This window comes from Camellia sinensis, chromosome 15 (genome assembly GCF_055761805.1).
Source record: "Camellia sinensis isolate YWXY chromosome 15, ASM5576180v1, whole genome shotgun sequence".
Classification (NCBI taxonomy): domain Eukaryota; kingdom Viridiplantae; phylum Streptophyta; class Magnoliopsida; order Ericales; family Theaceae; genus Camellia; species Camellia sinensis.
In genome coordinates this window covers 140,705,512-140,993,869 of record NC_138975.1, presented here as the reverse complement: position 1 = coordinate 140,993,869, position 288,358 = coordinate 140,705,512, and the positions used below count along the sequence as shown (strand labels likewise).

Here is a 288,358-nt window from a genome sequence, read left to right as displayed (position 1 = left end):
CAAAATAAATTTAAAAAAACTATTGACTGATTTATTAATTTAATAACAAAAATATTTCATAATCTGTCCCTCCTAATCTCTCTCACAAATTTTCAAAAAAAAATATTAAAACTTGCATTCCTTTTCTCTTCCCCAAAATATCAGATAATATTTTTTATTAAAGTTGTAGATATCTACCTATATTTTATATATTATATTATAACATAACAACAACAAAAAAAAAACTAAAAAGCTAAAAAAACAATCTTTAAAGTTTATTAATAAACTTTAAATCAATAAAACTCACATGTCTATCACATATCTAACTCACATCATAACTTACCTAAATAATAATAATTAAAAACAAATGGAAACCACAGATAAATTAAATTTTTTAAAAAAAGATACCCACAACTCCATCTTAAATAAATTGAAAAAAAAATATTTGAATAGAAACCACACAAAAATAAAAAGATATATCTATCTATCTATCTATCTATACTATATATTAAGCAAAATGAGGTTTTTAACCCCAAGCCTTGTGAGAACTCCAATCACCCAATCTAAATTTCCTGATTTTTTTATTTAAAAAAAAAATCTTAGCATTTATTAACATCTTCCAAGTCCCATGTCTTACCCTCATAATAACATTTTAATGCATTAAGAACAAGTATAAAAAAAAAAAAAAAAAAAAAAATTGAAATCCAACACATAAATTCCTTGAAAAGTCCCAACACATATGATTATTATCCCTCATAATAATACTTTAATGCATTACGAACAAGCATAAAAAAAATTTCTTGAAAGGTCTGTGGAAGTTTCAATATCCCAATATGAATTTTCTAAATTTTTTATTAAAAAAAAAAAAAAAAACTCAGCATTTATTGATTTGGTCAAAATTCCCTGATCAACATTTATTAACTTTTTTCAATCCACATGTTTTTCCACATGCCTGCATTTATTGATTTGGTCAAAATCCCCTGATTAGCATTTAAAACCCCTTTATAGAAATAATTATAGATACAATCTGTGTATAGTTACTGCAGTATCCTTTTCAACTTCTCTCATACACTATGGTTAGTGATAAGATTGTTAAATTATTTTTATAAAAAATCTTAAAAAACATAATTTATATATTAAAAAAAATCTAAAATAAATATAATTATCTATAATTGTCCCGTGCATAGCACGGGTGATAGGCTAGTACTATATATTAAGCAAAATGGAGTTTTTAACCCCAAGCCTTGTGGGAGTTCCAATCTCCCAATCTAAATTTTCTGATTTTTTGATTTAAAAAAACAAAAAAATCTTAACATTTATTAACTTCTCCCAACCCCCAAGTCTTACCCTCATAATAACACTTTAATGCATTAAGAACACGCATAAAAAAATTCTTTGAAATCCAACACATATGAATTCCTTGAAAAGTCCCAACACATATGATTATTATCCCTCATAATAACACTTTAATGCATTAAGAATAAGTATAAAAAAAATTTCTTGAAAAATCCAACACATAAGATTATTATCAAAATATTAAACTTTAATATAATATAATAAAAAAAAAGACATTTAATTCCTTGAAAAGTCTAACAAATATTAATATTATCAAAATAATAAACTTTAATATAATATAAAAAATGAAAAAGAAGAAAACATTTAAAAATAGCAATTCACATATATATAGATAATTGTAAACACAATTCGTGCATAGCACGGGTGATATACTAGTATCTATACTATATATTAAGCAAAATGGGGTTTTTAACCCTAAGCCTTGTGGGAGCTCCAATCTCCCAATCTAAATTTTCTGATTTTTTGATTTTTAAAAAAAAAACCTTAACATTTATTAATTTCTCCCAACCCTCAAGTCTTACCCTCATAATAACACTTTAATGCATTAAGAACAAGCATAAAAAAAAAAAATTCTTTAAAATTCAACACATATAAATTCCTTGAAAAGTCCCAACACATATGATTATTATCCCTCATAATAACACTTTAATGCATTAAGAACAAACATAAAAAAAATTTCTTGAAAAGTCCAACACATATGATTATTATCAAAATATTAAATTTAATATAATATAATAAAAAAAAAGACATTTAATTCCTTGAAAAGTCTAACACATATGATTATTATCAAAATATTAAATTTTAATATAATATAAAAAGGGGGAAAAAAAGACATCTAAAAAAAAAAGACATTTAAAAATCGCAATTCACATATATTGATAATTGTAAACACAATTATCTAAAGAAAATGAGGTTTTTAACCTACAAGCCTTGTGGGAGCTCTAATATCTTAATCCTAATTTTCTAATTTTTTGATTTAAAAAAAAACCTCAACATTTGTTAATTTCTTCCAATCCCCATGCCTTTTGGGAGATTTGGTCAAAACTCCCTCATAATTAAACTTTAATGCATTAAAGACCAGCATAAACAAAATTCTTTGAAAATTTCAACACATCTATCTATCTATATTATATTATCTATATCTATATCTATATCTATATCTATATATATACTATATATTAAGCAAAAGGGGCCTGTAGGAGTTTCAATATCCCAATCTGAATTTCTAAATTTTTTATTAAAAAAAAAACTCAGCATTTATTAATTTGGTCAAAATTTTCTGATCAGCATTTATTAACTTTTTTCAATCCACATGTCTTTCCACATGCCTGCATTTATTGATTTGGTCAAAATCCCCTTATCAACGTTTAATCCCCTCATACAAATAATTATAGATACTATCTGTGTATAGTTATTGCAATACCCTTTTCAACTTCTCTCATATACTATGGTTAGTGATAAGATTGTTAAATTATTTTTATAAAAAATCTTTAAAAACATAATTTATATATTAAAAAAAATCTAAAACAACTATAAATATCTATAATTATCCCGTGCATAGCACGGGTGATAGGCTAGTCTATACTATATATTAAGCAAAAATGGGTTTTTAACCCCCAAGACCTATAAGAGTTTCAATATCCCAATCTGAATTTTCTAAATTTCTTATTTTTTATTTAAAAAAATCTCAACATTTATTGATTTGGTCAAAATCCCCTGATCAGCATTTATTAAAATTTTTCAATCCACATGTCTTTCCACATGCCTGCATTTATTGATTTGGTAAAAATTCCCTAATCAGCATTTAAAATCTCATCATACAAATAATTATAGATACAATCTATGTATAGTTACTGCAGTACCCTTTTTAACTTCTCTCACCCAAGCCTTGTGGGAGTTCCAATCTCCCAATCTAAATTTCCTGATTTTTTGATTTAAAAAAAATAAATTAGCATTTATTAACATCTCCCAACTCTCAAGTCTTACTATCATAATAATATTTTAATGCATTAAGAATAAGCATAAAAAAAAATTTGAAATCCAACACATGAATTCCTTGAAAAGTCCAAACACATATGATTATTATTATCCCTCATAATTACACTTTAATGCATTAAGAACAAACATAAAAGAAAATTCTTGAAAAGTCGACCATATGTGATTATTATCAAAATATTAAACTTTAATATAATATAATAAAAAAAGACATTTAATTCCTTAAAAAGTCCAACACATATGATTATTATCAAAATATTAAAGTTTAATATAATATAAAAAATGAGAAAAAGAAAACATTTAAAAAAAATATTTAAAAATCAAAATTCACATATATAGATAATTGTAAACACAATAAAATAGGAGGGTATTCATGTCTACATGTTTTTTTTTATAAGATCTCCTCTATTATAATAAAATATCACTTTATTTCTCCCATTTTATAATCTATATATATATTTAAATACATTATATTATATATTATCTATACTATATATTAAGCAAAAATGGGGTTTTTAACCCCAAAGTCTGTGAGAGGTTCAATATTCCAATCTGAATTTTCTAAATTTTTTATTTTTTATTTAAAAAATCTTAGCATTTATTGATTTGGTCAAAATCCCCTGATCAGCATTTATTAAATTTTTTCAATCCACATGTCTTTCCACATGCCTGCATTTATTGATTTGGTCAAAATCCCTTAATCAGCATTTAACCCATGTATAGTTACTACAGTACCCTTTTCAACTTCTCTCATACACTATGGTTATTGATAAGATTGTTAAATTATTTTTATAAAAAAACTTAAAAAACATAATTTATATATTAGAAAAAATCTAAAACGAATATAAAATATATATAATTATCCCGTGCATAGCACGGGTGATAGGCTAGTATGATTATTATGAAAGGGGGTTTTTAACCCCAAGCCTTGTGGGAGCTCCAATCTCCCAATTTAAATTTTCTGATTTTTTGATTTAAAAAAAAAATCTTAGCATTTATTAACACTCTTAGCTCTCAAGTCTTACTCTCATAATAACACTTTAATGCATTAAGAACAAGCATAAAAAAAAATCTTTGAAATCCAACGCATATGAATTCCTTGAAAAGTCCCAATACATATGATTATTATCCCTCATAATAACACTTTAATGCATTAAGAACAAGTATAAAGAAAATTTCTTAAAAAGTCCAACAGATATGATTATTATCAACATATTAAACTTTAATATAATATAAAAAAGGAAAAAAAAACATTTTAAAAAAAAATTTAAAAATCACAATTTACATATATAGATTATTGTAAACACAATCCGTGCATAACACGGGTGATATGCTATCTATACTATATATTAAGCAAAATGGGGTTTTTAACCCCAAGGCCTGTGGGAGTTTCAATCTCCTAATCTTAATTTTCTAATTTTTTGATTTAAAAAAAAAAAAAAACCTCAGCATTTATTGACTTCTCCTAACCCAACCTCAGCATTTATTGACTTCTCCCAACCCACTATCTCTTTTGACTTCTCTCATAATTATTGCAACATCCTTTTCAATTTCTCCCATATACTATGATTACACACAAAAAATTAAAAAAATATATAAGAATTTAGCTATAGATCTCAAAAAGATATAACATCTAAATTTGAATTATGATTTAATAATATAATTATGTATTTTTTTTATGTATATCTATCAAAATTTTAAATCACTTAATGAGACAAATTAATCAATTTTCTAAAATTATTAATTTTTAATTTACAAAATAGATTAAAAAAAACTATTGACTGATTTATTTATTTAATAACAAAAACATTTCATAATATCTCCCTCCTAATCTCTCTCACAAACTTTCAAAAAAAAAATATTAAAACCTGCATTCATTTTCTCTTCCTCAAACAATCAGATAATATTTTTTATTAAAGTTGTAGATATCTCCCTATATTTTATATATTATATTATAACATAACAAAAAAAACTATAAAACTAAAAAAAAAATCTTTAAAGTTTATCTAAATAAACTTTAAATCAATAAAACTCACATGTCTATCACATATCTAACTCACATCATAACTTACCTAAATAATAATAATTAAAAATAAATAAAAATCATAGATAAATTAAATTTTAAAAAAAAGATACCCACAACTCCATCTTAAATAAATTGAAAAAAAAGAAATATCCGAATAGAAACCACACAAAAATAAAAATAAAAATAAAAAGATATATCTATCTATCTATTTATCTATATATTAAGAAAAATGGGATTTCTAACCCCCCAAGTCTTGTGGGAGTTCCAATATCTCAATCTAAATTTCCTGATTTTTTATTTAAAAAAAAAAACTTTAGCATTTATTAACTTCTCCCAAACCCCAAGTATAAAAAAAATTCTTTGAAAAGTCCAACATATATGAATTCCTTGAAAAGTCCCAACACATACGATTATTATCCCTCATAATAATACTTTAATACATTAAGAACAATCAGAAAAAAAAAAATTCATTGAAAAGTCCAACACATATGAATTTTTTGAAAGTCCAACACATATGATTATTATCAAAATATTACACGTTAATATAATATAAAAAAAAGAAGACATTTTAAAAAAAAAGATATTTAAAAATCACAATTCACATATATAGAAATAATTATGAAGTGCATATGAATTCCTTGAAAAATCCAACACATGATTATTATCTCTCATAATAACATTTTAATGCATTAAGAACAAGCATGAAAAAAATTCATTGAAAATTTCAACATATATGATTAGAATCAAAATATTAAATTTTAATATAGTTTAAAAAAAAAAAAAAAAAAAAGGCGACGTGGTGAAACACAACCCGTGCATAGCACGGGTGATATGCTAGTATTACATAAGGAAAAAGAAATTTCTAACTCACAAGTCTTGTCGGAGCTCCAATATCTCAATCCTAATTTCCTAATTTTTTGATTTAAAATAAAATAAAAATCTAGCACTTATTGACTTCTCTTAAGCCTTTTGACTTCTCCCATACACGTCATTTTCAACTTCTTTCATACTTATTTAATTATTTTGAAAATAATAATTATCCCCCATTTTCAACTTCTCCCATACCTATTTAATTATTTTATAAATAATAATTATCCCTTAATTTATGGATTTCAAATGGAAAGATAACAAAAATATTGCATAATCTCTCCATTTTAATTTCTCCCGTTGATTTCCAAAAGAAAATATTAAAATTTGCCTTCTTTTTCACTCCCTCAAAAAATAGATAATATTTTTCATGAGAATTGTGAATATCTATTTATATCTTATATATTATATTATAACATAACAAAAAAAAAACTAAAAATCAGATATACAAACCAATAAAACTAATAAATATAATTTTTATTAATTTTTATTTATTCAGTTAAAATCCTTTTTTTGCCTCTCAAAATCCAATTTTAAATTTTAAAAATCACTAAAGTTTATCTAAACAAATCTAATTTAAAAATATCTAACACCATCATATTTTAAATCAATAAAGCTCACATGTCTATTACATATCTAACTCACATCATAAAGAAGATAAGAATTAAATTAAATTAAAACCATAGATAAATTAAATTAAAAAAAATAGAAACCCACAACTCCATCTTAAATAAATTATAAATAAATAAATATAAACCACACAAAAATAAAGAAGATAAAAATTTAGATATATATCTCAAAAAGATATAACTATATCTAAATTTGAATTTTAATTATCTATTTTTGGGTGTATATCTATTAAAATTTTGAATCACTTAAGGAGACAAATTAATAAATTTTCAACTCATATTTAAAGAATAATCTGATTAGTCATCCTAACTCCTAGACTTTGTGGGCACTGGCGGAGGAGCTGACGAATTAGGTTGAGCGAGGTCTAAGTTATTGGGGGTAATATCCTACCGCTCCATAAATTTATTTGTTTTTAATTTTATTTTTTCTCTGTGTGATTCTCTTTCTCTGTTGTTGGTTTGATTTTGGTTTTGGTTTCGATTTTAGTGAGATTTATGTGTTTTTTTACAGGTTTACATGGTAGAGAAGAATTATTTGTGATAATGGTTGCAATCGAAGTATCTATGCCCATTATGTGCCAAGGATTTTAATTAAATTTTATTTTTTTCAATGAAAACCATAAAACTGAAGTAAAAAAATGAGTATCGATTTTTTTTTTTATATTTTTTATTGTCATTTTATTTTATAAAAAATGTAAAAATTTATTAAGAATTCAAGATTGTACTATAACATTAGATTTTTGTATGACTAGGCAAATTTAAAACTTCTAAATGTCATTGTGTTTTTTTATTTTTATCAGCTTTTTATCCTATTATACTATTACTGCTATTTGTTAGTTTGTTAATCATAATTTAATTAATTGAAAATGAACTCTTAGTATAACTTTTAATATATATTAATTAATTTTTTACCGCTATATTTGTATATAATAGCATAATATATGGAGATAATTTCCAAATATAATTTCTATTTTTTTTATGTGATTAAAATAGTCCATCTTAAAATAGTATATAGAGGAGTTAGATGGCTTCTTTTATCCTAAAAAAACCCAATCTATTTTTTTTTATACTTTTAAATTTTTTAAATTGAAATACCAGTTGTTTATGTCCACACAAAAAAAATGATAAACACATATCCAAAAGCTACACATTTTTTTCTTTTTCTTTTCTTTTTTCTTTTTTTTAATAGATAGGATATTTACAAATGAAAAATGTTTGACTCCTCAATTTTTTTTCATAATCCGACTTATAATGATGTGGTTATAAGTGTCAATTTTTATACAAACATGAGAACAGAATTAATTAAATTATATATTTCAACCAATCACATATTCAAACTTTTACTTTTTTAAGATGTTATTTTACTATAATTTTAATTAAGAGAATTTTCAACCTTTAATATTTTTTTATCAAATTATAATTTGACAAAATTTAAAAAAAGATGAAGCGTTGGAAATTATTAATTTTTTTTTATTTAAAAAAAGGATAAGAATGAAAGTTCTTTTAAAAATTGATAAAAATTTAATGTAAAAGTTAAAGTAATTCATATCAAATCAATTTTTTTATTCAAATTTAAAATCAAATTAGATAAATAAAATTAAAAGAAAATGATGAAAGGTTGGAAATATTCTAAAATTTTCGTATTAAAAAACCAAAAGAAATGTAAATTAAATTATTGGATTAATAACAGAAATATCATATCAATTATTGTTAAATATCATTTCATTTTACATTTAATAATAAAATTATATATCATATCTTAATTATAACTTTTAAATTCGTATATTTTCATAACAAGAAGATATATATCATAATTCATGTAACCTCATTTAATTAGATTTAACTTCTTTTTATTTATTTATTACAAACTATCAAAATCGCACTAAATATATATATATATATATATATTTATTTATTTATTTAATTTTTTAAACTAATAATTTAAAAAGTTATAAATATAAAAATTAGTAAATTTTATGTATACCACAAGACAAAATATTAAATTATTTCGACATATTTATATATATTTTTAAATTTATAAATGGTTGGTTTGGGAAGTGGATTGGCTTTTTGACTTTTTTTGTTGTTTTTGCCTGGGCTAAAAAGCTTGGATTGGGAAGGATTTTTTGACTTTTTGGTTTTTTAATTTTTTTGTGAGAGAAGAGTGTAATGATTCTGGGTTGGATGTGATGTTTTGTTTGTTGTGGCTAAAATAGCCTATTTTATTTTTTGTGACTATTTTAACCACAAACCATCTTTCCAAATGGACGCAAAGTTTTGTACATAGCACGAGTTACTACTAGTTTAAACATTATGAGAAAACTTATATTTATCATCAATATATAATGTATAAGTGTTTATACCTAATTTTTTATATAATTCACATTAAGCTGAGACATTTAATTTATAAATATATATATATATATATATACACGTATATCAAACAATTTATAAAATTATTAATCAAAATTTATAGGTGCTTCGCCAAAAATAATCCGGATCCCAGGCCAGTGGGATGTAATTGACCAAATTTTTATTTTTTTATTTTTATTTTTATTTTTCTTCTCTGGGCTGGGCTGGGCTGGGCGGGGCGGGGCGGGGCGGGGGTCTCAATCAGTCTCGGTGCTTCACGTCATTTATTTTCTTTCTCTTTCATTCGTACCACCCCGTCACATGACACACGAAATTTCATTTTTCATTCGTGCCACCCCATCACACCATCACATGACACACGAAATTTCATTTTTCATTCGTGCCACCCCATCACACCATCACATGACACACGAAATTTCATTTTTCATTCGTACTACCCCATCACATCACGCACGAAATGCTCGAAAGGCAAATACTTAGGATTATTTAGGATATTCTAAATAAAAATATTTTTTTATTTTTTAATAAAATATGAATTGAGTTTGAAGTGATGTGGTCGAGAGCTAATATAATTTAGACTTTGTTTGGGAAGTTGATTGACTTTTAAACTTTTTAGCTCTTTTGGCTATTTTAGCCTGAGTTAAAAAGCTTGGTTTGGGAAAAGTTTTTTGGCCTTTTACTTTTTTGACTTTTTTTGTGAGAGAAGAGTGTAATGATTATGGGTTGGATGTGATATTTTGTTTGTTATGGCTAAAATAGCCTATTTTATTTTTTATGACTAAAATAACTCTAAATCTATCCAAACCCACTTGTCAAACCATGCCTTAAATAAGATAATAACTTTTTAATTTTTTTAAGAAATACGACCCAACCTTATTTGAGAAAGTGTCAAAACAATATCACATGTTTCTGTTTTTAACTAATCACTATTTGTTGTGTTTCTATTGTTTTGTCGTTAGTGTTACGTGCACTAATTAGTATATTAACTAGTATATCAATATTAGTTATGATATTATTATTAACTCTATTCATTAATTATATTACAAATATCAAAAATCTCTTAAATTATGTCACATCATCAATTAATATATTAGTTAGTACATTAATTAGTACATATAATATTATTCTTATTTTTTACCATCAATAAAAATTAATAAATGCTATATTTATTATCAATTGCATTCAATTTATAACACCATGAAAAAACCAGGGGCCAGTGTCACTATTGTGCATGAAGTAAAGTAGTGACTATTGTGCAGTCTGTGAAATTAATTTCGGATCCTATTTTGATGATTTGAACCATTGAAAATTTAGAAAATATTGAGAAAAATATACTTGAAAAAAATCAAGTTAATTAGATATTAATAACCTATTCATCAAACAACATCTTTATATAAAAAAATGAATATATATATATATCAAACTAAATACAAATGTTGGTTGATGAACAAGTTATTAATATCCGATCAACTTAATTTTTTACAAATATATTATTCTCAATATTTTCTAAATTTTTAATAATTTAGATCATCAAAATAGAATCCGAATAATTTCACGGACCGTACAATGTCACTGCTTGATCCATGAAACCATATGATTAGAGCACCAAAGAATAACTTCTCCAAAATTCTTATAGTACAGCTGCCGACAATAAATTAATGGGACGTGTCTCCAGCCTCTTTCAAATTGGAGGCTTTTTGCATAGTAAGACTATTTTGTATCTTAATTTCTAAATTAGACCTAATTTAGATGGAATTTTTAAATTAGGTTAAAGTATTATTACAAATCACACTTTCATTGTTTGGAGTCTAAAATGTGATGAATTGAGAAAGCGCTATTGCAAACCACGCTTTTAATTAAGAAAGCGTGATTGCAAATCACGCTTTTAATATAAAAAAATTTTTCTGAAGAAAGCGTGATTCCAAACCACGCTTTCATTGTGCATATAATTTTTTATTTTTTTTGAAGAAAATGTGATTCACAATCATGCTTTCACTGTGCATTGTTTTTTGTTCAGAAAACGCTATTTGAAATCACGCTTTGACTATTGATAAATAAAAACGTGGATTGAAACCACCATTCACTGTTCATTTATTTATTTATTTATTTTTGTAATATTTTGTTTTTTTTTCCGGTTTTCATTATTTTGGTGATAATGTAATTCATAAAAAATTTTTGGCTTTACCAAAGCCATTCTCATGTTAATTTTTTTTTTCTTTTGTCTTTATTTTGGTTTAGAAGGTGTAATTCAGAAATTTTACATAATATGGGAAAAACCTCTTCTTTTCATATATTAATTTGCGTTACATCATATGAGAAAAGCCTCTTCTTTATATATTAATTTTACATAATATTTTTAACTAATTACCAAACATTTAGGAATTAAGCCAATTTATATATCATTTAAATTTTTATGGGAAAAGTCTCTTTTCATATATTAATTTTACATAATATTTTTCATATATATAATTTTAAAATCATGTTCATTTAGATATTATTAAGCCAATCATGTTCATTTACAAAATTCATGCTTTCACTGTTCACTACAGTAAGCATGGATTGAAACCATGCTTTCACTGTTCATTTAAATTATATTTAATTTTTTTTTGTAATTTTTTTTTTTCTGTTGTCATTGTTTTGGTGATAATGTCATTCATAAATTTTTTTTTGGCTTTACTGAAGCCATTCTCATGTTAATTTTTTTTTTCTTTTGTCTTTATTTTGGTTTAGAAAGTGTAATTCGGAATTTTTTTTTGTCTTTACTAAAGCCATTTTCATGTAATTTTTTTTTTTGTTTATTGTTTTGTGTTTGTTTTGGGTTAGAAGGTGATAATGTAATTAATAATTTTTTTTTTACTTTACTAAAGCCGTTTTCATGTAAATTTTTTTTTTCTTTTTGTCTTTGTTTTGGGTTAGAAGGTGTTATTCAGAAAATTATTTTAGCTTTACTAAAGCCATTTTCATTTAAATATATATATTTATTCTTTTGTCTTTATTTTGGGTTAGAAGGTGAGAATGTAATTCAAAAAAACAGTTTAGTAAAACCGTTTTGTACCTGTTTTCATTAAAAAAATAAAATTTTTTCTTTCGTCTTTGTTTTGGGTTAGAAGGTGATATGCATGCTCTACAGTCCGAAGCACACCCACACACTGTGCAGTTCGACGAGCAACGACGAAGGGTGAGACGCGAAGAGCACCGCGGAGTAGGCCAAGAAGACGAAGGCCACCGCGAGAGCTCCTAAAATAAATTTTGTCAACATTTTTGTTATAAAACTTAATACATAATATACAAAGTCACTAACTTACTAAATACTCATACAGGCATGAAAACAACATAACTGAAGTTGCAAATGTAATAGTTTTCAGTTACATAGGTAGTACAGACATAAGTCTCCCACAAAAATACATTCTGGACACAATGAACTGAACACACATTACATACATCTTGGACACCCTGAACTGAACACACAATACATAAACATAACAGTTAGATAGACAAATATTAAGCAGACAATCTGACAAACTCATTACGGAAACACTTAGTCTAACACAGACATTACATATTAATGCATGACCTAATATTGCCGAAGTGTAGACATTAACACCTAATTCGCGCTTAAATCGGCAGGTGGCTCAGAGTCTGAATAATCCGAAAGCTCAGCGTCAGAGACAAGTTCAGGATCCTCCATGATACCCTTGATAACCACAACATTTGGTTCTGTTTTGTTCTTCTGGGCATCCTTCTTAACTATGTATAGATGCATATCGCCTACGGCGTATTTGAGAAATCTTACGTTGTAGTCTTTCACATAGTCGATCAACATTATCAGGATCTTCCTTTTGGATCTCAACAGAACGTGCTTTTGGCACCTTAAGTTGATTTTCCTGACTTAAGGTTTCCAGTTGTACCCGCTCTATAAATATTGCGGGCCACTTAAGACGAGTAGCGTAAGATAAACCATATTCTGTTTGATTGTCAGATGGCTCCATACATGAACCTCCTTGAACTGGATAATACTTGGGCATAAAAAAATGTCGCTTCCCAAACCTATCACGATAACCACAAGCATAATCTAAAACAGGTATTCCCACTCCCTCCCATGAATCGTCTTCAGCATCGCCACAGCCCCTTCCCCCTCCTCGTCGTGAACTTTCACCCCTTTGCAAGTTCCTATCACCTCTGCGATTCCTACTCCCTCCCATGAATCGTGTAACCAAGCTAATTTTTTAAAACAAATGAATGATAATTTCGTAGGGCAAAATGAGTTGTAAGGTTGTGTTTTCACCTTTAGTCGTTTATATAGTTGGTTATGAACGGCCTTAGAAAGATGCCTCTACATGACAATCCCACATATATGAACAAGGTATGAGTTGTCAGTAGACTGAAAAAATAGAGAAAAGCAAATACTGTGTATCAAGTCACGTGACTTGACAATTCATTTGCATATACCGACAAAATAAGGGCATGCTCAATGTAAGGTAAATTAGTGAATTCACTGTTGCCATGTGACTTTCTGAATTGAGAATCCCACATATATCAATAAGAGATGAGTTGTCACTGTAATAAAAAAATCGAGCAAAAAATCGAGAAAACCAAAGCCTGTGCACCAAGTCACATGACTTCATAATCCATCTGCATATACAGACAAAACAAGGGCATGCTGACTGTAAAGTAAATCAGTGAATTCACTGTTGCCATGTGACTTTCTGAATTGAGAATCCCACATATATCAATAAGAGATGAGTTGTCACTGTAATAAAAAAATCGAGCAAAAAATCGAGAAAACTAAAGCCTGTGCACCAAGTCACATGACTTGACAATCCATCTGCATATACAGACAAAATAAGGGCATGCTCACTATAAGGTAAATCAGTGAATTCACTGTTGCCATGTGACTTTCTGAATTGAGAATCCCACATATATTAATAAGAGATGAGTTGTCACTGTACTCAAAAAATCGAGCAAAAAATCAAGAAACCCAAAGCCTGTGCACCAGGTCACATGACTGCACAATCCATCTGCATATACTGACAAGTCTCTCCACGATTTGATTACTCAATGTGTAAAAAAATGAAGCTTATGTAGGCAATGTTGTGTTTCACTTAGCTATGCATCATTCGTTGTTACGACCTACTATTTGTATTTCATTGAAAAGTATGACTATTTGAATTTTTGTTGTCATTTGGAATTATTTTAAAATCAACTTTTGAATATTCAATTTGTAATATTTTGGGAAACATTTACAATCTCAACTTTTGAAATCAACTTTAAAATAATGGTGAATCTTGTGAGTGAAACGTGGGTTAGGTAGGAGTACTTGGCCACCAATGTTTGTGAATATCATGGTGCATTCAAATCTGTCCAGAAAACCGGTGCATTCAAATCTGTCCAGAAAACTGGTGTTACACAGTAATTTCGGAAGTGTTGTTCTCTTTGGGTATAAATCCGAAAAATAACAAATCAGCATCATTAGAACTGGTTACAATTCTAGTTTCTATACTAAGAGAATCGTCAATTTCTTTAAAAAGGTGCAGAAAAAAATCTGTTTTGGTATAATTAATTGTAAATAGTGATTCATCCCAACCAAATCAAGTAAAACCAATTGGGTTTTAAACTTAGTCCGCCAACTGGACCAACCACTTGACTTTGAGCTTCTTTGTCCAGCCCCCGAAATTTAGTTTTCTGTCAACCCCTCATTCTTTACCAGAGTCATCATTTGTACAGGACTCACAAGAGTTGGAAGGTGACTCTTTCTTCTTTCCTGATGGAGATTGAAATTCTTTACGTAAAGGATCCCTATTTGACGAGGCCCAATTAAGGGAAGCTTTTCACCGAGCTACCTATTCTGTTTTATGTGTTATTGAAGGCGGTAGTTCATTTGTCTGAACTTTATTAGTCTCCCAACTGGACCAACCACTTGGCTTTGAGCTTGTTTGTCTAGCCCCTGAAGTTTAGTTTTCTGTCAACCCCCCATTCCTTACTAGAGTCATCATTTTTACTGGACTTTCAGGAATTAGAAGGTGACTCTTTCTTCTTTCCTGATGGAGATTGAAATTCTTTACGTAGAGGATCCCTATTTGACGAGGCCCAGTTAAGGGAAGCTTTTCACCGACCTACCTGTTATGTTTTATGTGTTATTGAAGGCGGTAGTTCGTTTCATTGAGTTTAGTTTTCTGTCAACCCCTCATTCGTTACCAGAGTCATCATTTTTACTGGACTTCCAGGAATTGAAAGGTGACTCTTTCTTCTTTCTTGATAGGGATTGAAATTCTTTGTAAATTGATCCTTATTTCATGAGCCCCAGTTAAAGGAAGCTTTTCACCGAGCTACCTGTTCTGTTTTATGTGTTTTAAGTATTCACATAATTCAACATACGTTAATTAATCCAGAACATTCATTAACTCATTGCAATTCAATAAAGAAAGTCATGAACTAATAAATGTGTAGTTATTTCATAAACTTCAGGTTCATAAAACAAATACTTGAAATACATCCGTACGTTAGATGAACAACAACATTGTCTTACACTCCAGAAACGAAGATATGACACAACATACATACAAACATATATGAAAGATAGCGGTATTTGATTTCTCATTCCTCATCTGACATGTAGTAGTCAGAGAGATATTTTTCATTGTTTAAGACATTATTTCGCTCAGTCACTGTCAAATCTTTGTTGCTTGCTTTTGCTATTCGGTGGCTAGCTGAAGCATGAAATGTCGACATTTCCGCATCAACATTCTGTTGTTCTCCTTCTTAATTCTACTAACTGCTTTTTCATAGTCACTCACATTTCATCTAGCCATGGTCAATGAACGACGATGAGGCATCGGCGCCCCAAAGTTACGTAGATCATTAAACAATCCTTCTTGCTCCATTACCCTGAACGCCCATTCTGCTCGGATACCAGCATAATAATCCTTCGGACTCGAGTACTTTTCACTCTTGTAGTCATAGGTAAATGGAGGTAGCAGCCACACTTTCGGATTTCTTTGCCGGCGTGAACTTCCTGCACCTCTTGAAGACATTGTGTATAAAATAAAAAAATTAATAATAATAGTAATTGTAGATATATTACTATTGTTATGACTTCAACAAACATTATACTAGGGGTATCGCTATTTATAGACATCATAGTGGGGGTTAACTAGAGATGATCTGGTGACGATAATGCATGCTAGGGCACTATGGAAGAAGTGATACCTGTGATATTATTTTATGTTATTCATTTCATGCAATTCTGAGTACTCGTGACTTTGTGTACCTGTGATGTAGTCACAGACGTGGTTGTCAGATAAAATCATAATTGTAGGCCAGAGGATCACAATGCAATCCCTTCATATTCGAGCAGTGAGTTGTCAAATAAAACAAAATGCAGTGAGTTGTCACATCGCCACATGAAACTATTTTTTCATGCTTACTTTTGTAATACAGTAAGTAGTCACTTGGAATTGACGATTTCAGTACACATAGGTGTTTTAAAAAAATTATAAATGAAATCATAAAATGAAAGAACGGCTTTAATTTTCTTTGTTTTAAAGTAATATTGTTCATAAACAACTATGAAACAGAGTGCAAGTAAATACACAACCGTCTAACTCACTTCGACCTACAAAACTATCGTTGTTTTTTTCACCAAAATAATAAAATGGTCACCTGATATGTAAACACGATTGGAACTTTGCAGCCTATATTTTATTTTATTTGCACTTAATGAACTTCACAGTCATCCTATTTTCATTGTTATGCATTTTCTGCTTCTTTTCATAGTTGTATTAATGTGACTTTGATGAATTCTGAAATGTGAGGAAAAAACAAAGCATGTAAGTTGCGCTGCACAAAGTCACATGCATCACGTAATGTGAGGAAAAAAGTCACAACGTATACAAGCATGGCAAAGTCAGAAAGTCACATGTATTACTGCATCACTGCATAAAGTAACATGCATCACTGCATCACTGCACAAAGTCACATGCATCACTGTATCATTGCACAAAGTCACATGCATCACTGCATCGCTGCACAAAGTCACATAGCATCTGAGGAAAAAACAAAACATCCAAATTATTACGTCTGTTCAAGTCGCTGGCGAGCATCACTGAGAAATGTTGGACGTATCACTGCGCCGAGCTACAATTTATTATCATACCATATCTACTGTGCCCATGTGAATTATGCAATTCATACAAATTTTGAGGGGGTGTCAGAACAAAATAACAATAAATTAATAAATATTTCAATACACCTAAAAAGTAAAAAAAATTTTGAAAAAATATTTCAACAAATTAATAAATACATAAAAGTAAAAAACATTGTAGAAAAAGTGGTTTGAACAATGGGTAGAAAAATATATTGTAGAAAAATATTGTAAAAAGACAAAAAATACACTTATTTAGATCATCCCAAAAACCTCTTAATTTTCAACTTGCCTTTGAAAGAAGGTAAAGTTACATTTTTATAGTAGCCAGGCTGACACCATTTGCGGCACAACAGCCGATGCTACAGGCCTTTGATTCGTTCATGACTTGACAAAAGTGGAGTCCTGGCAGCCGAATGCACTGTATAAGGCCAATGGCATGCATGTGATCGAACAAGAAATGCTCATAAATTGGTTGAGACAAAATATTATAATCAATTAAAATATTTTAGTACTTGAAATTGTAAGTATATTTCAATGCAATATTGTAGTCAAAATTGAGGCTGTGTTTAGTTATATTTGTCAAATACATTTTTACCCAATTTTACGGGCGTGGTGTTTGTTTTGGATTTTTAAATTATAATTTCACATTTATTTTTTAAAAAAAATTTCAGGTAGAGAAATTTGACTAATTCAGACGTTTAGTTGGTTGATCAGCTTGCTTGTTTTCATTTTTCAGAAAATATTTTTCAGAAAATTCTACTTTCTTAATTTTCGTATTTTTTTTTTATTTTTACTGAATTTTTTTAATATTTTAAGTAATTTTTTTACTTTTTAGACACACCTAACATAAATACACTTAAAAAGTAAAAAAATTGTAAAAAAAATCTTTTAAAAATTCACTAAATACCAAAAATATTAAAAAAAATATTAGCATTCAGTACATTTTTTGTATTTTTATGTATTTATTAATTTTTTGAAATATTTTTTCACAAATTTTTTACTTTTTGTTTTGAAATAACAATAAATTATGCAATTCATAAAAGTCGAAGTGACAACTCCTATCAAGTTGATGCATAGTTGTTCAGATCATCAAAGTTGATGTGACAACTCTGATACATAGTTGTCATAGTTGTTTACAATAATTTCATACATACAGTTACCATGTGTATATATGGTATAAATATCGCATTATATCACAACAAAAGTTTTACAGCTATTTCGAGCGATATCATCATGAGATATACGGTGGTTGATCTATATTCAGCAATGGGTCGCTATTGGGTTGCAGATGGAGATGAATTTCAATACCCATTAAATCCAAATTTGCGTTACTCGCGTGCCACCGTCAATACCATGAGAGCTGGGTGAGAATTTCGCATAACTCGAGCAAACGTTCTCGTTGAGTTATGTCGTGAAGTTAATATTAAATTTCCTCGCCGGTTAGCTATGCGTATGCCAACTGACACTCCACAGTTGTTGCAAAGGGCATTGCATCGTATCCGCGACGAAGTTAATCGCATGACCCAACGTTTGCAAAGGTCCTCACTAATGACGACCGCAAATGAGCATGCCGAAGATGGGTTAATGGATGATGCACACCAGTACTTTGCCTGGAGCATGGATGTTATGTATGAATCTGATATTGAGATGTCAAATGATGATAATAATGAATGAAATTGTTTGAATGAATGACCAAACCATTTATGTTGTAATAGATTTTTAATGCTCATCTACGACTTATCAATGAAGGGAGATATTTTAATTGTTTTTAGGCCTGAACAAACATATTTTTTATTTTATGTTTTTATGGGTTGTTTAAATATTTTGTTCAAACCAAATGCGTTTGTAATTTATGTTTTTCTAAAAATAAACAAAAATCAGTTTTTAATTTTTTTGTAAACATAAACCAAAAACGTAAACGTTACCAAATGCTACCTTATTTATTTTTATGTTAGGGTTTAGGATTTATAATTTAATTCTTAAAATTTATTTGAACTTCAATTTTATAAATTGATGTCTCAATTTGTTCGATAATTTTTTTGGTTTATAAATGGTTGTCTCAATTTGTAAATTTGAGGAAAAAACGTAAATTACTATAAATAATGCAGAGACTACGGAGAATGAGAGAGAGGTAGAGATGTGAAAGTGATTTGTGTGATTCATCAAAATAAGTAAGAATAAAAAATTGTGAAATTATAATTTCGAATAAATAAGTATGACACATTTACATCAGTTGTACAAGTTTGATTTACAAAAACTATAACAATTACTACAAAAAAAAAAAACTAAAAAACTATACAGTCCATATCACAACTGTTAATGCCCTAACCTGCCCCTAGTCCCACAACCCCGACCGTGGACCTCCCTCCTCGGTCTCCTGCGGTGGACTCTCTGAATATCTGGCACTCCCTCTCCTGCATGTGGCCCTCCACTAACTGCCTATGGAGCCTGTGAGTGTGACCCCTCCTCTTCTGCATCTGCTGCCCCTGATCCTATCTCTGTCTGAAGATCGGATACTGCTGTGAGCTGTGAAACTCCCTCATCTAGTGCAACTGTATCACGATTTGCAGCTGGACCTCGACCTCTGCCTCTGCCCGCATCCCGACCTCGGCCGCAACGTCCCCCACGACCATAACCTCGGCCTCTCTCTCGCGCTCTAGGAGGGGGGCTCAATATGGGCCTCATCGTCAACGTGGGAGATGTCAGTGAGAACTGTATCATGTGTACTCATGGGCGCGGTCGAAGTAGTCCCCAGAAAAGCAGGTGGTAACTGGGTGGGTAGGGTAACAACATCATGTATGTACCGGGGCGGTATCCAATCAGGGTCAGCATGTTGGGTAGGATGTACGTGTGGGGAATCTGGAGAAATGTATGGGGTATCATACGGTGGGGTGACTGAAGTCCAAGGAGCTGCTGTGGCTAGCGCTGAAGTGGGAGGCACTGACGTGGACGGGACTGATGTGTCTGGAGCAGCTGCTGCACTGTGTACACCATAGTCCCCAAAATGTAGACGATTTAGCCGATGGGCATGCTGGATCCCCTCGTACAATAACTCTCGAATCTCTGCAAGGGCCTGCAGACCAAGCTGTCCATCACGTCTGAAAAGGACATCCTCAGCCAAGTGATATGACCTCCTAACTCAAACCACCTGAACAAAAAATCAAATATATTAGGCTATAGTTGACTGAAAGTAAATCAATTATGATATTAACAATTATTTGACACATACTATGATACTAACCAATGCCTTGAGAGAAGGCCCAACTCCCTGATATCCGGACTCAGACAGGTGGCTCGGATTACCGACTAGTAGGTGTGTATGTCGCCGATACCACAACATGTAAGGGTCGGGAGAGGGGAGGACGCCATCGCTCCAGTCAACCTATACAATACTGTCGCGACGGGCATCCCACAGCTGTATGTATAGCATATGATACACACTCCAGTCAGTGCCGACTCGGCCATGTCTATCAATCGCATGCAACCGCTACTCGGTGTCGCACCGATCTAGTACGAATTGGACCCGACCAAATTGTCGGAGGACACGATCAGGGAGATGCCACTCAACCACGTCAAAACAAATGAGTGGCACTCTCGCCATCTATATCTCCTCACCTAGTCGGCAATAGTCTGGGAGCGTACCGAGGACCCCAGCATAAGGCTGCTAGATAAACTACAATAACGACAAGCCTATTAAAAATCGCTCATGAACACATGCACTCCATATGATAATTAAAATTTAGGTATTTAAATTTCATACCTCGCCCTCTATCATCCAGTCAAGCTGGTCTCTATACACGACGACTACATGGGTCGATACGACCTCGTGGCCCATGTCAACCCTCCACCGACTACCTCAAGGTCTGGCCGGCAACTGCATGTCTCCCTGGCCAATGAGAACCTCACCAGGAGCAACCAGTTGCCGCCTAGATGGGGCAATGCGAATCAATCTCTCCCACGTCCAAATCTGTAATAGTTTGAACTCAATTACAATACTGATATATGCCATACAATATGAATTGACATGTAATAAAATTCTTACTAACCTGTAGCAAGACAAGGGGTCCTCCGATCTCCTTTGCACCCACCTGAGCTGCTCGACATAGCATCCTATACAAGCATGCCAAAGCCACGGCGCCCCAGCTGTACTGGCCGATTACGTCAATGTCTCTCAACAGTGGCAAGTACATCAGCTTGAGCAGGTTCTGTGACTTATCAGGGAGAAGTACCCCCCCAATAAGCCATAGAATATATGCTCGGGCATGCTGCTGTACTAACTCATCTGGAGCATGATCTGGAAGATGGCCCTGAAACTGCTCGGACAGCCACCTTACCCTCACTCTACCTGCTTGTAAGTCTGCAGGTGTAGGTGCTACTCCCAATAGCTCAGCACATAGGGCTATCCACTGGCCCCTCGTCAATGGTGGGTCAGGTCCAGTAACTACTCGCCCATCAATCCGTAGACCGTATAGGACAGATACGTCCTGCAATGTAACGGTGGCCTCACCGGTCGAGAAATGAAATGCGTGAGTCTCTGTGCGCCACCTCTCGACGAGGGCAGTAATGAGTGGGTGGTCCAGTCTGATATGGCCTATACTATAGACACCATAGAATCCTGCGCGTAGTAGATACTGCAAGACTTTATGGTCCAATGGACGCTCCCACAGACCAGAATCTCCCCGCCGGCATGTCACCACGGTGTGTGCCTGGTCCTGCATAATAGAATGAGTAGTTTAAATTATAACATTATCACGTAATATAAAGCAAAATGCAAGGTATTTTCATTGTAAGCGTAAAGTCCAACAAACATTATTGCATACCGGGTCCTCCCATAAACTGTCAGCCCGATGTGGATGACTAAAAAGTGGGACCTCATCAGGTAGATATGCCATGAAGCCTATACAGTTGAAAAACAAATACATTTTAAAAAACTGTATTGGTGAGCATGTAATTGAACTATAACAATTAAACTCAAATTATTCCGTACATGACGACTTGAAAAACAAATGTGGTCGATTATTTTAAAAGTATCAATTTGTGTGCCATTAATATGGAAGCAATTCACTAAAATCTAAATTTATCAATTTATGTGCCATTAAATATGATAAGCAATTCAACAGAACCTATCGTTATCTATGCTATAACTAATATAAAAATCTTTTACAAAATCATTTTAGGGTCTCAGTTACATAAGCTTAATAATGACTAGTAACATGTGGATAGTTTTCGTACATAAATATTTGCGAAAAAATGGAATGAGAATTTTTTTTTTCCAATAAAAGGTTGCTAATTACATTTATGGCATATTTGACAAAACTTCATTATTGATTTTGTAATGGTAAAAGTTCCAATAAAGTATAAAATTTGTAAATTACGTAGATTTGATTCATAAATTGTAAATGTAAAAAATGCTTGCAGCAGTCGAAATATTAAAATCTTAAAATGGTAGAAGAACTACGTGATTTTCACTAAAATTTTGTAATAGGCATTTTCAATCAAGTCGAGAATAAAAAACATAGGCCTATGTGGTATAGTTAAATGTTTTTGCATTGTCATTTAGTTTAATTTATTTGTTTAGTATGTTAGTTGTAAATTTTGTCAAGGAAATCAAACAATTACAATATGTAAAGAATTAGAAAGTAGAAATGATCTATTACAAATAAAAAATTATCTATTTAAATGTACGACCCCGTTTACAAATAATGAATTACAAAATAAAGAATAAAATGATCTATTACAAATAAAGAATTAAAAAATGATCTATTACAATATGTAAGTATTACATAGTCTTCATCGACCAAGTCGCGCCGGACATGTTCGCCTGTCATGACCTGTTTGCTGGCACTCACTGCAACGAGCGGTCAAACGCCTATCTGATATATCCATCCCATTCGGAATACGAGACATAGATGCATGACCCCGTTTTACTTCTCGCAGACGAAGTACATTAGGCATTAAGGTCCATTGTGGATCATCTCAATAATCTTGATGCGGTATTGGATTGAATTTAGTTTCCCAAACCCTCATGTATACAGGAAGCCTATATACTAGATCAACGTACTCGAATGGATTGTCACCGCATTCAGACATTACAACGGGCATACGGGAACATGGATAGTGTCGTATCTCATATTTCCCACAACTGCACGTGGGTTGATTCATCCGCACAATTTGTGTATTGCGACCTCGCCCATGGCGAAAAGATGTTTGCACCTCAAATACGCGGCGTGGCCTATCAGAAAATTGTAATAAAAACTAATCAAGTTCATATTTTTAGGTGTACTTAACTTCACAACATAATAACAACAATTTAGTTTATATTACAAACTAACCTGTCATACGATATCAACTTGAAAGTATTTGCCCTTGTGATGCCATCCTCAATAGTTTTTTGCATCTCTCTAAGGTATTGGAACTCATTTCGTACATCTATTTCAGCTTGGGCTCCCATCTCGTCAAAATATTTTACGAGCCGCCGAAATGTAAATTCAACCATAGCTGAGATAGGTAAGTTCCTTGCACCTTTCAAGACGCTATTGAAGCACTCTGCATCATTGCTGGTCAATACCCCCCACCGATATCCACCGTCATACGAAAGGGCCCACTCCACAGGATTCATCTTGTGAACCCAATTGATGGCTTCTTGGTCAATAGCCTGTATTTATTTTAAGTAACCATTACACTTTCGTCGTTGATAAGCACTCCCTACTTTCCATAGAAGTTGTTTGAGCTCCTTATTTTTGAACTTAGTGTTAAAGTTACTACAAACATGTCGAAGGCGGTGCCGATGATATCTAACAAATTGGAGCGAGGGATTCAACCAATGCCACCTCACAGCAGCTAAAATACTCTCAGCTCGATCAGATATCAAAGTCACTCCCTGTCGGTCCATGACAGTATGTTCCTTGATATTTGAAATGAAGAACGACCAAGACTCCAAACTCTCCCTGTCGACAACAGCGAATGTAAGCGGTAATACTTTGCCATTGGCAGTGACAATCGTTGCTACAAGTAGCACACCAGTGTATTTCCCGTATAAGAATGTACCATCTATGGTTATAACAGGCCTACAATGTCTGAATCCATCGATGACGGGTTTGAAAGACCAGAAAACAAAGTGGAAGACGGGCATAATGGTTGTACTCCCGGTATATCTATGCTTCCATTGCACGATGGTGCCAGGATTAGATGTTTGTAATGCATGCATGAATTTAGGCAACATCATATATGATTCATCCCAATCCCCGAATACCATTCTAATTGCCTTTGCCCTTGCATGCCACGCCTTCTTGTATGATATACTATATTTCATGGTCTTTTTGATATCTTCGATGACATTCTTAATGGGCATATCAGGTTCATTCTGCATACGACAATACCTATGAGTCAGATTATTTTGGTGTGAACACTTTAAACAAACAAATATGTATATAAATGTAAACATTTATTTTGTATACTCACCGCAACTTGTCCCAAAAAATGAGAAGCAATGTAACTGGAGCTAATAGTAGTGTGGTCCTTGTTCATTTGTGGGTATAAACAATGGTGAGGACCCCTATATTGCTTTATTTCAAAAAGACCATGTATTCTACTAAGAGATGCACACAACCACCATCTGCAATCGTGCTTGCAAGCATACACCCAAACGTCTCGCTTGGAGGTTACGACTTTATACTCTTGATTATTTGTTGCATGGTACAATTTCACAGCATGTACGAGTTGCTTCTTATCAACTAAAACCATCCCTTTGTCCAACTCTGGATTTTCAGCATTCCAGATTCGGTTACCAGGAACGACATCGCGGTTACTAATGTCAAAATCACCACCCATGTGAATGTTTTCATAGAAAGGGATTTCAGGTCTAGGTGAAATGGGGGCATTCTGAATATCAACGGGAGCGTCGGCATCATCTTCATCATCATCATCATTATCATCATCTGATCCGCCCAATACATTTTCTTCATCACACATTTCATTCTCATCATTGTCTAGGGCGACATCAGGACCGTACATGTCACTGTCAGCAAACTGCACAGAATTAACCGTTTCAGCCATATTATCAACAACTTTAACTAGAGTGGTATGATGGTTGTAGGTGGGCACATCTTCGATGTTATTGTGAAATTCAGTCTCATATCCACCACGTGAACTTGATTCTCCACCATGGCCATGAAATGTCTGTTGTGTGTAGCCCGCTGCATAACATTCATTTGATTCATACATAGGAGATTGAAACGCTGTCGTGTCAATCCCATGTGTCAGCAATGTAGTGAACGGATGAGAATCCATCTGTGTCATATTCGGAAGATTGTGTACAACCTCTTTCTCAATGTACACTTCCAAACAATTTGGTGGTTGGAAACTTCCACCGATACTTAATACGGTGTTCAACACCTCATCGTCATTGATCGGTAATATTTTGTATTTACTGGTTGCTTGCCACTGGCGATAAGGATATCTACATTTGAAGATCAATCAGATTGTTTCCCCGTAACTTGCCACCTTGGACATAAACATCTCCTCCAAATTGCTAAGTGTGGTGCCAAGTTGCACCCCATATATCCCTTTCGGCTCAGCATCATATGACACACCTTCATCGGGATCCCGAATTATGTTTCCCCCCAGTAGAAGATAATTGGAACAGTTGCCATATACTTGCTTCAATGAAATAATAAACATTAAAATATCAACAATATACATATATCGAATTATACTTCTAAAATAATTATATGAACTTTAAATCATTTAATTCGAATTACTTGTCTATGAAACTCCTGTGTTCTGCTTTTTCCATTATTTATTATGATTAACATCATGCTGTTGCACACGGTAAATGTAAATTTTTCTTTTTTCATGTTTCTTCTTCTTTGTTTTGATAACATTTCAGTGTTGATTTGATTTTTGTAAATTAACTTGCTTTTATTTTGATGTTCGTTATTTGAATTTGTTTAGGCGGACAGCTGGTGAAAGGAAGTTGTGGGAGTGAAGAGACAATTTAAATTTTCCTATAAGTCACATTTATATCATAAGTGACATTTTCCTATAAAAATCAACCCTCCCATTTTTTGTCAATTTATATTTTCCAGGGTTGAAGGAACTGTAGAGGTGAAACATTACTTCAATTTATATTTTGTCCGCTGTATATTTGTATCTCAATTTGTTTATTAGTGTTTATTTTCTCATTTTTTCTCACTTATTTTTATTTGTATAAAACAACAGCTGAGATTTCATCTCTACGTGGAGTTTTTATTTACTTCCCATGTGGAGACTCTTATCTTTTCTGCATGAAGGTTCTTTGTTGTCATTGCTCTCTTGTCTTAATTAAAAAAAAACATCAAACCAACTATACTTCTTGTCTTAATTCTTTGTTGTCATTGGTTTTTTTTTTTTTCTTCTCATTCTTTTTAAGGTTGGATATGCTTTGTTCATATGATCCTTTTTGGAATTCATACACATGTATACATATCCTATACAAAAATGTGTACTGAATTAGTGGCGAAAAATAAATTTTGAATCACATAGCAGCAATAACTTTAGATTTTGAATAAGTCTAAGAATACAAAAATGGTTATAGAACTGTACACAAAATGTATATAGATGGATAAAATTTTTAAAAATAGTAACAAATTCTATAAAATTTTATGCGTATATATGTATTTTTATTCAATTTTATGATCAATTTTGTTTGTTTATAACAAAACTACAAGATTTTTAGCCAGTGACCCATTTTGATTTACAAGATCTATAAAGGGACAATTTCAAAGATTACAGTCATGGCAGAGTTTAGCGGAAAATCAAATATATGCATGGGTATTATTAAGTATTTAAAGAGGTGTGTTTGGTTTGTGTTTCTAGAGTGTTTTTGAGATAAAAAGTATGCGGTCTTATTTGGTTTGCCTTCTTTCAGAAATGGTTGTGGAAATTTGTTTTGGAAAGAGAGTTTTACAAAAAGTGATTGATTTGATATGTATGACAGAGAAAGTTATTTTGGAAAGTAGGTAACCAAACAAAATTTTAAGATTTTATTTGAAAAAATTTGTTTGGTTTGATTACTTTTGTAAATTTGTTTGTAGAGAAATTTTCCCAACATTTTATGTGAAAAACAAACCAAACAAGCCCATTATTTCCATGATTTGAATCTATAACATTCGAATTATAATAGATTTATTTTATTTTATATTATTATCAGCATAATAAAACAACCTTACCATTGCGGCAAGGGCCTCCCTCCCTCAATATGATCAATTTTTAAAAGGCATTCACTGAAAATAAATAAATAAATAAATAATAATAATGACTCTACACAACCGTTAATTTAGACAATGATTTAATCGTACGCATGTAAGCAGGACCAATTTTAAAAACACTTATTTTGTTTTCTTTTCATAGATCTTGATCTATTTTTTAGTATTTTGATAAGGTAGACAGATATATCACACATTTAAAAAATACTTCATTCTATCAAGTATTTTTCTTATTCAGTGAAACTGGACAAAATTGGACAAATCATACAAACATCTTAAATCATAGTGTAAGTTTTGTAGATAATTAAATATTTGTTCCATTGAGTTGAAGCAACTCGATTGATTTGGACAATATAAAATAGAGGTTTCAAACATTGTTATTAATTTTTTAAAACTGGTGATCCAATTCTTCAGATTTATGGATAATTACAGATAAGTTAATTTGATTTGCTCAAACTTGTGTCATTAGGGACCTTAATGACAAAGTTATTTCCTATGTAAACTAGTAACCCTCGTCCACTTTTTAGAGGTCATAGAGGTTTTGTTATGAAATTAAAACAAAAAACTCATTTTGGCTCGTTCTGAAAAGTAAGAAAAAAATTTAATTTATTTACTCTTTTTTTTTCCTTAAACATACAAAAACAAAAAAAATAATTAGAGAGATAATTTACAATGGCCAAAAATTAGAGAGAAAATTTAAGTTGGTGGTTAAATATATGTAGTAAATTTTGGATAGTTATCCATGTGAATCTATCGGGCCATCCGTACCAATTATTTGGTATTATGAAACACAGGCTTACACATCAAAGTGCCAATTTTTTTTTTTTTGTCCTTCTTAACTACGAAATTGCTATGAACTATTAATTAGAATATTTTAAGACTCTTTTCATGCATATATTATAACTAGTGTAATAATGACTTCTAATTATATAAATCAAAATAAAAATTATTAAAACATAATGTTCAAATTTTCCTTTTCAATGGTGGTGGACAGTCACAAAGCGGAAGTGGCGATAAGTCACTTCGTTCAATACCCATTTCAAAAACTTTTTCAAATTTTCTTAAGTTTTGTGAGAAAATTTTAATTTCTACTATAATGCTATTATATGTATTACAAATTCAGCTCATTAAATTTTTTAAAATTTCTATGACAAGATTATAAAATTAAATGTTAGTATTTTATGATGAAATGTCTTCAAATTATTCTAATATCAAAGTTAATATTTTTTTATAAAAATTATTAATTTTATTGAATGTATATTAAAAAAAATACATGATATAGTGGTCTGGTTTGATTTTTTAAATTATTTTTTGATTTTTTTGAAAAAATATAAATAAATTTGACAAAAATAAATTGTTTGGTTTGATTTTCAAAATGGTTGTGGAAGAATGTGAAACCTCCCAAAATTAAATTTTTTTGGTTGGTTAGCTTGGAGGGGCAAAATGCAATCCAGTCTTACAGACAATTTACAAGTGCTTATATGCAGACACCTGCAATAAGCTATGTCCTAAAGTATGGATTTAGATAGTTAACAACTAAGTGGAAACTTTTAGCGAAACCCAAATGAAAATAAATCCTAAGAATTTTTAATTATATTCTGGGTGCCTGACCCCAAATACAGTGAAATAAACCAAACGAAACTAAACCAAAATATTTTTATTTGAATAAAATAGAGTCAAAATTAAATATTTTGAGAGAACATGATCTTTTCATTTATTATTTTGAAGTCAATAAAAATATTTTTTTTGAATAAAATAGAGTCAAAATTAAATATTTGAGAGAACATGATCTTTTATTTGAGAGAACATGATCTTTTCATTTATTATTTTGAAGTCAATAAAAATATTTTTTTTGAATAAAATAGAGTCAAAATTAAATATTTTTTTTTAATAATTTCATTTGGTAGAAATTAGTTTCATGAAATTTAACTTATGAAAAAACGTTAATCTTTCCGTACACATAGTATTTTTAACTGAAATTCATATTATATTTGTCATTTTTTTGAAAGATGAAATTGACTTTAACCCCCGTTGTTTTACTCCATGTGTGATTTACCTCTGATATTTGAAAATAAGAACATAACCCCCTTATGACCTAGCACATGTTTCACACTTGATGTTAACTTGGATTGAACGTCTGACGGTATACTTCATTTAGTCCACTAACCACAAGAACATTATAGTTATTTCCAAATTATATGGGTAGTTTGCACATGCACATTGAAGTGAAATTTGCCCTTTATTAAATATGTACAATGTCTTGAATTGAATAAATACGCCTAGAGGGTATAGTGAAATAAATCAGGTGACATATACCATTTCTCATATAGTATAATAGGCGACAGATTCAAATACCATTTCTCAAGTATACAACCCCACCTTGATATTACCAAGTGAAATACTGAATAAAGGTGTATATGTACGTAGTACTATTATAAAGAGAAGTCTTCTCTGGGTGCTTACGTCTCATATTTTGGGTTTTTCAAAAATACCCCTATATCAGTTATATGGGCAGTTATGCACTGAATTCATTTTTTTTTCAAATCTCTGAACTTTTGATTTTTTCAGATTCATTTCAATTTTCAGATTTTGAATTCAATCATACAATTTACAGTCTTATTTTCTGAAACAAAAATGATCATATATATGTAAGCATGCGGACCTCGAATTGAAATTGTCAGTCTACGTTAATTCTCAATTTTCATAATATGAATTTCAATTTTCAATTCTCAATTATATGAATTTCATAATATGATATTAACAATTATCAATTATATGAATTTTAATTTTTTTAATTTTATTCTTAATTAAAAAAATTACTTTTAAAACTCTAATTTCAAACCCTAATTTCCTTTTAATTCCTCTTAACAAGCAAAAAATAAAATTTCCAATTCAACAAATATAGGTTGATTTATTCACAATTCAAAATTCCAAACCCTAATTTCAAAAAATATAGACATTTTGATTCACAAGCATAATTTCAAAATTCCAATTTCTGATTTCAAATTTTAAAATATAGACATTTCATAATTCCAATTCAATAAATATAGGTTAGTTTATTCACAAGCATAATTTCTGATTTCTGATTCAGAAGCAAAATTCCAAACCCTAATTCCAAACCATGATTGTTGATTTCAAAAAATTCTAAACCCTAATTTCTGAAACCACAAGCATAATTTCTGATTTTACAATTCAAAACCCTAACATTATATGATTTCATAATTTCATAACCACACTAATAAAACCCTAACACATTACAACCCTAACACATTTAATAATTGACATTTAAAACCCTAACATTCACATTTTCACAAATACGCATTCACATTTTCAACCACACATTCACATTTTTACAAACACAATAAATAAATACATAAAATTCAAATGATACAGACAGAGCTAGATGCCATATCACGGAGAAAGAGAGAGCAGAGACAGAGAGTGAGAGCAGAGAGAGAGTTTGAGAGCAGAGGGAGAGCGAGAGCGACAGTGAGAGTTGAGCAGAGCGAGATCAAGATCGAGAGCGAGAGAGTCTGAGAGCAGAGGGAGATCGAGAGTGAGAGCTAGAGAGTCTGAGAGCAAAGGGAGAGCGAGAGCGACAGTGAGAGTTGAGCAGAGCGAGATCGAGAGCGAGAGAGTCTGAGAGCAGAGGGAGATCGAGAGTGAGAGCTAGAGAGTCTGAGAGCAAAGGGAGATCGAACAAGAATCGAAAAAACCAAAGTGTAAAAAACGTGATTGCAAATGAGGGGGCTTGGGTGTTTTATATAAGTTTTAAAAGCGTGGTTTTAATCCACGCTTTCATTTATCAACAGTGAAAGCGTGATTCCAAATAGCGTTTTCTGAACAAAAACAATGCACAGTGAAAGTGTGATTGTGAATCACGTTTTCTTCAAAAAAAAAAAATTATATGCACAGTGAAAGCGTGGTTTTCTTCAGAAAATTTTTTTATGTTAAAAGTGTGATTTGCAACCACGCTTTCTTAATTAAAAGCGTGGTTTACAATAGCGCTTTCACTATTCATCACATTTTGGGCTCCAAATAGTGAAAGTGCGATTTGTAATAGCGCTTTAGCTTTGTTTGGGAATTTCGTCCAAACTAGGTCTAGTTTGAGAATTAAGATACAAAATAGGCTTAATATGGGAAAAGCCTCTTCAAATTGGCTTCTTGCAATACTCCATCCGTTTCAAAATAGTGATTTTTTTTTAAAAAAAATAAGTTTTTAATAATATAATTATTACAATTTAAAAATATTAATTTTTTAAAATTATCCTCTAATAGTATAGATATATTTTTTATTTTTATTTTTGAAGAATATGCTCGATCCATGAAACCATATTATTAAAGCACCAAATAATAACTTCTCTAATTTCTGTACAGCTGCCGACAATAAATTAGAAAAATGTTTGGGGGCCCTAATTCTGTGGCTCAAATGTGGCTCAAATGGCCAAAACGACGTCGTTTTGGCCATTTTGATGTTGTTTTGTACTCAAAACAACGTCGTTTTGGCCATTTGAGCCACATTTGAGCCACAGAATTTGGGCCCTCTACCATTGCTCAATAAATTAATGGGACATGTCTCCAGGCTCTTTCAAATTGGCTTCTTTGAAATACTCTCTCTCCTAAAATAATGATTTTTTAAAAAAAAATTAATTTTTTAATAGTACAATTATTACAATTTAAAAATTAATTTTTAAAATTATCTTTTGATAGTACATTTTTTTTTAAGAATATCAATGTCATAATTGTACTTTTTATGTTGTTAATGAATTTAAAAGGAGGGCAAAATAGGAAATTTATATTATTTTTGTACTTGATTTTTGAAAATGGACTAATATTTTGGAACGATGAAAAATGGAATAAGAAATTAATATTTTAGGACAGAGGGAGTAATAATGTTGTGAATAATGTTAGAGTAATGCTAGAGATCCCAAATATTCTACCAAAAGTTTTACTAAATGTCTCACATGGGTGTGGGACCCACACAATGTGGGTCCCATGTGGGTCCCACACCCATGTGAGACATTTGGTAAAACTTTTGGTAGAATATTTGGGGCCTCTAGCATTTTTGATAATGTTATATGCACAAATTAGTATACTAACTAGGGTACCAATTGATAATGTGGCATAATTAAGAGGTTTTTGGTATTTGTGATGTGATTAATGAGTGAGGTCAATAATAATGTCATAACTAGTGTTGGTACACTAGTTAGTACATTAATTGGTACATGTAGCACCATCGTAATGTTGCCAGTGATAACTCATAGTATGTACGGGACTTTATAAATTAAAAAAAAAATCATTATAAATATGTTAAAGTAATTAAATATTTTATCTTGTGGTATACATGAAATTTATAAATTAATTTTTATATTTATAACTTTTAAAATTATTAGTTTAAAAAATGTAAATATATATATATATATATAAATCTATTTAGTGTAATTTTGATAATTTGTAATTAAAAAAGGGCAGACTACATATACCTCCTCGAGGTTTGGCTAAATTACAAATACCCCCCTGAGGTTTGAGAAATTACAAATTTCCTCCTGAATGCTATATTTGCATAACAAATTAGGGGGTAATTTGTTATGAAATTTAAACCTCCGGGGGCAAATTGTTATGAAAATACAAACCTTAGGGGGCGGGATGTAATTTCCGAAGCCTCAGGGGGTATCTGTAATTTAGCCAAACCTCAATAATTTAAGTAACATTTCTTTTGATTTTAATTTCGTAACTAAAAATACAATATAAATATAATACGCACACGAATTTTTAGTCTTTAAGAATAAAAAGGTTTTTGAATATTTTTAAAATTTCATCATTTTCTTTAAATTTTTTATGTAATTTGATTTTAAATTTGAATAAAAAATTGATTTGATTTGAATTACTTTAACATTTTCATTAAATTTTTATCGATTTTTAAAAGAACTTTCATTCTTATCCCTTTTTTTTTTCATCAATTTTGATGAAAAAAACAATAATTTCCAACGTCTCATCTTTTTAAATTTTTATCAAATTATAATTCGATAAAAAAATATTAATGGTTGAAGATTCTATTAATTGGAATTATATGAAATAACATCTTGAAATAGTGAAAGTTTGAGTATGTAATTGGTTAAAATGTATAATTTGATTAATTCTCTTATCATATTTGTATAAAAATTGACACTTATGACCACATCATTATAAGTCAGATTACGAAAATTTTTTGAGATGTCAAATATTTTTCATTTGTGAATATCCTATCTATTAAAAAAATAAAAAATAAAAGAAAAAGGAAAAAAGTATGCAACTTTTGGATATGTGTTTATCAATTTTGTTTTGTGGACATAAACAACTGATGTTTCAATTTAAAAAATTAAAAAGCATATAAAAAAAATAGATTGAATTTTTTGGGGATAAAAGAAGCCATCTAACTCCTCCATATATTATTATAAGATGGACTATTTTAATCACATAAAAAAATAGAAATTATATTTGGAGATTATCCCTATGTATTATGCTATTATATACAAATATAGCGGTAATAAATTAATTAATATATATGAAAAGTTATACTGAACTTTCATTTTCAATTAATTAAATTACGATTAACAAACTAACAAATAGCAGTAATGGTATGATAAGATATAGAGAGGATAAAAATAAAAAAACACAATGATATTTTAAAATTTTAAATTTACCTAGTTATACAAAAATAATGTCATAGTACAATCTTGAATTCTCAATAAATTTTCATATTTTCTATAAAATAAAATGACAATAAAAAAGAAAATCTATACTCATTTTTTTACTTCAATTTTAAAGTTTTCATTGAAAAAAACAAAATCTGATCAAAATTCTTGACACATAATGGGTATAGATACTTCGATTGCAACCATCATCACCAATAAATTTTCTTCACCAGGTTGACCTGTAGACAAACACATAAATCTCACTAAAATCAAAATCAAAACTAAACCAACAACAAAGAAAGAGAATTACACAGGGAAAAAATTAAAATTGAAAAACAAATAAATTTATGGAGTGGTAGGATATAACCCCCAATAACTTAAACCTCGCCTCGCCTAATCCGTCAGCTCCTCTGCCAGTGCCTACGAAGTCTAGGAGTTGGGATGACGAATCAGGTTATTCTTTAAATGAGACTTGAAAATTGATTAATTTGTCCCATTAAGTGATTTAAAATTTTGATAGATATACAAAAAAAAAAAAGATAATTATATGATTAAAACATAATTTAGATTTAAATATTGTTATATCTTTTTGAAATCTATATCTAAATTCTTATCTTTTTATTTTTGTATGGTTTCTATTTAGTTTTTTTTTTCCAATTTATTTAAGATGGAGTTGTGGGTTTCTATTTTTTTTTTTAATAATTTAATTTATACATGGTTTCTATTTGTTTTTAATTATTATTATTTAGGTAAGTTATGATATGAGCTAGATATGTGATAGACATGTGAGTTTTATTGATTTAAAGTATGATGGTGTGAGATATATTAGATTTGTTTAGATAGACTTTAAAGATTTTTAAAATTTAAAATTGGCTATTGAGAGGCAAAATAAAAATTTTAACTGAATAAACAAAAATCAGATTTATTAATTTTATCTGTTTGTATATATGATTTTTCATTTTTTTTGGTTATATTATAATATAATATATAAGATATAGATAGATATCTACAATTCTCATAAAAAAATATTACTTGATTTTTTTGAGGGAGAGAAAAGGAAGACAAGTTTTAATATTTTCTTTTGAAAATTGATGAGAGAAATTAGAATGGAGAGGTTATGAAATATTTTTGTTATATTTCCCTTTGAAATCCATAAATGAAGAGATAATAATTATTTTCAAAATAATTAAATAGGCATGAGAGAAGTTGAAAAGGGGAAATAATTATTATTTCCAAAATAATTAAATAGGTACGGTAGAAGTTGAAAGGGTGTGTATAGAAAGTCAAAAAGACTCGGGAGAAGTCAATAAATGTTGAGTTTTTATTTTATTTTTTAAATCAAAAAATTAAGAAATTAAGATTGAGACATTGAAACTCTCACAAAGCTTGTGAGTTAAAAACCCTATTTTTCTTATATAATACTAGCATATCACCCGTGATATGCACGGATTGTGTTTACAATTATCTATATATGTGAATTGTGATTTTTAAATATTTTTTTTATAAAATGTCTTCTTTTTTTCCTTTTTTATATTATATTAAAGTTTAATATTTTGATAATAATCATATGTGTTGGACTTTTCAATGAATTAAATGTCTTTTTATTATTATTATATTATATTAAAGTTTAATATTTTGATAATAATCATATGTGTTAAGACTTTTGAAGAAATTTTTTTTATGCTTGTTCTTAATGCATTAAAGTGTTATTATGAGGGATAATAATCATATGTGTTGGGACTTTTCAAGGAATTCATATGTATTAGATTTCAAAGAATTTTTTTTTATGTTTGTTCTTAATATATTAAAATGTTATTATGAAAGTAAGACTTGGGAGTTGGGGGAAGTTACTAAATGTTAAGATTTTTTTTTTTAAAATCAAAAAATCAAGAAATTTAGATTGGGAGATTGGAGCTCCCACAAGGCTTGGGGTTAAAAACCCCCTTTTGGTTAATATATAGTATAGATAGTACTAGCCTGTCACCCGTGCTATGTACGGGATAATTATAGATATTTATATTTATTTTAGATTTTTTTAATATATAAATTATGTTTTTTAAGATTTTTTATAAAAATAATTTAACAATCTTATCACTAACCATAGTGTATGAGAGAAGTTGAAAAGGATACTGCAGTAACTATACACAGATTGTATCTATAATTATTTGTATGAGGGGATTTTAAATGTTGATCAGGGCATTTTAACCAAATCAATAAATGCAGACATGTGGAAAGACATGTAGATTGAAAAAAGTTAATAAATGTTGATCAGGGGATTTTGACCAAATCAATAAATGCCGAGTTTTTTTTTTTAATAAAAAAATTTAGAAAATTCATATTGAGATATTGAAGCTCTCACAGGCCTTGGAGTTAAAAACTCCATTTTGTTTAATATATAGTATAGATAAATAATATATAGATAGATATGTACCGATTAATATATTAATTAATACATTAATAGATGTTGTGATATAATTTTAAAAGTTTTGATTATTTATAATTTATATAATAAGTGAGGTCAATAATAACAGTATAATATTAATTAATATATTAATATGTATATTAATTGATATATATATATGTGAACTCTGTCTAATTTTATTTCATACTTCATTCATTTCAAGAAATTGATTATCTTTTGGCTTCTTTTCAACAAAATGACCCACACTCATAATTTCATTTGCTCATAATTGTGGGGATGTATTTTCGGAGTACCAACACGTGGTAAGGTGACGCCGACGTGTCAGCCGAGGTGCAACGTGTCCTGGTCGTGACGCAGAGGTTATCTCGGCAAGGCCGAGGTTATCTCCGAAGATATCAGAATCCGAGATAAGTGGATAACGGACAAGAGTCCTAGAATGAAAAGGGAACTCAACCTGGATAAGGGACAAGAGTCCTAGAATGAGAGAAGGCTTCAGTTTGTATTAAGATAAGACTCTTAGAGAGTTTATCCTAATCTTACTGAGAGTCCAAGATTAGCAGTAATCTTGAGTCCATAGAAGTCAGGCTTCTATTGGGACTAGGTTTATGTTGGCTATAAAAGAGAGGCACCCCCATGGGTCTAAGGTATGCTTTTTGATACTCAAGCTTGTGAGTTTAGTACTTGATTTATCTTTGAGAGATATACTGACTTGATCGTCCGAGTGCCCCCGGGTGGACGAACCACCGCGGGATTCTTATATTTCTGTTGCAGGTCAGTCAGGTGCCATCTATTCTGCCAATGCTCTCCAGCTGGTTACTAAGCGGGCAGTATGGTTGGAAAATCACCCACACAATTTGGCGCCATCTGTGGGAAAGAAAGAAGAATAAATGGCCAATGACGGACAGAAGGATCAGACTGGAGACAACGCTCCTGCTGGGAACGGGAGATCTATCAACCTCGACGTTGAATGGGACAATCGCAACACAGAAACTCGTGACCAGAGTCTCGGAGTGAAAGACGCCGGCCAGGAAGGTGACGCACCAAAGACAACAGATCGAAGCGGATACTACAACGAGGATGACCTCCAGGTATGGAAGGATAGATACTTGCGGAGGAACGAAGACCCTTCCAAAAGGGATGCAAAGACAGGGGGCATGAGCGCTCCTAAGGAGATAACATTCAAGTATAGAAGAACTCATCCTGAGTAAGCAGATCCCGAATCTGAGAAGACATGATCTCAGCCTAGACAAGTAGGCCCGAGAAGACGAGAGCTCGACCTAAGTGAGCAGATCCCGGATTCTAGATCCCAGGTCCTAGAAGATATGATCTCGGCCTAGATGAGTAGGTCCGAGAAGAGAAGAGCTCAACCTGAGTGAGCAGATCCAAGATTCTAGCAGACAAGATCTCGGCACTTAAGTCCGAAAAGAGAAGAGCTTAGTAAGCAAATCTCAGATCCCAGAAGATAAAAAAGAAAACACTCAAGGTTGGACTGTAGTTAGCCTGGTTAAAGACCTTTTATAAGGTTCGCAAAGGAGTATGTGGAAGCCATGCAGGGGGCAGAGAGAAGAAGAATATGCTTAACGCTTGTTGAAATTTGTAGCAATTTACAAGTTGAAGTTAAGCCGAGACTATTGTTTATCTTCACTTGTTGAAATTTGTAGCAATTTACAAGTTGAAGTTAAACCGAAATAATGCTTAACGCTTGTTGAAATTTGTAGCAATTTACAAGTTGAAGTTAAACTGAAATAATGCTTAACGCTTGTTGAAATTTGTAGCAATTTACAAGTTGAAGTTAAGCCGAGATTATTGTTTATCTTCACTTGTTGAAATTCTATGTGAATTTACAAGTTGAAGTTAAACCGAAGTAATGCTTAACGCTTGTTGAAATTTGTAGCAATTTACAAGTTGAAGTTAAGCCGAGATTATTGCTTATCTTCACTTGTTGAAATTTGTAGCAATTTACAAGTTGAAGTTAAACCGAAGTAATGCTTAACGCTTGTTGAAATTTGTAGCAATTTACAAGTTGAAGTCAAGCCGAGATTATTATTTATCTTCACTTGTTGAAATTCTGAGTGAATTTACAAGTTGAAGTTAAGCCGAGACTATTGTTTATCTTCACTTGTTGAAATTATGTATGAATTTACAAGTTGAAGTTAAACCGATGTGATATTTAACACTTGTTGAAATTCTGTGTGAATTTACAAGTTGAAGTTAAGCCGAGATTATTGTTTATCTTCACTTGTTGAAATTCTGTGTGAATTTACAAGTTGAAGTTAAACCGAAGTAATGCTTAACGCTTGTTGAAATTTGTAGCAATTTACAAGTTGAAGTTAAGCCGAGATTATTCTTAATCTTCACTTGTTGAAATTTGTAGCAATTTACAAGTTGAAGTTAAACCGAAGTAATGCTTAACGCTTGTTGAAATTTGTAGCAATTTACAAGTTGAAGTTAAGGTGAGATTATTGTTTATCTTCACTTGTTGAAAGTTGTAGCAATTTACAAGTTGAAGTTAAACCGATGTAATATTTAACACTTGTTGAAATTCTGTGTGAATTTACAAGTTGAAGTTAAACCGAGATGATATTTAACACTTGTTGAAATTCTATGTGAATTTACAAGTTGAAGTTAAACCGATGTGATATTTAAACACTTGTTGAAATTCTAAGTGAATTTACAAGTTAAAGTTAAACCGAGATGATGTTTAACACTTGTTGAAATTCTGTGTGAATTTACAAGTTAAAGTTGAACCGATGTGATATTTAACACTTGTTGAAATTTTGTGTGAATTTACAAGTTGAAGTTATATTTAACACTTGTTGAAATTCTGTGTGAATTTACAAGTTGAAGTTAAACCGAGATGATGTTTAACACTTGTTGAAATTCTGTGTGAATTTACAAGTTGAAGTTAAACCAAGGTCATATTTAACACTTGTTGAAATTCTGTGTAAATTTACAAATTGAAGTTAAATCGATGTGATATTTAACACTTGTTGAAATTCTGTGTGAATTTACAAGTTGAAGTTAAACCGAGATGATGTTTAACACTTGTTGAAATTCTGTGTGAATTTACAAGTTGAAGTTAAACCAAGGTCATATTTAACACTTGTTGAAATTCTGTGTGAATTTACAAGTTGAAGTTAAACCGATGTGATATTTAACACTTGTTGAAATTCTGTGTGAATTTACAAGTTGAAGTTAAACCGAGGTCGTATCGGAAGAAGATTGGTTTAAACCCTTGGTGAAATTCTGTGTGAGTTTACAAGTTATAGTTAAACCGAGGTTATGATAAAGGAAGATGGTTTAACACTTGTTGAAATTTTGAGAAAAATTTACAAGCTGAAGTTAAGCCGAGGTTATGATAAAGGATGATGGTTAAACACTTGTTGAAATTTTTGAGAAAAATTTACAAGTTAAAGTCAAGTTCAAGCAATATCTGTGTACTTGCCGAGACTACCAGGTCGTCAAAACTTGAAATATGGAAAACTGAAGTCTTGATAGAAAACATTGAGAAAGTGTCAAGTCCTAAGCAACACTTGTGAAAATATTTGTTACAATATTTTCAAGTGTTAGGACAAGGCCGAGATGAGCAAGATTAGAAGTTGTGGCAGAGGTATTTTATTCGAAGAGATTGCACAGTCAAGGTGTACTTTGAAAACATGCAAATTATTCTAAGTATAGAATCATACAAGAGCAGAAAAAAGAAGACATACATTCAAAGAAGAAATCAGATAAATGCATTTAAAGAAGAAAAAAGGCACTTCGGCCTGAATATTGAAAAATAAATTATTCAGACTACAAAAATGGCACGTCGGCCGGATTAAAAGCATACAAAGACGGACAAAGTACAAGGTACAAGGTACAATGAGTAAAAGAAGGAAACAAAACTACTCGGCATCAATGGCAGGATATAGAAGACAGTTGGGAAGACTTCTCAGCAGCCTTCTCGACCTCGAGCTCAGCATCGATTTCCCGAAGAGTTTGATCAAGGCTCTTCTCGGCAATTGGCACCTCGGAGTTCGAAGGCAAGGATTGAAAGCAAGAATTTGGAAAAAGACACAAAAAACAGAAACAAAAATGTAATTCGTAATCAAGAATGGTGATAAAGCTATCAGGAAATCAAGACAAAAAGATTGCACAAGTGTGTCAAGCCAAGAACAGTGGCTGTAGACACCCCATTTTTGACCGTCCTTAAGACTTGGACGTCACCGTTTGAACACCCGGTGATCATCCATGATTGTGTTCGTTTGGAGTTCCCGGAGGTCTCGGCTACGCGCCTTGCCTCAGGATCTCCGAACTCGACTATTTAGTGTCTGGTTTTGCACCAAACACTTGTGTTTTGCCTTTGAGAGGCAGGGTAGGGCTTGTAGACCATCCCCACCCATCACCGGCCGTGGCTTGAGGCCATCGACTGTGTTTTGTGGCCACAGGCCAATTATTTGGCCGGCCGGCACTATAGATGGCCGATCGGCTATCTTTTTGGTCAATTGCATCTTTGGCCGGCCGACTACTGTGCATCTGCTTTTGCAGATATTTTGACACCGCTGTCTTGCATTTGGCTCCCCTCCATACATGTATGGAGGAATCTCTCTCTTTAGAAGCATGTCTTGTAAGCTTTACAAGACAAAAAGCTCTATAAAGAGAGGTCTTCTCTCTTGTGGAGAGGGTTAGACATTTTAGAAAGCCATTTTAGGGTTTGAGTTCTAGGGTTAGGGTTTGTCTATATCCTAGCTCTACATCTCTCTTCCTCTTGTGTTTAGTGTGTGTGTTTAGGCTTACTATTGCACACAAACACATAGTGTTACACCTTTTCTTGGTCCTTGAAGGACCAGAGGTCTGTTCTTGGAGTTTTGGGGCTGGTTTAAGCTCAAGGAAGCAGCTGGTCCACCATTTGTGAAGAAGGTCTTCAAGGGTAAGAAGTTTGTCCCTTTATTCCTCATTTTTGCATTGTATTTTTTCCTATCTTAGAATTGTTTTTGAGCTTAGTGTATAAAATAAAAAAGTTCTGTTTTTGGGCCCTCTAAATAGTTTGTTTAGAGTGTTTTGTGGTTTAGAGGTGTTTGACCCCTCTTAAGCCTTGAGGGGCTCCATTTTGTGCTATTTTGAGTGAGCTCCGGGACTTTGGTGTTTGGGCCTCCTCACCACTGAAATCTTGAGGGATTTCAGTGGTAAGGATGGTGTCTTGAATTCCCAAAAAGGGGAGGGCCACCCCCTCTCCTTGTTGTCCTTGAAAAGGGCTATTTTTGCCTCTTTAATGAGCACCTAGCTAAGCCGCATGTTGACCATGCCTTGGCTGTTATTTATGCTTATTTTGCCATGAGATAGCATTGTTGTATGTTGGTTTTGGTACACCATGCATGCTTAGCATACCTACCTTGTAATGTCATGTTTAGGCCTTAACATGCCTTAGGTTGTAAACCATAGTTCTAGTGTGTTTTAGGCCTAGCTTCGTGAAGCTTTTGTGCTTATTTTGCCATGTTTGAGGTCTGTCCTTAATTGTTTGGGTCGACCAAGGCATGCTTAGTATAGCCCCTTTGCATTTTTGGCCTGTTGGCCTTAAGTGTGTGAGTGTATAGCATGCATTACTTACTTTATTTCAGTGGTTTGGCACCATTTGTAGCATCATTTCAGTCCCTTTAACATGCTTGTATGCTTGCCTTGGATGCCTCTTTGATGCCTTATGAGCTTGTGTTGTATGCTCCTTGAAAGTGCATTTGTGCATGCTTTTGAATTCAAGCCATTTAGATGCTGTCTAAATGGTCTTTTTGGCTTTGTTTTATGTACTAAAACTCTGTTTTTGGTCATTAAATTCATGCCATGTTTGATCTTGCTAAGTGTGGTCAAATACCCCTTTTAGCTTGCTTTGAATCTTGGACCATTGTTACATGCTTAGCCCATCTTGTTTGCTTGGTTTGGCACCATGTTCTTGCATGATTTTCAAGGCTTAATTTGCATGCTATATGTCCATGATTGCATCCTCTTAAGTGTGCTTGAGAATTGCTCTTTAATGTTTGAAGTATTGGAGATCATTTGCATGCGTGTTTGCATGCTATTAGTCCTTCATTTCGGGCACTTTGGCCACTGTTTTGGGCTTAGTGAGGGCTGCCTAAACCATGCTTAGGTCCACCCTTTACACTTGCATGATTACCTTGCATGTTTGTTTGCATGCTTGCATGTACATCTTGCATTCCCATGTTGCATCATTAGCTTGCATGCCTAGGTTGCATTGCATCTAGCATGCATGTCTTGTTCCTTGATCTAGTGATAGGAATTGGGCTTTGGTTTGTTGGTTTGCATTGCATTTGACATCAAAACGTGCACACTTGGTCCCTTGGGCCCTCACGCATGGAAATGCGCGATTGATGGTCTGAGAACCAAGGAGCATGTCCCTTTGACTCACTCACATGATAAGAGACATGATTGGTGCATATATGGCTTGAATTGCATTGTCATGCAAAGTTCTGTCCTCTGCTGTTGTCAAACAGGTTCTGCAGGATCTTCTTGCCGATCGACTGAATAGAGTGCCGATCGGCAATAAATCGGTGGCCGATGGATTCATTGTGTGCCGATGGACACCAAATCACAGTCGGTGATAATTCCCTCCAGCCGGTGGCACTCCTTAACATCCAGTAAGCACATCCTGAGACTTTGGCAGTCTTCAGAGGAGTATAGCAGGGAAAACAGAGGCAGCTTGCGCATGGCAGTGTACTTCCGAGCAGGACCGAGCATGCATTGCATTGGGTTCTCTTCCCGAGGCGGTTTATCTGTTTTCCCTAGATTAGTTAATTTGCTTAGCTAATTAGATGGCCTGTAATATTTAACTAGCTTATAGGTTAATCATCTGTAATATTTATTTGGTCCCTCCGGGCAAGGGCGAATCTGTAATAAGTGTGGATGCGTGTGTGTGCATGTCTTCCAATTCCCACTTCTTTCTTCCCTTTTATTTACCTGCTTATGAAGGTAGATTAGGGCATGTTTAAATCAGCATACCTCATGCTATGCATGCGTGCATTCATACATTTGTCTCGCATGCACCGGGCTCGGCGCATCATGCTAACTGTATTGGTATTTCAAATCTAACTTGAATACATGCTACTTGTGCATTTTCACATGTCATTCATAGAATAGCCGAGCCTACTCTAGTGACATTCCGTATGCGTTGCATTAGACATTTAAACATGGACTTGGATCATGCATTGATTGCTAACGAGTTCTTTGTTTTGGCACGGAGTACGATGTAAGTATTTATGCTTTAGCATCCTTGCATGCGTGTGAGTGTTGCCATGATAGCATGATTACTATGAGGCTAGCTGCTTATGTGATATAACTGCTTGAATGCCTGTGGGTGAAGGTTGGATTGTCTGAGTTGGAATAGCTCATTGAAATCCGTGTTTTAGCCTACTTGCGAGTAGCAAATTCCAAAACATTTTCCCAAAACAAACGGATATGCAATGCTTATTCCCAAATTAGGCAATCTAGTCTATACTTTTGTGCTGTGCGCATAACATAGTAATTCTAGGTTAATAATCGGGATAAGAACACATAACGTTTTCAAAATCAGATATCATGGTTAGTAGAGGCCGATCTTCGGATCGGGCGAGAGGGGGTGCTCATAGCTGACCTTCCCCAATCGTACCCAAGTTCCCGAGCCGAGGCAACTTTGGTGATGACGGACACATGGCCTTTGGCACCGAGTCAGGGTTTCCTAAATTTCCCAAAATAAAATATTTAGGTGGCGACTCTGTATCTGGCAAAGCAGTCCATGTTTGGCACTTCTTTCAAAAATCTGTTTTCTCAAAACGATTTGTCGGATTTGGACTCTTTGGTTCAGATTAAGAACCGTGACGCAAATCGAGTCCGAACTGTAGCGCGGGGTCCCTCGCGGGCGCGTGTCTACAGTGGCAGAAATCAACAGATGTGTGAACAGTGTGTATTCAAGAAAATGATTTGGAAACAACAGGTAAAACAGCAATAGTGATTAACAATGCAGCAGAGCTTCTTGGAAAGCAACAAGAAATAAAGCCAGGAGGAACAGTGGCTTACCAGAAAGAGGGAAGTCGGAATGAGAATTGCCGAAGTCTGACGACAGATGCGAAAATGACAGAATGACGTAAGCTTCATCGGAGGGGAGGAACGAAAACAGTTGTAGAGCTTGAAAGCTTGGAACAATGACGGATTTAAGCAAAAGAGCTAGAAAGAGAAAAAGAGGATTGAATGAAAAAAGAGAAAAATAGTCAAGAAGACGACAAAGTTCAAGAATAAAGCCAAGTGCACAGGCACTAAGTAAATATGTGAAGAACAAGAAAGTAATAACCCAGACACGATACTAGCAACAGAAAGCGGATATGACAAGAACAGTGCCAGGCGTTCAAACAAATTCAAAACTTGAAAACAGACAAAAATAGAAGACAATAGAGGGCAAGTAAACGGATTCAGAAGGGTTATGAAAGATTGAGCTTAATAAAAGAATTTATGAACCTACCAAGAGAAATGGACGCCAATATGAAGATCACCGAAGTCAAATAGATAACTGGACGTCGGGAACCCACCGAAGAATGTAAGTGGAGTAGTTGCAAAGCTCTTAGAGTTTACAAATTAATGGAACAAGAACCTCGGTTAGGAGGTGTGATCTCGAACAGCTTGGAAAGCATGAAGCTTGATACTTGAGAAAAGTGGACAGTAAAGTCCAGGGAACTTTGAGGTCGGCAAGTTTGATCTTGGACAGAGGGGCACAGATGAACAAACAGTGTAGGCTCCATCACCTCAGAATGCCGAGGTAATGGAACCTAGGGGGTAGTTGTGGGGATGTATTTTCCGAGTACCAACACGTGGCAAGGTGACGCCGACGTGTCAGCCGAGGTGCAACGTGTCCTGGTCATGACGTCGAGGTTATCTCGGCAAGGCCGAGGTTATCTCCGAAGATATCGGAATCCGAGATAAGTGGATAACGGACAAGAGTCCTAGAATGAAAAGGGAACTCAACCTGGATGAGGGACAAGAGTCCTAGAATGAAAGAAGACTTCAGTTTGTATTAAGATAAGACTCTTAGAGAGTTTATCCTAATCTTACTAGGAGTCCAAGATTAGCAGTAATCCTGAGTCCATAGAAGTCAGGCTTCTATTGGGACTAGGTTTATGTTGGCTATAAAAGAGAGGCACCCCCATGGGTCTAAGGTATGCTTTTTGATACTTAAACTTGTGAGTTTAGTACTTGATTTATCTTTGAGAGATATACTGACTTGATCGTCGGAGTGCCCCCGGGTGGACGAACCACCGCGGGAATATTATATTTCTGTTGCAGGTCAGTCAAGTGCCATCTATTCTGCCAGTGCTCTCCAGCTGGTTACTAAGCAGGCAGTGTGGTCGGAAAATCACCCACACAATAACCTATTCATTTTTCAAAGCTTCATGGGAATTCAACGGAAACTGTCCATTTTTGGTTCACATGGACATTAATTATATCTGAAGTACTCGCGGGAAGGAAGAAAGAGAATTGGCGGAGCAAAAGAAGGCTAGGGCCACGCCCCCCTGAATTTAATTTAATTTAATTTTTTTTTTTGTAGTTATATACAAAATGTATTTATTTTTTTTTCAACATTTGCTTTGATTAAGTATTTATTATATTGTTCATAATAAACAGTTATTTAATACCTTGGGAGTATTATGTGGTATTGTTTATGTAGTAGTCTAAACTAGTAGTGTAGTGAGAAATTATATTGATTGAATATAATTAACTCATTATTTTCAGATAGTTGACAAACTACTTAGTGTGATTTGTGATTTCTCATGCTTTGAGTATCACATAAGTAATGCCATATGGTACTCTAAGACTATAATTTCCATTCAAAACACATCATTTATAAGTAATATCATCTATTTAATATTTTCTGTCAAATAAAAATTAAATAGATTTTATAATAATTTGTATTATAAATGATGTGTTTTTATTTTTTAAAATTAAGAATTTTGATCCATAATTTTTTGTGTTAAAATTACAAATTTACATCACCATCCCACATCGAGCTATTATATATTATTATAATATTTTGATTTGTTCCTATTAATACTAATTTTTAATTTCTTGTGCTTAAATATAACTTATAAAATAATTATTATTTTAATATTAATCATGATTTTTTTTTTAAATAAAAAATTATAATTAATAAGTATTGCCTCTAACTAAATTTCTTGATTCCGCCGCCCATGAATATAAAGATATAAATGATGAAAGAGACAGCTGCATACATCCCCCAATTTTTTATCTTTAATTTCACCTCTAATGAGTCGATGAAAAAGTGAAAAAACAGAATTTGTACATGAGTTGCAACAATAGTGTGTGTTTCACGCACTACCTAAAAAGAAAAAATTACTTGTTCCCTCTTTTTCTCATTCCATTGTATTGTGTTTAATTCACGACTTGAGAAGAAATTTAAAAACGAAAAGAAAAAAAATAAGTAAAATATGAATAAAATATATTTATATTTTATTTAATTTTACACATATTTTTTTTTCTTTTCAAATCTCATAACCAAACACAATATTAAACTTTCTCTTTCTCACTCTGACATCCTCCATTTCATCCCTCTCCAACGTCTTCTCTCTCTCCCTATCCAACTTCTCTCTCCGACAACTTCCTTTCTTCTCTCTCCGACTTTCTCTCTCTCTAAAAACTATCAAACTCATCACTATTGCCTGCGACTTCTCTAGCACAGTTCCACCTTGTCCCTCCCTTTACTAAGGATGACCATGGGGCAGGTTTGTCATCCACCGTCCCCGCTTTCAAACCCTACCCCCTCCCTCGCCCCAATCCAGCTACGGGTATAATTTTTTAACCCCATTTCCGCCCCCACAGATACCCGACCATATTTCAAATAACCAAAAAAATTGATAATCATTTAAATTTTTAGCACACTAAATAATTTCAATTATTTCCACATATATATAAATAGTGAGACTTTTAAAATTATTATTTATTTATTTTAAAACTGAATCACATACTTTTAGTATTTTTTTCTTATATCTAATTATATTATATATTATTAATTATATCCGGTTGGGTTTGGATTGGGGAAAGCGATACCCACCCCGTTGCGGGTGATGAAAATATAATTAACCCTCGCTCCACATAAGTGTCGAGTTAGATAAAAATCATATCATTTGAGCGGGTATGGACAACCCCGCGAATCGAATTAAAATGGCCATTCATACCCTCCACCCACCGGTGTTGCCATCACCATTGCAAACCCACCCCCTTATTCCTCTTCTTCCTCCTTTCTCTCTATTTTTAGAAAAAAAAGGAAAGGAAAAAAAAAGTAAAGCAAAAAGGAGCAGAGGACCACCTTCTGCCACCCTCCATCAGCAACAACACACTTCCGTAAATATATATATATATATATATATGAAAATTTCAGATCTGGAGAAGAAATGAGAGAAGGTGGTGTTGGGTCAGCCAAAGCTGGTGGGGGTTGAGGAGAGGAGGTTGGAGGGTGCTGACGGTCGTGGTGGTGGAATGGTCACGTTGGTAAGGGTCATTGGAGGGTGGTACCGGCTATGGAGGTCACTGTTAAAAAGAGAAGACAGAGAATAATAGAAGAGAGAAAAAGGATTGTGAGAGAGAAGAGTGTGGAGTTTATTTTCGATTTTGATACAGATCTCCACAAAATACAATCCGCACGATGCCCACACACCTGTGAGAGAAAGGAAAGAAAAAAATAAATAAATACAAACATATGATCTACATCAATTAAGAGTCATAGAAGTCACCAATTTTTAGGGACCTCACGCATTAATCATATATTTTCACGTGGGTTTGTCCACGTCACTAGGGATTTAATGGGGGTCTTGAATTAAAGCCACGAGAATATGGTGATAGAAAAATGTTTGGAAGCTCTAAAGGAGCTCTAAGGGGTGAACTCTACCAATTGATGTGATGTTTTTTTTTTTAAAAAAAAAATTACCGCATCATTAGTGCTCAATTAGAACTCCAAAATTAGAGGGATGAATCATTGTTGTACAGTGATACAACGTACAACAATGTGACTTGACAAGAGAGAGAAAGGATGCGTGGGTGCGTGAGTTTCACAATAAATAAATAAATAAATAATCAAAAAAGTTAAAATATTATATTATACATGAATAAAGGTTGAGACCTCCTTTGGGGGTCACCCCTTTGACCTCCTTTAGTTTTGATTGGTCAACTTATTTTTTTTATTTTTTTTTTCTTCTCACCCAATCCCCAACCTCCATGTTTGTGAGGGGGTTGTGGGGGTGGATATTTTAAGGGGGTCTAAATCGATGTCCTGTTATACATATTAGTTAATTATTTTTTATTCATAATTATTATTTAATTAAAAAAAATCATTCTAAATATAAACGTTTTTAACTTTATAAAACAGTAAAGTAGATAAAAAATTATCAAAAAATTCAAGTTGCCAAGTGGATTCTCAATTCTCCATACTCTAACAGGACAATTTACCCTTATTGCATCACAAATGTTTAGGAAGGCTGGTTTGCAGTTTACAAAAAAAAAAAAAAATTATAAATTACCACATCAATTTTTTTAAAATTCTTACATATTTATTTTGTAAAAAATTTAAAAATTAATTAAAATAATCAATTCTTAGATGGGGAGAGGCTACTCCAATTTCAATCATGTAAAACATGAGGGTAGTTCAAAAATTCATGTTACCAAACAAAGAAAAATCCTTAAAATATATAATTTATCACCTTTAAAAATTGACTGTTCATGCTCTCAAAAGAAGAAAAATACTAAAAATACTTAATTTATCACCTTTAAAAATAAGCTATAATAATTTGTCTGATAAGTGTCAATCCCTTTGAGCATGTTTGGAACGATGGAATGGGCTGGAATGGAATGTCCATTTTAGTTTTGCATTCTCTTTCCCTTGTTTAGTACGTCTTATTTAAGTGGAAATAGTCATTCCAGTGGAATGGCTATTACAACAAAATGTAAGAATACCTATTCCTTATTCCAACCTAAGGATGGCCATTCTGTTTCATCATGAAATTACCATAAAATTTTATTATTATTTTTTTGTTGGCATTTAAAAAAAATATTATTTAACTACTACCACCATTCCGTTCTCCTACCACCGTATTGCCACTGCCAATTGCAGCCCTATTGCCACCACAACCACCATTATCAGCACCATCACGGTCGCCGCCACAACCACCACACCACCATACTACTGATGTCGCCATTACTACTGTCACTACCACTGTTAGCCGCCATCGCCGCCACCGCAATCACAACATCATCTTACCACCACCACTAAGGCCATAATAATCTACTACCACCATCTTACCATCATTACTATCACCGCCATCGATGCCACTACCGTCGCCGCTGTCACCACCACCACCACTACTATGGCTCACACTAGGGGCGGGCGCGGGTCGGTTGCGGCCACGGAACCTCCAATCCGCTATCCGTCCGCTAGATTGGCGGATTGGAGAAAATTAATCCGCATCCGTCCGCCAATCCGGCGGATGTGGATTGAGCGGATTGGCGGTTTGGCGGATGGATGCGAATCGGTTTGGCGGTTTAAAATTTTATAAATTTTCAACATAATTCAACTTGTGCACTTTCTCAAAAAAAAAGAAAAAAAGAAAGTATTACAGTCAATGACTTAAAAAAGTATTACAATCATTGTATGCCTTATCTAAAGAAAGAAAGTTTAAAACTTTAGAATATCACGATCACTGCATGCCTCATCCACATATTATAATCACAGTATGATTCATCTACATAAAGTATTACAATCTGTGGTTCTTAAAATATAATAACAATTCAAACCACTAAAACCATGAACAGAACAGTAGTAGAGATTGTATGTCTCTGTATTGTTACATCTACATATGTTTTTGAAAACAAAAACCAACCAGCATATATCATATTTTCTATTTATTATTTTTAGATTTAGATTTAAAAACCAAAAATTATAGATAAATAATATGTTTATTTTTTTCAATTCAAAAAATATATTCAAGTTGAAAACCTTTTTTCAACAGAATATTTAAACTCTTTTTCAATTGAAAACACAAACATAATATTTAAACAAATTGAAAACACAAAATCTTATAAATTACTAGAGGTGCTCGTGGTTTGGCGATTTGGCGGTTCGGTTGCGGCCAAATAAATCTCAAATCCGCCATCCGTCCGCCAAATTGGCGGATTGGAGAAAATCAATCCGCAATCGTCCTCTCGTCATCACGCATCCGTCCAAAATGCGGCGGATCGGTTCGGTTCGGTCGGTTTCGGCAGATCGGTATATCCGCTGCTCACCCCTAGCTCACACCATCACTTTCACAACTATTAATATTATAATGATCTATATAAAATTTTAATTTATTTGTTACTAACTTGTTAAAAAAAAAATATAATAATCAAAATTTATTCCATTTTATAAGTTTAATAGGTATAACCAAATATGAGAATAAGAATTATTATTCTATTCCAATATTATTTCATATTGATAACCAAACAATAGAATATGAATAGATATTATGTTCAATTTTATTCAACCTGATATTCTATTCATCTCTTACTAGCACATCACTCGTGCTATGTATGGGTTGTGTTTCACAACTTTGTCTTCCTTTTTTTTTTAAATGACTTTTTTTCTCTTCTTTTTATATTATATTAAAGTTTAATATTTTGATAATAATTATGTGTTGGACTTTTCAAAGAATTCATATGTGTTGGACTTTTTAACGAATTTTTTTTATGCTTGTTTTTAATACATTAAAGTGTTATTATGAGGGATAATAATCATATGTGTTGGACTTTTCAAGGAATTTATATATATTTCACAATTATCTATACTATACATTAAGCAAAAGGGAGTTTTTAACCCCAAACCTTGTGGGAGCTCCAATCTCCTAATCTAAATTTTTTGATTTTTTGATTTAAAAAAAAAAAACTTAGCATTTATTAACTTCTCCTAACCCCAAAGTCTTACCCTCATAATAACACTTTAATGCATTAAGAACAGGTATAAAAAAAATTCTTTGAAATCCAACACATATGAATTTCTGAAAAAGTTCCAACACATGTGATTATTATCCCTTATAATAATACTTTAATGTATTAACAACAAGCATAAAAAAAATTTCTTAAAAAGTCCAATACATATGATTATTATCAAAATATTAAACTTTAATATAATATAATAATAATAATAATAATAAAAAGACATTTAATTCCTTGAAAAGTCTAATTCATATGATTATTATCAAAATATTAAACTTTAATATAATATAAAAAAAGAAAAAAAGAAGGCATTTAAAAAAAAAAAGACATTTAAAAATTGCAATTCACGTATATAGATAACTAGCCCATCACCCGTGCTATGCATGGAATAATTATAGATATTTATATTTGTTTTAGATTTTTTTAGGGTAAATTATACTGACATCCCCTGAGGTTTATGTTTATTACAGTTTCCCCCCTCACATTGGGAAAAACATTTTCTTTTAAAATTACATATATTTTATGCTAACAATTTAAAAATATGTTTGACATAACTATAAATAGTTTTTTTTTTTTAAATTCAATCCCGTGCATAGCACGGGTGATATGCTAGTTTCTATATATGTGAATTGTGATTTTTAATTTTTTTTTTTTTCAATGTCTTCTTTTTTTTTATATTATATTAAAGTTTAATATTTTGATAATAATTATATGTGTTGAACTTTTCAAGAAATTCATATAGGTAGAACTTTTTAAGAATTTTTTTTTATGTTTGTTCTTAATACATTAAAGTATTATTATGATGGATAATAATCATATGTGTTGGGACTTTTTAAAGAATTCATATGTGTTGGACTTTTTAAAGAATTTTTTTTATGCTTGTTCTTCATGCATTAAAGTGTTATTATGAGGATAAAATTTGGAGGTTGGGATAACTTAATAAATGTTAAAAAAAAGTTTTAAATCAAAAAATTTAAATTGGGATATTAAACTCTCCCACCAACCTTGGGGTTAGAAACCTTTTTTCCTTAATATATATATATACATACTAGCATATCACTCGTGCTATGCACGGATTGTGCTTATAATTATCTATATATGTGAATTGTGATTTTTAATTTTTTTTTAAATGTTTTTTTTCCTTTTTTATATTATATTAAAGTTTAATATTTTGATAATAATCATATGTGTTGGACTTTTCAAAGAATTAAATTTCTTTTTTTTATTATATTATATTAAAGTTTAATATTTTGATAATAATCATATGTGTTGGACTTTTCAATAAATTTTTTTTATGTTTGTTCTTAATGCATTAAAGTATTATTATGAGGGATAATAATCATATGTGTTGAGACTTTTCAAGGAATTTATATGTGTTGGATTTCAAAGAATTTTTTTTTATACTTGTTCTTAATGCATTAAAGTGTTATTATGAGGGTAAGACTTGAGAGTTGGGAGAAGTTAATAAATGCTAAGATTTCTTTTTTTTAAATCAAAAAATCAATAAATTTAGATTGGGAGATTGAAACTCCCACAAGACTTAGGATTAAAAACCCCCCTTTTACTTAATATATAGTACTAGCCTATCACCCGTGCTATGCACGGAATAATTATGGATATTTATATTTGTTTTAGATTTTTTTAATATATAAATTATATTTTTTAAGATTTTTTTATAAAAACAATTTAGCAATCTTATCACTAACCATAGTGTATGGAAAAAGTTGAAAATGATACTGCAGTAACTATACACTAGCCTATCACCCGTGCTATGCACGGGATAATTATAGATATTTATATTTGTTTTAATTTTATTTAATATATAAATTATATTTTTTAAGATTTTTTATAAAAATAATTTAACAATCTTATCACTAACCATAGTGTACAGGAGAAATTAAAAAATGTTACTGCAGTAACTATGCACGGCTGTATCTATAATTATTTGTATGAGGGGATTTTATATGCTAATTAGATATTTTGACTAAATCAATAAATGCAGGCATGTGGATTGAAAAAAGTTAACAAATGTTGATTAGGGGATTTTGACCAAATCAATAAATGCTAAGGTTTTTTTTTTTAAATCAAAAATTTAGAAAATTAAGATTGAGATATTGGAGCTCCCACAAGGCTTGGGGTTTAAAAACCCCATTTTCCTTAATATATTTACAATTATCTATATATGTGAATTGCGATTTTTAAATGTCTTTTTTTTTTTAAATGTCTTCTTTTTTTCCTTTTTATATTATATTAAAGTTTAATATTTTGATAATAATCATATGTGTTGGACTTTTCAAGGAATTAAATGCTTTTTTTTTTCTTTTTTTATATTATATTAAAGTTTATTATTTTGATAATAATCTTATGTGTTGGACTTTTTAAGAAATTTTTTTTATACTTATTCTTAATGCATTAAAGTGTTATTATGAGGGGTAATAATCATATGTGTTGGGACTTTTCAAGGAATTCATATGTGTTGGATTTCAAAGAATTTTTTTTATGTTTGTTCTTAATGCATTGAAGTGTGATTATGAGGGTAAGACTTGGAGGTTGGGAGAAGTTAATAAATGCTAAGATTTTTTTTAAAAAAATCAAAAAATCAAAAAATTTAGATTGGGATATTGGAGCTCCCATAAGGCTTGGGGTTAAAAATCTCATTTTACTTAATATATAGTACTAGCCTATCACCCGTGCTATGCACGAGATAATTATAGATATTTATATTTGTGTTAGATTTTTTTAATATATAAATTATGTTTTTAAAGATTTTTTATAAAAATAATTTAACAATTTTTATCACTAACCATAGCGTATGGGAGAAGTTGAAAAGGGTACTGCAGTAACTATACACAGGTTGTATCTATAATTATTTGTATGAGGAGATTTTAAATGCTGATCAGGAGATTTTGACCAAATCAATAAATGCAGGCATGTGGAAAGACATGTGGAGTGAAAAAAGTTAATAAATGTTGATCAAGGAATTTTGACCAAATCAATAACTGTTGAGTTTTTTTTTTTTAAAAAATAAAAAAATAAAGAAAATTCAGATTGGGATATTGGAGCTCCCACAAGCCTTGGGGGTTAAAACCCCCTTTTGCTTAATATATAGTATAGATATAGATAATTAAAAATATCAATCACAAATTAAGTCAATTGATAATTAAAAAACACAATAATTTATTTTTCAAAAAATATAGTGAGTTAAAAAGATCAATTACAATTTTTTTTGGTCAAAATACAATCTAATCATTATCAATAATTAGTACATTATGTGACCCTAATGAGTACAATCCATTTTTTTTTCAAAAAACACAGCGAGTTAAAAATCAAATCACAAATTAAGTAAATTAAAAGTTAAAAAAAACAATAATTTTTTTTTCAAAAAACACAATGAGTTAACAAAATCAATTACAATTTTTTTTTTTTCAAAATACAATCTAATCATTATCAATAATTGGTACTTTAAAAATCAAATCAGAAAAAAATCAAATCAAATCACAAATGTTTTTATGCTATCTAACTACAATCATATTTTTTTCAAAAAATAATTGTAAAGAAAAAACAATTAAAACAGTAAATAAAAGATTAAATCACATTAAAAAAAAAGAACCATTGAACAAACTACAATCACATCACATTTTTTTCATAATAAAAAAAATAAAAATAATAAAAAAAAAAGAACCATTGAGTAACTACAATCACATTAAAAAAAAATACTGAACTAACTACAATCACATTTTTTTCTTTGTGAGTGTTTATGTTTATTTAACTTCAATTATATTAAAAATAAAAATAAAATAGTAAATAAAAAGACTAATTCTAATCACATTTTTCTCTTTGTGAGGGTTTATATTTATCTAACTTCAATCATATTAAAAAATAAAAAATAAAAATAAAATAGTAAATAAAAAGATTAAATAACATTAAAAAAAACCATTAAACTAACTACAACAATCATATTAAAAAAAAGAGCCATTGAACAAACTACAATCACACCACATTTTTCACATAATAAAATAAATAAATGAAAAAAAAAGAACTATTTTAGCCACAACAAAAAAAGATATCACATTCAACCCATAATCATTACATTCTTCTCTCACAAAAAAAGTCAAAAAAGCCAAAAAGTCAAAAAACCCTTCCCAAACCAAGCTTTTTAGCCCAGGCTAAAATAGCCAAAAAATTCAAAAAGTTAAAAAGCCAACCCACTTCCCAAATCAACCCTAAACTAACTACAATCACATTAAAAAAAAGAAAGAATCATTCAACTAATTATAATTACATTTTTCTCTTTGTGGGGGTTTATATTTATCTAACTTCAATCACATTAAAAATTCAAACATAAAATTAAAATAGTAAATAAAAAGATTAAATAACATTAAAAAAAATCATAGAACTAACTACAACAATCATATTAAAAAAAAGAGTCATTGAACAAACGAGAATCACATCACATTTTTCCCATAATAAAATAAATAAATGAAAAAAAGAACTATTAAACTAACTACAATCACATTAGACAAATCACAAATATTTTTATGCACTATCTAACTATAATATTAAAACAGTAAACAAAAGGAAAAGTCAAGAAGTAAAAAATAAAAAGAAGACTTACTATTTGTATACGTGGTCACTAAAGTTGAAAGTGTAGAAGTAAGAAGTCAAGAAGGAGAAAACAAAAAGGAGGCTCACTGTTTGCAATAGGTATGTAAAAAATTTAAAAAAGTGTGTTGTGGAGAAGTTAAAAAGACTTGGAAGAATTTAATAAGTGCTAAGTTTTTTTTTTCCAAAAAAATCAAAAAAATTAAGAAATTAAGGTTTAGATATTGGAACTCCCACAAAACTTGTGGGTTAGAGATAGATATAAATAAATAGATAGATATAGATATAGATGTTTATATTGTTGTAAATTTTTTTTAATATACAAATTATTTATTTTGGAAAAGGTACTGCAGTAATTATGAGAGAAGTCAAAAAGTCTTGTGAGTTGAAAGAAGTTAATAAATGTTGAGCTTAATTTTTTTTTAAAAAAATAAAAAATTAGAAAATTAGGATTGATATATTGAATCTCCCACAGACCTCGGGGGTTAAAAACCCCTTTTTGCTTAATATATAGTATAGATATATAATATAGACTAGCCTATTACCCGTGCTATGCACAGGATAATTATAGATATTTATATTTATTTTAATATATAAATTATGTTTTTTAAGATTTTTTATAAAAATAATTTAACAATCTTATCACTAACCATAGTATACAGGAGAAATTAAAAAGGCTACTGCAGTAACTATGCACGAGCTGTATTTATAATTATTTGCATGAGGAGATTTTAAATTTTAATCAGGGATTTTGACCAAAACAATAAATGCAGGTATGTGGATTGAAAAAAGTTAATAAATGCTGATCAGGAAATTTTGACCAAATCAATAAATGCTGAGATTTTTTTTTTAAATCAAAAATTTAGAAAATTAAGATTGAGAAATTGGAGCTCCCAAAAGGCTTGGGGTTTAGAAACCCTATTTTTCTTAATATATTTATAATTATCTATATATGTGAATTGTGATTTTTAAATGTCTTTTTTTTTAAATGTCTTCTTTTTTTTCTTTTTTATATTATATTAAAATTTAATATTTTGATAATAATCATATGTGTTGGACTTTTCAAGGAATTAAATGTCTTCTTTTTTTTATTATATTATATTAAAGTTTAATATTTTGATAATAATCATATGTGTTGAACTTTTAAAGAATTTTTTTTTATGCTTGTTCTTAATGCATTTAAGTGTTATTATGAGGGATAATAATTATATGTGTTGGGACTTTTCAAGGAATTTATATTTGTTGGATTTCAAAGATTTTTTTTTTATGATTGTTCTTAATGCATTAAAGTGTTATTATGAGGGTGAGACTTGGGATTGAGAGAAGTAAATAAATGCTAAGGTTTTTTTTTTTTTTAAATCAAAAAATCAAGAAATTTAGATTGGGAGATTGGAACTCCCACAAAGGTTAGGGTTAAAAACTCCTTTTGCTTAATATATAGTATATATTATCTATATATGTGAATTGCGATTTTTAAATGTCTTTTTCTTTTTTTTTTAAATGTCTTCTTTTTTTCTTTTTTTATATTATATTAAAGTTTAATATTTTGATAATAATTATTTGTGTTGGACTTTTTAAGAATTTTTTTTATATTTGTTCTTAATGCATTAAAGTGTTATTATGATTGATAATAATCATATGTGTTGGGACTTTTTAAGGAATTCATATGTGTTGGATTTCAAAGAATTTTTTTTATGTTTGTTCTTAATGCATTAAAGTGTTATTATGAGTGTAAGACTTGGGGGTTGGGAGAAGTTAATAAATGCTAAGGTTTTTTTTTTTAAATCAGAAAATCAAGAAATTTAGATCGGGAGATTGGAGCTCCCACAAGGCTTGGGGTTAAAAACCCCCTTTTGCTTAATATATAGTATAGACTAGCGTATCACCCGTGCTATGCACGGGTTGTATTTACAATTATCTGTATATGTAAATTGTGATTTTTAAATGTCTTTTTTTTAATGTCTTTTTTTTCTTTTTTATATTATATTAAAGTTTAATATTTTGATAATAATCATATGTATTGGATTTTTTAAGAAATTAATCGTCTTCTTTTTTTATATTATATTAAAATTTAATAATTTGATAATAATCATATGTGTTGGACTTTTCAAGGAATTGAATGTCTTCTTTTTTAATATTATATTAAAGTTTAATATTTTGATAATAATCATATGTGTTGGACTTTTCAAGGAATTTTTTTTATGCTTGTCCTTAATGCATTAAAGTGTTATTATGAGGGATAATAATTATATGTTTGGACTTTTCAAGGAATTCATATGTGTTGGACTTTTCAAGGAATTTTTTTATTCATTAATCGTTTTTTAATGCTATCCAACTACAATGACATTTTTCTCATAATAAAAAAAATAATTAAAAAAATAACCATTAAAATAGTAAATAAAAAAGATTATTTAGAATCATTGAACAAACTATAATCACATTTTTCTTTTTGTGAGTGTTTATGTTTATCCAACTTTAACCATATTAAAAAATAAAATTATAAACAAAAGGAGATAACTCTAATCATACAAATCACAAATTTTTTAATGCTATCTAATCATCATCAATAATTAAAAAAATCAATCACAAATTAAGTCAATTGATAATTAAAAAACACAATAATTTATTTTTCAAAAAATATAGTGACTTAAAAAGATCAATTACAATTTTTTTTGGGGTCAAAATACAATCTAATCGTCATCAATAATTGGTACATTATGTGACCCTAATGGGTACAATCCATTTTATTTTTCAAAAAATACAGTGAGTTAAAAATCAAATCACAAATTAAGTGAATTGATAGTTAAAAAAACACAATAATTTTTTTTTCAAAAAACACAATGAGTTAAAAAAATCAATTACAATTTGTTTTCTTCAAAATACAATCTAATCATTATCAATAATTGCTACTTTAAAAATCAAATCACAAAAAAAATCAAATCAAATCACAAATATTTTTATGCTATCTAACTGCAATCATATTTTTTTTTATAAATAATTGTAAAGAAAAACCATTAAAACAGTAAATAAAAGATTAAATCACATTAAAAAAAAGAACCATTGAACAAACTACAATCATATCACATTTTTCCCATAATAAAAAAATAAATAAATGAAAAAAAGAACCATTAACTAACTACAATCATATTAAAAAAAAAGAACCATTGAACTAACTACACTCACATTTTTTTCTTTGTGAGTGTTTTTGTTTATCTAACTTCAATCATATTAAAAATAAAATTAAAATAGTAAATAAAAAGATTAAATAACATTAAAAAAAACCATTGAACTAACTACAACAATCATATTAAAAAAAAAAGTGTCATTGAATAAACTACAATCACATCACATTTTCCCCATAATAAAATAAAAAAAAAATTATTAAACTAACTACAATCACATTAAAAAATATATATATTTAACTAATTATAATCACATTTTTCTCTTTGTGAGGGTTTATATTTATCTAACTTCAATCATATTAAAAAATCAAAAATAAAATTAAAATATTAAACAAAAAGATTAAATAACATTTAAAAAAAAAACATTGAATTAACTACAACAATCATATTAAAAAAAAGAGCCATTGAACAAATTACAATCACATCACATTTTTCACATAATAAAATAAATAAATGAAAAAAAAGAACTATTAAACTAACTAGAATCACATTAAAAAAAGAATCATTCAACTAATTATAATCACATTTTTCTGTTTATATTTATCTAACTTCAATCATATTAAAAAATCAAATTATAATTTTTTATTTGCTAAACAAATCACAAATATTTTTATACACTATCTAACTACAATATTAAAACAGTAAACAAAAGGAAAAGTTAAGAAGGAGAAAAAAAAAAAAGAGGACTTATTGATTGCATACGTGATCACTGAAGTAGAAAGTGCAGAAGTGAGAAGTCAAGAAGGAGATAATCATCATCAATAATTGGTACATTATGTGACCCTAATGAGTATAATCCATTTTGTTTTTCAAAAAACACAGTGAGTTAAAAATCAAATCACAAATTAAGTGAATTGATAGTTAAAAAAATACAATAATTTTTTTTCAAAAAACACAGTGAGTTAAAAAAATCAATTACAATTTTTTTTTTTAAAAATACAATCTAATCATTATCAATAATTAGTACTTTAAAAATCAAATCAAAAAAAAAATCAAATCAAATCACAAATATTTTTATGCTAGCTAACTACAATCATATTTTTTTCATAAATAATTGTAAAGAAAAACCATTAAAACAGTAAATAAAAAATTAAATCACATTAAAAAAAAGAACCATGGAACAAACTACAATCACGTCACATTTTTCCTATAATAAAATAAATAAATAAATGAAAAAAAGAACCATCGAACTAACTAAAATCACATTTTTTTTTCTTTGTGAATGTTGATATTTATCTAACTTCAATCATATTAAAAATAAAATTAAAATAGTAAATAAAAAGATTAAATAACATTAAAAAAAATCATTGAACTAACTACAACAATCATATTAAAAAAAAGAGCCATTGAATAAACTACAATCACATCACATTTTTCCCATAATAAAATAAATAAATGAAAAAAAAGAACTATTAAACTAACTACAATCACATTAAAAAAAAAAAGAATCATTCAACTAATTATAATCACATTTTTCTCTTTGTGAGGGTTTATATTTATCTAACTTCAGTCATATTAAAAAAATCAAAAATAAAATTAAAATAGTAAATAAAAAGATTAAATAACATTAAAAAAAAATCATTGAACTAACTACAACAATCATATTTTAAAAAAGAGTCATTGAACAAACTACAATCACATCACATTTTTCATATAATAAAATAAATAAATGAAAAAAAAAGAACTATTAAACTAACTACAATCACATTAAAAAAAAGAATCATTCAACTAATTATAATCACATTTTTCTCTTTGTGAGGGTTTATATTTATCTAACTTCAATCATATTAAAAAATCAAATTATAATTTTTTATTCGCTAGACAAATCATAAAAAATTTTATGCGTTATCTAACTACAATATTAAAACAGTAAACAAAAGGAAAAATCAAAAAGGAGAAAACAAAAAGAAGACTTACTGTTTGCATACGTGGTCACTGAAGTTGAAAGTATAGAAGTGAGAAGTCAAGAATGAGAAAACAAAAAGGAGACTCATTGTTTGTAATAGGTATGTGAAAAGTTAAAAAGAGTGTGTGTATTGGAGAAGTTAAAAAGACTTGGAAGAGTTTAATAAGTGCTAAGTTTTTTTTTTTCAAAAAAAAATCAAAGAAATTAAGAAATTAAGGTTCAGATATTGGAACTCCCACAAAACTTGTGGGTTAGAAATAGATATAAATAAATAGATAGATATAGATATAGATATTTATATTTATTTTAAATTTTTTTAATATACAAATTATTTGTTTTGGAAAAAGTACTACAGTAATTATGAGAGAAATTAAAAAGTCTAAATAGATAGATACAGATATAGATATTTATATTTGTTTTAAATTTTTTTTAATATGCAAATTATTTGTTTTGAAAAAAATACTGCAGTAATTATGAGAGAAGTCAAAAAGCTCTGTGGGTTGAGAGAAATTAATAAATGCTGAGGTTAAATTTTTTTTTAAAAAAAAAAATTAAAAAATTAGGATTAACATATTAAAACTCCCACAGGCCTTGGGGGTTAAAAATCCTCTTTTACTTAATATATAGTGATGTTACAGTTTGTTCCAGTGAATGGATCAGATAGGTCCAAGCTTCTCAGGCCCACGTCCAAATGATCAAGCCCACCGGATAACCTACAAACAAGTCCAACGGGGAACGGGGTAGTCCCCCAGTGAACCCTCCGATGAGCAAGTTAGAAGAGGAGGTAGGGTGTAGAGAGAGAGATTAGAGATAGAAAGCTTAACCTTCTTCTTGTTTTCGACGTCTGCTTATATCCTTTGGTAATCATTTCACTGTCCCTTCCGACCTGCCCTCCTCGCCGAAAGTCTATGCTGTAGTTTACCTTGTTCAGGGTAAGGTGGTGCTGTTCCGACGGAGAGGTGTTGTCGTAATAAATGTTGTGATGGGCTGCATTAATGGTGATGTGTAGTGGCAATAAATTTGCAGATCTTTGTCTGCTGATGTGGCTTGTCCTTTGCCTGCCATAAGTTTGAATGTCATTGGCTCTTTGTGCCATGTTGGATTCCAACTGTTTTGGACTCCACCAGCTGGGTTATGTACTGGGCTCCAAGTGATGGGTTTAGGTTGTTTATAGTGGGCTATGGCCTTTATGGGGCCTTTATCGGCTTAGCCACGTCAGTAGTCCCCCATTCCCGAGTGCAACTTTAGTCCAACGAAGGGAATACTAATGAAGGGAATGAGGATGTTAGGGAGTGAGGTGGACCGACCGCGAATGGTGGCCGAGTGGGAGGAACGACCCTGAGGAGGGCCGAGTGGAAGGGACGACCACGAGGAGGGCCGACCGCGAGGGTTGGTTGAGTGGGAAGGCCGATCGCGACAGGTAAGGTGGCGGGGCGCGGGGCTCAAGAGGCGGCGTGTCACGTGGTGACTTGAAGTGGAAAAGACAGGGTAAGGAGAGGAGACAGTGGATTGTGGTCGTACACGTGGCAGCATCTCGTGGGGGGAGATTAGGCGTTAGAGCAGAAATGAGACGGTAGGTCATTATGGGTGTTGAAAAGACGGTTTTGGCGGATGATTTGAAAATTTTTCAAACTGGCAAAAATTAATTGGGATCCTTGGAATATGGGCAAACCGTGGGCTTTTGGCATCATTCGATTCACCTACTTGTTTACAAAAAATCAAAACATTCCAAGTGTTAATTCCTTTTCAATTTCCTTGCACCTGTATCCGAAGCGATTCGCAAACACACCATAGAAATGGCCCAAGAAGAAACTGCGAATGCCAGGGTGGATCCACTTGGTGATGATGATGCAGTGGAGTTAGCGTAGCAGTACAGGACGGAGAGGGTGGGGGAGTTGGTGGTACGATCCCATGGTTCCACCATGATAGCAACTCCAAGGCCAATCAGCCAGGCAGAACCAGATCACTGGCATACAAAGACAGACAGATCCATTCTTACACCGGCGGAGTTGGAGGGAATAAGGGGGAAGTACCAGATTCCTTTGGAAATAGGGTTGAGGCTGCCGACATCTACTGAGAGGGCGTCAGATATACGGCCGGGGAAATTTAGCTTGTACGAGGAGGCATTGCGGGGAGGTGTGAGGCTACCACTGCCTCAAGTTGTGGTTGATGTGTTGAATAAACTAGATGCGGCGCCAGGTCAGTTGATGCCAAACGCCTGGAAAATATTGATGGCGTGCGCGAGTTCCTGGCCACAAGCAACGGGAGGGTTGGCCTTGACGGTAGATGAGTTCTTCTCGTGCTACAAGGCCTCCAGACAGCAGGACACTTAGGTTACACTACAAGCGGTGGCTGGATGAGGTCTGGTGGCGGGTCTACCATCTTCAGTAAAATGCTGGAGGCCAATGTAGTTCTTTGTGGCGACAAACGGCGGGGCGGGAGTTCGTACAACTTGGAAGGTGCCTACTAAATCGGTCGAGCCCAAGCTGGACAAGGCGACTGAGGACCGAGTGAAGAGGGTGAGGGATTGGAGGGAGGAGAAAGGAGTAAGGTGGGACGAGCTTATCCTACCGTCGGTTCTGTTTGCCTTAAACTTGGGACCGCAGCCGTTGGGAGGGGGTCCAGAAAGAGAGAAGTTGGAGGTGTAGAGGAAAGCGGAGGAGGAGGAGGAAAGGAGGTTGTTCGCGCGGGCGGACAAGTATAAGGAGTCCCAACTAGGGCCTGCTCCGAAGCCGGTCGCGAGAGAACGGATCCGACCGCGTCCCAAGCCATTGGAGGAGAAAGACTTAGGCAGTTTTGTGCCCCGACCGCCCCCAATGGATCCTGTGAAGGAACAGGCGAACAAGAAGGGGGATGTTCTGAAGAAGAAGAAGAAGAGGGTGAGGAGGAGTCAAGAAGAGCCTGCCTTGAAGAGGATGAGGGAAGTGATGGGCGAAGAGACCAGCATGGCCAAGGAGGTAGAGAAGGGAGCAGTGGAGGAGACCTCAGGAAGGGTTGCTGCCCAAGAACTGGTGGAGGTCGTCCCCGTAATGGAGGTTGTGGAGATCGCCCCATCAGTGGTAGAGATCGCCTCAGGGGTCGCGAGGGTCACCCCCGAAGTGCAGGCAGAAGGTGGGGCAACTGGCCTTGAGCCAAAGTTAGGAGAACAGCCCCAGGGGGGTCCTGCATCCCAAGGAAGGGGGTCGCTCTGACGACTGCGATCTACCACGCTCGCGCAGTGGTTGGGCGGCTAGAGGGAGAAGAAGGCCTAGCCAGGGTAGGTGCAGATCGCCTGGTGGCGATCGTGGAAGAGGCGGCCGTGCGCTCAGCAGCCAGATTCAATGAGGCTGAGCTGATGAGGGGGTTATACTCTGCTCAAATGGAGGTAACCACCTTAGCAGGGGCTCTGCTGAGAAAGTCGGGGCTGCAAAACTCAAGGCAGATGAGGCCAAGACTCAGCTTGCAAAGTTGAAGAAGGAGAGTGCAAGTTGGGAGAGTGCCCACGCTGATCTGCAAGTGGTCAAGGTGGAGTTGGAGAACACACGCCGCTAGGTTGTGTCGCTAGAGTTCTAACTGGCTGGCGAGCAGAAGAGGTTGGATGAGGCCCAAAAAGCCTGCGCGGTCGCGGTCGAACGGCATGAAGAGGCGATGAGTAGTAATGAAGAGCTGGTCAGGCAGAAGGATGAGGCAGACGTGAAGATTGACGGTCTGCAGAAGGAGCTGGAAGGCGAGCGTGCTAAGGCAGTGGAGGAGAAGGAGAGCCTTCAGAAGGAGTTGGAAACAGAGAGAGCCAAGGCGGCTGCTGAAAAGGAGAGCCTTCAGAAGGAGTTGGAGGCAGAGAAAGCCAAGGCAACTGCTGAAAAGGAGAGCCTTCAGAAGGAGTTGGATGCAGAGAAAACCAAGGCAACTGCTGAAAGGGCGACCATGGATAAGGAGTTAGCCAAAGCAACTACTGAAAGGGCGACCCTGGATAAGGAGTTGGCCAAGGAAACTGCTGAAAGGGTTGGCGGAGGAGAGGGCTAAGGCAGCCTCTGAAAGGGCGGCTTACCCCGATCTGTATGTTGTAGCAGTGGACCAGTTCAAGGGGTTTGCTGAATTTCAGATGGCAGTGGATACCGCAGTCGCTAGTAGCTTGGCGAGGAAGGAGTCTGGGGGGAGCGGGTCCGTCGAGGATGACCGCTGGAGGAAGGACTGATGCAGAAGTGATTGAGAGCTTTCAGCGGTCAGACTTTTATAAGTACGAAATGGCTGAGTTCTGGGACAGTGGTTGGAAAATGTTCAAGCGTAAAGCTAAGGAGCTGTTCCCAGACTTGGACTTGAGTAGTGTGAAAATCGATAACGACGACGATGTGGCCCAGACCCCCCTTGATGAGGGTATTGAAGAAGAAGACCTTGTGTCCAGTGAAGAGGAGTAGTTTGAAGAAGAAGAAGAAAGCCTTGCACAGACCTTGTGCGTTTGTGTTTGTTTTGTTTTGAATGACTGTAATGAACTCATGTACAAATTTCTGAATAAATAAAATTGCAATTATGTTTTCATTTGATTGTCTGTGCTTGTGCAACTGAAATGAATGAGGCGCGGGCGAGACGTGTGTATAACTCATTGTGAAATGCAAAGTGGAGTTAAACTTGTAATAAGAACTAAATTTAAGAACTCGTCAGTGTAGAGTGAAATTGAAGTTGTAATAAAAACTCAATGCAGGGTAAAGTTAGGAACTCCTCAATGCAGAGTGAAATTTAAAATGTAATAAAATTATAAGTTTGTGTTGGCCACACTGCTCAAGCAGATTAGTGGTTTATAGAGTGAGGCTTGGCTTGTAAGAGTTTTAGTGGGAAGAAAATAACCTGACTTGTAAAGAAAACGTGTAAGAACCCCTTTGGAATTTGACTAAGCAAAGAGTGGTGTAAAGACTTGGACCTAGAATTGTGACTAAGTGTGTCTACTAATTCCACAAGCATGAAGTTTGCATGGATGGTCTTGACCGAGCCCTGCACGCGTGCTCAGTTGGGACTAAGCTATGATTCACTGACGTCGTAAGTAACTCAGTCTGAACTTGAAATTGTGGCGCTCGGTTTGGCTGAGACTTGTTATGCTTAGGCTGGCTGAGGCTTGGTCTGGCCGAGTGCTTCATGCTCAATCTGGATGAGGCTTTTAGTGCTCAGTCTGGCTGAGGCTTTTAGTGCTCAGTCTGGCTGAGGCTTTTAGTGCTCAGTCTGAAGTTTGCATGGATGGTCTTGACCGAGCCCTGCACGTGTGCTCAGTTGGGGCTAGGCTATGATTCACTACGTCGTAAGTAACTCAGTCTAAACCTGAAATTGTGTGGCTGAGACTTGTTATGCTTAGGCTGGCTGAGGCTTGGTCTGGCCGAGTGCTTCATGCTTAGTCTGGATGAGGCTTTTAGTGCTCAGTCTGGCTGAGGCTTTTAGTGCTCAGTCTGGCTGAGGCTTTCAATGGTCGGGCTGACCGAGGCTTTTGTTGCTCAGTGTGGCTGAGGCTGTTAGTGCTCAGTCTGGCTGAGGCTTTTAGTGCTCAGTCTGGCTGAGGCTTTTAATGGTCGGGCTGACCGAGGCTTCTGTTGCTCAGTTTGGCTTAGGCTGTTAATAAGTGCTGCAAATGAGAATGTTATTGAGACAACACACAGATAGCTAAGATATGGAATTGTTGTCTTGGACAGTGTAGTCCAGTCGATCAAAGTTTACATTATGCATTAAAAAGAAAATACAACAACTGAGCAATACAACAGTAGGAACTTATTGAAAGTAGCGCTTCAAGTGTTCAGCGTTCCAGGGGTGGGGGAGGTCTCGACCTTCCATGTCCTGAAGTCGGTAGGTGCCCAGACGCGGTCGGGCTTTCACAACGTAAGGTCCCTTTCATTTGGCGGCCAGTTTACCCTTAGTCGGATTTTTGGTGGCAAGAGTTGCTTCTCTCAAGACTAGGTCCCCCTGCAGCGAACTCCCTTGGTCGGACTTTGCGGTTGTAGTGTGTTCTCATTTTCTGTTGGTATGAGGTCAGTCTGACAGCGGTGGTCTCTCTGAGTTCTTCAATTAGATCCAGGTCTGCCCGACGGAGCTCTTTGGTGAGTGCTGGAGCCGGATGTAAAACCCTGAGAGTAGGCAGACCGACTTCCACTGGAATAACCGCCTCAGCGGCGTATGTTAAGCGGAAAGGGGTTTCCCCGGTGGGAGTCTGAGCTGTAGTTCGGTAAGCCCAGAGTACATTCAGTTGTTCCTCAGCCTAAAGTCCCTTAGCAGCTTCTAGCTTAGTTTTGATGATCTTCAGGAGAGAACGGTTGGTGACCTCAACTTGGCCATTGGCCTGGGGATGACAGGGGAAAGAGAAACATGGTTGAATCTGGAGGTCGGCACAGAACTTCCTGTACTTGGCGTTGTCAAATTGTTTGCCGTTGTCGGAGACGATGGCCTGAGGGATGCCAAACCTGCAAACGATCGACTGCCAGATGAACTTGGTTGTGTTCCTCTCGGTAATGGTGGCAAGGGGTTCTGCCTCTACCCACTTGGTGAAGTAATCAATGGCGACAATCGCGAACTTGGTCTGGCCTCGACCGGTGGGAAGTGGACCAACCAAGTCGATCCCCCATTTGGCGAACGGATAAGGGCTGCAAAGTGTGGTCAACTCTGTAGGAGGAGCATGAGGGATGTTGGCAAAACGTTGACACTTGTCACATTTGAGCACGAAATCTGTCGCATCTTGATTGAGAGTTGGCCAGAAATAACCTGTACGGAGTATTTTGTGGGCTAGAGACCTGCCGCCTGAATGATTACCACAAATTCTCTTTATGGATTTCCTGCATTACATAGGTTGCTTGAGCCGATTTGAGGCATCGCAGGTATGGTCGTGAAAAACTACGTTTGTACAAGACGCCACTGACCAGGATGTAATTGGACGATCGGGCCCTGACTTTGGCGGCCTGCTGTTGGTCATCTAGGAGTTCCCCCGTTGTCAAAAATAGGAAGATGTCGGAGGCTCAAGGGATGGGTTCGTTTTGGAGAAACTGCACTTCTTGTAGGTCAGGTGATATGGCCGAGTGGGCTAGGTATTCGAGGCGGACACCGTGGCTGAGGTCGGACTGGTCTGCAGAGGCCAACTGGGCCATCTCATCTGCCTTGGAGTTTTCCGCCCGAGGTATGTGCTTGATGTGGAAGATATTGAAGAGGAGAACAAGGGGGAGTGCCATATCCCTGTAAGCCCGCATTGTGTCATCCTTGGCATCGAATTCCCCCGTAATCTGGCCGACAATGAACTGGGAGTCGCTGAACACCCGGATGTGGCTGACTCCAATGTCCTTGGCGAGGCGGAGTCCTGTTATCAATACCTCATATTCAGCCTCATTGTTACTGGCTTTAAACAAGAAATGGAGAGCACATTTGAAATAGCCACCCTCAGGGGTGGTGAGGATGAGGCCAGCCCCACTACCTTCCTTGGGGGATGATCTGTCGACGTTGAGAGTCCTAGAATACGGGTCTTCCGGCTCGGTAGGGGTTGGTGGGGGGTGGAGGGGCAGTGGTTGGGGTAGGATTAGTGAATTCCAAGATGAAATCCACGATAGCCTGTCCCTTAATTACTGTTCGAGGCCGATAGGAGATGTCAAACTGGCTGAGTTCCACTGACCGTTGCATGAGTCTGCCAGAAAGTTCTGGTTGTTGCATGACCTTCTTCAAGGGTTGGTCGGTGAGGACCACTATGGAATGGGCCTGGAAGTAAGGACGGAGCCGTCTGGAGGCGGTGACCAAGGCCAAGGACAATTTTTCTAACAGCGGGTAATTCTGCTCTACTCCCCTGAGAGCTCGACTGATGTAGTAGACCAGCCGTTGGACAGAGTCGTCTTCCTTGATAAGAGCTACATTGACTGCGGTGCTTGAGACGGCTAAATAGAGGAAGAGGGGCTCGCTCGTAATTGCCTGTGAAAGGAGGGGGGATTGGCCATGCACTGCTTCAACTGCTGAAAAGCATCTTCAGATTCAGTTGTCCATTCAAAAGTTTGCCGAAGAACTTTGAAGAATGGTAGGCACTTATCTGTTGCGCGGGAGATGAAGCGGTTGAGGGCCGCAACTCGGCCAGTGAGCTTTGAACCTCCTTAACCGTTCTGCATGACTGCATCTCAATCAAGGCCTTGATCTTTTCAGGGTTAGCTTCAATGCCCCGCTGACTGACCATAGAACCCAGAAACTTCCCAAATCCTACGCCGAAGGCGCACTTCTCTGGGTTGAGCTTCATTTGGTACTCGCGTAGGGTGGCGAAGGTCTCTCGCAGGTCGGTCAGATGATCAATAGAGAGTTTGCTCTTGACTAACATGTCGTCGACATATACTTCCATATTCCGACCTATCTGATGATGAAAAACGGCATTGACTAACCGTTGGTAGGTGGCCCCAGCATTCTTCAGTCCGAACGGCATCGCGCGGTAGTGGTAGGTACCTCGGTCGGTAATGAAGGATATATGTTCCCGATCGGACGGGTGCATCAGGATTTGGTTGTACCCAGAGAAAGCATCTATGAAGCTGAGCATTTGATGACCGGCTGTGGCGTCGACCAGCAGATCTATGCGAGGAAGAGGATAGCTGTCTTTGGGGCAGGCTCGGTTTAGGTTAGAGTAATCGACACAGAGTCGCCATTTGCCATTGTTCTTGCGGACTAGGACTACGTTTGACAACCATTTAGGGTAATCCACATTTTTGATGAATTGGGCCTCAAGGAGCTTGTCAACCTCTGCAGCTATAAGAGTATTGCGCTCTGGATGAAAGATGCGCTGCTTCTGGCAGTAAGGTCGGAAATGGGGTTTGATGTTGAGGCGGTGAGTTATGAAAGAGGGGTCAATGCTCGGCATGTTTGAATGGGTCCAGGCTAATACATCATGGTGCTCGATCAGAAGGGCAGTAAGGTCGACCTTAGCTTGGGGGGATAATTGGCTGCCGATCTTGGCAGTTTTCATTGGGTTGGTGGGATCGATGGGAATCTCAACGAGCTCCTCTACCGGTTCTCCTCTGACCAGCTCGTCCTTATCTCGGACGTCAAGTCCTTCAATGATTATGGCCTCCTTCAGCTTGACTTCCTTGAGTGAGGCGACATAACATTCCCTGGCTACGGTCTGCTCTCCCCTTACTGTCCCGATGCCCAAGTCGGTAGGGAACTTTATGGCGAGGTAGTAGGTCGAAGTGATAACTTGGTAAGCGTTGAGGGCGGTGCGACCAAGGATGATGTTGTAGGCAGAGGGACAGTCGACCACAAGGAAGGTGAGCAACTTGGTAGTCTGCCGTGGGTATTCGCCGATGGTGAGGGGGAGATCGATGGAGCCGATGGAGGTCACCCGGTCGCCAGTGAAACTGACCAAAGGGGTTTGGAGGGGAGACAGACTTTCCTCCCCAATCTTGAGCTGGTAGAAGCAGTTGAGGAATATGATGTCTGAAGAACTGCCGTTGTCGATGAAAACCTGTCTGACCTTATAGTTGGAGAGGAGGGCAGAAATGACGAGAGGTTCATCATGAGGATAACGGATGCCTGTACAGTCGGCGTCCGTGAAGGTGATGGGCTCTGTCAACTGCTTGGGCTGTTTGGAGGGTCGGTCTACCGTGGCAACTGCTTTGTCTAAGCCTTGCCTTATCTTTCTGAGTTCTGTCCTCTGAGCCGAGCGGGATGGTCCCCCACAAGCAAGGCCACCTGAAATGACTCGGATTTCATCGACTGGCAGAGGGGGATTACCTGGCGGCCGAGGCTGTTGTAGGGGGCGATCATAGCTTTGGTTAGGTTGGGCTGGCTGCCGGGGTGGGGTGCGCCGGCGGTTGTTTCTGAGGGGCTCGGTTCTTTGCCTCTGCTGTGGGCGGGTGTCCGTGAATCGGCTGAGACGCCCTTGACGTATTAGGGTCTCGACCTGATCCTTGAGGTTGATGCAGTCATCAGTGTTATTGTCATGGTCCTGGTGGAAATGACAATATTTGGACTGGTCTTTTCGGTTGGAAGGGGTCCGTGAAGGCAGGGGCCATTTAAGAGGGTAGTCCCGTTGGATCTGGTTGAGGATTTGTTCCATGGGAGAATTAAGGGGGGTGTACCGCTCAAACCGACCGGGCGGTCGGGCTGGTGCCGACCGGTCAGCGCGGGGGGTTCGGTCTGTATAGTGGGGTGTTTGGCTATTATACTGGGTGTTTCTGGATTCTGAGTCTTTTTTCTTTTCTCTAGGGGTCGGGTTTTTAGCTATTGGATCTTGCCGGGCGGCTAGTGAATCTTTAGCATTCATGTATTTCTGGGCTTTGGAGAGTAGGGCTGCCATGGAAGTCGGGGGGTTTTTGGAGAGGGAGAAGAGGAAATCGGACGATCGTAGCCCAGCCATGAAAGCCGTGAGGATGACCTTGTCATCGTTTTCCGCTACTTGCAGGGCTTCGGTGTTGAAGCGGGTAACGAAACTGCGCAGCGACTCCCTCTCGGTCTGGCGGATGTTGAGGAGTTGGGTTGCCGGGCGGCGTTGGTGCTGGGCTCCAATGAAATGGCTAAGGAATGAGTCGCTGAGGTGCTGGAAAATGGAGACAGAGTCTGCTGGTAACTGGCTGAACAACAGTCGAGCTGACCCCTTCAGTGTCACGGGGAAAGCCGGACACATGATCTCGTCAGGGAAGGCATGGAGGACCATGAGGGTACGGTAGGTTTCCAGATGGTCGACTGGGTCCATCGTACCGTCAAAAGAGTCAATGGTGGGCATCTTGAACTTGGCGGGGAGAGGTTTGTCCCGGATGGAGGCAACAAATGGTGAGTTTGCCGTGGTAGAGGGTTTATGCTGAATGTTCTGCATGACCTCTTGGAGTTGGAGCTTTATTGCTCGGAGTTCAGCGTCCTAGAGGGGAATGTTGTCACCACGGTCGGTCAATGGGGGCTGGACGCTGCTGGCCTCTCCTTCAAGGGCTGGTGCCACGACCGACGGGTGTGGGGGTGGAGGTGGTAGATTTATATGTGGGGGAGGAGGTTGCAAACCTTTCAAGTTGGGTGGATAGGGTTGCAGAACAGTGTGGCTCGGGGCTCTTTCTTGGTTGGGTGGAATATCTGGAGGTGGTGGAGGAGGCATCGGAAGGTTTCTTTGGAGTAAAGCATTTATCAGGGCCTGATTTTGCTCGATCATGCGGTTAATGCTGTTAGTAAGCTCGATAAAGTACTGCGGTGGGTTGTTTGGATTGGGGGGGTCGGCCTGATGGTCGGCAGCGTTATTGTAAGAAGCCATGGATCTAGTCGTGACCATACACTTTGATGGATAGGAGGAAAAGGTTGCTGAGATAGAGTCTCCAGCGACAATGAGCACAACTGGTGCGTGGAGCAAAGTCTTTCCCACATACGGCGCCAACTAATGTTACAGTTTGTTCCAGTGAATGGATCGGATAGGTCCAAGCTCTTCAGGCCCACGTCCAAATGATCAAGCCCACCGGATAACCTACAAACAAGTCCAACGGGGAACGGGGTAGTCTCCCAGTGAATCCTCCGACGAGCAAGTTATAAGGGGAGGTAGAGTGTAGAGAGAGAGATTAGAGATAGAAAGCTTAACCTTCTTCTTGTCTTCGACGTTTGCTTATATCCTTTGGTAATCATTTTGCTGTCCCTTCCGATCTGCCCTCCTCGCCGAAAGTCTATGTTGTACCTTACCTTGTTCAGGGTAAAGTGGTGCTGTTCCGATGGAGAGGTGTTGTCGTAATAAATGTTGTGATGGGCTGCATTAATGGTGATGTGCAGTGGCAATAACTTTGCAGATCTTTGTCTGCTGATGTGGCTTGTCCTTTCCCTACCATATGTCTGAATGTCATTGACTCTTTGTGCCATGTTAGATTCCAACTGTTCTGAACTCTACCAGCTAGATTATGTACTGGACTTCAAGTGGTAGAGTTTAGGTTATTTATAGTAGACTATGATCTTTATGAGACCTTTATGGCTTAGCCCCGTCATATAGTATAGGTAGAAGTATAGATAGATATAGATTCCATTCCTATCTCATTTCATTTAATAGTACCAAACGTCCATTCCTATCTCATTTCATTTAGTAGTACCAAACGGACCTACCAAACGGACCTACCAAACGTACGTAGAGTCATTTAGGGGGATTAGCATTGTTGGTGAAAGAAACGTGGAAAACTAGCTTATGCTAGTTGACGAATTGCTTCCAAACACTCTCGCTCTTCATCTACTCTCGAATCAATCTCTCACTCCAGCACTATATGTATCGATTCTGAGATAAAGAAGCAGAGTAGAGTTGTAAAAAAGTCCTGTGACCTCGCTCCAATGGCGTCTCAGAGTGTAATTGGGTTCGTTGGCTTGGACCAACTGAGCTTGCAATTGGCCTCCTCACTCCTTCGCTCTGGCTATGCCGTACAAGCCTTTGAGGTCTGTCTTCATTTCCCATCTCTCTGTTTGTTCATTGAATTTGTTCACGATTGAATTCAGGGCATTTCGCGATTGAATTTTTTATTCCAAAAGCAATGAATTTTTCTGTGTGTTTGAATGACTTTGAATTTTTGATTCCAAAAGCAATGACTTTGACTTTGATTCCAAAAGCACTCTGATTGTAATTAATAAACTTTGATTGGTATGAAGGGAGGAGATAAGGGGTTAAATGACTTTGATTGGTAAAAGGAATGTAAGGGTTCAAAATGACTTCGAATAGTATAAAGGAAGATAAGTAATTAGACTATTTTAATATATATCTTAAGACTCCAATGAAACAACAAACTTGAAAGGCAGAGAAATGAGAAAATTGCTTTGGTACCAATGAGCACCTAGTTTCGAGCTTCATCAAGCTTCTAGTTCTTTTGAGAGTTTTTATAGGTGTAGTGAGTCTTTTGAGAGTTTTAAGGGGTTGGTTGTGTGTAAAGGCCATTTTTAGTTAAAGCATCGAACTAGGCTCTTTCAACTGGGCTGCTCCCTTTATCTCCTGCACTCCTTCCCTGTTTTCAGAAAGAAAAAAAAAAAAAAAAAAAAGTCTTGGAAAGAGCTTCCTTCTTGTTTTCATTGGGTTGATGTGACTTTTATACACTAATGGCATGTTTGATTAGGTGGATTAGAGTATGAGATTGGGATTATTAATCCGTGGGCCCAATTATCCTATGTTTGTTTTAACATTTTAGTTTACGATTATTAATCCAATGGATAATTAATCCAACAAAATTGTAGGATTATTAGTAATGGGGTAGGGGCAGGATTATTAATCCATTGGATATTAATCCAATTGGATAATGAATACCACTCTAATTTAATAAGATTATTAATAATTCACTATTAGTCTTGTGAATCAAACATGACCTAAGTGTGCTTGTTTAGCTTAGGGTCATTTTAAAATTGAGTACTTTTGAACTTTTCCATGATTATTAAAAATATGACGGTTGAAATCAATAATGAGGAATGAATTAGATGGAAGGAACTTATAATTCATTGTATGATAACCAAAGATGCAAGGCAATAATAAATGAGGAGATGAATGGTTACATTTGCAAGAAATTTGAAAATGGATGCGAGTTATAATAAATTGTTTTCTCTTTTATAAAGCTGTATATTTGTGACTACCAAAATACTTAGTAGTAATTTTGAAACAGAAAGATTCCCTCATATTAGAATTGTGTATGTTATATTATTAATTTACATTTTATTTTTATACAAATCACGCAACCATTTCTTTGGCATAGATGTTTAAAGTCATTTGTTCATTCACATTTTTATGCTGCATATTTATTTGGTCGTTTAGAAAGACTTGGAGATCTTATTTTTTGTTTGTCATAATTTCAATGTTGGATTGCATTGTGCTTATCTGCAGACATGCAGTCCTCTGCTGGATGAGTTTACCAATCAAGGCGGGATTAGATGCGCCTGTCCCGTAGAAGCTGGGAAAGGTGAAACATTATGTTGATTTTAATTTGTTGCTATTTCATAATTCTAATTTTATTTTTCTTATTTTGAGCTGGATAGATTCAATTTCTTTGGTGGTATCAATTACCCCAACTTGCACACAAACCTCCCAAAAGACAAAAGGGCTTTCTAACACACCAAAAACTTAGAAGGCACCAAAAACTCAGTACATTTAGCTACCTAAAGGAACACTAAAAACAATAATCTATATATATACTTTTGGATCATAGTTGACTGAATACATTCTTCTTTTATTTTCTCTATAAATTGTGACCTTATTTTTTTGAAGAGCTAGAAATTGACTTTCTGATGCTTCCTTCTCTCATTTCTTTGCATGCAGATGTTGTAGCTTTGGTTGTATTGATATCTCATGCAGATCAAATAAATGACCTACTTTTTGGTCATGAGAGTGCTTTAAAAGGTTTTGTGGAGATCCTTAATGTTTTCTGAATTAATAATTAGTCTGCTTGGTTGATGTTCAGAATATACTCTTTTCTGGTTATGCAGGGTTACGCAAAGATGCTGTCATCATTCTCCATTCAACCATACTACCTGCTCATATACAGAAGCTCGAGAAGCGACTCACAGGCAATTTATTTTCTCTAGATAAAAAAAATATTTATATAGAATTTTCTTTTATACTCTTGGTTAACTTTTCTGTTCAGTCTGGTTTGTTGGTGGATGTTGTCATAGTTTTGTGCTAGTTAGTTTTAGATTTATCGGCAGCTCAACAGTGTGTTATGATACTCTTTCTTTTCTTTCATTTCTGTTTCATCATTTTTACTCAAGATTTATCATAGACAGCCATAGTTGTTCTTATGCTTATTTTTCCATTAATGAGATTATAGAGCTTTAGCAACTTTTTAACTCTGCCTAGTGGATCATGCCCTCCATTATTGATATGAAGGTTAATAAGGGCAGGGGAGATGAATTGAAATGGAAGGACAAGGGAGAAAGTTCATAGTTAAGTCATTTTATTTTTTCATTTGTGGTTGGGGGTCGGGATATTTACTTGGAAGACTATTTGGAAGTTGGGAGTTCCCACCAAAGTCGTCTTTTTTGCTTGGATGGCGGCTTTTGATGCCATTCTTAATATAAACAATTTGCGCCAGAGGGGCTGCTTTTTAGTTTAGTTGGTGTTGCATGTGCAAGCAAGCTGAGGAGTTTGTTGATCATCTTTTGATATATTACGCTGCGAGAGATTTATAGTTTCTTATTTTCTATTTTTCAGGTGATTTGTGTTATGCTTGCTTTTGTGTTACAGCTTCTATGGTTGTTGAACTCAGGTGTCATATGAAGATGATTGAGAAGGCATATGGATGGTGGTTTCTATGTGCTTAATTTGGTGTGTTTGGAGAAAGAAATCAATGTGCCTTGGAGGGTATAGAGATGGCTACTCATAGGCTAATGCTAACCTTACTTAGATGAAGGAGAAGGCTTGTGACTTTTCCTTTTTTTTGGTGGATTTTTATAGGGGAATTAAGTTTTAGGGAGAGAATATAGTTTATCTTTTGGGGAAGGTTTAATGTCTTTCTTTTTTTGTTTTGTTTTTTGTTCTTCTGTCTGCAAATCTCTAATGTACAGGGGTGATGACCCTTTGTGTTCTATCAATCTATACTCTATTTACTTATCAAAAAAAGCAAAAAAGAAAAAAAGAAGAAGAGAGTAGAACATTCAATAATAATGTGTTCTTTACTGTTATACCAATTTTATGCCTTAGAAGTCTAGTGGTTACTGGTTACATCTAACTTGATGGAAAAGCAAAAGAAAGAATTTGGTGTTTGCTTGGCTTGTGCTAAACTTACATCTGCATTGAACATTTTCGAACTCCTCTAATCATTAATCTGTTTCTACTCTAGCAGAGGATTTGGAGAGAGTTTTTGTAGTTGATATATATGTCTCTAAGGGAATGTCAGAGGTTTTGAATGGCAAAATAATGGTAAGATTATATTTCTCCTATCCTATTTCTTCCTCACATAAGTAGAGGATCATTTTGCTTTTGTTTTGCTATTTTATAACTGGCGGAAGCTGATATTTCTATAATACACAGATTATTTCATCAGGACAGTCAGATGCCATTACAAGGGCACGCCCTATTCTCTCTGGTACAATCTACTCGTGTCACTACTCTGCAACACTTGCATGAGGATTCAGTTTTTTGATCACTACTTTTAAATTTTCTATTTCATCTCTAAGACAAACTATTGTGTTTTTCAAACAGCTATGAGTGAGAGACTTTATGTTTTTGAGGGGGCACTTGGTGCCGGAAGGTGGGCTTTCTTCACAATCTTACCAATTTCTTTGTCATGTTTAGATTTTAGAACAATTTGAATTGTGTTGTTGAGACAAATTTTCATATAAAATTGGTGACAATTAAATTTAGGGTAAAAGATGAAGACAAGAAGAATGAGAGAGAGCGAGAGAGAGAGAGAGAAGAGAGAGAGAAATATAGGAAAAGGCTAATGAGAGACACCAAAAGTAGGCACATGTTCTCTTCTTATACACACATGTTTGCATTTTGTCTATCATCGACTGAACCAACCCAATTTGCATCAGTAAATGCTTTCAATCTTAAGTGATCATGGTTAGAGCGCAGGATCCATTTCACAAGAGCTGACTTGAGATACCTCTAAATGAACAATCAAGCACAAAAATTTTGGCATGATCAAGCAACTCAGATTATTATGTTCTTCCTCTTCCATGATTATGTCTTATGTTATTTTATTTTGCAGTATGTAACTCTAAATTAAGTTAATAAAGTTTGATTATGTAGCATGTACTTGTTATTTTGAAATGATAGTTGAAATGGGAGAATAAATGGAGGGAGAAAAGTCATCATTGGAGCAACATTACTAATATATAGCATTTTGTCTCTTTCTATTGCTAAATTATAACAATATTCAGCATGTAGCTATTGAACCATTGGAGACTAGAAAATTCACAAGACAGCACCAGGAAACCATAGGAGATTTTTTTTACTTGACAAGAATACAAGAACTGATAGGCTGCTTCTTAGTAGTGATATGGCTCTGATGACATGTAAATACTGGAAACAAAAAGTGGAATTAAAATTTGGTTAAAAAAAACTAATGGCTTTGCACAGAAAACAACACCTGACCTAATATTACACTAGTGATTGTGTAAACCAAGTCAAATCTAATTTACTATAAACTTACAACTAAATGATTCTTGAATATTCCAATACAAATTTAAGTAATTTCATATCTCTGAACAATGCTTTTCAAATGATAATTTAATTGTGTCTTGGTTGTGCCACTTTTTTTTTTTTTTTTTTTTTTTGATCAGCAAAGAAAAATTTCATATAACAGCATGAAATTAAAAGTACAGGAAGATGAGATGCATCGAGAGAGATTCAGAAGTATAAAAATACCCCTACTACTGCTACTCGCATCCATACAACCAACCCCTAAATTTGTTTGTGCCACTTGATAGTAAATTTGTTTGTACTAGGTGTTTAACCCAATTTAACAGGGATTGGCACAGGGGAATGGCCCTTTTTCTTTGTTTATTTATGTTAGGGGTTCTAATATCATATTAGATGATGTTATTATTAATGTCTACTTTTCTTTTTTAAATTGCAGCAAAATTAAAATGGTAATAGAGCTGCTTGAGGGCATTCATTTTGTTTCTTCTGTGGAGGCCATTTCTCTTGGTGCCCAAGCTGGTATTCATCCATGGATGATTTATGACATTATTTCTAATGCTGCTGGAAATTCATGGTAAATTATTGTTCACAATTCTTTACTGAGGATTATGTTGTGTGTTTAAAATTTAAATATTTCTAGTCCTGAAGCATTCCTTATAAGCATTCTGATCCGAAATTGTCAATTCTAGATCAGGCACAACCTTGATAGATGAGACTGCTAATAATCTGATTTGCACCATGGGCACCAGTTGAGACCATAGCACTGATTGGCACTTTCTGTTTCTGACAATGAACTGATTTTGTAGAACCCATGCCTTTAAAGAAATTAGCTGCAAAATTTATTGAACACTGAAAGCCCTTGTTGTTATGTGCTTACATGTATACACATACATGGGAACATCTGTTTACTTTCAAAGATCTGTGCATTTTTATACTAACTCAATAGGTATTCAAGGCTTTGGTGGTTGGTGTTGGTATATGTAAGTGCCGTAGTTGGTTTTTTTTTTCATGACATTCCTGGAATTTGCTAGCGTTTTCTTGAGCAGATACTGTGTTACCTTGCTACTAGACATCCTTCCGTTGGATTCAATTTTACAGGGTTTTCAAGAATCATGTTCCCCAGTTGCTAAGGGATAATCAAACCAAACATCTCCTGAATACTTTTGTTCAAAATTTGGTAAGTCTTCTCATGTTGTAAGTTTCTTAGTGTTGTTCAAGTGTATTATGAGTAATTTCTTTTCTTCTTGACTTTGAAGTTAAGTTCAATGGGGGTTTTGGATGAATTAAATGCTAACTGCAGTTTTATAATTCCATTCAAATTATGCTTCCTTTCTTGTGGCGGATTTAGCATTTAGGACATTTACTTAAGGACCATCTGCTAAATGCATACTAAAATTTTAGACATGAACACCACTTGGTAATCATTTCTTCATCAATGAATTTGGACACATTGAGACTTTCAATAATGATTTTTGAGATATTGATACTGTAAGGTAGACCTCAATTCAGAATCACATTCTTAAATGGGTCTCTTATCCACTTATTTTTTTAAGAACTCATTATTGATAAAATAAAGTAATGTACGGAAAAAGTTCACATTAAGAGAACTTATGTTTTTATGATGTAGAAAATAGTAAAGACTTATTTGGCTAGGCATTGAAGTGTAGAAGTGCTAATGTGAGAAAAAAATAAGTTGGTTATCTTAAATACTAAAATCCTATTCAGCTTAATCACTTTATTGGAAAGAACTTAAGTGGACAGCTTTGTCATTCTAATCTAAACAAATTCTTCTTCAAATCCTTGAACTCTTATTCAATAGAGATCTCTTTGTGAACTGCAAAGCTAAAACCAAACCAAACCAAACTAAGCCTTGTGTCCCCAATCAAGTGGGGTCAGTCACATGAATCATTTTCCTCTATTTCGCTCTATCAAGGGCTGGATGAGTCAATTATGCCTGATGGGTTTTTGTCCAACTTGAAGGGTATTGTTTTGGATATGGCCAAATCATGTACATTTCCTCTTCCACTTCTGGCAGTTGCTTGTCAACAACTAATAGCAGGTATGTATGTGCATGATTTACAGTTTCTCACAACCATAATCTGTAGGTGGCAGCTATTAACGTTTTGGAGCAACCTGATACTCACTTTGTTACTTTCCATTTGTCCTTTCACAGGCTCTTCTCACGGTCATGGAAATGATGGTGATGACACATTGATCAAGGTTGTTCTCATGAACTAATTTCTTTTATATAAAAGTTATATTATGTGGCTTTTTTGCTTGCTTTGAGGTTATGTAACTATTGACGTGCCATTTGCTAAGTAGACACACCTGTTCTTGTACAGGCTTGGGAGAAAGTATATGGGGTGAACATTACCAATGCTGTCAATGCAGAAACTTATAGCCCTGAGGAACTGGCAAATCAAATAACTACTGAATCAAAATCTGTAAACCGAATTGGTTTTATTGGTCTTGGAGCAATGGGGTTTGGCATGGCAACTCACCTGCTGAGATCAAATTTCTGCGTTATTGCTTATGATGTAATGTTTTGCCTCCATTTAGTATTGTATTTGGTATTAGCTTCCAATTTATTACCTGAAAATGGAAATTGAAATACTCCATTGGTTGCAGTTTTGGTCCATGTTTTATGTTAAAATCCACCTACTCTCCACCTACTTCACCCACTTAAACCTACTCCACTAAACCTAACCCACTACACCACTACCACCTCACCTACTCCACTAAACCTAACCCACTACACCACTACCACTTCCACTTCACCTACTCCTTACCTACTACACACTCACCCTCTTCTATATATAGGATTCATGAATCATTGTAATTGATATCAATATATCAATCAATAATAATACATACAATTTATTCTCTCTCTTTCTCTATACATTATTTATTACATGGTATCAGAGCTGGTTTAAAACCTAGTATTTTCGCTTCCCCGGCGGGCGGCAACCTCACCTTAGCCGCCCGCCGGACCTCAACCTATTCCGCTGATAAAATCAACAAAGATTTGTGCGACTGTAGTCATGTGTGAGGCTGATGGAGAAGAATTCTTCACCTCATATGACGAGACAGTCTGGAACTGGAAACACTGCAACATTCTGCTCTGGAATTCTGCAGCAGCTAGATTATAGCTTGGTTGAGTGCCAAGCTTTGGTTCTTCCACCCACTCTTGAACTTGCCCAGCAAAGTGTGAAGGTTCATGCTTGTGTTGGAGGGACTAGTATGCGCGAAGATCAGCGCATTCTCTCCAGTGGGGTTCATGTTGTTGTTGGTACTCCTGGTCGTGTGTTTGACATGTTGCGGAGACAATCACTTCGCCCTGTTTACATCAAAATGTTTGTCTTGGATGAAGCTGATGAAATGCTGTCACGAGGTTTTTAAAAATCAGATCTATGATATTTTCCAGTTGCTGCCACCCAAAATCCAGGTTGGGGTGTTCTCAGTTGCTGCCACCCAAAATCCAGGTTGGGGTGTTCTCTGCCACAATGCCACCAGAGGCTCTTGAAATCACCAGGAAATTCATGAATAAGCCTGGAAAGAGAAAAAGCTCATGCTAGGATTTGCGAAGTGATTCGCTGCAGGAATTTTGGCTTTGGATGAAACCCTTACCATACTCCACTCATTCTCTCCAACTGTTCTAACTTTTTATTTTTATTATTATTATTATTATATCAAATAATCAATGCACTCATGTTCCCCACTAACAGTGTCCACTTTTGACCCAAACCATTTTCAATCCATCATTTCTCCTTCACCTTTTGCACCCCACTCACCGACTCTCTCTCCACTTTATCACATGGGTTTGTCCCTCTCTCTCCTCCATTTGATTTCAAAAATCACTTATTTTTATTTATTTTTTCCAAGTCATTTTTCCTCTTTTTTAAATACCCCACTTTATTTTGAAACAATCGCACTGATGTTTTTCATATAATCCATCTATAAATATTTTTTATCTATTTTCTTTCTCCCTTGTTTTCTTTCATTTTATTTTTATTTTTTCAACAAAACACTCCCAAAAAAAAAAAAAAAAAAAAAAAAAAAAAAAAACAACATTTTACAAACTTGTCATTTCTTCATGCCGGGGATCAACCCCGATCAGCATTTTACACCATAAAAAAAAATAAAAATAAATAAAAAAAATAAAAAAAAATAAAAACACAAAACAAAACAAAACACAACCAACACAAATCGGAACAGTGGGATTTTTCTTCTCGCCTATTCTGCCGGTCTTTTCTTCTTGCCACCGTCTTGGGCGGCCCTTGCCGGTGTTGCCTCCGTGTTTCCCACTCCACTGGGCATGATCACTACTCCCTGCTCCTCCACTGCAGCATATGGCGGCCCTCCAAATCGGAACATAAACTGGCCTTCCGCTTCAGCTCCTTGTTTTCCGCCTTTAGCACACTTATCTCTGCTCGCGCATCCTTATACATGCGTTGGAGCAAAGCCAGTTGGGCGTTTAACTGCTGCACCTCATTTGTCCTACTCTGCAGCCGGTTCGACAAATTTGTAACCGCAGTCATGGTTTCCACACATGACTTCAAGGTATACTGATTGGCCTCCACATCCGACTGCACCGCCATTTTTTGCTCCACCGACCGCATCGGAAAGTTCAACGGAGCAAAACCAGAGGTGTTTGGTTGAGGTTCACTGGCCACCGCACCAGTTATTTCTCTTGTGGACTCGTTCAGTTCTGGAAAGAGCGTGAGCAGACCACGGGAAGAGGAGGCCATGTTCTGGGTAGCTGGACGGGAAGAAGAGGCCATGTTGCTGAGTGTTTCAGAGACGGGTTGGTTACAGAGTATTACAGAGTTTCTTTCTCAGCAAAGGAAGAGTTGTTTTTAGAGGATTTTCAGAAGTTTTTTTGTCTGCCTCAGCCTCAGCATCAACCTTGGTTAAATAGCGAGGCAGCCACGCGTATCGCGTGCCTCTTGCCACCAGACGACAAAACGGGCGCGCAAGCCAAGGCGCCCACGTGCCTCGCCATCATGTCCGGCACACCTTTTGATGAATTGGGCACGCCTTTTGATGGCACGCCTTTTGACAAAATTGGGCACACCTTTTGAGGGTGCAACTTCTACAACGGTCCGACATGACCCTATAAACTGTCCCGACATTAATTTCGGTTAGCTCCTTTATGGGTCCGACAAGACTCTGTAAACTGTCCCGACATAGATTCCGGTTAGTTTCTACAGGGGTCCGACAAGACTCTATAAACTGTCCCGACATTTGATACCGGTTAGCTTTTTCAAGGGTCCGACAAGACTCTGTAAACTGTCCCGACATTGATTCCGGTTAGTTTCTACAAGGGTCCGACAAGACTCTGTAAACTGTCCCGACATTGATTCCGGTTAGCTCCTTCATGGGTCCGACAAGACTTTGTAAACTGTCCCGACATTGATTCCGGTTAGCTCCTTCATGGGTCCGACAAGACTTTGTAAACTGTCCCGACATTGATTCCGGTTAGTTTCTACAAGGGTCCAGCAAGACTCCGTAAACTGTCACAACAACTGTCACAACATTGTCTTCTACAACGGTCCGACATGACCCCATAAACTGTCTTCTACATCGGCCTGACACCACCATCCAGTGTCCTCTACACCGTTATGACACCACCATACAGTGTCCTCTACATGGTTATGACACCCCCATACAGTGTCCTCTACAACGTTATGACACCACCATCCAGTGTCTTCACCAATGGTCTGACACGACCATATAGTGTCTCTTATCCTCTTTTATTTTTATGTATTTTCTTGTTTTGTTACTCTCTCCAAACTCAAGTTGGTTAGTTCCTATCCCCCTTGAGTTTGCGGGGGGCTGTTAAAATCCACCTACTCTCCACCTACTTCACCCACTTAAACCTACTCCACTAAACCTAACCCACTACACCACTACCACCTCACCTACTCCACTAAACCTAACCCACTACACCACTACCACTTCCACTTCACCTACTCCTTACCTACTACACACTCACCCTCTTCTATATATAGGATTCATGAATCATTGTAATTGATATCAATATATCAATCAATAATAATACATACAATTTATTCTCTCTCTTTCTCTATACATTATTTATTACATTTTATTCATAATATCTCCAGTTACATATTTTCTTGAATTATGTGCAATAATTGTACTTATTAGGAATTTCAATGACATCCTCAGAGGGACTGTTGAGATCAGTAGAAAATAAAGCCATTAATGGGCCTGCTTTCTTGCCTTTAGAGAATTGGAAATAATAAATAATGAAATATAGATATTTTTGTGTTTGCCTCTGAGAAACCTTTACTTGGTATTATCTGTTGAAAAGGATGTCACTCATAATGATCTCTCCAAGAAAATGAAATTTTTACCTAAATTGTGACTGCAAAAGCCACATATTGTTTCCACAATACATTCTTTTATGAAAGGTCTGACTACTTTGACCGAGTCTGCATTATATGAAAAAGGAACACATGGTTATTTTTATCTAGATTACCGAGTCTTGTAGTATGAATAGTAAGGGATTGTTTGGGGTGTTCTAAATAAGTGCATTTTTTGACTTTTTGGATAAAAAAATAGAGGAATAAAAGATGATTATTTGGGATAACGTTTTGACCTTTTACGAAAAAATATGTATTAAAATATTGTATAAAATAGCAAAATTATGTTATTACCCCTTTGTCCTATGTGCACTGACAGTGCTGATTGAAGGACAGTACGGATTGCTTTCAAAATGGTGATAACTTTAGAACATATATGTATATAGGATGAGGCTTCACGGGTACTGTTAGGCCCGTGGAGGCTCACTACGGGTCCCGTTTTGATAATCGGAACCGTTAAATGTGTAGAACTCATCTAGTACTATATGCTTGTAAAAAATCACATTGATCGAATATCAATAGCTATCTGATCGGATTAGTTTTTTGTCAACTGTTAATTTGTTCACTGTCCATTTTTTTGATACAAAACTGATTTGATCATATAGTTATCGATATCCGATTAACGTAATTTTTTATAGGTATATAGTACTCGACGAGTTTTACACATTGAATGATTCAGATTATCATAACAGGACCCGTGATGGGCCCCCATGGGCCCAATAACATTGTCCTGTGTATAATGACATGAGAAGTGCATCCGCTTGATTGTTTGTACCATCACTGCAGTTTGCAGACAACACCATCACTTCATTACAAAAGTTGAACTTGACTTGTAATTTTTTTTTTGTATAAATTTATTATTTTTATATATATATATATTTTTTTGTGAATAATGATAACTTTTTGTCTTTTTTAATAACTTTTGGCTTTTTGTCTTTATTAAACTATGCCAAACCAGCCCTAAGTATGGTCATTCCTTCATTTGAATTTTGGTTATTTGCTGAGTTTTGTGCTCTAAGTCTATACATAAATTTACTGGTTTTTTACTTGTTTGTTATACTATTCAAGTATTCATTCATGAGTTTCTTTGTATCCATGCACTTGTCCCACTCTGAAGGCTTGAAGCACAATACTTTGTATGGGATATTCCTCCACGCTGAATAGAAGTAAAAGATATCTTCAAAATTAATGGTAGTTGCTTTGTCTTTGGCTTGTAGGTGTATAAACCGACATTATCTCAGTTTGCAAATGAGGGTGGCTTGATTGGGAGCTCTCCAGCTGAAGTATCCAAAGGTAATTTTTTTAAAAGCTCTACAACATAAGAAAACAGATTTAAGTTCTGAGGTCTAATTTTGTAGAAAAATCTTACGTAAATGTCTCAGGAGCTAAAACTGTCTTCCTATTATTTAACTCTCATGCCTCAAAACTGTTTCCAGTGTTGAGTTCGTCTTGCTTGACCACGTTGCTAGTAACAAATTTTGCCATCTTGTTCTCACAATTGATTTTCAGTGTAATATAGTTGAAATCTCAGTTCATTCATTGAAAACATAAGCCCCAATTATTCACATGAATGTGTCACATTGTGATGCAGAAGCAGTAAGTAGAAGAGGACAAATCCCAAGCAAATAATGTCAAGTTTGTCTAGTTAATATGAAGTTTGTTTATTTATGAGTCTTCATTTTATTCTTGATTAGAATTTGTTAGTCCCCTATTAGGAGCTTTAGAATGTCTGGATGTATTTTATTTTTAGGGATTTCTTTGCTATAGTTTGTGTGTTGGTTAGGAGACTTTTCTTGGGCTGTAATCCAGCCAATTACTTGTTTAGAATTACTTATTTTGGTAGATTTTGAATCTTTTACAGTCTCTAAAATGGGGTAATTTTTAGAAAGTTTATTTCTCATTATGGTTTACTAGTGTCCACATAGAGAGGCCCCTGCTTGATTATGAATTTAGAGTTGGAATTAAAGAGCCAGTGTGGAACTTCCCTGTTGACTTGTGTGTGTATCTCAAGCCACCCTTGTGGAGTAGGCTACTCCTTTCATGCTTTTGTTTTCCTATTTGCTAAATTTATGTCTAATTCAAATCTGTCTAACAAGTAACCAGACCTTAATGCCAGAAGCACTAACACTTCTACTCATATGACACTTTTCGGACACTCCCGACACATATTGGCAATGCGTCCAAACATGTATTATTATGTTTATTTTTAGAATTGGAAACACTTCGGACACTTGGGGGACACACGTATCCATTGATTAGACACACTTGAAACACATTGCAAGTTTGAAGAAAATTACTTAGAATCCAATGATAAAATAAAAGCAATGTGAATTTATACGTATTAATAACTCCCCCATTAGACTATTAGAATAATATCTTGTTAGAATAATGTCTTTGGTTATTGTGTATTGATTATTTTATTAGCTGGTATTTCCTTATTTGTGCCTACAAGGCTTCCATTGTAAGATACCAATTATCAATATAAAAGGGGATGATTGTCTAATTATTCCCTAACTTTTTCTCTCTCAAACAAGCAAACATGGTATCAGAGCATTAGGGTTACCATCTCATTCTCCACCTTCACCCATCACCACCTAACTGTTGCCCACTGTGTTTCAACCCTCTCTGCTCTGTCCAGGGCCTGCGATAGTCACTGGTGAGCACCCAGGACCAGCCAACCGTCCCTGTTTGTTGTTTGGCTCAAGCCGAAAGCTCCTTGGCTTGTTTCGGCCCAAGCCGAAAGCTCCCAGCCTATTTCGGCTTCAGCCGACAGCCACTCTGAGGCTTCTTTGACCCACTGCATGTTTTGATCAGTTCATCTCTACCACTATTCCTCAAGTCTGGCAAGGTTTTGCCTTATTTGAGAATAGCTTAGCCGTTGTTTTGATTGGAGGTTCTTTTTCCATTTAGTTTAGTTATTTTTTGGGTCATTATATGGCCCCATTACCCAGCTTTGACTGATTGGTATGCTCCTATAATGGTCTGTAATTGATATTGCTTGGTCTAGTTGATTTTATTTCCTCTTTCAATATTCGTGATTAGTGCAGGTTGTTATTTGGTTTGTAGAGTATAAATGGATGACCTTACTAGTAAATCCACCACTACTTCTCAGCCACCTAGAGGGGAGAGTCCCATTATGACTACTACATCCAAAAACCTAAACCCTAGCCTAAAAATCACCACCTCTTTGTTTAATGGTTGGAACTACCTTACTTGGCCACAGTGTCTGACACTTTTCTTGAAGAGTAAAGGGAAGATGGGTTATGTTGATGGGAGGATCAAGGCACCAGACATCACTGATCCAGGTTATGACCAATGGGAGATTACCAATTCTTTAGTTATGGGACCTCTCATCCATTCCATGGTACCTGATATAGGGGAAGGCCACTTGTCTATGAATATCGCCCAAGATATGTGGAATGCTATGGCCACTACCTATTCCCAGAAGGGGAATTTCTCACAGACTTTTGAGTTGCGTCGTTCTATTGAGCCCTCAGTACAGGGGGAGATGACCGTCCTTCAGTACTTCACTTTTCTTAACAATGACTGGAAACGTCTTGATCAGCTACAGGGTTATAAGCCTGTTTGCACAACTGATTCAGTGGGTTATCGAAAGTTTATTGAACAGGAAAAGGCCTTCAAATTTTTGGAAGGTCTCAACTTAGAGTTTGATCATGTTAGGAGTCGTGTCCTTGGTATGGATGTTCTTCCCTTCCTTTAGGAAGCCTTTACTTATATACAGAATGAGAAGAGCCGTCGTTCTGCTATATTGCCATCTACCTCTACAGAGTGCTCAGCCTTACTTTCTGCTCCTCCGAGGGATGGTATTGGTCTGCCTCGTACTTCCCCTAGTCCTTCAGAGAACGATACACTATTCTGTGATTATTACCGCCGGCCAAGACATACCCATAAGACTTGTTAGAAGCTTCATGGGGTTCCTTCTGGTGGTCGTGGGGGTCGCTTTGGACAGTCTCGAGGACGCGGGTTTAATCCACGTGCACATCATACCAGTGCAGTGGATACTCCCAATGCCTCTTCAGTTGCTCCTTCTAGTGGTGATATATTTGGAATGTCTTCTTCTGAGTTAGAGGATGCTTTGCACCACTTACTGGATCGTTACTTTTCTACTACTCCATCCGTACATAGGTAACTTAGCCGCTTCTCCAAGTGCTTTTCTATCTCATAAGTCTTTATCTTGAATTATTGATTTTGGTGCCTCAGATCATATGTTTGGGTCTTCTGATATGTTCTTGGAATATAAGCCTTCTTTAGGTCAGGACAAAGTGAGGATTGCTAATGGTACAGTTTCTTCTGTTTCTGGGAAATGTTTAATCCATGCCACTCCTTCTCTACCATTATCTTCTGTTTTGCATGTTCCCAATTTCTCTGTTAATCTTTTATCATTAAGTCGTCTTACTCATGACCTGAACTGTAGTGTGACTTTCTTTCCTGTTCGTTGTCTCTTTCGGGACGTTATCATGAGGAAGATGATTGGCAATGATAGAGTAGAATATGCTCTCTATATCCTAGATCAGGCGGACAAGCCGACACTTCATTCCATCAAGTTTCCAACCACCAAGGAAGACCTATGGCTGTGGCATCAGCGTCTTGGGCACCCATCTTTTTTATTACTTAAGAATTTATTTTCTTCCGTTTTTAAAAACAATAATGTCTCTGAGTTTCATTGCGAGTCTTGTTAACTTGAAAAATTACACAGAGCTTCTTTTGCTCCAAACTTTAATAAAAGTTTAGTACCATTTTCCTTAATTCACTCTGATGTTTCTCGTATTACGTCTTTAAAAGGTCATAGATGATTTGTTACTTTTATCGATGATTTTTCTCGTACTACTTGGGTGTATTTTATAAAAGACAAAAGTGAGGTTTTTTCTATGTTTCATAATTTTCATAAAATGATATGTACTCAATTTGGGGCAATTGTCAAAATATTACATTCTGATAATGGGGATGAGTATACTGATTCTAGTCTAGCAAGCTATTTTTCCACCTATGGCGTTATTCATCAGACTTCTTGCACAAGTACTCCTCAACAAAATGGGGTTGTGGAACTCAAGAATCGTCATCTTCTTGATATAGCTTGTTGCATGTCTTTTTCTATACATGTGCCTGGTCTTACTGGGGGGACGCAGTTCTCACTGTTGCCTCCCTTATTAATCGTCTCCCAACCCAAGTGTTGCACAAAAAATCTCCTCTCCAGGTTTTCTTAGGTTCTGAGTATGTGTTCTCTATTCTCCCAAAAGTCTTTGGTTGTCTGTTTTGTCCACAATCATGCTTCTTCTCGTGGTAAATTTGATCCCCGCTCTCTGAAGTATGCCTTTCTAGATTACTCTCCTACTCAAAAGGGTTATAAGTGTTACCATCCTCTATCTCGTAAGTAGTTTGTCTCCATAGATGTAACATTCTTTGAGTTACAGTCCTATTTCTTGTCACAGTCCTCCTTAGGGTCCCCGCCCTCCCTTCAGGAGGAGCCTTGGTGTGAAGGGATTCTTGGGTCTGTATTAGTTCCTGGCTCATCACCAGTGGTTGAGAACACAGAAGGTGAACTAACTACTAGTGGTGGTAATACAGAATCTAGTGAATTGAAGGAGGGAAAAGTCTACGTCAGGGACAAACACAGACATAAAGTTACTTGGATACAAGAGACCACTTTTGATCATCTACTACTATCTTCTTCTTTTGATGAGAGTCCAGGTAACTCTGAAACCCTTACTCCTCCTGAGTATACTGATCTTGATATTCCTATTGCTCAACGAAAGCGTGTGAGGTCTTGTACTAAACGTCTCATTTCTAATTTTGTGTCATACTCTAATTTATCTCCTTCTTATCGAGACTTTGTGTCCAAATTTTCTTCTGTTAGTATACCTAATCATTTTTAGGTGCTCTTGCTATCCCTGAGTGGAAACATGCCATGATAGAAGAAATGAAAGCATTTCGTAAGAATGGTACTTGGGAATTAACTGAGTTACCTAAGGGCAAAAGACCTGTAGGATGCGAATGGATGTATACTGTGAAACATAAAGCAGATGGTTCAATTGAGCGTTACAAGGCTCGACTAGTGGCAAAGGGCTTTACTCAGACTTGTAGAGTAGATTATCAAGAGACCTTTGCACCAATGGCTAAAATGAATTCAGTCAGAGTATTTATCTCTCTTGTAGCTAATATGGATTGGCCACTTCATCAGTTTGATGTAAAAAATGCTTTCTTACATGATGATCCAGAAGAAGAGATGTATATGGACATTCTTCCTGGCTTTGAGACGAAAGGTAAAAGTATGCAGGCTTCGAAAGTCATTATATGGTCTCAAACTGTCTCTAAGGGCTTAGTTTGAGAAATTCACTCAGGCTATGCTCCGATATGGCTTCAAACAGAGTTAGGTTGATCACACTTTGTTTGTGAAGCATTCCTCACATGATAAGACTATAATTCTCATTGTTTATATGGATGACATAGTACTTACAGGAGATGATAGACTTGGGAAATCTAAAATATTTACAGCGAGTTTGAAATAAAAGACTTGGGAAATCTAAAATATTTTCTAGTTATTGAGGTTACCCGGTCCAAGGATGGAATTTTCATCTGTTAGAGGAAATATGTTTTTTACCTGTTGAAAGAAATCGGGATGCTTGGAAGTAAAGCTTGTGATACACCATTGGAGCCAAACCAGAAACTTAGCGATGATAGTGGGGGAGCTATTGTTGTTAGGGGGAGTTATCAGAGATTAGTTCTCGTCCTGACATTGCCATGGCAGTTAGTGTGGTTAGCCAGTTGATGCATGCTCCTCATCAGACACACTTGGCTGTAGTAATGTGCATCCTTAGATACTTAAAATCTTCTCCAGGAAATGGTCTCTATTTTTCCAAACATGATCATCTTCGAGTGAAAGTTTATATAGATGCTGATTGGGCAGGATCAATAATTGATAGAAGGTCCACATCTGGTTATTGTACCTTTGTTGGAGGTAATTTGGTTACTTAGAGGAGCAAGAAACATAATGTAGTCGCTCTGTCTAGTGCAGAGGCCGAGTTTAGAGCCATGGCATAAGGTGTATGTGAACTCTTGTGGATCAAGTTGCTACTAAGTGATCTGGGGATTAGTCATACTGATTCCATGCGGCTATACTGTGATAATAAGGCTGCTATTAACATAGTTCACAATCCAGTTCAGCATGACCGAATGAAACATGTGGAGATTGATCGCCACTTCATTAAGGACAAACTCACCAGTGGCACTATATGTACTCCTTTTGTGAAGTCAGCTGAACAACTAACAGACATTCTCACCAAGGGAATTGGAAGCAAACCATTCCATGATGTGTTTGGCAAGCTGGGCATGAGAGATATATTCGCACCAGCTTGAGGAGGAATGTTAGAATAATATCTAGTTAGAATAATATCTTTGGTTATTGTGTATTGATTATTTTATTAGCAGGTATTTCTTTATTCTGTTATTTCCTTATTTGTGCCTCCAAAGCTTCCATTGTAAGTTACCTATTATTAATACAAAAAGGGATGATTGTCTAATTATTCTCTAAGTTTTTCCTTTTTTTGGGTAAGTAATCTAAGTTTTTCTTTGTCAAACAAACATAGACTTCTTAATGTTAAGAATTTTACAACTTTCAATTTGTTTATGAATAGAGTTTTCTAAAGTAGCTATTATGATTTTTTTCTTCACACTTCTTTTCCAATATGTAGAATGCGGAAAATGATCTCTTTCTATTCTGATATGATGAACTATAAATGTATTTTTAATTAAAAACTGAGGAAATAGTTATTATTTTCATGTATATATAAAACATATTTATTTTTTGATGTGTCCATACCGTGTTGTGTCCTAATTTTTTTTAAAAAAAAATTGCGGTGTCAGCATGTTGGTATTGTGTTGTATCTGTGTCCTATATTTGTATCCATGCTTCTCATTAGAGCGTTCTCCTTGTTCTATCAGCTTTTAATTTGTATAATCTGCTCTCTGCAGATTTGCACAGTAAAATTATTGTTGGATGTTTGTAACCAAATATTGAGCTCAGTATCTAATCATTGCAGAGCAAGAACCATGTTTCTGAGAATTGTAATTGTTTTTCCAGATGTAGATGTTCTTGTAATCATGGTCACAAATGAAGCTCAAGCCGAAAGTGTTCTATATGGAGATCTTGGTGCTGTGTCAGGTATAATACAGTATCTTACATTTTTTACATATATTATTGGGCAGGACTGACCTATCGCCATTTTTATAGCCCTTCCATCTGGAGCATCTGTCATCATTTCATCCACTGTTTCTCCCGCATATGTCAGCCAGCTAGAGCGACGTTTGCAAAGTAGGTCCTCTATCTGCGAGATTGCTACCCCATAGTAATGCTAATGGTAGCTTCAGTTCCTATGCTGTACATTAATATTTTATATTCATTTCACTTTGTTTATTTATTCTTTTTGTAGCTTGCTTTGGTTTGATAACTTATCACATCTCCCATTATTTTGGTGTTACCTTACATTGGTGGATTTTTAATCCTGTCAAAACTTCTTGGTCATAAGGTTCCCAACAAAACATTTATTTATGACAATGATTGGTCGTGTTTTGCAAAGTTCTTTTTAATTTTTATATTGTTTAGTAAAATCAATTAGGGGACATCATTGCTTGCGTGTTGACGTACGAGGTGCTGCTTGCATTGTGCCCTCTTAAAAATGTGCTGCTTGTGTGTAGCCAACTGCTGCTTTTGAAGATAAATGCAATAATACAATTTCTTCTGTGTCTCCATATGGAGTGCTAATAAAATGGAGTGCTAATATCATTAATTTATGCATAATGTTTCATTTTATTATACTACATGCATGCAAAGAAAATCTGTAATTAGTCTGCTATGCTGTTGGACACAGTCGAAGTGGTATTATCCTTTTTGCTAGCAGGAATTACACAGATGGGGTTTTGTATTTGAATTGGGAGGAAGGACTACAAATTAGAGAGATTACTCGTGGCTCTGCATTGTTTAGGGCATTTATTGTAGTTATGTTTGTGATACTCATTGAATTCATTTAGTTCTTCTAAGATTCTTTTACACTGTGCTCCTATACTTATTTTAAGAGGTCACACTAAAATACTTCACCTGCAAATTTGTAGATGAACCCAAGGATTTGAAGTTGGTGGATGCTCCCGTTTCTGGTGGTGTTAAGAGGGCCTCCATGGGTACACTTACGGTGTGAAGTTAAAACGTTTTCATGGCAACTATTTTGAGAAATATTTACATTTTTTCAACCCAAATAGCTCTTCTCAATGTTTATTGTCTGAATATTTAGCTGAAATTAATTTTTGTTATTAGATAATCGCATCTGGTACAGATGAAGCTCTTAAGCATTCTGGTTCTGTTCTCTCAGGTATATGCTTGTTGAAGAAAGTTCAATTGGTGATTTTGATTGTTATGTTTCAATTATGGTTGAAATTTTGATCCTACAAAATAATCGTTGGCTGTTTCTTGTGAACAGCATTAAGTGAGAAGCTATATGTTATCAAAGGAGGTTGTGGAGCCGGAAGGTACCTCTGAGTTGGTCTTTGTCTCTTTATGCATGAAATTGTCATTTTACCAGGTCACTTGGGTTGTCCAAATATATATATGTATATGCCACTTATAACCATACATGACCATGTGTTGTATGTATTTATTGATTCTTCCCATGATGCATGATGACCCTATACTTCTGTACTTCTATCTAGTGGTGTAAAGATGGTTAATCAACTGCTTGCTGGAGTTCATATAGCATCAGCAGCTGAGGCAATGGCATTTGGGGCTCGACTTGGTCTTAATACAAGACTGTTGTTTGATGTCATCACAAATAGTGGAGGAACGTCATGGTATGCATCATGCAAACTGTAATGCGGTGATTGATCTTTCAGTAAAATAATTTTTTATGTAGTTGATGTTCTACAAAAATAATTTTGTATGACATAGTACTAGTAGTATAATCACAGCATGCAGTTGTAATTTCCTGAACTTCCCAAGTAGAAGCACCTCAATTATTGTGAATGGTAATGTAGTGATGCCTCAGATTATTTACTCCTTTTCTTGTAGCTGGTCTTATTTGAAATTATACTCCAGGTCTCCTCTAGGGCAAGAAAAGGGCATGTCTAGCAAAATCTACTGAGCTTTGTGGTACTGTTAATGTGCTTATGCACCTAGCTATAGAAACATGAAATCCTATTGCCTAACCTGTACGTTATTAGTTCTATCCTCCTATCTGTATGAACCTAGACTTGACTCAGTAATGCTGAATTTTCTTGGTCATCATTGTCCATAATTAAATTATAGGCGATGCCTAATTTGTTGGATTCTTGATGAAATGCAATGCACGCTGTTCTGGTAGTCATCCGATTTTGACTATGTGATCTGATTTTTGAGGCAGAAATTTTGAAAACTTGATCTTTGAGAATTTCATTTCCACACAGCTTAACAGTAACATATCTACCAGCATTCATCCATTCTAGACTTGCTCTTATCACCTATGGCTTTTCTGTTAATATCACAATACATTATGGCCTCTCTTTTTTAAATTTATTTGTTCGTGTTCATATTTGGCATGGCTTTCCAATTTTATGCATTTATTTAGTGACTAAAATGTGGTTTTGTTGCAGGATGTTTGAGAATCGGGTTCCGCACATGGTGGACAATGATTATACGCCATTATCTTCACTTGATATATTTGTGAAGGATCTGGTTAGACTTTTATCCACCCTATCCTATCCAATGCTTGCTATGGACACAACTTTTTCTGCAGTCATTTTGAGGTTGTTATAATCATGACAATGACTTTCACCAGGGCATTGTTTCTCGTGAATGCTCATACCGCAAAGTTCCACTACATATTGCTACTGTTGCATACCAGCTGTTTTTATCAGGTGCAGTTGAAGGGGTCAAGATCTTTTCATTAATTATTTCGATTTGTTGCATTCCTTGAATTGAGTAGATGTTTTACCTTTCCATTGCAGCTTGTTTGTTACCTTCTAATTTCTAATGATAGTCAGTTGCTAAAGCTTTAAATAATCTAAAAGATAAAATCATTCACATTCGACTTGACCTCACTTTTTAACTCCTGTGTTAGAGTACTTGAGGATCTGATGGTGGGAGAGCAGCACCTGGAGAATTATTGTTATCAGTATGGGAGTATAAAATTCTTAACCTAAGGAATGGGCAATAAATTCTAACGCTCCAAAAGTTTGAATCATGTGTTGATTAGAATACATGATTTTTATTTCATTCAGAAAAATATAAGTAAAAAGGATCAAGAATAGCATGTGATAGTTGGAATTTCTTGACCAATCGTAAACATTAACTGTTGTATGTAGATAATAACTCCATTTCACAATAAGATTTACATTAGTCATGCTTGCAGATTGCAGCATTTCTCTTGCAGATTTCTACCCATTTGCTTCTCTTTGGTTTCCAATTATCATTACATCATCTGATCTTACTGAAAGAAACTAGCGGATAGAACTCCTCTGTGTGGCTGATGGGCAGACCATATTGACAAGCAGAAATGATATCACCATGCTAGTTGAAGGAAGTTGCTTTTGTGCTAATTGCTATAGATTTTTAACTGTGGAGTTGAGGTGGTAATTGTTGTTAGCCACGTCGTACATCCAAATGATTTATATTTTCTCTTGTATTGTAAAGATTAAAAAATAGGTAAAACATTTTGAATACAGGTGTCATACATAAAATAGATTATGAAAATTGTCAGTGAGTGGCAAAACTTGTACCTCAGCTTCCATGTGTTTGTAATAGAATATTGTTGAAATTGATGTATAGAGAAATAGAGAATTGTATTATTGATTGATATAATGTTATATATATTACAATGATTCATGATTCCTATATATAGAAGATGGTGAGTGTGTAGTAGGTAAGGAATAGGTGAAGTGGAGGTGGTAGTGGTGTAGTGGGTTAGGTTTAGTGGAGTAGGTGAGGTGGTAGTGGTGTAGTGGGTTAGGTTTAGTGGAGTAGGTTTAAGTGGGTGAAGTAGGTGATAGGTTTTAACAGCCCCCGCAAACTCAAGGGGGATAGGAACTAACCAACTTGAGTTTGGAGAGAGTTACAAAACAAGAAAATACATAAAAATAAAAGAGGATAGGTGACACTGTATGGTCGTGTCAGACCATTGGTGAAGACATTGGATGGTGGTGTCATAACGTTGTAGAGGACACGGTATGGGGGTGTCATAACGTTGTAGAGGACACTGTATGGAGGTGTCATAACGTTGTAGAGGACACTGTATGGTGGTGTCAGACCGATGTAGAAGACAGTTTATGAGGTCATGTCGGACCGTTGTAGCAGACAATGTTGTGACAGTTGTTGTGACAGTTTACAGAGTCTTGCTGGACCCTTGTAGAAACTAACCGGAATCAATGTCGGGACAGTTTACAGAGTCTTGTCGGACCCATAAAGGAGCTAACCGGAATCAATGTCGGGACAGTTTACAGAGTCTTGTCGGACCCATAAAGGAGCTAACCGGAATCAATGTCGGGACAGTTTACAGAGTCTTGTCGGACCCATAAAGGAGCTAACCGGAATTAATGTCGGGACAGTTTACAGAGTTTTGTCGGACCCATAAAGGAGCTAACCGGAATCAATGTCGGGACAGTTTACAGAGTCTTGTCGAACCCATGAAGGAGCTAACCGGAATCAATATCGGGACAGTTTACAGAGTCTTGTCGGACCCCTAAAAAGTCGCACCCTCAAAAGGTGTGCCCAATCTTTCAAAAGGCGTGCCATCAAAAGGCGTGCCCAATCCATAAAAAGACGTGCCATCAAAATGCGTGCCCAATCCATAAAAAGGCGTGCCATCAAAAGTTGCGCCCTCAAAAGGCGCGCCCACTTCATCAAAAGTCGTGCCCGACAGAAAGCGTCGAGCCATCAAAAGGTGAGCCGGAGACGCGGCGAGGCACGTGAGCGACAGAGCGGCGTGTCGGCCGCGTCGTCTGTGTCAATATAAACCAATGCGGAGGCGGAGGAAACCAAACCAGACTGAAACCTCTGAACTTGTTATTTTGAAACAATCTGTAAATACTCTGTATCCAACCCTTCGCGGAAACACTCAGCAACCCAAAAAACATGACCTCTTCTTCCCGTTCAGCTACCCAGAATATGGCCTCTTCATCCCGAGGTCTACTCACTCTCTTTCCCGACCTCAATGAGTCAACAAGAGAGAGAACTGGTGCGGTGGCCAGTGAACCTCAACCAAACACCTCTGTGTTTGCTCCGTTGAACTTTCCGATGCGGTCGGTGGAGCAAAAAATGGCGGTGCAAACTGATATTGAGGCCAATCAGTATACTCTGAAGTCATGTGTGGAAACCATGACTGCGGTCACAAACTTGTCGCACCAACTGCAGAACAGGACAAATGAGGTGCAACAGTTAAACTCCCAGCTGGCTCTGCTCCAACGCATGTATAAGGATGCGCGAGCAGAGATAAGTGTGCTAAAGGCGGAAAATAAGGAGCTGAAGCGGAAGGCCACCGTTATGTTTCGATTTGGAGGGCCGCCATATGCTGCAGTGGAGGAGCAGGGAGTAGTGATCATGCCCAGTGGAGTGGGAAACACGGAGGCAACACCGGCAAGGGCCGTCCAGGACGGAGGCAAGAAGAAGAGACTGGCGGCAGAGTAGATAAGAAAAAATCCCGCCTATGGATGTGTTGTTTGTTTTTGTTGTTGTGTTGTTGTTGTTGTTTTTTTTTTTTTTTTGTGTGGTGTAAAATTGTGATCGGGGTTGATCCCTGAAATGAATAAAGCAAGTGTGTTTGGCAAACTCGAATGGTAGGTGTGGTAATGCAGAAAAATCAACTGGAATGATTTTTTTTTTTTTTTTTTTTTTAAATTTTTTTTTGTGCAAATAATAATAATAATAATAATAATAATATGGGTATCATGGAGTGGGTGGTGGTACAAAAAAATATTGTGTAGAAAAAGAGGGAGATGGTGGAAAAATATTGTTTAGACAGAGAGAAGGCATGTGAGGTGTAAAGTGGAGGACAAAATAAAAAAAATAAAAAAAAAAAGTGAGAAATGTGATGATTTCTGTCCCTTCGCACAAAAACAGTACCACTACCACTCTTGGTGATTTGGCCGGTGCGGGCTTTGAAGATTGCTCGGATTTGGTGATTTAGGTGACTCGGATAAATGAATCTGCGCAAATTCATCCACCATTTTCCTTCGCTGCTCCTCTTCAGCCATTCCTACCTTCTGTTTTGTCTTTTGGCCAACATCTCCAGCTGCCTTTGCAACTTTACTAAAAACACCAGTCACCCACGTAGTTCCAGTTTGTACATACGGGTTCTTCATTATGGCTGATCCAGCACTACTGACTTTTTGCTCAGCAACAGCATATGCTGATTTGGTTTTGTCAGAAACCTGAAATTTCTGATCTACTCCCCGAACCTTCTCATTAACAACAGAAGTCCCAGCACTAAACTTTTCGCTAAGCCCGATTTTTTTGTCAAAAGAAACAACCTTAGCTGCGGCTGTGGAAGTCAACTGGTGCTTCTCATCAAAGGACTTGACCTTGCTGACCGCATCTTTGCCTAACACAAAGCCCTTTGCAAGCACGCCGCTGACTACATCCTCTGCCTTCCGAAAAACAGATTCAGAACCACCTGCGGTTTTGTTTTCTGTTTTAAGAGGAGCTGCAAAAGCAGCAGGTGGAAGCTGATAATCTGGATCCAGATTTATGGTGACGGTCAGATCAACTATTGTTGCTCCCGAAAGTAAGACTGCAGTCTGTGCTCCTTGCGAATCCTTGAAGGTAACAAATGCTATTTGGGATCGCTCAGTATGACTCAGCATTTCAACATATTCAATATCACCAGAAAAGGAAAAGAACTCCTTGACGTCTTGCAAAGTTGCCCCTAGGGAAACATTGCTGACTTTAATGGTTCTTATCGACATCGAGAGAATCAGGGATCGAATGAGAGAATAGGACGATCTGGATTGGTGATCTTCAACAATGGATGGACGAAGGTATGTGTACAAAATTTTAGCAGACTAGGTTGAGGTCCGGCGGACGGCTAAGGTGAGGTTGCCGCCCGCCGGTGAAGCGAAAATATTAGGTTCTAAACCTGCTCTGATACCATGTTGAAATTGATGTATAGAGAAATAGAGAATTGTATTATTGATTGATATAATGTTATATATATTACAATGATTCATGATTCCTATATATAGAAGAGGGTGAGTGTGTAGTAGGTAAGGAGTAGGTGAAGTGGAGGTGGTAGTGGTGTAGTGGGTTAGGTTTAGTGGAGTAGGTGAGGTGGTAGTGGTGTAGTGGGTTAGGTTTAGTGGAGTAGGTTTAAGTGGGTGAAGTAGGTGATAGGTTTTAACAAATATCATATTGTGTTCTTATATATTGTCTCTGGAAAATCTTCTTTGCATGTCCTAACATTTATGTGGTGTCCTTATGCTTTGGAGTTGCTAGCTGATAGGCAAGTTATGGTTGTTCCCTTGAGCAGGTTCTGCTGCTGGATGGGGTCGGTTAGATGATGCTTCCGTAGTTAAGGTATGGACTCTTGATGTCTGCATTTTGATTCCACACATGCAGATCCTAGTATAATCTGGTAAAATATCTCATTTTTAGACTTGAACTTGACTGCCTTTCTGCCACATAAGTGTGACTATACTATTAAAACATTAATTCAAACTTAAAAAATGTTGATGTTTTTGGTAAGATGATTGTATAAGATATCAAGTGTTCAATGAGCAAACATATGTCAATCATTCAAGATTATCAACAATGATATTGGGTATTTATAGATAGCAGGTGCAAGGAACTAAATTTTCTTTCCTTGCAAGTGAAAAAGTCCAAACATTTCTGGTTCTTTGGAAACCTGTACAAAACATATTGGGAAAACAAAATCATGGTGTTTCCATCAAGACACCAGAATACTGTGGCAATTATTAAAACATACTGAAATAAGAAGTTGAATGGACATGAATCTTGAACCTCTTGCAACATTTTTTAGTTTTTCATTTTTGTCGTAAGGAAGAAAATAAAAAAGTGAAAAAATATATGTGTGAGAATATATGGCATGATTGTATATATTAGGAATTAGGCATTAGGAAAGATTGTTGTGTAAATAGGAATTAGGCGTATATAAACTGATGAATACTTTGTAAACATACACAATTGAATATACAGAAATACAAAAAGCTTACATGGTATCAGAGCCACATCTGAAACCCTAGGTCTGGCCTTGATCATTCGAAGTTCGTTCTCTTCGTTCCTGCTTGCTGTTTGAAGTATTCTCTGGTCTTCTCCAAAGCCACGAAGGTCTTTCTAGGTCATAACAGTCTTCTTTGAGGTCGCGACAACCCTCTCTGTCTTAGCCGAAATCGCGATTGCCTTCTGGTGCTGGGTCTGAAGTCGCGAGTCCGGTCTGGGCTTGAGGGATCTCTCTCACTCTCTCGCGACCTCTGTTTTGGCTCTCTTTTTGGTCTTTGGTCTTTGCTCTTAGTTTTGGTTCTCTTTGGTCTCTGGTCTTTGGTTTTGTGTTCGGATTTTAGTCCACCAGTAATTGACCCCTCTGTCTCAACTTTGGGTTATTTCAGGTTGACCCCTCAACTTTATTGGGTTTTATCACTGTGCCCCAGCAGTTCCCTTCTTTTTTATTTCTGGTTCATTACAATGTCGGAAGATAAAATCCAAGCTATTAAGGTCTAGTGTTATGAGAAATTTTCTTCTCAGTCGAAAAAAATAGGAATATGTTTCTGGTTCTGTTCCTCGTCCATCGGATCCCAAACCAAAAGAATATCTGATTTCCTGTGATACTTGGAATTGTGATAATGCTCAAGTTTTGACCTGGTTCCATTACTCTGTGGATGACCGTATTGAGATGATGTTCTCTAAATATAGCACTGCCAAAGAGGTGTGGGATTACTTACAAAGTGTTCATCAGTTTATATAGCCCTAAATTTATGACTGAACAAGGAATGACTGAAAAAGGAAATACGCCTAATTCCTATTTACACAACAAGCTTTCCTAATGCCTAATTCCTAATACACACAATCATGCCATATATACACAATCAGTACATCTCCACTGTTCCTCTTGAGCTCATTCTTACTTATCCGTCTGCGTCACTTATGGCTCCTTCTCCTCCTTCGACTTCTTCTTTCCGTCCTTTGTTGGTCTATTCTCATCGCCAGGCTCCTCCACCACCAGTTGTCTTTACTCCTGTTGCTGCTCCTTCTGCTTCTGATGACTCTAATCCTGCTGCACACCGGTATCCTACTCGTAAGCGTTGTCCTCCAAACAGGTTAGGTTGGCTTAATACATATTTTTCTACTTTCTATCGTACTTTTTTGTCCGTTATTTTTTTTTTTCAGAACCTCAGTCTTACACGGAAGCCTGTTAGGATCCTAATTGGGTTCAAGTTATGGAGAATGAGTTGTTTGCCTTGCAGAAGACTAACAATTGGGAGTTGGTTCCTTTGCTTCCTAGCAAGAATCTGGTTGGTTGCAAATGGGTTTATAAAGTTAAGACTCATTCTAATGGTTCTCTCGAGCGATACAAAGCTCATTTAGTTGCAAAGGGTTTCTGGCAAGAGTATAGTATTGATTATGAGGAGACATTTGCCCTTGTTGCCAAGATGACCACTGTCCGTACCTTGATTTCTGTTGTTGCTGTTCGACATTGGCCTCTCTATCAGATGGACGTTAAGAATGCTTTTTTTAACGGTCATCTCACTGAGGAGGTCCACATGCGTCCTTTCTTTGGCCTTCTCCACTCTTCTGGGTAGGTTTGTCATCTTCGGCATGCTCTGTATGGTTTGAAGCAATCTTCTCGTGCTTGGTATGATCACTTTCAGACTGCTGTTACCGAGTTTGGGTGTCATCCTTCTGCTTCCGACTCTGCTTTTGTTTTTGAGACATAACTCTGCTGGTTTTGTTGCTCTTTTACTCTATGTGGATGATATGATCATCATTGGTTCTGACTCTTCTGCTATCTCTGAGGTCAAGAAACATCTCTTCCGTACCTTTGAAATGAAGGATCTGGGTCTATTGCAGTATTTTCTTGGTATTGAGATTGCCTCTTCTCCAACGGGTTATTTTCTGTCTCAGACCAAGTATGCTAATGAGTTATTCACTATGCCGGTCTTACTGAAACAAGGTTTTTAATACAACTATTGAGCTTAATGTGAAGCTCAACCTATGAAGCACTGACACGTCCCCAAGGCCCGCATACGAGTGTCGGACATGTGTCGGACACGGACACGGACACGGACACGGACACGGACACGCCGGACATGCGGTGGACACGTGTCCAACACTCTCTCTAACGTGTCCTTTTTTTTTTTTTGAATTTTTTTAGTTGAACATGCCATGAACACGTTGTGACACTTTTCAAACACGCATGAGGTGGATCGAAGCCCTAATTGTTGGAGAGAAAGAGAGAAAGAGATCGAGGGAGGAGAGGAGACAGAGAAAGAGATCGACGGAGGAGAGAAGACAAATATCGAGGGAGGAGAGGAGACAGAGAAAGAGATCGAGGGAGGAGAGGAGAGGAGCCCTAACCTGTTCAGATCAATTGAAGAAGATAAGGTATTCTTTGTCTACTCTCTTCTTCTTCTCCTTCTCCCCTTCGTCATCTGTCTCCATCATCTTCTCCTATTCTCTCTCTCTCGCTCTCTTATTTCACTTTCCCCTCTTTTGTTTCTCTTTTTTATTTTTCCCCCCTTTTGCTGATTCACCCGTCTCTCTCTCTCTCTCTTTTCTATTTCTCTCCTTATTTATCTTCTTCCCTCTCTTTTTTTTTTCTTTTTTCTTTTTTTTATCCTTATTTTTGTTAAACCTAAAATTCATAAAATAAATTATTTTTATTAAAAAAACTCATTTTTTATTTAAAAAATTTAAAAAATATGTTTATTAATTTTATTATTATTGTAATTGTATAAAAATTAATGATTTTCTTTTTATTTTAGACATATAATAAATAAATAAAATTATATATATTAAACGTGTCTCCAGCATGTCGTGCCTCCCATTTTTTAAAAATTTGCGTGTCTCTATGTCCGTGTCATGTCCGTATCCGTGCGTCATGGAGCTCAACTTTACTGATTGTGTCCCTCTAGATGATCCCACTTTCTATTACGAGCTTGTGGGTTGTTTAGTTTATTTGATTGTCGCTCACCCTGATCTTGCTTATGTTGTGCATGTGGTTAGTTAGTTCGTTTCTGCTCCTCGCTCTACCCATTGGGCTGTTTTGGTTCGCATTCTTCGCTATCTCTGGGATACCATCTTTCAGAATTTACTGTTGTCCTCTACTTCCTTTTTAGACTTGGTGGCCTATATTGATTCTGATTGGGCTGGTGATGTTAATGATCGCAAGTCCACCTCTGGTTCTGTATGTTTCTTGGCAATTCCTTGATCTCTTGGAAAAGCAAGAAACAAACTGTTGTTGTTCGCTCTACTGCTGAAGCTGAGTACCGTGCTATAGCTCATTGTTTGGCTTCGTTGTCTTCTCTTTGATTTTGGGTCCCTCAGTCTTCTCCAACCTCTCTCTATTGTGACAACCACATTGCTATTCAGATTGGTCATAATATTGTCTTTCATGAACGGACAAAACACATTGAGATTGATTGTCACTTTGTCCGACAGCATCTGCAGTTTGGCTCTATCTCGCTTTGTTTCGTCTCCTCGGCTTTGCAACTTGCGGACTTCTTCACCAAGACTCACATTACAACTCGATTGCAGTTTCTTCTTAGCAAACTCTCAGAGTTTTTTGCTAAAACACCTTGAGTTTGAGCGGGGGTGTGAGAATATATTATATATATGGCATGATTGTGTATATATGGCATGCTTGTGTATATTAGGAATTAGGCATTAGGAAAGATTGTTGTGTAAATAGGAATTAGGCGTATTTCCTTTTTCAGTCATTCCTTGTTTAGTCATAGATTTAGGGCTATATAAACTGATGAACACTTTGTAAACATATACAATTTGAATATACAGAAATACAGAAAGCTTACAATGAGAACAAAGAAACATCTCAGATTTGTTTTGTTTCATTTGTTCATCTTTAATATTTTATTCATCCTTTGTTTAACCTTTTGCATAACCTCTATTTATTAACCATGTTCTGTCTGTAATATCGTATACCCTTGCAATTGATTTCACTGAGCTCTTTGACATTACATTATAATTTTTATTTGGCATTAACATTTATGATTTAATTTTATAATTGTCCCTTTTCAAGTGAATCAATGTATAAGCCTCAAATATGTTCAACTAATCGGTTATTGGGATAGTATATACTGTTAAAACCTATCACCTACTTCACCCACTTAAACCTACTCCATTAAACCTAACCCACTACACCACTACCACCTCACCTACTCCACTAAACCTAACCCACTACACCACTACCACCTCCACTTCACCTACTCCTCACCTACTACACTCACCCTCTCCTATATAATGAGCCACTCACCATTTGTAATATCAATAAACATACATCAATCAATAATATCAATCAATACATAATTCATTCTCTCTGTATCTCTCTCTATCAATTTATTTTACATGGTATCAGAGCGAAGTTAAGAACTTAGTATTTTTCGCTTCACCGGCGGGCGGCAACCTCGCCTTGGCCGCCCGCTGGACCTCAACCTAGTCCGCTAAAATTCTCTACACATACCTTCACTCTTCTTCACCACCTCGCCGAAGCAAACCCAAAATCTCTCTGGGACATTTCGTCGAACACCATGTCTGCAACAATGATGGATCAAAACACACATTCCGCAACATATTATTACACCATGGCAACTGCTCTATCAAGATTCTTCTCTCTCTGGCGGTGTAACGTGTACACTAGAAACAGGAATCTATGCCTCGGTGGCTGGAACCTGGTCAGGCATCTCACCCCTTAATTCATTCTCGCTAAAAAGATCCTCCTGAATGGGTACATCTTTTAGCTGCTGGGATGATATAACATTTGCAATGGCTCTTCTAGCTGCCGATGCCTGATCATCATCAACCACCTTGTCGTCTTCTACAACAGATTCTTTGGGTACCACAGATAAGTCATCTCCTTCCCGTGGGGGAGGAACAAAGAAGGGTATCTTACCCCTCTGCCAATCATGGAGGACCATCTTTGCTGCAGTCATCAAGTCAGGTTCAACACCCCTTAACAGTTTGCCTGATAATTTACATAGCTGAACAAGAAAGTCATTGTCATCCTCCCACTCCTTTATCTTATATGCCCTTTCCAGGTGCTCCCTTTTCACACGTTTATCACTGCTCACCCCATGTGATCCACTCTACCACAAACAAATAAAATAAATAAATCAATCAGCAAATGCATTGCACCTCCTCGGGCCACCCAATTCCCTATTCTTATTATATATATACTTTTCCCTTTTCACATATTTTCCACCCATTTTACTTTTCTTCTTTTACTTCTTTATTTTTTCTTTTCTATATCTGCTCACTCTCTCTCCTCACTTTGCATCCACCGCCCAAACTTTTTTTATTATACAGCTTAATTGGTGCACTCCTTGTTCCCCACTTTCTTTCTTTTATATATATATTATATTAAAAAAAAAAAAAAAAATACCATATTGATTTCCAATATATTTTTCTTATTTCTTTCTTTATTTTTCTTTCACATTATTTTTAATCTTTTTCCAATTCCATTCATACCATATCGTTTTGCACAACAAACCATATTTTATTCATCTCAGGGATCAACCCCGATCACAATTTTACACCAAAAAAAAAAAAAAAAAAAAAAACACCACCAAAAGCTTTGTTTTCTTTTCTGCAGCCGGCCACCCACCGACCTCACTTCTTCGCCTATTCCGCCGGTCTCTTCTTCTTGCCTCCGTCCTGGGCGGCCCTTGCCGGTGTTGCCTCCGTGTTTCCCACTCCACTGGGCATGATCACTACTCCCTGCTCCTCCACTGCAGCATATGGCGGTCCTCCAAAACGGAACATCACGGTGGCCTTCCGCTTCAGCTCCTTATTTTCTGCCTTTAGCACACTTATCTCTGCTCGCGCATCCTTATACATGCGTTGGAGCAGAGCCAGCTGGGAGTTTAACTGCTGCACCTCATTTGCCCTACTCTGCAGCCGGTTTGACAAATTTGTAACTGCAGTCATGGTTTCCACACATGACTTCAATGTATACTGATTGGCCTCCACATCCGACTGCACTGCCATTCTTTGCTCCACAGACCGCATAGGAAAGTTCAACGGAGCAAACTCCGGGGCGCTTGGTTGAGGTTCCAGTGCCATCGCACCAGTTATCTCTCTTGTTGACTCGTTGAGGTCGGGAAAAAGAGTGAGCAGACCACGGGACGAAGAGGCCATATTCTGGGTAGCTGAACGGGAAGACGAGGCCATGTTATGGGTTGCTGAGTGTTTCAGAGAAAGGTTGGTTACAGAATGGCAACAGAGTGTTCCAGAATCTCTTTCTCAGAAACGGAAGAGTTTTTTCAAAGGATTTTCGGCGGTTTCAGACTGGTTTGCACAGCCTCCGCCTCAACCTTGGTTAAATAGCCGAGGCCGACACGCCACTCTGTCGCTCACGTGCCTCGCCGCGTCTCCGGCTCACCTTTTGATGGCTCGACGCTTTCTGTCAGGCACGCCTTTTGATGAAGTGGGCGCGACTTTTGAGGGCTCACTATATATATCCACATATATATATATTTGGGCAGCCTATATACACCATCATACAGTGTATTTTTTAAGGGTCCGACAAGACTCTGTAAACTGTCCCGACATTGATTCCGGTTAGCTCCTTTATGGGTCCGACAAGACTCTGTAAACTGTCCCGACATTGATTCCGGTTAGTTTCTACAAGGGTCCAGCAAGACTCCGTAAACTATCACAACAACTGTCACAACAGTGTCTGTTACAACGGTCCGACATGACCCCGCAAACTGTCTTCTACATCGGTCCGACATGACCCCATAAACTGTCTTCTACATCGGTCTGACACGACCACACAGTGTCTGCTACAACGGTCCGACATGACCCCATAAACTGTCTTCTACATCGGTCTGACACCGCCATCCAGTGTCCTCTACACCGTTATGACACCACCATATAGTGTCCTCTACATGGTTATGACACCCCCATACAGTGTCCTCTACAACGTTATGACACCACCATCCAGTGTCTTCACCAATGGTCTGACACGACCATACAGTGTCTCTTATCCTCTTTTATTTTTATGTATTTTCTTGTTTTGTAACTCTCTCCAAACTCAAGTTGGTTAGTTCCTATCCCCCTTGAGTTTGCGGGGGGCTGTTAAAACCTATCACCTACTTCACCCACTTAAACCTACTCCACTAAACCTAACCCACTACACCACTACCACCTCCACTTCACCTACTCCTCACCTACTACACTCACCCTCTCCTATATAATGAGCCACTCACCATTTGTAATATCAATAAACATACATCAATCAATAATATCAATCAATACATAATTCATTCTCTCTGTATCTCTCTCTATCAATTTATTTTACATATACATAGATAGGTTGTAATTTATGTTCCCAAATGTTTTCATGTGTTTCCAAGTTCTTATGTTTCTGAAATGTTTATACATAGATAGGTTGTAATTTATGTTCCCAAACATTTTCATGTGTTTCGAAGTTCTTATTGTTTTTCTTATGTTTCTGAAATGTTTCCATTTCTGATCTCACTGAAATGACACAAGAAAACAATAGTTTGACCCTTAAGGATGTGTGCAGAAAGGCAAAATATGTTTATCTATAAGGATAACCAGGGTTTACATTGGTTGCTTACAGTTTAATTTGCGATCTTTTCATATTTTTGCAGGTTTATGAAACACTCACGGGTGTTAAAGTTGAAGGGAAACTTCCCGTTCTGAAGAAAGAGGTTGTCTTGAAATATCTTCCGCAAGAATGGCATCTGGATCCTACTGATGATATATGTAAACTAAATCAGAGCAATTCAAAAACATTGGTTGTTCTGGATGATGATCCAACTGGAACTCAGACTGTTCATGATATTGAAGTGTTAACAGAATGGTGAGTGTCTTGTCAGTAATATTGTATTACCAGTTTGCAACATCATTAGTGGGGACATCACTACATATGCTTCAATCAATGACTATGGCTCTAATTCTAAAGGCCAGCTACTGTGTTTTGTTTTCATGCGCTAGTGTAATTATGTTATCTGTTAGTCTCATTCCCTAACAAACACCCTGTATCCCATTCTATTTTAGAAGCTTAACTTTAGTTACTAGTGATTTTACATTTTTATTTGCAGGAACATTGAGTCACTTATTGAACAGTTTAGGAAAAGGCCTAAATGCTTTTTCATTTTGACCAACTCCCGTGCACTGAGTTCTGATAAGGTAACGTGGTTCCTCCAAAAGTAAATAAATAAACTTTTGCACTCTATCAAGAAGAAAAATAATTTTTTGTTTGAAAGTAAAATGTCACCAAGTATTTTCTTATTTAAAATTGCATTGCTGAGTAGATACGTGGCTTCTTACAGGCCACTGTATTGGTAGAAGATATCTGCCGAAACCTATGTACTGCAGCCAAGTCAGTTGAGAAAACTGACTTTACAATAGTTCTGAGGGGTGATTCAACATTACGTGGTCATTTTCCAGAGGCAAGGACAGGGACTTCTAATATTACAGTCAAAAGTTGATTCTGAGCTTAACCTTTTTGAATGACATAATAATATTTGATTTATCTAGGAACCAGATGCAGCTGTTTCTGTACTGGGTGAGATGGATGCATGGATCATTTGCCCCTTTTTCCTTCAAGGAGGCCGTTACACCATTGATGATGTACATTATGTTGCAGATTCTGAGAGGTTTGTTTTTTCCATTTTCTGTTTTTGTGACTCATAGGGAGTCTTGTTTCAACATGCTGAAAACCACCATTCTTAAAAGTATATTGGTGTCTGTAGGCTTGTACCTGCAGGGGACACAGAGTTCGCCAAAGATGCTGCTTTTGGCTATAAATCTTCAAACCTCCGTGAGGTGTAGCTTTTTTTTATTAGTGACACGAAACAAGTGGTAGTTCATATGCAGTCCAGAAGAAAATCAGTATGGTAGTTTTCTTACCTTTTCATTTGAGTTTCAGTGGGTGGAGGAGAAAACTGGAGGCAGAACACAAGCCAGCAGTGTTGCATCAATCTCCATCCAACTGTTGAGGAAGGGTGGACCCAATGCTGTTTGTGAGCATCTTTGCAGTTTGCGGAAGGTAAAGAGGACAATTCTCTGCATTGCTCAATTTTTTGGTCCATTTATTGCCTACCTGCAAATATCTGGTGGCACAGTAAATTTTATATCCTAATTATTTGCTTTCTTTTTTTGTACTCCATTCATGCATGCAAATTTGTATATGTGTGGTTCTGTGTTTGTGTGCATACTCATGCCAGCCCCTAGTAGTTGGAATTAAGGGATTCTTGAATTTAGTTGTATGTATATATTGTAAAGCAATTGATTCTTGTTATGTGAATTTATATCTGTTGATATCTCTTCTTGGATATTTTTCTAAATGTGCTTACATGTGATGCACAAGCGTGCTATTTCAAGCGCATAAACATGTGTGCTGCTCATATGTCACACTGTACAAGCTTGCAGCAGTTATTGTTTAAAGCTACAGACTTTGCCTCTAAAGTTAAACATCCTCTGTTAGAATTTACCATCACCTACCACCACTACCACCTCACCTACTCCACTAAACCTAACCCACTCTACCACTACCACCTACCACACTTCTCCTACTCTCCACCTACTCCCAAACACACTCCTATATAATAGGAATCTTTGTAATTGTAATAAATACAAAACATCAAAATATCAATCAATAATACATATATTTTTACATGGTATCAGAGCTATAGGTTAGCTCTTGGTGAGCTTCACCTTCCGGCGGGCGGCAACCTTGCCTTCACCGCCCGCCGGACCCTACCTGTTACATAATCAAATCTCAAACAGACCTGATTCACACCTCACAAAACATCTCTCTCTCTAATAATCACCCCACATGCCTCAAGATATTTCACGTGGTGGGTACTCCACCTCCATAGACACATCAAATATTTTATTCACACCCAAAATCATCATCACATTTTCCACCGCCTCACTTTTTTAAACATATTATTATTATTATTATTATTCTTATTATTATTTTAAATATATTATTATTATTTCTTTCTTTTATTTTTATTTTAATTTTTTTTTTCACTTTATTAAAAAAAAAAAAAAAAAAAAAAAACAATTGCAACCAATTTACAAATTTGCACAATACACTCATTTTATTCATATCGGGATCAACCCCGATCCACATTTTACACAAAAAAAAAAAAAAAAAAAAAAAAAAAAATCACAACAACAACAGTTTTGTTTTCTTTTCTGCAGACGGCCACCCACTGACCTACTCTGCCGCCGGTCTCTTCTTTTTGCCTCCGTCCTGGGCGGCCCTTTCCGGTGTTGCCTCCGTGTTTCTCACTCCACTGGGCATGATCACTACTCCCTGCTCCTCCACTGCAGCATATGGCGGCCCTCCAAATCGGAACATCACGGTGGCCTTCCGCTTCAGCTCCTTGTTTTCAGCCCTTAGCACGCTTATCTCTGCTCGCGCATCCTTATACATGCGTTGGAGCAGAGCCAGCTGGGAGTTTAACTGCTGCACCTCATTTGCCCTACTCTGCAGCCGGTTCGACAAGTTTGTCACCGCAGTCATGGTTTCCACACATGACTTCAATGTATACTGATTGGCTTCCACATCCGACTGCACTGCCATTCTTTGCTCCACAGACCGCATCGGAAAGTTCAACGGAGCAAACTCCGGGGCGCTTGGTTGAGGTTCCAGTGCCACCGCACCAGTTTTCTCTCTTGTTGACTCGTTGAGGTCTGGAAAGAGAGTGAGCAGACTCCGGGAAGACGAGGCCATTTTCTGGGCAACAGAGTGTTACAGAATATCTCTCGCAACAGAGTGTTACAGACTCTCTCTCTCAGCACAACGAAGAATTTTTCAGAGGATTTCGCAGGTTTTTTTGCCTCTGCCTCTGCCTCGGCCTCAGGCTCCGTCTTGGTTAAATAGCCGAGGCAGCCACGCGCATCGCGCGCCTCTTGACGCTCGACAAACTGGCACGCCTTTTCATGGCACATCTTTTGATAAAGTGGGCGCGCCTTTTGAGGGCGCGACTTTTGAGGGCTCACTATATATATCCATATATATATATATTTGGGCAGCCTATATACACCATCATACAGTGTATTTTTTAGGGGTCCGACAAGACTCTGTAAACTGTCCCGACATTGATTCCGGTTAGCTCCTTTATGGGTCCGACAAGACTCTGTAAACTGTCCCGACATAGATTCCAGTTAGTTTCTACAAGGGTCCGACAAGACTCTGTAAACTGTCCCGACATTGATTCCGGTTAGCTCCTTTATGGGTCCGACAAGACTCTGTAAACTGTCCCGACATAGATTCCGGTTAGTTTCTACAAGGGTCCGACAAGACTCTGTAAACTGTCCCGACATTGATTCCGGTTAGCTCCTTTATGGGTCCGACAAGACTCTGTAAACTGTCCCGACATTGATTCCGGTTAGTTTCTACAAGGGTCCAACAAGACTCCGTAAACTGTCACAACAACTGTCACAGCATTGTCTGCTACAACGGTCCGACATGACCCCATAAACTGTCTTCTACATCGGTCTGGCACCACCATACAGTGTCCTCTACCACGTTATGACACCACCATACAGTGCCTTCACCAACGGTCTGACACGACCATACAGTGTCTCCTATCCTTTTTTATTTTTATGTATTTTCTTGTTTTGTTCCTCTCTTCAAACTCAAGTTGCTTAGTTTCTATCCTCCTTGAGTTTGCGGGGGGCTGTTAGAATTTACCATCACCTACCACCACTACCACCTCACCTACTCCACTAAACCTAACCCACTCTACCACTACCACCTACCACACTTCTCCTACTCTCCACCTACTCCCAAACACACTCCTATATAATAGGAATCTTTGTAATTGTAATAAATACAAAACATCAAAATATCAATCAATAATACATATATTTTTACATCCTCCCTTCTCTCTCTCTCTCTCTCTCTCTCTCTCTCTCTCTCTCTCAGAAAATCCACTATTATTTCCAAAAAAATGCGTGTAATCCATGCAAATACGACATATTGCAGTGAAGACCAACAGACTAAGAAGAAAAGAAAAGACATGACCAAAGCTCTGGTTGATGATGTCAATTATATGTAGAGTATAATTTTAGCAAATCTAAAATTAGGAATGAAGGTAAGCTGAAACATGTGATGTTGGATGCAGCAACATGTAATAGTTCCTTTTGGACATGATTTGTTCCCTGCATGCTCAGCTTGTTGATTGCATTAGTCTTGATTTTCAGTCCCATGCTTAATTTTATTGTAATCTAATGGGTCAGTCTTGTACTCTTTTTTGTGTCTAGATTGCACTCTAGTCTGTCAAAGCATACTGGAGGGACAAGTGCTGTACATATTACACTCTGTGCTTTGATCCAGCAAAATGATTGTTTGTTTGTCCTAGTTGTGTTTCCACTAAATAGTTTACTTCAACATAACCTAATATGGCTTCAATTTAATGGGTGAAACAGGGGTCTACCTGTATAGTTAATGCAGCTAGTGACAGAGATATGGCTGTATTTGCAGCTGGAATGATCCAGGTAAAATCTTATGTCTCTTATAAATCTCTGGTTGAATATTATAGCCCTGGTAAGTCTTTTTCAAAACTGGAAAGATATCTTCAACTGGTCTGCATATCATTGGCAGGCAGAACTGAAGGGAAAGCGTTTCTTGTGCCGCACTGCTGCTAGCTTTGTTTCTGCTCGGATAGGAATTATCCCAAAAGCTCCTATTTTGCCCGAGGATTTAGGAATAAATAAAGGACGGAGTGGTGGACTCATAGTTGTGGGATCATATGTTCCAAAAACTACAAAACAGGTTAAGTCAGTGATTTCTATAAATTTTCTGCTTTTTCTTCTCCTCTAATATTCTTGATATTCTGTATTATAGCTCATTACTAAAAATTTTGTAATCCACAGGTTGAAGAACTTAAATCGAAATGTGGTCACATGTTAAGAACTATTGAGGTGATTCAAATGCTAAATGTCCTTTCTTATTTGGGATATTGGTATTCTTATGAATCTTTTCATGAAACAAGATAAGAGATTGACATGAACCGGCTTATATTTTTTCAGATCGATTATTTATCATTTTCCAATTGATTGTTGAAATAAGGGATAATAATTTTCCCTTCCTATTGTGAATAGATTTCTGTTGATAAACTTGCCATGAAGTCAATAGAAGAGAGGGAGGAGGAAATCAATCGAACAGCTGAGATGGCAAATGTTTTCCTCAAAGCTTGCAAGGATACTCTAATAATGACAAGCAGAGAGCTTATCACAGGAAAAAGTAAGTCTCCTCATATCTTATCCATTAATTTTTATCTAACACTAACCCATGCATAATATTTTGACATAAAATAATTATGATTCTAATGCAATCCATATGCAAATTAAGATCAAATTGAGAGAGAAAAGACAAATGCCCCAATTAGGGGTAAAACAACTAAGGGATAGAGAGAGAAACCAACTTTTACTCCAATCACAATGTATATTCTTTTAATCCAAAAAAACCAAGTACAGTGGGTGTTACATCGCCTATTTATACACTACAACTAATAAGCCATTTAATAGACACTTAATCTATCTATTCTACTACATCAGGTTCCTATTCCACTTAAACTTCCACGATGTAAAGTATGTTTACATTACAAAGCCAAAAACGCCCTAGCTTCAAATTTTTGTAACCCATACATATTCCACCTCATAGTATCTCCTTACCTAATCTAATCCTGTCAAACTATACAATAGTGAGGAAAACCTCCACCTTGTTAATCTTCCAATCCTGTATAGCATGCCTAAAGGACACATCCCAACAGATTACGTTTTTAGTTTCGTCAGCTGCTCATGAGAAAATTGTTAATAGCTAATTGGATTGTGTACTATGGCTAATTGATGTTCTATCTGAAAGGACGATGCAGAATCGGTTGACACCTCATTCATTGTAGGGTGGCCAATGATATGTGCGCTTTGGTTTTTTCATTATTTTGTGTCCATTAGGTGTTCATGAGGAAGGTGACAGCTTTTGGATTGTTAGAGTGGAGTGTTTGAAAGAGCAGTAGGAATGCTTGGAAAGTGGATTTGCTAGATTAAATGTGCATAATATGGGTAGAAAGGAATCAATGCTCTTTTTTATAGGATGGGCTCCGGGACTAATAACCGAACTGTCGAGGATTTTTTGGATTTTATAGGGACTAGATGAATGTATAGCTGTTTTTGTTCTCTTTAGGTGTACTTACAGATGTATACATGTTGCATCCCCTAAGATGTCTTTCGATAAATTTTACGGATCAGAAAGAAAATTGAAGGATAACTGCTAATTGTCTTGAACATAAATAACAAATGCCGCGAATAGTTCTAGTCTATGTTACCAGAAAACGCTAATACTCTAGCGAATTACGTATTGATACGCACGTTCCGAAACATGGTACACTTCCGTTGCAAAACGGTAAATTTAGTTATCCAAAGCGATCCCAAAAGTTTTTTTTCAATAAATGTCCTTAAATGTTATCTTAGGAGGAAAAAAATCAAATATAATGAACTAAAATCTAAGGTGAGTTAAGTTTTGACAAGACAAAAAATCTTTTTTTGATTCAAGACGACAAAAAATCAAAAAATGGGTCGTAATGTTCATAGAAAATATTACATTTTATTAGATGCCTAAGAGTTAAAAAAATTACTCTAGAAGTACCTTAAATTCTTAAGTATAATATATACAAGTCTACCCTTATCGTATCATATTTTAGAGCATGTGGCGTATCACGTTCCCGTTCCCGTTCCCGTTCCATGTACCAGAACGATCCACGTTCCATGTAACATAGGTTCAAGTACATGGTTGTTTTGGTACAAAAACTTTTCTTTTTCTAAAATGGCTTTCTATTTTCCATCTGACAGCTCCTGCTGAGAGTTTGGAGATCAATTTCAAGGTGAGCTCTGCACTGGTGGAAATAGTTAGGAAGATAACTACAAGCCCTCGCTATATTCTTGCAAAGGTACTTATTTGTTGACATGCTGTGACTCATTTCTCTCTCTCTCTCTCTCTCTCTCTCTCTCTCTCTCTCTCTCTCTCTTTTTCCATGACTTGAAGAGGATAAGAGTGATAATTTGTAGTGTTCTATTACTTACTCTCTTAGTTAATTCAGTAAAAAAATCTTGGAAGCCAAACTTTTCTGATCAGCACATGACATGCTTAAGAATAAAACCCTCTCCTTCACAATGCTTCCAACAGAGTTGGCATCAAAGCTCATAATTGTAACACAATGCTTCCATATATTGCACAGATGTTCTTAATTGCAACAGAAAACAAAAGCAAGCGCTTATAGTTTCAAATATGAACCTTTCTCATGCTTTTTTGATTATTTATCTAATGTGAAGAAATAACTATGTAAATTATTTTGTTGACTAAAGAGAAAAAGAAAAGAACAAAAACAAATATACACTCAGGTTGACCATCATTTAATTTTTCTTAGGGTGGAATCACCTCATCAGACCTTGCTACAAAAGCTCTAGAAGCAAAACGTGCCAAAATAGTTGGACAAGCCTTGGCAGGCGTTCCATTGTGGCAGCTAGGTCCTGAAAGTAGACATCCAGGAGTTCCATATATTGTTTTCCCCGGTAAGTTCCAGTGTCTATATAATTTTTTATCTTCAATTTTCAGCAGAAATCTGTTTTTGGATGTGTAACTTATAAAAAGCACTTTTCTTAGGGAATGTTGGTGATAGTAATGCTCTGGCAGAAGTGGTGAAATCTTGGGCTCGTCCAGTCAGACTTTCGTCAACTAAGGAGTTGCTTCTTGTGAGTGACCTCTAAACCAAAATTTTGATAATCGACTTTTATTCAGATACTGACTATCATTGTATGTAAAGAATGCAGAAAAAGGTGGATACGCAGTTGGAGCATTCAATGTTTACAACCTGGAAGGAGTTGAGGCAGTTGTTGCTGCGGCAGAGGAAGAACGAAGTCCTGCTATATTACAGGTTCGAAGCAGTCGGTTCATATCTTTAAAACTTGGTCTGAGCCCACATCTCATGCAAAACCGTCTAGTAATATGTTGAGCTGTGACTTGAATTCCGGCTAGTCATCTGCAAGAAAAATTTGAAAGTTTACCGCATCACACAAAATCTGAATTGTTTCATTTATTTATTTATTCTTTTTTTTTTTTTTGGTAATTTTTATTCCAAATAATGTGATGCTGCTATAATGGGGATATGCCTAAATGCCAATTCACCAACAATTTGGTTCGTGTGATAGATACCATGTTTGCAGTATATTAAATGTTATCTAATACTTGAGGAGAGCAATTTGCATTCTTCCCTTTCTTATGCAAAATATAATACTCTTCTCTTGATCACTAGAAGTGAAGGAACTAGGTCCATTTATTTTCAAAATGCATTTGTTGGATATTGCAGCAAATTTAACGAGAATTCTACGTATTTCCCAGATCCATCCTAGTGCCTTCAAGCAAGGAGGAATTCCCTTGGTTGCATGTTGCATCTCTGCTGCAGAACAAGCCAGTGTAAGTGGCATTGGATAATATTTAAATTTTAACAATGATACGTTTATATCTATTTTATGTTAGGCATGAATCAGGCTGGTTTCATCTTGCTATTGGCCGAGTGATATTGATCCAAGTTGAACTTGGAGCAAATTATAATTCTCAAGGGGGTAAAGTGAATTTTGCCCAACAAAAAAAATCAAAATTAGTTCTATTGTGTAAATTATGTACCTCATATTATGTTGTGTTATTATGTCATACCTGGAATTTTATTTTCATTCATTAGTTGTTGATCACATTAATTGTTCAATCTGTGAAGTCCCATGCTTCTACATTAAAGCAGTAGTTTATGTCAATGAAGTTTGTGTGATTCAACCACTGTTGATCAATCTATCAATGAAGTTCTGTCCCATGCTTCTACATTAATTGTTCAATCTTTGAGTTCTGGATTATAATTGATTTAACACTCAAGGTAGATCTTTCATTAACTAGGTCTATGTGCAAGTTAATCTTTTGAAAATTAAATACATGTGCACTTGCAACAGGTTCCAATCACCGTTCATTTTGATCATGGAGATTCCAAGCAAGAATTGATGCAGGTTCTTGAGTTGGTAAGTTGGCTTGTTGATTTGTAGTGAAGGCATATGCTTTATGTTCAGTATACGACACAATTTGGTGTTAAACAGTAATTTACTAATCACATTGTATTTTTCAATTTAAAATTTTCCAGGGATTTGATTCAGTAATGGTAGATGGTTCACACCTACCCTTCAAGGACAATATTTCATACACAAAATTCATTTCATTCTTGGCACACAATAAAAATATGATGGTGGAGGCTGAATTAGGGAGATTATCGGGAACTGAGGATGAGTTGACTGTTGAAGACTACAAAGCTAGACTGACTGATGCTAATCTGGTCCTTTAATTTTCCTTTCTCAGCTGGTTAAAGATTTTTGTTGTTTGATTTTTTTCCCAGCATCCTTACATATGGCTCTATATGAATTTCAGGCTCAAGAATTCATTGACACCACCGGTATAGATGCTTTGGCAGTGTGTATTGGAAATGTCCATGGAAAATACCCTGCAACTGGCCCAAATCTCAGACTTGATTTGCTGAAGGTGAAGTGTAGTTATCAATTGCGTGATTTTGAGTTATTGCATTAGGGTGTTAATTTATATGCACAAAAAGTTCACCTCTATTATTGATAGACAACATTTGACAGAGCTGCTTATTCTCCCATGTTGAATTTTTGGTATTTTCATTGACACCATGTTTACATTGTGCTTTATTATACCCGTGTTTTCATATTTAATTTAATTTATTATTATTATTTTTTATAATTTGGTTTAACATGTTATTTATAATATCTGAAATATGTTGGTTAACTATATAGTCACAAGCTCATTGATGGAGTCCCTCATGAAGATGCACCGTTTTTGACATTTGCAATGGGATATTGTCTTTTTTCTTCAAAAAAAATTGCTTTAAAAATATATATATATAAAAAAAAGAACTCATTTTCAATGAAACCCATATTCATATTATCTTCTTCTAATACCAGAACATGCTTTTGTCCAGGATCTGTATGCCTTGTGTTCAAAGAAAGGAGTTTGTCTTGTGCTTCATGGAGCTTCTGGATTGTCCAGGGAACTTATCAAGGTGCACCAATTCATACACTGGTTTATTAAATTTTGACTGTAATTGATTTTTCACAAGTTTCCAATTCTGTTTGTTTCGACGGAAAATATTTTTCTCATTTTCTGACATTTGGTATGGTGGAAAATGAAAGTCAATAGAAAGCAATCACAAAAAATAATTTTCACTTCTAAAAGGTGAAAAACTTTTTTGATTAAACTTTTACCAAACGTAACCACACTACCATTGTTGTCACCACGTCCACCATTACGTTACCACCACCCACCTCCACCACTAATACAACATTAGTTTCAAGATCGCAAACAAATATAGAAAAATATATTTTTGAAAAAAAAACATTTCCATTCTACCGAAACAAATGAAGCGTTAAATTAAACTCTGAGGTATTTTCATGCGTATATGGATTAGACTCAAGGCTGGCCGAAACGAACATTGATGATTGGATTTGAGGCATATATCTATTTCACCTTTTGACTGCTTTGAACAGGAATGCATAGAGCAGGGTGTGAGAAAGTTCAACGTAAACACTGAGGTGCGAAAGGCTTACATGGACTCAATTGGCCGCCCCCAGAAAGATCTCATCCATGTTATGGCGTCCGCAAAGGAAGCCATGAAAGGTGTGGTCGCGGAGAAGATGCGTCTGTTTGGCTCATCTGGAAAAGCATGCTAAAAGCTCCTAGCTATTCCTTATCTGGCAAGTCTATTCATTAAAATTGTCATTTTTGAATGCAATTTGAAACAATGGGGAAGCAACTACCCTCCTATCTGTTGTAGTATTATACTTGCCATGTGGAATATTGTGTGTGGCATAAATATGACTATCCATTGCATTATAAATCTATACAATTGATTTTTCATTTTTTTTGGTTTCAAGTCTTGGGGCCACCACTTTGTGCATTATGCTAAAGGTTAGGTGTGTACTCAATCTTTCCCCTCCCAAACACACATTAATGTGTACTAATTGGGCGTTGCTTTTTTACTTCCCATTTCTTGTGGCATAATTGACTTGCTTCTTCACTGCTTCTATTGTTTATAAATCTATACAATTGATCTTTCATTTTTTACTTCCCATCTCTTGTGGCATAATTGACTTGCTTCTTCACTGCTTCTATTGTTTTACTTTTTCTTGTTTTTTTTGGTCCCTCCTGTATTGCTTGGGAAATCTTTTCTTTCTTTCTTTTATAATGTTGGTTGGGCAAGCAAGGTTTTGAATGAGGTTTTGTAGTTTCTTTTTTGTTATGATCTTGTTGGCGTATTTCGTCTTTCTAAGGATACGAAAGTAAATTTGAGGTGTAAACTTCATCTGTTTGGATAAAAAATATTTTCTACATTTTTTGATATTTGGTACAATTGAAAATAAAAGTCAATAGAAAATATTTTTCATGATCAACAGAAAATAAGCCTATATGAGCAGAAAATATTTTTTACTTTTAAAAAGCGAAAAACGTTTTTCGGATTAAAATCTTATCAATATTACTACACTACCACTGTCATTCTCACCTCTACTATCACACCACCAGCATCACAACCATTGCCACCATCACCGTCACTATCACTGCCACTGTCGCCCAACCACCATGCTTATCACCTACATCTTCACTTTCGTTTCACCGTCACCAAACATAAAAAAAATAATTTTTTTCTAAAAAATGTTTTCTGAAAAAAAAAATTATATCTAAATAAATGGAGAAATTTACAATGTGCACCTTTTCAAATGCTGCATATTGTAAAAAAATTATGATTTTTTATGATGAACGTTATGATTGTTTGTCATGTGTGTTATGACATTTTGTAATAAAGTTATGAATAATGAATTTATAATGTGCACTCAAAAGTTAAGATTGATAATATTATGACATTTTGTGATTTTTGTTACGACATTTTGAGATTTTATTATGACATTTTTTAGTAAAAAAAAAGTTATGATTTTTGTAGTGAAAAAATTATGACAATTTAGGTTTAAGTTATAAAATTTTATGAAAAAATTATAAAAGACATACCATATGTACCTTTTTAAGGGGCACATTGCAACATCTCCCAAATAAATGGAGCGGTAATTCAAGTCACATAAACCAACAAATGTGTTTATAAGTTTTTTTTTTTTTTTTACTCAATCAACATTGAAGAGGAGTTTAAGGAGAAAACTGAATACGAATGGTTAAAGTAAAATAAACAGCTGTAGTTGATTGAAATAGTAATTCAATTACAAGAGGGAAGTTATACTTTATTGGTACTCTTGATTTTCCGAATGACGATAAATTTATAGGTGAAGTGATATATAAATTAAAATTTTATATAAAATGATATAGTTTAATATAGACTCCTCGTTTTAAAACAAATGAAAAATTTACATCTCAGGCTCTCCAAAAATTAATTACTTCATGAAAAAATATAAGATTTTACTTTTTAATATTTATGATGTTTTCCACTAATTTGAAAATAATTTTCCCAACCTCCACTTGTCTGGAATTACCCCAAAACAAATCACCTTTATATATAAAAAAAAAAAAAAAAAAAATTGTCATATCAAATTATGGTTTTTTTTTTTTTTTTTGGTATGAATTTCATATTCATATATAAATAAAGTTTTGGTTTACAACTACGAGCATTTGAATCTACTTGTACTACTTGCTACTGGAATTTCTATTCTTCCCCATCTTTGATTAACGCTTCATAGATAGTTTGGTTTCATTTGCAAATCAATTTTTTTAAAATAAAAAATTAATTTAATAAAAATAAACACACCAACGCTTAAAGCTTGTTTGGTTATTTCTATTTTTTTTTTTTTTGCTTTTAGTGATTTTTTTAAATATTTTACATAATTTGTTTTTTGATACATCTAACTTAAATACACTTAAAAAGTATAATATTTATGAATTTTAAAAAAATAACAAAAATTTAAGCATTTTTGTATTTTGTTATATTCAATGTATTTTTGAAAGATTTTGTACAAATTTTATATTTTAAAATATATCAAGATTAAATAGATCTAAAAAGTAAAAAAAAAAAATGATTAAAATATTTTAAAAAATCACTAAAAATAAAAACATACTAATTGAAAACTTAAAAAATTATTTTTGAAATTTCCAAACCAAACACTGATGTCTTTCTAAAAAAAAATATATATTTTATCTATTTTTTTTTAAATTAAATTTTTGACACAATAAATTTAAAAAGTAATTTTGGTAAAGGAGTTTTTTTAGTCAATCTCATTCTTAATTCGTATGTTTCATCTAACTCATATTATTTTTGAATATTTCATTAGGTCTTATTTGGTGTATATGACCAAATCACCCTTTTAACTTTCTACGCTTGTTTCTTTTTTAAAATTAATACATAATAATAAAATAACAACAATTTCTTATTTCATGGAGAAAATCTCTCATCATTCTAGGGAAAATCAGTTCATTCTATGGAGAAAATCTCTCCATTATTCCATGGAGAAAACTCTACTTCATTCTAGGGGGAAAAAATCTCATTCTTATTCCATTGAATTTTTATCTCACATGTTTAAAATCCTAAATTGTCTACCTTTTAAAAATCTTTCGCTAAATGTTGATATGAGCTTTCACATTACAAAGTAATATCTCCTTATGAAACCATTCACACACTCAATGCTACATGAATGTGTGAACATTAACATTGGATTAGATGCGACTACCTATTTGTATTATAGAATTAACGTGAACATTTATATCTCTATGTATACATTATGTTTGGGTTAATATGACTACTGATAGGTTTTGTTTGGCATAAATTAAATAAGTAAACTTATTTAGGTTATATCACATATCTACTTATCTACTTATCTTTTCGTAAAAAATTAAAAATTACACTTATTTGGATCATCTCAAATAACTCCTTACCTTTGAAAAAATAAAACACATACTAAAGTATAATGTAAATGTTCACAATAAAACATCAAACATGCAACTAACCTTTAAAAAAATAAAACTCATGTCAAAATACAATGTAAATATGCACAGTTTATAATTAACTTACAATTATTCTTAAAAAACTATACTCATACTAGTGTGAACATTCACACTTCAACGTGAAAATTAAAACAAAATTGAAAAATGTTTAATAGTAACAAAAATGATTATTCAATTAATAAGTATAGTAACAAAAAAAAAAAAAAACATACAATTAACTTTCGAACAAATAAAATTCATACAAAAATACAATCTGAATATTCATAATTTACAATTAACATACAATTAGTCTTAAAAAAAAACTAAACTTATAACGATGTGAATATTCACACTGCAATGTGAAAATATAAGGGTAAACTACCAATAGGTCCTAATAGTTGAACTTAATTCCCATCAAGTCTTATTGAAAATAAGTCTTAATAAAATTGTCGCTAAAAATAATTTTTTTGTGACAATTTTTTGTATATGTCACTAAAAATTGACAATTAGTGACTTTTTTTGTCATGATTTTTACAAATTGTCGCTAAAACTTACAATTAGTGACTTTTTTTATGACAAATTTTTCCCATAGGATCTATTTGACAATAAATTCATTGATTAGGACCTATACGTAAGTACCCCAAAATATAAAATAAAATTTAAAAAAGTAAAAATTAACTATTTCAATTGTTCAATAACAACAAAAATGATTGTTTAACCAAAACGCATAATAACAATCCCATTGAGGCAAAAAGCTTAATGATGAAGGAAGTGAATCCTTACAAAAAATATATATATATATATTAAAATGTTTTTTGAATTGAGTTTTTTGTTTTTCGTATTTTTTTGGTAAATATTTTTAAAATTTTAAATATTTTTTTTCTTACTTTTTTAGATGCACCTTACTTAAATGTATCTAAAAAATAAAATATTTGTGAAAAAATATTTTAAAAAATTAATAAATACACAAAACTATGAAAAAATATACTAATTTTTTGTTTTTTTTTAAGGGGTATTTTTTTTAAGGTCCCTGATATTATAATTTTACAGTATAAAGGACATCAAATATTTTCATGATGTCTAAGGTCCCTCAATATCAATCCAGAGAAAATTGATCAGAGAAATTTTCCTTAGCCTTTCATGGACTCTAGAGAAATTTCAAATTTCTCTGCCGTGGGTTTGATCCTCCACCATTGTTGCTACTATTGTTACCATCTCCACTGCCACTCGACTCCGGAGACCCAAATGCCCCAACTGTGGCACAAGTCTTTAAGTAGGAATGCTTCCCTATATTAAAACTATGAAGCTTTTTATCAGATTCCAAATCAAATTTCCAGAGAAAATTCTATCCATAAAATTTCTCTGGACATCACAGAGAAAATTTCAAATTTCTCTGAACAAATCACATAAAAAATTTCAGAAAAAATTTCAAAATTCTATCCACTATAGAACCAATCGATTTTGCGGTGACTTGGATACATATTCACAGAGAAAATCCCATCACCAGAGAATTTCTCTGGATTTAAAACCAGAGAAATTTTCTGCATCACCAAAAAAAAAAAAAAAAAACAACCCAGAGAAATTCTGTTTTTGGTCTTTGAAATTTCTCTGGACACTTCAACCTAGAGAAATTCAATTGGGTTGATCCAGAGAAATTATCTGGTTTGTCTTGATAATTTCTTATTCTTATTTGCTAGTGTCCTAATTTTTGCAAAGATAGTCAAGGAAATACTAAAAGAACGCCCTGATTTCGCCTCGAAAACAGACAGCCATGGATGTTCACCATTGCACCTAGCTTGCAGCAAAGGTCACCTTGAGACAACCAGAGAACTCCTCAGATCTCTCTTCTTTACAGGACCATGAAGGTTGAACTCCCTTCCACTAGGCAGACATCAAAGGTCGAGTTAACAATGTCGACGAAATACTCTCCATGAGCCTTGAATCTGCTGAGATGGTTGAACTAGTGCTCTGCTGGATATGGATGTGGATCTGTGGTCTCCACTTATAGATAGTGCATCCTGAACAGATTGTCTTTTCTCAAAGCTCTAATTGTGGAAGACTTCTCACCATGCTGCGATTCATCAAGATTCGCAACTTCTTGTATTCATGGCGGCGGCGTATGGTTTCAGAAGAGAAAGGAGTGTTGTTCCGATCATCTTCATTTTCTCTCTCTAGAAAGCTCTAGGTTTCTCTCTCTATATGTATGTATGTAAGTACATGCCTGTGTGGTTGTGGATAAGAATAGCGGTGGGTTTGACTGAAATTTGTCTGATATATCTTTAGGACCTTAGACATCAAAAAATAATTTTGTGGACCTCTTCCATTACGAAAAGTGGGAGAGGGACCCTAGATCGATTTTCCCTTTTTTTAATGTATTTTTGGTATTTAGTGAATTTTTAAAAGATTTTTTCAAGAAAATTATACTTTTTAAGTGTATTTATGTTAAGTGTGTCTAAAAATTAAAAAATTGCTTAAAATATTTAAAAAATTAGGAAAAATAAAAAAATACGAAAAATAAAAAAGCAAAATTTTCTGAAAAATATTTTCAAAAAACTAGAAACAAACATAGTGAATCTTCTATATTTATATACAGTATTTTATATATACCATAAATGAAATATATCTAATAATAATTTTCTATGTTAGATATAGGAAAATTTACCTATAAATCCCATATTAAGGAATGATGATCCGTTTAGTCTCAAAGATTTTTTTATAGACCAATTAATTCCATTGATTTCAGAAAGGTGGATTTAATAAGATACATAATCTATGAGAATCAAATTTGGGATGATTTTTTTATATAAGAATCTTTTTGTTTGGAAAACCTTTTAAAAGAAATACAAAAATAACTTGAAATATGGAATTCTTCAAAAATTCTAAAAAAATGTGGGATTCTTCAAACATTTCAAAAGGAGTACAAAAACTCCTTAGTAAGTTTTGAGCAAATGTATAATTTCAAACTGTAATACTCCAATATAACACTCAAGCATAACATTCTAAAAAAATTTCTTAGTGTGCTTTTTTTCAAATGAAACACTCTAATATAAAACTAAAAAAAAAAAACTATTTAGTATAACACACAAAAAACTCCTTAGTATATTTTTTTTTTTCAAATATAACACTCCAAGATAACGTTAAAAAAAATGATGTGGGATTTTTCAAACCATTCCAAAAGGAGTATAAATTTTTTTTAGTAAGTTTTGGATAAATGTATAATTTCAAAATGTTAGTGTTGCATTAAGGAAAAGTACACTAATGAGCTTTTTAGTATTTTTGTATGCGTTACATTGTATTGTTACGTTTGGGATTATATTGATTGGAGAGTTACATTTGGAAAAAAAAATATACTAAGAAACTTTTTTGTGTGTTACATTGGAGTGTTACGTTTGGGATTACATTGATTGGAGAGTTATGTTTAGAAAAAAAAATACATTAAGAAGCTTTTTTGTGTGTTACATTAGAGTGTTACGTTTGGAAAAAATACATTAAGCAATTTTTTTAGAGTGTTACGTTGGTACGTTTGACAATAATATAATAAGAAATTTTTTAATGTGTTATATTAGAGTGTTACATTATTGAAGTGTTACATTGGAATGTTACATTTTTTGTTTGTAATGTGGGATTTGTTCTAGAATGAGGAAAAATCCAAAACCTCGTGGATTGCCCAAATGTGTAATTTCACATTTAGAGAAATCTACTTTTATCCCTCAAAAATTAAATTTAAACGTGTAAGTAACTACCATTTTATATAATTTTCACTTTAATGAGACTTTTCGATCCATACCAAAAAAAAAAAAAAAAAACTAAACAATTCACAAAATCATATTTTGAGATTTATTAATATTTTACCTTTAGATATATGGTATGATATATATATATATATATATATATACACACACTAGTGTATGCCCATGCCAAATAATAATAAGATCAAAATGTAATCAAATATAAAATTATTGGGTTAAAAGGTAATTTATCCCATTTGTTGCTAAAAATTTGAAGTCAAAATATGAATAAAGGTCTGGTTAGTTTTGAGAAGATTTTTTTTTTTTTATAAAAAACTGGAAAATATTTTTAGTTGTATATTTTGAAAATAGACATTTCCCAATCAACTATTTAAAGTACGACAAGTAACATAATCATAAACATTTCATTTTTATTAACAAATTTTATGACTCTAAAGTATAAACTTCATATCAATGCAAACATTAAAAATAAAAGCACCCTTGTTAAGCAAGTTAATAAAAAACTGTAAACACAAAACAAAACATACAAACCAAGGTATTGTTCATTTGTTAACACTCTGTAATCCAAAAAAAATTACACCAAACAACGCATACCAGCTAGTATTCTGCAATTCAAAAAAAATCAAATTAAAATTAAATACCAACCAATGCACACTAGCTATTACTCTGCAATCTAAGAAAATTAAAATTGAAATGCACACCAACTAGTGCTCTGCAATCTAAAAAAATTAATTTAAATACCAAGCAATGTACACCTGTTAGTGCTACTGTTACAAATCACATTGTAATAGTTATTTACAAATTATAAACTTGAAACTACGTGAGAAAAATATAGGAAAGAAAATAATAATTTAACTTGCTTACAAACAATGTGACATGAGAAAAATGTACTCCCAACATAATCTGACATCAACCAAAAACCTACAAATGTTATGCAAACTTTCAGATATAACTAATTAAGTTGAGAAACAACTAATATACCTAGGCAATTCAATATAAAGCTAGACATTGGGTCATTGAGTAATCAATAATATTTTTTGATTAATACTGTACGGGGGGAAAATATTCGGTACCGCTCGTATTCCTTGCGTCCAAGCTCCGCTTCGATCCGATTAACTTGCGAGCACAACGGCGGTGAGCTACTCGGCGGTGTGTTGCTGGAAAACCCCTCCAACGGTCAAGTTAGTACACACTCAGAGATAGAGAGAGAGAGGAAGAGAGTTTCTCCCACCAGATGAAGTTCCATCCCTAGCATGGGAGGCGTAGTCGCGTTTACATACCTTCTGCGCGTGCCTCTGCGTCCATTCGTCTTTTGACGCATGGACCTGCTCCCCTATCCTACTTTCCCACGTGTCAGCGCAAATACAGCTAAACACCACCTAACCAAACTGCCAAACGGCGTTGGCGCGAATGAACAGCCCCGGCAGCGCTGCCCCATCTTCCTACGACCGTATTACTTCCGGGACATGCAATGCTCCGAGCCGAGCTCCGTTATGACCGAGCTGCGGAGGATCTTGCACGCCGATCTCAACGAGCAAACAACGCGAACCGGGCTAGCAGAGAAGGTATCCCTGCCAAATCGGACCTGGGCTTTAACCAAGCGCACTGCACCTGGATTGTCCCAGCCCAGCTCGGCCTAAACATGTTCGGACCAATTTTAGCCCGGTCATTACCACGACCCAAAGCCAGATTATGAAATCTCCCTCACAAATACTATCACTTGTACATTTTTTGAGCAATACTAAATCACTTGTACATTTTTTGAGCAATACTAAATCACTTGTACATCCATGAAAAATACTAAATCACTTGTACGAAAAGTAGTAACCTTACAAAAATTAGCAACCATACATAGCAGTCAAATGTTTTTTTCCAAATCACTTGTACATCTTTTGAGAATTTAAAACCAATAGGAAAAAGTCAACTCATCTCTCCATTTTTCAAAGTAAAACCATTGATAGCAAAATTGATAATAAAATCTAAAAATTAATGAGAAAATTGCAAATCAATGGTAAAGCTCGTCAACTTTAATAATTTAAGTGACAAAGTTTCCCATGATTTTGCAATTTTTTTTGGTCTTACCACTAATTTGCAATTTTTCCAAAATTAATTTCAGTAATTAAGTGTCACGGATAAAAAATACTTAATGGGTTACAATCAAGATGCGAATAAATAAAAATATAAAAAAAAATGACTTACCCTGTAATTTTCGTAAGCAATCTTGGTGGAAATTCTACAAAGATACTAAGATCTTTTTATCCCTAATCAAGCACGGGTCATTCGCTATTTTAATTCATTTTCATATATGACAATTAGCGAATGACTTGTGCCTAAAAACATTCCAAAAGGAAAGGAAAAAAAAAATCTAAGCATGCTTTCTATTAATTCTTGCATACCGTATCTCATGAATTGTTTGTATGATTTCAAATAAATATATCAAATAGGTTATGAGTTCAAAAACAGTTATGATTAAAAATTAATACTATAATTGCTAAAAAAAGGCAATCAATAGACTATGCTCAATTAAGCAGTCCTAAACAAAAAGAATAATTTTCATTAGATCACTCAAACACAGAATAGATAAAAATCTGATCGACAAATAAAAGCTGATAGAAAATGAGATTAGAAGAAAACTAAAAAGTTAATTGGAAAGTAATTTGAAAATTCAATATTACTCATTTTTCCTTTCAAAAAGACACCAAAATTAAAATTAGGCAATTCCATCAATCAGACTTCTCTTGGTTAAAGTAGATAGCATAATAATAAAAAAACAAACAAACAAACAAAAAATCAATAACTACGGTCCTCTAAAAAAATAAAAATAAAATAACTATGAATTAAAAAATATGAACGAAAAAAAAATTAAAGTCTCTCTTTCTGTTTAGGTAAAAATCTATCATAGTGCTAAGCTTTTCTCTCATTCTACCTTTAAAAGCCACCAAAGAAAACATTGAAATAAATTATTTCACAAAACTGTCAACATATATGCACCAAAAGTAACAAATAATCACATACCCATAAATTGAGTCCAGAAACAATAAATGAGCTGCACATACCTATAATAAAAAAACCTACACAATCCCAAAGAAATGAACCCTTAAGATCAAACATAGATCATACCCACATGTCAAAAGAGAATGAATGGGATAAAATGCAGATGGTTAAAGAGGGGAGGATGGATAGAGGTTTGTGGAGTGAGATTTGAAGTGAAGCAAGATACAAAAAATTGAGAGATCTTTAAAGGTGGAATTTATCAACAAACATGACACATTTGAGAGGGAATTTAAAGGTGAAAAAATAATCTCTCACCATTTGATCTTAGAAAGAAATAATCAATCTTACCAAAATATTCAAGTCACTTTAAAAAAGCTGCCTTCTTGATCTTAGCTGTATGAGATCCTGACAAAATGTTTAAAATTGATCTTAACCATCTAAAATGCTACATGAGACAACTGTCCAATCTCTCTACTTGGACAATGATACAAAGTACAAAACAATGTTATAACAATGACTCCCAAATTTCCGAAATTCACAAAGCTTCATAATTCAAGTGACGACGAAACATAGTATATTCTTCATCCAAGTACATCATCACTTATGGTTATCCATTCAAGGCTCTAAAGCCCTAAGCAACATGATCATGATTATCACCATCTTGCTCTTGCTGCCACTGGCCTGTGAGAAATTAATGCAAATTGTGAAAGTTAGGTTAGTAACTTGGTAGGCAGAAAGTAGCATGCTACATAAAAGAGAGTTGATCTGATCTGGCATGGTACATGATTCAATGTTGAGATATCCACAACGCAATATAATAACTTCAAACTCTCTTGCAAATGCCAACGTCACCGTTTAAAGCAACACAACTGTTATGATCAATTGAAACCTGTCTTTCAATGTTCAAGTGAATAGACATGCGTTTGCACTATTAAAGTAGATAAATGAATAGAAAGAAAACAATAGCATAGAGAGTGAAATTGAGAATGATAACAAATCATACAAACCTCCGGACCGTAGTCGCCTAAAAACATATTGTAGTTAAAACATCATGTTTGATACAATAAGAAAAAGAAAACAACCAAAGAAAAAGCAAAATTCAATACTAAAACCATGATATAAAACAAAATTCAGTTTATAACGATCCCGGTTTTTACCCCCACCTTTATTGTGTTCTGGACTCGAGTTCCATGATTGTATATTGTTGTCTATGTCTTGTTTCCTTCCTTTAATTCTTTGAATTTGAGTTTTGGGACTTGTTGGGCGAGTTTGGAACAGGTTGGTTGAATTTTGGTATAAATGGTCGTTGCCCAGATTTTGGCCTCTTCGCTCGAGCGAGGCTTCTTGCGCTCGAGCAAGCCCTGTGAAAATGTTTTTTTGCTCGAGCGAGGTTTCTTGCACTTAAGCGTGCGTCTGCGTTGGGTGGCAGACTTGAAACTTCGCATTCTACGCTCGAGCGACACTTCTTGTGCTCGAGCGACACTTCTGGTCGCTTGAGCGAGAACTCCTTCGCTCGAACGAGCCTGGTGTACATCAAATCACAACAGTGCCGTTTTGCTTCATTTTTGAGCTCCTTTTTCACTCACAAACCCTAAATCCGTAGTCTCTCTCTCTAGAAGTCACCTTCCCTCTAAGGTTTCATCTAAATCCATTAAGTTCTTGACCCTAGTGTCTTTGAGAATAAGGTAGAGGGCTTCAAGAGCTTCGTATTGATCTAAGTAAAAGTGGGTTTCGTCATTTTTGGAGTTCAACCTTGCTTTGCTCGTCTTCTCTTCTTGAGGTAGGGAATTTCTACACTCTAATATGGTTTTTAGCTTAGTTATTTGCTATTGTGTATAGATGATGAGATTTAGTTGTAGTTTGGACAAATCTAGGATTTGGGTGTGAAATGAAAAGAAGGGTTCTTGATGAAATTGACATAAGTGGGTTTGAGATTTGGATACCAAGTTGTATTGTGCCAAATTAGTTGTTTTTGGTGTTTGGGTTGATATTTGGGAATAAGGGGGGATTTTGCCATAATTTGATTAAATCATTATTTTGTATAAATAAATGGGATTAACATTGAAAATGTGAAATTGGAAGGTTGTGGCTGTAAATGGTGATATTGGATATGTAATATCTCACCTATGGAGGTTTTGAATAAGCTATCTATTTCATATTGAACATCCCTAACTATGATTATTGTAGAAGTTACATGAGGATTAGGCGATTTAATGCTAATCCATTGTTGGTGTCATTGAATATGACTATGTTATAAATACATTGTATATGTATGTTTATTGGGAGGAGAAATGGGATGTACATCATATATGATTATGTTTATAAATACATTGCATATGTATATTTGTTTGGGAGGAGAAAGGGGATGGACTCCATTTAAAGCAAGTTGGCCAGAGTGTCCTGAGTGAAAGACCCGAAAGTTCATATATAAATGGGTGCCGATTCCTTCGGACGAAATATCCGTAAAATGACAAGTTTGAAGTGTTTATGTGTGTTTTGAATAGTTGGAAAACCATTGAGTTGTAGTCTCATTTTGATTGTTGAAAGATAATAAATTTAACTCATAAATTGAGTAGCATATATGGATTGGAAATGAATTGAAGGGAAATGAAATGAGGTTAGGTCTTAGTGGCGTGGATGTTGTAGTATTGGTATTGTTTATGCACATAGTATTTATATCTTTGCTAAACCTCATATATTGTGTTAGATTACCTTTGCTGGGCTGTTGGCTCATCCTATACGGGAATATCATTTTTCAGGTGTAGATGAGATGTTACCTCCATGGCAATAGCATGAATGGACTCTCGAGAAGCAAGAGCTTCTTAATTATGCCTTATGTGTGTATGTTTGTTATTGGTAAAGCCAAGGGCTTAAGATGTAATGAGCGAGACTCAATTTACGTAACCAAGCAATGACTTGGAAAGATGTAAACCTACATGGCATTTAACTGGTTGTTAAACAGTGAACTCTGATATATGAAAGTATGTTGTTTCTCATATTTATTCTGCAAATGAGTTATTTTATTGTATTATTTTGGGTGCGTTACAAGTTGATAGTGGAAGACAACCAACTAATCTATGTATTTTTTCCCAATGCAAGAGTTTAGGCTATTCCTACACTCTTCTAACTCATTGAGAGTATTGTTCAATGGAAACCCAAAAAAGAAATGTGAGACATGTATTTCATAGAAAAGAAAAGTTACATGACTACCAAATATTTAAAAAAAACGTTATAATTCTTCCTTATTTATTTTTATGCCTACACATCATGACTAAACAATGTTATAATGGATAAGAATTTTTTAAGATTGTAAACCGACAAATAATTAAATTCAAATATCTAAAATGAGTATGAAAAAAAATCAAAAAACAATTAAAGTTTACCTTGTGTTTAATATTCATTTTTGGATGAATATGTTGCTTTGAGTTCCCATCAAGAAAGCAAACCAGTTAGAAACAATGTTAATTATAAAGGTTAAAAAATACAAAATAAAAATAAAAGAGAGATGAAGGACAATATAATATTTTAATTGAGATCCAAAAATATACATGATCCTCTAGCCAAAAAATTCAAATCATATTAAATAAACCCTCCAACGAAGCTTAACAATTAAATCATGAATTTACCTTTATAACTATAACTCATGCCTCAATTTGGAAGTGCTCACACTGGTAAATAAAATATTACAAACTTTAAACAATTGTGAATTTTTCCAAAAAAAATGAGATCAAAACTAACATATTCCTATAGATTCATATCCAACCAACAGTGGTAGAGTATTTAGCATGAATAAGGAAGAAGATTAAAAAAGAAAAATTACTTTAGGAACATGACATATTTCAAAAAATTATTTAGGAATATAAAGTCTAGATAGGAGTATTTAGGAACATGACATATTTTCATAGTACATATCGTGGAAAAAAGTAGATAATTTAAAATTTACGTGGCAAAAGTGTCACCCTTCAAAAATATATAAAAACAACGCCCAAATAGTACACATTAAAATCCATGTAAACTACTAAGAAAACTGTGGAACATAAAATTTTATAATATTCACGTGAGTTTACCACTTGGATGCTATTTAGGATAAAGATGAAAGAGAAATGTGCCTTCAAACATTATCATATCTTTCAAACAAATTGAACGAAGTATGCACAAATTGTTGCTCACTCGAGATTGCCACTCTTTCAACACTCATCAATCAAAGAAGTGCACGTTTAGTTTACACATCTCTAGCAATATTTTAACTCCCACCAACAACACATACAAAATCTTTAGAGAGATAAGAAAAACTTAAACTTACAAAAGTGTAGACCTGTAAAAAGGGAGCCGGTATTACCATTCGCTTCTAGTCTTCATGCACCTGTAAAATACAGAAAAGAACCAATATGAAAATTAAAAGAGACTACCCAATTCAAAACAAACACACGCATTGTCACACTAATAAAAGGTTTTTCATAGACCACCCAATTCAAACTAAACACAAACATTGTTGCACAATAATAATAGGTTACCCAATGCAAACACTACCAACAAACACAACACATTTTCAACACAGACACAAATTAATGACTGATAAAAACATTAATTTAGAAAAATCTTGATCAAAGCTTTCCAAATAGATCTTGAAAATTGAAGCATGAGGCTAAGATGGTGGCTGTACAATGGTCGAGATAGGGTGTGGGGTTGCTGTAGTTGTTGTGATCGAGATGTCAACAAAGGGTCGCTAAGGAGAAGGAGCAGAAATGGTTGTGAGGAGTGACGAAGAGGCAAATCTGCTGCAAGGAAACTGCTAGGAAACTTCTTTATGTTGCAACCTGTATGTAGTGAAGAGAGAGAGAGAGAGAGTAGTGGAATGATGAAAGAGAAGAGAAGTGGTCAGAGAAGAGAGGAGAGATGGACGGGAAATGCGGTTGTAATTTATATATATCATGTTAAAATTCGTGGAGTCTATGCCATTTTTTGATAAAGATATTGAAAAAAATATAAAGAAATTCTTCTTAAAGAACTTATAAAGAATTAGCCTCTTTAATTCTACATCATTAGAGATAGAATTAGATAAGCAAAATAAGAGGATGAAACACACATGATTTAATTTCATTTTTATACTTTATTTATTTTTAAATAATAAGAATTAATTTGACAAAAATAAAAATCAAACAAATATTTTGAAAATTTTTTAAAATTATTTTATGACTCAAAAATAGAAAATCTTATGAAAATTATTAGAAAGTATTTTTTTTAATTTTAAATTCAAATTTTAAAAAAATTATTTATGACTCCAAGAATAAAAAATCTTATGAAAATTATTAGAAAGTTTTTTTTTAAATTTTAAAATTAAAATTAAACAAAGTGATGATGATAATGTGGACTAATTAAAAAATAATAACTTTCTAATTTACTCAATGATTTAACACAATATGAAACTCTAGCATAGAAAATAGGATCAATATGGTCGTTGAGTACAAACAAAACAAATCCATGAAATCATAAATATGACCAACACTCTGTTTTTGGTCGACGGAGCAATTCTCTGAAATGAATCTTTTTAGTCAAACAATAACTCTTTGAACCCTCGCTTGGTCATATGTGATCAGCATGTTTCCCAGGTCATTGTGGACTCGCCTTTTTCCGCTCTCCGCCTTTGAGAAAGGTTTGAAAAGAAGGCCTCATAATTCAAACTCCTGCGGTTTTGAATCTAGTCTCATAAGTGTAATGCGAAGCTGATAAATACCAAAGAGTCCAAATTCGACAAATCTTTTTGAAAAATCGATTTTAAATCAAATAATGCCAAAATTGGACTGTTTTGCCAGATACAAAGTCACCACCTAAATATTTTATTTTTGAAAAATTTAAGAAACCCTGACTCGTGCCAAAGGCCATGTGTCCATCATCACCAAAGTTACCTCGGCTCGAGAACTTGGGTACGAGAGAGAAAGGTCCTGAAATGAGCACCCCTGCTCGCCCGATCAAAGATCGGCCTCTACTAATCATGATATGTTCTTTATAAACATTATGTGTTCCGGTTATTAATCTAACCTTACTATGTGACGCACACAAGTAAGTATAGATTAAAATTGCAAGAATTGGAACAACTCAACTCATGTTTGTTTGCGAAAATGGTTTGAATTTGTCACCCTTAAGTGGGCTAGTGGGCTTAGAAATGCAGATTTGCCACCAAACATAGTGGGCTTAAAACATGATTTGCCATAATAAAGTGAGCTTAAAACATACATTCATTGAATCGTTCTAATTCAAACAGCAAGCCTTCATCCACAGGCATTCATGCAATTTAGCAAGTTAGCACATAGCCTCATGGCAAGCATGCAAAACATGGCAATATGGCAATCACACTCATGCAAGGATGCAAAAGCGTAAAAGTTTACTGAGTACTCAAAGCCAAAATAAAAACTAGTTAGAAAAATGCATGATCCTAACTATACAAGATGCCTAATGCAACACATGCAATAATGCAATTAATAGGCTCGGCTACTAATATGGCATATGAATCGATTTGAACAACATGCAATTAAACACGTATTCAAAGAAGTATTGAAATTGCAATATAGTTTGAATGATGCGCCGAGCCTCGGTGCATGCAAGACAAATGAATGGATGCAAGCATGCGATATGCCAATTTGAAATATGATCCCTAATCTAAGCATCAAAAGCGATTAAATAAAAGGGAGAAAGATGCGGGGTTGGAAGACATGCACACACACACACTTATTACAATATTGTGCCCTCGCGAAGGAGGGTCTGAATGAAGCTAATCTAAGCTAAGCTAACTAAACTAATTAGACTAATTATTACAAATCAATTGAATAACTAGCAGACTAATTACTAATTATTACAACACTTTAATCAACTGGTAAACTAATTAATTAAAACAAATACACACTAACTAATCATGCAAAGTATCAAACTATGCTACTACTGCTCTGCTTCAGGAAGTGGAAGATGCATGCGCTCGGTTTTCGCCCTAAAAAGTCCTCCGTTTTGCTCCTAGGAGGCTCTGTTTGCAAGGTTGAGCATACTCCAGAAACTTTCTGCTCCAACTTACCAAATCTCTGCTGAGGATCACACCCGTGGCCTGTCGGCCATAGGAGGTTGCAGTCGGCCCCCTACCGGCCAAAAGGATGCCTTGCCGGCCAGAAATGAGGCATTGCCGGCCATGGATGGAGCACTGTGACCACTGATACTCTGAGTCACCATACTGCAATAGAGCACAAACAGAGCAAAATAAAGGTTTTTCCAGGGGTTTATTTGTACTGTATCCCTCCTTATCAACTCAAAACCTCAAAGGAGTGGCACACTTGGATCCAAAACCACCAATCAAGCAATTTCATTGCATAATGGCCAAAGATCCAAGTTGTACAATTTCAATAAATGCACAAATAAGACCAAATGACCACCACCGTATCATGCATGATCAAGGGTGATGGAGACCAAGGAAAATGACACATTTCATCACTATTAAGTATGAAATGTCCCATTTTCCTTGTGTTCGAATTAACGTCCAATTCGAACACATGCAATGCAACACAACACAAAAGATGCTTATCTTGCCTTTTTTTACTTGTCCAATTCTTGTTTACTCATTTTAGCTTACCAATTCATTTTTTACTTGATTAGTCCAAGGGTGAATGTCCTCTAATGGAGAAGGTGTCAACCAAGGGATGATTTAAGGCAAGAGAGAGGTCATGCCTTTGATTAGTAGAAACCCTCAAAAGAGGATTGAAACCATTAAGCACGAACCTCGATCTCAAGCTTAAACACAACCTGAAGGTTAACCAACCCTCAAAGCAAATGAAAAAGTGAAGAAATGAGGGAGGTTGTAGATATTTAGGTGCTGGAATTAGGCATGGAAAAGCATTAAAACATGCAACCAAGCCACACGAATGATGGTTAAAGCCTTAAAACATTAAGCTAGTGAAAGAATTAACACTACAACTATGCCACACAAGGCTCAAAAGCAACAACCAGCCCAAAACAGAGGTAAAACAGTCCAAAATATAGCTTAAAATGTTCTAAAATTAAGCTAACACAAGTTAGAATAATAGGCTAAAACATGAAGCATGCTAGACTAGTAAGCAAGACACAAGGAGGGGAGGCTAACCCCTCCAATTTTGAACTTCAAAACATGTTTTTAGCCACTGAAATAGCTCTGAAAAATAGTGTTTAAAAGCTTTGAAAAAGATGATGCAAGGGTGGGAAACATAAGGGAAAATGCCTCCAAAATAAGGTACAAAGAAAGGCTATCAACCCCTCAACTTTTAATGGCCTTTGAACCCAAGCTTCAGCCCAAAAACTCAAAGTTTTTATAGCCCAAAATCAATTGAAAGACATGCTGGAAAGACGACAAAACTAACTAAGACAATAAGCTAATACATAGAGCTTTTGAACTAGTAAGCAAGCATGAAGAGGGGTGGCCAACCTCTTTATTTTTGGGACCTCAAAACAACATTTTTAGCCTTTGAAAACTTCTAAAAATCAGTGGTAACAAGTTCAAGAAAAGTTGGTTTCAAAGTGATGAATAATGGCACAAAAGCTTAACAAGCAAAGAAGCAAGAAGGGTAGACAACCCCTTAACTCAAAATAGCCTCAAACCAACACTTTTAAACCATAAAAATAGAGGTTTTAACAGTTCACAACCAGCCCCAAAACAGTACAAAAAGATGGCAAAATAAATATGAAAAACAAGCTTAAAGGGTAAAGGCTATACTGCTTGAAGGGAAGAGTGATTCTAGGCCACAATTCAAGCCAAAACCCACTTAAGGAGTTCCAAGAGAGCTTCAAGCAATCTCAGCCCAAAGATAAACCACTTTGGTTAAGGGTTGATAGGTTAAAGTTTGAAGTATGCAAGCTTCTAAGCACAAAAGCTCAAGAGAGAGAGAATTGTAGAGAGAGAGACTCCCAAAATATTTCACTCCTAAAATGTTCTAACCTCTAAAACAATAGAGAAGGCCCTCTATATATAGAAAAATATGAGCTCAGGTAAAAAATATCTCAAAAAGGACAGCTGGAAACAGCTGGAGGACAAATATCTGCAGAAAATTGCCTTTTTGCACCAATGGCTGGCAAGGCATTACTGATGGCTGGCAAAGTTCATTTGTGGCCGGAAAAAATCCACCCCTGGATGGCACATGACCGGCAAAGGCCATCCATGGCTAGCAACCTCTACCTCTGGCCGGCCAGAAAAATCAGCTCTCCAGGTCCAACTTTAAACGGGAATATCTCTTTCTCCTGGACTCCTTTGTAGGTCATTCTTGAGCCTAAATTGAAGCCCTGGAAGTGTTCTTGCCAATGGTGGTAGACTAACAGCAAAATTTTAACTGTGCAAAAAGATATACCTCTTTTAGTGAAGATTGCTCAGTTTCGATCCTAACCGGATTCATGCCTAACTTCTCCTCAGCTAGTTTTCTTCCCTCCTCTCCTCTTTTCTTTAACTCCAAACCTCTAAATAAGATGTTTTAAAGATTTTTTCAAAGATTTCACCTATCTTTCATTCATTTCCACTTTGCCCTTGCTCGGTTTACCGAAAAGCGCAACATTTAACGAAATGCGAGCCTCGGAACATTGTAGAAACTTTTTTTCAAAAATGTTTTGAAAGAGAAGGTTTTAAGTCTAAAAATCATTTTGGTCAAAATAGTTTTGGTCTAAAATGAGGTGTATGGTTATGATTTGAAGCTCTTCTTGCCGAAGAAATCAAACCTTTGCATAGTATAGCCTTCGTCTTGCCTTCGTCCTCGAACAATCAACCTGAGGCCCCCAAGTCTTAAGGGCGGTTAAAAATGGGGTGTCTACAGTCATAATTTTGTCCTTACCTTTAGTTTATAAAGATAGACCATGCCATGATATATATTATGCATTTGCATGTTTAAGTGAAACAAAAAGAAAAATAAATGCTCTGAAGCTTTCTATTCTCAGAAATAGAAAAAATAGAAAATAGAAGCGAGAATTCATTTGGTTCAGTTTTGTAGACACCCCATTTTTGACTGACCTTAAGACTCAGACGTCATCGATTGAGCGCTCGGTGATGGTGCATGTTGTGCTCGTTTAGAGGTTTTGGAGTTTTGGCTGAGAGCCTTGCCTTCGGGCCTCTGAACTCTTTTGTGCTTTGGCTCGGTCTGAGGACCAAAATTTGTTTCTCTTCCCGGAGGGAGGGAGAGGTCTTGTAGACCATCTCTTTGTGGTCGTAGACCACTTTTCATGGTCGTAGACCGCTTTTCCCGTTTGGAGACTAGTTTCTAGTTTTTGGAACCGTTGGCCGCGCGCCTTGGCTTGGGACCGCTTAATGTTCTTCGTTTGGCGTGGTTTTTGAACCATACCTTGTTGCCTCTGCCTAGAGGAACACTATGGTCCAGGAGACCACTTTTGTGGTTGCATACCACTTTTGGTGCTCGTAGACTAGTTTTCGAGGCTTTCGGCCGCGTGCTTTGCCTCCCAATCTCTCGTCTTGCATCCGCTTTGGTTTGTTTTTGGTACAAACCTTATTTTCCTTGTTTGGAAGGTGGTACAAGGGTGGGAGACCAGTATTTCTCCTGGCTGACCGCTTCTTCCTTTGCCAGCCAGTTTTCTGGTCGGACAACTGGCTTTCTTGGTCTTTGGGGCATCTTTTCTGGTCGGCCACCACACCACTGCATTGTTTTCATGCCCTGGACTTCTCCCACCTATGGCCGACTAGTTTTTGTCTCTATGGACCACTTGAAGTGGTCGGCCGACCACTTTAAGTAGCAGGCCGACTAGTCGGCTGCTTTTTGGCACATTTTTGGAGATATTTTCCTCCAGCTGGCACAACTGGAGGACATTAGAGCCATCCTCCATACATGTGTATGAAGGGAATGGCTTGTTGCTTAGCTTCTCCTAGAAGCTTTGGCTTTCCTCTTCTATAAGAGGGAAGCTCCCCCTCCCTCCTCTAGGTTCAGAAAATTGCCATTAGAAGGATAGATATAGCTTTGTCTCTATATTGCCTTGCTTCTCCATTTTTGTGCATCAAAAGTGTAGATTTGTCTTAGTTTAACACACAAACACACACTCAAACACCTTGCTTGGGTTGCTGAGGGGCTAAGAGATTGTTTTTGGTGTTCTTAGACTAGTTTAAGCTTAAAGAGGCTGCTGGAGTTGCAGTTATAAAGGTGGTCTTCAAAGGTGAGCATTTGACCTTTAAATCTCCCTTTTTTGCTTAAGCTTTTAAGCCTATTTGCATGCTGTTTTGAGCTTAACTTATAACTGAGAAAAGTTTCATTTTTAAGTGCTTAAAATAGTTGTTTTAGGTCACTTTTTCGTTTGGGGTGGTTTACCCCCTCTTAGGCATTGTTAGGCCTTATTTTGAGCCATCCCTTTAGGCTCTTGTTGAACCCTTTGCATGACCTTTGTACCACTAAAATCCAGAGGATTTTCAGTGGTGGAAAGGTGGTCTTGGTGTCCTAAATAGGAAAGGGTCATCCCCTCTCCTTTGTGTCTTGTTTACTAGCTTCATATGCCTCATGTTTGAGCACCTTTGTTAAGCTTGTGTTAGCTTATTCTTAGCATGTATTTGTGTTTGTTTTGCTAAGGCATAACACTATTTTTGCTTTCTTTGGTCACTCCATGCATGGTTAATACACTCGTAGTGTAAATCACACAAACTAGCTTTATGTGCTTCATGAAATAGCATGACATTCTAGCTTGTTTTCTTTCCATTTCAGCATGTTTTTGGTGATGTTTTACCATGTCATGACTCTGTTTTGAGTGGGTTTGTTGGCCCCTTGCATGCTCCATATACTTGTAGTGTAATGCCATGAAATAGCCTAGCATGCTTTTGGCTTAGCTTAAAGAAGATTTTGTTCGTGTTTTACCATGTTTAAGGTCTAATTTTAGTTGTTTTGGTCATGCATGACTTGCTTTGTATAGCCTTGGTTCAACCTAGCTTGTTAGCTTTGTGTGTTGAGTCCTCTAGCATGCATTACTTGGACTATTTCAATGATTTGACATCATTTATTATGTGATTTCAGTCCATGTTTCATGGCCATACATTCATATTTGTCACTCATTCAATGCGTTGGAGGGTTTCCCCCTTTATGCCTTAACATGAAACATTGCGTATGCCTTCATGCCTTAGCTTGCGAGCCATCATTTCAGTGGTTATTTGGGGTTATTATGCCATGATATAACTCTGATTTTTGTTGCTTAAGTCATACCATGCTTGGTCTTAATAGGTGTAGTGTAATCCACCTTATTTGCCTTGCATTCACCATTTCTTATGCCCTTCATGCTAGCACATTTTGGCTTCCTTTCATGCATGTTTTAGACTCATTCTAACATGTTCTAAGACTTTTTTGGGTTGCCTTAGCCATATGCTTCATGTTTTGTATAGTTATAGTACAAGTGCTCTTGCTTGCTTCAAGCTTTGAGCACCATTGGATGCTTCATTTGTGTTGTGTACATGATTTGGCATCACTTAATTCATTGCCATGTTCCTACTTTATTCATGCTTTGAATGCCTTTGAGTATTGTGCTTTGTTGCCTTAATTGTAGCCTAGCTTGTATGCTTGCATGCCTAGGCCTTTAAGCCCTCATCTCAGCATGTTTAGGTCCTTATTTTGACCTACTTGAGCTCTATCCATGCTAAGTTCATGCATTTGTGCCATGTATTGCATGCCTCCTTTGTAGTCCTCTTTACTAGCTTCATGCTTTAAGGACCCTAGCATGCCATACCTGTGTTGTTTGAATGATTTGGCATCATTTCTTACCTCATTTCAGTGCATTTAGTATTGTTACACTTCCATGCTTTTCACTCTTTTAGTGCTCTTGAGAGTTGCACCTTAGTGCCTTAGTTGGTGAGCCAATTGGCATGCATGCTTGTATGTGTTTTCGGTGCCTTCATTTTAGTACTATGGCCACTGTTTTGGCATGGCTGAGGTCTGCCCATTTCGGTTTAAGTCCATTGAGTATGTGGTTTGCATGTTGTTGCATGTTTGGTGTATTGCATATTGTTGCCCTTGTTGCATTGCATTGTGCATGCATGCATCACATTGTGTTAAAAACCCTCATGATTGCCTTGCATTGAGTATGCCATCTAGTTCTTAGCATTTAGCATTGTGCATGCCATGTTATTCCTTGCATTGTGTATGCTAGGTTGCTAGTTGCATTGAGTATGCCATGTAGTTGCATGTTTGCATGCTAAGGTTGCATTACATTGCATTGAGCATGCCATGTTATGTGTTGCATTGTGTTTGGAATAGGTGTTAGTCCAAACACGGGAAACGAGGGACGTTTCATACTTCAAGTGATGAAACGTGCCTTAATTTTCGGTCGCTGATGCTCTTGATCATACATGAGAGAGTTCTAGGCCTTATGTGTTTACTTGTGCATTCATTTCCATATTGAATTGTGCAACTTCGCCTCTCGGCCATCATGCATTGCAATGCGCAATTGGTGGCCCGAGGGTCGAGAACCTACACTCTCTTGAGTTCATGACATGATAGGGAGGGTGGTTGTGCACACATATCTTGCAAATACATTGCCATGCCCTTTCTTGCTCTCTGTTGCAGAAAACTGGGATTCAGCAGCAACAACTGGCTGGCCAGCCAGAAAAAGTAGCTGGCCGACCACTTTTCTAGTTTTTCAACAACCAAAAGTGGTCGGCAAGTGTTTCTATAGACCAAAAGTGGTCGGCCACCCTCCCATTGGATTCCCAAGGTGGAGTTTCATCCTTCTGGAGCTTGGTGCAAGTTTCTGAGAACAAATGAAAACAGAGGCAAATCGGGACATCGCATTGGATTTCCGAACGAGGCGACCGGGCTTGCATGCATTCCTCTCCCTCTGGGGCTCCTGATTTATTGCTTTCCTTAGCTGCCATGCTTAGATAGCTTGCTTATGCTTTGGTTTGTACCCTTAATTGTTAATGCGTTAGCTATTCAATTCGTTTTGTAATAATTAGTTAACTAGGATTAGTTAATTAATTTGTTGTGTAATAATTAGTTTAATTAGCTTAGATTAGCTAGTTAGCTTCTTATTCGGTCCCTCCGTCGAGAGGGCACAAGTGTTGTAATAAGCGTGCGTGTGTGTGATGCACGTCTTCCAACCTCCATTTCTTTCTCCATTTTACTTAACCGCTTATGATGGTTAGTTTTAGGGTATCTTTCATTTAGCATACCATATGCTTGCATGCATGCATCATTCATCTGTATTGCATGCACCGGGCTCGGCGTATCATACTAACTGCATCGTATTTCGATGCCTATTTAAATACATGTATCAAGTTGCATTTCATATGCCATTCTAGAATAGCCGAGCCTATTTCTAGTTACATTTTGCATGTGTTGCATTAGCTATCTTAACATGAACTAGGATCATGCATTAATTACTAACTAGTTCTTTATTTTGGCTTGGAGTACACTGTAAGTGTTTATGTTTTAGCATCTTGCATGTATGTAAGTGTTGCCATGACACCATGCTTGCCATGAGGTTATTTGCTTATGTGATATAATTGCCTGAATGCCTGTGGGTGAATGTTGGATTACTTGAATTGGAACAATTCATTGAAATCCGTGTTTTAGCCTACTTGCGAGTAGCAAACTTCAAACCATTACCAAAACAAACAGATATGCGATGCTTTGTTCCAAATTAGGCAATCTAGTCTATACTTGTGTGTTGTGCGCATCACATAGTAATTCTAGCTAATTAACCGGAATAAGAACGCATGTGTTTTCAAAACCAAGATATCATGTTTAGTACAGGCCGATCTTTGATCGGGTGAGCGGGGGTGCTCATAGATGACCTTCCCCAACATACCCAAGTTCCCGAACCGAGGCAACTTTGGTGATGACGGACACGTGGCCTTAGGCACGAGTCAGGGTTTCCTAAATTTCCCCAAAATAAAATATTTAGGTGGCGACTCTGTATCTGACAAAGCAGTCCATGTTTGACACTTCTTTATAAAAATCAGTTTTCCAAAACGATTTGCCGGATTTGGACTCTTTGGTGATTTATCGGTCTCACATCGCACATTGTGAGATTAGATTCAGAACCGTGACATTTGAGTCCGAACTGTAGTCAGCCTAATGAACAAAACGAATTTCGCGCCCATTTCGCGCGCGAAGCCTGGGACGTTCGTGCACGTCTACAAGTTTCTATTATCAGAGTTACAAAAAATAAGAAATAAAAATAAGCCCCCAAATTCAATTGCCTCAATAAACCCAATAGAAAGCCCCAGATCATATCACTTTTTATACAATAAACCCATTTAAAACCCATTTTGGGATCAATGTATCAATCTAAAAAGATCAAACCCAAATGATAGAACCAAAAAAATCGGTGACTTTTTGTACAATAAACCCATTTTAAACCCAAATGATAAAACTAAAAATATAGAACGATCAAACTCAGATCAAACCCATTTTGGGATCAATGTAGAAAGATCAAACTTAGATCACACCAATCAAACCCAGGAAACTCTTTCCCAAATCTCGATATTCTCCTTCCTCTTGAATTATTTTTCTACCTCTTTGTTACCATTTCCCAAAAAGCTTTCTTGATTAATAATGAAAAAACAACCATTGCCCAAAAAGCTTTCAATGTGTTTGATGGAATTATTACCTTCCAAAAATGTTGGAGGGAAGTTTTTAAAAATCTAAAATTTGTTGGGTTGGTTTTTGCAGCTTTCTAATAAAACTAAAAAAATGCTCTGATGGGTTTGATCTGAGTTCACTCGTTTGTAACACAATTTCTCCACAAAATAAAACTAAAAACCAAAGTTACAAAAAGAAGATACCATCAACTAATTTATTGTTTGGATCTTTGAACCAAAATGACATTAAGCTGAAAGTTGCTTCAATTTGTTTGCCTCAAAAGCAAACAGTGGGTACAAAGATTTGAATTGAAGAGAAAAAATGTATTAATAATAACGGGGAGGTTGGGTACTTTTCACGAAGAACATCTTATAATGATTTCTCAGTTTCTTGTTGGGCCAAAGGATCACAGAACATATTGAGTTTCTGCGCCATGTTCTCCTCCAGGAGTATGGGGTTTATTAGTTATGTATGGAGTTTATGTGATTAAAAAAAAAAAAAAAGTGGTACAAAGAAAGCAACCAAAGAAAGTAACAGCTTGATAGCAACAATTACTTTGGGCTTTGTTTAAAAGGAAAGAAAAAAAAAACTAAATTTATGAAAATATCACCTAGGAGAAATTATTCTTTTGCCTAGCCAAAAATAAATAAATAAATAAATAAATAAACAGGAAACCAAATCTTACAAACTTGTGTATTTTAGAGTAATCCAAATACCTAAAAATATAGAAACCCATATCACGGAAACATAAACCCATATCAGTTTCTTGAACATGTAGAAAAACACAAACACAAACACATATCACTAAACCAAATCTTACAAAGTTATGTGTTTTAGAGCAATTCAAATACCTAAAAATAATACCCAAAAAATACCTAACTCAAAATGATTGAGAATTACCTAGAATACCTAAAAAACTCCATAGCAGAAATTACCACTAAATGAATACAAATGCAGATATTACATGAATGAATGAAAGAGAGAACTAGAGTGTCAACCACAGTACACAGAACAACAGTTACTGCTCATTCCATAGTAGACTTGTGAGTGTTTCCAAGTCAGCCATTTTAAAACATTTGAGTCAATTCAACCAAATTCTAACTCAAATTAGACCAATAGATATGTATAAATTACACAACAACATGATTCCAATATATTATAGGTATTTTGATTTAAGGTTTAGAAAAACAAAAATCACAAATCAAAATGAAGGCCAAACTAAAAGGAGTCCCAAAAGAACAACCTAAAAAATACCCCAACAAAGACATCAAACCCAGATCATAAAACTAAAATCACACCAAACTCATATTGTAATAAGCTTACAGGAGTGGTTGGAGTGAGCTCTGATTTTGCAACACGAGCTGTTGGAGTGAACGATGATCGGAGCGAACCGAGTTACCGGAGCGAATTGAGCTGCAAGGCGAAGTGATTTTGAACGACGGTTGGAGTAAGCTCTGATGAAGCCAAAGAGATAAATGCGGAAGCAAAAGCTGAGAGTGAAATGGGTAGATAAAGAGTTTAAAATTTGAAATCAAAAAGAACAAAGAGGGAGACGGGGTAGGTGGGAGGCAGACATTTGAAAGACAGAAGAAGAGGAGCGTTTGGTACACTTGGTCAGGAACGAAAAGCATGTTTGGTATACTTTGAACCGTTAGATGTTGATTAGAGCATCTCTAACGATTCACTATTTTTTTCATCAAATTTGAGTAAAAAAATGACGATTTCCTTGATCTGATATCAGCCACTCCAACGGGCTGTCATCAAAACACCAGATGTCCGGAAGGACGATCGGCCAAATGTCTGGCAAGAGCATTTCATGAAAAAAATTTCCCCCCTCCATTTCAGTGTCGCTCAATTCCTTTGCCATTTATTTGCCATTTCTTGTTGTTCCAAAACATAAAATATATTGCATGATTAGTGTTGCAAGTATGATAATTTTGATATACAAATTTGATTGTGATAGGTACTTGTGATAATCACAAGATAATGAATTTACAGGGAACAATTTATAGAGCAAGAAGAACAAATATTTGTAATAGCTCTTTGGATACATATATATATATATATATTAGAGAGAATGAAGAGGAAGAATAAGATGATATATAGGGGAAATATTACATTGACGATAAAATAAAGCTGACATATAGGGCAAATATTCCATTACTGATTTGTATATATATATGCAGTGATAAGGTGTGAAGAGAAAGAAGAGGACACCTGACGGATGGAATTGGCGGTGGAGATTCGATCAACAGAAGTGAGATCTATGATGGGAAGTTGTAGAGCTTTCATTATTTCTTCCTCTGCAAATTTGTATTCAAATTGATTTTGATACAGTCTTTGAGGATTTGGCAAAATGGTTATATTCAAATGGAATTTTTCAAATAAGTGGATGACCAGGTGGATGACCGGTCGGATGTCCGATGCAACGGTCCTGCACAGTAATCTGGTGAAAGGTGTTGAGATCCTCAGTTTGGTAAAACGTTTGATATTTTCTGAATTTGATACCGTTTTGGTGAAACTGTTGGAGCTCAAAGAGTACATGTTTTTCACCAAATTTGAATTTGATGATAGATTTGGTGAACGGTTGGAGATGGTCTTAGGAAATATCTTAGCCATTGCTCATATATTTTCACACATTTTCAAAAACCTTTGTGCTTTATATATATACTAGTGTATGCCCGTGTCTAAAGGCACGGTGGAAATAATGTTGGGATTAATCTTCCCCTGTCCAACTTTTATGTAGTACATGAAAAATTTATTCATAAAATAATTTCAGAGAAAAATTGTTCCTTTCTTATACCATCACTGCTATACTTACCCAATCTATCAATCTTTCTTGTTCTAATTGAAGAGGTTGGTGACATTTGAACTTCAGCTAAAATTTAAAAAGAATATAATCTTAGTGATTGCAATATTAACAAACCATCTCTCATGTCAACTATTGATAGGTAATGTCTAAAAAGGAAAGGCATGGAAAGAAAAATCGTGCATTGCTACTCACCCCCATTGTGCAAAATTAAAGTGTATCAAAACCCAAAATATAGCAAGAAAAATGTATCAATTAGTTAAATAAAATGTATGATTAGCAAAGTCATGAACATATTACACTCAAGTCTCAGTAGTATTAGTTAGTTACAACACTCATTTCACTTTCCTAAGCTTAAGTTTCAGACTCTTTATATCACACTTCTCTCTTGCTAATTACAAAGAAAGAGAAAAATAGAAAGTAAAAATCAACAAAAAAATAAATAAATAAATAGAAGAAACTAAACCTTAATCAACAAAACCACCTCCCTTTGATCAATCAGCTAGCCCTCCAATCAAGCATATATGTCTATGGATTACACCAATCTCAAAACATCAAGCACTAATTGAAAGTTCTAGACACATTATTAGATTTTAGCTCTTAAACACATTATCAAGAACTAATGTTTATAAATGCCTCCTTTCATCATCAAGCACTAATGATTAAGCAAATATATTTAATTCTTAAAATTGAGAATGTCAATCTTTTAGAGACATAGAACTCAGCACATAGGTAGATAAATTTTCAAGATGCAATTTGTCTCACACCATTTTATTCATTTATCTTCACTTTTTGCCTCCCTATATCTCTACTCTCCCTCATCCCACACCCACACACCCTCTCTATTTTTTAATCTAGCAAATATTTTATGCACCCGCTCTTTCTTTGCTAACCTTTTGGATATCTTTGGCACTACAATGCAAGGAGTATCCGTTTCAAAAATCTTCAAACCACAATCTTAAAAGAAAGATTTCATAAACTCACAACTGAGATCCAATTAAGAGCATTCAACCTATTTAGACATAATGCAAACAAAAAACAAAAAAACTCCCAAAAACAATAAATAATAATAAAAACAATTAGCAAAGAGAACATTATCCAAAAAATAGATAAATTCATAAACTCAACCCAGTCAAGCAAAGGGAAACTTTTTCCTCACCCCAGTCAAAAGTTTAGCAAAGGGGAACTTTTTCCTCAACCAAAAGTTTGATCATTTGATTAATCTCTCCCTCACCTTCCATTCCCTGTGAATTAATAAACACATCAAACACATCAAATAGAGAAACAATTTATCAAGCATTTGGTGAACATTGTAGTAGCAGAAATTATAGTGGTAAAACTAATTATTTTGAACTTCAACTATTGCAAACTATACTGAAATCCTTAGAATGGAATGAATAACAATAAATTTAATTAAAATAACAAGAAATATGTTGTAATTTATTCCAAGTGACATGAGGAAGTTGGTCTTTGAACTATGGAAATCGAGTAAATGATTAAATCATCAGCTTATAACATCATGAATGAACAAAAAATAAAAAATAGAAGCAAAAAAAGGGATGGAATCTTGATTACCTTTATTGATGGAGCCTTTAGAACTATTCTCCTCACCAAATTCTGATGCCTCTGTCAGATGTACAAAGCATTAAGAATAAAAACATCAGCTTTAAATGAATTGATAATTTCTCTACAACTAATTCCCTGATAAAATAAAAAGTAAAAAAATAAAAGACAGAAAACTACAACAATAAAAGGTGTGTGTGTTCAACACAGATGAAGGAGCTAAAGGGTTTGCAAAATTCAAAAAGAAGATTCATCTAAATTTTATATATAACAACAACGACAACAAAAATAAATAAATTTATAAATAAAACTAACAAAACTCCATTGACTTATGGATATAATGTTAAGGGGATAAAGAGATATGAAAAACTAACAAAAGAGGGAGGGAGAAAGTCAAAAGATGGCATATAGTAATCCTAAAGACCTTAAACAGGTTGTGTGAACCATTTTCCAACAATAAAAAACTAAAAAGGAAAGTCAAACATCGATTTTAGCGAATCGAATCGATTCACTTCACGATTCACCGATTTGGTTCACCGATTCACGTACGATTCATGGCTATTTGCGATTTATACAACCTGTTCGTATTGATTACTCACTGAATCAAATCGCAAATCGCAATCGTATGAAATCAAAACCATACAGAAACACAAACAATTGTGCCCAACTTCTCTGCACTTCTCTTTCAGTTATCCATAAAGAAATTGAAGAAAAAAAATTCAATCAACACTACATAAACAAACCTGCTAAATAGTAGCTAAAATGACATATGAAAAATAATAAGGAACTAATAATTAAACCAAGCAACCATATGACATAACAAATGTTCTGCAATAAGAAATGAGTATATATGTTTTTATCATTTATCATTTTCAGTAACTCAGAAATGACAATGTTAAATTTAAAAAAAAAATTGTAAACTAAAAACAAATTGAACAATTTTATTCCCAATGAAAGCCAAGCATCCTATTAAAGAATTAGGATACTTTTAATGGGTTAACATGGTGCATTGAAGTGCTATGGACAGCCGCTGCAAAAAAAAAAAAAAAAAAAAAAAAAAAAAATTCAAATAGCTCCAACTATTCAAATCCTCCCATAAGCAAAATATGAACCAACCCTTTTGGATCAATTTGGTTTGCTCATGGGAAGCAGCCAACGCACTGCCACAACAAAAAACAAAATTTGTAATTAAAAAAAAAAAGAAGTAAAAATTAGGCCACAATATTGATATTGATATTGTGCACTATTTGGACACCGAAATTGCTTAAGAGGTTGACACACCACGGCTATGTAGTGAAGAAACAACTCATTGTAAGGGAAAAAGAGAACTGCTCATCAATTGGTGAAGGCATTGTTAAAATATTGATGAAATTGTTTACCAAATCAATTGACAGAACCCAAGACATGAAAGAAAGCATAGCATACCCACAAAAACACAAAAGCATGAGAGAGAGAGAGAGAGAGAGAGTATCCAAATGGAACTTAATTTAACAATACTAAGAATGGGAATAAAGGAAAGACTTACTGGAAGAGAGTAGTTGGAAAAGAGAAAACTTGCAGCTCTCAACCTTGGTCCTTGATGAACTTTGGGGGCCTACAACTCGAAAAATAAAATTAAAAGCATCAGAGAGAGAGAGAGAGAAAGAGGCAGTGGAAGTTTTAAATTTTTATCTCAGGCAAATGAAAGTTTCAAATGATCTTAATAAGTAAATATAAGATTAGAAAGTTTCAATCTCAGGCCTATGTCATTCCAAAGATTAGAAAATATAAGTAAGCAAGCTTCATCATCCCTTGTCCAAAATTTGCCACTGTTTATTATTAAAAATAACATCTAACTCCCACTATTTGTATCACCAATTTGAATATACCTCTATTTTTGGTAAACCTTATCACCAATTTAAATTCACTCACTATTTTAACAACAAAAAAGTAGAATTATATAAGCAGCTAGCATTAAAAATTAAACTATTTTCAGTGAGGCATTTTACCGAACATGGTGTATGCATGAAGACACACACAAAGTATAGAACGGTAAAGAGACAAATTTTAATTGAGGCAATATAAATGAGAAACAAATCACATAATATAAATGAGAAACACAATCAAACCCAAATGAGAAACAAATCACATAAAATTTAGACACCCAACGAAAACCCAAATAAAAATTTTGAGGCATTCTGGAGACCCATTTTAGAAAAATATTTCAGAGATTTTATCATTTATCATTTTCAGTAACTTAGAAATGACAATATTAAATTTAAGAAGAAATTCGTAAACTAAAAATAGATTGAACAATTTTATTCCCAATGGAAGCCAAGCATCCTATTAAAGACTTAGGATACCTTTTATGGGTTAACATAGTGCATTGAAATGCTATGGACAGCAGCTGCAAAAAACAAAAACAAAAAAAATAAAATATTCAAATAGCTTCAACTATTCAATCCTCCCATAAGCAAAATATGAACCAACCCTTTTGGATCCATTTGGTTTGCTCATGGGAAGCAACCAACGCACTGCCACAACAAAAAACAAAATTTGGATTCCACAAAAAAAAAAAAGAAGTAAAAATTAGGCCACAATATTGATATTGATATTGTGCACTGTTTGAACACCGAAATTGCTTAAGAGGTTGACATACCACGGCTATGTAGTGAAAAAACAGCTCATTTTAAGGGAAAAAGAGAACCGCTCATCAATTGATGAAGACATTATTAAAATATTGATGAAATTATTTACCAAATCATAACATACCCACAAAAACACAAAAGCATGAGAGAGAGAGAGAGAGAGTACCCAAATGGGGGCCTACAACTCGAAAAATAAAATTAAAAGCATCAGAGAGAGAGAGAGAAAGAGGTAGTGGAAGTTTTAAATCTTTAATCTCAGGCAAATGAAAGGAAAGAAAAATTTATATAATATTTTAAAACAAGTAAAACAATTCACACCTTAATTAAAAAAATAGAAAATAAATAAACCTCTATCATTAAAACAAGTAAAACAATCAAACAATAGAGCATTGAAAAAGAAAACTCTTCTATCATTAAAACAAACATTGCAAAATCAATAAAACATTGTGAAGAAGAAAGAAAAATTTATAAACATTTCTTCTCTATGACATGAAAATATTACTTCAAACCCCAATGACAGTATTTTGAGATTAATGTTGGGATGACAGTTGCTATAAAATTGATGTTGGGATTAATCCCAAGATTAATCCCAATATCTCCAAACATTTTGTCCCAAGATTCCCAAGATTAATGTTGGGATGATAGTGTATACCCGTAATAAAATTGGACAGGAGAAGATTAATTCCAAGATTATTTCTTCTTTATTTTGTACTTTTGTAAGAAACCATCAATTACATTAACTAAGACAATTTAAAAAATGAAATTGTTGCCCTAAAAATTAGCCAAAGTTAAAAGGATTTGAAACTCATTCAATAGCCATTCTAATATCGATACCTGAAATTAAAAAAAATAAAAATTAAATTTGAAAAATAATAATAAAGTTAGATTAGATGGATTAAAGCAAGAATGTCTAATGTTCAGTATTTTCAAATCAATGTCACATAGTATGTAATAAACTTTTGAACTGTCTAACACCACTTGCCATCACACACAGTCCAACTCACTTTCTTCACATATTTCCTTGTCTAGTTTTACGACCTTTATTATGTACTTGACAAAAAATGAAAACACTTGTTTTCCTTTACTAACTAAACCAGGTAAGAAGAACATTGGGACAACAAAAACTCTACACCACGATTTTGTTGTCCTCATATTCCAAGAGTTTAAAAAAGAGAAAACATAAATAGAGAGGAAAAAAGAACCTACAACTTTAGTTTTCTCTTAAAAAAGAACCTATAACCAATTTAAAAGACAATTAGACATCAATTTTTATTTTGACAATGGGGGATTCCAAAACTTAGCACAAAGTTATTTCCAAAGTAACTCAAAATTTACCAACGTATATTGTCTTAAGAAAGGCATTTTGTTACTAAGATTAGTCTGTGTGTTCACCCAAAAAAAAAAAAAAAGAAGAAGAGATTTATCTATGTTTATCTTCCTTTTTCTTTTCTTTTTTCAATCCTCAGTATGCACATTTTCTTTTTGGTTTAAATTCTCAACACGTACTCCCAACAATCAACAAATGAAAACACTTGTTTGCCACTTGCGATTAAAAATGAAAACACTTGTTTTCCTGTACTTGCCATCCTTGTCTAGATTAATCCCAAGATTGGACAGGAGAAGATTAATCCCAAGTAAAATGCCTCAATCTTAGGCCTATGTCATTCTAAAGATTAGAAAATATAAGTAAGCAAACTCCATTAAAGATTAAAAATGACATCCAACTCCCATTGTTTGTATCACCAATTTGAATGTACCTCTATTTTTGCTAAACCTTCCTTGGCCTGTTATAATAAATTCACTCACTATTTTAACAACAAAAATGTAGAAATATATAAGCAGCTAGCATTAAAAAGAGAGGCATTTTAATCTTGGGACATTTTAGTGTGTAATGTGAGTATTAGCGTGTAATGTTATAAATTCGCTCACTATTTTAATTGAGTGAAAGGGAGAAGGATTTAGCAATCAACCATGGCTCAGATCAGCGGACATTAGAAGGAAAAACATAATACATTTTATCTATTCAGTGGACATTTTATAAATTCACTCACTATTTTAATTGAGGCATTTTACCGAACATGGTGTATGCATGAAGACACACACAAAATATAGAGGGGTAAAGAGACAGATTTTAATTGAGGCAATATAAATGAGAAACACAATCAAACTCAAATGAGAAACAAATCACATAAAAATTTTGAGGCAAACAAAGAGACCCAATCATTTATTAATTTTGAGACCCAATCATACAAAGAGACCCAATCATAAAAATTTTGAGGCATACAAAGAGACCCAATCATACAAAAATATTTCAGAGACCTAATCATTTATCATTTTCAGGACATAGTGAATGCATACAAAGAGACACACATAAAAAAAATTTGAACCGAGAAACCCTAGATACTGAGAAACACAGATCTACCTTGCATTTGATCAAATAGTGCACTCGAATCTCATGAGTGATACCGATCTCTTTCTCGCTGGTTGCGCTACCTTGCATTTGATCAAACAGTGCACTCAAATCTCAACCAAGTTGCCATAGGTAAAACCAAGAACGGAGAGTGGGTAGAAGAGAGAGAGAGAGAGAGAGAGAAAACCAAAGAGAAGAGATTAAAATTTGAAAACCAGAGAGAAGAGAGAGAGAGAGGAGGACGACTGTGAGACAGAGATAGGGAGGTGTGTTTGGTACTGATTAGGAGGAATCCAAAGAGACAGACAATGCTAGATTTTGATTTTGGCCCTTAGATTTTGATTAAGATTGATCTGAACCGTTGGTTATAAATGTATCTCTATGACAATTTTTTGCCACATAGGACAAATTTAAAAACCTTATTCCCATATTAGATATATATATATATATATATAATATATATATAATATATGTTATAAAAGTTTATAAAAATAAAATAATCCACATATAAAAGTGTTTTGGGAAGATGGTAAAAGACTAGTTTTTGGCTTTTTATCAAATTTTTTGATTTTTTTAGAAAATGATTTGAGAAGTTGGTAAAAAACTATTTTTGGCTTTTTTTGATTAATATTTATTTATGTTGTCACATCACAATTAAATGACCAAAATATCCTAATCCAATTAATAAATTTACAATTTCACCTATATGTGGGCCATTTTGATCCATAAAAAGTATAGTTGTAATTTTACCTGTAGTTTTTTTTTCCCCTCCAAATGGTTTTAATGGTAAAAAGTCATTTTGACTTTTTTGAAAAGAGCGGCAAAACACAACTTTTTTTGGCAAGTCAGCAAAACAGCACAAAATACTTTTAAAATGAAAATAAGAATCTATTGAAATATAAATTTAAAGGTATAGAATTAGATAAAACACAACATTATTTTATAAATGTATTGACCATAAGTGCCCTAAATAGAATTTATAAATAAATTTGTAAACACAAATCAAAATAAAATAAAATTTTTTTATGTAGGTGGATCCAAGCTTTTAACCATAGATTAGTTATTTTTTAACTTTTAACATATTTTGAATCATATCACCTTTCATATTTAAAAAAAAAAATTTAATTTTTAACTATTTTCTCAAAATATCCCTATAGAGGGGCCTTTCGCTGGTCAGTGACTCCTTTTTTCACTTCCCCCACTACTTCACCTTCTTTTTCTCGGTAAATTATTACAAAAGGTAGAATATGATCGTTTTATTTGTTTTTATCAATTATTATTTATCATGTTTCTTCATATTTTTTAATTATTTAATATAAAATTATAATATCTCACATTTTTTATCATGTGACCATACTTCTAAAATAACCAAACACTTCATTTGGAAAATTAAATTGATTTTTTAAACTATTTTAACTCAAATTAAAAAAATTCATTTGTATTGACTTTTAAAGTTTATGACAAAAAATAAAGAAAAATGTTTGGAACTCTCTTTTTTTGAGACACCACAACTTGTTTGAATCTTAATCATTGATGTATGTGTGAGATTTATTTATGTATTTATGAAGTCCATGCCATCAATAGTAAAGATCTAAAAAGGTTGTAAGAGTCTCATAAAAAGAGTCTCAATCATTATTTAAAAATAAAATAATTATAATTTAAATATAATATTTTATTTTATTAAATTTTAATTTATTTTATCATTTTATAACTAATTTAATAAAAAAAAATTAAAAACAATCACATCCCAAACGATACCAAAATCTCTTTTTTTTTTTTTTTTCTTCTCTCAATCTTCTCTCTCTCTTCAACTTCCCATATCTCCTCTCTCTTCAACTTCCCAACATACCCACGCCTCTCTCTCTCTCCGTATAAATGTACCCATCACTATCACACTAATCACACTATCACTGTTTTGATTCTCACACACGCCACTTCTCTCTCTCTCTCTCATCAGTTTGAAAACTGAAGAACAATGTCAGGACGTGGCCGTGGACGTGGCCGTGGTGGAAGAGGCCAACCTCGCCATGACCGTCCCTCACCGTCGCCGGCATCATCTTCTGGTGGCCGCGGTGGTAACCACCACATACCACCACCGGCATCATCTCAGTTTCCAGCTCTTTCCTCTCCGACTCCACCATTGGCTTCATCTTCGGCTTCTTTGAGCCGCGACATGCAACTGAAACTGACTCTTCAATCTCCGGCTCCGGCTCAGCTTACGCTTCCTCCGGTGGTTCAAACGCCGCCTCCGCCGCAGTCTGTGAAGGAAGCAGTGCAGCCACCTCCTGCGTCGTCGAAGGCGGTTCGGCTTCCGGCGCGTCCTGGGTTCGGTACAGCCGGCCAAAAATGCGTTGTTAGAGCGAATCACTTTATGGTTCAAGTCGCTGAGAGAGATCTACATCACTACGACGTAAGTCTCTCTCTCTCTCTCTCTCTCTCGTTTTATGTATATGACATCTTTATTTATTTCTGTATTTTATATATTTGAATATTTGAATGTAATGTATATATTGTATCATGTACAATGTGTGTATGTTTATGTATTTATGTAAATCTGATTTTTTTTTTTTTGGGTATGTATTTGGGTGTGTATAAGCTAGTCTTATGCATTTATTACCTCTGAGAATATTGCTATTTGAAATTTCTTTTGTATTTTTTCATTTTTTGAAATGCCTCAAACCTCCGTTTTATACAAGTACAACATATACATGTGTTTATATTGTTTATCAATTTCATATCCTTGTCTTATGGGTTAACATATTAATGTTAAAATCTTGAGTTTTGATTGCTTGCTTAGTTTTTTTTTTTTTTTTAATTGCTATTTTTGTCCATGTATAATGTAGATGCAAATAATAGAAGTTTTTATGAACCAAGATAGTTTATGAAATATTTTGCCTGCTCTTTTTGAGTTTGTATACTGTGTTGCATAATAGTTTATTGGTTTCAGTTTTGTTTCTGTTGGCATTGCTGTTTTGTAATTTGCCTCTCTACAACTAATTCTTGTTATGGTTAAATCACAATTTCACTTAATGATATATATAGGTATCAATCACACCTGAGGTTATTTCCAAAAAACTCCATCGGGAAATCATTAACAAGCTTGTTGAATTGTACCGTGAGTCACATTTGGGCAAGCGGCAGCTAGCTTATGATGGAAGGAAGAGTGTCTACACTGCTGGGCCTTTGCCTTTTTCTTCCAAGGACTTTGTCATCAAGCTCGTCGACCAAGATAGAGGAGCAAGGTTATCTCTATTTTGTGGTTTCATTGCAGTTTGTTATAGTTGAGTTGTAAGAGCATTGAAAATAGTAACCTTATTATCAATTGCTTTTCAACTCAAATGGAAAACTCACTTTAATCTTTTTCTTATTGATTTTGAGTAAGATGGTGGCTCGTATGTCATTATCTAGATGCGAATTTGTGCCAACAAGAAAATATGGTATGCTTTAGTTGAAGTTAATGCTATGCTTGCCTTAATTGCAGGAAGGATCGTGAATTTAAGGTCTCAATCAAATTTGCTGCTAAACCTGACATACATCATCTTCAAGAATTCATGCGTGGTAGACAACTTGATACCCCACAAGAAACTATACAAGTTCTTGATGTGGTTTTAAGGGCAACACTATCGATGAAGTGATTTCTCTCACTGACCAATAACTATTATTAAGTTTTTTTTTTTTGGTTTGAACTCTTGTTTTGTTTCTTTTTATCTTGGTCATGTGGTATATCAATTTCTGGGAACTGGGGTGATTGATTTTGAAGCTTTTGATTGCAGTAATGCAGTTGTGGGAAGGTCATTCTTCTCTCCAAGCTTTGGTGTAGGTGACCTTGGAAATGGATTTCAATATTGGAAAGGATTCTATCAAAGTCTTCGTCCTATTCAGATGGGCCTCTCCCTTAATATTGGTACAAATATTTTTCAATTTTCCACTCCCTCTTCCCATTTTTTAGGAAATATATAGCATTGGCTGAGATTATTATGGGCCTGCTCCAAAAATTATGATGTTGTTGATCATTCTTAATCGGGCATCTAAATGTTGTTTTGCAGATATGTCAGCCAGAGCATTCTACGAACCCATTCTTGTTACTAACTTTGTTGCAAAGTATTTCAATGTTAAGGATTTGACAAGGCCTCTATCCGATCAAGATTGTCTTAAGGTATTTTTTGGTAGCTAGAACTCATGACATACAGTAGGATTTTATATTAATTTGTTGAAAAGTGAATACTAAAAATTTTAGGCTGAGATGGAACAAAACTGAGGGTTACGATATAGACTGAAGGTGAAGAAATGGGATTTCCATGACTAGATGCTATTCTTATAAGCATTTTGCTATTTTTTCTTTTGGGTGGTGGTGGTTATATTTCTGGTCAATATTAATATTTCAGGTTTAATGTTTTCTTTTTCCAAATTACTGGAACTGATTTTGTTTGTTATTATCAGGTCAAGAGAGCTCTCAGAGGCATTAAGGTTGAACTTGCTCACAGGAAGCATGTTCAGTGCCGTAGAATTTCAGGCTTGTCAGTTCAACCAACCAATCAGTTAACGTAAGTTAATAATCAGTATTATTTCTGTATGTGTTACACTGACATGTTTATTACATGATGAAGTGCTCTTTGTTTCCTCTAGTACATTTATTTAACACAATTGTGTCGTCATGTGAGGATGTAACAAAAACAAAGAAGCACACAACTTGTTCTGCTGATGTTCTGTATCAGATTTAAGAATGTCTGTCGGTGGTAACATCATAATCATATTGTTCTTTGGGTTTGAGCATCGGGGTTGTTAGGGATATTTTCTTGTTTTATTGTGTTTATGTATCAATGGAACTTGTGTTAACTTTGGCAATATGTTTGGCACTCATCCCAAGTTAGTACCTCATAGCTAATTTGTTGTTTTTGTATCTAGCAAATTGCTTCAATTGCATCCTACTACTACAATTGTACAAAAGTTCTTATTTGAGCATTGGGATGTTTTCTTATATACATATATCTTTTTGTTTAGAGTATTATCATTGATCAAACTTCTTTTCATATTGGTTTTAACTCTTTTTTTTGTTAATTTTTTTTATGCGCCTTTGACACTTGTATTGAATTACAGGTTCCCTCTTGATGACACTGGTGAAAAGATGTCAGTTGTTGAGTACTTTCGTCAGAAATACAATATTATACTTGAATATGCATTCTTGCCTGCACTTGTAGCTGGAAGTGATGCCAAACCTGTTTATCTGCCCATGGAGGTTTCTTCAATTATTTCGACTTTTGATATGTTTTCTGTTATTTGTGTCTTGTTTACTACACTTGTGACTTTAGTTGACAATGGTAGTTCTTTTGCTATAGATTTGCAAGATTGCTGAAGGGCAAAGGTACTCTAAAAAGTTGAATGAGAAGCAGGTGAGTGCCCTGTTAAAGGCAACCTGTCAACGTCCTGATGTAAGAGAGGGCAGTATTAAGCAGGTATGAGTTGTGTTCAGATTTTAAATGTATTCTGTTGCTGGAAGTTCTTGGCTTTGGTTATTTTGATTATTAAATAAAAAAGACCTTGGTGATGAAATTGTTCTCTTTTTATGTCTGGTCCATAGTATTTCTTACTAGACATAGATTGACTCTACAGATCGTTCGCCATAATAATTACAACAACGATAAGCTTGTGAATGAAGAATTTGGTATTCAAGTGAGGGCTGAACTTGCATCTGTTGATGCACGAGTTCTCCCACCTCCAAGGGTAATCTTCTGTGAATGAATCATTTTTATTTTCCATGTGTGAATGAGTCTAACATTGACTTTGGTGGTTCAGCTCAAGTATCATGATACTGGGAGAGAGACACAGGTTGATCCAAGGGTCGGTGTATGGAACATGATTGACAAGGTGAAACAGCAGTTATATTTTTGTGTTGTTGGTGATTGTTGGAATAAACCTGGGACGATTACCATATGATTCTTAAGTGTGTAGATTGATGTGGTTCTTTTTTTTCCCTTGTGGGTTGGATGCATCAAGAAAAAATGACAATACATTGTACAAATCTTTTGTCTGTATGGTATCTTTCAGAATTGTAGATTTCTATCAAATGGTTGATTTTCATTCACTATTTTTTTCTCCTGTCTGTTGGCTAGAACTAAAAAAATACTATTTTGGTTCTTCAGCAGCTAGATGACATTTAGTACTTGTGATTTTGTAGAAAATGGTTAATGGTGGCAAGGTGGAATTCTGGACATGCATCAGCTTTTCACGATCTAGAATTAATTTGGACCAGTTCTGCTGTGAATTGATTTCTATGTGTCGTAGTAAAGGGATGGTATAGATTTATCATTATATGCATGCAGTTGTCCATTTCAGTCGTTGCTGAACTAGAAAGAAAGAACCTGATGTTTTTGGTTTCCTTTTGATGAATGTGCAAGGATTTCAATGAGCCTTTCCTTCCTATTAAATCGGCATATCCTGGTCAAATTGAGAAGGATCTCCATGATATTCATGCCTGTTCTACTGAAAAATTAGCAAACATGGGATTGACAGGGAAGCAACTTCAGTTGTTAATTATTGTTTTGCCTGATGTCAGCGGGTCATATGGTTTGTTGTTGTACCCAGAATTTGAAATTTGCTCAGAGATGTGGTTGTTTACTTGCGTGACATTTTTTGTGTTTTACAGGAAAGATCAAAAGAGTGTGTGAAACAGAGTTGGGCATTGTCTCACAATGCTGTCAACCTAGGCAAGCACAAAAGAATAATAAACAGTATCTAGAAAATTTGTCTCTCAAGATAAATGTGAAGGTTGTATATCTGTTCAAATGTTCATATCAATTTAGGTTAAATTTTATTCTTTATATTATATGTGTCTATGGCTAATTGTTTTAAACTTCAATAGGTTGGGGGTCGAAACACTGTGTTGATGAGCGCTATTGAAAGAAGAATCCCGTTTGTGACTGATCGCCCTACAATCATCTTTGGAGCTGATGTAACTCATTCTCAACCTGGGGATGACGCAAGCCCATCCATTGCTGCGGTATGTCGTCTAGCATCTAAGCAAGAGCATCATGGAATTTTTTTGATGAAAGTTGGATTTATATTTTACAGGTGGTTGCTTCAATGGATTGGCCTGAGGTAACAAAGTATAGAGGACTGGTTTCTGCACAAGGACACAAGGAAGAAATCATCCAGGATCTCTATAAAACATATCAGGATCCTCAAAGGGGCACTGTTCATTGTGGAATGATTAGGTAAAAAGTCCACAACATTACTTGAATGTGTTTTTATAATTTTTCGTAACATCTTTTCTTATTTTTTATTTATTTACATTTTTTCAGGGAGCTGTTAATAGCTTTCAAGACATCAACTGGGCAGAAGCCTCATAGAATTATATTCTACAGGTGAATACATGCTCCGGGGGTATGCAACTATGCTAATGTTATTAATACCTGTTCTGTACAACTATGCTAATCTTGTTTTTAATCTTGTAGAGATGGTGTTAGCGAAGGTCAATTCAACCAAGTTTTGCTCCACGAAATGGATGCAATCCGAAAGGTATATGTTTATACTGTCTTACTGATTGGGATGGTATTAAATAACACTAGTGTATTGGTGATATGGTCATATGTCTGGCGATATATCGGTGAATAGTGGCGATGTATCGGTGAATTTTCTCCTTTTACATTGTTTTTTTACATATAAACCTGCTTTTTTTGTCAGGCTTGTGTTTCGTTAGAGGAACACTATCTGCCACGTGTAACCTTTGTTGTGGTGCAAAAGAGACACCACACACGCCTTTTCCCTGCAGATCATAATGATCGTCGTTCAACAGATAGGAGTGGCAACATTCTGCCAGGTTTCAGACTTTGCCCCTCGTTATGAGTTTGTACGATGCCTTGTTTTGGAACCCATTGTTGTATATTGATGATTATTTGCATGGTTGTGATCAGGTACGGTTGTGGACACCCACATTAGCCACCCTAATGAATTTGACTTTTACCTATGTAGCCATGCCGGAATTCAGGTAAAGCAATGTTCAAGTTATTTTCATTTTATTTTCTTGCAAGCATTTGATAATGATGGAAATTTTGCAAGAAAGATAGAAATTTAAAATTTTAGTTATACAAATTCAGTGTTGTAGATTTTAAGACAGATTTCCGTGACAAATGTCAATTGTTTTTTGTATCTGTCTGAGTAGGGCACAAGCCGTCCTACACACTATCACGTGCTGTACGATGAGAACCAATTCAGTGCTGATGCCTTGCAAACACTGACAAACAGTTTGTGTTACACGTATTTCTTCTCCTCTCTTGACTTGAAGATTTTCAATCTCTAAATATATATATATTTTTCTCATTATTTTGGTGAAGTTTTTTAAATTTCTACTAACAATTATTTTCTTTCTTCAGCTACGCAAGGTGCACTAGATCTGTTTCCATAGGTTTGTCCTTCATCTGTCGACTCTTTTCATTTTGTTCTTTAATTATAGACAGTAATTTGTGCAAAAATTGTTCTTCCAACAAATAATCCTTAACTTTAATCCATTATTAAATGCAGTGCCTCCTGCTTACTATGCCCATTTGGCTGCCTTTCGTGCTCGCTTCTATATCGAGGGAGATACTTCTGAAAATGAATCAACTAGCGGTGGAAGGAATACAAGGGAGAGGAGTATAGAGGTCCGACCACTACCTGCGATCAAAGCAAACGTCAAAGATGTTATGTTTTACTGCTAAGTAGTAGCTAACTGCCTGTGTTTTGTTTTATACATTTTGGGCGATCTGCGTATATTTAGTGTTTTTTTGGCCGACAAGTAGAATTCATGCTTTCGACTTGAATGCGTAGCTCGTAGGTTTTTATTTTTTGGTGCTGGCCAGTTTCTTTTTGGCGCGGATATTTTTTTGTGTGCTGCTGGCCAGATTATGATATTTTGCTTAGTGCTGGTAATGTATGAACTTTTATATTTGAATTGGCAAAGGATTGTTCATGTTGATGTGTCTCGAAAGAAATTTAAACTTGTGTAGAGAACACAAGCTTTTTATTCATATTCAATATTTGTATTTTTTTTGTTAACAGAACGATCTGAGTAATTTTGTTCTATTTCTTCTCTATTCTATTTGTATTGGTTTAATGAGAGGAGAGAATTACTTACCCAAAAAAAGGAGAAAATTACAATTATTTGATCAGAGTAGTTTAGGTATATAAAAAGTTTATCTCTACACATGATTTCATTTTGCATGTTTTTTCACTCCTAGATATATGATATAATAAGATCTACATTAAATACATGTGGAATTCACCGAGTAAATACGAAAAAATTGAAATTATTTGTAGTTTTTTCATATGAAAAACATTACAGTGGTTCAAAACCATCAATAATTTGGCCATGCACCTCTTTAAATTAAATTGTTAAATTGATTTTTACGGAGGATATAAGAAAGTGCTACTATATATTAAAAAAACAAAAGAAAGAAGAATAAATGTTGTACATATATATATTTCACCATTTTGGATTTTTTTTTTTGGTTGAAGTTGTTTAGATCTTTCTAGGGGAAATTACAATTCACATTATTTTTTAAAAAATAATTACAAAATCATATTGATAAAATTTTTCACTGATTTATAATTATTTTTTTTTGGAAGTCCTTGTATCATACATTTTTCAAGTTGGGGTTACTGTGTGCCCTACCCATTTTTCTTGTATCAAAGATGGAGCTGACAAATTAGTATTTTTATAGGTCTGCAGATCTGTTTTTCACCCAAAAACAGGAAAAACAAAACAAAAAACAAAAAAAATTGACTCTGCAGAATGCTGCTTGGAGCCAGCTTGTTTGTGCAAACAATAGTTGAATTTTCAAATTATTTCAAAAATATTTCTCTACTTATCAAATGATTTAAGAAGTAAGTTAAAAATTAATTTTTAATTTTTTTGTTTGAAAAAATATATAAAAAAATAGAGGTGATGTAATTCAGAAAAACCAAAAAGCCAATAAATTGGCTTTTAACATACTTTTCAAAATAGACCGACATCTCAAATGACCAGTTACCTCACCTGTATTTTTTTGGAAAATAGTTTGTGTAATATATGAATTTTGATTGGCCTAAAATATTAGATTTCATATTCCAAAAGTGTATTGATCTCACTTAAAACTGTAGTTTTCATTATTTTTCACTAATAAAACAATGTGTATGCATGCTTGCTGAAAAGTACTAAATGGAGCACGGCGGATCACTCGCTCGGAGACCGGAGGACGGCGCAGGGATGAAAGGCCTCTCCACGGCAACTGACCAACAGCACAACCAAGACTTGAATGTTGACTCGGAGCAATCAGCTGAGGAAGAGGACTTACTGGAACGCCATCTAAGGAAGAAGAGCAGCACTTTGGTAGGAAATGTTATTATCGATCGTTCTTTCAGGGAGGTTCTCTCCTCCCCACTTGGCCTAAAAGTTGGTGCCAGAGAAACATACCACCGGGAAATCTCAGAAAATCTGGAAGAAGAAAGTGAACGATGTTCAAATTTTGGCGCCCTTTGCCCAAGATCAGATTGTCACCTCGTTGACCCACCTACCCACAATTGTTCCTTCGGTCAGTAACCTTTCAGCCACCCCTTTTGTCCCTCTTCATAACTCTTTCAATTGTCTTTCGGACCCAACTTTACCTTCATTGGAAACTGTTCCTAGTACCACTTACACCGTTATAGCTTCATCCCCTACCTTACCTCCTGGTACCTCTATATCTGATGCTGCAAATTCTGATCCTCTAGGATCTCGTTTACTTACCCTTTTGTCTTGTCCTATCCCCACCTCGATTGGTATGCCTTTTGTTGCTTTATCACCTCTCACCTCGCTTGCCATTACCACTGCCTCGTCATTCTCTCACCCCTTCCCTAGATCTCACCATGCCTCGCTGAACCCACCATCCCAGAACCCCTCGCAGTAGCCCAAGCCAACTGCCCAGCCCCAATTAGGAATGACAATTTGAACCCGACCCGACGGGGACCCGACCTCCCGACTTTGATTAACATGGTTTTTTTTCAACAAAAAAAAAAAATCCTCAGTCATTTTCGGGCCGGGGACGGTGATAAGTGCTTCCGCCCTGGCCCAACCTGGGCCCCGTTCCCTGTCCCGTTTTTGCCCCACCTCCCTCTCCTCTCTCACTCACCTACCCACTAATATATATACTCCTCTCTCTCTCACCTCAATTCTAACAATCCCAAAACAAACACACCTCTTCTCCTCTCTCTTATTTTAGATCTTTCTCTTTCTCTTTCTCTCATCTCAGATCTAATCCTTCTTCCTCCACCTCTCTCTGTCTCTCATCTCTCCGCCGCCATGGCCGCACTTCGTTTCTTGATACAGGCGGTGCAACCAGAGTCTCCTTCTTCTCTCTTCAACTCGTTGCACCAGAACTTTGACAGCTCTGCCGTAACCAGAGTCTCCATCTTCTCTCTCAAGCTCGTCGCCTGTCAGCAATCGAGACCTCTCTTCTCTTTCCTTATGTGTGTGTGTGTGCGTATGATGATGATGATGATGGCGACTCAGATCTCAGATCTGCAGATGTGTGTGTATGTGTGTATTGATGATGATGATGACGACTCAAAATCTCAGATCTCAGATCTGCAGATGTGTTTGTGTGTGTGTGCGGTGACGATGATGACGACGACGACTCAGCTCTGTAACTTCGTCACCGTCGGGGATTTTTTGAGGTTTGGAAAACCCGATCTCCATTAGGAGGCGGAGGCGGGGGCGAGGGCGGGGGGATGATGGGTTCCCCGCTGGGGATCAGGGGTGGGGACGAAAAATTCCATACTTTCAGGGATCGGGGACTGGGAGTGCAATCCCCAGCCCCGGCTCGGCCCGTTGCCATTTCTAGTCTCCACACAGCTCCAGCCATCCCCATTTTGTTTGACCAATGTAAAGGGTCAAAACCATTCGGGTTGGTTCACGAAGACAACAGCTGGATACTCCAGAGTGGACGACCGACTACTTGAGATGCTCCAAGGAGACCTAACCTTTGTACTGGGCTGGTACGATCCAGAGATTATGAATATTTGGATGAGTCTCTCTCCCTTTCTCCCTCTCCCATCCCACCTACTGCATCGTCAGACAGTGGTTGTCACATTTCTATCAACTTCATTCACTCATGCAACCGACTTCCCCCATTAAATGATCTAAATGAATCAAGTGATCATGCCCAACTTAGGACTTCTGACAAATAGTCAACCTGTACTGGAACATCTGGTAGAGGAGACCTTTCTCTCTGCCCTGTCCTTACCATTAACCAACCACGTGTGACTTGTATCAGTTCCTTGGGAAATTATTCTTTGGGGTCATCTTAACTAGGTGATTCTAGTAGAGCACTCTCCACTACTCCAACACCTTCGCATTACTGCCAACTCTTGCATAATGCACGAAAATCCAGAGTTCGAACATGTGATTCAGATGTTCTCATTCCTTCACACCGCAGAAGTAGAAGTTTTGGGCCTAGAATGGATTTCACAAGAGACCGAGGTGTTGAAAAAGGAGGAGTTTGCACTTCCTCCACTCCCTCTGTTTAAGTCTCCAATGAAGGTTTTTTTTTGGAATTGTCGTGGGGTGGCCAACCCTCACTTTCAAAGGCATTTTCGTAGTTTGATGGAAGAACATCACCCCTGCCTTGTTGTTATCACCGAAACATGTGTTGGTGGAGTTAGAGGCAAATACATTTGCAAGAGTTTGGGTTTCCCAAATTTTCATATTACTGAGCCCCATTGGTTTTGCTAGTGGTATTTGGTTACTGTGGAATAGCCTTGAAATCCATTGCGACGTCCTCTCGGTCACGCAACAGGAGATCCACGCGTGTATCTAGGTTTTATCTCAACCTTCTTCATGGTTTTTTTCTGCTATTTATGCAAGTCCTTATTTTAATAGTTAAAAGCTTCTGTGGGATAATCTTAAGGTTTTTGCTAACTTCCATCATATGCCTTGGCTGTTAATGGGAGATTTCAATGAAATTCTTACTAGTGTTGAGAAGTTTGGCAGCTAACCTATTGACACTAGGAGAGTTCTATTGTTTAAAGATTGTTTGGACCATTGTGGGTTGATGGATATGGGTTTTTCTGGGCCTCGCTTTACATGGAATAACCATAAATAGGTGGGGCAATTCATTAGTGAAAGATTGGATAGAAGCCTGTGCAATGAACACTGGGCTTAACTTTTTCCTGATAATAAAATTCTCAATCTTCCTAGGCTTCACTCGGACCATTGCCCTATTCTTTTACATACTCAGGCCCTCCACCCCCCATCTTGGCTTGTCCTTTTCGTTTTGAAACCATAGGGTTATTTGATCCCCCTCTTAATGTTGTGGTCTCCGACAGTTAGGTTAATTCTATCTTTTTTCTTTAAGGGGCTAATTTGTTTGTCGAAAAAGTTTCTATTTGGAACCGTAATACGTTTGGTAACATTTTCTTGGGGAAGAAAAAGCTTGCCAATAGAATTCTAGGTGTCCAGTGTTCCTTAGACTCTGGTCCCTCATAGTTTCTTCTTCGACTCGAAGAGTCTCTCATCTTTGATTATAATCATATTCTTCGTCTGAAGGAAGAATTTTGGGCTCTCAAGAGTCGGGTCAATTTCATTCTTGATGGGTATAGAAATACTAAATTTTTCCACCAAACTACCATTTCTCATCGCAAACACAACAAAATTTTTGCTTTGAAAAACTCCAATAATGTTTGGGTGTATAAGGTCGACACTATTAAGAATGATATTCTGCTTTACTTCAAAAATCTTTTCATATGTTCCCTCTTTCAATCTCAGCGTTCTGAGTCGATTTTCTATTTGCTCCCTTCTATTGATTCGGTATATCACTCCTCCCTTTCGACTACACCCTTCCAAAATGAGATCAAGAAAGTTCTTTGGTCTTTCAAACCTTTGAAGGCTCTCGGACTTGATGGTCTCCACCCCATTTTTTCCCACAAATTTTGGCTGGCCCTGGCCCCTTCACTTGTCAAAGTGGTTACGGATGCTTTTGAATCTGGTCATATTAATCCGAATATCAACAAAACTCTCATTTGCCTCATTCCCAAAGTCTCTAATCCTGAGATGATCACTCAATTCTGTTCTATTGGCCTGTGCAACACTATGTATAAACTCATCACTAAAATCCTGGTTGCTAGACTTCGCCCCCTACTAGATGATCTTATCAGCCCACCCCAAACTAGTTTTATCCCGGGTAGAAGATGAGTGGATAATGTGGTCATCGTGCAAGAGGTGGTTCACAGCTGTAAAGAGAAAAAAGGCAGGAAAGGCAACATGTTGATCATATTTGATTTGGATGAAGCTTACGATCGATTAGAATGGAGTTTCATCCACACTGTGCTTAGATCCTTTAATTTCCCGCCTATTTGGATTGATCTCATCATGTCTTGTGTCACTTCTAACTTTCTAGCCGTCTTGTTCAATGGAGCGAAAACTGAGGAATTTTCACCTTTTAGAGGTATTAGGCAAGGGGATCCCATTTCTCCTTACATTTTTATTCTTTGCTTGGAATATTTGTCCTTTAGGATCTCTGATGCCTGCACTACTAATGGCTGGACTCCTATCTGGGTTTCACGCAATGGCCCCTTATTATCTCACTTATTTTTTTCCGATGATCTTATCCTTTTTGGGGAAGCTTCGGAAGCTAACTGTCTTTGTATCTCTCTCATTTTGAAAGCGTTTTGTGAGTTATCTGGTCAAAAAATCAGTTTCAGCAAATCCAAAGTTTTCTTTTCCGTGAATGTCCAGGAAAACGTGCAACGCCATTTTTCCTCCTCTTTGAATATACCTATCACCAGGAATCTAGAGAAGTATTTGGGCTGTCCCATTCACCATTCTAGGCCCAACAAGGCGTCTTTCCAATTTTTAATTAATAAGATTCAAGGCAAGCTTGCTGGGTGGAAAAACAAGATGTTATCCTTTGCTGGCCGTGTTACTTTCATCAAAGCAGTGAATGCTGCTATTCCTACTCACATCATGCAGTGTAACTTCATTCCCATGTCTGTATCCAATACACTACAAGAATTCGCACTTTTGCCGACTAAAAAGTTAGTCGGCAAAAGTTATCCGCGACTAATTTTTTTTGTCGCCACTTTGGTCGCCAATTGAGGGTCGCGGAAAGTAATTTTTAGTCGCGAAAAAGTTATATTTGCCGACTAAATTTTTGTTCACTAAGTATATAGTTACTGCGAATAATCCATTTAGTAGCTAAAACACTTTAGTCGCGAAAAGTCATATTTTCCCGACCAAACATGTTAGTCGCCAATTCGCACATTCAACGACCAAATAGTTTAGTCGGCAATTGTGGTCCATTTCCACGACCAACAAATTTGGTCGGCAATTGTCACATTCCGCGACCAAAAAGTTTGGTCGGCAATACATTCCATGACGAACAAGTTTGGTCAGCAAATGGCACATTCCACGACCAACAAGTTTGGTCGGCAAATAGCACATTCCACAACTAAAAAGATTGGTCATCAATTGTCACATCCACCACCAAACATGTTAGTCGTGAAAAAGAATGTTTGCGCCACTAAAACTTTAGTCGGCAATTGACCTATTAGCGATGAATTCCTTTTTGGTCGCCAAAATTAATGACTTTAACGACTAATTATTTAGTCGGCAAAAGTATTAGTTATCTTTCCTAACTAATCAATTGGTTGCCAAAACAGAAAAAAACAAGATCAACATTTAGTCGCTAACATCCAACAAAATAAACCTATAATTCATAATAATTCATCCAATCCATTCAATATAATATGTAATTTATAAGCATCATTCAAATCAACTGAATCATAAACATTCGACAAAATATAAATCATCCAAGCTGAGCCTGTTTAATGAAAGTCATCAACTATTATAATTTTTCATCCACAAGTAATTTCAAACTACATATTCCTCCAATTAAAAATCCACTTGTAATCTATATAATCATCCAAGTCACATCCATCTAGCATAATAATTTAAAACATAAGAATTAGTTGTTATTATGTTTTAAATTGTTATCCATGCGCATCGATCAAAAAATATACACACTAGTAGTTTATCCAAATATTTTCCATACACATTCATCCAAAAAATATAACTACTAGTCTTTCCAAAAATATAGCTACTAGTCCACCCAAATCTTTTCGATACACATCTATCCAAAAAAATATATATTCCTTCCAAAAATGCTTATAGTGCCAATCAGTCATGTACAATTTAGCTTTGTGCATGAGATAATCCATCTGTACCAAAGAAAATGAGAAATAATGTCAGGTAAATTTTTGTTGAAAATATTTACACATCACTTTATTGTAAAATTGGACAAAAAATGTAAATTCTACATGGCAAGTAAAGGAAACACTTACAAATTAAATGACTATCAATACCATTTTGTAAATAAAACATCATTCATTTGTATATATCAATTGTAACTATTGTTCCACGATATGCCAATATTGACCTATGTTTCAACAATGGAAACTAAGTTAAAATAGTCTTTCTACTTCTGAATAGTTTATATGCTTTGGTTGAACTTTTACTTGGAGGAGGGTAAGTGTGAGAGCGGAGTGGAAGATATGAGGTTGGGATTATCAACACAAGCTCCAGCAAACAACAAACCCATCTCTCTATCAGAAGCATATTACCAAACTAATGTTTGTGTTTTTGTCTAAATAGTTTATATGTTTTTGTCTATATGTTACCAGAGTAATGTATGTGTTTTTGTGAGAGCTTAGTGGAAGATACTTCTGAATAGTTTATATGTTTTTGTCTCTAGCCATCTCCACAACTACTGTTTTCACTTTGGGCTACTACAAGAAGGGGTGCAAACATGCCTTTGTAGCTTGGAAAGAGGGCATCTAATAAAACTTATACTTTAATATGCATACATAGAATCTGAAAATCAATTCCCTCAGAGTGATACGTATTGCAAATCAGCTGATTCACTTGCAATTTTTTATCCCAACAGTAAACCGAGGTGTATTCAAATTGGAGGGGCCACAAACTGGAATGTACTGGCCAATTTCTTGAACCATGGATCACAGAGATAGATACCAAAGCTATATAAAAAAATAATGATAATAACAAGTAAATAAAACAAAAATATTCACATATGTTGTTTTATGATGTCTTCAAGCTTCTAGAAAATTATTTTTATAAATCCAATCCAACATTATAGTTTTTGCTTTCATAGGAAGGCAATCTATTAAAAGCACCAAGAAGGTGTAACATGGTAGGTCTATCTATTGTACAAGATGACTTGCACCACTAGGAAGTTATGTAATCAAATCTAATTCCTTGTAAAATAAGAAATTAATAAAGAAAAATATGCAATTGCCAAAGATAGCAAATTTGAGTTCAGCTCAAATTTAGATACTAGAAAAGAGTAAAAGCTTACCATAACAAACAGCAGCATATAAATCAGGAAATCTATAATTGATAACTGAAAACTTTCCTAAAATAGAAAATACACAAAATTGACAGCCTAAACAAATGCATTTGTGCAAAAGCCAACTTAGGTCACAACAAAGCTGTGTGTTGTTCGTTGGGCCATTTTTAGTCAACAACCTCCATAAAATTGCATAAATATGGTTTCTGTTAAAGTTAAGTTCCATAAGAACTGTTATCGACAAGGATATAGAAAACAAGATTTTAGGTCAAGTCCATATTATGTTGAGTATCTCAATGAGAACCAGCTTGAGTCATGACAAACTATTAAATTAATCAAACTTTAGTGTACTTATTTGAGGCAAAAAGAATACAAACCAAAAGATGGTCCCCAATTCCCAAATCAGTCTTTTTGGGAGCATAATAGTTGGAGATAACCAATACATCAAAATCAGGTTATATTGTAAGATCATATTTAGAAATACAATCCAAATGAAAAGTAAACCATAGATGACACCCTTGCATTCATGATTGCTTATATATGTATTCATGATATTTGTGTTTCTAAATGATTCCTAATTCATTAAATAGGACTCAGCTAGTTGTGGTTGTTATAGCTAATATATTGCCATTCATAGTTATCTAAAAATAATAATCATATTTCTTTTACTTGGATTGGGAATTCAATTTTATGAATCAGATTGCTAAAATTGCTGGAAAAAGAACAGAACAAATAAATAAAAATAAAAATAAAACAATAGTTGGTTTTAATAGAAAAGCAGAGCATCCATGGCATCTCAAATTTATCACTTTGCCATTAGAGCATCTCCAATGGCACAAGGCAAAAACCATTTTTTGGCTTGCTATAGTGCAAAAATAAATAAATAAATAAATAATAAAATAAGCCATTTGAGCCACTATGACCAAAGACTCTCAATATCTATACCCCATTTTGACATTGAAACCAAAGCTCAAGCTCAATCCCCAGATGAGGAGAGCACAGACTCTAATCCATCTTCTCTTACTATGGCTTCTACTTATAGCATTTCAATGACATACCAAGGGTCAAGCTACACGATCAGGCAAGACACCCCTGCCTTCTCTTCATATTCATTGTTGAATGTAATGTTTTTCATTTGCAAGGTACATTATAACGTCTTTTTAGTTTAAACCAAAATAAGAGGGAAGAAAACAAATATAAACATAATAAATGAATTGCTTTAAAGAAGCATAAATGCTAACGAAGCTTACTTTTGCAATTGCGATCCATGTATAGCTGATTTCAAGCTCAGACCTGCAAAACCAGGATCAAGGCAGACCAACGGACAAATTTCAGTGCTTGGGTAAGTATAAAGAGTATTCTCTCCCTTTCTGCTTCATATAGTGCAAAATATATTCTATATGAACAAATATCTAATTGAGTACCTAGCAAAGCAAATGCAGCCAAGGAAAATTCAGTACCTAGCTTCTGAAACTATATTCAAACAATAAACTCATTAGAAAAGAAAATATTATTCGAGTGATTTGTCAACATGTATAACGGTTCTGCATAAGCTAGACTTATATGTTGCAGCTGACTTGGAAGGCATGGGAAAGTTCACCTTGCAGACTTAGCTTCAATGTCCTTTAATATAATCTACCTCTTCCTTTTATTTAATTGTCCTTTGTCATAGCTCAAGGATGCCAAATGCTAGGTCTATATCAAATATACACCCCTGCCAACACCCTCAAATATTGGGATTGGTGGGCATAAAATTATCAAAATATTCAAAAGCTAGCATTCTACACATGTAAAACAGCCTGCTTTGCTGCTTTGATCCATTGATGGGTTTTATGGTTCAACAATTTCTAATTTTTGAAAGAATATGGTGTAGAAGGTTCCCTAAAGAGCACTCAAAAACTTTTGATATAAATATCAGTTTCAAACATCATGTTGGATGTGCAAGTCTTTTCAATCAAACAAAAAAGAATGATTTTCATCATTTGTAAGTAAACCTTAAATGAATAAGCTGTAAACCAAAAAAAAAAAAAAATGCCCACTATATATTGACTAAGATACAATTTGTTTACACATACAGAACTCACTTAAACTACACTCAATTAAGTATACATTTTCATACCGCACGCTTTCGCTTTGATCGCTTACTTCTAAACAAATGAAACCATAAACAAAAAAATGAATAAGAAGCAAATGAAACCATAAACAAATGAAACAAATGAAACCATATTCAACAAACTTTAACATGTTCATATCTGCATTACCTTCCATAAGAACAGACTCCATTCAGGTAGAAGGTTCACACCTGCAATATTATTTCAATAAGAAGCAAAAAAAAAGAAAGGGAAAATTTTTTTACAGGACTAATGGAATTAATGAGTTAACTATCAAAGAAGATAGCAGACAGTTTACATTATTTGATGGGTCTTTCTAATCAATTCTAACTCTTTCTATATCTCAACAATTTCCTAATAATCACCACCACCTAGAATTGATGGCCATTCTACACCTTCTGAAAGCAGCCTTAGATTTCTTTTGTTTAAGCTTGGTAAAGTTCATTATTTGTTACTAGACCAAGAGTATAAATTTATATTCCAAATTTTATAGCTTAATGTTGGTGGTTGGTAGTTAGAATGCCTCTTTATTCATGGTTGAGACACTAACAGATTTTATACTTTCTATTGTCAGAGGCATATTAGCAAACAGGTGGTGTGCATAATTTACACATAAATTAAATTAAAGAAAAAGAACTTGGAAATGAACAAATTGAATCAAAATCAAAATCACATAGGAGATAGACAACTTTGACCAACCCTAGCCTTAAAAAAATCACTTGTTAGGGTTTCGAAAATTAGAAAAAGAGGGAAAGGGGCAGAGTGAGAGCAACAAACAAGTGAGAGAGAGAGAGAGAGAGAGAGAGAGAGAGAGAACTTATCAGATAGCCGTAGTCATCGGTGGTAGTCGCACTTGCGGTGGCGGGCTTTGTCTTTGTGTTTAGAGTCTTCGTCCTCGGCGGGCTTGAAGGATGGGGGCTTGAATGCAGGGGGCTTTGGAGGGAGGTTTCCCAATTTTCTCTGAATATCGTCCCATTGAGTCGAAGCTCCTTTCACGTCCTTGTACACGAAGTGATAGTTCGCCATTTTTGAATCTCCGATCAACTCTCTCTCTCTCCCTATTGTATCGTATTTTGGGGATTTTTTTGTTAGGGATTGGGGATTTGAGATCGTGAGAAACAAAAGGGGAAAAGAAAGGAGGGAATTAGAAAGAGCGGGAAAATGAAAACAAAAAGAAGAAAAAAATAGAAGAGTTAGGATAATTTATTTATTTTTTGTTAAAATAATTTTTTTTTGTAGTTAATGAATTTATTTATTTATTTCATTTTTTTTAGTTACTAAGGTTGAAAATTTATTTGTTTTATTTTTATTTTAATGAAAAAAATTATTTGTTTTTAATTTGGTAGAAGTAGGGGTAATATATTAATGAAAAAAATTTTCAGTTAAAATAAAGTTAATTTTTTGTGGTCAATGAAATTTTTTTTTCTGCGGCCTATTTTTTTTGTTATTAAAAATCAGGAACTAATTTTTTATAGTAGAGGAGAGGGAACCTCAATAGTGGTGAAGGTGGTGGATACAAGGAGGTGGTGGTGGTGGTGGCAGTGATTGCGAAAGAGATTGGTGGTGAAGTTGTGGTAGTGGTAGAGGAGATGGAGTAGCGGTGGTGAAGGAGAGGTAATGGTAGTAGTAGTGACAATAATGGTGGTCGTGGTAGTGGTAGTAGAGTGGAGGCAATGGTGGTAGTAATGGTAGTCGTAGAGGTGGAGTGGCAACAGTAGTAGTGGTGGTGGTAGTGGAATGACATTTGCAGTAGTGGTGAAGGTGGTAAAGGAGATGGGTGGTGAGCGAGAGAGAAATGAGTGAGCAACAGATAGAAAAGAGAGATAGAGAGATAGAGAGAGAGACAGAGACAGTGATGAGCGAGAGAGAGACAAAGTGGTCGCTAAAAGTGCATTTTCTTGCAGTGGATCGATAAATTGAGAGGGAGCTCGGTAAATAGATAAGAGGGGAGGGAGAGAGTGAGAGTGAGCAAAGCGAATACAGTGAGAGAGAGATAGAGAGAGAGAAACAAGATATGAGTGAGAGATAGACAAAGAGATAGAGAAAGAGAGCGAAAAGAGATGAACGAGAGAGATACATAGAAAAAAAGAGAGACAGAAAGAGAAGAGAGATGAGTGAAAGAGACAGTGAGAGATACAGAGAAGAAATATGAGTAAGAAAGACAGAGAAGAAAGATGAAAGAAAAATAGAGAGAAGAGATATGAGCGAGAGAAGAGAGATAAGCGAGAGAGATAGAGCGATAAGCGAGATGAGCAAGAGAGACAGAGAGAGAGAGAGAGAGACAGACAGATAGATAGAGGGAGAAGAGGGATGAGTAAGAGAGAGAAAGAGAAAAGACAGAGACAAAGACATGAAGATGAAAAAATGGGTGAAAAGAGACATGTTATATCAAAAGAGTAAGACGACGTCGTTTTTTTTAAATTTTTTTTTTGCGACAGAAAAATATCGTTGCATTTATTCAAACCATTTTGTAACTGTATACAGGGATGGACTTGTGGAGAGACCATGACGGGCCATGGCCCCTCCACCTGTTTTTAGAGTGCCACTGCTATGGTTAGTTGTTTGAAAGTTGAATACAATTTTTATTAAATGTGACCCCTCTGCTTTGAATGGCCTATCCCTTTTTGATTGCCCACGTCATTCTATTAACAAGGAAACAATTGTGTATTTGAAATTTTTATTTATTTGTTTCTTACAAGATTCATAATATAATTTATATTGAGCATATTTTTAGGTTGTATTTGGTTTATAAATTTGAAAAGAAAAAGAGAAAAATTATGTACAATGTAAGCGAAATATAATTATATTTCATTTATTTATCTATTTTTTTTTTATTATTTCTCTTTCCAAATCAATGAACCAAACATAAGGATATAAAAAGAGAAATGTTATTCCACACTATGTGTATGCTTGTGTAAATTATTACGTGAAAAATTAGATAACTTACATTACACATACGAAAAAGAGAAATTCTCAAATAAGTGCATATTGTGCATTACGATTTGGAATAACCAAAAGGAAGATTACTAGCCTCATTTAAATGACAAATTTTCCAACGGCTTGACATCTCACAAATAAATTTGAGTCATTCTTTCCATGACATTACCTATTATGACGATGAATATTATTGTTATACAAAAAATGTAGAGCAAATTTTATAGAAAGAGAGGGATATTTATACCTCAAATTGTTTTTTAGGGAGAGTTGAAGATACTCTAGAAAATGGGGATGGTGAAGGCCCTGGTGGGTGAGACATTATAGAACAAAATTACTTTAGTCAAAAAGAAAACAAAGACAGAGAGAGTCACAGAGTGAGAGAGACAGATATTAGGGGAAGAGAGGCAGAGAGAGGGACAGAGAGAAGGCAAAATAGAGAGGACATATTGGGGTAATGCTCCAATAGTGGATCAACGGTGGTGCTCGATGGCAGTGATGCTCCTTACTCGACGGTTTGGAAACAAAGCGACAAAGATTCAATATCAGGAGGAGGGCAGTAATGGAATGAGAGAGACAGAGGCGTGAGAAAATCGGAAGAGGGTAGATGCGAAAGAGAGAGAGTCACAGAGAGAGAGAGAGAGAGAGAGAGAGAGAGAGAGAGAGAGGCGTGTTTAAGCCCTAACTCATTTTAGTTTGTTTGAAATCCCTCCAGAGTTCCTCACCATATTAATTTCAAAATCCCTCCAAAATGATAATAAATAAAAAAATAAAATGATAATAATAATAAAATAAAACATCAACTCAAATTGGGCGGTATGTGTTCCCACCAAAAGAATTGAGTTTTATTGCCGACTAAATGTGTTTTAGTCACCAAAAATGTATATTTGCCGACCAAATGAGGTAGTCACCAAAGATGAAAAATAAAACTATACTAGATATTTGGCGACTAAATTTCTTTTAGTCGGCAAAAGTTGGTATATGAAGACTAAAATTTATTTAGTCGTTGAAAATAATTTTTTGGCAACCAAACTTTTAGTCACCAAAAATAAAAGTAAATTTTTGTTTTCCATTCAGAGACTAAATAAATTTAGTAGCCAAACGTAACTATACAACGACTAAAATATTTATTTAGTCTCTGGAAATAATTTTTTGGCGACCAAAAGATAAAAAGTAAATTTTTATTTTTCATTCAGTGACTAAATTATTTTAGTTGCCAAAACTATTTATACAGCGAAAAGTCATATTTTTTAGTCGCTGAAATTAAATTTTTGTCGACCAAACTTTTGGTCGCCACAGATAAAAAGTAAATTTTTGTTTTTCATTCAGCGACTAAATTATTATAGTTGCCAAAACTATTTATGCAGTGACTAAAATATTTTTTAGTCGCTGAAATTAAATTTTTACCGACCAAACTTTTGGTCGCAAAAGATAAAAAGTAAATTTTTATTTTTCATTCAGCGACTAAATTATTTTAGTTGCCAAAACTATCTATACAGCGACTAAAGTATTTTTTAGTCACTGAAATTAAATTTTTGACGACCAAAGTTTTGGTTGCAAAAGATAAAAAGTAAATTTTTATTTTTCATTCAGCGACTAAATTATTTTAGTTGCCAAAACTATCTATACAGCGACTAAAATATTTTGTAGTCGCTGAAATTAAATTTTTGGCAACCAAAGTTTTGGTCGCCAAAGATAAAAAGTAAATTTTTATTTTTCATTCAACGACTAAATTATTTTAGTTGCCAAAACTATCTATACAGCGACTAAAATGTTTTTTAGTCGCTGAAATTAAATTTTTGGCGACCAAAGTTTTGGTCATCAAAGATAAAAAGTAATTTTTTATTTTTGATTCGGCGACTAAATTATTTTAGTTGCCAAAACTATCTATACAGCGATTAAAATATTTTTTAGGCGCTGAAATTAAATTTTTTCCAACCAAATTTTTGGTTGCCAAAGATAAAAAGTAAATTTTTATTTTTCATTTAGCGACTAAATTATTTTAGTTGCCAAAACTATCTATACAGCGACTAAAACATTTTTTAGTCGCTGAAATTAAATTTTTGCTGACCAAACTTTTGGTCGCCAAAGATAAAAGTACATTTTTATTTTTGATTCGGCGATTAAATAGTTTTAGTTGCCAAAACTATCTATACAGTAACTAAAATATTTTTTAGTGGCCAATTTTGACGTTTTTAGTGACTAAATTTTTTTTAGTCGCCAATAATTAATATACCCCGACTAAAAAGTTTAGTAGCTAAATATTGTACTTGTACCGACTAACCTAATTTTTTGTCGCCAATTCCAAAACTTTTGGCAACCAAAATATTTTTGGTCGGCAAAAATGGTCGCCAAAAGTGTATTTTCTTGTAGTGATACCATTGATAAACTCAATAGGGATTTTTTTGGGGGTCCTCTCAGGAACATAGGAAAATTCATGGTGTTGCTTGGGACACAGTTATGAAACCAAAAAATCTTGGCGGCTTCGGTATTCGGCAGACTTCTTTGATTAATAGAGTGGCTATAGCTAAATTAAATTGGAGATTCTCGTGTGAGGATAATTCTCTATGGGCAAAAACTCTCAAGTTGAAGTATGGTGAGATGGTAAGAACTTGCTCTAAAGCATCCCCTGTTTGGAGGAATATGCTTAAAGGTATTACCATACTCGATAACGGTTCGAAAATGATTCTTAAAAATGGTAGTACCACTCATTTTTTGGCAGATGATTCGGCCAAATGTGGCCCTCTTCGTGACTGTATTGAAGGCCCTTTAACTCTTGCTGATTTCTCCTTACGTGTGAGTGACTATTGGGTGGATAACAATTGGGATTTTTCTCGCCTCTCCTTTATCCTCTCCTCAATTATCCTTGCTAGCATTCGTACCTCCTCCTCCCCCTGGTTTGTCGCTGGGAACGACATCTGTGTTTGGAAACACTCTACCGATGAGAATTTCACAAGTAAATTTGCTTAGCTTCTTACTAAAAAATTTCAACCTTCTCTTCCCTTTACTAATTGGAACTGGGTTTGGGCTATCCCTTCTAATCCTCGTATCCTCCATTTTGTTTATCGTGCCCTTCACCAGAAGCTCAACACGAAAACTCAGTTATTCCTGCGGTAAATTGTCACAGACAATCTCTGCCCATTCTGCCATTGCTTTCCTGAAACTGTCAACCATGTCCTTCATGAACGCCCCTCCGCTACTCACTGTTGGTCTAGTATCGGCATCCCCACAGATGTTACCTTCTCATTTTCTCTCAATCTTCACTCCTGGTTCAAGACTAACTGTCAATCTCAGGTGTCCCACCCTTCTTCTGTTAAATGGGCCATTTTGTTTCTTACTGTGTGCTGGGCCATCAGGTTAAATCTCAACTCTCTGTGTTTTCAGTCTAACCTGACTCCTTTTAGAGCCTTCACGGTGATTGCCACAACTCTTGAATGACAGCACATTACTGTTGTGAAGAAGCCCCTCACAAGTTCTACCTTTGTTTCTGTAGGCTGGAAACCCCATTCCTTCGGGTTTTTGAAAGTTAATGTTGATGGAGCAGCTAAGAGTTGTACTTGTTTAGCCAGCAGAGGTGGACTCATTCGCGATTGGTTAGGTCGTTGGGTAGCAGGCTTCGCTCGCAACATAGGTATGGCCTCAGTTTTGGAGGCCGAATATTGGGCTCTTAGAGATGGATTGAAGCTGGCAGTAGACCTTGGACTATCAGATATTCATGTAGAATCAGATGCCGAAGCCATAATCCAGTTAGTGCTGCATGATTCTTCCCCACGTCACCACTTCAGTAATATCATTTGTGATTGTAGGTACCTTATGAGGCAGCTTCGAATCACGACGGTTGACCATATCTACCGGGAAGCCAACAAGTGTGCGGACATCTTTGCTAATAAAGGCAATCTTGCCATGGAAGAATTTCATGTCTTTAATTATGCTCCTTCCTTTATTTTGAATCAGTTGTACGATGATGCTAGAGGGGTTTTATACCCCCAAATCTTGACTGTTTAATTTTTTGAGTTCACTGCTTTACCAAAAAAAAAAAAAAAAAAGTGTATGCGTGAACAAAATTAAACTCAATTTGTGTTGCTAGCATTGAGATTGATTATGTTTTCCTACTTATAATACTACATAAAATTATTGAGTAGTTTTTGAATATCATATGATATTATTGATGTCGTACTCCAAAACAATAATGTAATGAAAATGCTTTAAGGGTTCCACCCTATAGGCGGTTAGCTAATTAGAAAACAATCACTTATTTGGTTTTGATTATTTTTCTGAAATTTGAGTTTTTTTTAATTATTTTTATTTATTTTAGTAAATTTATTTTAATATTTTAAGTACTTTTTTTAATTTCTAAATGTACATAATTTAGTTTCTAGTCCACTAGCAATTATTTTTATTTTTTATTTTTTTACTTTCACTGGTTAGGGGAAGGATGTGAAATCTCATTTAGAAATAGATTATTTTAATTATTTTTTTATATTTTTCTAAAATGATATAAAAAAAAAAGAAAGATAAAAAGTTGTGTGATATGATAATTTGTAATGATTTTGTTAACTAAAAATCAAAGTTACAAACATAATGCACATTTGGATTGGTGTGAATCCAGTCCAACAACATTATTGGTTTCTCTTTTTAGTTAAGGTCAACTTCTTCTTCTTCTTCCTATTTTTTATTTATTTATTTATTTATTTTATTTTTAAAACAACATCATGGCCAAACAATTTGAGCTATAGTCTTTGACTTTTGATTCCCTATACAGAGAAATTTTCTATAGCAATTCCGATTTTGACCCGACTCTTGTGGTATTTCGGACTCGGTTTAATGCTTTCATATTGTTGTTTCCCTCTTTCCTCCCTTGTATCTCTTTGAAATTGGCCTTTGGGTTGTTGTGATTGCATTTGGAACAAGTTGGTTGCTTGTTTTTCCAAAACCTTGTGGCTCAGATTTTTGGTTTTCCGCTCAAGCAACCATTCTTGTGCTCAGGCGGACTATGTGCATTTTTGTTCTCCACTTGAGCGGCCTTTCTCGCGTTTGAGAGGGAGTTGCAAACTCTCAGTACTTTGCACGTCTACAAAAGTACTGGAGGGGTGTCTTTCATGCTCGAGCGGGATTTCCTACGCGCGAGCGGATAGGCACTCGAGCATCCTTTCTTGAGCTCGAGTGGTTTGTTTGTTATCTGCAAAAGTATTGGAGGTATGTATTCTACGCTCGAGTGGGTATCTTCTTGTGCTCAAGCGGAATAACTTATTGTGTTTGACATTCGAGCGTCAACTCTTCCGCTAGAGCGGACTGCACCTATATCAGATTGTAAAAGTGACTTTTTACATCACATTTTCATCTTTTTTCATCCTAAATCCTAAAGTTGAGAGCCTCTCTCTCTAAAATACTCTCTCTCCCTTGCTCTCGACATTTTGACCTAGATCTATTGATTTCTCCACCATTCTCCCTTTGATAAAAAGATAGAACTTCTCAAGATCTTCCATTTGACCCGATTGAAGTCAGATTTCGACATTTTTGGAGTTCTATCCTTACTTGGCTCATCTTTTCTCTTTGAGATAGGGATATTTCTACACTCTCATATGATATTTAACCTAGTTATTTGTCTCTTGTGTAACAATGGTGTGATTTGGGGGTGATTTGAACAAACCTAGGGTTTGGGTCTGAATGAAAAAGAGGGGTTTCCATGTGGGGTTATATAATTGATCATGGGGTTTAGTTATGAGACTATCTTGTATTAAAATAGTTGATTTTAGCCCTTGGGGTCAATACTTGAAAAATGGGGCGTTTTGTCTTAAAATATTTGGAATAATTATTTTGTATAAATAATGAAATTAGTGTCAGAAATGTGAAATTGGGGAAAGGTATAAATTAGAGGTGTAGTTGGATTTGTTTAATCACTCACCTATGAAAATTTGATGAATTATCTGTCTTGAGATTGTATATCTGTTTAGGAATATCTGTATTGGGCTATCGGTGGAGGATAGATATGATTGTTGTAGAAATTGCATGCGGATTAGGTGAATTGAAAATAATCTCTTGTTGGTTGTCATTGAATATGACTATGTTTATATACATTGTATATATATGATTGTTTGGGAGGACAAAGGAGATGGACTCCATTATAATTAAATTGGTCGGAGTGTCTTAGGTGAAAGTGCCGAAATTTATACATGGGTGCCGATTCCGTGGAAGAAATATCTGTAAAATGGCAAATTGACATATTGACATGGGTGTCGATCCCGTAGACGAAATATCCGTAAAATGAAGATTGAAGTGTGTATTTGTATTTATATGATCTTGAAAACCATTGAGTTGTAGTCTTGGTTTGGTTGTAAAAGATAATGTACTTGACTCATGTATTGAGAAGATTAAATGAACTGAAATGAATTGAAGGAAAATCGATTAAGATTTGAATATGATATCTTTTGAGTATGTGAATTTATGAACGTTTTATCACAGACATTGTATGTGCATATTGTACTCATACCTTTGCTAAATTTCATATACTGCGTTAGATGATTTTTACTAAGTTGTGACTCACCCTATTTGCTAAATTTTAATTGCTCCTTCCTTTATTTTGAATTAGTTGTACGATGATGCTAGAGGGGTTTTATACCCTCGAACCTTAGCTGCTTAATTTTATGAGTTCACTGCTTTACCAAAAAAAAAAAAAATGTGTATGCGTGAACAGAATTAAACTTAGTTTGTGTTGCTAGCATTGAGGTCGATTATGTTTTCCTACCTATAATACTACATAAATTATTGGGTAGTTTTTTAATATCATATGATATTATTGATGTGGTACTCCTAAACAATAAAGTAATGAAAATAGTTCCACCCTATAGGCGGTTAGCTAATTAGAAAACAATCACTTATTTGGTTTTGATTATTTTTCTGAAAATTGAGTTATTTATTTATTTATATTATTTTATTTTAGTAAATTTCTTTTAATATTTTAAGTAATTTTTTAAATTTCTAAATGTACATAATTTAGTTTCTAGTCCACCAGAAATTTTTTTAATTTTCTTTTTCACTTTCACTGGCTGGTGGATGTGAAATCTCATTTAGAAATAGACTATTTTAATTATTATTTTTTATTTTTATAGAACGATATAAAAAAAATATAAAAAAATAATGTGATTTGATAATTTGTAATGATTTTTTTAACTAAAAATCAAAGTTCCAAACAGAATGCACATTTGGATAGGTGTGAATCCAGTCCAACAACATTTTGGTTTCTCTTTTTAGTTGAGGTCAGCTTCTTCTTCTTCTTTTTATTTTATTTTATTTTTTATTTTTTAAACAACATCGTGGTCAAACAATTTGAGCTATAGTCTTTGACTTTTGATTGCATATTTTTCCGCATAAATGAAAACCTCGACTTTAATAGATTGAACTCTTGCTTATCTCTCTATCAATAGGTTGGTTTGGGATATGTTTTAATTTTTTAGTTATTTTAGTTTGGGTTAAAAAATTTTGTTTAAGATATGTTTTTAATTTTTTTTTAAAAAAAATTTATGAGAGAAAAAATAAAATGATTATAATTTGAATATGACATTTTATTTTATTAATTTTTTAATCTATTTTATTATTTTGTGACTAAAATAGTCTTTTTGTCCCAAAATTTGTTATGCCAAATGAGTGCATTATCTTTGTCACAAGATAAATAAATAAAAAATACTTGCTTCAAATGGAATAATATCCCATGAATGTCAAGGTTTGGTTGGTTACCTTGTCTAATAAGTTAGTTTGACGGTGTTAGATTTGTAAAAAAAAAAATAAAAAAAAGAAAAAATTATTAAAAAAGATGAATAAGAAGAAAATGAATAGGTGTTTGACTAATCCCCTTATGTGACCTGCACGTTTTTAGTTTGACTTTGGACAAAGTGGTTAAGGATGCCAAGTGTGATCAAGCAATAAAAAGGCAAATCTACAATTGAATTGTATGATATAAATTTAAATTTAGTGTGATGTGGACCACACTCAATGAATCTGCGCCGTAGTTCATTTTAGGGATACTTATGTGTAAGTCCTAATAAGTAGACTTATTGACTAATAGGTCCTATGGAAAAGAAATTTCATTAAAAAAGTCACTAGTTGTAAGTTTTAGCGACAAATTATAAAAATCATGATAAAAAAAAGTCACTAATTGTCAATTTTTAACGATACATATAAAAAATTGTCATAAAAAAATTATTTTTAACGACAATTTTATCAAGATTTATTTTCAATAAGACTTGATAGGAATTAAGTCCAACTATTAGAACCTATTGGTAGTTTACCCTTCATTTTTATTATTTTTCAAAATTATTTTTGTAGCTCGGTTGCATTGTTGTTTTTGAAACTATTGTTGGCATATGGTTTGAAACAAAAAAACTTGGAATGATAATAGAGAAATTTATCTTATTTGCTTCAATTGTTTATTTATTATAGATGTTCACCAAATAAGCTTCCAGGCCTATGAAAATAACAAGCGAGGAATACTCACAAACACTTAATTTCATAAAAACAAAGAGAAAAGAAGTAGAACAACATGCCTCTAATTCAAGCACTTTGTAGGCTTGTACATTGCAATGCAACTCTTGGCCATTTCAGGTAGTTCCTTGCCACCATGGCTGCAATATGTATCATTAATGGCAAGGCTATGGAAACAACAGTAAATAACACAGACAAGACATTATTAGCTGTCATGAAAGCCATAGAAGTGTCATATGTTATTACGAGCGCACACATTGAAACTTGCAACTCCAATTGCAAAGGGAATCCACTTGTGAGAACATAGATCATGTTGATAGAGGTGAAGAACCCTACTGAGTTGAAAAAGATAAACAAGCCAAACCACAACGTATTCTTCGAACCCATGACTGCTTTTCCAGCACTATGTGGTTCGGTAGTATCTGTCCCATTGTTGTTACTGGACAGAGAATCGTCTTGCCAAACACCACCTGGAGGGCTAAGCACGGCTTGATATGTTGCGGTGGCAATAAGTATAGCTATCACAAGCATGGCGTTTCGTGCCTCGCTCGGCGAATCTCTAATCTTGTTGTATTTGAAATACTCTAGCAACTGTCTAGCTGGAGATCGAGTCCGTTCAATTGGCATTAACGGGCCATTTGATGGGTTAGTTGTAACACCCTGATTTTGGCTAGTTAACGCTAGTGCCGATGTGTGCAAGTCTCTAGCTCTCTTAGCACCAGCTTGCACAAGAACATCTTCAATCTCTCTATCGCCCGCTTCACTTTGGAAAATTAGTAAAACATCAAGAGCCGTGAGGCTATTCTTGTTTAAGGAATTCACTTCCATCACTGCCCTAGTAACGGAAAGTTCACCAAGTAATAAGTCGACAACCTGCTCATAATTTATCTCAAAATTAAAAGAGCAATAATATACAAATAAAAAAAATTATAAAGAAACTCTAATCAAAATATCATTTCAAATAAAAAAAGACTCGTCAAGGTGACTATTATTATCACATCATTCAAGTTTAATATTTGTATTAAAAAATTTATGGACACAAAAGGGTAAAAGGGAAAGACTTGCCTCGTACTGTTTTCCCGAGATAGCTAGGTGCAAGATGGTGTTGCCATGTTCATCCTTCATATTCAAAACACCCTCTTTCTTGAATTCCTTGATATGTTCCACCAACACTCTCAACCCTTCAATTTGATTCTTCTTGACTGCAAGGTGAAGGGCAGTCTCTCCCCGAACAGTGACGTGTTCAACAGAATCCGGGCTAGCAGCGAGCAATTCCTTCATAACATGAATTCTACCCTTGATCACCGCGTAGTGGAGGGGTATCCTCTTCTCTCTTCCCCTCACCGCACACATATCACGATCCACTCTCAAGAGCTCTTTAACAATCTCTAGATACCCATTTGCCGAGGCAATATGGAGGGGACTAAAACCGTCTTGGTTGAGCTCCGTGGCGAATTCTGGCCTCAATTTTAGTATTTGTTGTACAAAATGGAGGTGGCCAGCCATGGAAGCAATGTGTAATGGAGTCTCTTCCTCTGCTAATGAAGCAGAGTGCAGAATTAAGGGATCATATTTGATCAAATTGAACAAAAGGTCAACATTACCCATCTGGGCAGCTTCAATTAACCTTCTATCCATTATTGTACAGGAACTTAGCAACAACAATGGAAGATTTAACCGTAGAAAAAACGAACCTATTGGTAAAGATATAGATACGGAAGATGTGATGAGATTTTTCCAGATATTTTTTATATGTTTTTTTTTGGGATTAATTTGACTTTATACCTTATGGGTTTTTTGAATAATGCAATGGAGGTGATGTGGTATTTATGAGATGAGAATGTGAAAGGTCTAACAGAGTTTTCTTTTTCGTGTTGAATAAAAATTTCCAATTGTAGACTCACTTTCCTTACGAAAATCAAGTGGCATTATTTGCATATTGTTTTAAATTAATCACAGTAAAACATGTCAACTCACTTAATAACAACTCACTTTTATTAAGTTAAGATGTAAAAAATAACTTATTTAATTTATATTTCTATTTCTATTTTTTTATATTATTCTTATCTAATAATTTTGCGATTCATACTCTCATCATGAGTGAGTGAGAGAATTTAAGAAATCACTTCAGAGTTTGTACCTTTGATAATCAACAAAATTGTCTCTTTCACATTTCCCACGGTGGGGTTAAAAATGGGTCTAGTTTATCTCCAACTGGTAGAGATGGTAATTTGAAACCGGCCCGACGGGGATCCCCTATCCCGACCCCGATTTGAGCAGTTTTTCGCCGAAAAATACCCCTGACGGGGAGAAGACGGTATTTGAAAATCAATCCCTGATCTATTTCGGGCCGGGGACGCTGATCAGTGTTCAAGCCCCGGCCCTGAATTTTCCCGAAATAAAATTACTTTTATATCCCTTATATATGTATAATAAACCAAGCCCTAAACCCGTGCGTCACTGGTCTCACTCTCACTCTCACTCTCACTCTCACTCTCACTCTCGTTCTTTTCTCTCACTCAACTCTCTCACTCTCACTCTCACAGTAGCCTCTCGTTCTTCTCTCTCTCTCACTCTCTCTCTCTCTTATATCTCACCGATTTTAGCCCCTCACTCAGTGTTTTGATCGCCATTTTTGGCGATGAGAGAGAGCTTCGTGTCGTAAGAAAAATATGGAGGAGGGAGAGAGAGAGAGAAGAGAGCCGCTATGGAGTGCAGACAACGTCAATCTCCACCGCCGTCCTCATCCGCCGATCTCCTTTGCCGATCTCCACCGCTGCCCTCCTCCGCAGATATCCTCCTCTTCCGCCGATCTTCTTCGCCAATCTCCACCGCTGTCCTCATCCGCCGATCTCCAGCGTCGATCTGTAAGATCTGTTATTCTTTTTTATCTGTTATTGATTTTTTGATCTGTTGATGATGATCTGTATTTTTTTTTTGATCTGTTGATGATGATCTGTAATTTTTTTGTTTTTGATCTCTGTTGTTGATGATGAGCTTCATCTTTTTTTTTTTGATCTGTTGGTCTGTTGTTTTTTGATCTGTTGATGAGGATCGGGGAATTTCGGGGTCGGGGAAACCCGATCCTCGTTGGGGACGGGGATGGGGACTGTGATTGGTTCCCCGTCGCGGATCGGGGCCGGGGCCGGGGACGGGGAAGTTTTGGCCATCGGGGATCAGGGACGGGGAGGGTGATCCCCGGCCCCGCCCCGCCTTGTTGTCATTCCTACCAACTGGAGATTACGACTGGACCGTGCAATTATCTTTGTGGACTCACTTTTAGGTTTCGTTTCGATAATTTAAACCGTTCATATTTTAAGATTCGTTGAATACATTATCCCTATAAAAAAAATAAATCGATTGGATAACGGCAATTACATGTTCGAATCAGTTTCTTATGAATCATTTATTCTTTCATCATCTATTTTTTTATACAAAATTGATTCGAACACGTAATTATCGTTATTCGATCGACTTAATTTTTTACAAGAATAATATACTCAATGAACTCTAAAATGTAAACGATTCAGATTATCGGAACGAGGCCTAAAAGTGAGTCCACAATGCAAACTGAACGGTCCAATCTTAACCTCCAACTGGAGACAAGCTGGACCCTTAAAAAATTATCGACATAACCCAAAGGAAAATTAGTAGGTTCAATATAACGCTTAAAAATTTACACATATTATTCTCTTCTTACATGAAAGTGGACTTCACATATATATATATATATATATTTATATATCTTTACTCAGTTGAAGCCATAGGAATTATTCTCTTCAAATAAGATTGAAGGATATAAAAAATTATGCTGTGGTCCTTAGGCAAGTTTGTGTGATGTTCTAATTTGTTTTTTATTGGTTGAAACAACATGATATGTTTTATATTAGTTTTTGGGAGACAAAAAGACGAGCGACACCATATGTAGTGTGGAACATTACTCTAACTTAGCTAAAGATAGAATTTGGAACGTCCCGGTGTCCCACATCGGGAATGGAGGGGGAGTTCCTGGGTTATAAAAGTAAAAACCTAGACCCTTATATAGTATCGAGGCCTTTTCTCGGGTGGTGAAATCCCTAACAGAACTCCCCAGTTAAGCGTGCTTAGGTTGGAGTAGTTCTGGTATGGGTGAGCCACTAAGAAGAACAAATCCGTGTAAGCATGGCCCAAAGCGGACAATATCGATGATATGTAATGGGTTGGGGCGTTACAGAATTGCCTATCTACTATCTTGGCTAGACTATTGTAAGTAAGAACGTGTTTTAAGATCATCCTAGAAAAAATGTTAACGAGCCTAAAAAAATTGTGTTTCAATTTGGGGCTTGTAATTTTTATTGTGACAATTTGTCCTTTAGTCCTTCAATTTTTGTATAATTTAGTCTAAAAAAATTGTGTTTCAATTTGGGGCTTGTAATTTTTATTGTGACAATTTGTCATTTGGTTCTTCAATTTGTGTATAATTTATCCAATTTGAAAAGACCTTTAAGTACGGTTTTCATGAAAAATTATCATGTGTTGCTCACAGTCACTTTAGCGAGACATTTTATACATTATATCCTATCTTCCTTTGTTTTGTTTTGTTTTTTTTTTTTTTTTTTGATTCATAAAAATGAATATGTAGATAGACTACGCCATATACTCGCCAGGGAGTGTTGCTCTTTAGTACCCGCAACACATTTGTAAGGAATCTCATCACACCTGCGTTGGGGCTGAACGTAATACCCCCGCATATTCTGAATGCTAAGAAGCATGTTTACCCCAATAAGAGATTATGAAGACTCAAATTCAGACTTTGAGTGAAGAAATCAAAGGTCTTACTATTGAACCAATCCCCTATTGGTATATCCCATCTTCCTTTAACTCCTCTACAATGACTTTATTTTCACAAGTGTAATGTTAGAAGAACATAATTATTGTATAAAATTTTCATATTTTGTATAAAAATCTATTTGACTGTTGTTTTATTTACACACATACTAGTTGAACCCCCAAGTGCTTTGCGCGTGGGGGTTGCGACGTTGCTAACGTAGACAATTGAAATATATATATATATATATATATTGATTTATTTGAAAACAATACTCCATTAATTTTACTTTCTAATTGTCTTGGTAATGTTGTAATTCCCTATTGTCAACAGAAACTATATACAAACAAACATTCCTTTCTTTATGGTAAGTCAAAAATAATTCATAATACACTTTAAGGATATGGATCAAAATTTCACATGCATGAAATATTTGATTTTTTTTTATTTATATATTTATTAGAGGGAAAACACATGATATACAAAAGAACATTAAACCAAAAATTGTAGAAAAAGGATTCTCATGGACAACACCAAAGAAAAGAGAGACTGAATGATCAAAGGGACCAGAACTGAAGTCCCAGCCTAAGTCGGTATCATAATGAGTTTCAAATGCACCCTAGTTTCGTTCATAGACACTTCTGTCCCCAGAGAACACAGATTCAACACCCTCATGTTCAATGCACCAATAAAATCATGTAGAAATTCAGATTTTCGAATAAAACAACAGGTGTAGATAGATGCCGTGAAATGGTTTAAAAGTTCGGACACCAATAAAAAATTTCAAATCCAACGCAGAAGGAAAATATAAAAAAGATACAAATTAAAACATGTACCTCTGGGTCTCTCTAGCATGGGATGAACCATCTGGACTAAAGTTCTTGCTAGATGGAGAATTTTGAGCATAAGCTGGACTTCGAGCTTTGTTGTCATTGCTGTGAGCATCATCGATAATCCTTTCCCCTCCACTTGGTAGCGTTTCTGAGTTATGATCAGCATTTGTTGATTAAACATGTGCACCGCTTTTGTGGAAGATGTTTTACTAAATCTGAAGAGGATTTTGGCTAGAGAGGGGCTACAACATTTTCCATATCAAGAGTGAGCTCTTTGACAAATGTGAAACTTAGAAGTGGCAAGAGTTCATTAGAATTACAATACGACAACAACTTGCACATCTTGGCTTCAAATTCCCTATACCAAGAAATTTTCTATAGAGATCCCGGTTTTGACCCGACTTTTATGGTATTTCGGACTCGGGGTTTAATATTTTCATATTGTTGTTTACCTCTTTCCTCCCTCGTATCTCTTTGAAATTGGCCTTTGGGTTGTTGTGGTTGCATTTGGAACAAGTTGGTTACTTGTTTTTCCAAAACCTTGTTATCCAGATTTTTGGTTCTCTGCTAGAGCGACCATTCTTGCGCTCAAGCGGGCTATGTGCATTTTTTTCCTCCGCTCAAGCGGGCCTTTCTCGCGTTTGAGCGGGAGTTGTAAACTCTCAGTACTTTGCACATCTACAAAAGTACTGGAGGGGTGTCTTCACGCTCGATCGGTGTTTTCTACGCTCGAGCGGGTGGGCACTCGAGCAACCTTTCTTGAGCTCGAGTGGTTTGTTTGTTGTCTGCAAAAATACTGGAAGTGTGTATTCTACGCTCGAGCGGGTATCTTATTGTGCTCAAACGGAACAACTTATTGTGTCTGACGTTCAAGCGTCAACTCTTCCGCTTGAGCGGACTGTGCGTATATCAGATTGTAAAAGTGACTTTTTACATCACATTTTTATCTTTTTTCATTCTAAATCCTATAGTTGAGAGCCTCTCTCTCTAAAATACTCTCTCTCTCTACATTTTGACCTAGATCTATTGATTTCTCCACCCTTCTCTCTTTGATAAAAAGATAGAACTTCTCAAGATCTTCCATTTGACCCGATTGAAGTCAGATTTCGACATTTTTGGAGTTCGCTCCTTACTTGGCTCATCTTTTCTCTTTGAGATAGGGATTTTTCTTCACTCTCATATGATATTTAGCCTAGTTATTTGTCTCTTGTGTAACAATGGTGTGACTTGGGGGTGATTTGAATAAACCTAGGGTTTGGGTATGAATGAAAAATAGGGGTTTCCATGTGGGTTATATAATTGATCATGGGGTTTAGTTATGAGACTATCTTGTATTAAAATAATTGATTTTAGCCCTTGGGGTCAATACTTGAAAAATGGGGAGTTTTGCCCTAAAATATTTGGAATAATTATTTTGTATAAATAATGAAATCGGTGTCATAAATGTAAAATTGGGTAAAGGTATAAATGAGAGGTGTAGTTGGATTTGTTTAATCACTCGCTTATGAAAAATTGATGATTTATCTGTGTTGAGATTGTATATCTGTTTAGGAATATTTGTATTGAGCTATCGGTGAAGGATAGCTATGATTGTTATAGAAATTGCATGTGGATTAGGTGAACTGAAAATAATCTCTTGTTGGTTGTCATTGAATATGACTATGTTTATATATATTGTATACATATGATGGTCTGGGAGAACAAAGGGGATGGACTCCATTATAATTAAGTTGGTCAGAGTGTCTTGGGTGAAAGTCTCAAAATTTATACATGAGTGCCGATTTCACGGACAAAATATCTGTAAAATGGCAAATTGAAATATTGCATGGGTGTCGATCCCGCGGACGAAATATCTGTAAAATGACAGATTGAAGTGTGTATTTGTATTTATATGATCCTGAAAACTATTGAGTTGTAGTCTTAGTTTGGTTGTAAAAGATAATGTACTTGACTCATGTATTGAGAAGATTAAATGAACTGAAATGAATTGAAGGAAAATAGATTAAGATTTGAATATGATATCTTTTGAGTATGTGAATTTGTGAAAGTTTTATCACAGACATTGTATATGCATATTGTACTCATACCTTTACTAAATTTCATATACTGCGTTAGATGATTTCTATTGGGTTGTGACTCACCCTATTTGCTAAATTTTAATTGCTCCTTCCTTTATTTTGAATTAGTTGTACGATGATGCCAGAGAGGTTTTACACCCTTGAACCTTGGCTGCTTAATTTTATGAGTTCACTGCTTTACCCCCCTCCCCCCCCCCCCCCCCGAAAAAAAAAAAACAATGTGTATGCATGAACAAAATTAAACTCAGTTTGTGTTCCTAGCATTGAGGTTGATTATGTTTTCCTACCTATAATACTACATAAATTATTGGGTAGTTGTAGACACCCCATTTTTGACCGACCTTAAGACTCAGACATCACCGGTTGAGCACTCGGTGATATTGCATGTTGTGCTTGTTCAGAAGTTTCGGAGTTACGGCCGTGAGCCCTGCCTCCGGACTCCCGAACCCTTTTCTGTGCCTTGTCTCGGTTTGCGAACCAGACTCGATTTTCTCTGTTTCTTTTCCTGAGGGGAAGGAGAGGTCCCGTAGACCATCTCTCAATGTCCGTAGGCTACATTTGGTGGCCGTAGGCCATTTTACCCATTTCGGAGTCCGGTTCCCGGTTTTCGGAGCCGTCAGGCCGTGTGCCTCGGTTCGGGACCGCTTAACCATCTCCGTTTGCTCCGGTTTTTGGCATACTTCCTATTTGCTCCCTTTTAAGGGACACTGGGGTCTGAGAAACCCACTTCGAGGTCGAATGCCACTTTCGGTGCTTAACAGCCCATTTTCGGGACCCCAAACTGCGTGTTTTGGCCCCGGAACATTCGTTTTGCAACGGTTTTTGCTCATTTTTGGCAGGTACCTCTGTTTTATCACGAGGAAGGTCACTGAAGGGTGGGAGGCCAGCAATTGTTGCAGCAGCCAGTTATCTCTCCTCCGGAGCCTCCCGGCGCTCGTTTTTCGCACTTCCGGGCTAATGTTGAATACCTTGGAGCTAGTGTTGCCAACTTTCAACCACATATCTGTGATCTACATATCTGGGAGGCCCCTAAAAGTTGGTGGCCGGCCATTAAGGTCACTTGACCCTTTTGACCCCTTTCTTCCGGGCTAATGTTGAACCCCTTGGACCTTTTTTCTCGGACTTTGAACCACATATCTGTGATGTACACACCTGAGAGGCCCCTAAAAGTTCATGGCCGGCCAGTAATTCAACTTGACCCTTTTGACCCCCTCTTTCCGAGCCAATGTTGAACCCCTTGGACCCACTTTTTCAGACTTTTAACCACATGGTTGTGTTGTACACACATAGGGGTACCTCCCCAGTAGCTGGCCGGCCAGAAAATCTCATTGACCCTTTTGACCCCTAGACGGCCGGCTAGGTGGTGTGGCCGGCCGGCCACCTCCAACAAAAGTGAGAGGCCGGCCGTGTTCCTCTCACTGTGCACTTTACAGCTGTGGGGCCATATCCCCCAGATATTTTCTGTATCCGGGGGATATTTTGTGGGGGAGTTTTACCCTCCTTTTCCCCCACCTTTACACCCCCTTTTGGACCCTTATAACCAGCTGGTGGCCTTCTTTGTTGGGGTTAGAAGAACTCCTCTTCAAGCTTCCATAGCCAACTCCATCTTCTTCCTTCTCAATTCTTCAAAAAACCCTAAGTCACTAACCTTCATTCCTTCTACACCACCAAGCTCTACCACCACCATCTCATTTCCAGCAACAAGGAAGGATTCTTGAAGGCTAAAGAAGCTGCAAATCCATCCAAGAAGCAACAAAAGTTTGAATCTTCAAGGGTAAGTAACACTTTTACCCTTTTGAACCTTTTTCTTGATCTATTTCTAAGCCTCACTTCTTTTGGGTTTCAAGCTCCGGCCCTAACTGAAAAGGGCCATATTTTGAGCTCATCTTCACTTCTCATTAAGGGCTCAACCCTGTTTGAGCCCTCCATCACACACTTGTTTCATTGACCCTCTTGTATGTCATAGTTTTGCATGCTATTTTTGACCCATGAGCAATTTATTTTCGAGCATGTTGTAAACTGATATGAGGCTTATTTTGAGCCTCTCTTCAACATTGAAGAAGGGCTCAACACCATTTGGGACTTTCATGTTATACCTACCCTTATACTCCTCTTTTCTTCCCCATTCTTGCATGCAATGCTAGCCTACCATGCTTAGGTTTTTGGCCATTTTACAGTTCTGAAAAAGTGTTTATTTTAGTCCATTCTTCATGTTTTGTTTAGGGTCTTTCATGGTTTGAGACCTCCATAAGCCACTTCATGTTATATCTCACTTTTGGTTCGTTTTCTTGCATGTTTAGTTAGCCTACCATGCTTTTGTTTTCAGCCATTTTACAGGCCTAGAGATAGTCTTATTTTGGCCTATACTCCATGTTTCATTCACACTTTTTTTCTGTTTGGTGATTATTTGGTATACTTCATGTTTTAGCACCTTTTGAGCCTCATTTTGCATCACATTTTTAGCATATTTGTATACTGATTTTGAGGCTTCCATATACTGTAAATGTTCATGTTTTTGGTCCATATTCAGTGTTGTAGAAGGAAATTTTTCAGTTTGGGTTTTTCTTATATCACTTGCTTCAATAACCCTCGAAAATACCGTTTTCATGCATGCCATTTTTGCCCTATCTATGCTTGCTGTTCGGCCTTGTTTACAACTGTGAAAGTGCATATTTTGGGACTGTCTAGCTTCTGTCTTTGCATTGCATGTCCATATTGTGCATGTTTAGCATAGCTATAGGCCATTTCGGGTGCCTAATGTTGCATTTCGGGACATTTCCTTGCATTTCATGTCATTTCGTTTCATTTCGGGACTGTTTTCCCCCATATTTTGTTGCTGAAATTCCATTAGCATGCTTGCATATCATTTCCATGTCATTTGCATTGCATTTGTCACCGCCTCGGTTTGCGTGCCCGTGTGCACGCATTTCGAGGCACTTCATTTTCATCCGCCGGCGTCCCATGTGAGTGTGGCTGAGGCTCACTCATGTTGGTATAAGCCCATTTGTCATTTCCATGTCATTTGCATTGCATTTGTCATCGCCTCGGTTTGCGTGCCCGTGTGCACGCATTTCGAAGCACTTCTTTTTTATCCGACGGCATCCTATGTGAGTGTGGCTGAGGCTCACTCATGTTGGTATAAGCCCATTTGTCATTTCCATGTCATTTGCGTTGCATTTGTCATCGCCTCGGTTTGCGTGCCCGAGTGCACGCATTTCGAGGCACTTTATTTTCATCTACCGGCATCCCATGTGAGTGTGGCTGAGGCTCACTCATGTTGGTATAAGTCCATATCATGTTTTCATGTCATTTCATCATATTTTGCCATCGCCTCGGTTTGCGTGCCCGCGTGCACGCATTTCGAGACACGCATCATCGCCTCGGTTTGCGCGCCTGTGTACACGCATTTTGAGGCACCTCATTTTCAGCATTCTGTCATCACCTCGGTTTGCGTGCCCGTGTGCACGCACTTCGAGGCATCTCATTTTCATAGCATTGTGTTTGTTAGGATTGTATATTAGTTGCATTTCATGCGTATCATACATTTTGCATTATGTCCGGAATAGGAGTTAGTCCGGGCACGGGAAACGAGGTACATTTCGTACTCCGAGTGATGGAATGTGTCTCAATTCCCCAGTCACCGACACTCCGGATTATCCATGATGGAGTTAGGTTTTAGCTGTAGTTTCATCTGCATTCATCCTATATTGAGTTGTGCATTTCGATTCCTCAGCCATCATGCCTCGATATGCGTGATTGGTGGCACGAGGATCGAGACATGCATATATCTGTGCAAATACATTGCTATGCCCCTTTTCTGCTCTCTGTTGCAGCAAAACGAGGAATCAGTAACTTTCTGGAACTTAGCACGCATTTCAAGAACAGGTGCAAACAGAGGCTAATTGGGGCATTCCGGTGGATTTCCGCGCAAGACAATCCGGACATGCATCATCCATCAGAAGCAAGGCAGTCCCTAGCTTGCACGCCAGTTTTATTTGCTTTCTTAGTTAATTTGTTAATTAATTAGAAATCTGTAATATTCTTTCATTTGGGACTGTAATATTTGGACTGTATATTTATTTGGACCCTCCGAGTGAGGGCATAACTGTAATAAGTGTGGGTGAGTGTGATGTATGTCTTCCAACCCCACGTCTTTCTCCCTTTTATTTATCCGCTTTTGATGGTTAGATTAGGGCATATTTCAATTAGCATACAGTATGACAGCATGTTTGCATCATTCATCTGTACTGCATGCACTGGGCTCGGCACATCATACTAACTGCATTGTATTTCAAATTACAAAGTTGAATACATGATAGTTGTAACATTTCATATACCATGTTTAGAATAGCCGAGCCTATATTAGTTGCATTTTTGCATGTGTTGCATTAAGCATTTCTGTATACTTAGGATTCATGCATGGATTTCTAATGAATGTCTATTTTGGCTTGGAGTACTAGGTAAGTTTTTATGCTTTAGCATCCTTGCATGTGTGTGAGTGCTGCCATGAATAGCATGCTTACCATGAGGCTATGTGCTTATATGATATATCTGTCTGAATGCCTGTGGGTGGAGGTTGGGTTATCTGAATTGGAATAATTCATGAAATGTTTTGTTCCAATTCCGACGATCCAATCTATACTTATTTACTGTACGCATCACATAGTAACCTAGGCTAATAAACCGGAATAAGAACTCACAATGTTTTCAAAAATTGATATCATGGTTAGTAGAGGCCGGTCTATGACCGGGCGAGCGGGAGTGCTCACGGAGTGACCTTCCCCAATCGTACCCAAGTTCCCGAGCCGAGGCAACTTTGGTGATGACGGACACGTGGCCTTTTGGCACCGAGTCAGGGTTTCCTAAATTTCCCAAAATAAAATATTTAGGTGGCGACTCTGTATCTGGCAAAGCAGTCCATGTTTGGCACTTCTTTCAAAAAAATCAGTTTTCTCAAAAACGATTTGCCGGATTTGGACTCTTTGGTTCAAGATTAAGAACCGTGACAACAAAAGTCGAGTCCGAGCTGTAGCGAGGTCCCCCGCGGGCTTGTTACAGTAGTTTTTGAATATCATATGATATTATTGATGTGGTACTCCTAAACAATAATGTAATGAAAATGCTTTAAGGATTCCGTCTATAGGCGGTTAGCTAATTAGAAAATAATCACTTATTTGGTTTTGATTATTTTTCTAAAAATAGAGTTTTTTTTATTTATTTATTAATATTATTTTATTTTAGTAAATTTCTTTTAATATTTTAAGTAATTTTTTAAATTTCTAAATGTACATAATTTAGTTTCTAGTCTACCAGAATTTTTTATTTTTTATTTTATTTTTTTTACTTTCACTGGTTAGTGAAAGGATGTGAAATCTCATTTAGAAATAGATTATTTTAATTATTTTTTTATATTTTTATAAAACGATATAAAAAAAAAGATAAAAAATAATGTAATTTGATAATTTGTAATGATTTTTTTTAACTAAAAATCAAAGTTCCAAACAGAATGCACATTTGGATAGGTGTGAATCCAGTCCAACAACATTTTGGTTTCTCTTTTTAGTTGAGGTCAACTTCTTTTATTTTTTGTTTTTTTTTTTTTTTGCTTAAACAACATCATGGTCAAACAATTTGAGCTATAGTCTTTGACTTGTCATTCCATATTTTTCCGCACAATGAAAACCTGGACTTCAATAGATTCAACTTTTTTTTTTTTTTTTTAAACAACATCATGGTCAAACAATTTGAGCTATAGTCTTTGACTTTTGATTGCATATTTTTCCGCATAATTGAAAACTTGGACTTTAATAGATAGAACTCTTGCTTATCTCTCTATCAACAGGTTGGTTTGGGATATGTGTTAATTTTTTAGTTATTTTAGTTTGAGTTAAAAAATTTTGTTTAAGATATGTTTTTAATTTTTTTTAAAAAAATTTTTGTGAGAAAAAAAATAAAATAATTATAATTTGAATATGACATTTTATTTTATTGATTTTTAATCTATTTTATTATTTTGTGACTAAAATAGTCTTTTTGTCCCAAAATTTGTTACACCAAATGAGTGCATTATCTTTGTCACAAGATAAATAAATAAAAAATACTTGGTTCAAATGGAATAATATCCCATGAATGTCAAGGTTTGGTTGGTTACCTTGTCTAATAAGTTAGTTTGACGGTGTTAGATTTGTAAAAAATAAATTAAAAAAAGAAAAAACTTATTAAAAAGGATGAATAACAAGAAATTGAATAAGTGTTTGACTAACCCCCTTATGTGACCTGCACGTTTTTAGTTTGACTTTGGACAAAGTGGTTGGGTATGTCAAGTTTGATCAAGCAATAAAAAGTCAAATCTATAATTGAATTGTATGATATAAATTTAAATTTAGTGTGATGTGGACCACACTCAATAAATCTGCTCCACAGTTCATTTTATTATTTTTCAAAATAATTTTTGTAGCTCGGTTGCATTGTTGTTTTTGAAACTATTGTTGGCATATGGTTTGAAACAAAAAAAAAAACTTGGAATGATAATAGAGAAATTTATCTTATTTGCTTCAATTGTTTATTTATTATAGATGTTCACCAAATAAGCTTCCAGGCCTATGAAAATAACAAGCGAGGAATACTCACAAACACTTAATTTCATAAAAACAAAGAGAAAAGAAGTAGAACAACATGCCTCTAATTCAAGCACTTTGTAGGCTTGTACATTGCAATGCAACTCTTGGCCATTTGAGGTAGTTCCTTGCCACCATGGTTGCAATAGGTATCACTAATGGCAAGGCAATGGAAACAACAGTAAATAACACAGACAAGACATTATTAGCTGTCACGAAAGTCATAGAAGTGTCATATGTTATTATGAGCGCACACATTGAAACTTGCAACTCCAATTGCAAAGGGAATCCACTTGTGAGAACATAGATCATGCTGAGAGAGGTGAAGAACCCTACTGAGTTGAAAAAGATAAACAAGCCAAACGAGACCATATTCTTTGAACCTATGACTGCTTGTCCAGCAATATGTGGTTTGGCAGTATCTGTCCCATTGTTGTTACTGGACAGAGAATCATCTTGCCAAACACCACCTGGAGGGCTAAGCACGGCTTGATATGTTGCGGTGGCAATAAGTATAGCTATCACAAGCATGGTGTTTCGTGCCTCGCTCGGCGAATCTCTAATCTTGTTGTATTTGAAATACTCTAGCAACTATCTAGCTGGAGATCAAGTCCGTTCAATTGGCATTAATGGGTCATTTGATGGGTGTGGGTGTTGATTTCCGACCACATAACCAAACGAGGAACTCAGCTGGAGAGCACCGCCAGAATAGATTAAGCCCGAACACCAGCCAACAAGAATATGAGAACACCGCGGTGGTTCGTTCACTCGGGGGCCCTCCGACTATCAAGTTAGTAATCTATCTCTCTCAAAGATAACAAATAGTGCTTAACGCACTAGACAGAACACAAAAAGCATACCTTAGACCCATAGGGGTGCCTCACTTTTATAGTGGTCAGTGTCCAACTTCCCTTAGAAGTCTTACTTCATGAGACTCTATCTTTTACAAGGATAACATCTATCACAACTCGCACTATTCAGATTAAGATGAATTTTCTCAAGAGTTCCATCTCTATCCAAATAGGTAGTTTGATGTCATCTAGGACTCTAGTTCTCCATCAAAATATCTTAGATTCTGGTATTATTGCACTATATCTCGGAGTCATGGTCCGCCCACGTGGTACCGTGGCTAACAACCTCGGCCACGTGGACTACCCAAAAATATGTCCCCACAACTGCCCCCTAGGTTCTATTACCTTGGCAAACTGAGGTGATGGAACCTATACATGTACTCCTCCGACCGAGATCGTGACTTGTCGGCGCCAAGAAATAAAGACTCATATGTCCACTCGTCAAGAATCAAGAGTTAAGAACCATCATGTTCTATCTCATCCAGGTCTAACATCTCAGCAGAGATCACATTACTAGCAGTGATCATGACTTGCTACTTCAAGACCATCAAGATCCTAGTATCATGTCATCAGAAACCAAAAATAAACAAGTTCTGACGTCATCCAATTTCAACATCTCAACCGAGATCAATATCTCAACTAAGATCGCACTTCTCAATCATGATCATCATCAGATTGGAGCATACCAATCACGTCCTCATTGTGTCGTATCAGTTCTGCCCCCGGCCGCTTGATGTCAGCGCGGGCACGTCGGGAATCGAAATCATAACTTTTTGCCATCTTTTTCCAATTCTAGCAAAACCTTTTCATTTTCTCATTTCGTGTCTACTTATTCCTTTAGACTCTCTTTCTCTTGGCCTCTGCAAACCATCATTGTTGTTCTTGAAATATTCATTCCTATTACAACTCTGGTCACCACTTCTGGTGTGCACTCAGCAGTTCTGTTCTAATCATAACTTTGTTTGACTCCGGCGAATCCCTTTCTGGCATTTACTTCTTCGGCTTCACTTTGTAAGTCCTTGATTTCTTTTATTTTAACTTCAGTTCTCCACTGTTTTCAAATATATTCCTTTTGTGGATTGTTACACATCACACACGGTATCTGTATCTGCATCTACATTGCCATCTTGTATTCATATTCGAATCCCATTGTTCTACATGCCTTTGCTTGCTTTGACTCATATTTTGTCCTTCATGTACTTGAGCCCATCTTCACATTTTTTCTATATTTGACACATATCTTCTAGCACACTGTCATCAAATTCTATCAATTTTGTTCATTCCCTGAATCTATCAATGCTCTATTTTTCTCGTGTTCTTGAGTCTTTGATCACTGTTTTATACTGTCTGTTCTTGCTTGTTAGTAGATTACTGCCTCTAAATCCTGTATATTTTCATAGACGTAGGTTTGGGATTTGCTAGAATCCACACTTAAGAAAACTAAAACAAAATTTTTCCCCAAACCTTCCTTAGAACCCTAAAACTGATAACCCAACAGTCCTTAGGGTTTCGTCGAGGTCTTTAACCCACATAGTCTAACTTTCCTTGCCAAATTCACCCTAGCCGAGGTCATGGGGATGTTCATATGGAGGGTAAACTTCTCCAATAAACTAGAATACTTCCGTCAAGAATTCTTCATTCCAACTGACGTTCATCTAAGGTTGGCTGGAGGAGGATTCCATGATGCCTGGAGAGACCTGTATGCCCTTTCCTATAGTATATATCATTTGAGGGTGGAGTCAGATTCCATCTTGATATCTTGTTTTGCTTTGGGCCGAGGTGCCTTCTTTTGTATCTGAACAAGTTGTCTTTTTGAATGCAAGTCCTCTTTTTGACTAAGTGTTCAACGCTTGTCTCTGTCTTTACTATCTTGTATGATTCCATACTTAGAATATTTTTGTATTTCTCCCAAGTATACTTTAACTGTGTAATCACTTTGGGTTAGAACACATCTGACACGTACCACCTCAGATCGACTTCATCTTGGGTACACCCTTAGTTGGCCACCTCGAACCAACTTACCTCGGAGTTCACCTTTTACTGTGATCTTGGCCAATGGGCATTTTATAAAAATTCTTTAAACAACATTAAACAAGTATTGTTTCCTTACTTGTACTTACTGCCTTCCAGTATTTCCAGGTTTGACGAACTGGTTGGCGATCTCGGGTAACCAACAACTCGAGTGTCCCCTCATCTGGATACCTCGGCTGACTCCAACTTGTAAAAAATTTCAACAAGTGTTAAGCATATTCCTTATTCCTATTTCCTGCCCCCTAATGTGAACCCAAGTGTCACTTATGTTCACGTTAAGCATGCATCTTCAATTTCGCCGAAGTCTGATTCAAACAAAAACTAGTTGAGGTGTTCAACCTTGGTTTCTCTAAAGCAAACTTAGTTCCATTCTGAGTTTAACTCTGCCGACATGGAAAGTCTAGGTGAATTCAACATAGTTCAACTCTATTATATGCAAGTATAATTCAACTGCCATATAAAAAGTTTAAGTTACTCGTCATGTTTCATTCAGAAATATCGCCAACTTAGTTCAACTCTATTATATGCAAGTATAATTCAACTCTACCATATAATATGTCTAAGTTTCTCGTCATGTTTCATTCAGAAACATCGCCAACTTAGTTCAACTCTATTATATGCAAGTATAATTCAACTCTGCCATTTAATAAGTATAAGTTACTCGTCATGTTTCATTCAGAAACATCGCCAACTTAGTTCAACTATATTATATGCAAGTATAATTCAACTCTACCATATAATAAGTCTAAGTTATTCGTCATGTTTCATTCAGAAACATCGTCATAGGACTGGTTGGTCCTATCGCACAGATTTCAAATTCATAAAAATCAAACTAGCAATTTATTATTACTTCAGCCGATATGCCTCATTGCCGGCAACCGAGATGATTCTATTTGGGCCAAGTTTGGCCTCCCTATGATCTTTCTTATTACCGACAACTTTTCTCAGGATAAGGTCCCTAACCTTGAACTCTCTTGGACTGACCTTCTTATTGTAAGCCCTAGCAAGTTGTTGCTAGTATGCCCCCAGCCGAATTGTTGTTCTTTCGCACGTTGCAGGTGGATTTCAACAACATTTTCACGTTTTTTTACATAGGCTTCAGCTTCCTTTTGCATGTAAGGCCAAAAGAATCCCTGCGATATTGCTCTATGGGCAAGGGATCTACCCCCTGCATGGCTTTCACATATTTCTTTTTGGACCTTATATAAAAAGTCTTTAACCTGGGAAGGATGTACACATCGTAACAGAGGTCTAGTGAAAACCCTTCGGTATAGATGGCCTTCTGCCGACAGGCAAAACCTGGTCGACTTTAGTCTGAACTTGTGTGCTTTCTTTTTATCTTCAAGGGTTTGAGATCTGCATACTTAGGCTGAGCTCTTCTCTTCTCGGACTTAATCTTCTAGGCCGAGATCTTGTCTTCTGGAATCTGGGATCTGCTCACTTTAGGTTGAGCTCTTCTTTTCTCGGACCTAATCATCTAGGCTTAGATCTTGTCTTCTGGAATCTTAGATCTGCTCACTCAAGCTGAGCTCTTCTCTTCATGGACCTAATCATCTAGGCCAAGATCGTGTCTTCTGGAATCTTGGATCTACTCACTCAGGCTGAGCTCTTGTCTTCTTGACCTAATCACCTAAGCCGAGATCTTGTCTCTTGGAATCTTGGATCTACTCACTCAGGCTAAGCTTTTCTCTTCTCGGACCTAATCATCTAAGCCGAGATCTTGTCTTCTAGGATTTGGAATCTAGGATCTGCTCACTTCGGTTGAGCTCTTGTCTTCTCGGACCTAATCATCTAGGCCGAGATCATGTCTTATAGGATCTGGGATCCAGGATCTAGAATCCGTGATCTGCTCACTTCAGCTGAGCTCTTGTCTTCTCGGACCTAATCATCTAGGCTGAGATCATGTCTTATGGGATCTGGGATCCAGGATCTGGAATCCGAGATCTGCTCACTTTAGCTGAGCTCTTGTCTCCTCGGACCTAATCATCTAGGCCGAGATCATGTCTTCTGGGCACTTGTTTTGGTTGTTGGTGCCGACATGTCCTGTAATGGGGATGTTCGGTTGCATCACGTTGTTCTACATCATGAGGTTGACCACTGTCTGTAAATCTGTCAACATACCTGACATGTTTTTAGTTTCCTCGTCTTTTCTCCGGCATCTGACCCTCCTTACCTAAAAGTCCCTTTCACAGTAGTACTCATCTCGGCTTCTCTTCTTGTTCCCTTCCCGGCCTTTGGCGACATAATTCCCCTCAGGATTCACTTCTTGCACTTTTCCGTTATAGTCCCTTCCTTCAGTGTTAGGATCAACATGCTACTCCTCTTTACTGTGGATGTTATCCCCAATCCTCACTTCCTGTTCGTTGTTAGCCATCTATCCTTACTAAGTTCCCACAGACAGCGCCAAATTGTGGGTGTTGATTTCCGACCACACAACCAAACGAGGAACTCAGCTGGAGAGCACTAACAGAATAGATTAAGCCCGAACACCTGCCAACAAGAATATGAGAATATCGCCGTGGTTCGTCCACCCGAGGGCACTCTGACGATCAAGTCAGTAATCTGTCTCTCTCAAAGATAACAAATAGTGTTTAACTCTCTAGACAAAACATAAAAAGCATACCTTAGACCCATGGGGGTACCTCACTTTTATAGTGGTCAGTGTCCAACTTCCCCTAGAAGTCTTACTTCATGGGACTCTGTCCTTTACAAGGATAACATCTATCACAACTCACACTATTCAGATTAAGATGAACTTTCTCAAGAGTTCCATCTCTATCCAAATAGGTAGTTTGATGTCATCTAGGACTCTAGTCCTCCATCCAAATATCTCAGATTCTAGTATTATTGCACTATATATTGGCATCATGGTCCGCCCACGTGGTACCTCGGCTAACAACCTTGGCCACGTGGAATACCCAAAAATATGTCCCCACAATTAGTTGTAACACCCTGATTTTGGCTAGTTAATGCTAGTGCCGATGTGTGCAAGTCTCTAGCTCTCTTAGCACCAGCTTGCCTAAGAACATCTTCAATCTCTCTATCGCTCGCTTCACTTTGGAAAATTAGTAAAACATCAAGAGCCGCGAGGCTATTCTTGTTTAAGGAATTTACTTCCACCACTACCCTAGTAACGAAATGTTCGCCAAGTAATAAATCGACAACCTGTTCATAATTTATCTCATAAGTAAAAGAGCAATAATATACAAATAAAAAATATTATAAAGAAACTCTATTTAAAATGTCATTTTAAATATATAAAAAAAAAGACTTGTCAAGGTGATTATTATCTGAAATATATCATTACTACATCATTCAGGTTTAATATTTGTATTGAAAAATTTCTCGACACAAGAGGGTATAAAGGGAAACACATGCCACGTATTGTTTTCTCGAGATAGCTAGGTGCAAGATGGTGTTGACATGCTATCCTTCATATTCAAAACACCCACTTTCTTGAAATCCTTGATATGTTCCACCAACACTCTCAACCCTTCAATTTGATTCTTCTTGACTGCAAGGTGAAGGGCAGTCTCTCCCCGAACCGTGACGTGTTCAACAGAATCCGGGCTAGCAGCGAGCAATTCCTTCATAACATGAATTCTACCTTTGATAGCCGCGTAGTGGAGGGGTATCCTCTTCTCTCTACCCCTCACCGCGCACAAATCACAATCCACTTTCAAGAGCTCTTTAACAATCTCTAGATACCCATTCCCCGAGGCAACATGGAGGGGACTAAAACCGTCTTGGTTGAGCTCCGTGGCGAATTTTGGCCTCAATGTTAGTATTTGTTGTACAAAATTGAGGTGGCCAGCCATGGAAGCAATGTGTAAGGGAGTCTCTTCCTCTGCTAATGAAGCAGAGTGTAGAATTAGGGGATCATATTTGATCAAATTGAGCAAAAGGTCAACATTACCCATCTGGGCAGCCTCAATTAACCTTCTATCCATTCTTGTACAAGAACTTACAACAACAATGGAAGATTTAAGTGTAGAAAAAAGAACCTACTGGTAAAGATATAGATAGGGAAGATGTGATGAGATTTTTTCAGATATTTTTTATATGGTTTTTTTTTTTTTTGGGATTGATTTGACTTTTTACCTTATGGGTTTTAGTGAATAATGCAATGGAGGTGATCTGGTATTTATGAGATGAAGGTTTGATAGTAGAGCCCTTTTGACCAATTAGAGAAATGGACGAGAATGTGAAAGGTCTAACAGAGTTTGCTTTTTCACGTTGAATAAAAATTCCTTGCGAAAATCAAGAGACATTATTCACATACTGTTTTAAACTAATCACAGTGAAATATGTCAACTCACTTTTATTAAGTTATGATATAAAAAAATGACTTATTTAATTTATATTTCTATTTTTTATAGTATTAGTGTAACTCGTACTATGCACGAGACTTTATAAATTAAAAAAATATATATTATAAATATGTTGAAGTAATTGAATATGTTGTCTTGTGATATGCATAAAATTTTATAACTTTTAAAATTATTAGTTTAAAAAAATTTTAAAAATATATATAAATCTATTTAGTGCAATTTTGATAATTTGTAATAAATAAAAAAAGTCAAACCTAATTAATCGAGGTTACATGAGTTATGACATACCTCTTATTATTATGAAAATAGACAAATTTAAAAATTATAATTAAGACAAATATACAATTTTATTATTAAATGTGAAGTGAAATGATATTTAACAATAATTCATATGATATATCTGTTATTAATCAATAATTTAAGTCACATTTCTTTTTATTTTAATTTCAAAACTAAAAATACAATATGAATATAGCACGCACACGAATTTCTGTGCAAGGATCTTCTGTTCCCAAATAGCCCTGTCCCTCTATCCCAATTCACTCACAACTATTGGACATGTCTTGAGATTTTCACATCTTGAGATTCTCATATGATCCAATAGTAGTGAATGAATTGGAATAGGGAGACAGGGTTATTTGAGGACAGAGGATCCTTGCTGCGAATTTCTAGTCTTTAAGAATAAAAAGGTTTTGGAATATTTCATCATTTTCTTTTAATTTTTTTTTTATCTAATTTGATCTTAAATTTGAATAAAAATTTTGATTTGATATGAATTACTTTAACTTTTTATCAATTTTTAAAATAACTTTCATTCTTATCCCAATTTTTTTTTTCTTTTCATTAATTTTGATGAAAAAATAATAATTTACAGCGCTTCACCTTTTTAAATTTTTATCAAATTATAATTTGATAAAAAAAATATTAAGGGTTGAAGATTCTCTTAATTGAAATTATAATGAAATAACATCTTGAAATAGTGAAAATTTGAGTATGTAGTTGGTTGAAATGTATAATTTGATTAATTCTCTTCTCATATTTGTATAAAAATTAACACTTATGATAAGATCATTATAAGTCAAATTATGAAAAGTTTTTTGAGGTGTCAAATATTTTTCATTTATAAATATCCTACCTATTAAAAAAAGAAAAAATAATAAATAAAAAATATGTAGCTTTTGGATATGTGTTTATCAATTTTGTTTTGTGGACATAAACAACCAATGTTTCAATTTAAAAAATTAAAAAGTCTAAAAAACATATAGATTGGGTTTTTTAGGGATAAAAGAAGCCATCTAACTCCTCTATATACTATTTTAAGATGGACTATTTTAATCACATAAAAAAATAGAAATTATATTTGGAAATTATTCCTATATATCATGCTATTACATACAAATATAGCGGTAACAAATTAATTAATATATATAAAAAGTTATACTAAGCTTTTATTTTCAATTAATTGAATTATTATTAACAAACTAATAAATAGTAGTAATGGTATAAATATGATACAAAGAGGATAAAAATAAAAAACACAATGATATTTAAAAGTTTTAAATTTACCTAATTATACAAAAATCTAATGTTACAGTATAATCTTGAATTCCCAATAAATTTTCACATTTTTTATCAAATAAAATAACAATAAAAAATAAAAAAATTTAATATCCATTTTTTTACTTCAATTTTATGTTTTTCATTTAAAAAACAAAATCTGATTAAAATCCTTGGCACAGAATGGGCATAGATATTTTGATTACAACTATCATCACCAACAATTATTTTCCATCATATAAACCTGTAAACAAACACATAAATCTCACTAAAACAGAAACCAAAACCAAACCAACAACAGAGAAAGAGAATCACACAGGAAAAAAAATAAAATTAAAAAACAAATAAATTTATGGAGTGGTAGGATATTACCATAAATTTATGGAGTGGTAGGATATTACCTCCCAACAACTTAGACCTCGCCCCGCCTAGTCCATCAGCTTCTCCGTTAGTGCCCCCGAAGTTTAGGAGTTGGGATGACTAATTAGATTATTCTTTAAATAAGACTTAAAAATTGATTAAAAAAAATTTGATTACAAATTGATAGATATACATAAAAAAAAAATAGATAATTACATTATTAAATCATAATTCAAATTCAGATATTGTCATATCTTTTTGAGATCTATATCTAAATTCTTATCTTATTTATTTTTGTGTGGTTTCTATTAATTTTTTTTTTTCAATTTATTTAAGATGGAGTTGTAGATTTCTATTTTTTTTAAATTTAATTTAACTATAGTTTATATTTGTTTTTAATTATTATTATTTAAGTAAGTTATGATGTGAATTAGATATGTGATGGACATATGAGTTTTATTTATTTAAAGTTTGATGGCGTGAGATATTTTCAAATTATATTTGTTTAAATAGACTTTAAAGATTTTTAAAATTTAAAATTAGATATTGAGAGGCAAAAGAAAGATTTTAACTAAATAAATAAAAATCATATTTATTAATTTTATCTATTTGTATATTTGATTTTTAATTTTTTTTTTGGTTATTTTATAATATAATATATAAGATATAGATAGATACCCACAATTCTCATGAAAAATATTATTTAATTTTTTGAGGGAGAGAAAATGAAGGCAAGTTTTAATATTTTTTTTTAAAAATCAATGAGAGATATTACAATGGAGAGATTATGAAATGTTTTTGTTATCTTTCTATTTGAAATCTATAAATTAAGGGATAATTATTATTTCTAAAATAATTAAATAGGTACGGGAGAAATTGAAAAGGTAGAATAATTATTATTTCCAAAATAATTAAATGAGTATGGGAGAAGTTAAAAAGGGTGTGTAGGGGAGGAGTCAATAAGTGCTGAGTTTTTTTTTTTAAATAAAAAAATTAGAAAATTAAGATTGAGGTATTGAAACTTCCACAAGGCTTGTGGGTTAGGAACCCCATTTTTCTTATATAATATATAGATAGATATAGATTCTTATCTAATAATTTTGCGATTCATATTTTGATCATGAGTGAGTTAGAGAATTTAAGAAATGACTTCAGAGTTTGTGCCTTTGATAATCAACAAAATTCTCTCTTTCACACTTCCCATGGTAGGGTTAAAAATGGGTCCAGCTTATCACCAATTGGATATCAAGATTGGACTGTTTGGGTCCTGTTTCGATAATCCGAACCGTTTATATTTTAAGATTCGTCGAATACATTATCCTTATAAAAAAATAAATTGATTGGATATGGCAACTACATTTTCGAATCAATTTTTTATGAATCATTTATTTTTTCACCGTCCATTTTTTTTTTATATACAAAACTGATTTGAACACCTAATTATCATTATCTGATCGACTTGATTTTTTATAGGGATAATGTACTCAACATACTCTAAAATGTAAACAATTTAGATTATTGAAACGAGGCCTAAAAGTGAGTTCACAATGTGAACTGGACGGTCCAATCTTAATCTCCAACTGGAGACAAGCTGGTCCCTTAAAAAAATTATCTACATAACCCAAAGGAAAATTAAGAGGTTCAATATTGAGAACGCTTAAAAATTTACACATATTATTCTCTTCTTACATGAAAAGTGGACTTCACACACACACACACACACACACATATATATAGCGATCCCGGTTTTCTCTGTTGTTGTTGAACTGTAATCCGGACTTGGTTCCGTGGATCTGTTGTTGTCTTATCCTCATTTCCATCCCTTACTCTTTGTTTTAGAGTTTTGGGTTATGTTGGGCGTGTTTCGAACAGGTTGGTTGAGCCTTAGTCCCATTCCTTGTCGCCCAGATTTTTGGTGGTACGCTCGAGCGGGTCTCTTTATGCTCGAGCGGGATTTTCACAGTTCCAGTATTTCGTGTCTCTGCAAAACTTCTGCAGGTGTGTTTTTCACGCTCGAGCGGGTCGCGCTCGAGCGGGTCTGTTGGCGCTTGAGCGGGGTGAGCTTTGTTGGTGAAGATACTGAAAGAGGAGAATCTACGCTCGAGCGGACTGGTTCTCGCGCTCGAGCGAGTGTGTTTTGTTCTTGTGTCTTGGAGCTCGAGCGAGACTTCTTGCGCTTGAGCGGGTCCAATTTTTGTACTTAACGCTCGAGCGTCCTTTTATCCGCTCGAGCGGGAGAGTTGTATATCAGTTGGCAGCTAGGCTATTTTAGATCACTTTTTACATCCTCTCTCTCTCTCTTACTTTTCTAAAACTCCATTGAAGAGCCCCTCTCACTAAAAACCTACATTCTCTCTAGGGATTGATCTAGTTAGAGTATTCTCCTACCCTTTGGCCTTTACAAATAGTGTGTTGATCATTGAGGGCTACATTTTGATCCGAGAAATTTGGTATTTGGAGCACTTTCGAGTTTAGCTCTTCTTCTCCTTGGGTTCTACATTTGAGGTAGGGATTTCCTTGTTCTTTTCAATACTTCGCGTATAGATAGACATGTGGTAATTTTGTATTGCATGAAAATCATATCCATGTTGGATTTGTTTGAAATCATGAGAAGGAACCTAGGGTTGGGTGTTTGAAAAATGGTTATGTTATCATTGATGGTTGTTTTGGGCTAATTGGAGTATAAATTAGCATGTTATAGTTGAAAGAAGAAAAAGCCCTAAATTATATTGTGAGTTAGTAAATTAAAATGAAGGGTAGTTAACCTATGTTGTAAATCTCTATTGTTATTGTGAGTTGGGTGAAGGTGTTAATGCCTAAGGGATTAACCATGGCTTTGGAATGAGTTTGAAATGAATATAATGGACTAATATGAGTTATGGCTTTATTATCCACGGATTTGGTTTTGCAACAACAAAAGGGACGGAGTTGGTTTTGTGAAAACAAAAGGAAATGAAACTTGTTTTGTGAAATGGGAAAAGTATTTTTGAAATACGTATGAAAATTGGATTGTTGTTTCTTGAGTGTTGAACACATACATGTGAGGGATTGTATCTTTAACTACCATGTTAATGTTGTTGTTAGGTTTGTGGTCTCATAGTAATTGAGTCTTTAATAGATGTACTAAATATTTGCATCTAGAGGTTTTGTCCTTGGTCATCGATGGAGGATGACACGATTGTGTTGAATTGTCGTGCATGCATTATACCATGTTGATTGAACATCGTATGTGATGAAGTGTTGAGATACATTATATATGCATACTTGCTCGGGAGGAGGTAGTTATGTGTTCATATACTTTAACACATTGCTTGTATCTTGATGGTTTGTGTATATGTGTTATACATGTTGGTTATACCCTGTTGTGTTTGGTTGGTGATATTATACCTTGCGCTAAAAATCAGAGGTACCGTAACCTTCCAACTTGCGCCTGGAGAACTGATTGCGCTGAGAATCTAAGGCACCATACCCTTCCAGCTAGCGCCTGATAAACTGGCAAGTTGTTGTGAGAGGTGTATCTTTGGTTTACTACGCAGATAGCTAGTAGAGCAAAGTTTTGTTGTTGATGTTTCAGTGTGTCTGGGAATATCATGGATTGTGTCAGTTATAGTTTTGGAGGGCCGAGTTGCCTCATTGGTTTATCTTATGCATGTTGGTGAGTTGTTATCTCCCTTTTTATAACGATGCATGTATAGATTTGATTGTATCGGGAAGAAGCCAAAATGTCTTTTTGTCTTTTGGAAAGTGTGAAGGAGAACGGATATTTTAAATAAATATATGTTTTGAAAAGGCACATCTATGTATGTTTGGAAAATGGAAGAGAGTAGTGGGCTTAGTGAATTTATTTCCTAAGGAATTGTTAATGTTATGCAAGATTGGGAATGGGGGTTAATAAAAGGAAAAAGGAAAGATGAATCGCCTATGGCGTTGATTAAACTGGTTGTTTTCAAGAAAAGTTTATACTTATGTATATTTTGTGCAAACTGTCACATTACTACCTTAGTATGAGATTGAGCATTCATGAACATAGCTATCTGTAAGTTGTTATTGTTGAGGGCTATGTTGAGATCCCTACTGGACTATATGTTCATCTAACGTTGTTGAATCTTTTTCAGGTGTTGAGCTGAATGTGCTGTAAGATTTGGATCTTCTTATTTGTTGGCCACGGGGCCTCTCTTGTATTGGCGGAATGCATATGTGTAAAAGGGTTGCACCCTTTTTTCTTGGTTCGTTAATGATGTAAGCCCATGGGCAATTTATTTATTATACTCATGTTGTACTTACTTGCATACGAATGAGAGCAATGTTATTCACTTCTACGAGTTGAATATACGAGTTTATTTCCGCATGTTATCTCTGAAATCGAATTAAGTAAATGAAATTAGTAATACTTCGAGTAATAAAAAGTGGGGCGTGACATATATATATATATATATATATATCTTCACTCAGTTGAAGCCATAGGAATTGTTCTCTTCACATGAGATTGAAGGATATAAAAAATTATGCTGTGGTCCTTAGGCAAGTTTGTGAGGTGTTCTAATTTGTTTTTTATTGGCTGAAACAGCATTATCTATTGTTTTGTATTAGTTTTTGGGAGACAAAAAGACGAGTGACACCATATGTAGTGTGGAACATTACTCTAACTTAGCTAAAGATAGAATTTGTGAGGTCCCCGTGTCCTACATCGAGAATTGATGGGGAGTTCCTCAACTATAAAAGTAAAAACCTAGACCTTTATATAGCATCGAGGCCTTTTCTCGGGTGGTGAAATCCCTAACAGAACTCCCCTGTTAAGCGTGCTTAGGCCAGAATAGTTCTGGTATAGATGAGCCACTAGGAAGAACAAATCCGTGCAAGCATGGCCCAAAGCGGACAATATCGATGATATATGATGGGTTAAAGCATTCCAGAATTGCCTATCTACTATATTAGCTAGACTATTGTAAGCGAGAACGTGTTTTGAGATCATCCTAGAAAAAAATGTTAACGAGCCTAAAAAAATTGTGTTTCAATTTGGGGCTTGTAATTTTCATTGTGACAATTTGTCCTTCAGTTCTTCAATTTGTGTATAATTTATCCAATTGGAAAAGACCTTTAAGTATGTTTTCATGAAAAATGATCACGTGTTGCTCACAGTTTCTTTAGCGAGACATTTTATACATTATACCCTATCTTCCCCCTCCCCCTTTTTTTTTTGAATTCATAAAAATGAATATGCAGATAGACTACTCTATATACTCATCAGAGAGTGTTACTCCTTAGTACCCGTAACACATTTGTAAGGAACCTCATCACACCTACGTTGGGGCCGAAGGTAATACCCTCGCGTATTTTGAATGCTAAGAAGTATGTTTACCCCAATAAGAGATTATGGAGTCTCGAATTCAGACTTTGAGTGAAGAAATCGAAGGTCTTACTATTGAACCAATCCTCTATTGGTATATCCTATCTTCCTTTAACTCCTCTACAATGAATTTATTTTCACAAGTGTAATGTGTTAGCAGATATTTTAATATTATAATGTGTCGTAGGTTTGTTTTTCTTTTTTTTTTCTAATAAGTTTGCTTGCCCACCAATCAAGTCTTCCAAGTCCAAGTCAAGTCTTCACCAAGTCTTGGTCTAGTCTCCAATTAACTTCTCTACCAAGAACACTTGCCTAACAAGTTTTCACTTTTATATATTGATCTAACTTCTTATCTTGGTAAGAAGAAGGAGTTTTTTGTTGCTTTATTATGTTTTGTGTGAGATTATCAGGCAAATAAAAAGGGTGTATGTGATAAAGCTTTTGGTTCAACCAATTGTGCAGTATTGGTTAACCATACGACTTAGTCGAGCTGTCGTATCCTGGGGGGGACAAGTCAAGATTTTTTCTGCTGCACCGATGTGAGGCTTTGCCCAACCGCAGAGGGCTTAAATCTCCTTAAAGATAGCGAATTTCCCGCGCCTCAGCCCTTTCAATAATTATTGTAATTTTTATTATTTGTATTTTCTAGTGTTTTATTTGTAATTATTACCAACAATTTTAAAGAGATTCAAATAGCAAAAATTCATGGAGCCAGTACTGGAGAAGCCCAACGAGAATACCGGCGATCTCAACAAGCCTTTCCGGTTCAAGGGAGCCCATTTCAAGAGATAGAAAGGCAAGGTGCTTTTCTACCTTAGTCTCCTTAAGGTGGCCTATATCCTGACCAAGAAAAATCCGAACAAAATCCCCACTGAAGAGATAACCAACGAGGAATATGCTGCTCATCTTGAAAAAATCGAGAAATATAACTGTTGGCTACATATTTTGTACAAGCCAATTACAATTCGACGTGTGGCAAAATAAGGATAATATAGGAAGACTATTCAAGTCTTCGATCCTGATCGTACACGTGGCAGTTAGTATTAGTTATTAGGAGATCTGAGTAGCAGTGGATCAACAAAGAGATGCAAGGTGATGTGGCTTCAACGGTTACTCACATTTCAAATTCAAATTTAGGAGGGAAGCCTAACTGCAAGTAATGGCGTAATGGAGCTAATCTGGAGGCAACATGATTAGCGATCATGGAAGAGTAGTTCGACGGTTAGAAATGCAGTTCAATGGTCATCCTTGAGCAGTATAAATAGCAGAGAAGGCGCCAGAAAAACCCCCCAGACTCAGATCCAAAAAACCAGTCTTAATCTACTTATTTTACATTTTCAGTTTTACATTTCTAGTCTTACATTTCTTGTACTTTAAATTCCTGCACTGCACTTCGTTCATAGGAGTAGTTTCAAGTAGATTGTTGCTGTAAACCTCTGCGAGGCTGAGTATGGATCATTGTAAGTTTTTCATTTTAATGAAATACTTCAACTGTTCTTCATTTAATTGTTATTTTGCTTAATTCTCTTAAATCAAGCCACCAGTAAAAGTCCTTTTCATTGAGGTTGAAAGAACTAAAATATAATTGTCTGATAATTGGTTGGCAATTAATTTTCTATAAGGACTGATTGATCCTTGCTGACACGCTCGCAATTACAATAATAACCTTCGAAAGCCAAAAAGCCAACATATATTTTTGGCACGCCCAGTGGGACTAATTGAAATGGCTAGACATAGGAGACAAGGAGAAAATGAATGCTTGGAAGAAGGCGTGGAAGGAGAGGTAGAGATACCTAATCCAGAGGATAATGTGATAACACATCCTGTGGAAACTCCCATTTTATCAGAACTTATGGTCGAACAGACCAGCACTTCAGAACAAATACCACATGTTCGTAATATTGGACGAGACCAAGGAATTGGACCATCCACTGTTCCATCTCCTCAGCCAATAAATCCATGGGGTGGCCTAGTAGATGCCATGGGACAGCAGTTAATGAACACGATGGAAAGGTGGGCAACATCCTTTTTGGATCGAATGAATAACCACCAACTGACAAACGTAAGACACATGGAGGAAGTTTCGAATGTCCCTCAGCAAAGATTGGCTAGAGATAAACAGCCTATGCAAGTTAATGGACATTTTAATGGTCAAACTAGTAATATGAACTATGAAAGACCATCACCTCAGTCTTGGTACGAACCTATTCTGAGGCCTATAGCAGGTCAAAATGCCTCAGTACTTAACAGTGAAGCCATGCAATTTGGTGGATCTGGCCCAGTACAAGAAAATGGCATAAGAATGGTTCCAAATCCCATGTTCGAAGCCATACCTGGCACAAGGGGGTTCACTAATCCCTTATTCAAATTTATACCCGGGGGGTTGGAAGGTTTTCCTACAAATGGAAGAGACACAACACTAGTTCCAGCACCTTTCGTAGGTCCTTTCGCAGGACAGGCTCAAAGGGGTTACCCACACCCCTAACAGCAACCTGCACCACAGGGACAACCAGTCCCAAATATACCACCTTATGGACCAAGAGGACCACAAGCACAAGTTTGCCCACCAAATCCTGTGTTTACCCCTCTAGTAGTGGTTCAGCAGGCATAAAATATGGTCCCTAGGGACCAAATTGCTGACATTGTTAGAGAGATGTGTGGACCAATGGCTCGAGGGGTCCAGACTCCAGTGGAGCATATTGCTAGGTTTGCTGCTCAATGCGGTGAATTTACTAATAATGACTATATGAAGTTAAGGTTATTCCCAAATTCCCTAACTGGGGGAGCATTTGTATAGTATATTAACTTTACACCTGGCACTATCCAAACTTGGCAACAAATGGAAGAGGCATTTCATGCCCAATTCTTCCAATCGGAGCCAGAGGTTTCCATGGCAGACTTGGCAAGATTGAGTCAAAGGCCTGACGAGAAGGCTACTCAGTTTATTGCCAGATTTAAAAGGGCTCGAAATAAATGTAGAGTCATCTTACCAGAGCTTAAATTCGTGAGATTGGCTCAAAATGGTTTAGAGTTTAGGCTTCGAAAGAAATTTGACTCAACTGAGTTCAGAGACTTAGTGGAACTCACTTATAAGGTGTCTAGGTACGAAGCATTACTAGAGGAGGAACAAGATCGAAATAATGCATCGTACAAGACATATTATAGAGATCCTAATTATGAGACCGATGCAGCAGAGATTGTGGGGAAAGAACCTGTAATCTGTGAAGCATTAATTCATAAGGATACAACAATTGACCAACAGTTTAAAAATAAAGACCTTCATAGGAAATACTCTTTCGATTTAACTAAGGCAGATGACATTTTTGATCATTTGCTTGCGGCCAACTTCCTTAAGTTACCAAAAGGAGTTAAAATGCCATCTCTTGATAAACTTAAAGGAAAAGTATATTGTAAATGGCATAATTCTTGGTCTCACTTGACTAAGAACCGTATTGTTTTTCGAGACAGGATCCAAGAACAAATTCGGAAAGGAAGTTTGAAATTCCCAGCCAAAGCTGAAAAGGCCATGGGGATCGACAGTAATCCATTTCCAGAAATTGGAGAGGTGGCAGCCAATGTCATAATGCCAGACTTTCGAAGCTTGTCCTTGAAAGAATTGGGAGAAGTCAATGTGCAGATGCATGTTGCCAACCAGATAACCATCAAGAAGGACACTGGAAATCTACCAGCTATTGGACAAGGTTTCTCACACCAGAGGGAAGACTTTGGTGAAGAAGCACTGGATGACGATTCTTTAGAGGCAGCTATAATGCAAAGGATGTGTCCCAGGTGCAGACTGAGCTACAAATGGTTGAAAGGGCTTCCAATTCATGGGAAACAATATTACAAGGATGTGCAGAGGCATCCTAAACTAACCAATGCTTTTAATAAAAGGTCATATCCATCTGGTGTTAGGCAGTAGCCATTGATGGTTGAACCAGCAGTCGATAGAATGCATTCCAAAGGCAAGAGGCCTTTATATGTGTCCAGGGCACCTAATTATCACAAAATGGAGAGCAGTCACTTTGAGAGGAGACTGGAGAGAGGCTCAGTTTATGGGATAAAAGCCAGAGATTGGCCCCTTAGACCAACCTCACGCAGGACAAAAAGTGGACACTTTCGTCAAAGGCCTGAGTTGGGCCCAAAACATAAAGTCAGGACCAATCGAAGATGGATTCGAAGGAAGAAAAAAGCAGTTCAACAGCTAGGTCAGTAGGTTCGTGGTTACCTGGAGTTCCAGACTGGTTTGTGATGCAGAACAAACCTAGGGAAGTGTATACCTAGAGAGATGTTGTTGGAAACCAAGGTAGGATGGTCAAACCTCCTTTGGTGGCTTCAAACAATTAGGTATTGCTTAAACACCGAAAAACAAAGGAACCAGATATGGTCCCTATGATTTCTAGATCACAAAGGAAGAAGATTCAGCGTAGGTACACTCAGTACCAGAAGGACTTGAAAGAAAGTGGAGAGAGTTCTTCATTGGTCCAGACAGAAGGAAAGAAGAATCCAAAGTTAGACCATACTCCAAAACCAACTTTACAAGGCAAAACAGTTTGCAGCAGAGAATAGTTGGCCAAAGTTCACTCTGAACTAAAAGCCACAGAGAGGTCTAGTTTAGCAAGATTGGAGAAGGCATTGATGGAGAGTGATAGCGAGACAGAGAAAGAAGTTGGCTTAGGCCAAAAGAAAGAAATGGTTGAGGAAGAAATGTTCGAAGCCTTCATGGCTGAACAAACATTCTTGGTTGAAAAGCCGGTCATGAAAAACCATTCAAAGGAGTTTGTTAGTAATGGAGTGCCAAAATGCAGCATGAAGGATGCTTCTGGAGTAACTGAACAAGGTGGCCAAGATGAGAAACAGTTACAGCCAACCATCCAATTTGGCTCAGTGTTAGTGAATATGGTACACATACTACCGTATGAATTCCAAGCTGGAGATGAGAACCAAGAGGGGCAAGAAATTGACCCAATTCTAGTCTCTAGTGAAGACTCACAAGTGAGTATGGTGCAAGATAATTCTGGAATGGCTACCCCAATGGAAACTGAATATGATAGTGAACAAGAGGTGAGTATCAACCTCTCATATCCTTTTGAGTATCCCTCGAACTCTATGACACAACATGTTAAGCCTTTGTATATCAAGGCCTTTTTCGTTGGGATACAATTGAACCGAGTCTTGGTGAATAATAGGACAGCGGTGAACTTACTATCGAGATCTTCTTTAAAGAAACTAGGGAAAAGGAATCCCAGGTTAATCCCAACTAGCACAACCATTGCTGGTTTCGCTGGAGACAGATAGATGGCTTAGGGAATTCTGCCCATCAACCTGATTGTGGGAACTAGGGACTGCATGACGGCATTCTTCGTGATCGACAGCAATGCTAAGTACAATGCTTTACTTGGCAGAGATTAGATCCACACCAATAAATGTGTGTCTTCCTCTTTGCATCAGAAAATAATGTCGGCCTTGGGTAATGGAGAGACAGAGGTTGATGCAGATTCTCAACCCTTTATAGCCTGTGCAGACTTCGCAGAGGCCAAATTGTATATTGAAGGAGTAACACCACTCAGTATACTGAGGAAACCTGATGGCTCAGCCGAAGTGACTGCTGATGAGGAGGTGACACACCTGAAGCACTTAGTCCAGGAAAGTGCTGATGAAGAGGTTGTCGTTAAAGATGACAATGATGCCTGGTTGTAGGCAAAGAAATGAAGCACCAGGAGCCAAATCTTTGGCTCTAATTAATTTTTCAATATTGGACGTAAAATCAATAGTCCAGAAAGTACAGGAGCAAGAGAAAGAAGCCATGATAGTTGGCTGCAAGCAGAAGCAGCAATAGGCCAGAGTTTTGGCCCTTGATAAATACTGTGCATTGGATATTGAAACAAAAGTCCAGGAGATACAGGAAGAAGAAGCCTTGTAGACAAACTTTGCCTATGAGGAGGAAGGGAAAGATGTTGAATCAAAGAACCTAGGAGCAGAACACAGCAAGAAGATTGCTTCGAAGCCAGAAGGAATCAAAGAAGGAGCTTCAGTAAGTTCTCAGATACATGGCCCCTTAGAAAAAATAAATTTAGGGGAAGGTTCTGCACAATAGCCCATTTATATAAGTGCTTGGTTGAATGCTCTTGACAGGAACCAGTTGTTGGTTATTCTGAGGAGATATAAAGATTGTTTTGCATGGTCTTATAATGAACTACCAGGATTGGATAGGTCATTAGTGGAACATAGGCTCCATATGAAGCCTAATTTCAAGCCATACAAGCAAAAACCAAGAAAAATGAGTCCAGAAGTGATTCAGAAAGTCAAGGAGGAAATTCTTAGACTACTCAAGGTAGGCTTTATTAGGACAACCAGGTATATTGAATGGCTATCTAATATTGTGCCTGTAGTTAAAAAGAATGGTAAAATGAGGGTATGCATCGATTTCAGAAACTTAAATCTAGCAACTCCAAAAGATGAGTATCCTATGCCTATAGTAGATTTGTTGGTAGACAGTTCAGCAGGGCATCAAATTTTATCAATGATGGATGGGCACTCTGGTTATAACCAAATTTGCATTGCAGAGGAGGATGTTCACAAAACAGCATTCAGATGTCCTGGGAATATTGGCACCGTCAAATGGTTTAAAATGCCATTTGGTCTGAAGAATACTGGGGCTACATATCAGAGGGCTATGAACACTATCTTTCACGACCTCATTAGAGGGTATTTAGAGTGTTATATTGATGATATTGTAGTTAAATCCCAGTCCATGGAGGAGCATCTGTTTCACTTAGAAGTAGCTTTCGAAAGAATGAGAAAGTTCAAGTTGAAACTCAAGCCTCTTAAGTGTGCTTTTGGCGTATCATCTGGAAATTTCTTGGGCTATGTAGTACACAAGAAAGAAATATAGATTGACCAGAATAAAGCTAAAGCCATCATTGAAGCCAAACCTCCATCACGTAAGAAGGAATTACAAAAGGTCCTTGGACAGGTTAATTTTCTTCGAAGATTCATTTCTAACACTGTAGGGAAAACTAAAGTATTTTCTTCCTTGTTAAGGTTAAGAGATGAAGAGGAATTTGTATGGACAATAGAGCATCAAATTGCTTTCAAAGGAATCAAAGCCTACTTGGCCAACCCTCTAGTGCTAATGCCACCAAAGGGTGAGAAGCCCTTGAAGTTATACATAGCTGCAGCAGAAGATTCATTGGGAGCTTTCTTAGCCCAAGACAATTAAGAAGGCAAGGAGCAAGCTGTTTATTACCTTAGTAGGTTTTTAAATTCTTGTGAATGTAAATACTCAGCTGTAGAAAAGTTGTGTCTTGCATTGTATTTTGCTGCAATGAAATTAAGATACTATCTTTTGCCTACAACTGTCTTGGTAATTGTAACCACAGATTTGGTTAAGTATATGTTATCTAGACCTATGTTGAGGGAAAGAATTGGCAAATGAATATTAGCCTTATCAGAATTTCATTTAGAATATGTTCCCCAAAAGACAGTAAAAGGACAAGTTTTAGCCAATTTTTTGGCAGAGCATCCATCTCAAACAGAAAGCCAAGAGATAATGGAACTTGGTATGGCTAGTGTTGAGCCATGGCAAATGTGGTTCGATGGATCGAAAGCCAATGGCCTAACTGGAATTGGTATAGTGATTAAGTCACTACAAGGAATAGAAACCACACATGGTTTCAGAGTGGATGAAATTACTTGTTCTAATAATCAAGCTGAATGTGAAGCCTTAATAGTGGGATTGGAAATTCTTATTGGACTACAAGTTCATGCAGTTGACATATTTGGAGATTCTCAATTGGTGGTTAACCAAGTAAAAGGGATTTTCAAATGTCAAAGTATAAGCATGTTGCCATACTATGTTGTTGCATTACATCTGCTTTCTCAATTTCAAATAGCAAATGTAACTCATGTCTCAAGATTCTTGAATAATAGAGCTAATGATGTGGCTTAGAAAGCTCAAATTTCAAGAGAAGGGATAATACTCAAAGGGACATAAGCCAAACAACATACCAGAAATCTATACCACCCTTAAATAAAAGGAATGTGGTCCTGGAAGTCAATCATAATGACTTACAGGAACAAGATTGGAGGCATCCAATAATGCAGTACTTGGCTGGCCCATCCTCGAAGGCCAGTAGAAAAATTAAATTGCAATCTATGCAATACATCATATACGGTAATGCTCTCTACAAAAAGGGGAAGATGGTTTATTGCTAGAATGTTTAGGCCCAAAAGAAGCATTGACAGCTATGGCTAAGGTTCATGAAGGCATCTGTGGTGCTCATCAGCCTGGTGTAAAGATGAGGTGGTTGCTTCGAAGGCATTCCTACAATTGGCCAACTATCCTTAAAGACTGCATAGAATATGCAAGGGGTTGCCAGGCATGTCAAAAGCATGGCACGATCAGGCATGTGCCCATAACTGACCTGCATGCAGTAGTAAAGCCTTGGCCATTTAGAGGATGGGCCATGGATATGATGGGGAAAATACACCCACCTTCTTCGAAGCATCATTGTTTCATCTTAGTGGCCACTGATTACTTCACTAAATGGGTCGAAGCCAAGCCATACAAGACTATAGACCAAACTGAGGTTATTGGATTCATTAAGGATTTAATCCACAGATTTGGTATCCCACAGACTATAACTGTTGATAATGGGACTGTGTTTGATGGAAAAATGGTAAAGTCTTTTGTGGCAGAGTTTGGAATTAGCCTTGTTAATTCCACCCCCTATTATGTACAAGCCAATGGTCAAGCTGAATCATCCAATAAGTCCTTGAAAAAGGGAATACAAAAAGTTATGGAGGACAATCCTAGGGATTGGCATAACTTGTTGTTGGATGTATTGTGGGCTTATAGAACTTCCCCAAGGTCAAGCACAGGAGGCACTCCTTATGCCTTAGTATATGGGCATGATGTAGTGTTACCTGTGAAAATTAATGTTAAGTCCTTGAGGGTAAAATGCCAAGACCAGTTAAATCCTGAGCAATACCATCCGAGTATGTGCTTGGAATTAGAAAGCATAGATGAAGCTAGAATTCTGACATTAAATAGCATTCTTTTCCAAAAGAAGAAAGCAGCCAAAAACTATAATAAAAAAGTCAAACACATTGGCTTTGATGAAGGTGATTTGGTGTGGAAAATCATACTCCCAATAGGGATTAAAAGCCATAAGTTTGGTAAATGGTCACCTAACTGGGAGGGACCATACCAAGTCCATAGAGTCTTTCCTTTTGGAGCATGCAACTTGAGAAATTTGAATAGATATGTACATCCCAAAAAGATTAATGACAAGTATTTGAAGCCTTATTTTCCAACTATATAGGAAACACAAGGAGTAAAATAAATGCCAAGTACAAGAACACAAAAATGCTCAAATGATAAATAAGAATTTGTCTTTCATAAAGAGTTGAATACATTCTGCCATAAATTGGCCCAAAAATCATTACAATGCCTCAGTTGTTCTTTTACAATGGATGCTCTATTATTAAAAGATGAAAACAACTAAATGGCTGTGGTCATTTCCTGCTTTCGGTCAGCCAGTCCTTGGTTGGTGATCTGCAGTTTCGTGTCAGTTCGGATTAAGGCCTGGTTCACTGCAGATAGCTCCTCCTCAAGTTGAGCTTTCCTCTCCAGTAGTTGAGTTCGAAAATGGGAGACAGAGGAATGTTGTTCCTTTAGCACGGAGACTTCAGCATGTACTGTGGAAACAAAGCTCTGGTCTCTCACTAATTTCTCCTCTGCAACGTTGGCAGCATGACAAATGTTGATGTAAAAGTCAATAGTAGCTGTTGCCTGAGATAGATGACTTGAGACAGTTATACTAGATTGCTCAACAACTTTGCAGCACTGAAGGAAGTCATTTCTTATTATAGGCCTTTGTAAGCCTCGAAAGGAATCCTTGAAAAAGATGTCAATAACTCCAGACAGCTGTCTAAGTCCATCAGAGGTGCAGAAGGCTTACTACTAGAGGAAGAGGAGCTCTCAAGAATTTCTAACAAGGAATCATCCAGAACTAATGGCTCAGCCTCATCATTAGCTATTGGAGAGGTAGAGGGCATGTCGAAGAGATTGGGTAGTCTTGCTTTGAAGATATCTACCTCATCCGTGGACATGAGGGGTGCAGAAAAAGCAGTGGTGGAAGACATAGAGGACTGCATAGGGATAAGAGAAATGGGTGGAGCATCTTCAGCAGTCTCTATGGTCCTAGCCACCAATAGGTCAAGGAAAGAAGGGCTGGAAGTAGGTAAAGGTAATAAACCATGGGTTGGAGAGCTGCCAGCACCCTCTGTAGGGGAATCAGCTACCATCAGAGATGGAGCAGTAGTTAGAATTTCCTTAGGAGGAAAGGGAAGAGCAAGGCTCGAAAGAGAACTGAATTGAGGTAAATCCAAAGATAAGTAAGGAAGATACGGATTTAATCCAAAAGAAAGAGATGCAGGAATGCTTGGCCTCAAGGAGGGTACATTGAATGTAGGCCTAGGAAGTAGGAGTATTATTTGAATAGTCCTCACATTTTGCATCTGATCAACTTTAACTGAAACTGAGGGAGTCCTTATTGGAAGAATAGGCTCAGTAGTTGTTGCTGCAAAAGAAGAGATGTAAAGTAATGTCAAGTTTCAATACCAAAAATTTGATAAGGGAGAAACAGTAGAAGCATGAAAGAAATTACTTGTTTCAGAAGTGATAGCAGCAATAGGAGAGCTTCGAAGGGAATAGAGCTCAGCAATATGTTGCCTTCTTGCAGCTTCCCTTTAGATTGCATCAGCAGCAGCTGCTTCATCTCTTAAGAATTGCTGCTGTCGTCTCTTCTCAGCTCTCTCAAAGACATTTATGGCCTTAGAATGCTCTTGTTCTACTACCTTAGCAGCTGCTTCATGAATAGGGTCTTCGACTAAATCAGAAGGAGATATAGTCATCTTCCTTCTCTTTTTTCTTTGTACTAGTATTGCCCGTTCCTTCTCAATTTCTTTCTCTAATTTGGGATTCAGATTCTTCATAAGTGAGTTCCTCTTCCACTACTCTGGCAGTTGTCTCATGAGTGGGATCTTGAACCAAGCCAGAAGAAAGAACGGTCACTCTTTTCCTTGTTTTCAAGGGTGACTCTTGTTCTTGAGTTACCTCTTCTTCTTCTTCTTCTGCTTGAACCTCAGGTACTTCTTTTTCAGGCTCAAGTAAAAATCTCCTTTTCTTTTGTTGCCGTTTGCTTTTGAGAAGATTTAGAGCTTGGGTCTTCTGAGGAGAATCTCCCTGTGAGGCACCCGCAGCACCTTCACAAAAGAAGAACTAAAGATAAGTCTAAAAGCATTATAAAGAAGGCAAAAGGAGAAGAATATACCTTTCTTCGAGGCGGCCCGAGTAACTCTAGGAGGAGTTGAGGCAGCAGGAGCAGACTGTGTGGTAACAGGCACATGAACTGAAGAGGTAAGGACAGTGGAAGAAGTAACAACTCCAGCTCCTTTGTGCTTGGGCATATCCAACACCATCAGTAGGTCTTGAGGAGAAATGGCCAGGTATACTTCCATATTGGTCACCCACCAGTTGTGGTACCTCTTCAACATGTTACCTTGAGGAAGAAAAGTGGTATACTCAAAATCGATCAAGTCCTGTATAAACTTAGAAGTTGCCTCTTCTAGTCTGAACCGTCAAACTTTCAAATCCCTGGTGGTAAGACTTAGATTGGTGTTACTGCAGAGAGGTATTGGGACCCCTTATGAGAAGCCAAATTGTCTAGCAAATTGAGCAGGATAGTAGGGCTCAGCAATGCATTTGTAAGCTTTGGGGTTCATGGTCCCAATGAATAATTCTCTAGGGATTAAAATAGAGGCCAATATGTCTTTGTGAGCAGGTGAAGCACAGAGCCTATCACTTAGGAAATTCTTCAACCAAGATGGGCCAATGGTCATGGGTTCGAAGGGACGAAAGTAATAGGTCGGAGGAGAAGCTGGAAGTTGGTAGAAGAAAGAGAAGTAAAAAGCAAAAGTAGAAGGATAAAGTGAAGCATTAGCTAGCCTCATGCCATGAGTAGGAGGGTTTGGCTCAAAAAATTTAAGGTATTTGGATTGTAACTCAGTGAAATAAGCAAAAAGCCAAAGCTAAAGAATCCAAAATGGCCCCCCTTGATTGGCATCTAAGGGTTTCTCACAGAAAAGAGAACAGAATCTATATACGTGACCTAGAACGTATGGAGCTAAAGCCACCCTCTTCTGTAAAAGAAGGGCTTTGGCAAGAGGGGCAAATTCAGGCATGATTCTTTAAGAGGAGGTGCAAAAAAGGAACTTGCAAAGCCAATATAATAAGAAAGAAAAGAATTCTCTATCGGTCCCAGGACCCTCCCTTCTATTCTCAGCCTTGACAAAGTCACTATGGGATGAGTTAAGAGAGGGAATGGAAAAAGGAACTGCTAAGTCAGGATAATCTGGTCCAATGGGGGTTCTAATGGGAGATAATCCTAATAGATAGCAAATGTCAAGAACAGTAGGGGCCATTATCCCACATCTAAATTGGAAGAAATTAAAAACAGAATTCCAAAAGCACAGGGCAACAAGAATTAAGAAGGGGTCCTCTGAGATAGTTAACCTGGATAATCGGAGGGCATCGAGAAGGCAGAGTTCTTGAAGGCCCAGAGTCCTATCAGGGACAACCCGATCATACCATTCTTGCCACTCCGGTCTCACTGTGGGCCAGCATCGGTGGGGGCGATTTGTCCTCCAGTTCCTCCAATCAAGGCCACCTTCGTAAAGGAGAAAATGGTCTTCTAGACGAGGATATAGAGCTTGAAGCTCAGTAAGAATCTCCTTGAATATAGGCCCAAGCACATAGTCTTGTTGCTCATGACGACGAGGGATGAAGATGCGTCCGTCGATGACGCTGTTCTCCCCAGCCTTGTACTTTTCACATTCTGCATCAATGATCCTTTTCAGGACTACAGACGGGCTCGCACGTTCTACGACTGGTACTTTCAATGAAGAAGAAGCCATTGATCGAACGCTTTCTCAAAAGACGAATCTGGAAAAGGGAGTAGAGAGAAGTGGAAGATCGGTAGAGATAAAGGGTTTGTGTGTTAAGCGAGCAAGTGATTTCAGAGCACGAAATAAAAGGGTTTTAAAAGCCTTTGTGTCTGGAAAATATATCGCGTAAATTCGTTAAGTGCTAAAAGTACGAATACGAAGAGTTTCCTTCAATATTGATACTTTTGGAGGAAAAACACAACGCAGATGTTGATGCTAGCTTCGAAGTAAAATATTTGGCTTCGAAACCAGATTTTGGCGCCAGAAATCAAATAACAACGGCTTCAAAACTACCAAGCCGGCTTCGAAGCACATTTCATACTTAAAGGTGTAAGAATATTGAAGTATTTGTTTGCTTCAAAAGGATTGAAGACCTGTTTTAGGTTTCTCAATAAAAGTAATGTCTTTCGAAGTAAAACTTGAGACCCCTTGAGGATAGGAATTGGTATTCGAAATATTAAAACCAATAGTTGGTTTGTATACATACAGACAGAGATTGTCTTTTGAACTAAAAACAGCATGGACTGTTCTTCGAAGCAAAAATGGTCAATTTAAAATTGGTTGATCATACTAACCATGACCATATGTTGGTTATGATTAAAACAAGCTTTAAGGGGTAAGATTGTTAAATTCGAAGCACTAATTCTAAATGAAAATCAGCAAAAATTGTTAACTATATTCCATAAATTGGAAAGGTTCATTGTTGGTTCTTTTTAGTGTTTCATTTAAAATGATTGAGTCCAAATTCGAAGGATAAGATTGTTCAGTTCGAAGCCCTGAATTTGCTTTAAAGACAAATGGGGACAAGATCAAACCATATCAAACAAAGAAAAAGTCTTAGTGGTATTAAAGCAAAAGCAATTACATCGAATGGCCCTATTTGAGTACAAACTCAAGCTCATAAAAATAGGGAATGGAATAAATAACAAGATCATGAAATTTAGTCCAACTATGATCACTGAATTTCTGTTATTTCTTTATTCCATCCTCTATTTCTTCTAACATTGGCTACATGAGTTGATGTGTTCTCACTTCGTAAAAGAGCTCTTCAGCCTTTATTTCGAATGCTGCTTCTCTCAATCCTTGTTCCAATTCGTCTATATCCAAGTCATCCCAGTACGCAGAATCTTTATTCTTGAAATCATCGAATTCTTCAATGAAGTTCTCTGCTTCATACTGGGCATGAACTCGAAGGACAAGAGTTGGTCTAAAGATTGTGTGGTGGCCATAGAGGTCCGATGCCAGTGGAGAAGCAATGGAAGTTGGTCCAAAAACATGTGAAGCTCTGCTTGGGCAAGGGGATTGAGGACATGACCCCGAGTCAGAATATCACAAGCCCATCGAAGATTCTTGAGAGGGACTTCGTCCTCAAGAACATTGAAGGGCAAGTGAGAGAAAGCCGCAAACAGGAGTTGAGCTTGCTTCCGCTTAGTTGGATTAGGGGAAGGTGGAGGCTTGTAAGGTGGAAAGACCTTATCCGCGGAGAGGGCAAGCCTTAGTCTCTCTGTCCAGCAAGGATTTGGCGGAGGTGAAGGTGTGGATGCTTCTATTTCAGGAGATGGAGCAAGGGCAGAAGAAACAAGGGCATTAATATAATTGAGTCAGCCAAAACAACAAATCTTCGCCTTCTGGGCTAAGAATGATGGATTATACCCTTGTGCCTCTTCTAGGCGTCGGGCGGCGTGCACTATCTTTGTAGGCATGGAGGATGTATACCATGCCACAAGCAGATTCTTCTCCAAACTGCGTCGATGGTCAACGGGCACGTAGGGATAGACCACCGAGCTTCGCGCATAAGAAGGGAACTCTAAAGGGTTAGTAAACTCGACAAAGTGATGGTTGATTCGTTCCCTCAAATCACAAGTCTCAGGTTTTGGGCAGCTTGTCCAGTCAGAAGCCCTAGAAGAGGAAGAAGTTGCAGCCTTATCCCATGCAGAGGGTTGTGAAGAAGAACTTCTCATGTCCATATTTGCAACTTTTTTAATCAAAGGATTGAGAGCAGTTTGTTTGTAGTCCAAGGGTGAGTGAAAAGAAGAACTTCCCATGTCCATATTTGTAAGTTTTTGAATCGAAGGATTAAGGGCAATATGCTCAAAGTCCAAGGGTTGATAATTTGCAAAGGCATCCATGACCTGAATATAGAAAGGTGGGTAAAGGTGGCTAATTAATGCATAGAGGTTCTTTCGAGGAAGAACAGCATCATCATATGACTCTTCGTGTGCTCGATCAATTGAGGGAAAAATTGATTCGGCCATAAAAAATATATCAGTCTGTTCGAATACTAAGGTGGTGGGGGTGTTCAAAAGATTAAAGGAGAGTTTAATGCAGATGATGAATGACAATTGCATTTCTGGGAGAATACAAACCCATGCACGTTCTAAGACGTGGGAAAAAGACCTTGATCTACTAATATCACCAAGTATTGGGTATATTAGTGCGGGGGGTAATGTTGGCTACATATTTTGTATAAGCCAATTACAATTTGACGTGTGGCAAAATAAGGATAATATAGGAAGACTATTCAAGTCTTCGATCCTGATCGTACACGTGGCAGTTAGTATTTGTTATTATGAGATCTGAGTAGCAGTGGATCAACAAAGAGATGCAAGGTGATGTGGCTTCAACGGTTACTCACATTTCAAATTCAAATTTAGGAGGGAAGCCTAACTGTAAGTAATGGCGTAATGGAGCTAATCTTGAGGCAACATGATCAGCGATCATGGAGGAGCAGTTCGACGGTTAGAAATGCAGTTCGATGGTCATCCTTGAGCAGTATAAATAGCAGAGAAGGCCCCAGAAAAACCCCCCAGACTCAGATCCAAAAAACCAGTCTTATTCTACTTATTTTACATTTCCACTTTTACATTTCTAGTCTTACATTTCTTGTACTTTAAATTCCTGCACTGCACTTCGTTCATAGGAGTAGTTTCAAGTAGATTGTTGTTGTAAACCTCTGCAAGGCTGAGTTTGGATTATTGTAAGTTTTTCATTTTAATGAAATACTTCAATTGTTCTTCATTTAATTGTTATTTTGCTTAATTCTCCTAAATCAAGCCACCAGTAAAAGTCCTCTTCATTGAGGCTGAAAGAACTAAAATACAATCGTCTGATAATGAGTTGGCAATTAATTTTCTATAAGGACTGATTGATCCTTGCTGGCATGCTCGCAATTACAATAATAACCTTCGAAAGCCAAAAAGTCAACAACAACGCAGATGAGTATAAATGTCGGTATTATCTTTTGAATTGTCTTTCAGATCAATTTTATGATTATTATGATACTACTTACACCACTGCCAAGAAAATTTGGAAAGCCTTGCAGAATAAATATGACACTAAAGAGGCAGGCGCTAAAAAATATGTTGCAAGCCGTTTTTTCCGCTATCAAATGATAGATGGAAAATCAGTGGTGAAGCAAGTTCAAGATTTTCAAATGCTAGTGGCTGAAGTTAAATCCGAAGGCATCAAAATTGGAGACAATCTTTTTGTAGTAGGTATTGTTGACAAACTTCCATCATCTTGGAGGGAGTTCCAGAAGTCAATGCGTCACAAGCAAAAGGAGACGTCCTTGGAGACTCTAATCACATGGATTCGGGTGGAGGAGGAAGCACGAGGACAAGATGCGCTTATGACACAAGAGCATTCCACTACAAAGGTAAATTTAACTTCTGGAAATACTTTACCTAAAGGTTGATTTCATAAAAATAGTCACTTAAAGCCAGTTAAGAAAATTTGGAAAAATACTGGAAGGCCTCAAAATAAAAATTCCCTGAGGCAAAAGAAATGGAACCAAGAACCCCCTTCACAAGATCTGACAAATGTGACATGTTTTGTGTGTGGCAAAAGTGGGCATATTGCTCGAACTTGCAAATTTTAGAAACAACAATCTCGACCACAGGCTAATGTTACCGAGGAACCATTTGTGGCCATGATTACAAATATTTTTATGGTTCAATCTGTGAAAGGGTGGTGGGCAGACTCTGGTGCCAATAGGCATGTTTACTATGATAAAGATTGGTTCAAAGATTTCACTCCTTTTAATGAGGAGAGAACTGTTATGCGTGGTGACTCCAGTCTAACCAAGGTGCTTGGGTGTGGGGATGTTGAGCTGAATTTTACCTCTAAACGTGTGCTTGTTTTAAAAGATGTGTTGTACACACCGTTTATGAGGAAAAATTTGATGTCAAGTTATTTGCTCAACAAAGCTGGGTTCAAGCAAACTATTGAATCTGACCAATATGTAATCACTAAAAAGGGCATATTTGTAGGGAAAGGGTATGCCTGTGATGGAATGTTTAAATTAAATGTTGAGAATAAGAAAGCACTTGCTTTTATTTACATGTTGTCTTCTATGAATTTTTGGCATGCTCGTCTGTGTCATATTAATAGCCGATATGTGGGAGTCATGAGTAGTTTAGGATTAATTCCCAGACTAACAAATAAGCTTGAGAAATGTGAAGTTTGCAGTCATGCAAAAATAATTAAAAGGCCTCATAAAAGTGTGGTGAGAAATATTGAATTGTTAGAATTAATTCACACTGATTTATGTGAATTTGAAGAAATTTTAACACGTAGTGGAAATAGATATTTTATCAATTTTATTGATGATTTTTCAAAATACACTTATGTATACTTGTTGAAAAATAAAAGTGATGCTTTTGAAAAATTTAAAGAATTCCTTCTTGAAGTTGAAAATCAATTCGGTAAAAAGATTAAAAGATATAGAAGTGATAGAGGCCGGGAGTATGAATCCTTTGGATTCAACTCGTTTGCTCAGTCTTTGGGAATAATCTATGAAACTACTCCACCATATTCACCTGCGTCTAATGGTGTAGCAGAAAGAAAAAATAGAACTTTAATTGATTTAACAAATGCTATGCTAATTGAAACAGATGCTCCTTCAAATTTGTGGGGAGAAGCAATTTTAACTGCATGTTATGTTATGAATAGAGTGCCACATAAAAAAACAAAAGTTCCACCTTTTGAGTTGTGGAAAGGGCATAAGCCAAATTTGAGATATTTGAGGGTTTGGGGTTGTCTAGCTTTTGTTAGACTTGTGGACCCTAAAAGACCTAAATTAGGTGTGAAAGCTACCACTTGTGCTTTTCTTGGATATGCAACGAATAGTACAGCCTATAGATTTTTTGATATAGAAAACAAAATAATTTTTGAATCGGGTGATGCAATTTTTCATGAAGAAAAATTTCTTTTTAAATCTAAAAATTGTGGGGGTCAAAATTATCAAGAAAATATTTTATTTGAAACCGATTCCTCTACTCCTCTTTTACAAAACCAAGATACTGTAGTTTTTGAACCTAGAAGGAGTAAAAGAGCCAGATTAGAAAAAGATTTTGGCCCTGATTATCATGTTTTTAATGTGGAGGAAATTCCATTAACTTTACAAGAAGCTTTGGCATCTCCTGACTCTGTTTTTTGGAACAAGGCTGTAAATGATGAGATGGAATCATTATTATCCAATAAAACTTGGGTATTAGTAGATTTACCACCATGTTGTAAAACTATTGGCTGTAAATGGGTTTTGAGAAAAAAAAACTTAAACCGGATGGAACTATTGATAAATATAAAGCAAAGCTTGTTGCAAAAGGTTTTAAACAACAAGCAGATCTTGACTTTTTTTATACATTTTCTCCGGTTACTAGAGTCACATCCATTAGATTATTAATTGCAGTTGCTGGAATTCATGATCTAAAAATTCATCAAATGAATGTTAAAACAGCCTTTTTAAATAGAGACCTGGGTGAAAAAATCTATATGGATCAACCTGAGAGTTTTGTGGAACCCGGTCAAGAAAGCAAAGTGTACAAGCTAGTTAAATCCCTATATGGATTAAAACAGGCCCCTAAACAGTGGCATGAGAAATTTGATTCTTGCATGATTGAGAATGGCTATAAAATGAATGAATGTGATAAATGCATTTACTATAAATCTGAAGAGAATTCACATGTCATTATTAGCCTCTATATGGATGATTTACTGATATTTGGCTCTAATTTGCATATCATCGTGGAAACTAAAAATATACTTAGTAGCCATTTTGATATGAAAGATCTTGGTGAGGCTAATTATATTTTGGAAATGAAAATTACCAAAACCTGTGATGGTATATTTCTTGATCAGTCGCATTATGTTGAGAAAATTTTGAGAAAATATAATTTTTATAAGTGCAAGCATGCTCTTACTCCTTTTGATCCTCGTGTGCGTTTATTTCCTATTGAAAATGATGAGGATGTAATTAATCAAAAGGAATATGCTAGTATGATTGGTAGCTTGCGTTATGCAACTGACTATACTAGACCTAACATTGCCTATGCAGTTGGAGTACTTAGCAGGTTTACTAGCAAGCCTGGCAGTAATCACTGGCTAGCCATTGAGCGGACTATGAAATATTTATCTGGTACCATAAAATATAGCTTGTTTTATAATAAGTATCATGCAGTACTTGAAGGTTACAGTGATGCCGATTGGAATACCTTGTCAGATGATTCATTATCAACTACTGGTTACTTATTTACATTGGGAAGTGGTGCTATAAGTTGGAAATCGAAAAAACAAACCATTATTGCTAATTCAACAATGGAGGCTGAGCTTATTGCTTTAGCTACAGCTAGTGAAGAAGCAAATTAGTTGAGAGATTTGTTAAATGAAACCTCTTGTTGGAAAAAAACGATTCTACCTATATTGATTCATTGTGATAGCACCGCAGCAATTGGTCAAGTTAATAACCGTTATTATAACGATAAGTCCAGACCTATCAGAAGAAAACACAGTATTGTGAGATCTTATATGAATAATGGCATCATAAATGTGGATTATATTAAATCTGGTGATAATCTTGCAGATCCATTAACTAAGGCCTTAGCAAGAGATAGAGTCTGGAATACATCGAGAGGGATAGGGTTGAAGCCCATTGAATATAGCAGGAGCCATGTATGAGGATACTCAATCCAGGGACCAGAGATCCTGTAACTGGGTTCAATGAGAAAAACGATCATATGATGGCCGTGAGAAATGCACTAAATTACTTTTTACTCATCCCTATGATGTAAGTGCATTTATCCTGTAGCGTTGTAGAGGTTGAGTTATTAAAAAACTCTTAATGAATTTCTATAGCTCTTATTTAGTGGGGTGTCATAGTTACAGGAGCACCCTTGACAGAATTCACCTATGTGAGTGTGGTAGTAGGGCCGCTACCTATGAGATTTGGGCTAATTCTCAAACACACTCATGAATCCTGGGATCGCACAAAGCCGTAACGTGCTGGCTTTTAAAGCTTATGTAAACACCTTGAATATTATGTGTGTGCAATAATTATTTATTTCCCTTAAGTAGTCATAATTCAATACTGAGCATACTATTGGCTCTGGAGTAGATATTATTATTTCACTAATGGAGATTCAATGCAGAGCACACCTACCATGATGCATAATATCCTTATTTGCCTAATAATCTCAGTTTTTGTTACCTATAATATTAAAATAGGTGGGGAAATGTTAGCAGATATTTTAATATTATAATGTGTTATAGGTTTGTTTTTCTTTTTTTTCTACCAAGTTTGCTTGCCCACCAATCAAGTCTTCCAAGTCCAAGTCAAGTCTTCACCAAGTCTTGGTCTAGTCTCCAGTTAACTTCTCCACCAAGAACACTTGCCTAATAAGTTTTTACTTTTATATATTGATCTAACTTCTTATCTTGGTAAGAAGAAGGAGTTTTTTGTTGCTTTATTATGTTTTGTGTGAGATTATTAGGCAAATAAAAAGGGTGTATGCGATAAAGTTTTGGGTTCAACCAATTGCGCAGTATTGGTTAACCATACGACTTAGTCGGGCTGTTGTATCCTGGGGAGAACAAGTCAAGGTTTTTTCTGCTGCACCGGTGTGAGGCTTTGCCCAACCGCAGAGGGCTTGAATCTCCTTAAAGAGAGCGAATTTCCCACACCTCAGCCCTTTCAATAATTATTGTAATTTGTATTATTTGTATTTTCTAGTGTTTTATTTGTAATCATCACCAACATAATGTTATAAGAATAGAATTATTGTGTAAGATTTTCATATAGAATAAAATTAACTTTTGTGGTACTATTAACATACTTTTGTATAAAAATCTATTTGACCGTTGTTTTATTTACACACATACTAGTTGAACCCCCACATGCTCCGCGCATGGGGGTTGCGACATTGTTAATGTAGATAATTGCAATATATATATATATATATATATATTTTGATTTCTTTGAAAACAATACTCCATTAATTTAATTTTTTAATTGCCTTGGTAATGTTGTAATTCCCTATTGTCAACAGAAACTATATACACACAAACATCCCTTTCTTTATGGTAAGCTAAAAATAATTCAGAATAGACTTTTAAGGATTTGGATCAAAACTTCACATGCATGAAATGTTTGATTTTTTATTTTAATTTTTTATTATTAGAGGGAAAAACATGATATACAAAAGAATATTAAACCAAAAATTCTGAAAAAAGGATTCTCATGGACAACACCAAAGAAAAGACAGACTGAATGATCGAAGGGACCAGAACTGAAGTCCCAGCCTATGTCGGTATCATAATGAGTGTCAAATGCACCCTAGTTTCGTTCATAAACACTTATGTCCCCAGAGAACACAGGTTCAACACCCCCATGTTCAGTGCACCAATAAAATCATGTAGAAATTCAGATTTTCTAATAAAACAATAGGTGTAGATAGATGCTGTGAAATGGTTTAAAGGTTCGGACACCAATAAAAAATTTCAAATCCAACGCAGAAGGAAAATACGAAAAAGCTACAAATTAAAAGATGTACCTCTGGGTCTTTCTAGCATGGGGTGAACCATCTTTACTGAAGTTCTTGCTAGATGGAGAATTTTGAGCATGAGCTGGACTTCGAGCTTTGCTGTCTTTGCTGTGAGCATCATCGACAATCCTTTCCCCTCCACTTGGTGGCGTTTCTGAGTTATGATCAGCATTTGTTGATGAAACATGTACACCTCTTTTGTGGAAGATGCTTTACTAAATCTGAAGAGGATTTTGGCTAGGGAGGGGCTACAACATTTTCCACATCAAGAGTGAGCTCTTTGACAAATGTGAAACTTGGAAGTGGCAAGAGTTCATTAGAATTACAACAACTTGCACATCTTGGCTTCAGATTCCCTATACCAAGAAATTTTCAAGCCACAAAACAATTAGGCCAATCAAAAAAGGAAAGCATTAGATGCATTTTAAATGTCAAGAAGAGTAACAAGTAGTGCAGAGGCTCAAAGATCCATCATCAAACACTTATCGCCAAAACGATACTTACGCTAATGTCCACTTAATCCTATATGAAAATTGTTTGACATACCTTCATCTTCAAACTTGTCCCAATTTTCATCCCAATCAGCTGCCCCTTTTTGGATTCCAGGTTGCCAATCTTAACGAAATGAACAAAAAGGAAGAAAAAGAAAATTGCAGAATCAAAACACAGTAATGAAAATAAAGTAGAGTAGGGAAAACTGATTTTCAGCTATTTCCTTGCTCGGAAACTTGTCTGTAGTTTATATGTAACTGTATGGGCAACAACTTCACATTCATCCGAGGGTGTTGAGAGGGGTGGACTGAACATCAAGTTTATGCAACAGATTCATTTGATTACAAACTTAGTCTGCCAAATAAATTTTAAAAGTATGGGCTCCATCCATGAAGAGAAAATATTGGGATAGAAGAATTAGTTTAGCACGCGATGTTTAGTTTAACATCAGATACCTCTTTAGAAACAGTCAAACTCTGTATTTGGAAGCTAAGTTATGTCCATTTGCAGGTTAATGTGAGTTTGGGGTTTTGAAGGTTGGCTTTATCACCAGCACGATTTGTAGCAATTCATGAAGAAACTGCAAGGTGTAAAGATTTTATGTTGTCATGGTTTCAGTTCTGCCACAAGACTAAGGAAGCTAGCTGGATGTATGTATTGATTATATTAGGATACCATTATATTTAATGGAAAGAGTCAAGTTTTCTGAAGTCTTTTCACATGAGCGATTGTTATTTAATGGATGTATGTATTGAATAAATCATTTTTCTATAATTAAATAGGTACAATGGCATTCTCTATATTTTTACATATGATAGAAAATATTTTTAGGAGAATTTTTGTTTTTTAAACTGCGAATGCACATATCTTGGCAATGGTGAACAAACAGAATGTAATTCTGATATACCAAAGCTAGCAAAGAATCTTGACAAACATAGAATTAAAATAAACAATTGAAATCAAATTTGTTTTTTCTTTCATCAAATTGAAAATATATTTTTCAATTGCTTTTTCTTGCTTTTTTCTAGTATTTTATTTTACCAATAGGTTTGTTATTTTTTTCTTAGAATTTGATCACATCAATTTTGTTCTCTTGCGAGTTTGTGTTTCATTTTTTATTGTAATTCAATTTTTTTCTCTTCTGATTTTGTGATTCATTATTTATTGTGATTCAATTTTTTTGTTCTCTTTTGAATTTGTGGTTTAGGCATATTATCAAACACATGCTGAACAATGTATGGAAGCCAAAATATCTCAATCTCTTATTCAAACATATTTGCAAACACATGGTTGACAAATCATATCATAAAGAAAAAACACAACATCAATAAAAGAAGCCCATGAATGTATAATAATATTAAATAGAAGTAGACATAAGATAAAAAAAATAAACAGAGAGAGACGATGAGCATACTAGCAATTTTGTTTGCTATAGATACAGACAGTACCAACGGCAGCAACAGAAGGTATATATATATAATCCTATACACTTGGCTATTTGATGCAAACTGCATGGAAGACAATTGGCGATTTGCAGATTGAAAAATTGGAACCACACAATTTCTATATACCAAATTATTACTCAGAATGACTCACCTGCTTGGTTCTGCATCTTGGGAAGGCAAAAAACAACAAAAAACAAATCGATTGAAGTATGAACTGATAAGGAGAAATGTCCAAAGAAAAAAACCAACAGGGCAAATAAGAATTTGAAGAGACCTACCAAATTACATCAACTGATAATGTCACGACTCAAACCCGCCCCTATAGGTGTAGCGTCGTAACTAGCCAGTAATCCGGGATTACCAAAGGCTGCTTAACAGTAAACAGTAATAAGGGCTGGCAGAAGCCAATATAAAAATAAATCGTCCAATGAGATGTGAGACTTACATGGAACAAAACAGCTTTATATACTATATACAGATATTCACAAAATCCATCTCATACATAAGTACAAAAACTGTTACATAACCTAGGGAACTAATTCTCATTAACAAAATTAAACAAAACAAATTATCTTAAACCAGAGCTTCATAACATTTGATCACAATGCAAAAGGGTGAATTTGGGACTACCCAAAAGCCTTGATACGTGACGGTTTGGAACCTCGCAATGAGGCACGGTAGTTGGCTTGACAAACAAGGCTCAGGTCGACGCCGCTAAGTCTAGTCTGGTACTTGATCGCCTACATTTATATATTAAAACAATGAGTTAGAGCCCAGTGAATAACAATTACGTAAAGGGGTTTATGAATGATGCCCTCATAATAATTTCAAACAGTCAATTTTCAATAGTGAATCAATTCACCAAGCAGTATCTCATACATTTCAGAGTCATAATGAAATCATAGCAGTCATACGTGGTACATCCAATAGCAGAACAGTACAGTAGGTCTTAAAGACCGAACAATCATTTGATGGCTATCAATACAGTAAGCAATAGTTCCAAGAATTAGAACTAACAAAGATCTCTGTAACAGTAGTAGTAGCTGTAGTAGTAGCAGTAACAGTAAGATTAACAGATGCTATGGATATCACGATTACAGTTCATAAAATAATTATAATTGAACATAGCTTTACAACATCATTACTCACATTTGGCTCCTTGAAACACGTGGTTAGGACGCGGTGTTTGACCTACATAGACACATGCAAGCACAACGGCTCAACATACAATCCTTTCATGTAGTCAATTCATAACCTATTCGGTCTATTCGTTACTTAGTCACTAAACTTTCCTTTTCATTCATTAATTTCCATCGTGTTCATGAGATGCATATGCATATGAAAAACACTTGAAAACCATGCAAACGGAGGCCTAGAAGTCAAAAAATATAGGAAGAAAACAAAACTGAGTCGGCCCTGCTGACCGCACGTGCGGTGGCCTGGCCGCTCGTGCAGTGGGTCTGGCCGCTTGTGCGAGCAGAATGCAAAATGAAGCAGAGCAAGGCTAGCCACTCGTGCGGTGGCCCAGGCCACTCGAGCGGTCTGGGTTGAAACCCAGTTCGAAAATCTGCTGAAACAAGGAACTTCCCCCTTTAGAAAACCAACCTCAATTGATACAAAACAAGGCTCAAAACTCTTCAGAAACATGTTGATTAAAACTTTTCCAACTTCAAATAAGGGCCATGGCTTCAAATCATAACTCAATTCTCATATAAGAACTCAAACTCTTAACCGTAGAGTGTAAAATCGTACTCTATGCAAATTGTAAATGCCAAAGATAAAATCCATGAAATTCTCCTCAAAGTTAAGGAACCATGCAAAATCTCACATGTAAAAACAAGAATGAAGCCATGAATGACAAAAGTTTAAGTTGTGCTTTACCATTCTTCCCTTTAGGGTTCTAACCTTCAAATTACACCACTCTACCTCTTATTTCAACCTAGATTCTATATTTTCATGGATAATACAATTTCAATTCATGAGATTAGAAGACAATTCTTACCTTAAATGGTTAATTTGATGAAGATTTGCTCAAATCTCTCTTTCTCCTTCTTCTCTCTCTCTCTCTCTCTCTCTGTGGCTCTAGAACTCTCTACACAAAGCACTAACTCTCTTTCCTTCTTTCATGTATATCTCCAACAAACCCGCTAAGTCTTCTTTTTCTTTTTCTTTTTTGGTGACTATGATGAGGACTTAATTAGTTCTTCCTAATTCCAAGTAGTTCTTAATAAATCAAATTCACTTAATTAACTCAATGCTCACCATAATCTAATCTACTCTAAATTAAACTAAGCTTAATTGAACTAATGTGAATTAGGCTCTAATTACCTATTTAAATATTTAATTCTAATGTATGGTTTACTGACTCAGACAGGTTTAATTCCCATTCTCTTTATATCTGTTTACATTATCACAATGCAAATATCACAAGGTAATTACTGAACATATAAACACATAATTAAGCTAATCACAGAATTAACAATTAATTAAGGAGGTGGTTGTTACAGATAAGGAGAAACGTCCAGACCAAAAAAACCAGCAGGGCAAATAGGAGAATTTAAAGAGACTTACCAAATTGCTTCAACTGACAAGGAGAAACGTTCAGAGCAAAAAACCAGCAGGGCAAATAGGAGAATTTGAAGAGACCTACCAAATTCGAGAATTTGAAGAGACCTACCAAATTGCTTCACTGACTCACCTCACTCTTGCTATTAAGGGGGGAAAAAACCAAACCAAACCAAACCGATTCACAAAAACATCTAGAGCCAAGGCAGGGAAAATGAGAGAATTTGAAATGTTAGATTCAAAAGAGCTGTCTACTTCTATTCTCTTATATATAGGTTATAGATAAGCACACCACAATCCAAACCACCTCCTTTCACCACTATCAAAACCACTAAAAACAATGTACCCCCTTTGCCACCAACATTGCCATCAAAATCACCATGATTTATTATAAAATTAACACACACAAAAAAAAAAACAAAAGTATTTTGCGTTTCTCTTATTTAACTAATCGGAAGATGAAATAAAAATATATCTATATATTATATAAGGAAAAGGGGGTTTTTAACCCATAAGTTTTGTGGGAGCTCCAATATCTCAACCTTAATTTCTTAATTTTTTGATTTAAAAAAAAAATCGCAGCACTTATTGAATTCTCCCAAGTCTTTTTGACTTCTTTCATACACATACCCTTTTCAACTTCTCACATACCTATTGCAACCTTTCTCATTTCTACCATATCTATTGGACCCTTTCAACTTCTTCACTTCACTTCACTTCTACCGGCAACATTTCTTCACTTCAACCTTTCTCACTTCTTCATTTTCAACTTCTCCCTTGCAAACAGTAAGCAATAACATCCAAAGGAACTTGAAGTATCTCCCACATATGCAAACAGTGAGCACTCTTTCCCACGTATGCAAACAGTGAGCAATCACTGAGCAATAACATTCAAAGGAACTTGAAGTTATCTCCCACGTATGCAAACAGTGAGCAATCTATATAATCTTTTTATTTACTGTTTTAATGATTCTTTTTTACAATTACTTTTTTTATTGTAAAAAAAATATGATTGTAGTTACATAGCATAAAAAAATTTGTGATTTGTATGATTGAAGTTATCTCCTTTTATGATTTGTATTTTGTCTAGCAAAAAAAAAATTATAATTTGATTTTTTTTTAATATGATTGAGGTTAAATAAACATAAACACTCACAAAGAGAAAAATGTTATCGTAATTAGTTCAATGGGTTTTTTTTTTTAAATGGGATAAAAGAATTTTGTGATTTGTATGATTGAAGTTATCTCATCGTAGTTAGTTTAATGGTTTTTTTTTTTTTAATGTGATAAAAAAAATTTGTGATTTGTATGACTGAAAGTATCTCCTTTTGTGATTTGTATTTTGTCTAGCAAAAAAAATAATTTAATGTTTTAATATGATTGTAGTTAGTTCAATGGTTCTTTTTTTTAATGTGATTGTATTGTAGTTAGTTTAATAGTTCCTTTTTTTATTTATTTATTTTATTATGAGAAAAATGTGATGTGATTGTAGTTTGTTCAATGGTTCTTTTTTTTTTTTTAATGTGATTGTAGTTAGTTCAATGGTTCTTTTTTTTTTAATGTGATTGTATTGTAATTAGTTTAGTGGTTCTTTTTTTTTCATTTATTTATTTTTTATTATGAAAAAAATGTGATGTGATTGTACTCTATTCAATGGTTCTTTTTTTTAATGTGATTCTTTAATTTGATTGTAGTTATATAGTTCAATGGTTCTTTTTTTTCATTTATTTTTTTTTGTTACGAGAAAAATATGATTGTAGTTAGATAAACATGAACAGTTACAAAGATAGCATAACAACTGTAAAACAACCAAATTTAAACTCAAATACTCAACCATTCTTTTCAAGTGTTTGGTATATCTACATCCCCCCCTCCCCCCCCAAAAAAAAAAATTTATAACTACCAAAAAAAAATTTATAATTTGATTTTTTAACTAACTGGGATTTTTTTACAAAAAAAAATATTGTGTTTTTTAACTATCAATTGACTTAATTTGTGATTTGATTTTTAACTCTATGTTTTTTGTGATTCAATTTTTAACTCACTGTATTTATAAAGTACCAATTATTGATGATAATTAGATTATATTTTGGAAAAAAAAAATTGTTATTGATTATTTTAACTCATTGTGTTTTTTGAAAAAAAAAATTATTGTATTTTTTGAACTATTAATTAACTTAATTTATGATTTGATTTTTAACTCGCTGTGTTTTTTGAAAAACAAAATGGATTGTACTCATTAGGGTCACATAAAGTACCAATTATTGATGATAATTAGATTGTATTTTGAAAATAATAAATAAATTGTAATTGATATTTTTAACTCACTGTGTTTTTTGAAAAATAAATTATTGTGTTTTTTAATTATCAATTAACTTAATTTGTGATTTTTTAACTCATTGTGTTTTTTTTTTTATTATTATGATGAGCAAAAATGTGATTTTATTTTTAAGTAACAATTGATGATGATTAGATTGTATTTTGAAGAAAAAGATTTGTAATTGATTTTTTTAACTCATTGTGTTTTTTTTTAAAAAAAAAAAATGTTGTGTTTTTTAACTATTAATTGATTTAATGTTATTGATACCTGTTTTGTACAACTATGCTAATCTTGTTTTTAATCTTGTAGAGATGGTGTTAGCGAAGGTCAATTCAACCAAGTTTTGCTCTACGAAATGGATGCAATCCGAAAGGTATTGTTTATACTGTCTTACTGATTGGCATGGTATTAAATAATGCTAGTGTATTGGTGATATGGTCATATGTCGCGATATATCGGTGAATAGTGGATTGTCCCAATTCTGTTACGCATGGGCCGATATGATATGTAACAGCTGATATATTTGGGTACTGACGTGATTTCACCATTTACGTTGTTTTTTTACATATAAGCCTGCTTTTTTGTCAGGCTTTCGTTTCGTTAGAGGAACACTATCTGCCACGTGTAACCTTTGTCGTAGCGCAAAAGAGACACCACACACGCCTTTTCCCTGCAGATCATAATGATCGTCGTTCAACAGATAGGAGTGGCAACATTCTGCCAGGTTTCAGACTATGCCCCTCGTTATGAGTTTGTACGATGCCTTGTTTTGGAACCCTATTGTTGTATATTGATGATTATTTGCATGCTTGTGATCAGGTACGGTTGTGGACACCCACATTTGCCACCCTAATGAATTTGACTTTTACCTATGTAGCCATGCCGGAATTCAGGTAAGCAATGTTCAAGTTATTTTCATTTTATTTTCTTGCAAGCATTTGATAATGATGGAAATTTTGTAAGAAAGATAGAAATTTAAATTTTAGTTATACAAATTCAGTATATATATGTAAAAATTATAGTTATACAATCTCACTATATATATGTAAAAATTTCTAAGAGTGTTAGTTATATTTGCATGTGGGGTTCACCCTTCATATGTTGTTTTACTATTAATTGGCGATATCATATGCCAATAATAACGTGATGTCACTTTTATATAAAATTTTTACTTAAATTTTGTAAAAATTTGATGTATCTTACCATTATATAATTTATTTTAAGACTTAAATATATGACTGTGTTTACATTATCCATGATACACTAGTTACACGCAATGTTTTCTTTTCGACTTTACTCGAAATTAATTATAGAATTTTATGTGAAATACTTTTGTAATAATTTATTTAAGTTTTTGTACTTAATATTATTTCAAAAATTATTATTATCTTCTTATTGTTGGTTATTGTACGGGCACGAAATATTCTTCCTGTATAATCCTGTTGATCAAGTCTGCGCTCCTCCGTACGACGTCGCTTTATTCCCTGAAAATACAAACGTGAGCTAGCCGGCGGGTGTGTGCCGGATACCTCTCCGATGCCTAAGTTAGTAAAACAGACAAATAGACAAAAGCTCTGTGTATTCGACAATCAAAGTTGTGTTACCTCTCCATATGTGATGTTTGTGAGCTTTTATAGGTTCCGTGTGGCACAATCCTAGTAGGACTTTTACTCCTTCATATAGAGTCCTCCTAGGATTCACTCTCCTGAAAGATAATGCTTATCCTTCAACACCCCCCTTATTGCTTAAACCAAGTGAGATGGTCTTACCATGGCCGGACTCCAACATGACCGAGGTAAGCATGGCTATGCTAAGCCGCAGACTAGATCAAGATAACTCTACCTCAGTTCTTCCATTCACTGCTCCTACCACGGTTTTCCCAGTGCTGACCATAGTATTGCTTAGACAGTGCTAACCATTAGCTAGGTCCGACAGAGCTAGCTGCGCTATACCGTGACCGTACTAACTCTGAGTGCGGCAACCTGGCAACCAAGCTATCCGTAGCATTCTCCTAGACCAAGATAACTCTTAGGGACCGGACTAACTTTAGGGCTGTCTGGGACCGGACTAACTTCAAGGTTCTAGGACCGGACTAATTTTCAAGGTTCTGGGACCGGACTAATTTTCAAGGCCTTTTTACTCTGCCCTCCATATTGTGGCCCATAATGGCCCATTGCCCAGCTCGGCCCAATTTATAAATATAAATTACCCTCTCAATTGCCCCTTAATTCCATCTGCGTAGCATGATAGGGATTACCTGTTTTACCAATCGAACCAAAAACTCTAGTCTTACGACCGAGCTAAACTTTTAAGCCTTTCCAACCGAGCTAAAACTCTTTAGCCTTTCCAGCCGAGCTAAATTCACACCGGGCTCTAACTGTCCGGTCAAAATGTCTCTTCAATCACACCAACTGAATCGCTTTTCATTCCCATGACACGTGGCATACTCTGATTGGCCCAAGGCAGCCGTCACGCCGTCTTCGTATCTCGCAAAATTTGAACAGTCTCGCCCTTTTTGTCCTGCCTTCTACACAAAATAAGCTCTTCATTTTGAATCAACCACTTTACTATTCAAGTTCCTTCTCCCTCTCTTCGAGCCTCCATTGTTCTTCTAACCTTGCAACTGTGAAGCTCGTGTCTGTGGCTGCTTTCTACTTCCCCTTTCCTTCCTTTTCATCTGGTAAGCTTCACTAATCTATTCTATTTTTCTTGTTTTCGCACTTTGTTTAATCCATAGCATATTGTTGGTGTTTTTGCAAAACACATTTTTGTTTTTCCTTGCGTTTTCTGGGAAAAACCTCATAAGAACCACTTGTATTTCATGAAGCAGTCTGTAGAACACTGTATTTGATCCAAAATCACAATATAACCGAACTAAAAAGTTGTTTGTAGTTGCTGTGAATCTTAGTCAGACTTATCCAACCGAACTAATACTTCATGCTATACCAGTAATTTCAACAAGTCAAACCATCTTTTGATTTAACTTAGCCTAGATAACAAACCGAACCAAGTCCGCAATTAATGTGTTTGAAAGCCTCACTTCCGACCGAGCTATGTCTTGGGGCTAAACTAGCGTTCTTAGTTTAGATCAAACTAAGAAAACTGCCCCTAGAAGCTCAACCGGTCTAACAAAACTTTCCTTCTAACCGAGCTATCGAACAGCCTACCGAGACCGAGCTAACAGACCCCTTGCGCAAACCGAGCTTAAACCCGTAGTATGCCACATAGCCGAGCTAATGCTTCATTTATCTTGCCTTTGTTTTCTTTTAGCACGGTCCTAATGTCTGTGCTTAACACCTTTGTTTTTCGGTTTGCGGACTTAGGTTGCCCAGACACTCCTTTGAGCGCTCAACCGAGCTACACAGCACAAATCTTCGACCGAGATAGTACTCGAGTTTAATTTACCCATAACTTAGACCATAAATGGGAAAGTATAGGTTTTTAGTTAACTCTCCTGGTGCAATAGCTGAATTTCGCAAGGACTACCAAATCCCAGATGATGTCCACCTTTCTCTAGCCGAGCTAGACACCGTCCCCCGGAGAAAACAAGATTTTATCCCCTTTAACGTAATTTCCATTGTGGAGTGTTGTTTACGCTTCCCTATATAGCCCTTACTCTGTGAATTCCTTAGACAAACCAACCTTTGTCCTACCCAACTTTCCACAAACTCATACCGTATAATAAATGGCATAGCCGAGCTAAACCGTCGAGCTGGTCTTAACCTCGGCTTAGCCGAGCTCTTCCATCAATATTTCATAGGGTCAAAAGAAGATGGCTGGGTCTATTATCTAAGAATATGCCACCGCTGAGAGAAAATAATAAAGGACACACCGGACAAAGACCTAAATGATGACGATATTTTTTGGGTATCTGGGAATTTTGAAGACCACCAAGCCCAAATCCCAGGCCGCAATATAAACTGGAAGAAAGGAACCCCCGGTATAACTACCTTGGCTTCTTTGCATGCCTTCCTTTATTTCAGTTTCTTGTTCCTGAACCGAACTGACAGTTGTCTTCTTTATGCAGATTTAGCCCACCTCAAGTCACTGTACAGCTACCCTAATCTAAACATACTTCGCGCTGCACTGCGATATCCTGAAAGAAGTTGGGCCAAGCTACTGAATTTTGAACTGACGTATAGATACAGCAGTCGACGAAAAGCCAGAGTAACAGACTTCTTGCTGGAGGCATCTCCTGAACCGGATCCAACCTTGCCTGAAATCAACTTGGTCCGAATTACTGCCGAAGAAGAGATGGCAAAGAGGAACAAAGTAAGGGCCCTCCTAACCGAAACAAACCGAGCCGAGGTACCACCACCTAACTAGACTCAGGAAACCGTGGTGGCCCTTCCATCTCAACAACCCTCCTCATCTCACCCAAGCAAGCATGCTCGGACTACCCAAACCGAGCAACGCCTTGTTGATGAAGACGAAACCATTCTTCCATCAAGCCCTCCACCAAGCCCGCAACCAGAGCTTTCCGACCGAGCTGGCTCCTCCAAGTGGGCTCCCAAAATCACTTTCCAGAACCGAGCTATTCAGGACACCGCCTCAGTGGTCGCTGAAAAAGATCACCTAATGGCATTCAATCTTGCCAAGAGTGTTTGCCTACTAGCAGACATGGAGCATCACAAGAATTTGACCGAGCTAAAGGCCATCCGTTCGGCCACCAAATCCATGGTGCTTGTAAGTAGCTTCCTTTACTGATTTTTCTAATTGTGCACTACTTTCTGCTCGGTTTTACTACAAGTCACTTCCCATTCTTTTCCAGGCCTTGCAAAAGAACCACATTGCTCACAAGTGTGTATTGGAGCTTCGAAAAACTGCAAGGCAAGCCATGGCCAAAGTAACCGAGAAAAACGCCGAGCTGGAAGAGGCTAGGAAGGAGATAGCCGAGCTAAAAACCAAGAACGGTCGCCTAACCGGTCTTGTTAGCTCGGCTGAAGCTGAAAAACAAAAGGCTGCAATCGAGTTGAAAGACAAGTATTTGCGCCAGCTTACAAAGCTTGAGAAGAAGAAGGACACCGAGATCACCAAGCTGAAGGAAAGTGTGAAGGATGCCGAACTCCAGGGTTTTAAGGAAGGCGAAGCCCTCTACGTCCAGCAGTATGAGGCTGCGAAGGATCTCTTTTTTAAGTGCGGTTGGCGCAGGGCCGTGGTGCATTGAGACCGAGGTATTCAATCCTCCTCAGTACTTCATACCGAGCTCACTAGCGGAGTACGCTGCTACCCTTCAGAAACAATTCCTTGAGGGTTCAGATGATGATGAAGAAACCGAGCCTAATGACACCCCAATCATCAATGATCCTGCTGATCAATCAGCTCGGTTGGAGCCAATGGTGGAAAACCTGATTAACGAGCTGCCGACTGAAACCATGCTTCTAGCTGACACCGAGCTGTCAACCGAAGCCGTGCCACCGTCTGAAACCGGGCTCCGTGTTGATATTGATGCTGATCTTGATGATCTGTTTGACTGATTTTGTTTTTTCTTCTTTTTGTTGGACAAAAAAGTTTGTAACCGGGCTGAGTCCCCAACTATTGTACCTTTTCCTTACTTTTGAATGAAAAAACCTTGCATCTTTCCGTTCGATCTATGCTATACCTGCATTCACTTTTGTACACAGACTAACATTTTCTTGCCGAGATAAATATCTCGGTCCTATACTTTGGAAATTTATTACAACTGCCAGCCACTCTTTAGCCGATATCCTTACTTCGGCTGAAGAGTACTAAGAGTTGGTTTAATCCAGCCAACCACTCTTTAGCCGATATCCTTACTTCGGCTGAAGAGTACCAAGAGTTGGTTTAATCCAGCCAACCACTCTTTAGCCGATATTCTTACTTCGGCTGAAGAGTACTAAGAGTTGGTTTAATCCAGCCAACCACTCTTTAGCCGAGATCCTTACCTCGGCTAAAGAGTACTAAGAGTTGGTTTAATCCAGCCAACCTCTAAATTGGTTATTCCAGCCAACCAAGGGTAAAGTGTTTGGTTATTCCGACCAAACGTCCTGCAGCCTGGATCCTTATCCTGGGCTTAGGAGGGGTGTTGGTTTTTCCAGCCAACCTCTAGATTGGTTTTTCCAGCCAACCTAGAGTAAAGTGTTTGGTTATTCCGACCAAACGTCCTGCAGCCTGGATCCTTATCCTGGGCTTAGGAGGGGTGTTGGTTTTTCCAGCCAACTATGTTTTTAATGCCCCTAACTCACTAAAACAATCTTTTACAGAAGGAAACAACTATACTGAAAAGAAACTACTTGTTTTATTGAGAAAGGGAAAAATTACACATACTTAAAAAAAGCTAAAAATAAAATAACTTGAGATTTGCAGTATTTCATGGTCTGGGAATTGCTTTGCCGTCCTCATCTTCTAAGTGGTATGCCCCCTTGCCAGCTAATTCGACCACTTTGTAAGGTCCTTCCCAATTGGGCCCTAACTTGCCATCTCCCGGAACCACGGTGTTCCCCATTACTTTGCGCAGCACCCAATCTCCAATCTTGAATTGCCTTGGATGTATTGTTTTGTTGTATTTCCTGGATAACTCTTGTTGGTATGAGGCGATGTGAACCAGTGCTTTTTCTCTTCTTTCTTCGGTGAGGTCGAGTTCCAATGTTATGGCCTCTCCATTCAAGTCTGGATCAAAATTTTCGCTTCTAATTGTGGAGAGGCCAACTTCCAGTGGGTTTATCGCCTCCATGCCATAGGCTAAAGAGAATGGTGTCTCTCCAGTTGATCACCGAGGTGTGGTACGGTAAGCCCACAGAACATGAGGCAATTCCTCAGTCTATTTGCCTTTTGTCTTTTCTAACCTCTTCTTTAATCCATCCAAGACAACCTTGTTTGATGCCTCTACTTGGCCATTTGCTTGGGGATACGCCGGTGTAGAATTGTAGAACTCTATCTTGTATTCTTCACAAAAGCCTCTAAAGATTCTGCCATCAAACTGAGTGCCGTTGTCTAATATTAGGGCTTTAGGTATGCCGAACCGAGTGATGATATTCTGCCAGACGAACTTCTTCATATCTTTTTCCTTGATTGTTGCCAATGCCTCTGCTTCCACCCATTTTGTGAAGTAGTCTGTTGTCGCAAGAAAGAACTTCCTGTTTCCGGGTGCTATTGGAAGTGGTCCTACTATGTCCAAGCCCCATATTGCGAAGGGCCATGGGCTGGTTAGTGGTAGGAGCTCTCTAGCTGGCTGATGTATTTGGTGTGCAAACTTCTGACATTTCTCGCACTTCTTTACATACTTCTCCGAGTCTACTTGCATGTAAGGCCACCAGTATCCTTGCGAAATGGCTCTATAAGCTAACGATCTTCCTCCATGGTGGCTTCCGCACACCCCTTCGTGTATTTCGAACAAGAATGCTTCCACTTTACTGGGGTGAACACACTTTAAATAAGGTCCTGAGAATGATTTTTTGTACAATGCCATAAAAGGAGAAAGCCAAAATCGCTGCGACTTTGCTCTAATTTTGTTGGCTTCCTTCTTTTCTTCTGGTAAGATGCCATTTTTTAAGAATAGTATGATGGGATCCATCCATGAGGGGCCTAGTTCGGCGCCACATACCTCTTCTGCTTTGGGGTCTTCAATGCTTGGTCTTGGTAAGTAGTCAATTAACAACGGATGAGGGATGGATGTATCTGCCATTGAAGCAAAGCCTGCTAGTTCGTCTGCTCTACTGTTTTCCTCCCTGCCAATCTGTTCTATCCTAACTACTTCAAATTTCTTGATCTCTTTTCTGACTAAGTCTTGATACTTAGTCATCCTACCATCCTTTGCCTCGTAGTCGCCTGAAATTTGGTTTGCCACCAGCTGTGAGTCGCTGTAAACCATTAGCTCAGTGGCCTTCATGTAGGATGCTAATTTGAGACCTGCAAGAAGCGCTTCATACTCCGCTTCGTTGTTTGATGCTGGGAATCCAAGGTTGACTGCTTGCTCCATAACCAGGCCGTCTGTTGAGATGAGGACTATGCCAAGTCCTGCACCATACCGGTTGGATGTTCCATCCACAAAGAGCTTCCACATCTCTCCGACGAACAATTTCCAACAAGTGGAGGGATCAGATGATACTGTGGGGTCCAGAATGTCGCTGGTGGTTTCTTCAAGGTCCATACTTGCTGTCTACCCCTCGCTATCTAATTGAACCAAGTCTTTATTTGTTAGTGAGACTTGGCTTGGTGTAGCATGGTTCGCTTCTACCTTGCTCTCTTTACTCTGGTCTTCCTTGGGGTCCGACTGAGTATCCTGCACCAGGGGTTATGCTATTCCGGCGTCAATTTCCATCCCTAGTTCGGTTGTATTAGTCAGGTCGACTGGACGGATATGATGACTTTCAGGAGTAAATTCTGTGACAAAGTCTGCTAAAGCTTGGGCCTTTATCGCGGTTCTGGGTTGGAACTTGATGTCGAATTGTCCCAGCTCTACTGCCCACTTCAAGATTCGCCCAGAAAAGTTCGCCTTCTCAAACAAAGCTTTTAATAGGAAAGCTGTAAGGACGACTATGGTGTGGGCGTGGAAGTAGTGCGACAACTTCCTAGAGGCCATCATTAAGGCCAAGGCCAGTTTTTCCAGTGGCAAGTACCTCGTTTCGGCGCCCAGCAATGTTTTGCTGACATAATAAATGGGCAGATGTTGGATTCCTTCTGCACGGACCAATACTGCGCTAATTGCATGCTGAGAGACTGCCAGGTACAGGAAGAGTTCTTCTCCAGGTATTTGGATGACAAGCAGTGGTGGAGAAGACATGTATTCCTTCAAGTTTTTTAGAGTGCGGTCGCATTCTTCGTCCCACTCGAACTTGGCTTTCAATGCTAGAAAAAATGGTCGTAGTCTGTCTGACGACTGACTAATGAATCGGTTGAGTGCGGCTGCCATGCCGGTGAGATGTTGTACTTCTTTTACTGAGTTAGGCCTCTCCAGGTCCTGAATAGCTTTGATTTGGGAGGGGTCTGCCTCTATACCCCGGTTGGTCACTAGGAAGCCCAGGAATTTGCCAGATCCTACACCGAACGCGCACTTAGATGCATTAAGGCGCAACCTGTGTCTCTTCAGAATCTGGAACATCTCACCTAGGTCCCTTAGATGGTCATTCTCATCCTTGCTTTTGACCACCATATCGTCGATGTAAGCTTCCATTATTCTGCCTAACAACGGCTCAAACATCTTGGTGACCATTCTCTGGAATGTTGCCCCTGCGTTCTTTAGGCCAAAGGGCATGACCTTGTAGCAATACAGTCCTCTTGGAGTTGTAAAGGACGTGACTTCCTGGTCTGGTTCGTACATGGCGATCTGATGGTAGCCTCTGTACGCATCCAGAAAGCTAAGTCGGTTGTGCCCCGCCGTTAGGTTTACCAATTGATCTATTCGTGGTAGGGGGAAGCTGTCCTTTGGGCATGCTTTGTTGACTGTCTTATAGTCGACGCAGACACGCCATTTGTCATTCTTTTTTGGCACCACGACTGTGTTGGAAATCCATCTAGGGTAGTGCACCTCTCTGATAGCTCCTGTCTCTAGCAGATTTCCCACTTCTTCTGCCATTATTTCGGCGTGGTGGAGTGCCGATCTGTGAGTGCGCTGAATGATTGGTCTGGCGGATGGGTGGACATTGAGTTGGTGACAGATGACGTTTGGATCAATGCCTAGCATGTCGTAGGGTGTCCAGGCGAACACTTCGATGTTATAGGTCAAGAATTCCAGGACCTCTAATCTCTCAGTGCTGGACAACGACGAACCGAGCAAAAAGAACTTATCCGGGTTCTTTTCGTCTATTCTTACCTCTGCCAAGTCTTCTACTGCTTTTTGATCAGCTGCTTTGCCAACATCTGCGAACATTTCATTGCTCTCAAGTTCTTCCACCGAGTGAACATATCCCTTGGCAGCACGGCTGCCATTAATCGTGACGAAACGTTGCTTGGACATAATTTGATCTCCAAAGACCTCTTAAATTACTCCGGCTTCGTTGGGGAACCGCATTACTTGATGGTAGGATGATGCTACTGATTTCATGGCATGGAGCCATGTTCTTCCCAAGATTATGTTGTAAGTGGAAGGGACCTTCAACACCCAAAATTCCACTTGTTTTGTCACGCTTCCTGCCTTGACTGGCAGGATAATTTTGCCGACTGGCCATTCTGGCATTGAGTTAAATCCGATCAGGGGGATACAGCTGGTGCCAGGTCTTTGTCCTTCAATTTTAGTTGTTTGAAGGTGTCGTAGTACATTATCTCACACGAGCTACCTTGGTCTATCAGAATTCGCTTGACGTCGTAGTCCTTGACGCGAAGGGTGACGACCAGTGCATCGTTGTTAGGGCAATATATTCTTTCCAAGTCCTTGTCTGAAAAAAACATGACGTTCGTGGCCTCCATTCTTCCTTTCTTGATTGTGGGTTGTGCACTTAGAACCTCCCTTAAGTGCTCAGCCTTTTTGATCATGCCCCTGAGCTCACATACGCGCTCAGGTTCGCATATCCCATGTATTACGTTTATTACGCCTTGAGGTGGGGCGTCGATTGGCATTCCGTTCGGGTGGTTGTCATTTTGGGGGGCTGGCTGCACCCCTCCTTCAATGTATTTGTCCAGGTGACCGGCCGCCACCAACTCCTCTAGATGTTGTCTTAATGGTGTACAATTTTTAGTGTGGTGCCCCTTTTCTTTATGGAAGGTGCACCGTGATCTTTCATCGTAGTCCTTCTGAGCCTCTCCTAGCTTGGCAGGCCATCTGACGAAAGGTTCATCGCGTATCTCGCTTAGAATCCGGTAGATTGACTTTTTTAATACCGTGGTAATGGCAGTGCGGACTCTTACCCATCTTTTATCCTGGTCTTCTCCGTTGTCCCACCTGCCTCGTCCGTTTTTGTTCGGACGTTCTACCGCGTTGATCTTTGCCGCGGTCTTTTTATCTGGTACTGCTGTCGTGCTAGACTTTGCTTTAGCATGGGCGCCATCTTCTTCAACCCGAATGTGCTGGTGCACTCTCTCCATTAAGGCCTCCATCGTGAGAGGCGGTGTCATAGTGATTGAGTCTCTTAGTCTGTTCCCGACTGGAAGGCCTCTTTTGTACTGTGCGATGGCGAGATTGGTGGGGCAGTCCCCAATCCGGTTGAAGGTCTCCCAATAACGGCTATTGTAGGATTTTAATGACTCTTTTTCACCCATGTCGATGGAGAGCAGTTGATCAATTTCCACCGGGTTTTGGTGTTCGTTCTGAACCTTGTTACGAACGCCTCCGCCAATTGTGCCCAGGAGGCTATGCTGCCTTCTGGAAGTTTTTCGAACCAAGTCAAGTCTAGGTCACCAAGGCTTGATGGGAAGAGGATGCACATCAAAGCCTCGTTTCGTCGATATACCGCCATAACCTGGCGGAAGTGGCTTAGGTGCATGTAAGGGTCAGTCTTTCCTTCGTACGTGGTAAATTTAGATTAGATGAAGCTTGAGGGTAATGATGCGTTCTCAATCCCCGGAATGAACGGCGAGCTATGTAGTCTTGCCAATGCTTTATCTGTTGGTTTGTAGGCAAGGTGTGGTACTGGCATTCCAACCTCGACGCTTCCATGCGTCCGAGGAGCCAACCGCCGAAGGGCTGAAACTCTGTGTGGGTTGCGTGCCCTGGCATCCTCCTTCTGTCGCGCCCTTTCTTCAAGCACAGTCCGTAAGTCGAACGATCTAGGCAATTCCATTTGCCTGGATGATGTTTGGTGCGAGTGTGAGGGCCGATAGGTACTTCCCTCTGTGTAAGACCTTAGTGATCTCGTTCTCTCAGACCTGGAGTAACGAGTTCTGGAAGTCCCTGATTGAGTGTCGCTCGTCCTGAGGCTTCTACTCTCTGCTTGCGATGGTATGCTTGCTACGATCTTCTGAGTGGCGAGGAGGCGCATTGCCTTTGCGCCCCTCTCCTATCGCCACCCTTTTTCCCTTGATCTGGCGCTTCATGGCCTCCATGTCCGCTCTTCCTTATTAATTCATCTTGCTCCTTCACGCGGTCCTCCAGAACTTAAGGATCAATCCTCCGCCTTTGTCTGTCAGGACTTTGTGAACGAGAGTGACGGGGGCTGTTAGTCCGCCTCCTCCCCCTTGCATCCCTTCTGGGATTCTGTCGTTGTGGCTCCAAGTCCGCCATGGGAGGGATAGAAGGTAGGCCTTCGCGCCTTGCACCCCCCTCTGGTGTTTGTCCGTCGATGGCGGACTACGGCAAATCTTTGTTGTGCGCCATTGCTTCTAAAGAGGAAAAGCTTGATCGAGAGGTTTTGTTCTAGTCTGATTTTTCCACAAACGGCGCCAATTGTACGGGAACAAAATATTCTTCCCGTATAATCCTGTTGATCAAGTCTGTGCTCTTCCGTACGATGTCGCTTTATCTCCTGAAAATACAAATGTGAGCTAGCTGGCGGGTGTATGCCGGATACCTCTCTGATGCCTAAGTCAGTAAAACAGACAAATAGACAAAAGCTCTGTGTATTCGAGAATCAAAGTTGTGTTACCTCTCCATAGGGGATGTTTGTGAGCTTCTATAGGTTCCGTGTGGCACAATCCTAGTAGGACTTTTACTCCTCCATGTAGAGTCCTCCTAGGATTCACTCTCCTGAAAGATAATGCTTATCTTTCAACACCCCCCTCACTGCTTAAACCAAGTGAGATGGTCTTACCATGGCCAGACTCCAACATGACCGAGGTAAGCATGGCTATGCTAAGCCGCAAACTAGATCGAGATAACTCTACCTCAGTTCTTCCATTCACTGCTCCTACCACGATTTTCCCAGTGCTGACCATAGTATTGCTTAGACAGTGCTAACCATTAGCTAAGTCCAACAGAGCTAGCAGCGCTATACCGTGACCGTACTAACTCTGAGTGCGGCAACCTGGCGACCGAGCTATCCGTAGCATTCTCCTGGACCAAGATAACAATAGGCTCTCAGGGACCAGACTAACTTTAGGGCCGTTTGGGACAAGACTAACTTCAAGGTTCTGGGACCGGACTAATTTTCAAGGCCTTTTTACTCTACCCTCCGTATTGTGGCCCATAACGGCCCATTGCCCAACTCGGCTCAATTTATAAATATAAATTACCCTCTCAGTTATAAAAAAAAAAAATTAAAATTTTAATTAAGATATGCCCCTTCTAATTTAATTTCCTGATTTCGCCACTGTCTGTGTGCCCTACCCCTTTTTTTTGTATCAAAGATGGAGCTGACGAATTAGTATTTTATAGTTTTGCAGATCTGTTTTTCACCCAAAAACAGAGAAAAAAAAAAAAAAGAGGCTCTGCAGAATGCTTGCTTGCAGTCAGCTTTTTTCCTTCCTTGTTTGTGTAAACAATAGCTGAAATTTCAAATTATCTCAAAATTATCTCTACTTGTCAAATGATTTGGGAAATAGGTTAAAAATTGATTTTTTGATTTTTTTAAAAGAAAAATATATATAAAAGTAGAGATGATGTAATTTAGAAAAGCTAAAAATCCAATAAATTGACTTTTAACATACTTTCCAAAATAAACCGACATCTCAACTGACCAGTTACCTCACCTGTATTTTCTTGGAAAATAGTTTGTCTAAATAATATACGAATTTTGATTGGTCTAAAATATTAGATTTCATATCCAAAAATATATTGATCTCACTTAAAACTATAGTTTTCATTATTTTTCACTAATAAAGCAATGTGTATGTCTAAACAAAATTAAACTCAGTTTGTGTTGCTAGTATTGAGGTTGATTATGTTTTTCTGTCTATAATACTTCATAAAATTATTGGGTAGCTTTTGAATATCATATGATATTATTGATGTGATACTCCAAACAATAATGTAATGAAAATGCTTTACGGGTTCCACCCTATAGGCTGTTAGCTAATTAGGAAACAATCACTTATTTGGTTTTGATTGTTTTTCTGAAATTGAGTATTGTATTATTATTATTTTTTTATTTTAGTAATTTTTTTTTAATATTTTAAGTATATTTTTTAATTTCTAAATGTACACAATTTAGTTTCTAGTCCACTAGCAATTTTTTTTTTTCTATTTTTTTTTTTTTACTTTTACTGAATAATGGAAGGATGTGAAATTTCATTTAGAAATAGACTATTTTAATTAATTTTTTTATATTTTTATGAAACAATATATAAAAAAAAGATAAAAAGTAATGTGATATAATAATTTGCAATGATTTTTTAACTAAAAATCAAAATTCCCAAACAGAATGCACATTTGGATAGGTATGAATCCAGTCCAACAACATTATTGGCTTCTCTTTTTAGTTAAGGTCAACTTTCTCTTCTTTTTTTTTTTTTAACAACATCAAGGACAAACAATTTGAGGTATAGTTTTTTATTTTGATTGCATAAACTTGACATTTTTCCGCATAAATGAAAACCTGGACTTTAATAGATTGAACTCTTGCTTATCTCTCTATCAATTTTGTTTAGGTAACAACTTATCTCTCCATCAATGGGTTGGTTTTGGATGTGTGTTAGCTTTTTTATTATTTCAATTTGGAGTTAAAAAGTCTCGTTTAAGATAAGTTTTTTTAATTTTTTTACTTTTGTGGGAGAAAAAATAAAATGATTATAATTTAGATGTGACATTTTGTCTTATTGACTTTTTAATTAATTTTGTTATTTAATGATTAAAATAACCTTTTTGTCCCAAAATTTATTAGAACAATGTTTTGTAGCTCGAAACATTTTCCCCCGAATGGCCCGATTTTCAAAAACGACGTCGTTTTGATTTTGATATTTTTTTTTCTTCTTGCCCTTCCACTTCTTGTTTCTCTGTCAACGGTTGAACCAAACCCAGAGAAAAAGAGAGAAAGAGAGAAAGAAGAAGAGAGGAAGAGGAGGATCTGTGTGTGTTGATGATGATGGAGAGGGAAGATCTGTGGTGGTGTTTGGGAAGGCAAGTTGGGGCTAATTTAGCCACTAACGGACAAAAAAAGGCTAATTTAGCCAAATGGAGACAAAACAGACTGCACGTGCTTGGCAATAACCCTTATTGGGGTAAATTTACCAAACTACCCCCACTCTCCCCTCTGATTCTGAGGCCTATCGCCTCACTACACACATAACATTTCTAGAGCACACAATATTCGTGAAGCGAATGAGGTGATTAATGTATACCAGCGGCGACAACATCTGAGGAAGCTTCCCAAAGCCAATCGACACCGGAGTACGCATCTGCAGTGTCGAAGAAGACTCGCGAACAGGACGGCAGATCAAACGGTTGGGGCGTACGTTGGCGGCGTCAAACAAGAAGTCACCGTCTCAAACACCACCGATCTTCAAGTAATGCTTCATGGCCGTTCTGATTTCAGTTCCCTTTTCACGTAAATCCGTCCCCTAGTTCCAATCTGCTTGGGTTCATGTGTGAAATCCCTTTCTCTGTTAAATACAGAAAAAAAAAATTTAAAAGGAAGTGTGGACTCTGTTTTTTGAATATCCTGTGGAAAACCCACTGCCGAATGTGAAGTGGATTCTTATGTTTGAGTTCCCAAATCATACATGAATATTTCCATTTTCAGATTGTTTACTCTTCAATTTTTTGATTTTGTACACTACTCTGCAAAATGGGCCAATAACACCGACCAAGCTTGAGAATAGGGTTTGGAAGAGTCGTCTGTCAAATGTATTGGTCTGTTACGTTACAGTGCTCTGTTTGCTACAACACAGAATTATAGTGCTCTACTCAAATTTGTCATCCTTTTTGCTTCATTTATTTCCTTTGGTGACGACGATAATTCAATGCAGATCATGGCATTTCCATATCCATGGTCATTACGGTCAAATTAAGTTCAGATATTTTGCTTCATTTAACTCAAGTCGATTTGGATATGTTAACAGACGTAAATTGGGCAGATATATATAAATCTGTTCTTATATATATATGATCAACCCATGGTAAAAATTGAGAAAAAGATACATATGAAGAACCTTAAAAACCTGTTCTTATACATCTGTTGTTCATTTGTCTGTTATACATCTGTTGAGATTCTTAAAACAATCTGTTCTTGATTTGACAAACAGATACATGTACATTTGTGCTTAATAAAGTAATATGTTCTTCAGTTGTTGTTATACAAATGTAAGGGAAGTAAATTGATAGAGATATACATATAAATCTATTTGGGGGATAAATGTATGATCAATCTATGATACAAACTGACAAATCGGACATAAAGATGAAGTAGTTTATTCTTTTTGGAACTTCTTGTGTGGGAATTTAAACGTACCCAACAATTTATGCAAATGTTTATCCATTTTGAAGCCTTTGCACTTACTCGACGCAAATTGATAGGAAACACACGGTGTTCATGGCTTATTATTATTATTATTATTATTATTATTATTATTGGTTTGGGGTTGTATATCTCCAATGTGTGCAAGTGCATATGGATAAAAGAACGTGAATGAAGAACATAAAATAGAAAAAAGCCAAAATAGATTTTTAAAACTTAATTAAGAGACGTAAAAAATTAATTTCACAAATTTAATTTGAAAAGAAGTTTACCACTGTAATATATATGGATGAATAATAATTTTCAAAAATAACATTTATTAATGGTAACTTACGACATTAGTATTTCTACGTTACCATTTTCATTCATGTAATCGTAATTGATTTACTTTGATCACGAATGTATAATTTGTAATTAATTGATTTTGCCATAACATGAATTCTTAATTTGATAATGTAAACAAATGGTGTTCATTACTATGTTCCATATATTATTATTGTTTTTTTTGGGTTGTATATATCCCATGTGTGCAAGCGCATATGGGTTAATAAATAAGTTTACCACTATACAAAGTTATGGATGAATAATACTTTTACAAAATCAATTTCATTAATGGAATCAAATTACGACAATAGATTTGTACATAATCATTTTGATTCATGTAAATTTAATTGAATTGTAATTTGATTATGAATTTACAATTTACATCAAATTGGCTTAATTTGATCATGAATTCTTAATTTGATTCATCTAAACACACGGTGTTCATGCCTTTTTTTTATCTGTTAGGTTTGAAAAGGAAATTAGAGATTTACCTTTCTATTAACACTTTGATAGTGAAACCATAATTGGTAGGCTGCTTTTCTTTAATATTAAATGAATAAAATAATGAGTTTGTATATCCATCATATGAAATTTGTGCATCAGCGTATTCAGTTCATGTTTAACTTGAAATATGGATATCATAAACTAATTATTGCTATGATTCATTGTTACTTTCGAATGTTTGTCGTTCATAGCATGACTTCGTTTACCTCTAGTGCAACTTCCAGTACATGGCCACGTCGAATGTGTGCCTGTGGACATGGCCCCTGTATTGTTAAGATTTCAAGGTCCACCAAAAATTCAGGGCGTCCCTACTTTGCCTGTCCTCGCCCTGTGGTGAGTGCCCAATTCATTATTGGTCATAACTGCATGAACATTAAGAACCCATTGAATAATAGTTTCATCATTTCCACTCATCAGCCCTGTGTCAGTTGGATTGGTTGGTGCAAAGAACCAAGGCGAGAGAGCACGGACTATGCGTCACCCAGAGACAAAATTGTCATGCAATTACGGGATGATGTCATACACATTCAACAATCCTTGCATGTCCTTAAGACCATTGTGTATGTGCTATGCATTGTCGTTGTCATTTTGTTGTTGCGTATGTAACAAATGTTAGGATGTTGTTAGGATGTACAAACACGTTACGAGGTTGTTAGTATGTTGGTAGTATGTTTTAGTATGACTATAATCTTGCTGTGCATTCCTCCACTACGAAATGGTAGACGTATTAATGACTATCATAACTATGTGCACCGCTCAGTTCCATGTTTGTTTATGTATGTTTCTAATGTGCAATGGTTATATGATGTGTAATTTAGCATCCTATTTCTCTGTTTATTGTTCATGGGCATAGATTGTGCATCGTGCAACCAATTTAAATTATTCTGCTATGGGCTTATACGTTTGTATGTAACAACCAAATATGTGATGGTAATCTTTTGTAACTTTACATTAGTAATGGCTTCCATACGTACTTCGCCACGTACCCAATCCAAAAGCAAATGCATTGTCACAGAGAAGTCAAGCAGTCTTGAAGAGACACAGACTTAGTTCAGCCACAAGGCCTCATGGGACAGTGACTCAATCTGAGTTTTCCTGCAGTTGATTGCAAATGAGATTACAAAAGGAAATCGGCCATTCCTAGTCCTCAGCCAATCAGGGTACAAGCCGTTGGCCAGGAAATTTGAGAAAAAAATAAGAAGAAAACATGGCCTCAAACAGTTGAAGAATAAATACATGAGTTTGAAAAAAGAGTGGCAAGCATGGACAAAGTTGATGGATTCAGGCAAAGGAGTGTCAGGGATAAGGTTTGACTGTGACACCGGGATGTTTCAGGCACTTGAGGAGTGGTGGGACAAGATGGAATTGGTAAGTACATGTTTCTTGCGTTTCATATTTGTCTATTACCAGTACATTTAACCTTTTTAGTTAACTTTTAATTAATTATATGATATTTAACGTCTTTCTCTTTCGTATATCTTCCTTTGTGTAGATAAACAAGGTGTGTGCCAAGTTTAGGAAAAAAACTTTGGAACATCGTGACTTGATGGAGACGGTCTTCATCGGGGCATCAGCTACTGGTAAGCACCATTGGACCCCGGGAGAGAAACTTCCTAAAGATGCTGATGACTCATCTGATTCTGTGCACAATTTGGGAGCCCAGTCATTTCCTGATCCGATACCCGCAGGAGTACAGGACGTGGATTCAGATTCTTCACTGGAACATGTTCCGATTGAAAAGGGAAAAAGGAGAAAGACGCCATCAACAAGTGTTTCAAAATCGAAGAAGGCAACAAGTAGAGCGTCATTTATTGCGGAAAGCATGAACAATCTAACAAATGTGGTGCGTACGAAGAATCAGCAGGTTACGGTGAGGCACCCCACAGGCAATGAATCGATGTACACTATTTCGGAGTGCATGCATCGCCTAACGACTATTCTATCCCTGATTGGTACGCCGCTATTTCATTTTGCCTCAACACTTATGGATAACGCAGATTACTGGGAGGTGATGATGTGCCAGCATGATGACGACCACATCATAGGGTGGCTTACACAAAAGCAGCTCCAATGTACTGTGTCGGCACCATTTGCGAACCTGTTTAGGGCTCGCCGGAGTGACATAGCAGTGTTAGGATTGTTGATGATGCCTGCCCTTCTCTTGCTTTGGAAAAATTTTAGTTATGTTATTGTTGGCACTGTACTAAAACAGGATGGTTGTGTTTGCATGTTTTAAACTGTTCCTTGTTGTTTTTTTTTTCTTGCTAGCTATGGCGAACAAAAGTTTTGCATGTTTGTCATAGACGGAATGGAAGCATGGTTGTGCATTTTTTGGAAAAGAATAGGATGCTTGTGTTTGAATTAAATGTATGGCAATGAAATGCGCAACGACGGCTTGCGTGTGCTGCTTTTGTATTTATTTATTTTGTTTGGGAAACTGTTATGTTAGTTTAAAGTCATTTTTTGTGGTTGTGTTAGTAATGGTCCCCCTGTAAACAATAACCACCAGGTTCAGTATTTGTTTAATTCATATCATTATGCGTTAGTAATGACATTGGTGACGGCATTACTTACATTAAAAATGATGTCGGCATTCTGTAATTGCAAACTGTTATTACATTTAAGTCAATGAATCACATGCAAACTAATTGAAACAGTGCCACTCTTGTAGGTTTCGCATCAACGAAGACGTGATGAATCCCTGGGATGGAAGCAACAATGACGATTTAAGAGAAATGCTTAATCAAATGGTCGTACAGCTGCAACAAGAAAACAACTAGACATTTCTACAAGCATGCCAGTATGCAACAGAGTGGTACAAAAAACACATGGCTAAAACGCCATGTCGCACTTCTATATTGACCGGGCATGCATGGATATTCGAACTATATGCGGGCCGTATGGGTCGATTTGAGGAAAATGTTTGCATGCCGAAGGAAGTTTTTGCCGCTTTGTGTGAGACATTAGTAAATGATTTTGGGTTACAAGTACCGCAACGTCCACATGGCTTAGCTGTTGAAGAAAGCGTTGCAATGTTTATCCACGTGTTGAAAGGGATGCAAAATCAGAAAATCCAAGAACAGTTCCAACATTCGGGGGAGACTGTGTCTCGGCACGTGCATAACATATTAACTTCCATGAAAGAGTTCACTGTTGTTCATTATCGGCCCACATATAGTCAGCATCGTATACATCCATACGTGCGGTCTAAACAGAAATACATACCGTTCAAGATACTACTGAAAAACATTACCTACTTATTTGTGCAAAGTCCAGTTATTGTGTTTGTTGATTATTAAGTGGACGTGACGTATGAAAATAACCATTACATGTACCCGTAGGAGCAACAATACAATTGGGTTGTTTGCAGGACTGTATTGGAGTAATAGACGGAACATATGTAAGTGCATGGGTTATGGGGCCAGATGCGGCAACATATTTCGGTAGGAAATACTATCACAAGCAAAATATCATGGCCGCATGCGATTTTGACATGTGTTTCATCTTCATTTCGTGCGGATGGGAAGGAAGTAAGCATGATAGTCGCATCTTCAACGAGATACTAACAAATGACAATGTCCCATTTCCACATCCTCAATAAGGTAACACAGTGCCATGAATTCTTAATTGATGGGGCTACAATTTTTTGTCAAACAACGTTACTTGAAAATGAAGCACAATGTAGATTTTCGTGTCATAAATTGTTGTACTGTCTACAGGCAAATATTATCTTGTCGATTCTGGCTATCCAAACCGGGTAGGTTACCTAGCACCTTTCAGAGGCAGCCGTTACCACCAACAAGAATTCCGACGTACTCAATAGAACAGGACGGCAAAAACGCAAAGGGAATTATTTAACAAAGTTCACTCGTCATTACGCAATGTGGTGGAACACACTTTCGATGCCTGAAAAAATCGATGGGGGTTTATTCGAGACATGCCTCAATATGACTTTGCAAATGTGCAAGTTCAGTTAGTAGGTGCGTCAATGGCATTACATAATTATATACGGCGAAACACAGGTAATCCAACAGCTGTTCACCTAATCTACGATGAGGAAGAGGCTATGACAATAGTAAATGCCATACCAGAAGTTGAACATGACGAGGATGGTTTAATGGTTGGGGATGAGGACCCGTATTTCGCATTGGTGAGCCTTCGCATACACGACAAGTTAGTGTACTTGCGTAATAACGGAACGTTAGGAAATATATAATAGTCCACCTAATTTTCGTAGGGTTGTAACATTGGTAACACATGTGGAACAGACTGTATTCAAATATATTATCATGTACAATATGTATGTGTTTACACGGGAATATAATCCCTTTCAGTTGGTGACGTGCCTAACTTTGAGAAACTAAAAACAACAGAAAAAGCCTTTTCAGGAAAAAAAAAACCAAGGTCAAACAAATAAGAAAAATAAAAAAAAACAAATTCAAAATTTATCATGTGTCACGTCCGTTAGAAACATAAAAAGTTCAGTTTAAAACAACAAAAAGCCAAGAGAGACATGAATAATTATCATGTGCCACGGCAGTACATTATGATTTTTGACATCAAAAAGCCAAGAGAGACATGAAAAATACGCCTCACCCACAAAAAAACAAATAACAAAATAAAAACATAATTTAGCATTTGCCACGTAATTTAAAAATAAATACAACACATGAAAACTCATTTTTCAAAAATAAAAACAAATTAATGTATACCAATAAAAATGAAAATGACCGAAACATAAATTTTAAAAAAAAGAACCAAAAAAATACGCCTCACCCACAACAATAAAAAATAAAAACATAATTTACCATTTGCCACGTAATTTAAAAATAAATACAACACATGAAAACCCATTTTTCAAAAATAAAAACAAATTAATGTGTACCAATAAAAATGAAAATGACAAAAACGTAAATTTTAAAAAAAGAACCACAAAAATATGCCTCACCCACAAAAATAACAAATAAAAAAATAAAAACATAATTTAGCATTTGCCACGTAATTTAAAAATAAATACAACACATGAAAACCCATTTTTCAAAAATAAAAACAAATTAATGTATACCAATAAAAATAAAAATGACAAAAACGTAAATTTTAAAAAAAGAACCACAAAAATACGCCTCACCCACAACAATAAAAAATAAAAAAATAAAAACATAATTTACCATTTGCCACGTAATTTAAAAATAAATACAACACATGAAAACCTATTTTTCAAAAATAAAAACAAATTAATGTATACCAATAAAAATGAAAATGACAAAAACATAAATTAAACAAAAAGAACCACAAAAATACGCCTCACCCACAAAAATAACAAATAAAAAAATAAAAACATAATTTACCATTTGCCACGTAATTTAAAAATAAATACAACACATGAAAATCTATTTTTCAAAAATAAAAACAAATTAATGTATACCACCGATAAAAATGAAAATGACAAAAACGTAAATTAAAAAAAATGAACTAATTAATGTATAGAAAAACAAAAAAAAAATAAAAACGTAAATTCCAAAAAAAAACAACCATAAAAAGACGGCTAATACAAAAACATAAATTCAAAAAAAATGGATAAAAAAAAAATGAACAATGACGCTGACGTGGACCCTACGGCAAGGTCAAGAAATAGCCAAATCACTTGAAGGGCAGTTCGGTAATTTAACAAGAAGACACCTCACCAAAAAAGCCAAAAAGCCAAAAAAAACAAAAAGCTCTTCCCAAACCAGGCTTTTTAGCCCCAGGCTAAAATAGCCAAAAAAGTCAAAAAACCAAAAAGCCAACCCACTTCCCAAATGACACCTGTGTGTGATGATCCCTCTTGTATCTGTGTGTGTATCTCTTAGGAAGATCTCTCTCTCGATGGGTGGGTTTGATTTTTTGTGGGCGGGTTTGATTTTTATGTTTGATTGGGTTTGATTTTTGTATTTGATCGATGGGTGGGTTTGATTTTGATTTTGTTTTTAGAGAGAGAAAGTGGGTTTGCTTCAATTTTGTGATGGTTTTGGTCAATGTTCAACTTCAATTTTGTCAATGTTCAACATTTGTGAAAGAAAGTAGGTTTCCTCCTCTCTTTCCTGCACAAACCAGTTCACTAATGTTGAAGAAGATGAAGAAAGTGTTGAGCACAAATGTCCAACCCACTTTCTTTCACAAATGTTCACTATTTTGTCAATTTTGATCATAATTAGGATTTTGATTTTGCCATTGAGGTATATGTTTAACTTCAATTTTGTTAATGTTCACAAATGTTTGAGACAGAAAAGAGAGGAGGAAGGAAGACGAAGACGGCAAGAAGAAGAAGAAAAAAAAAATGCAAAACGACGTCGTTTTGCATTTTCGAGCCATTCGGGCCAGCTAGATTCGAGCTACCCAGCAGAACTGAATTTATTATGCCAAACGAGTGCATTATCTTTGTCACAAGATAAATAAATAAAAAATACTTGCTTCAAATGGAAAAATATCTTATGAATGTCAAGGTTTGGTTGGTTACCTTGTCTAATAAGCTAGTTTGATAATGTTAGATTTGTAAAAAAGAAATTAAAAAAAGAAAAAAATATTAAAAAGGATGAATAAGAAGAAAATGAATAGGTGTTTGCCAACCGCCTTATGTGACCTGCACGTTTTTAGTTTGACTTTGGGCAAAGCGGTTGGGTATTCCAAGTGACCAATTAACAAAGTCAAATCTACAATTTGATGCTATCACAAAATCAATGGTCTAACAAATATTTTACAATGCAATTTCTTTTCCATTCTAGTTACTTAGAGCATCTCCAACGGTTTAGCAAATTTTTCACCAAATCTGAGGAAAAAAAAGATAATTTCCTCAATCTGATATAAGCCGCTCCAACCGTTGCATTATAGCATGCATCAAAATAAAGGGGACGTCCGGTGGGACGACTGGCCGGTCCACCGATTAGGCCTGAATTTTTTTCTTTTTCAATTTGATCAACCGGTTCTATCTTATCTTGATAAGCAACCTCATTTTTGTCTTATCTTGATTTTACAAATAAAGCTTTGAAAGCTTTCATCAATGGCGGTTTTAGATCTCATGTTTACTTCGTGAAGAAGGGTCGTGAATTTTTTCCAAAAACAATCCAAAGTCTACATTTTTTTTTTATCCAATAAGCAAGGCTTTTTTACAATTCCTCAAGTTTTTCTTTTTTCTGGTTCCAAAAAAAAAAAACTTTTTCTTTTTTCTTGCAGAGTCTTGTCTTCCAAACAACCCAACTTTCCATGTTCAGCTGAAAAAGAAAAAATAAAATAAAACCCAGAAGAATTAGGTCATTTCTAGATAAATAATGATGTGGGTTCGAAATAAATTCGTGTAAAGAATTGATTTTTGGGTTTGGGTTTGTTTCGAGAAAGTGATTTGAGTTTTGATTGCTCGGTTTTGGGGTCATTTTCTTTCTAAGGAAAGTAAGAGAAAACATAAGAGAAAAAGTGAGATTCATCGTGTGTTTTTGGTTTCTTCTATACGAGTCTTGTTTGGGTAGATTTGTGGTGGAGAGGAATAGCTTGAAGGTGACGTCACTGGACTCTTTGAAAGGTGTTTATGAATCTACAATTGTGAATTTTGGGGTTCCTCAATATGGAGGAACAATGGTTGGAACTGTGGTTTATGCAAAGGCTAATCAAAAGGCTTGTAAGAGCTTCAGTGATGTTGTTCTCTCCTTAAAATCCAAGCCTGGTGGTCTTCCGATCTTCTTTCTTGCCGATCGAGGAGTTGAAATTTTTTAATTTACAATTTTTCTTTCTTACACTCAATATGAATGTGTTCTTTCTTACACTCAATTCTTCTTTCCCTTCTTCTGTTATTTTGATAATCGACCGCAAGGGACGAGTGGTGAGTCAACCTGCCGGATATCCGGCTAGTTGACCGGTTGGCCTACTCCGAATGTTACAGCATAGTGAAATGGTGAAATCTCGCACTTGTCCTCAGTTTGACGAAAGTTTTGTTCCGTTCTCAGTTTGATATCAATTTGGTGAAACCATTGGAGAGGGAAAAAGGGACTTTTTCATCAAATTTGAATTACTTAATCTGATGTGTAACACCCTCAAAATATTATACAAATCAACCATTCATAAAGTCTATAAGCATAGTAGAAATATTATATTTTCATTCATCAGAGTCTTCTTTACAAAAAGTATTACGTACAATACATGTTCATAAATGTTTATAACTGATAACAAGTAAATAATGTCCTACGGGCTTACAACTTTCCAAGTTGTCACTTGGTTACAACAAAAGAAGAGTTCTAACTCTTTTACATATAAAGCCCTCGGCTTGAAATTTTATATTAAACGCCAAACAAAATATACAAAGTGGAGCCTTCAACCCCTAAGCCTCCCAAGCTATGTCCTTGAAGGTGGCATGTCACCTGTACCTGAAAATGGTGTCCCAAGTTGGGTGAGCCAAAGCCCAGTAGAGATATGCTAAACCATATATGAGAAATAATTATGACATAAGCATCAGATAAATGTGAGATATTTCTTAACCGACACATATTATTTCCGTGACCATTCAATACATATAACCATATCTCAATTCATTTCCAATCATCCATTTCGGGTAAATCTATTTACCAAATTCATAGTTATCAAAACAACCAAAATGAGATTTCAACTCAGTGGTTCACAATTCAATGCATTCATCAATCCAACACTTCTATTTCTTGCCATTTTACGGAATCACATTCGAGAGAACCGACACCCATAAATAAATAAGGTTTTGGGACTTTCACCCTGGACACTCCAGCCAACTTAATTATCAATGGAGTCCATCCCCTATCTCTTCCCAAACAATGGAGTATATCCCCTATCTCCTCCCATTCAAAGATACATATACAATGTATTTAAGCACGTTGTCATATACAATGACTGATTAATTCACATTTTCAATGGTTTACTCAAACAGTCATATTCAATGACACAATTCAATTGATTAGTTTCAATTTTCTTAATTCTTATGCATTTTCTACAACAATCATAGCTATCCTCCACCGATAGCCCAAAACAGATAAATAAATCTATCAACAGATAATTTACCAAATTTCCATAGGTGAGTAATTTATCAATCCAACTACACCATTTAATCACATTTCCCCCAATTTCATAATTCCTAAACCAATTTCATATTTCCACATTGATTTCACTATTTATACAAAATAGTTTATTTAATTCAAACTAGGGCATTTTTCCCCATTTTCCAAATATTGCACCCAAGGCCTAATTCCACCCATTATACACAAATAGCCCCATTTTCAAGAACTCACAAACACATATGGAGTTCAAAATAGAAAACCCCTCTTTTGCAAATCAAAACCCAACCCTAACTTCACCCAAGCTTCCCAACTCCACCATTTATGCAAAAATGACAAATGTCTAGGTCAAAACTCATATTAAAGAGTAGATTATCCCTGCCTTAAATGGAGAAGCTCAAAGAGGAAGAAGGAGAAACTTGAAGATGCTCCAAACTTAAACTGGATCAAAATGAAGCCCACGCGATACTCCACCCTTTTTACAAAGGAAGTAGGGTAGAAGAACACTAGATCAAAGGAGTATTTGTAAAGAGAGGGGGTGTTTTAGAGAGAGAGGCAATCGAATTAGGGTTTTGAGTGAAGAAAAGGTCAAAAAGTGATATAAAATCACGCTGTTGCGAACTGATATATACGAGACTCGCTCGAGCGAAGGAGTTGTCGCTCAAGCGACCAGACACAACAAGTGGCTTCACTTGAGCGCAAGAAGCGTCGCTTGAGCATACAATGCAAGCTTCAGGTCTGCCACCAACGCAGACGTACGCTCGAGCGCAAGAGTTCTCGCTCAAGCAAAGGAACAAAGAATACATGTCTCGCTCGAGCGCAAAAGTTCTCACTTGAGCGAAAACTGCGTCTAAGAAAGAAACCTAAAGACCCTTAATCCTCACTCGAGCGCAAGAAACCCTCGCTCAAGCGAAGAATCAAATATCCAAGGCTCGCTCGAGTGCAAAAAACCTCGCTCGAGCGAAGAAGTCAAAACCTGGGCTAGCAACCATTTGCACCAATAGACAACCAACATGTTCCAAACTCGCCCAACAAGTCCCAAAACTCAAATTTGAAGAATCAAAGGGAGGAAACAAGACAAAGACAACAACATACAACTACGGAACCCGAGTCCAGAACACAACAAAGGTCAGGGTAAAACCTGGATCGCTATAACCTCCTCCCCTTAAAGAATTTCGTCCTTGAAATTTTATACAAGTTTCAAAATTTTGGTTATTCAATTCCCAACGCGATTACAATTCAACATTCACCATCATGACCCACCCACCGGTCATTCCATTTCTTCATAAGAGAATAAATTCACAACATATACAACTCAACACATATTACTAATATGCATATTTCGAGATTTAACAAATTCTAACACATACATCTCATGTTTCCAAAACATATTCAATGTTCATAATAAGTTTACATTTCCAAAACTTAAATAACATATGCAATGTTCAATTTAACTTGTGTTTCTGAAACATACTCAACATTCACAATGTGTTACAATCTCAAAACATATACAATGCTCTTATAGTTCTTAAACAAAACTAAAATTTCAACGTATGCTCAAACATCAACAAATAGGTCCGCATATTTCTCTCGGACCTCCATTTCACATTCCCAAGTTGCTTCCTCAACCCCGTGATGTTTCCACAATACTTTGATCAAGGGAATCGTCTTGCCTCACAAGACTTGGTCCCGCCTATCCAAGACTCTCACCAGTCTCTCCTCATACGAGGCATCCTCATCTACCTCTAAGTCGGTCCAATCCAACACATGTGATGGATCCAGCTCCTACTTTCGAAGCATACTAATATGAAACACGTCATGCACTCCGGAAAGTTGTGGCGGTAATGTCAAACGATATGCAACCTTCCCAATCCGCTCAAGGATTTCAAAAGGGCTAATAAATCGAGGGGATAACTTCCCACTCTTTCCAAACCTCATCAAACCCCGTCTAGGTGATATTTTCAAAAAGACGTGATCACCACCTCGAATGACAACGGTTTCCTCCTATGGTCGGCATAACTCTTTTGGTGACTCTGGGCTGTAACCAACCTCTTACGGATAAGTGCCACCTTCTCCGTCGTTTCCTGAACTAATTCGGGACCTAACAGAGGTGCATCACCCACCTCGGCCCAACACACTGGAGATCTATACGGTCGGCCATACAAGGCCTCAAACGGTGCCATGCCAATACTCGATTGGAAACTATAATTGTAAGCAAACTTCACTAAGGGTAGGTGTCTCTCCCACGACCCCTTAAAGTCGAGGACACAGCCTCGAAGCAAATCCTCAAGTATCTGAATAGTACGCTCGGACTGCAGTCTGAGGATGGTAAGCCATACTAAAAGTCAATCTAGTGCCTAAGACACTCTGCAAACTTTGCCACAACCGGGCAGTGAAATGCGGATCTCTATCTGAGACAATCGACACTGGGACCCCGTGTAATCTCACTATGTCCCAAATGTACAAGTCAACAAGGTAATCTACTGAATCTCTTACATGCATAGGGATAAAATGAGCTGACTTGGTCAACCAGTCAACTACCACCCAAATGGCATCACTACCCCGTTGAGTCCTCGGAAGACCCACAACAAAATCCATCGTGACATGCTGCCACTTCTACTCAGCTATAGGCAAGGGTTGCAACAAACCCGTTGGCCTCTGGTGTTCGGCCTTCATTTGCTGACAAGTGAGGCACCTCGATACAAACACTGCCACATCCTTCTTCATACCCCTCCACCAAAACTGGCAACTTAGATCATGATACATCTTTGTGCCTCCCGGATGCACCGCAAGGCGTGAATGGTGAAACTCTCGGAGTACTTCCTCTCGACAAGACTCCGGCACAAACAAGCGGTCTCGGTATCTCACACTCAAGTCGGGATACACAGACAAACCCTTTTCTACCTTCCCACTAGAGATCTTCTCCAGGAGGGATTCTACCTCAAAGTCACCCTTCTGCACTTTTAACACTCGGTTCACAAGTGTAGGTTGTGCAACTACAGAAAACAAGGCTGCGGACTCAACAAACTTGCCCAGACGGAAGTCAAATTCACCAAGGGCACCCAACATCTCTCATTCCCGGATAGCGATACAAGCTACACTACTGATGGATTTCCTACTTAGGGCATCAACCATCACATTGGCCTTCCCCGAATGATAATGTAACTCGAAGTCATAATCCTCTATGAACTCCATCCACCTTCTCTACCTCAAATTTAAGTCCTTCTGTGTAAATTGATACTTCAGACTCTTATGGTTAGAAAATATCTCAAATCTCTCACCATACAGATAGTGCCTCCAAATCTTCAAGGCACAAATTACAGCTACTAACTATAAATCATGAGTGGGGTAGTTTCTCTCGTGTGTTTTCAACTACCGCAAGCCATAGGCTACTACTTTCCCTTCTTGCATCAGCACACAACCCAAACCTTCTCGTGAGGCATCACAGTACACTGAATAATCCAAAACCCTCTCCAGAATAATCAAGACTGGAGCAGTGGTAAGTCTAACTTTAAGTTCTTGGAATGACTTTTCACAAGTCTCACTCCATACAAATTTGACCCCTTTCCGTGTCAATCTAGCCAAAGGCGAAGCTAATTTGGAGAAGTCTTTCACAAACCGACGGTAATACCCGGCCAATTCCAAGAAACTACGGATCTCGAAAACATTCTTAGGTTGTGCCCAATCCTGCACTGCCTCTATCTTGGATGAATCCACAGGTACCCCTTCCACGAAAACTACATGGCCTAAGAACTTAACCTCTCTTAGCCAGAACTCACATTTCCCAAACTTTGCATACAACTTATGGGCTCTAAGCAACTCAAGCACCACTCGCAAGTGTTCCTCGTGCTTCTCCTCAAAGGGTGAATAAATTAGAATGTCGTCCACAAAGACGACTACAAAGCGATCTAAGAACTCCTAGAAAATCCAGTTCATCAAGTCCATAAACACAGCTGGGGCATTGGTTAGCCCAAAAGGCATCACCAGAAACTCATAATGGCCATACCGCGTACGGAATGCCATCTTCGGAATATCCTCCTCCCTGACTCTCAACTGATGGTAACTCGATCTCAAATCTTTCTTAGAAAAACAACGGGATCCTTTCGACTGGTCAAACAAATCATCTATACGAGGCATAAGGTACTTGTTCTTAACCGTAACCCGGTTCAACTTTCGGTAATCAATGCAAAGTCTCAAGGCCACATCTTTCTTCTTAGCAAAGAGGGCTAGTGCTCCCCAAAGCGAAGTACTAGGGCGAATAAAACTCTTATATAACAATTCCTGGAGCTGAACCTTCAACTCGCTCAACTTAGCCGGTGCAAAACGGTATGGTGCCATGGAAATCGGTGTCGTACCAGGCACTAGATCGATAGAGAACTCAATCTCTTGGTAAGGTGGTAAACTAACAAGATCCTCAGGAAAAACGTCCAAGTACTAACAAACCACTTTTGGCAACTCAACCTGGGCCTCATCACACTCACTACTCATAAAGCTAGAGAGAAGACAACTAAGTTCACTCCTCCCTCGTGGATCATACACTGGTGGTAAGACTCTACCAACCCGATCCCCCAAAAAATGAAAACACTCGCCGTTCAAGGTATAACCCTCTGGCGGTAACAATCTATAACAACCCGGTATGACGATAACCAATCCATACCCAAAATAAAATAAAAACCAGATATATCCATCAACACAAAAAAAAATGGAAGCCGACGATCGGTGACCTCTATGTTACAACCCCGACACCCCTACTTCAGAACCATCTCAACCCCGATAGATGACACAACACAAATAGGAGATTCTAACTACGCCAACTCCAACCCCAAAACATATGCAAATATAGACGAAATAAATGAATGGGATGCACCCGTATCAATCAACACATTAGCAACCGAGTTACAAAACAAAAAGGTACCTCTCACAACAGATGGAGCCGGTACAAGATCTGGCGCGGTAACAGCATACACACCTCTTGAAGGTTTCTGATCTACTTGCTCACCTTTCGGAGCATAAGACTGTTACACTGACTAAGTCGAAGAGGCTCCCTAATTGGCCCTCGAGACCTGAACTGACTGTGCTGGCTGGTGACTCTGTGACTATCTCGAACCAGACGCACCAGGTGTGCCACCTAACTGCGGGCAAAACCTCTTTAAGTGCCTCGCCTGTCCACACTGATAACAAGTGAGTGGCTGGCCTCTACCCTGACTGTGGCCCTGAGAACGGGCCGAAGATGAAGTTGCTCGCTGCCCTCCTCCTATCTGTGGGCAAGCTGGAGACTTGTGGCCCAATTGACCACATTTGTAACAGGTGATGTTTCCCTAACCGCCTTTCCCAGAACCCAAACTTGGTACTAGAAAGGTAGATCTCAAATGCACTCCCAGGGACTGCTGAGGGTTAGAACCCCTTTGCTTCTTACCGTCTCCCTGGCCATCCTAACTCCTCCTGAAGCCCCTCATCCTCTTCTTCTCTGCATGCATGATAGTCTCAAGATGGCCAATAGCCTCCACAAGGCGCCCATACTCCCTGATCATGGACCCGACAACTCTAAACATGAGTCTGGTCCTCAACCTCTTCTCGAACTCCAAACATCGGTGCTCCTCAGTCGCTACTAATTCCAGTGCAAACCTAGACAAGCTGGTAAAGGTGGCCTCAAACTCCGCCACTGGTGTATTCAACTGCACCAACTTAGAGAATTGATCCCGCAACTTCTCCCTCACTGTAGCTGGCAGGTACTTGTCCTAGAAAACTTCAACAAAGGCCTCTCAAGTCCCTCCAATGCGCCCACGCACATACTTCCACCACTGACCCACATCTTCCTTAAGCTGGAAGGACGCCAAGGTCACCCTCAAACCTCCATCTTCGATGCCAAACATCTCAAATGTCTTCGTCATCTGCTCAAGTCACTCATCGGCCTTCAGTGGCTCCTTAGGGTCTCCTAAAAATTCATCCGGATTCGACCGAAAAAACTCCCCCTTCAGAAAAGACAGCCCTGCCTCAGCTACTTGGGCCTGGACTTGATTCTCAACCCTGTGAATGTCGATAAATTCCCTCAATGCTCCGGCCATTTCGCGGCTAAAGCGCCCATGGCCTGCTGACCAACCGGTTCGACCACATTGGCCTAACCCACTCCTTCCTCCTGTGCCAGAATCTCATCTGGTATAGGCATCTCCTACCTTCTAGGACTACCATGCCTACCACCACGACCTCCTCCTGACATCCTAATAAAGGTAACAGAAGAAATTGGCACATATTCAAATGTGCCGAAACTATCTCACTCGCGTCCTAATACAATGGAAAACAATAATTCACTCCACGTAAGCACATAATCACATAAACATATACGAATTTTGTTTCCGGATAATGACCGTCCCGTGGCGTTGTTAGAGTTCTAGTTAGAAACAGTAATGATCAAGTGCCTTTCCAACGGGACTCCCAGAAACCCATAGACCCGATCAACATCTTAGAAACTAAATCCCATACCCATATAGTCACCTAAGCATGTTATCATATAAGCACATAATATCACACATAAGTCTCTAACAAGAGAGACAAACCCATTATGATACTAACCACTTCCCGCGCACCCAAAATATTCAAACCCGGTACGCTCTGATACCAAGTTGTAACGCCCTCAAAATATTAGAAATATTATATTTTCATTCATCAGAGTCTTCTTTACAAAAAGTATTACGTACAAAACATGTTCATAAATGTTCATAACTAATAAGGTTTCGGGACTTTCACCCTGGACACTCCGGCCAACTTAATTATCAATGGAGTCCATCCCCTATCTCCTCTCAAACAATGGAGTACATCCCCTATCCCCTCCCATTCAAAGATACATATACAATGTATTTAAGCACGTTGTCATATACAATGACTGCTTAATTCACATTTTCAATGGTTTACTCAAACAGTCATATTCAATGACACAATTCAATTGATTAGTTTCAATTTTCCTAATTCTCATGCATTTTCTACAACAATCATAGTTATCATCCACCGATAGCCTAAAACAGATATTTCTAAACAGATAAATAAATCTATCAACAGATAATTTACCAAATTTCCATAGGTGAGTAATTTATCAATCCAACTACACCATTTAATCACATTTCCCCCAATTTCATATTTCCACATTGATTTCACTATTTATACAAAATAGTTTATTTAATTCAAACTAGGGCATTTTTCCCCATTTCCCAAATATTACACCCAAGGCCTAATTCCACCCATTATACACAAATAGCCCCATTTTCAAGACCTCACAAACACATATGGAGTTCAAAACAGAAAACCCCTCTTTTACAAATCAAAACCCAACCCTAACTTCACCCAAGCTTCTCAACTCCACCATTTATGCAAAAATGACAAATGTCTAGGTCAAAACTCATATTAAAGCGTAGATTATCCCTACCTTAAATGGAGAAGCTCAAAGAGGAAGAAGGAGAAACTTGAAGATGCTCCAAACTTAAACTTTTTTGGATCAAAAGGAAGCCCACGCGATACTCCACCCTTTTTACAAAGGAAGTAGGGTAGAAGAACACAAGATCAAAGGAGTATTTGTAAAGAGATGGGGTGTTTTAGAGAGAGAGACAGCCGGATTAGGGTTTTGAGTGAAGAAAAGGTCAAAAGTGATATAAAATCACGCTGCTGCGAACTGATATATACAAGGCTCATTCAAGCGAAGGTGTTGTCACTCAAGTGACCATACACAATAAGTGGCCTCGCTCGAGCGCAAGAAGCGTCGCTCGAGCACACAATGCAAAGCTTCAGGTCTGCCACCAACGCAGACGCATGCTCGAGCGCAAGAGTTCTCGCTCGAGCAAAGGAACAAAGAACACACGTCTCGCTCGAGTGCAAAAGTTCTCGCTCAAGCGAAAGCTGCGTCTAAGAAAGAAACCTGAGGACTCTCAATCCTCGCTCAAGCACAAGAACCCTCACTCAAGCGAATAAGCCAAAACCAAGGCAGTAACCATTTGCACCAATAGACAACTAACCTGTTTCAAACTCGCCCAACAAGTCCCAAAACTTAAATTTGAAGAATCAAAAGGAGGAAACAAGACAAATACAACAACATACAACCACGGAACCCGAGTCCGGAACACAACAAAGATCGGGGTAAAACTTGAATCACTATAACGCACCATTGGAGATGGCCCTACAAAAGTTTGATGAAAGTGAGAATTTTATTTATATTATATTTCAATCATGACATGTTCGCATAGTTACATTTGTCTTGAATTGTTTTCAGAGTTTAAACAAGGTGTTGGATATTTTTAAATTTGCTTAGAAAGGTTTCTTGTATAGTTTGTATCGGAAGATTAATACTTCTCTACCTAGATTTACACTAATCATTTGTACTTTGATTTTTGAAATAAAAAAATTACAGAATTAGAAAAAAGTAGGTCGAAAAAGACAAAAAATTGAATTGTATGATGTAAATTTAAATTTGTGTGAAGTGGACCATACTCAATGAATCTGCTTCACAGTTCATTTTATTATTTTTCAGAATAATTTTTGTAAGTTGCATTGTTGTTTTTGAAACTATTGTTGGCATATGGTTTGAAACAAAAAAAAAACTTGGAATGATAATAAAGAAATTTATCTTGTTTGCCTCAATTGTTTATTTATTATAGATGTTCACCAAATAAGCTTCTAGGCCTATGAAAGTAACAAGTGAGGAATACTCACAAATAATTAAATTTCATATAAACAAAGAGAAAAGAAATAGAACAACATGCCTCTAATTCAAGCACTTTGTAGGCTTGTACATTGCTATGCAACTCCTATCTATTTGAGGTGATTCCTTGCCACCACAGTTGCAATAGGTATCATGTCACGACCCAAACCCGTCCCTATGGGTTTAGCACCGTAACCAGCCAGTAATCCGAGATTATCGAAGGCCTACTTAACAGTAGAACAGTAATACAGAGTACAGGGACTGGCGGAAGCCAATACAGTAATTAAAGTTGTCCAATGAGCTGTAACAGTCTGCATGCAAAAGACTTTTCATACATGTATACAGTCAGTACCAAACAATATGCACAATATTTACAATCTTTTAGGATAGGGACTTAATCCCTGTGTAAACAATATAGTTCAAAAACATTCAGTCTATACAGTATTATAGAACAGTGACAGTTGGGTGAAACTAAGACACCCCCAAAGCAGCCTAAGCTTGATCACACTTGGAACCTTGCAGTGACGCACAATGGTTGGCTGACAAAACAAGAGCCTGCCTGATGCCCCTAGCAACAGTCCGGTGCCTGAACACCTACATATATATATAAGCAGTGAGCTAAAGCCCAGTGAATAACATATGCGTAAAAAGGTTAAGAATGAATATCCTTTCAGTATTAAAAACAGTCAATTAAAGAGTATATCAGTCATTCAGTTTATGGCTCACATTTCATGCCAACAGTCATTCAGAAACTATAATAGTCATATGTGGTACATCCAATAGTAAAACAGTACAGTAGGTCTTATAGACCAAACAGTCAGTTGATGGCCATCATATCAGTAAACAGTAGTGGTTCCAACATGGGAACCAATAGAGATCTCTGTGACAGTAGCAGTACAGTACAGTAACAGTAGGTTGCTATGGATGCCACGAATACAGTTCACAAATTGGACATCATTCATTCAGTAACAGTATTATTTCAGAAAATAGTAGAAGATAATCATTATTGAACATATCTTTACAACATTGTTACTCACAGAGTTCTGGGCTACAGATAAGCTAGAGCGTCTCCGGAATGCCAACCCTACACAGTTACAGATTGAACACACACTAAGCTACACGGTTGGAAAAAATAATAACTTAATCCCTAATTTGCCTCAGTGTGGTTCTACATCAATATCTTCATTAAGATGCCTTAAGCTAGGCCTAGGAATGCCTAGAATGAAATGAGGATACAAAGATGCGCTTTAAAAACATTTTCAAAATTTTCAGAAAATAGAGGTCTCGCTCGAACGTGATTATCTCCGCTCGAGCGGACATTTACACTTGAGCGTATACTTCCATGCTCGAGCCGACTGTAAAACAGTCAAAAGTACTGGATGTGTGAAAATCATGCTCGATAGGCGCTCTACACCCGCTCGAGCATGAGACACAAGATCCGCCTCGAGCGTCCAATACCCCGCTCGAGCGGACTGCAAACATAACTAAAGTGCTGGATGCACGAATTTCATGCTCGAGCGCCAGTCACCCCGCTCGAGCGTGAGTCCAAAATCTGGAACTCCCAGATTTGAACCTCAAGCTCAAAATCAACTTCAAATGTATCAAATTCGATCCTTTTGGGCTAATTTTCTGGAAAACACTTCAAAACTCATAACATTACATGTTTCAAAGATCCATTTGAGAAATCGAAGCCCAAAGGTAGTTCAATTAAACCCAATTTCAAACCAAATTTCATGAACATGACCTCAATGCAACATGCATGAGTTAAATCAACTTTAAAGTTCAAATACATGCTCAAGTGAGTCAATTTCTTCAAAGACAAGATGAATTCATGGATTTTAACACAAACATGAACATGCATGCAAGATTCCCATGAAATCCAACCTCCAAACTCAACAATGTAAACATGCATGCATGATTTGAGCTACAATACAACATACTAGAGCCAATTCTAGATGTAGCTCTCTAAACTACCATGATCCATGCTAGATACAACTTAGATACACAATTAAGAGAGTGATTTCTCTACCTTATGTCTTCAATTCAAGGGTAGAAGCACAAATATGCAAGAATCCCTTCAATTTCTCTTAATCTCCAAGCCAATTCTCAAGAACTCAAGATTTTCTCTTACCCTCTCTCTCTCTAGTCGGTTGTGACTCTCAAAATGGACTGAAGAAATGTTTAGTCAAGAGTGTATGAAGTGGAGAGGAGTTGCCTAGATTAATCCACTAGGTGGCAAATTGGTAAATAGGGCTAACTCTTGTAATCTAGCTTATTTTAATCTAATTTAATCATACCAAATCGCATTTTAAATAAATATACCATTAAATCACATAATTTCTAATGATCATAAAACATTAATCAATTTCTGATTCGACCGCCGATAAGGCCTTCAATTCGCAGTTTAAACACAAAACATGAACAGATAATTTACCAGTCAAACAGAGAGAAATGCAATTAAACTCATATACTCAATCAATCAATTCAGACTTTCAGTCAATCAGTCAATTAGCATGCTTAGTCTCAGTTTAGCAGTAAACAGTGGTGAGGGTTATCACATATCACTAATGGCAAGGCTATGGAAACAGCAATAAATAACACAGACAAGACATTATTAGATGTCATTGAAATCATAGAACTGTCATATGTTGTTGCGAGTGCACACATTGAAACTTGCAACTCTAATTGCAAAGGGAATCCACGTGTGAGAACATTGATCATGTAGAGAGAGGTGAAGAACCCTACTGAGTTGGGAACGAGAAACAAGCACCAGAACACACTCGATGAACTCATGACCGATTGTCCAGCAATATGTGGTTTGGTAGTATCTGTCCCATTGTTGGTACTATTTGTCCCATTGTTGGTAGTATCGCCTTACCAAACACCACCTGGAGGGCTAAGCACGGTTGATATGTTGCGGTGGCAATAAGTATAGCTATCACAAGCATGGTGTTTCGTGTTTCACTCGGCGAATCTCTAAACTTGTCGTATTTGAAATAGTCTAGCAACTGTATAGCTGGAGATAGAGTCCGTTCAATTGTCACTGACCAGTCATTTGATAGGTTAGTTGTAACACCCTGATTTTGGCTAGTTAATGCTAGTGTCGATGTGTGCAAGTCTCTAGCTCTCTTAGCACCGGCTTGCCTAAGAACATCTTCAATCTCTCTATCGCCCGCTCTCCTTTGGAAACTTAATAAAACATCAAGAGCCGTGAGGTTATTCTTGTTTAAGGAATTCACTTCCACCACTGCCCTAGTAACGGAATGTTTACCAAGCAATAAGTCGACAACCTGCTCATAATTTATCTCATAATTAAAAGAACAATAATATACAAATAAAAAAAATTATAAAGAAACTCTAATCAAAATATCATTTCAAATAAAAAAACAGACTTGTCAAGGTGACTATTATTATCAGATCATTCAAGTTTAATATTTGTATTAAAAAATTTCTCGACACAAAAGGGTATAAAGGGAAATACTTGCCTCGTACTGTCTTCCTAAGATAGCTAGGTGCAAGATGGTGCTGCCATGCTCATCCTCCATGCTCAAAACACCCTCTTTCTTGATATTTTTGAGATGTTCCACCAACACTCTCAACGCTTCAATTTGATTATTCTTGACTGCAAGGTGAAGGGCAGTCTTTCCCCGAACCGTGACATGTTCAACAGAATCCAGGCTAGCAGCGAGCAATTCTACCTTTGATCGCCGCGTAGTGGAGGGGTATCCTCTTGTCTCTACCCATCAGCGTGCACAGATCACGATTCACGTTCAAGCTCAAGAGCTCTTTAACAATCTCTAAATACCCATTCACCGAGGCAATATGGAGGGGACTAAAACCGTCTTGGTTGAGCACCTCGGCGAATTTTGGCTTCAATTCTAGTATTTTTCGTACAAAATTGAGGTGGCCAGCCATAGAAGCAATGTATAATGGAGTCTCTTCCTCTGTTAATGATACATAGTGTAGAATTAGGGAATTATATTGGATCAAATTGAGCAAAAGGTCAACATCACCTATCTGGGCAGCCACAATTAACCTTCTATCCATTCTTGTACAAGAACTTAGCAACAACAATGGAAGATTTAACTGTAGAAAAAAGAACGTATTGGTAAATATATAGATACGGAAGATGTGATTGTTGTGCTTGTGAGAGAGAGAGATAGAGAGAGAGAGACGAATCCACCAAAATTTCCACTTCCTTTTGGTGGAAGTCAGAAAGGTAGGAGGAAGGAGTGGGAGAGCTTCGGTGGCACACCATTCTTGACTTTGGTGAATAAGATGTTTTACTCAATTGAAGCCATAGGAATTATTCTCTTCACATAAGACAGAAGGATATAAAAAAATTATGTTGTAGTCCTAGGACAAATTTATGTAGTTTCTTAATTTATTTTTCATTAGTTGAAACAGTACGATCTATTGTTTTATATTAGTTTCTGGGAGAGAAAAAGACAAGTGACACTATGTGTATGGTGGAGACTATTAGAAAAAAGATTGGGAACTCTAAAAGAAAAGCTTTAGAAAGTTTTAATGGTGTGTAGATTCTATAATGATGTGATGTTTGTATCTTATTATTGTTGTTGTTTTTTGTTTTATTGTCAAGTCATTAGAGCCTTGTTTAGAGCTTCCAAATTAAAGAAATGTATCATTTCTGAGAATATTATCCCGAGATTACAAAACAACTTATCTAAGGATAGAATTGCCTATCTACTATCTTTACTAGACTATTATAAGTGAGAACGTGTTTTGAGATCAAACTAGAAAAAATGTTAACGAGCCTAAAAAAATTGTGCTTCAATTTGGGGCTTGTAATTTTTAAAGTGCTACTATTAGCATTTGTTAAAAAAATTTGGACTTTCTATTTTTTTTGGACCCTCATCCTAAACCCTAAATTTTAATAATATTTTTTTAGATACCAAATCTATCCATATTCATAATATTTTCACAATCAAATGCATCCCTACCTAATTTTTCATAACCTTTCCTTTCCTATTACTTGACCGTTCGTCTCCTCTGTTTCGTCTCCTCTGCACTGACCTAATCTACCCATTTCTTACAGAGTGCTGTTGACCCTGTTTGGTAGAGCTTATTTCCAGCTTATTTCAGCTTTTAGCTTAATTTAAGTTATTTTGATGTGTTTGGTTCAGCTTAATAATACAGCTTATAGCTTTTTGTAAGTCAAAAATCAACTTATTCTTTGAGTAGGGGAGGAGAAGCTTAATTTATAAGTCAAAAATCAGCTTATATTCACAGATATAAGCTATAAGCTGTTAGGCTGTAAGTTATAATCACTTTTCCACAGCTCTACCAAACAGGGCCGTTGTTTCATTGCTGTTTTTTTTTTTTCTTTTTTTTTTTCTTTAGAACGTTTCTTGCTGTTGAAGAACACCAGCCTTTTGTTGGTGGTGGAGCCGCACATAACGTAGCTAGTGGTGGAGCCACACACAATAAAGCTGTAGACTTTTTTCTTAAGAATCAAAGGTATAATTTGTTTCTCTCTACTTTGCAATTAACAATGACCACACAAACAAAAACCTTTTACTAACCAAAACTACAACCACACAAAACCCTAATTGTGGGAGAATATTATAATGCAATGGATGGCCTGATTCCACATAAAATCAAAATTTTTAGGGAATAGAGGTCTGAATATTATAATCTAATAGATAGCTTGAATATTATAATGTAGAAATAAAATAAAATAAAAATATCATAACCCTTTGTCTTTTAGAAAATTTGTTTGGCTAACTGTTTGTGAAAACCAAACCCTTTGTCTTTCTTGTATTATTAGGGCCTGTTTTTGTTTTTTTGTTTTCATAAAATTCGTTTAGATTACTGGGACATGCTTTGTTTGTGTTTTGTTTTTCTGATTTCCTTTATAATATACTGGTGAGATCGACTATGTGCAAAGCACGCAACCTAGTGCCCATTATCAGGTCATAGAAGTGTAGGGAGGGGTTCAAGGTTAGAGAGGCAAAACTATGTTAATGGTCTAACAATGGTGGAAGTGGCAGGAGAATGTGTGGCAGCAACTATATGGGAGTTAGAGAGTGTATAACTAGGTGATGGTGAAGCAAGTAGCTCAAGAAAGAATATATGGCAATACCAAAATGGGCAACATCTCTCCCAAATCTCCAAAAATTCCTCTTGCTGAACCTTAGGAAATGGGTCTTATTTATAGGCTTTTCCTTGGTACCAAAAGGACACCAAGTGGCCAAATAGAGTGAAGACATGTGTCCCAGAGAATCACATGGAATATTCTACCTTGAGCCACCAGGTTGAAGGTGCCACGTATCCTTCTGCATGTACTATGTACTATCTATTTGCCTCCGCAACTACCTTTTTGAACCTCAGCAAGTGTAGTTGCGACGGGAGTGTTTAGCACTACAACTCCCTTTTAAGCCTCAGCAAGTGCAATTACAGTGGGAGTGTTTGCCTCTGCTCTTGCCTTCTCAGCTTGAACCTTAGCAAGTGCACTTGCAGCAGTGAACCTTGCCACTGCACTTGCCTTCTCAGTTCTATTTGACCAGTACATGCATTCTCAGGACTCCATTAGTCTGCTATCGACTACATTTGTGTTCACCTCAGCGAAGCCTCCGCCCTTAGCCATCTAACCACAAACTCCCCAGCTTCCCAAGATGAAGGCCACAACCAAGCTTGCTATTAGCCATGCTATGCCTTAGTACCAAGCCCAAGGGGGCTTCCTTAGTCCTGCATGTGCGACTAAGGCAAGTCCATGACCTAGGTAATGGAAAGGGAGTCCCTTATTTTTGGGCTACCCTACTCCCATCTTTACGGGATTGCCGCGGTAGACTGGTATCTCTAGGCCTGCTATCAGCTCCAACTAGTAAGTCTTGGGGCTTGCTATCAGCGCCAAGTTAAATGAACTTTGGGGGCATGCTATCAGCCCTAAGCTAGCAATGCCTTGGGGCCCACTATTAGCGCCAAGCATTAGCTTCTACTTGCAGAAGGAGGTCTCTCTCAAAGGCTACTATCACCTTGGCAGGATATTTCCTCTGCAACTTAGCTACTACGGTTGTAATTACTACGGTAGTCATTTCCCGCGGCAAGTTCAGATGGCAGGACCAAAGATATTAGAGATGGCGGTACCGACATAATGCCTCCGCAACTTGGGCGCTGCAAGTGCTGCCTTTGTGACTTAATTGTTTCGTTTTTTCTTCTTTCCTCAGTAACTCCAGATGGTTGTGGTACAGACATTATTTGGAATGGTGGCGCTGAGACAAAGTGCCTTTGCAACTTGGCCGTCGCAAGTGTTGCCTCTGCAACTTAGTTGCGTCAGCTTTCTCTTTCCCTCAGCAACTTCAGATGGTGGTGGAACCGAAGATATTAGGAATGGCGGTGCTGAGGCAAAGTGCTGAGGCAATTTTCCCGCTGCACATGTTCTCTCCACAACTTCACCGCTGCAGGCGTTACCTCTACAACTTAACTTAGGCGTTTTCCTTCGTGGAGTCCATTTGGACCCTTGGTGGGTCGGACCTACTTCGGCCTATTTCCCTTTGGCTTTTGCCCATGCTTCTTTTTTCATTCCTGGCCGCCTTTTTGGGGCGACCTCAATGCTTAGGCCCATACTTAGTTTGGGGCTTAATTTCTGATCCTCTATATTTGCCCCCTGCGCATGTGGGGGACATGCTCCTAGTTTCTCATGCATGCATGACGTCAGCAAGTAACCCAAGGGTTGCGTTGGTTAGGTCAGAAGTTGCGTCAGCTCTGAAAAGGTGCCCCCCTTTGACTAACAGGTCATAATAGGCCTAGGGAGCCGTGTCGGTGCCCTTTTACTACTTCCTATATAAATAGTGCCCTTGGGTCCACTGGTCCCCCACTTTCACTCAAACACACCTTTTGTCTTCTTGTCATCTTCTCTCTCTTGTCCTCACTTTCCAAAGTCTTCTTTACCTTTCTTTTATTCTTCCTCATGGCCAGCACAAGGCTACTTTGGATGATGCCGACATGGTAAACCTAATCTCTGTGCTGCGATTTCGTGTGGAGTGTGGCGACTTTCCCTATTCATACATCTACTATCGCACTCACTCGGGCCCCCCAGCAGATTGGTCCCTCTGGGTTGATGACATCATCGTAAATGATGGCATCGAGCAGCGTTTGTGGGATGTTCGTCTTTTCAATGCCATTTTGATTTTGAGGGAGTTATTAGTGCGCAAGGTACAGACTAACATTGATATGGTTGTCTCCCGCTGGAGCCGCGACACTCACACTTTTGCCTTAGCATGGGGGAGATAACTCCAACCCTCGAAGATATTGTCGTCTTTCTGCATTTAAGCACCCGTAGAGACCACCCCTTTGATCCAGTATCCCTGACTTCTATAGAACAAGTTGTCGTCACTGCCCTTCAAAGCGTCTTTTGGGAGGAGCGAAAGTATGGCTCCTCGTATAACCTTAGGACTGGGGAACTGCTCCAAGAGCGACCTAAGAAGGACAAAACCACCCATCTTTCCTGGATGAAGCATTTCTTCAAGGACCTGTAACCAGTTGTGGGTGACATCACAGAGTAGAGCTGTGACTCCGTAGTTGGGTCGAGCTACTACGGCAACTTGTACCTAGCCGCCTTCGTTAGTTATTTCATTTCCTTTTTTGTTCTCCCTAGCAACCCTGTCGAGAACATCAATCCCCTGGTGTTTCCTTTGCCTATCAAGCTCTACAACGGCAATTAGATTCCTCTGGCCCCCCTCTTCCTGGAGAACTTATACTTCCAACTTGACCTCATCCATTCAGACATGGAATAATCCATGGGCCACTATGATGTGTGGAGCTTTGTACACACTCAGTTCCTGACTACTTTTTTCTGTGAGAGATTCCCTGCCATGGGCCCTATCCCTAAAGAGCATAAGGCCTTCTTTACCAATGAAGTCTTTGATGCAGAGGGCTACTCTATTCTAGATGCAGAGGGTCATTCTATTATGAGGCAAGTGCGTCAATCCCTCCCTCACATCTCTCAATGGTCTGGCCTTGGCCCCAACAGACCCTTTGCAGACTACGTCGACCGCATGGAGTAGTGTGTGTTCCGCCCTTTCACTTAACTTCTTCCAGGCATTTCTGTTGTCCCATTTTATTTTTTAGAGGCCCGTCACGTTGATTTTTCTCTTGATAGTGTCCAGGCTAACTCCCTTTTTATTGCTGCTATGATACGCCCCAAATTTCTACCCGTGTAGAATGAGGAGGGCATGTCTAGCGTCGTCTATCGACCAGACAGGGTCCTTAGGCAGTTCGGAATGGATTAGGGCATCCCACATGCCCTCCCGACTCAGACTAATTTTCGCCAAAGCTTTTAGCGGTTTGCTCGTGATTATACCGTTTTACTTGTGGAGGGCTTAGGCTTCATGGAGCTTCCCTCACTTGGGAGAGAGGACGTCTTTACTCCAAGTAACAGGTTGTTCTAGCACCACAACCTCAATTCTTTGTTCAATTTTTGCAACAGTGCTCCTGTCGTCCCTGCGATAGAACCCATCCTGCAGCCTAACTTATCCCTTCGTCTACCCTCTAACCTAGGAAAACAAACCAGTATATTCTGCCGCTTCAAGCTTCTATCTCTGCCTGCTATGGAAGAGCCTCACCTGTCTGGGGCAATGTCTATTCAACACTTGCAAATTGCTCTCCCTCAAGTCGGCATAACAATATGTATGACCCGTTCCAAACTGAGGGCAGCCCAAGCAGCAGTGGCATCAGTTGCTGAGGCACATGCCTTACCACGTAGGAAGAGACTCCGAAAGGTATCCATACTTAGCAAATATTTTGCATTACTTCCTTGGGCTTCTTATATTTACTTTAATAATCACATAATCTTCTTTTCTTTTTTAGGGCCCATCGACCATACCACCTTCAAGCCCTAGAGGTTTTTCTACTGGCATTAGAATTTCCTCAGATTCAGACGACGACAATAACCTTCCCATTGCTACAAGAGTCACAAGATTCAAGACTCGCAGGACAGTACTTCCAGATGTTGAAGAGGAACCAAGTGTGAGAGCCGAACTAACTACTGAGGCCGAGCCAGTTGCTGAGGCTGAGCCAGTTGTGGAGGCTGCAGATAATGTACAAGTTCCCCCTGCCGTGGAAGTTGCAGCGAGTGATATAGTTGTTGAGGGTTTAGAGCCTCCAAACCCCGCTGATTCTGTGCACTACGATTATTCCTCCGTCGGCGGAGACGATTTTGTCCCTGAGACCCCAAGGGAAGATCGCGGCGTGAGAGAGCCGCTGGAAGTTGCACCACCTCCCTTTAGAGCTATATCTGGTGGTTCCTCTCAGTCTACTGAGTCTCCATTGGTTTAATAGACTCCACTTCCAATCGTCCAAGTGGCTGAAGGGAGTGCAAGTGTAGCAGCTACTTCCACTGTTCCTGCTATGGCCCTTCTAAATTTGGACCGACTTGCAGAGGTAGCTATCACTTTAGCTGCCCACACTATTACTGTTGTCGCTGGGACCTCTGGCCCAGTTGCTTTGGCAATGTCTAAACAGCTGGCAGACTTATATCCCACTCACTTTCCGGAAG

At 36.3% G+C, this 288,358-nt stretch overlaps 3 protein-coding genes, 5 long non-coding RNA genes, 1 other non-coding gene and 3 pseudogenes across 18 annotated transcripts; 4 read left to right on the top strand and 8 right to left on the bottom strand.

Annotated features, from left to right (window-relative positions):
• The first annotated feature begins 73,304 nt into the window (after positions 1–73,304).
• LOC114268100 (ketose-bisphosphate aldolase class-II family protein) lies at positions 73,305–119,972 on the top strand. Its single transcript, XM_082910186.1, has 42 exons — positions 73,305–73,731; positions 75,155–75,230; positions 75,587–75,667; positions 75,754–75,834; positions 77,109–77,185; positions 77,297–77,351; positions 77,468–77,516; positions 78,849–78,986; positions 79,511–79,589; positions 80,393–80,471; positions 80,586–80,632; positions 80,755–80,949; positions 86,016–86,091; positions 92,897–92,977; positions 93,047–93,127; positions 93,925–94,001; positions 94,124–94,178; positions 94,287–94,335; positions 94,516–94,653; positions 95,431–95,512; positions 95,616–95,694; positions 100,296–100,342; positions 108,634–108,845; positions 109,087–109,174; positions 109,318–109,437; positions 109,526–109,644; positions 109,741–109,813; positions 109,917–110,036; positions 113,435–113,503; positions 113,610–113,780; positions 113,882–113,929; positions 114,110–114,251; positions 115,856–115,953; positions 116,431–116,575; positions 116,667–116,755; positions 116,827–116,937; positions 117,402–117,476; positions 118,001–118,066; positions 118,186–118,374; positions 118,467–118,577; positions 119,038–119,118; positions 119,603–119,972. The coding sequence occupies exons 1-42, from the start codon at positions 73,630–73,632 to the stop codon at positions 119,783–119,785; spliced, it is 4,134 nt and encodes a 1,377-aa protein (XP_082766312.1). The 5' UTR covers positions 73,305–73,629; the 3' UTR covers positions 119,786–119,972.
• Positions 98,523–100,834, bottom strand: LOC145813897 (binding partner of ACD11 1 pseudogene; annotated as a pseudogene). The gene has a single exon (XR_014357298.1). The product of XR_014357298.1 is annotated as a binding partner of ACD11 1 pseudogene (transcript).
• Positions 119,973–130,138: 10,166 nt separating the features above from the next.
• Positions 130,139–155,029, bottom strand: LOC145813895 (uncharacterized). Of its 6 annotated transcripts, XR_014357297.1 has the most exons (6): positions 154,748–155,029; positions 151,224–151,292; positions 149,711–149,761; positions 149,295–149,379; positions 130,555–134,135; positions 130,139–130,453 (listed from the first exon to the last, which is right to left on the bottom strand). It is a non-coding gene; the product is annotated as an uncharacterized LOC145813895 (long non-coding RNA). The 6 variants fall into 6 exon arrangements; XR_014357293.1 differs by lacking the exon at positions 130,139–130,453 and having other exon boundaries at positions 131,347–134,135; positions 154,748–155,010; XR_014357294.1 differs by lacking the exons at positions 130,139–130,453; positions 130,555–134,135 and adding an exon at positions 135,138–136,988 and having other exon boundaries at positions 154,748–155,010.
• Positions 155,030–158,514: 3,485 nt separating this feature from the next.
• Positions 158,515–163,680, top strand: LOC114283677 (protein argonaute 5). Its single transcript, XM_082909900.1, has 19 exons — positions 158,515–158,639; positions 158,782–158,891; positions 159,176–159,279; positions 159,833–159,971; positions 160,072–160,188; positions 160,346–160,456; positions 160,529–160,600; positions 160,911–161,027; positions 161,131–161,299; positions 161,379–161,500; positions 161,595–161,732; positions 161,804–161,946; positions 162,034–162,096; positions 162,187–162,250; positions 162,416–162,551; positions 162,646–162,719; positions 162,894–162,988; positions 163,105–163,136; positions 163,253–163,680. Exons 1-19 carry the CDS (start codon positions 158,618–158,620, stop codon positions 163,426–163,428), a joined length of 2,004 nt encoding a protein of 667 aa, XP_082766026.1. The 5' UTR covers positions 158,515–158,617; the 3' UTR covers positions 163,429–163,680.
• A 7,044-nt stretch (positions 163,681–170,724) lies between these two features.
• LOC145813534 (uncharacterized) lies at positions 170,725–175,217 on the bottom strand. Its single transcript, XR_014356667.1, has 3 exons — positions 175,012–175,217; positions 173,334–174,385; positions 170,725–170,938 (listed from the first exon to the last, which is right to left on the bottom strand). It is a non-coding gene; the product is annotated as an uncharacterized LOC145813534 (long non-coding RNA).
• Positions 175,218–179,581: 4,364 nt separating this feature from the next.
• Positions 179,582–183,185, top strand: LOC145812776 (uncharacterized). Its single transcript, XR_014356307.1, has 2 exons — positions 179,582–180,484; positions 180,622–183,185. It is a non-coding gene; the product is annotated as an uncharacterized LOC145812776 (long non-coding RNA).
• A 2,352-nt stretch (positions 183,186–185,537) lies between these two features.
• Positions 185,538–187,508, bottom strand: LOC114283634 (ankyrin repeat-containing protein BDA1-like). The gene is made up of 2 exons (XM_028226500.2): positions 186,672–187,508; positions 185,538–186,479 (listed from the first exon to the last, which is right to left on the bottom strand). Exons 1-2 carry the CDS (start codon positions 187,242–187,244, stop codon positions 185,676–185,678), a joined length of 1,377 nt encoding a protein of 458 aa, XP_028082301.2. The 5' UTR covers positions 187,245–187,508; the 3' UTR covers positions 185,538–185,675.
• A 12,425-nt stretch (positions 187,509–199,933) lies between these two features.
• LOC114283632 (ankyrin repeat-containing protein BDA1-like) lies at positions 199,934–207,087 on the bottom strand (annotated as a pseudogene). The gene is made up of 4 exons (XR_014356349.1): positions 206,202–207,087; positions 205,742–205,988; positions 202,490–202,503; positions 199,934–200,532 (listed from the first exon to the last, which is right to left on the bottom strand). The product of XR_014356349.1 is annotated as an ankyrin repeat-containing protein BDA1-like (transcript).
• A 26,618-nt stretch (positions 207,088–233,705) lies between these two features.
• On the top strand, positions 233,706–234,074 carry LOC145813348 (secreted RxLR effector protein 161 pseudogene; annotated as a pseudogene).
• Positions 234,075–235,972: 1,898 nt separating this feature from the next.
• LOC145813894 (uncharacterized) lies at positions 235,973–238,724 on the bottom strand. 3 transcript variants are annotated; one of them, XR_014357289.1, is made up of 4 exons: positions 238,334–238,618; positions 238,152–238,245; positions 236,792–236,860; positions 235,973–236,601 (listed from the first exon to the last, which is right to left on the bottom strand). It is a non-coding gene; the product is annotated as an uncharacterized LOC145813894 (long non-coding RNA). The 3 variants fall into 3 exon arrangements; XR_014357290.1 differs by lacking the exon at positions 238,152–238,245 and having other exon boundaries at positions 238,461–238,724; XR_014357291.1 differs by lacking the exon at positions 238,152–238,245 and having other exon boundaries at positions 238,334–238,471.
• Positions 238,725–277,846: 39,122 nt separating this feature from the next.
• Positions 277,847–279,012, bottom strand: LOC145813893 (uncharacterized). Its single transcript, XR_014357288.1, has 2 exons — positions 278,880–279,012; positions 277,847–278,436 (listed from the first exon to the last, which is right to left on the bottom strand). It is a non-coding gene; the product is annotated as an uncharacterized LOC145813893 (long non-coding RNA).
• Positions 279,013–280,286: 1,274 nt separating this feature from the next.
• Positions 280,287–282,041, bottom strand: LOC114258585 (uncharacterized). The gene is made up of 2 exons (XR_014357287.1): positions 281,328–282,041; positions 280,287–281,132 (listed from the first exon to the last, which is right to left on the bottom strand). It is a non-coding gene; the product is annotated as an uncharacterized LOC114258585 (transcript).
• Positions 282,042–288,358: the final 6,317 nt, after the last annotated feature.

Bases quoted from the DNA above. Each gene is read 5' to 3' on its own strand.
- LOC114268100 (XM_082910186.1), top strand. From the start codon at position 73,630: ATGGCGTCTCAGAGTGTAATTGGGTTCGTTGGCTTGGACCAACTGAGC. The intron at 73,732-75,154 runs GTCTGTCTTCAT...GCTTATCTGCAG, and splicing joins ATGCCGTACAAGCCTTTGAG to ACATGCAGTCCTCTGCTGGA. The intron at 80,633-80,754 runs GTTGTTCTCATG...GTTCTTGTACAG, and splicing joins GTGATGACACATTGATCAAG to GCTTGGGAGAAAGTATATGG.
- LOC114283677 (XM_082909900.1), top strand. From the start codon at position 158,618: ATGGGCCTCTCCCTTAATATTG. The intron at 159,972-160,071 runs GTTTCTTCAATT...CTTTTGCTATAG, and splicing joins CTGTTTATCTGCCCATGGAG to ATTTGCAAGATTGCTGAAGG. The intron at 161,028-161,130 runs GTATAGATTTAT...TGAATGTGCAAG, and splicing joins TGTGTCGTAGTAAAGGGATG to GATTTCAATGAGCCTTTCCT.
- LOC114283634 (XM_028226500.2), bottom strand. From the start codon at position 187,244: ATGGATAGAAGGTTAATTGAAGCTGCCCAGATGGGTAATGTTGACCTT. The intron at 186,480-186,671 runs GCAAGTCTTTCC...AATTATGAGCAG, and splicing joins TCTCGGGAAAACAGTACGAG to GTTGTCGACTTATTACTTGG.